This window comes from Equus przewalskii, chromosome 1, assembly GCF_037783145.1.
Source record: "Equus przewalskii isolate Varuska chromosome 1, EquPr2, whole genome shotgun sequence".
In the NCBI taxonomy this organism is placed as follows: Eukaryota; Metazoa; Chordata; class Mammalia; order Perissodactyla; family Equidae; genus Equus; species Equus przewalskii.
Window position 1 is genome coordinate 139,378,442 of NC_091831.1, and position 270,907 is coordinate 139,649,348.

At 45.2% G+C, this 270,907-nt stretch overlaps 2 protein-coding genes and 4 long non-coding RNA genes across 12 annotated transcripts; 2 read left to right on the forward strand and 4 right to left on the reverse strand.

Moving 5' to 3' along the window:
* Positions 1-13,669: 13,669 nt before the first annotated feature.
* Positions 13,670-64,702, reverse strand: GLDN (gliomedin). 2 transcript variants are annotated; one of them, XM_070624385.1, is made up of 10 exons: positions 64,194-64,702; positions 41,888-41,939; positions 35,215-35,232; positions 34,732-34,839; positions 25,044-25,181; positions 24,295-24,441; positions 21,480-21,563; positions 21,272-21,397; positions 20,043-20,193; positions 13,670-17,179 (listed from the first exon to the last, which is right to left on the reverse strand). In XM_070624385.1, the coding sequence occupies exons 1-10, from the start codon at positions 64,542-64,544 to the stop codon at positions 16,711-16,713; spliced, it is 1,644 nt and encodes a 547-aa protein (XP_070480486.1). In that variant the 5' UTR covers positions 64,545-64,702; the 3' UTR covers positions 13,670-16,710. The 2 variants fall into 2 exon arrangements, with proteins under 2 accessions (XP_070480486.1, XP_070480490.1); XM_070624389.1 differs by lacking the exon at positions 64,194-64,702 and adding an exon at positions 47,363-49,867.
* A 16,831-nt stretch (positions 64,703-81,533) lies between these two features.
* CYP19A1 (cytochrome P450 family 19 subfamily A member 1) lies at positions 81,534-192,748 on the forward strand. 5 transcript variants are annotated; one of them, XM_008513835.2, is made up of 11 exons: positions 81,612-81,709; positions 102,948-103,004; positions 159,860-160,042; positions 165,285-165,435; positions 176,868-177,022; positions 181,779-181,955; positions 182,421-182,535; positions 186,510-186,624; positions 187,067-187,229; positions 189,971-190,212; positions 191,445-192,748. In XM_008513835.2, exons 3-11 carry the CDS (start codon positions 159,898-159,900, stop codon positions 191,691-191,693), a joined length of 1,512 nt encoding a protein of 503 aa, XP_008512057.1. In that variant the 5' UTR covers positions 81,612-81,709; positions 102,948-103,004; positions 159,860-159,897; the 3' UTR covers positions 191,694-192,748. The 5 variants fall into 5 exon arrangements, with proteins under 5 accessions (XP_008512056.1, XP_008512057.1, XP_008512055.1 ...); XM_008513834.2 differs by lacking the exon at positions 102,948-103,004 and having other exon boundaries at positions 81,534-81,709; XM_008513833.2 differs by lacking the exons at positions 81,612-81,709; positions 102,948-103,004 and adding an exon at positions 122,370-122,494.
* Positions 96,198-98,096, reverse strand: LOC139076630 (uncharacterized). Its single transcript, XR_011528416.1, has 3 exons — positions 98,004-98,096; positions 97,646-97,755; positions 96,198-96,336 (listed from the first exon to the last, which is right to left on the reverse strand). It is a non-coding gene; the product is annotated as an uncharacterized lncRNA (long non-coding RNA).
* LOC139076631 (uncharacterized) lies at positions 123,666-134,496 on the reverse strand. 2 transcript variants are annotated; one of them, XR_011528420.1, is made up of 4 exons: positions 134,391-134,496; positions 127,579-127,625; positions 126,736-126,786; positions 123,666-125,359 (listed from the first exon to the last, which is right to left on the reverse strand). It is a non-coding gene; the product is annotated as an uncharacterized lncRNA (long non-coding RNA). The 2 variants fall into 2 exon arrangements; XR_011528418.1 differs by lacking the exon at positions 134,391-134,496 and having other exon boundaries at positions 127,579-127,716.
* A 17,950-nt stretch (positions 192,749-210,698) lies between the features above and the next one.
* LOC139083987 (uncharacterized) lies at positions 210,699-219,606 on the forward strand. The gene is made up of 2 exons (XR_011541216.1): positions 210,699-210,828; positions 217,454-219,606. It is a non-coding gene; the product is annotated as an uncharacterized lncRNA (long non-coding RNA).
* Positions 219,607-234,547: 14,941 nt separating this feature from the next.
* On the reverse strand, positions 234,548-242,126 carry LOC139083990 (uncharacterized). Its single transcript, XR_011541219.1, has 3 exons — positions 242,011-242,126; positions 238,828-239,299; positions 234,548-234,690 (listed from the first exon to the last, which is right to left on the reverse strand). It is a non-coding gene; the product is annotated as an uncharacterized lncRNA (long non-coding RNA).
* Positions 242,127-270,907: the final 28,781 nt, after the last annotated feature.

Sequence of the window (270,907 nt, forward strand, 5' to 3'; positions counted from 1 at the left end):
AGCCTATATACCGCCATCTTCAGCAAACCCTAAAAAGGCCCCGAAGTAAGCACAAATATCCAACATAAAAATGTTAGGTCAAGGTGTAGCCCATGGGATGGAGAGAACTGGGCTACATTTTCTACCTTAAGAACAAGAACTCAGATGAAAGTCTTTATGAAATTAGAGACCAAAGGAGGATTTAACAGTAAATTAAGAATAGAGAGCTTAATTGAATCAGGCCATGAAGCGCGCACACACCGCCCGTCACCCTCCTTAAATATCACAAATCACAATATAACATAAAACCGTGATCCAAACATATGAAAGGAGACAAGTCGTAACAAGGTAAGTATACCGGAAGGTGTACTTGGATAACCAAAGTGTAGCTTAAATAAAGCATCCAGCTTACACCTAGAAGATTTCATACGGAATGAACACTTTGAACTAAAGCTAGCCCAAACAACATCCAACTCAACCACCCTTAGTCACTTAACTAAAACATTCACCAAACCATTAAAGTATAGGAGATAGAAATTTTAACTTGGCGCTATAGCGAAAGTACCGTAAGGGAACGATGAAAGACGCATTAAAAGTACCAAACAGCAAAGCTTACCCCTTTTACCTTTTGCATAATGATTTAACTAGAATAAACTTAGCAAAGAGAACTTAAGCTAAATACCCCGAAACCAGACGAGCTACCTATGAACAGTTGCAAAGAACCAACTCATCTATGTCGCAAAATAGTGAGAAGATTTATAGGTAGAGGTGAAAAGCCCAACAAGCCTGGTGATAGCTGGTTGTCCAGAAACAGAATTTCAGTTTAAATTTAAATTTACCTAAAAACCACTCAATTCCAATGTAAATTTAAATTATAATCTAAAAAGGTACAGCTTTTTAGATACAGGATACAACCTTCATTATAGAGTAAGAATAAGATACACCCATAGTTGGCTTAAAAGCAGCCATCAATTAAGAAAGCGTTCAAGCTCAATGACATATTTATCTTAATCCCAACAATAAACCCGAACTAACTCCAAATCTTGTACTGGACTATTCTATCAACATATAGAAGCAACAATGTTAATATGAGTAACAAGAATTATTTCTCCTTGCATAAGCTTATATCAGAACGAATACTCACTGATAGTTAACAACAAGATAGACACAACCCAAAAACCAACCACCTATCAAAACCATTGTTAACCCAACACAGGCATGCACCCATAAGGAAAGATTAAAAGAAGTAAAAGGAACTCGGCAAACACAAACCCCGCCTGTTTACCGAAAACATCACCTCTAGCATTTCTAGTATTAGAGGCACTGCCTGCCCAGTGACATCTGTTTAAACGGCCGCGGTATCCTAACCGTGCAAAGGTAGCATAATCACTTGTTCCCTAAATAGGGACTTGTATGAACGGCCACACGAGGGTTTTACTGTCTCTTACTTCCAATCAGTGAAATGGACCTTCCCATGAAGAGGCGGGAATAACCAAATAAGACGAGAAGACCCTATGGAGCTTTAATTAACTGACTCACAAAAAATAATATACAAACCTAACCCTCAGGAACAACAAAACTTTTGATTGAGTCAGCAATTTCGGTTGGGGTGACCTCGGAGAATAAAACAGACTCCGAGTGATTAAAATCCAGACTAACTAGTCGAAATACATAATCACTTATTGATCCAAACTATTGATCAACGGAACAAGTTACCCTAGGGATAACAGCGCAATCCTATTCCAGAGTCCATATCGACAATTAGGGTTTACGACCTTGATGTTGGATCAAGACATCCTAATGGTGCAACCGCTATTAAGGGTTTGTTTGTTCAACGATTAAAGTCTTACGTGATCTGAGTTCAGACCGGAGTAATCCAGGTCGGTTTCTATCTATTCCACATTTTTCCCAGTACGAAAGGACAAGAAAAGTAGGGCCCACTTTACAAGAAGCGCCCTCAAACTAATAGATGATATAATCTAAATCTAACTAATTTATAGCCCCATTGCCCTAGAACAGGGCTCGTTAGGGTGGCAGAGCCCAGAAATTGCGTAAAACTTAAACCTTTATACCCAGAGGTTCAACTCCTCTCCCTAACAACATGTTCATAATTAACATCCTTCTCCTAATTGTCCCAATCCTGCTCGCCGTAGCATTCCTCACACTAGTCGAACGAAAAGTCTTAGGCTACATACAACTCCGCAAAGGGCCCAACATCATAGGCCCTTACGGCTTACTACAACCCATCGCCGATGCCCTCAAACTATTCATCAAAGAACCACTACAACCACTAACATCATCAACATCCATGTTTATCATCGCCCCAATCCTAGCCCTTACCCTAGCCCTAACCATATGAATCCCACTACCCATACCATATCCACTAATCAACATAAACTTAGGAGTTCTATTCATACTAGACATATCCAGCCTAGCTGTCTGCTCAATCCTCTGATCAGGATGAGCCTCGAACTCAAAATATGCCCTAATTGGAGCCCTATGAGCAGTAGCACAAACCATCTCATATGAAGTAACACTAGCAATTATCCTACTCTCAGTCCTCCTAATAAGTGGATCATTCACGCTATCAACACTTATTACCACCAAAGAATACCTATGACTAATCTTCCCGTCATGACCCTTAGCCATAATATGATTCATCTCAACATTAGCCGAAACTAACCGAGCTCCATTTGACCTAACAGAAGGAGAGTCAGAACTCGTCTCCGGATTCAACGTTGCATGCGCAGCCGGCCCGTTTGCCCTATTCTTCCTAGCAGAATATGCAAACATCATCATGACAAATATCTTCACAACAACCCTATTTGTAGGAGCATTCCACAACCCCTACTTACCAGAACTCTACTCAATTAATTTCACCATCAAAGCCCTCCTCCTAGCATGCTCCTTCCTATGAATCCGAGCATCCTACCCACGATTCCGATACGACCAACTCATACATCTCCTATGAAAAAACTTCCTACCACTTACGCTAGCCCTCTGCATATGGCATGTCTCACTACCAATCATACTATCCAGCATCCCACCACAAACATAGCTTAAGGGACTTATGGGACAACATCAACTGGACTAACATTCACATAATAGGCGTCCCAGGAGAGAGAGAGAGAGAGAAAGGGACAGAAAATTATTTGAAGAAATAATGCCTGAAAGCTTCCCTATCCTAGGAAAGGAGGCAGACATCCAGATCCAGAAAGCCCAGAGAGTTCTACGTAGATGAAATGAAAGAGACCCACACCAGGACACATTATAATTAAAATGTCAAAAGTTAAAGACAAAGAGAGCATCTTAAAAGCATCAAGAGAAAAACAACTTGTTACATACAAGGGAACCCACCTCCCCCCACAACACACAAAAAACTCTTAGAACTAATAAACAAATTAAGTAAAGTTGCAGGATACAAAATCAATATACAAAAATCTATTATATCTCTATACACTAATAAAGAACTATCAGAGAAATTAGGAAAACAATCCCATCTACAATTGTATCAAAAAGAATAAAATGCCTAAGAATAAATTTAACCAAGTTGGTGAAAAATCTGTACACTGAAAACCATAAGACAGAGATGAAAGAAATTGAAGATACAAATATATTTTGTGTTTATGGATTGGAAAAATTAATATTGTTAAAATGTCCATACTACCCAAAGCAGTCTATAGATTCAATGCGATCCCTATCAAAATTCCAATGGTATCAAAGAAATGGAGCAATCCTAAAATTTATATGGAATCAAAAAAGACCTTGAATAGCCAAAGCAATCTTAAGAAAGAAAAAGAAAGCTGGAGGCATCATACTCCCTGATTTCAAACTATATTACAAAGCTATAGTAATCAAAAGAGTATGGTATTGGCATAACACAGACACATAGATCAATGGAACAGAATAGAGAGCCCAGAAATAAAACCACACATGTATGGTCAATTGATTTATGACAAAGGAGCTACGAGTATACAATAGGAAAAGGACAATAGACAGTGCTGGGAAAACTCAAGAGCCACATGTAAAAGAATGAAACTGGATAAGGTCATCATCATGGCAGTGTGAGAGGAGCTTTTTGTCTCTCCCTTTCAATCTATAGTGAGTAAAACATCCATAACCCAATAAAGGCTACACTGCATAACACACCAGGATGCCAGAAAGATCCACACATCAGTATATACAAAGATGGCTAAATTGAAGCACATAGAGGAGGATGAACAAGGGAACAGCAGAGGTCAAGCCCAGCACCCTGGCTCCCCAGCCATGGTGGCTGAGGCAGCCACCCTCACCCCAGAGAACTTGGTGGGTGACAGTAGAGGTGCACATGTGACTCCAGCCAGCAAGCTGCAGTGGAATCTGTGGCTGTGGGAAGTGAAGCAACAGTGGAGGCAAAGCCCCATAGTCCCAGGCCCCATGGCTTCAGACAAGAGCCTGATAGCAATGGCAAAGCTATGCACAGAACTCCTACATCCCAACTGCAGTTGTGCCTGTGGCCATAAAGTAACAAGCAACAGCTGAGATGCTGTCCCACCTACCAGGCTGCCTCCCCTCCTCCTCCCCCAACCACAATGGCAGAGTTTCACCCAAGAGATCCTGGACACAGCTGAGGCATCAGTCATCCCTGTGCCCCCAGTGGCAAAGCCAGAGACCACAGCAACACCAGCAACAGCAAGGCCTTAGTTACCCCCGGAAGCACAGGCGGTGATGATGAGAGTACTGGTGACACTCCAAATAGAGGCAGTGCAGGGTGGAACTTGCAGATCCTCAAATATAGCCGGAGGCAGCTCAGGTAAGAGGAACCCAAAACTAGTGCTATAGCGCCACCTGCTGAAAACAGGAGTCTTCTCATCTCCAAGCAGTTGAAAAATTTGAATGGAAACAAAGCTATGCCTAAATAAAAAACGTTTGCTACAAGTAGTGCACCGGCAGAGGAATAACTCAGTAAGCACCACAGAAAGCCCTGGTGTCGTGCCATTACAAAAAGAAAACAATTCTCCAGAAACCAAACATAAAGTCACAGAAAATTGTGATCTAACTGATAAAGAATTCAAAATAGATATCATGAAGAAATTCAACAAGCTGCAAGAAAACTCAGACAAGCAGTTCAGAGAGCTCAGGAATAAAATCACTGAACAGAAGGAATACTTTACCAAAGAGATTGAAACCCTAAAAAAGAACCAAACAGAAATTCTGCAGATGAAGAACTCAATAAAGGAGATGAAGAATGCATTAGAAAGCACTGGAAGTAGAGCAGATCACACAGCAGAGAGAATTAGTGCGCTCAAAGATAGAAACCTAGAAATGATGCAGGTAGAAGAGGAGAGAGAACTAAGACTTAAAAAAAAAAGTAGAAATTCTATGAGAACTATTTGACTCCATTAGATAGGGCAACATAAGGGTAATGGGTATCCCAGAGAAGAGGAGCAGAGAATTTATTTAAAGAAATAATAGTCGAGAACTTCCCAAACCTGGAGAAGGAACTTGATATACAAATCTATGAAACTAACAGAATACAAAAAGACTTTCTCCAAGATGCATGATAATAAAACTGTCAAAATCAAGGACAAAGAAAGAATATTAAAAGCAGCCAGGGAGAAAAAGAAAAAAACCTACAAAGCAATCCCCATTAGGCTATCAGCAGATTTCTCAGCAGAAACCCTACAGGCCAGGAGAGAGTGGAAAGGTATATTCAAAATATTGAAAGATAAAAACTATCAGCCAAGAATACTCTATACAGCAAAGTTATCTTTCAGATATGAGGGGGAAAATAAAGGCTTTCCCAGATAAAAACAAAAGCTGAAGGAATTCACTGCCACTAGACCTGCCTTACAAGAAGTGTTGAAAGGAGCCCACTTACCTGAAACAAAAGTGAAATCACTATGTCAAGAAGATATCTGTACCGCCATGTTCATTGCAGGTTATTTACAACAGCCAAGACATTCTAAGTTGGAAACAACCTAAGTGTCCATCGGAAGATGAATGGATAAAGAAAACGTGATTTATACAGACCGTGGAATATTATCCAGTCATTAAAAAAAAGCAAATCCTGCCTTTTGTGACAACTTAGATGGACCATGAGGGCATTATGCTGAGTGAAATAAGTCAGACAAAGACAAATACTGTATGATCTCACTTACAGGTGGAACCTAAAGAAACTAAATTCATAGATACAGAGAACAGATTGGTGGTTGTCAGAGGCTGGGGAGTGGGGGGTGGGCAGTGGGAGAAATGGGTGAAGGTAGTCAAGGTACAAACTTCCAGTTATAAGATAAATAAGTCCTGGGGATGTAATGTACAGCATGGTGACTATAGTTAACAATATTGTATTTGATGGGGTTCAGGGCTGGCCACCCCAAGATGCGCCACTCTGGTATGTGGATTATTTCAAGCTGAAGACAATAAAGGCTCAGAAGACTCAAGAAGAACATTTGACCTTTCCCCCATAACTGCCTAAAAGAAATTTAAAATAAAGTCCTGTCCGCAGGACAAGCCATCACCATAGAATAACTCTGGGTTCTGGTAGACTGGGAGGATCCTTGTTAAGCCCACTCTTATAAAAGTTCTATTTATCGAACACCTGCTTTTCCATTTCCATGTGAGTTGCCTTCCTCCCCTTTGAAGCCCCAAATCACTACCCGCAACGTCCTCCTTGTCTGTAGCTGAATATATTTAAACAGGCAGGCTTGGCCCGTTGGCTGAGTTACTCAATTTCTTCTGAGTTTCTCCCATGTATACATGCTACTAAAGTTTGTTTGATTTTCTCCTGCTAACCTGCCTTTTTAATTATTTGACCAGCCATGAGAACCTTAAGGAAAAGGGCGGAATTCTCCCACTTCCCCAGCATATTGTATATTTGAAAGGTGCTAAGAGAGATTTTAAAAGTTCTTATCACAAGAAACAAAAAATTTGTAACTCTGTGAGGTGGTGGATGTTAACTAAACTTATTGTGGTAATCATTTAGCAATATATATGTATATATATCATATCATTATGTTGTACAGCTAAAACTAATTCACTGTTATATATCAATTTCATCTCAATAAAACTTGGGGGAAAACCAAAAAATAAAAAATTGATTGCCTGACCAAAAAAACAATGACGTGAAATAAACACTTAAACATGCAAAAAGTGAAAGAATTAATCACCAGCAGATCTGCACTATGAGAAATGTGAAATGAATGTAAAGGAAGTGAGTCCTTCAGGCCAAAGGAAAATGGCACCAGATGGAAATCTGTATCTACACAAAAGAAGGATGTTGTTGTCAGGTTATTACACTGTAAGCGAAGTGTATCACTTGAAGGTAGACTGTGATAAAGATACACACTATAAACCCTAAAGTAAAATAATACAACAATAAGTTATAATAACCCAAGAAAGGAAATAAGGTGAAATTACAAAAAATATTCAATCAGTCCAGAAGACAGCATAAAAAGAGAAAAAAGGGAAAAACAGATGAGACAAGAGCAAGATGGTAGATGAAAACAACCATATCAATAATTAAGTTAAATGTAAATGGTCTAAACCAAAGTTCAGCAAATCTTTTCTCGAAGGGCCAGATAGTAAACATTTTATGTTTGTGGGCTGTGAAGTTTCTGTTGCATCTCCATAACTGCTGTGATAGCACAAAAGCAGCCACAGACAGTACATAAATGAATGGATGTGGCTGCATTCCAGTAAAACATTATTTACAAAAACAGGCAGCTCACCAGGTCATACTTTACTAGTCTCTTATTTAAATACCTCAATTAAACGGCAGAAATAGTCAGATTGGGGGAAAAAGCAGGACCCAAATATATGCTGCCTAATTTTCTTAAACTTTTGGTCTGCTCTTGATAAAGAGGTTATAAAAGTTTTTAAAAAATTTTTTGAGTAAGTCTACCTAAAAGACAGAAAATCTGTGTTTTGCTAAAATAATTTCCTATATTCAGAAAGAAAGAGGTCTCTCCTAAGATTTTTTTGACTGTTTTAACTGCTCTTGACTGTTTCTGTTGTCATTTTGAGTGTATACCTGAGCATTGTTTCACAGTGAGCATTGTTGCCTTTCTGAACAAGAATTTTAAAGCCATTTGGTATTTTTGACAACTTCTCTCTCTCAAAAAACATATTCAAATCCTAAATAAAGGCTTTTTTTTTTGACATGGATAAAGGAAGAGGATTTCTGTGGGGATTTTCAGAGGGCCCCTGGGACTTCTCAGAGAAATTTGCTCTCTCTGCCTATAAGGAGGAAAATACTAAACTAATTAGGCTTATTTGGTCTGTTAAATTACATGGGAAGCGTTGTCAGATAAGTGACGATAAACTTTCTTAGGTGGTATTATGTGGGTGAATGTTATTGATATAAGTGTTTAAAAAATTATATAACATTCCTAAAATTCTGATCTGTCCTGGTTATTAGGAATAATTCTGGTTATTATTTTAAGGTGTATGTTATAAAATTAACCAAATTTCTTTGTCAATTTCCATTTTTGAGACTTTTGTTGTTTACAGATAGTTATTGTTTTACTCTGATGCTTTTTGCTTTTGCAAATATGTCTCATCCTCAGAGAGATTCATGGAAAGGACTCTAACACCAGCTCGGGAATGGAGCTTTCTAATAAACTTTCAGATCAAAAAACTGAACTGGGTAAGAAATTACAGAAATCTCATGGAGAAAGTGATGACCTCATAAAACTACTAACAGATTATACAGGACGGAATGAACTGACAGAGGATGATTATAATTTTTATGACTTTTCTTTGAAATATTGCTGATTTTTTGATGTTTTGCTTTGTTTTCTCAGATTTAAGGAAATTTTTTTCTCTTATGCTAGCTATGACTTACAGCAATTTGATGAAATTATACCTTTGTGAGCAGAACTGAAACATTTGTCTTTTTCTCCCTCCTGATCCCTCCAGAATTCGGAAACTCCTCATGAGTGAGTATGGATATTTCGTGGCAATATAGTTATTTACATAAGTTCAATAAGAATCTGTTCTCCTTATAACAGGATACATTGGTTATGTTACGAAGGCTTTGACTGGAATGTCATATTTGAGAGAAACATACAGGCTCAGATAGGACAAGACAGCTTTTCAGGAATAAAGATTGGACTTTCTGGAATAAAGCCACTTGGAAATATTGGCCTGGTACCTTGTTTACAGAGATTCCAGCAATCTTACCTGGTAAATAAGGAAGCTCACTTATCTGGCAGGTGCAAGGAACCTCAAAATATTTGGGGGGACCTCGAGAAGAGAGGATTCCACCCAAATCTGTAGGTACTGCAGGAAAAATCTGATGGCAAGTCCTTGGCTTGGCTTTTCTGACCTCGAGAGGTCTTTAAAGTTCAATCTGCGATTCCTCATAAAAAATTCCAGCAAAGCAGATTTAAGAGCCTATATGATCAATTGCTATTCTTGCTGCACTTATGTAAATAATTGGGCCAAGTTTATTGAAACTAAACTTATTTTGCAAACCAATTAGTCTTAATTTGGCTATCTTTCGTAAAAATGAGGGTGATTTTGAGGGAGAAAAATTGTTTCAGTAAAACACTATAATACACATTTGTAGATATTAGATCCTAGTTCTGTTGATTGTCTCTGAGGTTTTTTCTACCTGTGAACTGGACTGAATCCTGAATTATTCTCCTGAAATATCTAGTTACAAATCTCCAAACTAACGTTTTCAATTTTTTCCCTCATTTTCATTTGGAATCATTCAGAATTGAACCTGCCCTTTTTCCTGAAGCCTTGAAAACTGAAGCTGAACAACTTGATATAAGCTTAAGAGAGATTCCTGTCTGTTGCTGTGTAAGCTGTAAGCCACTCAGAAAGATACCTGATGACATCATCAGACATTTCAAGCTGCAAAAATGCTTTTGACTCTGACATCTAGAAATCTTCTTGATTGGCTGCCCCCTGGGCTTAGGAACTGGTTTATAATTTGCTCCAACCATTAACCTTCTTTTCTTTTTATTCCATGGAAACACGTATTAAATACCTGATTGCTTGCTTCCAAAATATAGGCCTAACTTTGGGAGCCCACCTGTATCACCACCTTCTAAAATGAATTTAACTGGACTGATCTATTACCAGGACTAAGAAATGTGTTCAGTGAGATGAAGCAATCTACCACTCAGCTTCTGGCCTATGAAACTTCTTAAAGTTTCAAAGTACTGTGAAACTTAAAAGTTTCAAAGGCAGGACTGTAGGGGACTGGAATTGGCCACCCCAAGATATGTCTCTTTGGCATGAGGATTATTTTGGGCAGGTCACTTTTAAAAACTGCAGACATGAGAGAAACTCTGAAAAGTAGAAGTTACCCTTTTTTAGGAGACATTTACATTTGTAAAGGAAATCTCCATCTGTAGATGTGTCTCCCTCTCTGTACCAAGAAGAAGGGGGGATGACCTTATGTCTAGAAACGCTTATCAATATGGAAGGCAAGGACTTAAATCTGCATAATAACCTTACTCTTGTTTACTGTGCTTTTCTAGTAATCTCCCATAACTGACTCTCCCCACCCCCAACATCCTCCTTTGTAACTGAAGATGGTATTTAATATGAGAACCTGCACCATTTTGGTGAGTTGCTCAGTTTTCCCGAGTCTCTCCCACGTATACATGTTATAAAGCTTTGTTTAATTTTCTTCTCTTATTCTGTCTTATGTGAATTTAATTCATAGCCCAGCCAGAAGGACTGAGAGTGGGTAGAGTAATTGTGTTACTCCCCAACACAGTTAAATTTGAATTTCAAATAAACAAATAATTTTTTAGTATAAGAATATCCCGATATGGGCATGGTGAGTTGAGGAGTCAAAAGAAAGATTTCTTGGACTCTGAAGGTCTGGTAGTAGTGCTCCTTTATTCAGAGAATAGCATGGAATAGGACATGGGGACAGGACCCATGGGCAGTGAAGACCTGCAAACATGGCTTGAGGGTAGGGCTAAATTTATAAAGCATAGGTATGTGAGTTATCTCTTTACAAGACAAAGGAAAGATCATGTAAAAAAGTCGTTAAAATGATATCAGTGCAGGTGGGGTCTGGTTATCAGGTGATCCTATAACTTTGGGTATGAATCAGGTCAGCTCAGGTCAGGACGTCCTAGGACGATATAGACATAGATAGGTATGTAGGGCAGGACGCCTTGGGCTTTTCTCCCTGGGGCAGCCTTGATCCTTATCAATCCCATGCCATATACTGGGATATACTTATACTACAAAAAATGTTTTTGTTTGTCTGGGCATCCTGTATTTTATCTGGCAACTCTACCACAGTTTGGGTTCTCCAGGAAGCAAACTCTGAGATGGAGTTTAACCAGCAGGATGTCATTAAAAAGAGCCCTTGGTTCAATACCTGTGGAATGGAGGAGAAGGAGGCAGGAACGGCAGAAAGAAGTGAGTCTGCAGTACAGCCCAGGGGATAGACTTGGCTGAAGCTTGGGGAACTCCGACACTAGAATGTTCCAAGTTCGGCTGAGCCGTCCACGCCTTTATACCCACCCGTCGATCAGTTATTGGCTGAGGGGACGTGCCCTGGGTGAAGTGGGTCTCTGCAGCCAAGGCAACGCCTGAGGGGGCTGACAGTTGAAGGCTATATGCTGACAGCATTCCCAGCACCAGGAGCAAAACGTCTTTCCCGAAGTGGAATCTAAGTAGTGAGCGCACCACAGTGTCCACTATATTTGTAGAGAGAATTAAAACATTGAGTAGAGGGACCAGATGATATTTAAGGACTTTTCCACTTGAGCATCTGTGATTAAGAGAAATAATGTCTACAGAAGGCCTGGAAGAGACTATGCCATATAGATGGTGAGCACCAAGGAGTAGCTACTCTGATGTCTCCGAAACTTTGGTCCGGGAAGGGTCGTCCAGTGGTGGTGGAAGTTTTGAGAGTAACAAGTGGTGCTGGACTTTGGCACATGTGTCTACCTCCCAGGAGGTGACAACTGCCATCACTGGGTTGAGAACTTTTGTTGGGGAGTGTTCTCTGCCTCACTAAGCTGGGTTTGGCATATTCCTCTAGATAATGCTTTTTAAAAAGGAATGCCTTTTAAAAATGTGTTCAAAGTTAATTATTTTCACTTTCTAATTACAAAGACCAGATTCTTCCTTTGGGGAGTGACAGAGGGAGGCAGAAATCATGATCATAAAGTCAGGAAACAGTGTCGCTTCTGGACTCTGGCACTTAAGCTGTGACATTGGGTGAGTTATCTTCTCTGGCCTCACTTTCCTGGACTTTAAAATGAGAGGGTTGGATTGGGTGTTCTGTGACGATCCCACCCAGTGTTGACCTTTTATAATTCCGTGAGCGTGTATGTGGCCTCTTGGCAAATGAGTTTGGAACACTGACAAGGCCAGATTGCTAGACACAAGAATCTAGCAATTTTAGAATTAGTTTTTTAGGTCTTTTAGAAGTAGTTTAAGCACTACTTCTTAAGTAGCTCAGTTTTTTTTTTTTATGTGAGGAAGATTGGCCCTGAGCTAACATCTGTTGCCAATGCTTCTCTTTTTGCTTGAGGAAGATTGTCGCTGAGGTAACATCTGTGCCTATCTTCCTCTATTTTATGTGGGATGCCGCCACACTGTGGCTTAACGAGTGGTGCTAGGTTTCCGCCTGTGATCCAAACCTGCAAAACCTGGGCCACCAAAGTAGAATGCGTGAACTTAACCACTGGGCCACTGGCTCAGTTTTTGAGGCTGATCACAGCAGATTGCTTGGAGAGAAAAGTAGTGAGACAGATTAAGTTTACTCTTATTTTAAATCTTACAGTGAATGGCTATAAGATTAGATATCTTAAAAATTACATGCCAGGTCCGAATGATCCAATTAAAGGTCAAGTCAACTGTTTTCTTCGTGGACTTTTCTTTCTTTTTGCTTTGTGATATTTTAATTACAAAAGTCATCAGCAGTGCATGCCTGTGCTGCCCAGTAACAGAAAGACTCTTCTGGGGAAGCTTATACAGAAGCTCTGTCAGTCAAGGCAGCAGGTTCTTGAACTGTTTTTTCATTATTTTCATCATTGGGGGCAGTTTTATTGTAAATTTTTGGTATAACTAAGGGACCATTTTTTGGTGGTGTGAAGTGTTAATTCCCTAATCAAACAGACCAGCAGGTAGAAACTGTTGACACTGTGTCCTTGACCCATTTCTGCAGCCCTTAAATAAGGCCAGAAGAAAAAGAGAGTCACTCTGGTTCCCTGAGGGGATGAACTATAAAACTAACAACTTTTTATCAAGAATTGTATTATTTGCAAAGCATTTCTCATTCTGCAGGGAAAAATCAAAGAAGGTAAGTAATACTATTATCCACATTTTACAGATGAAACAGAGGCTCCGAGGGGCTAAGAAGAGCCTCACTCAAATTCACACAAATCTAGTTTTTAAAATTTGTTCTTTTTTATTTTTAGCCCAAAATGTTATATCCTTTGCAGTCGCCCTGCCTATGCCAATGAATTTGCAGATCTTCATTGCGTTTACGTCTGTGTATATCTAGTTCTAGGTACGAGGTTTACATTTTTCACGTTTTCCTATAGAGAAAACATGCTCCACGTCAGTGGTTTTTCACTATTCAGAAGGAGCTAGCAAACTGTGAAAGTTCCAACAGAGGAGCAACCAGTATAATTCTACCACAGTATTGTTCTTGGGGGTTATTTTTTTCTTTTAAATGTTGCATGTAAATTAACAAGAAGTAAAAGTAACAATACACCTGTTTCAACATGTGATGGTGCTCAGCCATGATTATTTTATTGACTAATTAGATTCAAGTTAAATAAATTACAACCGAAAAAGAGACATTCACCATTATTCACTTGGGGTTCAGAATCTGTGGTTACAGATCGGAAAGGATGGCTTTTAACGATATGATACACCAGGTCCCGGCAGCTGGATGGAAAGTCAAGAGCCGGATCACGCACTTCTCCCTCCCATGGCTGGACCTCCCATAGTCATAGCCCAAGTGTACTCTGTGCAGTTGGAAAAGGCCACCTGGCTCTTGAAGACTCATGGTGTCTCATCTGACTTTTCACCCTGTAACCTCGAAGGTCACAGACCAGGAAGGTGCCGACAATCAGAGCTCCTCATTTTAGAACTTTCGCCCCAGAACTCTTTCTGTCATCACACCCGTGCTTGGTGATACACTGAGACCATAGCCACCTGCACGGCTGCAACAGGCCGCACCATCAGCCTGAGACAGGGCCCGGCCCACCTTTGAGGCCGGGAGGGATGGTTTTATTTACTTTCCAGCGGGAAGTTATCTGCCTTAGACTGAAGAAGCATTAGAGAATTCTCTGGTTTGCTTCTGACATCAGCAGTGCAGATATTTGGAAAATGCTTTGAAGCAACTTTGGTTCTAAGTGAGAGCATAAACTGTCAAAATGATATCTTGACTGAAAACGCTCTGTTTTAGCAGTGAGCCCAAACCTTTTGTATTTTCTATAAAGTACTATTTGCAGGAAAGAATGAGTACCATCTTAATTTTTTTTCACTCTGTAAAGACAAACTTTCAACCACATTATAAAATGATCCATTAAGCCTTGATCAAACTCGGTTGTCCTTATACTACTCTGCCATAGCAAAAAAAAAAAAAAAAAAAAAAAAAAATCCCAGTATGAGCTTCTCTAGTCTTGAGTTCGTGCTTCCTTACCCACAATTAAGGGAGCCGAGATAGCTCAGCTATCAACACTGGGGTTGCTAAAACTTTTTTTCTAAAAGGAATATATGCTAATTCAATAAAACCTCTTTTGGTTGCTACTATATATATATATAATTAGTATTGTACATATTACCATTACTAATATGACTATCACTATAGAATTATATTCATTCCAGGTCCCCTGTGTCCAGAAACAGCAACACATACGAATACTTTAAAAGAAGACTAGCGTTCATAAGGCATGTTGATCTTGAACACGAAACTCTTTTACTTTATAACAAAACATCAACCCAAAAAGAGTATTTTTTAAAAGCTGTGATGACATGGCACAACCAATCTAATTAAAAAGTGGGGAAAAATTTTTCAAATATCCATTATTTTGAGAACATAACAATAAAAAAGTCCCTAATAGCTGCCTAGGTATTTTCAGGGGGTGGGAAGATTTAAATATTTAAATCTGTACATCCCCTAAGTTTTAAAATGCTTCTATTAATAAGGTATAAAATCAAGACTAAGGGCCACTGAGGTGGATTTGGACCCAGTGGAAACGTTTTTGAAGCTTTCCTTCAGTGCATGTGAATTCAGTGAAGGCAAATTGATGAAAAATCTTTTCAGGAGATTTTTCCTTAGGTCCCCTTCCTGGCTGCAGGACTCCAGGAAATTTCCAGATTCCTCTCTCCTCTCAGTGGCCATGCTTGGACCTCAGTGCCCGGGTGAAGGATGTTTGAAGAACTGAGTTGGCAAAAATATACGTATTTAAGGGCATTTAGGAGCAAGTTAAACAACTGGATTTTCTCCTGGTATCCAAAGGGACCAGAGCACATCGTTCAAAGCTACATTAGGGAAAGAACAGTTCATGAACTGCTTTTTGGGAGGGCCACTTAATTTTATGCTGTTCTCACTCCCCTTTACCAAAAACTCAAACCATCTAAATGACCACTTCTTAGTCTGGAACAGAACAAAACATAGTAAGCAGGTTCTGGTGAATAAGGCCTTGCAAGAATCAGGCTCACTTTATATTCTAGATCAGCAGTCGGAAACTTTTGCTGGAAAGGGCCAGAGGGTAAATGTTTTAGGCTTTGCTGGCCATCTCTCAACTTTCTTGCAATGATTCAGGTCTGCCATTGTAGAGCCAAAGTTGGCACAAACTATAATACATAAACAAATGCATGTGACGGTGTTCCAGTAAAACTTTATTTACAAAAACAGGCAATGGGCTGGCTTTGGACGGAGGGCCATAGTTTGCTCATCCCTATTCTAGATAATAACCACAAATGGTGGCTCTCTTCTGAAAACTGCCAGATTAATGCCCCATCACACAATCTTTAGTACTCTGATCCATAGCTGTGGTTAAAGAAGCCAGTGTGACCTGAGGATTCCATGTTTATGACTCACAGCTGCGTATCAACGGGATCAGAAATGGCTAGGAACACAGAAGGGCCTGTTTCTGTTTCGTTAGGAAACCTGAGCATGCATCTGTGTGCCTGGCTTTTGCTAACCTTGGGCAGCAGTCAGGAGCTGAGGATAACAGCCATTCTGGCACTGGCGGGAGGTGCAGGTACAGATGCAGAGAAAGGTAGTATAATTCTGGGTAATATGGTACCTCAGTGACCTAAGGCACCAACTCTAAGTCAGCACTAAGGAATTCATTGCTCAAGCAACTGGGCTTCTCAACTCAGAGGTAAATTTGTTCAGCGTGTGGCTAAAAACCAAAAATATAAAAGTTGTGCGAGCAGCAACAGCCAAGAACCACAGAATTCCCTACAGGTAGAGGAAATCTTACCAATCATCTTACCCAGTCTTTTCATATTACCGGTGGGGAAAACAAGGCCCAAAGAGGAAGAGGTAACTTGCTCAGATAGTTTGTGGAGGAATTACCAAATCTCAGCCATTTTGACTTCCAATCTGTTGCTATTTCCCCCTAAGGAATCTGAATTTAAAGGGGATTCACTGACCATATAAACATTCACGTCATGAGATTATGACAGCTAAGTGCCTGGCTACCCTTAAAGACAAGTGTTCTGTTGGGATACAAATGGTGCCAGAGAACGTCTGAAATTTACTGAGGGGAGGGAAAAGAATGCATCCCATCACTGGTTTTATGTAGCTGACAAAAACTGCACAGGATAAAGCATTAAATGGCCATCTTCCCATGAATATAAATGCTGGTCTCTCATATTGTACGATAACATGGCAAGAACAGACTGAGAAGTTCTTAAATCAAAGTTTGCATTGATCTGCTTCCCTCCTAACAAATCAAAGGCAAATGTTATCCTCATATCTTTGGTGTCCGTGACATAGAGGATGCCCCGGGCGATGAAGGCGTTGCCGGCCTTGGATTTGGGGTACGTGGTATTGATGTGTTGCACCACAGAGAATGTCCTCTCGTCCAGTTGTGCTACAAGAATGCTCGAGCCATCCACACTTGAAGCGTAGATAATCCAAAGCCCCTTCTCATCTACAGCTAAATTGAAGTAAGTCTTGGAATTTGCAAAGAGGTATTTTCGATCAAAATACAAGGCATTTTCAAGCTTCAGGGTTTGGGATGTTTCTTTGCCAAATTCAAATCTGAAATGTGCAAAAAAAAAAAAAAGCAGAAATGAGTCAACATTTTTGTGGACAAGGGTGGTTTTGGGGTTCTTCTATTAAATTGGGCCGGGGCCTGGGATTCTGCATTCCTAGTCAGTTCCCAGGTCATGCCCATTCTACTGGTAGGCCCACGATGCTACGTGCAGCAAGGATGTAAAAGATGGTGACTACATCTGTGTCCACCTCCTAGCCATGTGGCACTGGGAAAATTCCTCAACATGATGAATCCTCAGGTGTTTGCTGACTTCCTGAAATGTCCTCTCAAAGATTCTTAGTGCTGCAAGGGGCCTTAAGAGATGATCTAGTCTGGTCCTTCCATTTTACAAATAAAAGGAAGTTGCTGGCCCAAGAATATGAGTAAGTGGCAGAGCCAGAGTTTGAACCTAGGGTTTCTAACTCCAGGTTTGGGGGTTCTCCCTCTCCTCCATGCTGGAGTTTTAAGACAAAAATTTCATGGCAGTCTAAATGAAGAAGAAAGTCACCAGCTGAGAAGAGATGTAGCAAAGTCATGGCTGGGAAGTCAATTTTCTTGTCAGGTAAGTGACTGGAGAAATTAAGTTATGGCATGAAACCCCATGCACCTGAAGCCAGGGGGCTGTCCGATTTGGATGACACCAAATCTAGACCGTACCAAAAAGAGGATTATGGAGACAGCCCTGATGGCCTAGTGGTTAAAGTTTGGCATACTCCACTTTGGCAGCCTGGGTTCAGTTGCTGGATACGAGGCCACACCACTCCTCTGTTAGTAGCCATGCTGTGGCAGTGGCTCACATAGAAGGACCAGAAGAACTTACAAGTATATGCAATTATGTACTGGGGCTTTGGGGTTGGGGGGAAAAGGAAGGGAAAAAAAGGAGGAAGATTGGCAACAGAAGTTAGCTTAGGGCAAATCTTCCCCTGGAAAAAAAATATATATAATAAATATATATATTTAATATATATATTTTATATACAAAATATATATATATATTCCTATAGAGGGACTTATTTAAAAAAAAGTGGATTATGATTCAAAGGCACCTAGCTCCAGGAATGAAAATTCAGGGACATTAGGCTAAAAGACAAGAAAGACACCAGAGGGTGCCATTGAGCAGCGCAAGAAATGTGAAATGTGTAAGACTGTGGCGTGGATACACATTGGAGCATATCCAGACTTGAAGCCAATTAAGAAAACCTGAAGTAAGTTTGAAAAGAAACCAGAGGAGTGAGGGCTTGGTAAGGCCCTGCCTGCCTGTCTCAGCTCACGGGGTTCTCTTTCCCCTGAATGCCTGGGACTCAGTGCTGCCATTTGGTCCGTGTCTGGTACTGGTACCTAGCAGCTGCATGCTTAATGAGGCTTGTCTCTCCCAGGAGGAAAAGGGTCTGATTCCGGCCTGCCTCTCCCTCCACTCCCAGCATGTGGCCTGGCATAGAGCAGGGCCTCAGCACAGCTCTCCTAACCAGGGCATCAGGCAAACTTAGCTGCATTAGAAGACACTCTTTCTTAGAGTGGCCAATCCTCCTTCCAGGGCTCATTCGCCCCAGGACCCCCCAGCCCCCACCATGTAACGACAGCCCTATGTAAATGGCAGCAGGGCGCCACAGGACTAAATGAGGACGAATGTCAGAGGAAGAAGCCTGTCGGGGGCAGATGACTACAGAACAGGAGGTGGGCAGTTGTCCTTTTCTGTGAGCACAAGACTGCCTAAATGAGGTGGCCGGGGAGATGGGGAGATGATGGGGGAGTCCAGTAGAGAGAGAAGAGAGGCAAAGGAGGGGACAGTTCGAGCCACGGCCGATGCGTGTGTCTAACGTGGCTTGTTTAACTGCACCTTGTGCTAGGAAACCTGTCCCCAGCCTAACCTAGTTCTCCAGTGCCAGCACGGTTGTTGAGGCTGGTCCTCACTGAGGGGAGGAGATGGTGAGGGGGAAGGGACCCAGTCCTCCCTGCAGGTCCTTGTCTCTTGTTCTGAATGACTAGGACCACGGTTTTCATAAACCGGACTTGTTATTTCAGATGAGGTACAGCTGGAGGGCTGCGGAGGCTCTCGTCCTCCTTTTCATTTTTATGGAGGACATGGAGAGCACAGGAGGTGGTGTCTCTTGTCCAAGGTTATGGAGTGAGTAGGAGGAAGAGCTGGAACCTGACTGAGTGCACTGCTCTCTTGATTTGTCCAAGATGACCTGCTTCTGCCTCGAAAGCCGGAACTTGACTTCTTTTTGAGCCACGAAGACAAAACTCTAGCAATTCTTGTGGGGAGCAGAGAAAACTCGACCGTTGCCCTGGGCACAGTGTACCTGCGTGACCACCTCCCTTCCCCTTGGGAAAGCAGAGTGGGGAGAAGAGGTGGCCTGGCAAGGGCTCCATCAGGATGACGGGGCGGTCTGCAGGCAGAGCCCCCTGACTTTGCATTGCAGTCCCTCGTCTTCGATGATCTCAGCTATGACGGGAAATTCTTCACACCCAAAGTTTTTCAGAACAAAACCAATTTCGGGGTGTGACACCTTCCTGCTAGCTCTGGAGCTCTGGGTTCCGGCTGTGTCCTTTCTCAAGGGATGAGAGAGCTGCAGTCCTTGGCACTCCAGGTCTACTTCTCTTTGGCTCTGACCTTACTCTTGGCCTCCAGACCAGCAATAAATGCAGACCCCAGGCAGGGGCTGGTCGTGGGGCTCACTCATTGCATCTTGTGGTTTATACCGTCAGCAAACCCTGATTGACTTCTGACGGTGTGCCAGGCCCTGGGGACATAAAGATGGTGAAGCACAGTCCCTACCCTTAAGCAGCGCATGGATAGCTAAGCACCTCACAGCAGCTGCTGTCTGGGATGGGTGAGAAAGTACTGTGGGGCCCCGAGGAACTCACCTCACTATGGTTTTGGAGCCTCCTTTGTGGTAGTAGAGAGAGTTGTTGTAAACGGCATGCCCACAGCCATGGAAAAAATATGGGAGTTGGATAAGCGTGTAACTGCCATTCAGCAGTGAGGGCTCGTCCTTGAATTCCTTCACCCTGATGCCTGCAGGAGAGAAGCCAGGGAAAGGGGCTGTCACCTGCCGTCAGGGCTGGCCATCACAGCATGGGGGTGAGTGGGGGAGGAAGTTGAAGGAGGGCAGTTGGGAGTGAGATGTCCTGTAAGTGTCTTTGTCCAGTCTGAAGAGTCTCAGACTCCCAAACTCCAAGTCCGGTTCTCCTCTATGGATTCCTGAACCGTAGTCGCCCCACACAGTTGGCTTGGCTCCTCCCAGGAAAACTATCACCCCCTCCCCACCCCACTCTAGCTTGTTTATAAAATTCTCTATCAGACTGACACAGGCCTATACCAGGAAGAGTGAATACTTGGCAATTGTTCAGACCTGTCCTGCCTCCTCCTGCACCCACGGCAGCCACTATTTCACATTATTCCTCTTTCCTTTTGAGCCACAGAATCCTTCTCAGCTGGTGATCCATGCCGTCATCACCAGCTGATCAGTCAGCCTTGACGAGATGAAGAAGCATGTCTCAGCTATTGCTCTGACCAGTGAGTATGCCCAGACCCCTTCTGGAATGAGGCCACTGCTACCACCACTGGCAATTCCTGAGCACATCCCTTTGGGGCAGTATGACTAGGGTCATGCTCAGATGCAGTGTATCTGCAAGATGGCCCTTCACCTTCTCCGCTGGGCTCTCTGTCCAACAGATAACTGAGAAAGATGGCCAAAAGGACCATCCTGGGAGGGTGCCAATCTCAGCGACAGATGGACAGTGCAAACGATTTTGTCTCTGACGTTGCTTCCACATTATGGTTTTGGGGTTTATGAGGCCATCAGTCATCATGCTATTTATTTCCTTCTGGATACTTTGCCTAAAGTTGGATAAGCCATACTGGGGGTGCCCGGGTCATGTCCTGTGACCTGAACTGCAAGGCTGGTCATCAGTGTGCTCAAAGAAGAAAAATATTCTGCCCACTCATTTGTGCTTCTTAAAATAAAGAGCAGTTCTGTTAAACCAATTAGCAGGGATTTCAGACGCACAGAAATAGAATAAGCCTGAAGGTAGGCAACAGAGGAAAGATACAATCATAACACAGATATAGATCATCTGCCAAGAGACGGTACCTGAGAAATGCTCAGTCACCCAGATCCGTTCATCACTCTTGTTAGCAGACTCTCGTATCCAAGTGCCAAATGTCTCTGTCACTTCTAATACTTGCATTGGATTTCCAATGGAAGCGATCATGGATTCTACCAGAAGAGGATGAAGTTACTCACCTGCCAATTATGACTTCAAGGCAACCAATTTCTGAATTTAAAATAGGATCTCTACCTGCTTGTGGGGAATGGTGTTCATTGACTTTTTCATCAGCTTTTCCAACCAAGGTGTCATCATTTGGTACAGCACATGTCTCCCCTGAAACAACAATAATCAGAGCAAACGCAGTGGGCACAGTGAGATTCGTCTAACTGTGTAACTGGTGCTCCCCCACCTCGTTCCAGACTCTGGTCCCACGAGCATCCCTTGGAATAGGCCCACCAAGGTTTTTGCTTGCTTGCTTTTAAGCAATATCAACCCATCCACTTCCAAATATTTTACCCTGCTTGATGAGTTCCCAACAAGCTTTCAAAGACCGCAGTTGCTAAGATAATACAATCCAAAGAGGATGTCAGTAAAAGGGAAACAGGGGTCTAAGCCAACCCGTTCAGGCCCTCAGCCATCTGAGGGAAAGAGAGGCTTATTGACACCTTCCTGGTCTCTCTGGGCAGGTGGTATCACCATCACGGTTGCATTTTTCTGGAAGGATTTTCACTTCCAGGAAGCTGATGGGGAGCAGTGAGGGAGCAGCCTCATGACGGGGGGCTCTCTTTATTCTGTCTTCCTGGACCACCAGGGGAGGAATCTCAGAGGAAGGAGGAGCCTGGAGGCAGCCCCACCGGAGATGTTGAGCAGGAGACATTGGGCCCACTCACCACCATTTCCCACCTGTCTCTGCTTGAAGGCATATGGGACACAGGGCGCCTGATTCACAGTTGGTTTGAGGCTACACCTGAGCTGGAATTCATCCTCCTCTGCTTGTCACTGTTCCCCTTAACAAACGGGATTAATTCAAACCTTTGGTGAAGAGGTGGCTTGGGGTGGCAGGAGCAGGACAGGAGGAGGGAAGGAACATGGCCAGTACCCAGATGAGGGGGAGTGGATGGCTGTGGTAAGGACCCTGGTCTGGGGCAGGTTGGGGCAAACTGGGCTTTCTAGGAAAGGCCAGGCCCACTTGCCTAGACAAATTCTGAGGCATTCAAATCACCTCTGTGGTCACTAGAGAAGCTCACAGAACAATCTGGAAAGTTTTCTTATCAGGGAAAGAAGGGGGCCGGACCCTTCACGATCTCTAAGCTTCTTTACCTGGACAAGGCTATGTTTCTCTGAACTCCTTCTGTCATCGATGAGAGCCATCTCAGGGACCTGTTATGACTCCCCCACAGGCAATCCTGCTGCCTGAGTTTCATGTGGAGTTTCCACTTATGAACTTGGGCTTTGCAAAGAAAGGGACAGAGAGACCCTCCTGTTCTTAGTCTGAAGAAAGGTTCTCATTAATTCCTGTCGTATCAACCTGCTTCTAAAGCTGTGGGGGTGGGAGGGGGTTAAAGAAATGGAAGTGGAGCAGGAAAGAGGGCCAAGTTCAGATGCCGGATGCCTGGCAACCGACGACTCATTTCTCAGAGGCAGAGTGGAAGATAATGGCCTCTCATTTAAAGCAGTTTTCACAACTCTGGGGCCCAGCCCCTGCCGACCAGCCTCCTGGTAGACAGGCGAGGCGGAGGAGAGAGCTTCTCCAGGCAGCCCCTGTCACCAGCTGACAGAGCCTCTGGCAAGTTAGAATTCTGCAAAAGCTAGGGTCAGCTCTCCACTCCTCTCTCAGGCGAAGGTTCCCGCTCAGTTCCATCTCCAAGGAGGCTGAGCAAAGGGCTGACGCTAATGGAGGGGGTGGCGCTGATCGCCAGCCACGGAGACACCGTGCTGCGATTTAACATCATGCTAACTGTTGGGCAGGATTATAATCAGGCTCCCTTATGGGGCAGGGGTGACATCTTTGAAGGTACAGATTCGCCCACTGAAAGCTGTGCGCCCCTCAAATGTCTTCCAGAAAGAACAGTGCCCCAGACAGAACGAAAGGCCATTTGGGAAAGTGGCAGTGGATCCACAGCAAGTGTGAGTGAAACCCCAGTCAGGAGCCTCCTGTCACCACAGAAGTCACGGCATCATGTTATGCCTCCTCGTAGCCCGAGCAGGTGAGTGGGTCCAGGTCACCCCTTTTGGGAAGAAGTTCCAGCTTCACTGTAGAAGCTTTTTCCATTAATATGCCTCTTGATTTCTGATCAGCTTTCAATCCTATGGCCACCCCTGTCACAAACTGGCCAAGAACAAGCCCTCTTGGCCTGCCAGAGATCAAGCATTCCCTGTCCTTGGTGGGCTTAGTCTCAAAGGGTGAATTTCCATCTCTGAAAAGAAGATGCTCTGAGAGCAAGGCCTTTACAGTCAGGCGCACATGGGTTTGAGTCCCAGCTCTGTCACTTACTAACTGAGTGACCTTGGGCAAGCTGCTTAGCAACTTGGGGTTTAGTTTTGTATCTGTAAATTGGTGACAATAACAATTCCTGAATTATAGGACTGTTGTGAGAATTAAATGAACTAAGCACTTAGCACTGTGCCTGGCACATTATTAGCACTCAAACTTAGTGGTGGTGATGGTAGTACTGTAGTATTTGTGCGGAGTTAACCAATCTGAACCTCCCCATCATCTCCTCCAGCATCAGTCAAGCCCGCATGCTCCAAAAGTGAACAGCTTAGCCCTTGAGACTGTTTCAGGGGAGACGGATGGTGGATTTGGTAAGGAAGAGGAATAGTCTGGTGATAAACGAGAGAGGCGAGGGAAAGGGGTGGGAGGCCCAATGCTAAACCTGCCTCCAGTCCTCATCCCGGGGGCAGACGGCTCAGGCCTCCCATGAACGTGTTGCAAGTGGGAGCTCTGGCTTTGGACAAAATCTCCTCCCTCTGTTTAAAAAATCTGGTCATAAAGCCAGGTAAAGTCTGAGAGTTTGGGATCACTAGCAAAAGAGGCAGGTTCCCTGGGGCAGGGCTTGGCGACCTGAGCACTGGCCGTTGAACATGTTTGGCTGCCGAGACCCTTTGGATCTTCTGCTTCCAGGGGGCCCTGGGGGACCTGGAGGGCCTGGAGGCCCAGGGGGGCCAGGTGGGCCTGGCGGGCCGGGTAGGCCTTGGTCACCTTTGGCACCTGGAGAGAGAGAGAGACAAGGAGAGGGGGAAGAGATTGATTAACGAGCCGTGATCAGAGACTGGGTGTCACACAGGGAAAAGGAGAATGAGGTGCTCCAGGGAGGCTCGCTGGACGTCCCCTCCCAGAGCTAACTGTGCTCCAGCACTTGTCCACGCAGAGATGAGGAAGCAGCTATAGTAGGTGTTGACTTCCAACTATGTACCTGGAGCTGTGCTAAGCCGTACCTCAACTTTGAAGAAAATGCCTGTGCTTTCTTTCAGTTGTCCTCTGAGGTATTTTAAGTTGCTTGCTTACTTGTCTTGTTCTAGATCGTGTTGCATTTAATAGATGTTTGGAAAAAGGAAACTGCCTTCCTCCTAATTCACTCCAACCATGACATTTAGACCTGAATGATCTAAGATCCCAGATTTGGTCTTGCCAGCGCTAGGGTAACACACACAGTTTTCTCCCTTTTGAAAGCACAGAATTCTAGAACATGCTGTAAAACAGATGGCCACAAAAGGAAAATGAGAGAAAACCCAGAGCAGCCCTTATATGAAAACGCGGGCAGGTCTCCAGGCCTGTTCCCCCTCGGAGAGGCCCGAGCACCAGCCTCTTACCTGCGGGGAGCACATCGTTGGACACGTCTCCCTTGTCCCCCTTTTCACCCTTCTGTCCTGCTGGGCCTTCGTTTCCAGTCAAGCCCAGTTCACCAGGGTCTCCCTTTTCCCCTGGATTTCCTGGGGCTCCAGGTAGCCCTGAGAAAAAGATGATTTATTAGCCTCTTGTGCCAGAAATTCTGGTACATTACTTTGTAATACTATACTTTGTACTTTTAAGGCGAAGCAGCTTCAAAAACCAAATACATAACGCTTTATAACCATTTTAGGATAGCAGCGTGGCCATAAATTCATTAAAGAATAGTATTTCCAGGTGGCTCTGCTGGAGTATTTTTAGAAACGTTTGGCTGGGACAAGTTGGAGAGAGGAGTGAACCACAAGAGGGACAGTCACAGCAAGAACAGAAAGATGGTGAGGCCCAATCAGAAGTCGGGCCCCACCCCCACGCAGGACCGAGGGAACCCTGAGAGGAGCCGGCTTGGTGCTGTCATGGTGGGTGTTGTTATCCGCATTATTAGGTTTATTCCTCACAACATATTGGAGTGGAGGCTGGGAAGTTATCCTTATTCTCATTTTCTAGAAGTTGGAACTAAGGCCTACAGTGGTTATAGCTAATGCCGCTAAGTGAGCAGCAAAGATCTTCTGACTCCGTGACCACTGTCCTTTCCTCTGACATTCCAACGTAAAATGCTTTTAACCAAAATAGCAAAACAGGTAAAGTTGCTCTAGGACAGGCATTAAGAGGGATGGTGATAGCGTGAACAAATTGCAGTGGGTGGGATTTCTGCCTCTGCTCATGGTGAGCCATCACTACAGGAATTGCAGTCCTGCCACACACAGCTAGAAAAAGCTGACATCTACGCAATGACTCATCTCAGCACTGGACCATGGCCAGCACAGGATTCTGATCCCTGGGAAAAAGGAGCAAACGAGGTTCATAATATGATTGTCCCAGCTTACTACTGGCAGGTAGTTTCCAGAGAGCAGTACAGGGACAGAGAACCCACAGAGCCTGGTGATTTCATTGAGTTGAGGAGACAAAAACCAGAATTTGGGAGGTGAGGTGGCTAGAATTTGGGAGACAGAATATGAGAGAGGAGATAGTTGTATAGAAAGAGCTCTGGAGAACTTCAGAGGGGTTTCCTTGGGTCTTTGGCTGAGTCATGATCTGTGAAACCCTACAAGGCAGGAAAAGAATCAGCAGAAAGCAGGTGACTGCACCGCTCTCAGAGCTTACACAGGGGACGTGCTCATTCCTCCCAGTCCAGGCAGAGAGATCTCACAAAAGGATGGGATATTGGGTAGAGTCCTTGGAAGAGTCTTGTCTTAGCAGTGGGGCTAAATTAGCCCGAGAGTCAAGGCTGCTGTGGATCCATCATAACAAGGCTTAAAAACAAGCTCCAAAGGGATGAAAACTGATCTGCAAATAGTCTAACTGCATGCCAGAACAGAGTCCAAAGTTTAAATCATTCAGTCAATGTAATAGAGCAAATTAACAATGTAAGCAAGCAAAAAAATCATGATCATCTCAATGGATGCAGAAAAGGCATTTGATTAAATCCAATACCCATTCTTAATAAAATTTCTCTCAAACTAGGCATAGAAGGAAACTTCCTCAATTTAAAAAGTGTCATCTGTGAAAAACCTACAGCTAACATCATCCTTAATGGTGATAGACTCAATGCTTTCCCCCTAAGATCAGGAACAAGACAAAGTATCTTCTCCCATCACTTCTATTGCACACTCTACAAGAGGTCCTAGCCAGTACAAAAAAGCAAGGAAAAAGAAAGAAAAGGCATACAGCTTGGAAAGGATGAATTAAAACTGTCTTTATTTGCAGATGACATGATTATTTATGTGGAAATATCTCAAGGAATCTATAAAAGAGTTACTAGAAGTCATGAGCACCCTGGGGCCCTGGGAGGGAAAGTGATTGCCTAAGATTGGGCAAAGGAACTGCCGGGTATGCGTCAACTAACATGAGACCCTATTGCAGGGACCACGTGCTCATTTTGATAACAGCCTCGTGGAGATGTTGCTCAATAGAAACGTTGCTCAAAGTAGGAGAGATTTCAGGCAACAGAGAAGAGCCAGAGGCACACTTTAGTGCAGGCAAACCTTTAGTTCCTCTCAATGCCTACAACCAAGAGGGCTTAGGCTCCATTGCCTTTTCTAATCACCCTTGACAAATAGAAATGGCAAGCAATAGGATATATTGGAGTATATGAGGAAGCCATTTGGTGTAAACCTAATTCGGCCTGACTTTGTTTTTCCAAAAGGGCCTGACCTCGGCTGTTGAGCATGCATTGTATATCTGCTTTAGACATTGCCTATGGCAAGAACAAAGGCCCTTGAGATAAAGGTGCAACTTCTCTCCCCATCCCAACGTTGGCATTCCCTTAAGGATTAAGCATCTTTCCTTAGGCTAGGAACTGATTGCTGCACTCACCTGTGACCACCCAGCTCAAGACCACAGACTTGCTTTCTGCTGCACCTGCTAAGATAGCAGACCCACTACCTGCTGTGTCCATCAAGCCCTGTGCCAACAGGGCAATCTTGTGACTATTGTGGGAGGGGCATTTCAATCATATGTGAAACATCCTGTTTGGGGATATATAACCACTCTGTATACTTCTTTGGTGTCCTTTCTTCCTCGAGTAGAAAGGCCCTGGGCCATGGTCCTCAGATTTTAGCTCAGAATGAACTCTCCCAAATTTTCATTTATAGATTGGTTGTGGATTATTTTCGTCAACACCCTGCCAGTCCCACACCCTTCTTATAGGCTCTGGCTAAGTCATTGCCCATTTGCACCTCTCCTATGCCCCATCAGCTTGACCAATCTTCATTCTCCAGTTATCTTTCTGGCATTGCCATTGTCTTCCCTCCAGATTTGAAACCAAGTCTGGACTGCCCCCACCCTCACTTCCTGCCAGCGCCATCCCAAGAGAATCACAGAATTCTGGATTAGAAGGCACCTTAGAGGTCATTTGGGCAACCTGCCACCCAACCCTTTAAGTGTCTCTACATCACCTGACTGGCTCTTCTCAAGCCCTTCTGGCAATGGGGAGGTTATTACATCGCATCACACCAGATGGTACTCGAAATACTCCACACTGCTACCAAAGGCAATTATTCCCTCAAACATACATCTGAGCTCTTCATACCTTTTCCTTTATGCCAGAGGAGTGATAAATACTCAAAATGGTTTCTACTCTTCTATATCCAAGGGACCCATCACATGCCATCCCAGGGAAGACAGCAGTGTAGGAAAGAACCTTCAAGTGTTGATCACTGTTAGAAAATGTAGTGAACAGTTTGCTAGATTTCAGCCAACCATAAAAAACACTTCAGTGAAAACCCTGAAATTCAGCTGTAGCTGAGAGTCAGAGCCCTGGGGTTCCCCTCCTCAGCCAGTGGTGATCTGGGGTGGGCACATACACTGATGGAAGAGCTGGCGACCCAGGGAAGAGGATGTGAAGGAGAGCAAGGAAGCCCCTCCATTGTTGGCACTTGTTCTGCCAAGGATTCAGTAACACAGGGGGACAATCATTCCTGGCGGGGGGGGCGGGTCACGGCTTATAATGCTTCTCTCATTATGAGAGATGAGGGCTGGGTCATCCCTGCCCACAGTCATTAAGACATCTTGCTGGAAAGTGATTCACTTGAGAGGAGCCCTTAATCGAGGACCCCTGCATGAGAAGATGTTCTTTTGTCAGTATTTAAATAGGCAATTTGTCACATTATCTGCAGGACACAAAAGACGAGAACGTTGCCATAGAGTCCAGCCAGCACAATGCACCAAGTATAACTGATACCTTCCAAAGGTTTCACATGCCCGGATTTAGCAAAGCTCAGGGAAACGGTATCTTTTAGTTACTTCAGGGTTTCATCTTTCAGGCATTTATTCTAGTCACAAAGAGCCTTTCTGCATCATCATCCTATTTCCCCTTCTTTTCTTTTATTCCTTCCACTTATGCCTTTTATTTTCTTTACCAAAAAGGCCATGTGTGAAATAGGAAAATGTTCCTACTGTACGCAGCTATTGAAGGCAGCCCCCACAGGGGTGGGTATTTAAAGCTCAACATATTAAAGACCTTTGCTTAAGGGTGTATTTTGACCCTTAGCTGGGTGTGCATGATCATTTTTTAGCTTTCGTTAGGAAAGGGTGGGGACGTTTTGTCTATATACAGTCTGTTTTGCCCTCTCGTAGCCATTGCCTCCGAGAATTCCCCTCGTCTTTGTTGGTGAAATCGCCTTGGCCATGTACCGGCCGTGCACTGGTGTCAAGAGTACACCACACCTAATCTCATTCATGAGATTCCTAATCTCATCGGAGGACCTGTGTGTGGCACTTTCTATCCTGCCCTGACTCAGCCGTGCACAGTGACACTATTACACTGTGTGGCCTGGGCCCAGGCATTGTTTGTCCCATGACTCCTGGCAGGTTTTGAGTCAGCACATTCTGCTAGAGAAGAAAGGCCGGATTCTGCGTGCCCAACTCATGTGCTAGAAGTAGCTCTCTGCTGTTTTTCTTCCCCGCTGGCGCCCACTCAAAACAAACCATTTTACCAGCTTTAGAGTTTGGGGTTGTGTGATGTTGCTGGGGTCAACTCCACCAACCTCCCGGCAGGGGGTGAGGGAGGATGTCTTATTTTTGGCAGGACCATCTGTCACAGGCTGAGGCAGGGAGAAAGGGGACCCGAGGGTGTCGCACAAAACCCAGTCCTGAGACTAGGATGAATAAGGAGGGGAGGTGTTTATTTCTGTTTTTACGGGGATTTGATTTTTAGAGATGACACTGCAGCATTAACTCTTAAGTGAGAAAGTGAGAGACAGATGGAGAGAAAGAAAATGCTTGGTTTTGAGGCAACAGAATGTCAAACTTCACAGAAGATGCTAGTTGCAAAACTGACAACATTTCAGTCTCTTTTAGGTCCAATTCTTCTCTCCAAATCTGAGTCAGTGTTTTCAGATGAATATAGGCATTTCAACTTAGAGTTCCTTTTGGTCTAAACCCAAGCTTCTCCTTCCCCATTTTGGGAAGCAGCAGCAACAGTAACAGCTATCACTAACAGAGTGCGTTCTAGTTGTCCGACCCTATTCTGAGTGCTTTATATATATTAACTCATTTCATCCTCCTAACAACACTATGAGGTTGATATTTCATTGTCCCCATTATACAGACGAGGAAATGTGGCACAGAGCAGTTGAGTGACTTGCCCAAGGGCTCACAACTAGTAAGTGGAGGAGCCAGGACTCAACCTAAGCCCTCAGGCCCTGGCTCCATGTGATGATTCCACCAGGGTTCTTAGCATTCCTAAGGTCAGCAACGGAGGCTTATCTGTCATACTTCACCTGTTAGACTAGACCTCCAAAACTCTGATTTTGTCAGGTTAGTCTTCTTCGCAAGAGCCCACGGTGGGTCCCACCTGCTCCTGCAGATGTAAAGTTGAAACCCTTGGCGCCACTGCAGTCTAGGCTGGGGCACTTATGCCCAGAGGCAGCTTCACTAACAGTTCCTCCAGGTGAGTCCTTTCTGTCCTCCCCCTGCAGTGTTCTCCCCGCCTCCCCTCTACTTATTTCCAAGATGTCCATCACACTTTCTCTTGTCCCTTACACTTAACTCTACCGCACAGTCCAGCCTCTACATAGGGTCCTATTGTTCATTACCTGCACAAGAAAGTTTAGCTTTTCTTCTGGCAGCATGACCTGCTGGGCAGAATACAGCAGTCTTCAAGGCAGAATAACCAATTACCGAGTACACGCTGTGGGTAAGATACACCTTCCCTTTCAACTGGGCGGTAAGCCCTTACGGACGGAAACTATGTTCTATTCTTCCCATTCGTGCATGAATTCATTTATTCTTCATTCATCAAGCATTTATTGAGCCTTGAGTGGGGCCTGGCTGAGAGCTGTGCCAAGTAATAGAATATAGAAGATATAGTCTCCCCTTCATAGACAAACACTGGAGCAGACTGTTTAAAAACTGGAACCATGTTAGAGTTGTTGGAACCCAGCCGCCTCCGTCTGTTGATGGTAGAGTGACTCGCCCAAGGCCTCAGAGCTGGTTGGGGATGGAGTCAAGTGCTCCTGGAACTCCTTCCACTGCTGCCCTTTGCCTCGAGAACAGGGAACAAGAGGCACAAAATCAACTCTGCCTGCCTGGCAGGTAATTACTCACTGAACTGTGGGTTCTTGCCCAGGTCCTGCAGGCCTCTCTGAAGGGCTGCCACCCCCCAGCCCTCCCAGTAAGACCCAGCATTGGCTCAGGTCGAGGGCGTCCACAGTCCTACACCCTTCAACAGCTAACGGCACTAGCTCCCAAGGCCCAGGATCTTTCCTGCCCACACCTGCTCTGTGGTACCTCCAATAATGTGTTCTCACAACTCGGGCCCAGTCTCCTTGAGCCTGGAAGTTTAGTGCAGTTGTGGTTAAGAGCAGGGGTCTAGAAGTCAGAGAGACCTGGATTCAAGCCCTCTACTTATTAGCTTTTTTACCCCTTAAATGTAACATTATTTGTATATATATACATACATATATATATATATTTTTTTTTTTTTTTCTTTTTCCTCCCCAAAGCCCCAGTATATCATTGTATATTTTAGTTGTGAGTCCTTCTATGTGAGCCACCACTGCAGCATGGCTACTGGTAGACGAGTGGTATGGTTCCATGCCCAGAACTCAACCTGGGCCACTGAAGCGGAGCGCACCGAACTTTAACCGCTATGCCATCAGGGCTGGCTCATTAGCTTTATGACATTGGACAAGTTATGTCCATTCGTTCAACAATGACTTTATTGCCCTCCTTTGCTGAGTGTTCCAGGCACTGGAGGTTGGGACTAAGCAAGACACATGTGGCCAGGCTCTCATGGCCCTCAGGTTCTCCCTGGGGAGTCAGATCATCAGCACATCAAGGAGCAAACACAAGGAGAGAATTTCAGGATGGGAAACATGTTTTGAAAGAGAGCAAGGAATGTGACTGAATGGGCGAGGCAGGGGCCAGACACAGAGGTCAGGGGTGATCTTGAAGAGGTGATGACATGTGATCTGAGACCTGCCCCATGGGACGGACCAGCCACGTGAGGGGCAGGGAGAGGGCATTCCAGGCAGTGGGCACAGCAGTGCAAAGGTCCTGGGGCAAGGATGGGTTTGGCCTGTTTGAGAAACAGAAAGATAAGGCTTCTTCATCTAGAAAAAATATGGCTAATAAAAATATCCATCTCCTTAGGTTTGTTATGAGGACTTTATGAGATGAGTAGAGAGAGCACTTGAAGGAGGGCCTGATGATAAACTTTAGCTATTTATGTTAGAGTATGTCATAACTCCCTATCTCCCTTTTCCCTGGCTTTGGGGCAAGGACTTTCTGCTGGAGCCCTTGGTGACTCAAGTTCTATCCTCAGCCTCGGTGGAATCTTCTCGTTCTAATGTTGCTGACCCCAGGAGGCCTTCCTCACTGGGAGACTGCCGCAGAGGAGGGTCTGCGTCTTTGCTGCAGTTCCTGTGGGATCTCCAGGACACTGAAGATTTGGTCAACCTCCATGGATAAACAGAATCCGGCAACTTCCCATCCATCCGCTGCTGTCTCCTGCTCCAAGCCTCCTCCTTTCCTCCCTGCAGCCTCCCTCAGCACAGCTGCCGGGGCGACCTCTCATCCGTGTGGCAGGGCAGGTCTCTGCTCTGCCTCAAACGCTCCCCATCTCACTCTGCGTACCAACCACATTCTGCAAATGCCCAGGGCCAACGTGATTTGGCCTTTTTACTTCTCTGGTCTCAACTCGACCATGTTCACCTCTCATCCTCTCTGTCTGGCTGCCCTGGCCTCCTGGGGGCTCCTCAGACTCTGCAGGCACGTTGGACTCACATGCTCTGCTGGAACCCTCGCCCCCACATCCCCCAGGGCGCCCTCTTCCCCTCCTCCAGGTGTTTGCTCAGAGGTCCCTGGCCTCCCAGTCTACAATCACACCCCCATCCACAACCACTTTCCATCCCCTCTCCTTGCTCTATTTTTTCTCTTTAGCACTTAGCACCATGTAACAGACGATACAGTCTACTTATTTATCTGCTTATTGCCTAACAGCCCAGACTCGAATGTAAGCTTCATGAAGGCAGGGGTTTTGTCAGCTTTTTCATTTCTGGATCTCCAGTATCTAGAACAGTACCTGCCATGTAAATATATGTTATATAAATGAATGAACTCTTTCTTTTCAGCCCTCACTGGATTGTGGGTTGCATCATCTCTTGCAAACCAGGGATCTGTCTCAAATCTTTTTGAAAATCACCCCTTTTCCACCTGCCCCATACCCAGTGCTAGTATGGTGGCCCCCTTTCCTCACAGTTGGCCCTCAGGAAACTCCTTGCTGAATCCTGAGGACTGGATCACATTTCTGGGGTCTTCCTGGGATAAACTAAGTGCCTGCACCCTGATGGTCCTTTTTATTCGATACCAATGTTCCTTTATAATTATAATTATTATCCAACACACAATGACCCACTACTACTCCATCCTTCTGGCTGTAATTGCTGGCCTCCTGAGGACCAAGCTGACTCGGACCGCATGTGCCCATCCTCACAGAGGCGGTCCCCAGGAACATGAACGTGTAGGCTTTGCCCAGTGGCAGAACCCCTCGACAATCTTCTCCCTCTCCACCAGCTCTCACTTAAACTGCTTGCAGGAATAACAGCAGAGGTGCTGGAAGGGATTGCTGTGCTGTCTCAAAGAAACTTCCAGTAGTTCTTCTAGCCCAGGGTCTGTCTGGGTGAGCTGGGGTAGCAAAGCCAAGAGGTGGAAAATCAACCAGAGCGTGTGGCGGAGGCTCCAGCCTCTGCAGGGGCTAAGAGCCAGGCCTCCCTAGAAGCGTCCTGAGCAGTCTCTAGGAGCCTCCGCTATGCCAGGTGCCAGCTTTCTGCAGTGGCTCTGCCCAGTCCTTCTCCACAGACTCCTCGGGACTGGTGCTCTGAGCTCTTCAGAACTTTCCCCACCATGACCCCCAGCCTCCTGCCAAGCCCCGTCTGAGTCCCTCTTCTCACTGCTCCCTGGACACATCAGACACCGTGGTGCTTCCGGGCCTTTGCCTGGGTGATGCTGCCGCTCCTAGCAGGTAGAGCAAGTCCCTCAGAGATGCCAGCCACATCTTTGTAACCATCCTATGACCCCTGGGTAGGAGACCCGGACAACTGGGGCCATACCTCAGGGAGGCTGTTATTCTCCTCAAGTTGTTCTCGCTATTCCTGTAGCCAGGAAAAGGTAGGGGCCAACATGGTCAACCGATTTTCAATCAAACACAAAGTTTTGCTGGGAAGGAGAAGTCAGTGAGAGGGCGAGGCAGGAAATAACCCTCAAAAGAACTTGGGGCATCGCACGTACAACCATCACACAGCCCATGGAGTGCCCCTCCCCAGGGCTGCCCGCTCTTGCCCCTTCCATCGGTCGGTCTGCCTCAGAGCAAGCAGAAGGGTGGCGAGCAGCTCCCACAGACACGGCTTCTCTAACTGGATAAGCCTTTGTCAGAGTTGAACCAACAAGAATGCCTTTGGCACCACAGAGCACAGGAGTCTCCAGACAGGAGTGAAACCAGCCTTGCGCATAGAGAGGCAACACTGCATCCCCAGTGCACACAGCTTTAGCCCATCCAAAATGCAAGAGGGAGACAAGCAACAAGAAAGTTAATTAGAAGAGTTGCCAAAATACCCATTTTTCCTCGTTTTCCATTTGCTCCTTTTTCGCCTTTTAGGCCCTGGGGACCAGGCTGTCCATCTGATCCATTGTGTCCTGGTAACCCGCCAATTCCTGGGGGTCCTGTGTCAAAATGTGGAAATAGGAACATTTAAAAAATCTTCACCGAAGTTAACGTGATTTCTTTTAGCCAATGAAACAGGATAGGCATCCATGCCTTTTCCAGATTCCCTCCTGCTTCTTCCCTTTCTCCTCTACCTTTGCTGCCTGCGCCTGAAGAAGTGACAGGGCGGGGGGGCAGGGGGGAATGGTGACGCAGGGTCTCAGGTGGGAGGGATAGGAGAGCTCGTGACTAGGGGAGAGAAGGAGGGGGCCCTAGTCGCAGTCGGGCTGCCTCCAGACTCTTCCCCCTTCCCCACCTCAGTCCCTTCCGAGGGGTCCTGGGGAGCCGGCCCCCCATATCCTCCCCATGAACTAGGGAAGTCCTCGGGCTCTTACCTGGTGGGCCAGGTGGTCCTACAACAGAAAAAGAAATTTAGATGATAAACCATGGGTGGAAGAAAGCAAAGCCAGCACCACAACCCAAAAAGCAAGGAGCACCTTCCGCCTTCAAGATGTACTAACCACCTTCCGGCCCTAAGAAACCGCCTCTTCTCTTTTATGTAGAACTCAGTATATTTTCCCCAAAGATCCTTAAAAGCAATTCAACAAAGACCCATTTGCCCATCAAAGCCACTTTTGCTTAAGTTTCAATGGACCAAGAATAATTTCTGAGCTGGATTCACTATAGATTAAATGAGGTTTGGTGACAATGCAGGTGGGTGCCAGCGCAACCCTGGCACGGGGTAGGTCTCAGCAAATGGCAGTGCTGTCATCACGGGGCTGAGAGCTGGCTGTCATGAGAGCAGTCCTAAGGGCTCTCTTCCAACCACCTTGTCTCCTCTAGGCCACTGAGGCGAATTGAGGGCAGACGCTGGTTCACTGGGTGTCTGTTTGTTGCATGAAATAGCCTGAGAAAAACTGAGAGCCCAGACCAGGTAACAGATACCTCCCTTAGTGTATAACTACCCAAGGATCTAAGGGGTTCAGATGAACCATTTACACATAATCTAACAAAACAATTTTGCTTCCACAAATAGGAGAGTCTTCTTGTCAATTCTGTTCCAGCACTCAGACAAGCCAGCGAGGTTGTGATGTGAGCAGCTGAGGTCCTTTTGTTTCTCCAGATCACGTATAATGATTGTCAGTATTGGAGTGGGAAGGTCTTCCCGTAAATCCAAGCTTGTGACCTTTCGGAAAACCATCATTTGCTAAGCACTTACTATGTGCACTAAAGCCTACTGAGAAGCAGAAATCTTGGCCCCTGTGTCTGTTGTGTTTACAACCTAACTGGGAAAGGTTGACACTTTGAAACCACAATGAAATATGAGGGAGTGACAGGAAGCAACCTGTAGCAGTTTGGTCACACAGCAGTTTGAGAAGGCCTCCAGAGATGGTGAGCCTTGAGCTGTGGCACTAAGGAAACAATGGGCCTGAGGTGGCTGCAGGGGTGAGGGCTGGGCGTCCCAGGCAGGGGACCAGCAGGAGCAAAGGTGGGCACATGCACGATTCCGGGTGAGAGAAAGGAAGAAGATGGGCCAAGCCGGCACGCCTAGAGATAAGGCTGAGTAAGTACTCAGGTGGTGGATGTGGGGCAGAAGCACTCGAATGCCGAGCAGAGAGGTGTGATGGTATCTGTGAGGCAGTGGGGAGCTACGGTAGACTCTTACACAGGGGGATGACACCGTGAAATCAGTGTGCGTCTGAGATCTTCCCTGTAGATGGAAGTTGAATAGAACTAGGAAGTGAGATGGGGGGAGGGGAGAAAATACCCAGAGAATCTTTGTAGTTAAAATTAGGGACAAAGTTGTGGATAAATGTAGTTGGTGACTGTAGAGTTGTAGCAAAAGCTAGAAATTCAAGAGGTATTTCAGCGGAAGATTCCATGTCTGATTGGGTAGAAGACAAAGAAGGAGGCCTCTCTGATGACTGGGAGCCAAGGATACTGATGGAGAGAGGCTACTTGACACAGACGTGAGGACTCTTGGGAGAATGTGTGTTTGAAGATATGCTTTCAATACATACGATCCTGCTTTGAGCAAATGTGATTTGCTGAAAATGGCACCACATTTTCTAGGATTGGTGCAGTCTGTAGCAACATGACTCCACTACCAGATGGCATGCACACACACACACACACACACACACACACACAATGGTAAGGGGGTGATATGGAGAGCTGACAGAGGTCAGAAGAAATCAATCAATCAATCATCACTCCCAACTCCAGATGGAGCCAAATTCAGATGTGCAGATGGGCAGAAAAAAAGGTAAACAGGCAAGAATTGACTGTAGATAGCAGGTTTTGAAAGTTCCCAGGACAGTCCAATAGCCATTTCCACGCAGCAGGACTATGGGAGCAAGGTCCTGGCTGGAGCTCTATATTTAGGACACATTAGCCATGGCCAAGGGGGTCCCTATGGTGAGGTGCGTAGATGAGGGTTTCCTGGCATTGACCTGAGGTCCACAGACACCCTGTGGCTACAGTTCCAAGTCACTTGAGTCCATAGAATCACCTGGCATGCTTGTTAAAATGCAGATACCTGGGCTCCATCTGGAGATTCTAATTCAGTTTGGATTTAGAAGCCCAGGAACCTTCATTTTTACCAAACAGTACACATGGTTGGGATGCTGATGGTCCTGGGTTCCCCTGACCTGATGTGAAAATTTTCTGGGTAAAGAATCAGTCACTATCAGTAGATCCTTAAAGGAGATCTTCAGACCCTGACCCTAAAAAGGTTGAGAGCTAATAGTCTTGAGACAAGAGGAAAATGTCTAGGCCAAATTTCAGGATGGAGAGAGAGAAGGGATACACCCATCTGGAGGGAGGCAGGGGCAGGAAGAAGCACCAGGAAAGAGAGAGAGCGATCTGAAGACGTAGGAGGGAATCCAGCAGGTCCTCGGTCCTGAAGCTAATGGAAAGAGAATTCCAGAAGAGTTGATGGATGACAAGGGGTTCCAAAGAGCTCTTGGAGTGCTATAGCAATGCTGAGCCTTTGTCCCAGTGTCTTCTCAGGATGCCAGGGAGCTGCCCAAGGGCCCCTTATACTCAGAAGAAGCCTCAAGTATGTGTCATTATAATAGTGTAAAATGTTGGATAGCATGTGCCAACAGGGCATTTAGAAAGCTGTTTTTCAGAATGTTTTCTCATCTCCTGCCCCTTCTTCCCTTCCTGAATAACAGACCCTCTAGGAATACACATGGACAGCCACGTTCATGTTAACACTGCATGCAGGGCAGTTGACAGGGCCCCACACTCAGAAACGGCTCCACACTGGGTTTAATGCTCTGTGGTCACCATCTAGAAATTCTTAATAATACTATCTTTGAATCTGTGTTTTGTAGACAAAGTCTGATGGGAGGATGGAGCACATTCCAGGAGGCCTGGAGCCTTGGTTCATGTGTGGTCCTGCCTCCACTGCCTCGCTGCCTCTCCAGGACAGGTTTTCTGCCACCTGCTGCCCTGCCCCGTGATGTGTCCTCCCCACTCCTGGCCCCGTCAGTGACTGCTGCCACTTTCCATCCCAGTGGGGGCCCCGGGGAGAGTGCAGGGAAGGCTAGGGTTACGTGAATGCCCTGCATGCCTGAGCCACAGGGTGAGGCCCCTGTGCCTGTGAGTGTCTGCACTGCTGGGTAAGTGCCCACACCTCAGGGAGTAAGGCCTTAAATAGCAAACGAAAAGCCCCACCACAGCAGGTCAAGAGTAAGATGTTGGAGGAAAGGAAAAAGCCTTTTTTCTGCATTTTCGCTTTGCCCTGGGCCCTGCAAATGACGTCGCTGGTTCTGATTATCCCCACCCCACATTCCTGGCCAGAGTCGATTAGAATTGGCTGGATGCTTGATAAGAGCTGTGCCACTTAGATTTATTTTTTCTCCCTAAAATCTAAAATTGGCCCACAATGCCCTTAGTTCTGTAAACTAGACATAAACCCGACGCTGCCAGGCCTGGAGTACCTCCGAGGTCAGTAGTCCTGATTCTCTCCCACTCCTATCCCTGCAAGGACTCCCTGGGACTCTGGACTCATGACGCTGGCCTCAGCTTCAAGGCCAGACAGGAGTTCTGGCCAAGGCGGGTATGGTCTCCCCTTCCCCTGGGAGTCAGGCATGCTTGGCTCTCCTTCAGGGATGGCCTGAGAGGGCCCAAGCACTCACACTTGGAACTGGAATCTACCAGCACTAAAACAACAGGCTAGTTTGTTCAGCGAGGCCAGTTGAGTGAAAACATGATCAGCTGCCCTAGCTGTTTCTGAGGAGAGCCTGTCCATTCACTTACCAAAGGTTGCACTGGCTATCGCTCTGGGGCCTCAGTTCCCACCCTATGTTTGCTGGTACACCCTCTGCAGCCGCCCCCGTGACTAAGCTATTGGGCCGGACCCAGGGTACCCGACTTGGCAAGGTACCTTTCCTAAACTGCAGCTTTGGTCCAATCCCATTTATTTGGTGCATTTCAACTTTGGACTATGGCCATGGCGATCTTAAAAAATTAGAGTAGGGATGGCAAATAGGTTTTATTTCAACTGCCAATTCTAACCCATTAGGACAGCTTTCTGAAACAGCAGAAAAGCAGGCCATGAGGCCATGCTCAGCCGCAACTGTGATTCTTTACTGATGTCTGCCTTGGTATGAGATAAAGAGTAGTGACAAGTTTCCTCACGGATTGGAGTCACTGGGCTGCAAGAGAATAGGCTATGTGGATCTGAAGCGCTTCTGCCCCCACAGCAATGTGGCAAAGTGATGGTTTAGAGATTTTTCCAACAAGCCCGTACGAGGAGGCCATTGGGAGTGAAGGACAACCCAAGAACCCACCTTCTTCATTCTTCAGGACACCTGCTCTTCCAGGAGCTATGCTCCTGGGGTCCCAAGGAAATCTGGGTTCAGGGGTAAGATGCATCCAGAAAACCATATGTTGTTTGACCAAACTCCACACTAACAAAAACTCCTACCTACCTACTCTGGTTGGTGAATTGCCCTCACTGTTCACGTGAGATGTCGCAGGCTGCACAAGACTACACAGCATCTGTCCTTGTCCCCGTAGCAACCACAGCTGAGTCCACGAAAAGGAAGGGGAATGGGGTCTCATGGTCACAGCTGGACTAGCCTCAAGTCACAAACGCCAGCCTTTTCAAAGGTGAATCCAGTGTAAAGCCAGATCTTGTCCTCAGGCCCCAGGCCCAGGGTCTGCCCTGGCAGTCCCTCCTGCAGGATTCTTCCTGGGGCTCTGGACCAAGACTGTCTGCCCCTCCCTCTGAAGTTGCCAATTCAGTCCTGGGTCCTGTCACCTCCCCTCCCCCAATCCAGGCACCCTGGTCTATCCCAGGTACCACCTCGCTTTGCAACTTGTACTTTTCATACCTAAGTTTTAATTGGAGAGCTTTCAAGCTAGCACGAAAAGAGAAGGTGGTGGCTTTTGAAAAGCATTTCGAGGCGCTAAAGAATAACCTCTTCAACCCATTTCCAGCTCAGCTGCGATGCCCTGCCCCCATCAATCTCCCCTAAGTGGTCTCAATAGCTCCATCCTGCATTCACTCAACAGCCGGGCTCTCCTTTTATTACTATAAAAATCAAAAAGGAAGAGGCTTTTCCTGTGCCTCTCAACAGGGCTTTGTGCCTGTAATTCCATCCATCCGAGCGTTTCTCTAGCACTGATTACTGTCACACATGGCAACTCTGAAAAGGGAGTTCCAGAGATGGAAGAAAGGTGCCTAAGCCACAAGAGTTTCAGAATAAAGGACCAAGCTGTTCTGAAGACGCTTAATTTTCCGTGAAGGCTGAAATGGGACTTAGTAATTCAATTAGCGTCTCCCAAGAAGCCACAGAATTACAGCTTTCCTCTCAGAGGCCAAAGTGAGTAAGAGTCAGACTCGGACTCAGGGTTCCTCAGGGAAGCGTCTTCCTTACCAGCCCAGCATCCTGGCTTAATCACTTACACAAACCACAGGTTTAGTCATTCAACAAACTCACATTGCACTCCTAATGCACAGCAGGTAATGAGAGGCACTGGGGAGAATATAGCAGAGAGAGTGAGGTTCCTTAGACTCAATACACACTGCACAGGGTTTCTCAGCCTCCACCAGGGACCTCCTCAGAGCCAGGGGCCCTAGACTAAGGAGGCCAGACAAAAGCTTCAGATGGCTTCCAAGCATGTGGGTGTCTTTTAAAGTCCATGAGAGTTGTGCATTTACCCCATAATAAACTTTTAATGCAAAAATAATGTCCCTGTTTCCTCAGAACGCTATGCCCCGTTTGGAAAGACCGGAAATGCAGTGTCTGAAATCAGGCTGTATAAGCCCATCCTTGGCCCTGACTGGAGCCTGAGAGGCAATGAATTGGGAGACTGAGCTGGGGTCTGTGTTTTCCCTGGCCCCCAGCTTCTGAAGGCAGGTGTCCCTCCCCTCAGGGCAAAGGCAGGACTCTGTCAGACTCATATCAAATCCACTGCCCCCCTCCCCTGCCCCATCCATCAGCCTGCCTTGTCCCAAGGCTGCACATGCCTCCTGCTTGATCCCCTCCCTCCTGTCTATTTGTCCTCGATTCACTGAGCGGAGGGGGCAGAGTGGCACCAACCTCTACGTTTCCCCAGCACACAGTAGGCACCACACAGAGCACTTTTCATAAAAAGGGTTTTCTTAACTAATTAGCAGTTTGCTTCTAGAGTTTCCCATTCATGCTGGATGTAGGATGTAGGGAAAGAACTACTTCTGGTTAGAGAACACTATTCTCCAGTAAGAGAACTCTACCACTTAGCGCAGTCTTTTTCCTTTCTTTCTTTTCCTTTTTAAAAACTAACGGGAATAAGGGAAAACATCCATGGCCTCTGTTCAAGGAACCACACGCTTCTAATTACCCAAGACCTAGTTATTTTCCATGGCTCTATTTCTATGGCAATACTGAAAATACTATTTTTCATAATTATATTACAATTGATATTTAGCTCATTAAAAACATCTGGTAAATAAACCAACAGGACTTTTTATAACCTCAAGTGTTCCTAGGTGTTCACTCTGCCCCAGCGCTTTGGCCAGCACACATGTTTGCGGCGTGAGTGGCCCGCGGTCAGTGCGGGCCAGCCTACCTGTCAGGCAGATGCCCTTGGTGCTGTTGCACAGGTCCACCATCACTCGGATCTGTGGGAAGAGAGGGTGGTTAACAGCCGCACCATAGGCAGAGGGCCCTGAACTTGCCCTTTATTCAGACAAGTAGAAAGCAAGTGCAAAATGTAACTTCAGGAGACTATGCAGAGGTCTGAGGAAAAGTTAACCTAAAACTGAAAAGAAACCCTTAAAAGATCTAAAGATTTTTGACATCAGCAGCTCATCTCCCAACGTCATCAACAGAAGCTCCTTGATTTCTATCAAACTCTGAGGAGGCAGAGGATGGGGAAGGCATCGCCAAACCCAAGTTTCAAGGTTGTAATGAGCCGGCCCCCCAGAGTCTGGAGGGCGCAGTCCGTGGGCCTGAATAAAACGGGTCGGTGTGCTTAGTGGTCAGGAGCAAGTGCTTACTAGCTGGGTGAGCACGGGCAAAGTACTTAACTTCTTGACGCTTTGGTTTCCTCTGAAAATGGAGATAAGAAGCTCCTGCCTGAGGGTTAAGCCAGCTCCACGTCTGGCACATGGAAACTGCCCCTGGATGGTAGTGACTCTCATGCCACGCGGACCCTACCTTCTCACTACTAGATGGCCACCTGCGGTGGGTGGTCACTGCGCCCGTGGTATCAGCCTGACACTTGGTTCCCACACAGCCACTTTGCACCCTTCTCCCGTCCATTCTTCACCCTGCTTCTAATGAGCATCACAAAACCCCAGTCTGATGGGTCCAGCCCTGATTCAAACACTCTTGTGATTCCTTGCTGCTCTAAACATAGAGCAAAACTCCTCCTTCTCCGGCCTCACTTCACACCACTCTCCTCTCCCTTCTCTGCCTCAGTTTGCTCATCTGTAAAATGGAGATATCAATAGCATTTACTTCTTAGGATTGTTGTGAAGAGTAAGTGAAATTATTATAAGTGAAGTTCTTAGAACAGCGCCTGGCATGTGGGAAGCACACACAAAAGTGTTTTCCATTTTGTGGAGGCAGCCAAGAGTGCAGATGGAGGTCTGGATTCTGAAGTCAAACTGCCTGTGTTCATATCATGGCTTTGCCATTCACAAGCAGTGTGACCTTGGGGAAGTTACTTAACTTCTCTGTGCTTCAGTGTTCTCGTCTGTAGATAGAACTAATAGCACCTACCTTATAGCATGGGTATGTGGATTAAATGGGTGAATACATGCAACACACTTAGAATTGGGCCTGGCACATGATAAGCATGCTCTATTTATGCTATTGTTTTGATGGTTCCTTGAATGTGCCAGGAATGCCTTAGTTATTGTACCGATCTACCATCCAAGAAGCAGTTTTTAGACCCAAGTGATATGGCATTTCAAAACTGTGGGAGAAAAACTTAGTTAAGAAATGGAGTTGAGACTGCTGGATAGACATTTGGGGGAAAAAACAAAGGCTGGATCCCGACTTCACTCCTTACACTAAATAAGTTAATTAAGTGACATTGATCAAAAAGTTAAAAGTTAAAAACATACTAGTGAAAGAACTGGAGGAAAACCTGGGAAAAATATTTATAATGGCATTAAAGCAGGAAAGATTTTTCTAAGAAACATCTCCTATACTATGTAGGAAGAATGTGATAAATTCGACTGTCTCATAATTTAAAATTTCTGCAAGACGTAAAATGCTGCAAGCAGTAACAAAGGAGAAACACAGTCAGGAACATAATTGCGAAGGGCTGGTCTCTTAAGAGCTGTTAGGAAGCAATAAGCAAAGGAACAAGAAATCTGGATGTAAGATTCGAGAATGTTGAAGCTGGAAGAGGCTTCAGAGCTCGTTGTCCTGGGGGCGTCAGGTACGATCCATCCATGAGGTGGCCATGCTCCCTCTCCAGGTGGTCTCCCATCCCTCCCTCCCTTCACTCTGCTCCAGTCACACTGGCCATCATCACAGGCCTCTGCCGTGTGTGGATGCTGTGCCTACATCTTCACTGAGGCCTCAGCTCAAATGTCACCTCATCAGGGAGGCGTTCTCTGACTCCCCAACTAAAAGTAGCCCCAGCAGCCACTCCCCATCAGCTCATCCAACTCTTTGTCTTGGTGACACTTATCATTAGCCAATGTTATCTTATTTATGTATGCATTTATTTATTACCTGCCCCCGCTCCACAAAGAATGGAAGCATTTTGAGAGCAGGAGAACTTGTTCTCTCTTTTGTCTGTATCCCCTGTGCATAGAACAGCGCCTGGTTCCAGGCCTAGAACTTCTCCCCTGGGGAGATAGCGTTGAAGTCGGGAAGCACATCAATGCTCTCCACGGGAGAGCTTGCCTTGAGAGGAGACAACAAATTGCTAACCTGGGTTTATGATGTGAGAATCCAATGGTGTTGGGAAGAGAGTGGGTGAGGTGCAGGAAGAAGTCCTCAGCAGTGATGGGAAGTCCCTCCCAACGCAGCCACTCTAGCTTGGAGGACATATTTCATAGGAACAATGACCTGAGCGCAACAGAAAGAACGGCACCCACAAGAGCTCAGGCTTAACGTACCCTTGGTCAGCATGTCACTGAGGAGGTGGAGTCATCTCCCCAGAGGAAATGCCAGTACATCAGAGTCATCTCCCCAGGGAGCAGATCAATGCAGCAATGGACGGGGACATAGGACACTGCATGGAGACTTGCTTTCAGATTGACAATATATGGTAGCAGTGGGAGAAAAGACAGCCAAAATGGGTCCAAAGAGCAGCCTCACCAGACCTTCCAGTTTTCTCTCTGTACAGAGACCGGGTCTCACTGAATTAGTAGAACTTCTGGATCTTGGGCAATTCAAGGGCAAGGAAGGGGCCTGAGGAGAAAAAGAACAGATTTCTTGCTAACCTACCTGGCATCAGAGGCCAAGAGCTGGTTTTAAATTCAACTAAAAGAGAGGGGACCTAATTTGGCAGTATCCATTAGAAAGAAAATGTTGTGAATTAGGAATCTCACTTGCAGGAAGAGTATACTAGGACATCTGCACAAGAATGCTCACGGCAACACTGTTTGTGATGGCAAAAACATGCAAGCAACCCAAACGTCCATCAAGAAGGTGCTTATTAAACAGACGAAAAAGAATGAGGTGGATCTCTATCTAATCTAGATCTAATCTGGAAAGACGGTCTTGGCATTCTGGTGAGTGAACACAGTGAGCCCAAGCCATGTAACACAATGCAGCTCATTGGTTGAAAAAAGAATCTAGATATGTCTGCATAAGCACAAAGAAAAGTTGGGAGGGTCGTGAACCCAATCATTAACTGAGATTTTTTTTTTTCTCCTGGAGATGGAGACTAAGGAATGAAAAGGGGATTTTCACTTAGTTTACATAGTTTTAAAAGATATATTAGGATAAAGGGTGATTTTCACTTTGTGTATTTTTAGTAATTCAGAGAGAGAGAGAGAGAAAAGAGTGTGCAAACATTATGTGAACCTAAAAGACGGGTCTAATTTGGGAACCCAAATATTGTGCCTTCATTTACCCCTATCACTTGGCATAACTTGGATAGATTTCTGTTGCTTCTAGACAAATCTACATAGAATGAACTAGAGCAGTTGAACAAGTCCAGTGATTTTCAAATTGTTCATTAGCCATAAAATCTGTCTTTTTCCCACATAAATTGCCAAACTCTAATAGATAAAACAAATGAAAATGGAACTGCTCTGGGTGAACTGGGGTGGGGTTGGCCTCAGCTACTTATCTGTAAAATGAGAGAGTTGGACTAGACAGGTGATTTCAAATTGCTCCCACCAGAGGAATGGGGGTGCAGGGTGGGGGGCGTAGTTAGGAGGTGGAAAGGGACACCCAGAGGCTTGGAGTCACAGGAGAAGGGATGAGAAAGCTAAGTTCCAGAGGAAGCCAGTGGAGTGGCTGGCCCAGGCTCACCCAGCAAGCTGGCTTCCAGAGCTGAGGACTGTTCCCCACCCCCTTTACTTTTTCATGCTGCTTAGCCTTTGCCAAAGGAATTGTCTGAATTCAACTTGAAATGCAAATTTTTGCTTTAGTTTACTTCGAATATGAACAGGATATCAGATTTTTACTCATTAAAAATGCATCAATTTCACGAAATCTTTTCTGTGCAAAAGTGAAAGGTTTAATCAAAAGTGTTCCTTTCTCGTCAGAGTGAATAGAGCCGAAAGCGGTGAGCTGCCACTGCTCATCGGAACACAAAACTCACGGCAGTTGGCTGGCTGTCCTCCTGAACTCCCTTCCTCTCACCTTTTCCTCTCAGGACTGATTCATGAGAAAGTAAAGAGCAAACCTGCCCATCACCACCAGCTGCACTGGTTTGCAGGAGGCTAAAACTATGTCCTGTCCTGGTTTCTCCGACGTTCCCCAAGTACAGACGCCAGTTTGCAAGCTGGAACGCTGTGAAAATTCTGTCACCTTTCAGATCTGACATATTTTACAGCTGAAATTCCTTTTTTCTGAGACAATTGAATACTCTTCACACGCTCCCTAATTATGCAAATTGCTGTTATTACATTCATGCAAATGATCCTTTAGAAACAGGTCCGGGGAGCTGATGATCAGCCTGCCATTGACTGAGACTCCTTCGACTGCAGAGACGGGGCCAGCTGCTTGCACTTGAAAGTTAAACTACTGGTGTTGGAGGAATCCCTCGGGGACGGGGACGGGGTGGGGGGATGGGGGGCTGGTCAGCCCCCCTGGACTCATCCCTGGAAAAGGCAGGAATTCACACTGGGGCCAAGACCTGGTAACGACAATCTGCAAACCCCAGCTGGAAGGTAGGGCTTGCCTTGCACAGGGGTGTGAAATTCTGGGGCATGACTTCCTCCCTGCAGCCCCACAGGAAGATCGGCCAAAGGTCCAGGTACTTGTCAGCTTAAGCGAGCAAGCCCTGGCCATCCCACATCAGTGGCCTGGGAGCTGAGTGCTCCTGTTGGTTTGTCCCGCCTGGGATCCTCGGAGCCCAGCTGAATCCTGCCTAGCCTTCCCCAAAGACCCCGATTCCCATGGACTGCGCCTCCTGAGCCCAGCAGCATCACTGTGTGGCTGGTTGTTGGCACACTTTTGCATGTGTTACTCTGCCTTCTAACCAGAGAGGCTCTTATCACAGGTACTATTTCATCCTTTTACTGTTGCCGCATTCACTCATCCACTCCCTTTCCCAGCATTAGAAAGGCATCCAGCACATAGTAGGTACTCAATAAAAACTTCATTATTGATTACTCACTCAACTGGAAGGGGAATGTGCTTCTCAACCAATGAAATGATTCCTTTCTGACGGAGGGGAACATTGTTTATGGGAGTTGGCCATCTAGCATGTGATCACCTGTTTCTCTTTGTGCCTGCTTGCTTAGGATAACTTTATTTTGGTAGACACTCCACTAATCTTAGAAAACAGGAGCTTGGAGATGCTGGGGTTATCCTATTAGGATCCCCAAGACAGCCCACATGAACATCACTGCAAAACCGGAAACATCTGATGTGCCCTGGTCCATAGGGGAATAACACAAACCTTCCACGCTCTCTGGAGTAGAGGCACCCGCATGAACTCTGCACCCAGGGCTGGTTAGGGCTGGTTAGGGCTGGGTCAGCCAGGCAGAGACCGAGATGCTGCCCTGTAAAGGAATCTCAGACATTCATGAAGACACAAGGCCATGGGGAAAACACGTGGTATTCACCAGCTCCTCCTGCTTTGCTGACTGGATCAGGATGGGCTGGAGGCCAGCCTGCTTCGCAAGGAACACGGGTTGGACTACTTATCTCAAAGGCATTTCTTTTGCGTATAAGCTCTGGCGGGCTGAAGTGAATTCCTGGAGATGGTGCAGCCCCCTGTGGCCCTCCTTCTCACCCTGCCTCAGTCATTGCCCAGATTCTCTAATACAATGCTGAACAAGTAATTAACGAGGGTTGGTTTGGAGTTCACCCACAGCCTTGGCCAGCCGTCTTGCATACAAAAGCTGGGAAGTCGCAGAAGCTGAAGCGGCTCTGTGTGGCCCCAGGACTCCTCAACAATCCCAGCTGGAAGCGGGTGAGACCAACAAAGGCCCTCACCCAATGTCTCTGGCAAAACTACTTTCGGCTGGGATCAGGGCCTTGGGAAACATCCCAGTGTAACATTTGTTCACCCTGGGGACATCTGAAAATGCACCCCAGAAGTCTTTGAAGGAGCATTTCCTCCTCCAAGCGTGCTCTGAGACCTTCTTCAGGCTCTGACCCAGGTCAAACGGCGGTGGGATGGGGTGGAATTTAGGGATGGATGGCTGTTTCTTGTTAACTGCACTAAACTTATAGTCAGTCATAATTATAATTATAGAAAATTATATAATTAAGTCACTAAAATTAAAGATAATGATGGTGTTAACGATAACGGTCCATCTTGAGTAAGTTGGGAAACTGGTTACTTATCAGTTAGATATTTTCTCTAACCATGCATTTTTCTTTGGTAGCTACCATGTGATGCTTGTGCCCTGCAGTGGCTTGGTGCCTTGTAATAGCCCCCTGGGGAGGGAGGGCTGGAGCCTCTAGGTTGCCTATATGGGACCTGCCCGGTCTTTCTTCAGAACAAGAGATAAAGAGAAATGTTAGAGGTTAGAGGGGATCTGCCAAGCTGAGAGGAGACAGGACCCTGCACCAACTCCCCAGCCCCTTGACTAAATAGGACCCATGACAGTATTTACCCCAGGGAATGGCTGTGAGGAGCAAATGACGGCGTCCTTATGAAAACAACTGTGTATATTCATACTGGTGTTATCGAAACATATTTGTTCACAACTGGAACATAGGTCAGCTGATTCTACATTTGAAAAATCATCAATTCATACTATTTTAACAAAAGTATTTAACTAAAGTCCAATTACTAGCTTGGTTTATCAACTAAATTCAAAATGTAGTACAGAATAGGATTTATAAAAGTAGCCAGATACAAATCACTAAGTGCCCTAACCCACTAAATATAAACGGTCATTGGTCATTAGAACCCCCTTCCTAAGCCTTTCCCTTCTTCCACCGGGAGCCCCTCAGGCGTCAGCAAGCCCCAGGTGCTCAGTCTTGTCCTGACCGCAGTTCAAGCTACTGCCTGTCAGGAATGGCCAGTCCTTTTGCTTTTCCTCCTGTTGACAAGTTGGTGAAGAGCTGCTGGCAGCAAGGACACCTGTGGCACCAACTGGCTGACCCAGCTCCAGAACCAGAAATGCTGGGCCATTCTCAGAGGAGGCTCAGGACATGTTCTCCCGGCACCTCCTGGGCTCAGATCTTGCTTCCTCCAGGTTGGAAGTCAAACGCAGAGCTGATGTGATGTTCTAGCTACTGGATGCTGCATGGCTTCCTGAGATGGCTCGCCCAGGCATATAAAAAAAGGGAGCAGCTAAAAATCGTTACTCATCTCAAATCCTTGTCTGTACTTTATTTTTAAAAAGTTGTTTTGTAGTGTATTGCCTATTTTCAAGTCCAGCAACTTTACAACTTATTCTGGTCAATTGTTTCTTAAAGAGGAAGGGCTATTTTATCTTTATTTTAAACACATGCGAATATAATGGAATAATTTTCAAACGAAATTATATATAACTATGAGAAAATAGAAGCGACTATTTGATCTTGAGATCCTGAGGCAGGGAAGAACATTCTAAAGATAAAAGCAAATGAAGAACCCATAAATGGGTTATAGATTTGACAACGCGAAAATGAAAATTTTTCAATGCCCCTCCCCACAAAAAACTATAAACAAAATGAAAAGGCAGATAGAACCCAAGGCCAGAAGGTGTGATATACAGAACATGGGCTTTGGAGTCAGACACAGCTCCATCTGATCTGAACTCCAATTCCTTCACTTGCTGGCTCTGTGACCTCGAACAGGATAATTAATCTCTCTAAGCCTCAGTGACCTGTCTGGGAATAATAATGACGATAATAATAGTAATGATCTCATAGGACTGTTATCAGGATTAGGATGTTTTTGACATACATACCTAAAGCTCTTTGAATAGCGCCTGGCAAGTTCTAAGTTCTCAATAAACATTATAATCATTATGGAGGGAAAAATATTGCAACATGTATAATACACAAAAAGCTAATAACTTTCCTATGTAAAGGGTATTCATAAATTAATAAGAAAAAGATAAAAAATGATTGAAAAATGAGCTAAACCATGAATGAACAAATCTCACACAATGAAAAACATTCAAATCACCAATAAACAAATGAAAAAATATTCACCCTCACCATAATCAAACACCTGCAGCCCCTCCCTGGTGCTGGGGATCCAACCTGTCCTGGGACAGGCCCTCCTCTTTTAAACGTCAAACTACCAAGTTTCTAATCCCATCTCCCACCCAACCTGGCGTAATTCTACACTGGTGATTCTCCAATTTAGAGTGTACTACAATTGCCTAGAGAGCAATTTACATACAGATTCCCAAGCTTAACTCCATCAAGTCTGATTCAGGAGATGCAGTGTGGAGCCCAGACATCAGCATTTTAAACAGATGTCCCAGGTCTTTTTTTTTTTTTTTGAGGAAGATTAGCCCTGAGCTAACATCTGCTGCCAATCCTCCTCTTTTTGCTGAGGAAGACTGGCCCTGAGCTAACATCCGTGCCCATCTTCCTCTACTTTATATGTGGGACGCAAGCTATGAATGAGTGTATTCTTCATCTCCCAACAGAAAAGAGAAATGGCCACTTTCCTTTCCTGAACATCCTTGTTTCAAGCCGGATTTTTCTGTTCTTTTTGTTTTTTCCTTTAATTTCTTATTTGAGTGCTAAACCAACAGTAGGATCTTTTTGGGCTGAGGTTGGAATGTGTAGTTCCTGGGATGGTCGGCTATGGGAAACTTATCCAAGGCTGTGTGTTTCTTTCCCTTGATAATTAAAGAGTGCCTAATTGAGCTATCACATCCAACAAGGTAAAATTTACAATGTCTAGCATCCAGTAAAAAATTACCAGGCCTGCAAAGAAGCAGGAAAACACAACCCAGAATGAGGAAGAAAGATCAATAAATTGAATCTCACCTAGAAGTGACATAAATGAAGGAATTAGTAGACAAAGACAATAAAACAGTTCTCTTAACCGTATTCCAATTGTTCAAGAAGCTAGAGGCAAGATTGAACATGTTAAATAGAAACAAAAAATAAAAAACACCCAATCAAACTTTTAGAAAGGAAAATGACAACATCAGAGATGAAAAATACACTGAATGGGGTTAAGAACAGACTAGACATAGCAGAAGAAAGACTAGTGAACTTGACGACGTAGCTAGAGAAATAACCAAAATGAAACACATGGGGGAAAAAAGACTCAAAAAGTGAACAGATCATCAGTGATGTGTGAAGCTGTGGAACAACTTCAAGTAGCCCAATCATGTCTAATTAGAGGCCCTGGCTGGCATGGAGGGCAGAAAAATATTTGAAGAAATAATGGCAGACAATTTTCCAAATTTTACTGAGGACTAGAAACCCATATTTCCAACAAGCTCAATGAAATGCAAGCACAAGAAACTTGAAGAAAATGAAACTAAAGCATATCATAATAAAACTGCTTAGAATATGCAATAAAGGGAAAATCTTAGGAGCAGAGAGAGGAATAAAAGACATAATCTGTACAAAGAAAGGCAAAGATAACAGAAGGGTTCTCGTTGGAAACAATGCAAGTGAGAAAATAGTGGGGTAACATCTTTAAATTACTGAAGAGAAAAAATATATTTAATTCTATACTCAAAATAATTTTCAAGAATGAAGGCAAAGACTTTTCAGGCATTTTTATGTCTATCTAGATCATGTTCAAACCAAAATGAACAACCTGCTGTTCAAGGGCCTTCTTCCCTTCTAAAGTCTTGTCCATAACTCAAGTCTCAGCTCAAACGCCACCTCCTTCTTGAAACCTTTCCTGATCGCCCACTGGGTTTTCTTCTTACTTCTCTTAGGGTCCTATTATCCTTTGCTTTGTGTCATCGTGTCATAAGTGTTTGAGGATTTGTCTTTTCCCTCCCACTAGTATTTATTCAACAGGAAACACTTGATAAGCTGGGCCCTGTGCTTATAAAGGTAAGACAAAATCTCTGAGTGCAAAAAGCTTGCAATACAGTTAATTGATTTAATTTGATTGCTTATAAAAGAGCTTTAAAAAAAAAAAAGTCTGGGCTTACTAAGGAGGAGATTGACTCTTGGCTAGAGCCTCCCCATGTCCAGATGATGAATATTCTCATGTTCAGCATCTCTACTCTTTCCTGAGCACACCTCCCACTAGGACCCCCTCCCAGACTCTGGTATGCAGCTGTCTCTTCGACATCTTCACTTGGACATCTAATGGAAATCTCAGTGTTAACATACCCAACACAGAAACCTGTTCCATCTGCAGTTCTGCCATCTCAGTTAATGGCAATTCTATCTTTCCATTGCTTGCCACTAACCTTGAAATCATTTAACTTCTTTTTTTCCCCCCCTCACACCTCATATTCGAGCTGTCAGCAAATTCCATCAGCTCGACCATCAGACATATCTAGACACTGTCCTCTTCTTACCATCTCTACTGCTACCACCCTGGCCCAAGCCACTACCTTCTTTCACTTGGATTATTGGAATAGCTATATAAATGGCCTCCCTGTTCCCACTGCCTGCCCTGCCCACATGGAGTCTCACCATAGCGATTCTTTGAAGAGGCAGGTCAGATCATGTCACTCCTCTGCCTAAAGTCCTCCAATGACTCCCCATAAAGGCCAATGTCCTTACAACAGCCTGCAAGGGCCTACATCAACTGGTCCCCTTGTTCCTCCTCCCCCCAATTATCTTTCTGACCTCCTTTCCCTCTACTCCCTCCCACTTACTTTGCTTCAGTCTCCTTGCTGTTCCTTGAGCTCTCCAGACACTCTCCTACCTCAGGGCCTTTGCAACTGCTGTTCCCTCTGCCTGAACAGCCCTTCCTCAGATATCCACATGGCTCACTTCCTACTCCTTCAAGTTCTTGCTCAAATGTCACCTTCTCAGTGAGACCTTCCCAACCCACATGACTTATAATTGCATCTTCTCCTTCCCCCGCCCTAATCCTCACCCTTGCTTTATTGTTACCCATGGAACTTATCACCTTTTAATGCTGCAGATAATTTACTTTGGTTTTTGTCTGCCCCTCCCCCACAGAACATAAAGTCTAAGAGGACAGGGACTGGTATGTTTTGTTCATACTGTTTCTTGCATACCCACAATAGTGCCCAGGACACAGTGTGTGCTCAGTAACTATATGTCAAATGAATGAATGAATCTCTGACAGGTAGAGTGGGCTTCTAAGCCAGTCTTACCAATACCTGACACCATCTCCTGTTGGGTGGGTAGCATGAGTTCTGAAGAGGAATTTAAAAAATACTTCAAAACTCTTAGCATGGCAAGAAACCCGATTCAGAAACTGGCAGAGACCTTCGTTTATATCCGCACTTATTGAGTTGTGGATGAATTCATCAGTGAAGAGTATTCAGTGAATACCTCACGAGAGGCATAGCAGAGAACAGTGAAATATATTTAAAGAGACAAGGTGACTAAAGGTGACAAATTAGAGACTAAAACTGTGCACAAAGTGTTAGTTGTGTGACACAGACAAATAAGTACTGAAGAAGTGAGGGGAGGAAGAGACGAGTGTTTTGAAGTGAGCTGAGAATCACTTGTCCCCCTCCCGGCCTCTAATGGAGTTTTCTGAAGCAGGAGTGCTGTGGGAATAATCCTTCACTAACTGTCAATAACAATATTTTGTGCTCACATTGTTCCCTTCAACAAGCATCTTCAGATAATTTCTGATTTTTATCTAAGCATTCTTATCCCCACCCTATAGTTAGAAAAGTGTACAGAAACCATAGTTAAGTAACTTGTCAGATGTTAGGGGAATAGACAAAGACTTAAACTATTACCCCCAAACTCTGCCCTGTGGCATTCTTTGCACACAGCAAAAACATTTGTGAAGATGTTTTGTCAACCTACTCCCTGCTCAGCCCCCTCCTCCTCAGCACAGGGAATAGCCACAAGTGGGCTCTCCAGAAAACATTTGGAGGCGGTCGTTAGAGGTCCAGAGAGATGCTCACCCACGAAACAATTGTTGATGCTGTTAGCATTGGAACACTGGCTAGATGGGACCGTTGGTCTGACAAACATGCCATTCCTGTGGGGTTCTAAAAGATTTGGTTACTGAAAAGAGTGAATACATGAGTTCACATTGAACATGAATAAAAATATTTGCAAATTATGCTTAGTATAATTAATTTCCCCAAATCCAATATCCAAAATATATTTTTTCTTTTGGATCCATTAACCAGAAAAAAAGACAATTTGGGAAAGAGCATTCTTTCTAGAGGTCTGTGTGTTGCCCCAATCACCAGGACTCTGAATTTTACAGTTATCCTAGAATCTGCCCTGCCCTTTCTCTGGCAAGTTCTGTTGGTTCTATCGCCATTCTTTTTATCACAAGGTTTCAAAATTCCCTGAAGCACAGAAAGGAAGCATTTGAGAAATGCTCGAATCCAGTAACTCTAAGGTAGCACACATTGAGTTCTAGGCACCATGCTAAGGACTTTGCATGGATGATTGAATTGCGTCCTTGTGATGATACCTAAGGTGGTTACTGCTATCATTGTCTTCTTAAGGATGAGGGGACTGCGACACTGAGAGGTTGACTGACCTGTCAAAGGTCACACAGCTAATAGGGGAACCAGGAGAAAACATACAGTATGATTCCATTGCTCATTGCAGAGATTTTGGGGTCTGCCTTTTTCTTTAGACTTGTAAAGACCTCTCTAATGGAGAAGACAGAGTTCAGATGCTCCCCTTTCCTTGAATACTCTTTCATTTTTCAGTTCCTTCCCTCTTTTCTTCTCTTTTCATCTCATATTCAGTCTCAAAACAAATTCAACATCCTCACTTCTAAACTAACCCACTTCAGTGTTTCCTCATTTCTGTCCACAATGCCAACATGATTCATGGTGTCAGATGGATCTGGACCAGATGGCTCCTTTCTCTTTCTTATATCCAATGAGTTATTAAGCTCAATTTATTCTTCTCTCTGGATATTTCTAGGGTATATATCTTCTCCATTTCTGATGCCATCACCTTAGCTAGACATGAATCATTTCTTGCCTGGACTAGTGCCATAACTTACTAACTTTCTTCTTGCCTCTGGTTTCTTCCCTCTCCAGTCTTTACTTTACCACCAGACCAGTCCTACAAAACCACTGTCTTCATGACTCTCCCCAGTAAGGAGTCTACAATGGCTCCCAATTGCCCAGTGGATTTAGTCTCAACTTCTCAAAAGTTGAAATTCAAGGCTCTCTCTCACCTAGTCAACCCTTCCTGCCAGCCCAAACTCCTCAGTGCAGGAAGGGCTGCTTGGCTTCTTGCTCTTCCAGCCTGTACCATTTTCACTCCAGTCCCAAGACCTTAGCTGAAGTTATTGTCTGTACTTGGAATGATTCGCCCTCCTTTTCTGATTCGCCCCAAATCTCACCAACTCTACATTGCCCATTTCAAGTTCTGTCTCCTCCGTGAAACCTTCCTTCATCACTATAGTGAGGGTTGATTTTCTCTCTTCTTGACTGCCCTGATGCTCATCACACAACTCACTGTAAGGGATTTTCCTCTAAAGGTCTTCCTGTTCACAGGGATTGATTCCAAGGTCCTCAAGTGTTGCCTATAGGGAGAAGGCACTTTCTACCTTCTAGTGAAAAGGATTCCAGACTCCAGTACTCACCCACTAAGTTACTGAAAAACTGGGGAATTAATCTTGCAGTTGTCAGCTCATCATTTTAGCTTGGGTACAATTATCCTCAACACATTTCCAAGTACTTCGCGGTTCTTACATACAGCCCGGGCAGGGCCTTCAAAGTTCCTGGCACTTTGGTGAGCAAGAGAAACTTTTTCTGAGTGACAGAGGAAGGGGTTACCCTCTCTATTACATTCAGAACAAACTCCACTGATTGCATTTTAAATGATCTTCAGTTGGTCTTCTTGTTTTAACTCTACCTTTCAGTAACGAAAATTGTGTCTTGAACTTCAGTGAAACTAGAAGTAAATTATATCTAGTTAAACATAGAGCTGTTAAAACTCAAAGAGCTACATAAAAGCAACTGATGGGCTGAAAAATGCTCCCTTTGTAGCAGAATCACAACCTAAAAGCTTCAGCTTGTTTCACACAACATGACCTTTAGTCTGCAGATAAAATGCATGTAAATTAAGCTTGAATGTCAACTAGATTTCACCAAGGATTTCTTCGTTTTGGTGGGAAGGGGAGGGGAGTTTGAGGAATGTAGAGAACAAAAGGAATGTCTTCTTTTTTTTTTCCCCAGATAAGTGTGTTTTATCAGATCTAAAAGCTGTTCTGTTAGTTCTCGCACAGGTAACCACGTCCTGGAGAACATGAGACCCCCAAGAGGTAAATTGTTCTCCTTCCTTAGACGTTTTTGCTCTACCTTCTACTCACATTTTCTCAATTTTCCAAATGAAAGAACCCAAAAGTTTTTCAGGACTGCCAGCGACAGGGATCAGTAGAAGTTAATAATAGCTGAGCCAGTCAGAAAGGGGGTGAAGACGACTCCCTCTTAGTGAGTGTCAAACCTCATCAGCGGCCCCGCAGGAGGGGTGAGGGCCTAGAGAGCCCTGTGATGCTGCAGAAGTCCTGTTACCGCATCGAGGCTGACTCTGTTTTGTTGTCAGTGACAAGATGATTTAGGCTGGTGTGATGCCAACCCAGGCTTCAAGATGCCAAATATTGTCCCGAAGCAGCAGCTGATAGGAGCACAGATGAACAGACTCGGCATTCTGAAGGAAGTGGAGATAAAGAGTAAACCCAGAAACAAGATGCTGGGAGCACGGGGCAAGAAGGGCTAATGATAATGTCATAGTGGTTAATCTTAATAACAGCAACAATGAACACTTACTGGGAACCTGACCATACCAGGCACTGTACTTTACCTACATCATCTCCTTTAAACCTAACAACCCCATGAGGTAGGTACTATTATCTCAGTCTTATAGACGAGGAAACTGAGGCTTGGAGAAGTTGAAAGACTTGCCAAAGGTCACTCAGCTACCAAGCTGTGGGCCCAGGATGTGAATCTGTCTGACTCCCGGGACCACACTGCTTACCACCACCACGTACCTCAGGGAAGCATCAGGGAGAGAGAATTTGGCTGGGAACCTAACAGGAAAGAATGAATTCAGGTTGCTCAAGTTAAGGGCAGGCACACAAGGGCTGCAAACAACAGCAGCACCATGGGAAGTGACCTAGACCAAGCACAGAGAGATCCTAGGACAAGGGTACCGGGGAGAATGAATCACTCCTTGGCAGTGAAGGACTGGTGATCTGAGAAGTTGCTCTGGAACTCACCCAGAAAGGCCCTCTGCCTAAGGATCTCTCAGCCTGTGGTCTAGTGGGTGGTCTGTGAGGTTCTGCTGTCTCCCCAGAGTGGAGTGGCACTTTTCCAGGGGGGCACATGGCTTTGAGTTCCAAAGGGAAAAATCCATTTTATCTCTGGCATAGTGGCAGTGAAGGCTGAAGGAAAGGCAGGGAAACAGCAGATAAAGATGACAGTGGAAAATTCCCCAGGCCCCACAAGGTCCATCCACCTCAGGCTGTAAAGGCTCAGCGGGCTTGCTCCTGCTGCCCTCACCTCTGCTGCTTTGGCTAGAAAGAGCCTAGGGGCTTTTCCATAGCTCCATGGTCTGGGAGCAGGTCCAGAAGGCTCAATGCCCTTCATGTGGTCAACACAACTGCCCAGTTCTCATGGGTCCAGGTGCTCTGTCTTGACCCACTTGTTTCTTACATATGTCCTTAGAGAATCATGACAGCTCTATATCAGTGCTGAATGGTTTATTTGCACGTGTTGATGAAGAAAGTGTCAGAAGGATGTAGCTAAGAGGCCAGCTCTCTCCTGTCTTCCTCAACGTACCATCATGACCTGATACGCAAGTTAGGTTTATGAGTGTGTTCACAGTACCAACACCAGACACAATCTCAGCAGAGACATAGCTTCAAGTTCTCTCCCATTCTTTTTTTCTTTTTGCTTTTCCTTTTTTTTTTTTCCGAGGAAGATTAGCCCTGACAGCAGCCCTAACTGCTGCCAATCCTCCTCTTTTTGCTGAGGAAGGCTGGCCCTGAACTAACATCCATGCCCATCTTCCTCTACTTTATATGTGGGATGCCTACCACAGCATGGCGTGCCAAGTGGTACCATGTCCACACCTGGGATCCGAACCAGCAAACCCCGGGCCGCTGAAGGGGAACGTGCGAACTTAACCGCTGCGCCACCGGGCCAGCCCCCCAAGTTCTCTCCCATTCTTAACTGACGCCTGGAAATGGCTTCTGACATGCAGACCAACCACATGGTGTCAGGTGTGACATTCCAAGTGCCCAGGTGCCTAGGCTGCTGTGAGGAAGGCCACAGAAACCCACCTCCCAGGCTCTGTGTGGGCATTTATGACTGGCTGCCCTGTCTTTTTGTGCCCTGCTGTATCAGGCCTCTGATCTCTCATCTGGGCCCGCGCTGTACTTCAGGACCTAATGGAGTATAAGTCTCTCCCCTTCAATTGAAGAGAACAGATGGGGTTTGCGATAAGGCCTAGGTATGAGGTTAACGAGTGGTTAAACGCTGTCCTAACATTGACTGCTCTTGACTTGGGGAGCCAGCCCAGGAGGAGCAAGCCGTGGGGGCCTGGCTCAGCCCTGCCTACAGCTTCCCTCTCGAGTGGAACCACACTCTCAGATTGGCTGTGTCCTGGATGCCGTCTCCTTGGGGTAGGTCTTCTGGTCCAGAGTTAACCCAGTGCTAGAACAACCCTGACTTAGGAGCTTGGGCTCTCCAAAGGAACAACCCTGGTGTCCCTTTGCTCCAGCGGACAGCTGTCTATTTGAAGAATTGGCAAGCCTTCCTACAAAGGACAAGGCAGAAAGCATTTAGGCCATATGGTCTCTGTTACAGCTGCTCAACTCTGCTGTTTTCATGCAAAAGTACACACAGATAATATGTAAACAAATGGGCATGTCTGTATTCCAATAAAACTCTGTTTACAGTTATAGAAATTCAAATTTCATATAATGTTCATGTGTCATGAAATATTATTCTTCTTTTGATTTTTTTCCTAACCATTTATAAACATAAAAATCATTCTTACTTTGTGGGCTGTACAAAAACAAGTAGTGGGCTGGATCTGGCCCATAGGCTACAGTTGGCCAACCCCTGGTCTAAAACTTCAGCTTTTACACCATATGGAAGTACTCAGTCCAAGGGCTGGGAAAGAAAAGTAAACCCTGGCATAGCCAACTTAGGGCCTTCAAGGAAATATAGCATCCATGTAAACAGGAGCTGTGACTATAGGTAATGTAATTTTTTTCCCCTATAAACAAGATAATTTATAGACCCACGTAAGAGGACCACACAGCAGTCCTCATGAAAAGCTCTATGTTTGTTACAATAATGCATTACTGCTTAACACGGTTGGAGAACTACCCTCAAAACTGGAGCACATGCTTTTGAAAAGCCACAGTGACGGAAATCTCCATCCACCAAAGCTGGAGTTGATTTTAGAAGCAGCCAAAAAACAAAACAAAACCTAAACCAAACCAAATGCAAAAAATCTCGCCACTCAACCAACAATAACAATAACTATGGGACGGCTACTACTATCCTTTCAGAATCAGGCTGGAAAATAATTGAGGGAGGGGGTGGGAGTTGTGGTTGAGCTAAATAAAACCATTTTTGTTTAAAACCACTCATGATTATAAGATGAGACTGCTGCAGACTAAGCTTGGAAGTCATAACATGGCCCCTAACAATGTGAGTGTTGTTTGGCCAACACTCTGTCAGCTAATCAAAAACATTTTTTTGGAATTTTTGTCAATATTTAAAAGCCAAGCAATTTCACATAAAAAGTGAGATTTTTACTTCTCTTGAAAAAAATCATAAGATAAGGCACACTGAGCTCTCTTTCTTGTACAGCAACAATCAGCAAGAGCCTCTCCTTTAGACAAGAGTACAGGAACCTCAGGCTGGCACAGTCCCTACCATGCCCTATCACCCCCCAGCTTAGTGGCTGCTGCCATGTAACCTTGTGCTTATGGCCTTTCCATTTACCATGAGAGTAACACAATCACCTGGTTCAAAAGTCAAAATCATCTACAAAGCTATACCGTGAAAGGCTCATTCCTACCTTATCCCCATCCTCCCTAAGTAAGTACTTTTATTTGTTTCTTCATTTATTTTTCCCCTTCTTCTTTACACAAGGCAATACAATATATATTTTCCTCTGCCTTGCTTTCTTCACTTAAAATATCTTCTGGAGATTGTCCCGATAGCAGTACATAGAGAATTTCCTCATTCCTTTTTTACAGCTACCTAGTCTCCCAGCCCACCCGGAGTGTCTAGGTCAGTTTATTTAACGAATCCTGTATTGATGGACAGGGGTTGGTAACAGTCTTTTGCTTTTACAAATATTCTGCAATGAACAACGATGTGCATATGTCCTTTCATTGGTGACCAAGTCTATTGTGCAGGATAAATTCCCACAAGTGAGACTACTGGGACAGAGGGCAAATGGATTTGTAATTTTTAGGTTTTGCCAAATTGCCTTCCACACAGGTTGTCATTTTGCACTCCCAACAGCAATGCAAGAGCATGTCTGTTTCCTTCAGCTTCCCCAACAGAACGTGTTGTCACATTTCTGCAGATTTGGCACTCTCATGGGTGAAAATTTCAGAGCAGTTGTAACTTACATTTTTAAATCAACATGTGATGTTTTCTCACATGTTTAAGAAACATTTGCATTTATTTCTTGAGAACTGTCTGTTCCATTTTCCTATTGGATTCCTATTTCTGTTGCTGATTTTCCTATTAAACTCTGGGGTGTTTTCCTTATTGACTTCCAGGAGTGCTATATATATTCAGACTAGCCCTGTATCTATGATATGAGCTACAAATGCTCTTTTCCAGGTTGTCATTTATCTTTTGCCTTTGTTTACAGTGTGGGTGTGGGTGTGTTTGGTTTTATTGTTGTCTGTCATGCAGAAGTTTTGTTGTTGTTGTGTGTGCTTTTTAAATGCAGTTAAATTTATTTATTTATTATTTGCTTCCGGCTTTTGAGCTATAGTTTGAAAGAAAGATCTTCCTCATTCTGAAGTTAAAAATGAACTTACTCGTATTTTCTTCCAGTAATTTTAGAGTTTCATTTTTTAAAAATGTAAATCTTTGATCCATTTAGAGCTTGTTAAGGTGCACACTGTGAGAAGTAAAACTTTTTTTCCTATTGGGTGCTCGATGCTAGATTTTGGGCAGGACAATAAAGCTCCCAGAACATCAGTAAAGGGGGGACATGAAGAATGGGGTGACAGAGAGCAGCTAGTGGGAGGAGAAGTGAGAAGAGGGGCGGGGCAGGAGCGGAGACTAAACAGAAGCTGCACCTCCTGCAAGAGTTCCTGGCAGATGGGTTCCCATTCCTGGTCTAGTTCCGTGGTGCCCAGGGCCCCTTTTGTTACTTTTTGGCAAAGTACCTACTTACTTTTAAAGCTTTAATGTGTTCAGCTGTACCAAACTAACTGTACTTAAGTAATAATTAGGTATGTTGCCCTTTTAACAAAGTCATTTACAGCTGCCAACCAGTTTCTGGTCAGAGTGTGCTAACCAGAATTACCATGCTGAGTTGATGTGCCTTCAGCCAAAAGCACAGAACTTGGAAGCATCAGCTTGAGGAGGCTCACCTTGGGTAGATGAGCCATTCTGGAAGACTTTTTGAAATGCTGACATTAGTTTGCATATAGTTTATTTCTTTGTTCTTAGATCTCTAAGGACACGGGACCTCAGTGGGAGACCTCTGATCTCACCCTCCTTCAAGACCTACTGGTGCTTAGAAAACGAGGGAGGAGGTGTAGACCACAACCATAGTGTGCACACCCACCTCTATGCAGTGTACTGAACTGCCCTCTCAGCAACTTTTCTACTAGAGGTGCCCCGGGGAAGTTCCTTTTTAAAAATTGTTTCCTCCTGGGAATAATTCTCTGCTCTGAGAAAAAACAGAGAATAAAGATGGGAAAAATTTGCAAAGCCAAGTGGTGAGAATATTGCTGAAATAAAAGGCTTTCAGCAGTAAAGTTGGTTCCTCTGCTGGAAGCAGAGGCCTCAAGGGGGACTTGGTGAGCGTGAGATGCTTAACCCAGCTGACGGTCATCAGGCAGGCCAAGGTCCTTCCCGCTGGTGAGCGGGCATCCACTCCCAGGCTGCAGTCCTAGCAATTAATGCAGAATCTCCAGGGGTGGGGTCTAGGCACCAGTCACGTTTAAAGCTCCTCATATGATTTCACTGTGCGACCACTGCTCTGGAACTGTGCTACTCAAAGTGTGGTCCCCAGACCAGCAGTGTTGGTGTCAGCGGGAGCTTGTTAGACATGCAGACTCTCAGGCCCCAACTTAGACCTTCTGAATCAGAATCGGCATTTTAACAAGATCCCCAAGATATTCATATGCATGTTAAAGTTAGAGAAGTAGTGGTCTAGAGTAGCGTTTCTCAAAGCGTGGCCCCTGGACCACCTGCATCAAACTCACCAAGGGGTGGTAGGCTGGGAGAATGGGGGTCAGGGGACTTGATAAGAAAGCTGATTCTGGAGATGATCTATGATTCGATAAGTCTGAGGGTGGAGCCCCGAAATCTGCATTTTAAATGTATTCCCAGGTGATCCCTAAGCCTACTGTTTGAGAACTGCTCCCAAGAGGAAAGCTAGCAATGTGATAGCTGCTTTCTCCTGGCCTGCATGGAAATTCCCTCAGTGACCCTCAAAGGTCAAAGCATTCCTACTGCAAGCGGGGGAGGAGTTGGTGATAATCTACAAATGCTTCTCAGCCTGATAAATATGATGTTTCTGCTCTCTGACCTGTGACCCCCAGCAGGTGGTGGTAGTTAGATCTAACTTTCAGATGAACACAGAAATGAGTCTCTCCATTCTCTTGGGTTAGTGACTGAAGAGGCTGCAATTTGGATTTATAAGCCTCTACCTTAAAAGCAGGATTAAAAACATAAGATGCTGATGCTCAGATGCATCCTTCTTGGAGGGTTTCAAAAAATGCTCAAAATGCACAGTAGAGAGTCAAGAGAAAAAGCGAATTTCACTAAGGCGATTTCTTCATTACAGAGGTGTTTTGAAATTTTTGCTTGGGGCCAAATTTTTAAACAACGCGGGTAAAAAAATGAAGCCAGCAATGGAAAATTCGACCTCTATCAAAAAATGTGTTTGAAGTGTGTAATACTTCCACATAGTTTTAAAAGCACTTAAGCTATTTGAAAGCTTCTGTGATAACAGAAGCTTTAAGTGGATTTATCTTCTAATACTTAGGATTCCAAAGCACGACTCACACTTGACTTGAGGTGACAACTGAACTCTTTGTAATTACTAAGTGAAATAAGACCATAGTGGTTGTAATGGATAGTGAAATGGAATGGAGAAATGCAATGTGATCTAAGTATAGTAGTTAGATAACTATTGAGCTAAAATCAGCAAAAGCAAAGAAACTTAAAACTGGGGGGAAAAAAGATATTGGAGGCGTTGCTTTAAAGACTTTCTTTAGAGCAGTGTTTCTTAAAATTTGGGGGAGAAGGCCAATGGAGGCCCTTTGAAAATCTCATGAAAAGCTACGGACCCTTTCTAGATGCACTCTCCGCCAGCGCACAACCTGGCAATTTCTAGAGTCCCTGTTAAGAACCTCAGCTTTGACCTTGGGTTTTAGGAAAATTCTTCTATATTGATTCTCCCATTTGGAACCGCTTTAGACCCAAGAGCAACTTTCTCCGCAACAACGCCCTAGGTGGTTGGTAAAATGAGGGCCGATTGTTTTCATTTCAGTGAGACAATTCGGTTGGGCGATCTTGTGGGGGTCCCAGGCCAGGCGAACAGGCAAATCCCTAGAGTGGGCCAGGGAGAGTCTCCCGCGCTTTCAGAAATGCCGCCTCCGTGCTCTCCGGGGCCCCGACGGGTTGCACAGCAGAGGCCGGGAGCCACTGTGGCTCCCTTCACATCAGAAAGTGAAAGATTTTGTCCAAAGTAAGAGGAAAAGTAAGCTCTTAAAAACACTGCCTACATCCCTCATTTACCTGCAGACTCAAGGACGTAGGTGGTGGAAGACTTACCCCCTCCCCCGCTGCCCCCGCTTAACAGACAGGAAAACTGACCCCAGAGGGCTAAGGTGCTTGCCAAGGTGACATCCCCAGCCGAGCTCACACCCAAGGCCCTCTCTCCGCAGCCCCTCGCCATCTGGCCAGGGGAGGTGAGGGCGTCCGGGGTTCTCTCCTCACACTACCCGCCGCCCACCCGGCGGGGGCGCCACGGGGAGCCGAGCCCCCGCCTACCGGCACCATGGAGTAGGTCATCATCATCATCATGTCGTGGCTCTCGGCGCGGACCTGCGACGCGGGCTCCCCGCCGTGACTGCGCTTGTTGCGCGCTGCGCCCCCGGCGTCGGGCGCGGGCGCGGGCGCGCGGCTCAGCTCGGCCAGGAAGGTGCGCAGGGCGCTGTCCTCCCGCTGCTCCCAGCCGCGCTGCGCCTCCAGCGCCCGCAGCGCCGCGCTCAGCCCGCGCCACTGGCACAGCGCGAACACCGTGCCCGCGGCATTGAGCGCCGAGAGCAGCGCCACCGCGGCCAGGGCGCCGCGCAGCCCCCAGCCCGCGTCGCCGCGGCCTCGCTCGGGGCCTCGGGCCATGCTCCGCGCGCCTCAGGCCACCTCCCGCCCCGGCGGCCCTTATACGCTGCGGGCAAGCCGTGGGCTGATGGCAGCGCCGTGAGTCACGCTGCCCTTTGGCACGGCTGGCGGGGCGGGTTGGGGACAGTAGCAGCGGCGCCCGAGCAGCCCGGAGGGACAGAGGGGGAGAGGAGTGAGCAGAGACAGCCCGCAGAGGAGGGGCGGGCAGGGCTCCGGCTCTCTGTGCCCGGCCAGGCAAACCAGCAAACCCGCCTCTCCCTCCTTTTCCCGCTGCTCTGCCCGTGGGCATTGCCTTGGCCCAGACGGGCAGGGCGAGGGTCAGACTGAGGGGGACAGCAGGAATTCGTAGGGCTTGAGAAGTCGCCGGATTCCACCCCCGCCCCCCCCCTCTTTGGAGAAAAGGATCAGCATGCCTACTGTCCCTGGGAGGTCTGCTGGGCCGGCTCCCAGGCTGCCCATCACCCCTTCCCGCATCACAGGTCCCCACGTGGCCACCCAACACCCTACTTCGTCTTTCCCAGGAAGCGGATGAATAGAAACAGGGAGACAGTTGGCACTGGAGAGTTTAAATGGCCTCCGGTCAGAACCAGGAAAGCCCAGCCCTGCCTGGCAAGCAGGAGTCTCTGTGAAGGGAGATTTCCAGGATTTGACTGGCCAAGAACTCTCCCATGGGTCCCATCCCTGGGAGGCGGCAGGGGATGAGAAAAAAACGCCAGAGTGGAAGCCAGGAGACCTGGCTCTAACCCCATTCTGTCACTACCCAGCTGGGGGGCTTTGAGCATGCCCCAAGACAACTCTGGACTGATTCTGAGGTGCTTTCCGGCTGAAGGGTTGGGACTCTGGCCAGGCCCTTCTGGACCTTACTTAGCCTGCCTTTCTTCAGAGGGCAGTTGCCTCACGCCTCCTAGTTACCCCTTCACAACACCCTCCCTGTCCAGTTGGCTCAGATGCCTGCTGTGCCTCAAGAGCCACTGTCCCCCAAATGCAGAGTCTCTTCTCAGCCCCCTCAGAGGTCCTCTTCACTTTCTGTCTTTCTCAGCTTTCTCTACGATGGTTCTACCTCCCTGGGACCCCAGGGCCTACAGAAGGCCCAGTGATGTGGGGAAGACCCCAACCAGAAGCCAAGATTGCTGTTTCCACAGCTCATTATCTCAAAGGAGGAGGTGGTTCCCTGCCATGGAGCCAGCTGGAGCCATCAAAGAGAAAGGACTTCCTGTAGCGTGGGGAGCCACAGCTGCTTCAGCGATGGGGGAACAAGTAGGAAGATGGGGAAGCAAGCACCCTAGGACTTAATGGTAGGAGCTCTGTAACCATCTCCTCCCCAATGATTAACATTCCAATTCTTGCAGGTGGGTTTTTGGCGCAGAAGAAAAAGCCTGGAGGAGTATCAAACTTCTTGCCCGCCGTTCACCAGGGAAGCCAGGGTAGAAGTGCTGAGGAAGCAGAAGAAAACCGAAGTGACATCTCAGTCAGAAGTTCTGTGTCAAGGTCTGCATTCCTGAGTTTTAATGGGACACTGACCAACTTGAGTATTCTTAGAAGAGCACCTGAAATGAGGAGGAAAGCGTGAAAATCCAAGTGGTTCATGAAGGACCCCACCTATGGGGACATGACGGCTGGGAGGGGAGGGAGGTGACATTGACAACTTTGTCCAGTTCTCTCAACTCTAACATACTGCGACCTATTTGAAGAACTGCCATGTATCCTTATCTTTTTTCATCCAGGCTTAGGATGCCAATTGTCAGGTTTAGGACCATTGAGGAGAAGCCACAGAGAGACAGAGCTGGGGCTCAGCCCCAGTAAAATCTTTGTTTAATTCACTAAAACCTTACTGAGTACCTACTGTGTGTTAGGCACAGTGATGGGCATTGGAGGTACAGAAAGGAGCAAGACAAGCAGCTTGCCGCATGAGCAGTTGGAATGCCATGGTGCGTCCTGAGCTTCTCTTTATCATAACATTCATTACAGTTACTGTTGCCTGACCATCTGTCACCAGTGTCCACCATTAACAACAGAGGATACAGCTACTGAAGTTAGGGACCACATCTTGTTTGACCCTGTCTTCCCCAACACCTAGCACAGTCCCTGGCTTGAAATGGTTATTCAGTAATTACCTGTTGAATGAGTGAATGAATGAAAGGCTGGGAAGTGAGGGCATTTCTATGTGAAACGATGGTGTGTTTAGTGGTGGTATGGCTTAAGAATGCCACAGCACTGGCTCCATCTTCCTTGGAAGGCTCCCTGTCCTCTGGTCGAGAGAGTGAGTGTAGCCTGACACACATACCCCGTCTGGTTCAGACCCCACGGCCAGTAGAAGGAGTGGAGTTCCAATTCCACTGGGAACCAGCCAGGCTCTATCTGACGATCTCAAGATGCTGCCCCTTCTAGGATGTAGGACTCAAAAGGCTTGTGACATGGACTACAGGCTGGATGGGTGGAGTGCACCGGGGCCAAGAGAGGAGCAGAAAGAGAGCAAAGGAAAAGCCAGATTCTTTTTGCCCCTGACCCTTCTCCCAGTTTCCTCTCCAAATCTTTCCGTGTAGGAATATGGTATTTTATTTATTTTTTTTTGAAGGATTTTTTTCTTTGAGGAAGATTAGCCCTGAGCTAACTTCTGCCAATCCTCCTCTTTTTGCTGAGGAAGACTGGCCCTGAGCTAACATCCGTATCCATCTTCCGCTGCTTTATATGTGGGATGCCTACCACAGCATGGCATTCCAAGCGGTGCCATGTCCACACCCGGGGTCCGAACCTGCGAACCCCGGGCCACTGAAGCGGAACAATGAGAACTTAACTGCTGTGCCACCAGGCTGGCCCCGGGAATATGGTATTTTAGAAGAAAGGAGAAGGGTGGGGCATGTTGATACAGCCTACAAGGCAGGTATCTCCACTCAGCCCTCACCCCAAGATGGCTGTGTCCAAGCAGCTGGCCTTGATCGGTTCTCTTTGCCCTTTCTTGTCAGTCCTCTCTCTACACCCTCTCTCCACCACAGCTCCATGCATTGACCTTTCTCCTTCTCTGTTCTAACTCAGAGTTGCACCTGGTTAAGGCCTAGCTCAGTGCCCCTTTCATCATCAAGCCTTGCCTTCTGTGCCAGCCTATGTTCTCCCTGAACTCTGCAAGCCCCAGGGTCTCAGAGGTTATGAGCATGGGCTTCAGAATCAGATAGACCTGAGCTTGACACAACTTTTTAACTTTGTGACTTTGGGTATGTTACTCAACTTTTCTAAGGGGACTGTAATCATATCTGTCTCTTAGGTTGTGAAGACGTAATGAGAAAATGCGTGTAATGAACTTGGCATGTAGTAAATACTCAAGGGACGTTAGTGCTGTTGACTGTGGGCTCCGTGAACTTACTGATACCCATACTGAGCCTTGTGCTGTTGACCAACGTCTTGCTTCTTCCAGATCTTAGTTCTTTAGTTGGGTTATAGTATGCTTAAGGAGGGGACCTCTCTTCACTGTGTCCTTCACAGCAGGAGCTCACGCCAAGTAGGAATATTTGATTAATTGATTGATTACCTAGTCACACTTTGTTGATGCTTTTTGAGGAACAGAACTTTTAAGCATGTGGTAAACTTGGTCTCTTGTCTGAATGCAGTGGCTTTGAGATTGCTTATGTGGGACCCTTCACTCTGTGGCTTCCTAAGCCTCCCAAGACTTCTTGAGGCGCAGATGCATCTATGTAGACTGCCCTGCCTCGTGGTTCTCAGGATTGGCTGGTACTTTCTACTTATCATTATTTTTTTTAAAAGTTAGCTATTAATCTGGACTATTTTGTTGACATAGGGGGTTCAAGATAGAGTGAGAACACTGGGGACATCTGACTTTTCTTTTTTGGAGACCAAAGAAGCCAAGAACATAGTGTGCTACCTTTACAACAAGCAGTGGTTTTTCCATTAAAAGGCAGATGCTTCATTTCCGAAGGTTAAATAGAGTGGTCCTCAAAAAATGATTCCAGTTGGTTAACTTTAGGGCCCTGGAGAATAAAATCCAATTCAAGCATATACTTCAACTTTAATTCCACAGTATTTCCTCTTGATTATGAAGTGAAAATTCTCATTTGCTCTAGGGCCTGGCACTTGGGTATTTTGGTCCTCTGTGGGGAGGGTGGCGGCCATGCTGTGCCTGCCGATGCCACTTTGGGGCCTCCCCTGTCCTTCTCTTGCCAGTGGTTAGGGAGAAAGTCTCTTTAATAGTTGCCACCTTGTACAGTTTCCACCAAACCGTCTCTGGTTTTAATTCCCCGTTTCTACATTTTAACTCCAAGAAACTTCAAGCCACCCAACCAAAGTCAGCAATTCTCTCTTTTTCTTTGTTCATTCACTCATCCATCCATCCATCCATCCATCCATTCATCTATCCATCTATTTAGCAAATTGGGTGCTTACTATCTGCCAGGAACTATACTAGGAGCTAGGAGAAGCATGAGGAGCAAAACCAGACTTCATCTGTGCCTTCTTGAAGTCTGTGGTCTAAGTGGGGAGACAGATCAACCAAAGAATCACAGACATGAGGGTATAATTCTAAATGAGACGATGAGATAGATGCCCTGAGGAAAGGAGCTCATTCTGTGAGATCATGTCACTGAGGAACCTGTCCTAGATGTGGGATGTGTGGTCAAGGAAGGCTTCCCTGAGGTACTGATGATGCTTAGGCTGGAATTTGAAGATGGGTAGTTGTTAACTGGGTGGAGATGTGGCTAGGAGAATTGCAGGTAGAGGAGACAGCGTGTGTGTGCAAGGTCCTATGGCAGGAGGGACCATGGCTTATTTGAGGAACCATAAGAAGGCTGCAGCATAGACAGCATTGGGAGCAGGAAGGAGAACGGAGCGAAATGAGGCTGGAGACCAAGTTAGGAGCCAGACTGTGGGTGAGATCTTGCAGAGTCTTTATTGTAAGAGCAATAAGAAGCCAGCGAGGAGTTCTCAGTGTGTGTTGCGGGGGGAGGGGAGTTGGGTGGGTGGATGACAGATTTTCATTTTCAAAGATTGCCTTTTATTGCCAGGATTAGCAGTGGCTTCTGTCACTACTGAAACTATGTTTGATCTCTGACCTCCACCAGGTGAAATCTCAGCCCTTAAACCCAGCTTTCCAAATGAAATAAGAAAAGATCGAGTTCTAGAAAATGCCACTTTGTCTTCCCTAGCACATTTAAAGGTAGTTGAAAAATAGAACCATGACTAACATGTAGATGATTTGGCTAATCTTGATACTAGGTGGGGTTTGTGAATAATACCCAGCAGGTATTTGCATTTTCTGAGAAGTCAGCCTTTGCTGCTTCAAGGTGAGATCACCAACCCAGGTTATCTCTAGGGTTGGGAATGAGACTGGTTGATATTGCTTCCCTTATGAGATTTTGGTCCAAGTTAGCAGGTAACAGCAGATTTCCACCCATCATGCTTGTGGTATCTTAGACCTTCAGTCACCCAATCATTGTTGGACACGAGCTGTCCGAGGTTGTGCGGTTGTGCTGTTTCAAATCCCCTCTCTATCCTATCTGTGTTTTCTTTGCTACTTTGTTTCAATAAACACACCCCTCCCTAGCACACCTCATCCTGTCCTCCTAGCACATTGTAGCCAATTGTCACAGGTTGGGTTCTCTGGAACAGGTGCTGAGATGGAATTTGGGATGCAAGATGTTTATTAGGGATCAGCATCCGTGAAGGAAACAGAGAGGAAGCAGGATTGGGCAGAGGGAGAAGTCCAACTCAGTGCAGTCCTACAAAGCCTTTGCCCACCCCCTGGGAGCTCTGGATGGAGTATTGCCCATCAGGGTGTCCCATGTCAGGTCAGAATGGCTGGGCTTTCACCCCAGGCTCACTTGGTAACAGGGCAGATGTGGGCTGCTCCAGGAAGGGTGTGACCTTGGGCCAGGTGGCTCTCAAAGCTGAAGCATCCCCTGACCTCACTCCCTGTAGCCGGTCAGCAAGTCCTTCCTTGAAGGGGAACGTGAGGCACCTGTCTATGTCTACCACATCAAACACCTGCTTAGTGTCAGAGACAGGCCCACAGATTCCAATATTAGTAGACTATAAGTGTAACCGTGTCAGACTGTGGAGAAAAGCCTTCTTTTTCACTTGGAGTTATGGCTTTTTAGTAAATAAAAAAGTGGTTTTTTTGAGAAACTGAATGAAAATATGAAGAAAAGCTCTCTGAATAGCTTTGAAATGGTTAAATCCATGGAAATAAGTTAATACTGCAAAGCCCTGCTTAAGAAACTTGAACCACTGTTTTCGAAAGGACAAAACAAAGCCTTCCATGTGTAGAGCACTTCAGTTTTCAAAGTACTTTCTCATGTCATTTGACCCCTATAATAAACCTGTGAAGTGAGCAGAGCAGGTCTTATAACCATTTCAAAGATGAGAAAGCAAGGTTTACGAACGTTTAGTGACTTGCCCAAGGTCGTACTTTTGAAATCTCGCCAGCATTCATCTATGCCTTTTTCATTGAAAGAGGGAAACTTCTTGGCCCAATTCCTGGACCAGTCAGGAATGCTCAAGATGATGGACAGGAAGTGGAAAAACAGAGCAGGGAAGAGATCAAACTGATGAAACAGAAAATGACTTGGAGCGTCACTTGGACCAAAGGCTTAAAAACACAGGAGGGCGAGCACTGAACACTGAAGTGTAAACTACACAAGAGAGAGGAAGTCTATCCCCAGTCTAGCATATTTTGGAGGGCACAGAGAGCAATGATGTCAAAATACAATTTCCTGGAGACCAGGTAGGGGAAGTGTCATCTCAGAGATGAATATGGAACCTGAAAGACAGGTGATATTGGGGCCTGAGAGACCAAGACCTTTCCTTCCTCGGGTCAGAAGCCAGAGTGACAAGCAGGATGAGATATATCTCAACTCTCCAGAGGCTAAGTGGGAGGGACCAAAAAGGATAGTCTGGAGAGATGGTGCTCCGTCTGCAGAGCCAGGGGACTGGAGGACTGCCCTAGCCAAGGGGAGCGCAGGTCAGACTACAGAACATGAACTGACATGACCTCTTCCTCCTCCTTTTTTTTAAGATGTGCACAACTGTGATATTGGGCTGTATCTCTCCCACCCTTTTCTCTTTCTCTCTTTTCCTTCCTTCCTTTCTTCTTTGTCTTTCTTTTTTCTTTCATTTTACAATCTCACAAAACTATTAGGAATGAATTATTTTTGTGTCATTTTACCTTCTTTCTTTTTTTAAATTTTATTTTATTGGGATAAAAACACTTAACACGAGATCTACCCTTTTAATGACGTTTTAAGTATACGCTGTAGTGTTGTTGACTGTAGGTACAATATTGTACACAGATCTTCAGAACTTATTCATCTTGCTTAACCAAAACATTATGTCCTTTGATCAGTAACTCCCTATTTCTCCCTTACCCTTGTCCCTGGCAATCACTATTCCAGTCTTTGATTCTATGAATTTGACAATTTTAGATACCTCATATAAGTGAAATCATGCAGTATTTGTCTTTCTATGGCTGGCTTAAGCCACTTAGCATAATGTTCTCAAGGCTCATCCATGTTGTCTCATATTACAGCATTTCTTTTCTTTTTTAAGGCTGGATAATATTCCATTGTATGTATATATCACATTTTCTTTTTCCATTCATCTGTCAACGGACATTTAGGTTATTTCCATATCTTGGCTATTGTGTGTAGTGCTGCAGTGAACACGGGAATGCAGATACCTCTTGGAGATCCTGATTTCAATTCTTTTGGATAAATACCCAGAAGTGGAATTGCTGGATCATATTGATACTTCTATTTTTAATTTTTTGAGGAACCTTCACGCTGTTTTCCATAGCAGCTGCACCATTTCACAGTCCCACCAATGGTGCACAAGGGTTCCAATTTCTCCACATCCTCACCAACGCTTGTTGTCTCTTGGTTGTTTGATAATAGCCATTCTGATAGGTATGAGGTGATATCTCATTGTGGTTTTGATTTGCATTTCCAGATGATTAGTGATGTTGAGTATTTTTTCGTATACCTGTTGGCCATTTGCATTTATCCTTTAGAGAAATGTCTGTTCAAGTCCATAGCCCATTTTTCAGTCAGCTTATTAGGGCTTTTTTTGCTGAGTTGTGGGAGTTCCTTATATATTATGGAGTTAACCCCTTATCAGATATAAGATTTGCCAATATTTTCTCCCACTCCATATGTTGCCTTTTCACTCTTGATTGTTTCCTGTGCTGTGCAGAAGCTTTTTAGTTTGATGTAGTCCCACTTGTTTATTTTTGCTTTTGATGCCCGTGCTTTTGGTGTCAGATCCATGAAATCATTCCCAAGACCAATGTCATGAAGCTTTTCCACTATGTTTTCTTCTAGAAGTTTTACAGTTTCAGGTGTTACATTTAAATCTTTAATCCATTTTGAATTGATTTCTTTGTATGGTGTAAGATAAGGGTCCAATTTTATTCCTCTACATGTTTATATCCAGTTTTCTTAACACCATTTGTTGAAGAGACTATCCTTTTCCCATTGTGTATTCCTAATACCCTTGTCAAAGGATCAGTTGTTCATATATGCATGGATTTATTTCTGGGTTCTCTATTCTGTTCCGTTGGTCTGTGCATCTGTCTTTATGCTAGTACCATACTGTTTTGATTACTGTAGCTTTGTAGTATGTTTTGAAATCAGGAAGGGTGATACCTCCAGCTTTGCTCTTTCTCTAGATTGATTTGGCCGTTCATGGTCTTTTGTTGTTCCATGTGAATTTCAGAATAGTCTTTTAAAGTTCTGTAAAAACTGCCATGGGGATTTTTATAGGGATCGCATTGACACTGTAGATAACTTTAGATAGTGTGGACATTTTAACAATATTAAGACTTCTAATTCATGAGCACGAGATGTCTTTCCAATTGTTTATGTTTTCTTTTATTTCTTTCATCAATGTTTTGTAGTTTTCAGTATATGAATCTTTCACCTTGTTAGTTAAATTTATTTCTAAATATTTTATTCTTTTTGATGCTATTGTAAATGGGATTGTTTTCCTAATTTTTTTTTCAGGGAATTTGTTAGGGTATAGAAATGTAACTGACTTTTGCATATCTCGCAACTTTACTGAATTTGTTTATTAGTTCTCACAGTTTTTTATGGAGTCTTTAGTGTTTTCTATATATAAGAGGATGTTGTCTGCAAACAAGGACAATTTTACTTTTTCCTTTCTGATTTGGATGCCTTATATTTATTTTTCTTACCGATTTGCTCTAGGTAGGACTTCCAATACTATGTTGAATAAAAGTGACAAAAGTGGGCATGCTTGCCATCTTCCAGATCATAGAGGAAAAGCTTTTAATTATTCACCTTGAGTGTGATATTAGCTGTGGTATTCTCATATATGGCTTTTACTATACTGAGATACTTCCCTTCTATTCCTAATTTGTTGAGAGTTTTATCATTAAAGAGTGTTGAATTTTGTCAAATGCTTTTGTGCATCCATTGAGGTAATCATGTGATTTTTATCCTTTATTCTGTTAATGTGATGTATCACATTAATTGATTTTCATATGTTGAATCATCCTTGTGTCCCATGGATACATTTCACTTGATCACGGTGTATGATCCTTTTAATATACTGTTGGATTCAATTTGATAGTATTTTGTTGAGGAGTTTTGCATCTATATTCATCAGGGATATTGGCCTGTAGTTTTCTTTCTTTCTTTCTTTCTTTCTTCTTTTTTTTGATGTCTTTGTCTGCTTTTCGTATCAGGGTAATGCTGGCCTCATAAAATGAGTGTGGAAGTGTTCCTTCCTTTTCAATCTTTTGGAAGAGTTTAAGATTGGCATTAATTCTTCTTTAAATTTTCGGTAGAATTCACCAGTGAAGCCATCTGATCCTAGGCTTTCCTTTGTTGGGAAGTTTTTGATTACTGATACAATCTGTATTCTAGTTATAGATCTGTTCAGATTTTCTATATCTTCACAGTTCAGTTTTGGTAGATTATATGTTTCTAGGAATTTATCCATTTCTTCTAGGTTATCCAATTTCTTAGTGTGATTGTCCATGGCAGTCTGTTTTAATCCTTTTTATTTCTGTGGCACCAGTGGTAATATCTCCTCTTTCATTACTGATTTTATTTATTTGAATCTTAGCTCTCTTTGTCTTAGTCTAGCTAAGTATTTATCAATTTTATTTATCTTTTCAAGGAACCAACTCTTAGTTTCATTGATTTTTTTCTATTAATTTCCTATTCTCTATTTCATTTATTTCTGCTCTAATCTTTATTTCCTTCCTTTTGCTAATTTTTAGATTAGCTTGTTCTTTTTATAGCTCCTTGAGGTATAAAGTTAGATTGTTTATTTGAGATCTTTCTTCTTTATTAGTTTAGGCGTTTATCTCAATGAATTTCCCTTTTAGTACTGTTTTTGCTACATTGTGTAAATTTTTGGTATGTTGTGTTTTTGTTTGTCTCACGGTATTTTCTAATTTCTTTTTTGATTTCTTCTTCGAACCAATTGTTGTTCAAGAGTGTGTTGTTTAATTTCCACATTTTCATGAATTTTCAGTTTTCCCTCTGGCATTGATTTTTTTCTTTTCATTCTATTGTGGTCAGAAAAGATACTTGCTATGATTTCAATCCTCTTAAATTTGTTAAGACTGTTTTGTGACCTAATATGTGAAGTATACTGGAGAAATTTCCACGTGTACTTGAGAAGACTGTGTGTTCTTCAGCCATTAGGTAGAATGTTCTGTATATGTCTATTTGGTTCATTCGGTTTACAATGTTATTCACATTCTGTGTTTCCTTATTGGTCCTCTGTCTGGATGTTCTGTCCATTATTGAAAGTGAGATAGCGAAGTCTCCTACCGTTGTTGTATTGCTGTCTATTCTTCCCTTCAGTTCTGTCAGTATTTGCTTTATACATTGAGGTGCTCTGAAGTAGGGTGCATATATATTTATAATCGCTATACCTTCCTGTTATATTGACACTTTTATCATTTTATAATGTCCTTTTTTGTCTGTTATGATAGTTTTTGACATAAAGTTTATTTTGTGTACTATAAGTATAGCCACTTCTGCTCTTTCTTGGTTGCCATTTGTATGGAATATCTTTTTCCATCTCTTCACTTTTAGACTCTGTGTGTCCTTAAATCTAAACTGAGTTTCATCATATAGTTGAGTCTTGTTTTCTGATCCATCCAGCCACTCTCTGTCTTTTGATTGGGCAGTTTAATCCGTTTACATTTAAAGTAATCATTTATAGGGAAGGATTTACTATTACCATTCTATTAATCATTTTCTGCTAGTCTTGTTGTTCTTTTTCTCTCTTGCTGTCTTTCTTTGTGTTTTGTTGATTTTTTGGTATTGATATTCTTTGATTCATTTTCATCTTTATTTTTATTGAGGTAGCATTCGTTTATGACATTATATAAATTTCAGGTGTACATCATTATATCTCAGTTTCCATGTAGACTACATCACGTTCACCACCCAAGCTAACTACCACCCATCACTGTACACATGTGCCTTTTTACTCCTTTCACTCACCCGCTTTCCCCCTTCCCCTCTGGTAACCACTAATCTAATATCTATATCTGTGTTTTTGTTTGTTGTTGTTTTTTTATTTTCCACATATGAGTGAAACCATATGGTATTTGGCTTTTTCCGTCTGGCTTGTTTTGCTTAGCATAATACCCTCAAGATCCATCCATGTTGTCACAAATGGCAAGATTTCATCTTCTTTATAGCTGAGTAGTCTTCCACTGTGTATATATGACACATCTTCTTTATCCATTTATCTGTTGTTGAGCACTTAGATTGTTTCCAAGTCTTGGCTATTGTGAATAATAGTACAATGAACATAGGGGTGCAAATATGTTTTCAAATTAATGTTTTCATGTTCTTTGGATAAATATTCAGAAGTGGAATAGCTGCACCATATGGTAGTTCTGTTTTTAACTTTTTGAGGAATCTCCATTCTATTTTCCATAGTGGCTGTAACCAGTTTATATTCCCACCAGCAGTGTATGAGAGTTGCCTTTGCTCCACATCTTCTCCAACACTTATTTCTTTTTGTTTTATTAATAGCCATTCTGATGGATGTGAGGTGATATCTCATTGTGGTTTTGATTTGCATTTCCTTAATAATTAGTGATGTTGAACATCTTTTCATATACCTGTTAGCCATCTGTATATCTTCCTTGGAAAAGTATCTGTTCAGATCCTCTGCCCTTTTTGTAACTGGATGATTTGTTTTTTTCGTTGTTGAGTTATATGAGTTCTTTATATATTTTGGATATTAATCCCTTATCAGATACACAATTTGCAAATATCTTCTCCCAATGTTAGGTTGTCTTTTCGTTTTGTTGATGGTTTCCTTTGCTCTGCAGAAGCTTCTTAGTTTGAGGTAGTCCTGTTTGTTTGTTTTTTATTTTGTTTCCCTTGCCTAGGGAGACATGATATTCAAAAAGATACTTCCTATGTTTTCTTCTAGGAAAACAGGTCTTACGTTCAAGTGTTTAATCCATCTTGAGTTAATTTTTGTATATTGTGTAAGACAGTGATCTACTTTCAAAGATAAAAGACTGATCTTTTGCATGCGGCTGTCCAGTTTTCCTAACACCATTTATTGAAGAGAAGTTTCTTTCTCTATTGTATGTTCTCGGCTCATTTGTTGAAAATTAGCTGTCCGTACATTTGTGGGTTTATTTCTGGGCTCTTGATTCTGTTTCATTGATCAGTATGTCTGTTTTGTTGGGGTTTTTTTTTGCCAGTACCGTACTGTTTTGATTACTATAGCTTTGTAGTGTGTTTTGAAATCAGGGAGTGTGATACCTCTAGCTTTGTTCTTTTTTCTCAGGATTGCTTTAGCTATTCAAGATCTTTTGTTCTTCCATATAAATTTTAGGATTTTTTGTTCTGTGTCTGTGAAGAATATCCTTGGGAATTTGATAGAGATTGTGTTGAATCTGTAGATTGCTTTAGGAAGATGGACATTTTAACTACATTAAATCTTCCAATCCATGAGCACGGAATATCTTTCCATTTCTTTTTGTACTCTTCAACTTCTTTCAACAATATTTTATAGTTTTCAGTCTACAGGTCTTTCACCTCTTTGGTTAAATTTATTTCTAGGTATTTTTATTCTTTTTGTTGTGACTGTAAATGGGATTGTATTCTTGATTTCTCTTTCTGCTATTTTGTTATTAGTGCATAGAAATGCAACTGATTCTTGTATGTTGATTTTGTACCCTAAAACTTTACTGTATTTGCTTATTATTTCTGATAGTTTTTTTGGTGGATTCTTTAGGGTTTTCTTCATATAAAATCATGTCATTTGAAAATAGCGAGTTTTCCTTCTTCCTTTCTAATTGGTATCCTTTTATTTCTTTTTCTAGCCTGGTTGCTCTGGCTAGGACTTCCAATACTATGTTAAATAAGAGTGGTGAAAGTGGGCATCCTTGTCTTGTTCCTGTTCTTAGGGGGATAGCTTTCAGGTTTTCACCATTGAATATAACGTTAGCTGTGAGTTTGTCATATATAGGCTTTATTATGATGAAATACTTTTCTTCTATACCCATTTTATTCAGTTTTTATCATAAATATCTGCTGTATCTTGTTGAAAACTTTCTCTGCATCTATTGAAATGATCATCTGACTTTTATTCTTCATTTTGTTGATGTGGTGTATCACATCAATTGATTTGAGGATGTTTAACCATCTGTCTGATCCTCTTAGTGTATTGTTTTATTTGATTTGCTAATATTTTGTTGAAGTTTTTGCATCTATGTTTATCAGTGATAGTGGCCTGTAATTTTCTTTTTTTGTGTTCTCTTTGTCTGGTTTTGGTATCAGGGTAATGTTGGACTCATACAATGAGTTAGGAAGTGTCCCCTCCTCTTCAATTTTTTGGAAGAGTTTGAGAAATATGGGCATTAAATCTTCTCTGAATATTTGGTAGAATTCACCAAGGAAGCCATCCTGGTTCTGGACTTCTGTTTTTTGAGGAGGGTTTTGATTACTGTTTTGATTTCCTTACTAGTAATTGGTCTATTCAGATTCTCTGTTTCTTCTTGTTTCAGTTTTAGAAGATTGTATGGTTCTACGAATTTATCCACTTCTAGATTATCCAATTTTTGGTGTATAGCTTTTCATAGTATTCTCATATCATCCTTTTTATTTCCATGGTGTCTGTTGTAATTTCTCCTCTTTCACTTCCGATTTCGTTTATTTGAGCCTTCTCTCCTTTTTTCTTGGTGAGTCTAGCTAAAGGCTTGTCAATTTTGTTTATCTTTTCAAAGAATCAACTCTTCATTTCATTAATCTTATCTATTGTCTTTTTTGTCTCTATTTCATTTATTTCTTCTCTGATTTTTATTATTTCCTTTCTTCTACTGATTTTAGGCTTTGTTTGTTCTTTTTTTTCCAGTTGCTTCAGGTGTATTGTTAGATTGTTTATTTGAGATTTTTCTTGTTTGTTGAGGTAGGCCTGTATTGCTATAAACTTCCCTCTTAGTACTGCATTTGCTGTGTCCTATAAATTTTGGTATGTCATATTTTCATTTGTCTCTAGGTATGTTTTTATTTCTCCTTTGATTTCTTCATTGACCCAGTGATTGTTCAGTAGCATTTTGTTTAATATCCACATATTTGTGACTTTTCCAGTTTTCTGCTTGTTGTTGATTTCTAGTTTCATACCATTGTGGTCAGAAAAATGCTTAGTAAGTATTTCAATCTTCTTAAATTTATTAGGACTTGTTTTGTGGCCTAATATGTGATCTATCCTGGAGAATGTTCCAAGTGCATTTGAAAAGAATGTATGTTCTGCAGTTTTGAATGGAATGTTCTGTATATATCTACTAAGTCCATCTGGTATAATGTGTCATTTAAGGTCAATGTTTCCTTATTGATCTTCTGTCTGGATGATCTATCCATTGATGTAAGTAGAGTGTTAAAGCCCCCTACTATTATTGTGTTATTGTCAATTTATCCTTTTATATCTGTTAATATTTGCTTTATGTATTTAGGTGCTCATATGTTGGGTGCACAGATATTTACAAATGTTATATTCTCTTGTTGGATTGTTCTCTTTACCATTACGTAATGCCCTTCTTTGTCTCTTGTTACAGTTTTTGTTTTAATGTCTATTTTGTCTGATATAAGTATTGCTACCCCAGCTTTCTTTTGTTTCCATGTGCATGGACTACCTCTTTCCATCACTTCACTTTCAGTTTATGAGTGTCTTTAGGTTTGAAGGGTGTCTCTTGTATATATATGGGTCTTGTTTTTTTTGTTTATCCATTCAGCCATCCTATGTCTTTTAATTGGAGCATGTAGTCCATTTACATTTAAAGTAACTGTTTATAAATATGTACTTATTGCCATTTTGTTATTTTTTTTCTGGATGTTTTTGTAGTTCTTCTCTTTTCCTTTCTTCTCTTGCTATCTTCCCTTGTGACTTATTGCCTCTCTTTAGGGTTATGTTTGGGTTCCACTCTCTTTATTTTTTCTATATTTATCATAGGTTTTTGGTTTGTGATTACCATGAGGTTCATGTATAATAATCTGTGTAAATAGCAATCTATATTAAATTGATGGTCTTTTAAGTCTGACCTCTTACTAAAAGCCCTACACTTTTACTCAGCCTCCCCAATATTTTATGTTTCTGATATCATATTTTACCTCTTTTATTTTTGTATATCCCTTAATCTGTTATCATATGTATAGGTAATTTTAGGTTCATCTTGTTTGGTACTCTCTGTTCTGTGCTTCGTTTACCTGGATGTCTGTTTCCTTCCCCAGGTTAGGGGAGTTTTTAGCTGTTATTTATTCAAATAAGTTCTCTGCCCCTTTGTCTCCCTCTTCTCCTTCTGGGACACCTATAATGCAGATATTAGTACTCTTGATATTGTCCCAGAGGTCCCTTAGACTGTCCTTGTTCTTTTTAATTCTTTTCTCTGTTCAGCTTGGGAGATTTCCTTTACTCTTTCATCCAGATCACTGACCTGTTCTTCTGTGTCATTTACTCTGCTGTTGATTCCCTCTAGTGAATTTTTCATTTCCGTTATTGTATTTCCTCAGTTCTGATTGGTTGTTTTTTTATATTTTCCAATTCTTTCTTGAAGTTCTCACTCTGTTCATCTATTCTTCTTGCAAGATCAGTGAGCATACTTACGACTACTAGTTTATACTCCTTATCAGGTAGATGGTTTCTCTCTGTTTCGTTTAGTTCTTTTTCCGAGGATTTGTCCTGTTCCCTCATTTGGAATATATTCCTTTGTCTCCTCGTTTTGCCTACTTCTCTGTGCTTATATCTATGTATTAGGTATATTGGTTATGTCCCCTAATCTTGGAAATGTGGCCTGATGTAAGAGATGCCTTATGGGGCCCAGCAACATGCTCCCCTCTCATCAGTGCTGCCAAATACTCCAGCAGTGTCCCCTGTGTGGGCTGCATGTGCCCTTATGTTGTGGTGGGATTGCTATTGCTGCGGGTGCATGGGTAGGCTAAGCTGGTCCCCAGGCTGGCTGGCTGTAAGGCTTGGCTGCATGCTGCTATTACAGTCATGTTATTGGGTCGGGCAAGCCCCCCTGCCATGCATGGCTGGCTGCAAAGTCTAACAGCACAGAACTACTCCTGTTTTGCTGTAGAGAGTCAGGCCCCAGTGTGGCTGGTTGCTAGGCTCAGGGACTCACAATTGCTGTAGACCTCTGATGTGGCTCCCTGCAGGTGTGCACTCTCATCAGCTCTTTTTTGGATGGGGCAGGCCTCTGGCTAGATGTAGTTATGCTGCCCTGGGGCATACAACTGCATCAGGAGCTCAGATGCATGGAGCCAGCCCCAGGTACAGCTGTGCACAATCATTTCAGGCATTGGAAGGTGGGGCAGATGCCCTGTGAGGCTATGTGGGATGGGCAGTGGCACAAGTATGCTGTGGGCCCACATGCCCCACATGCCCCACAGCCCCGCCACTGTGGGCCCACAAGTTTGCTGTGGGCTTGCTGGTGGGTGGTGCTAGTCCCTTGAGAAGGCTTCCTGCTTCCTGGCTGTGCTCGATTGCCTCAGGTGCTATATTAGGTGGGGCAGAGCCCTGTCCTAACAGGCTAAAGGCAGAGGTACAAAAGCAACTATCAGCATTTGTGTCAGCACAACTGAACTGGTCACAGTAACAGCTGCCACCAGTGTCTCAGCTGTCTCCTGCCTCTCCAAGATAAGCTCCAAGCTTAATAAGTGAGTCTCTTTTACCAATGGATTTTTCTACCTGGTGTTTTTGGGCTGGTTTACTGGTCTGGTGAATCCATATGTGGGCCCTGTAGGAGCAGGTTTTTCTTTCTCTGAAGTTCTGTAATTTTCTTGGGTGTATTCCCTGTTGGTTTTCAAAGACAGCAAAACCAAGTTATTATGAGATCTCACCTCTGTTGTGCTGAATGTAAGGGCTGGGTTGCCTAATGTGGAGCTCAGATCCCCTGCTCCTCTCGGAAAAGCTCCATACATTTGAGATAGCTCCTGGCTATGAAGCACCATGGCTGGGGTGTAGTTTTTATTCCTTTGGCAGAGCTCTCTCTGTTTCTTTCAGCTCTGTCTGCGCTGTCCCTTGTGGAGGTTCTTTTTATCCAGTGTCCAGGTCTTTCTCAGAAGAAATTTTTCCACTGGTAGTTGTAGATTTGTTGTGTCCATGGGAGGAGGCAAGTTCAGGATCTTCCTACACTGCCATCTTCCAAACTCTAAATAAAATGTCAGTGTGGGGTTTTCGGAGGTTCATCTTATTTGGTATTTTTGGGGCTTCTTCGATTTGGATACCCATCTCTTTCCCCAGATTTTGGAAATATTTGGCCATTATTTCTTTGAATAAGCTTTCTGTTTCTCTCTCTCTTTTCTTCTTTTGGAATTTCCACAATGTGTATTGGTCTGCTTAATGATTTCCCGTAAGTCCCTTAAGCTTTCTCCACTGTTTTTCATTCTTTTTTCTTTTTGTTCCTCTGACTGAATTATTTCCAATGAATTGTCTTCAGGTTCACTGATCTTTCTTCTACTTGGTCTATACCCCTGTAGTGAATTTTTCAGTTCAGCTATTGTGTTCTTCAGCTCCATGATTTCTGTTTGGCCCTTTTTAATATTTTCTTTCTCTTTGTTGAGGTTATCATTTTGTTCATGCATTATTCTCTTTACCTCAGTAAGCATGTTTACAACAGTTATTTTGAATTTTCTGTCAGGTAGAGCATATAACTTTATTTCATTAGGGTCATTTTCTGAAGAGTTATCTTGTTGCTTTGTTTGTTACATCTTTGCCTGATTCTTCATTTTCCTTGACTCTGTATTGGTGTCTGTGTGTTAGACAAAGCAGCCACCCCTCCAGTCTTCACAGCTGGCCTTGTACAAAAGACCCCCACCAATCAGCCTGACCAGAGATTCTGGCAACCCCTCAATCTTTTGTGCTAATCCAACCTACTTTCTATGTTTTTCACAGTCCCCAGGTGTCTAGGGTAGACCAGGTCCTGTCAGTGCATGAAGACAAGTGAGACTGAAGTCAGTTCCTTGGGCAGTCCCCAGAAAAGTTGGTTCATTGGACACTCTGTCCAACTCTCCTTCCTGAGGGAGTATCTGAAAACTGGTATTTTTTGTCTGCTTGCTCCATCCTGAACCAGAAAGAGGTACTATGAGGACTGCCAGCCCAAATTTCTGTCTCTGTTCTCATTAGCCCCAAGGTGGCTAGATTATGCCAAGTCACCTCAGCAGTCTAAGACAGGCAAGAGAGAAGCCAGTCCTTTGGGAAGCCCTCACAAAAGTTGTGGCTTTAGAAACCTAGACCAACTCTTTCCCTCACCAGGGACAAGCTAGCAGCTGTGGTTTTTGCCCTCTCACTCTGTGCTGAGCAGAGGGGAGGAGGATTTACCAGTCCAAGTCACTGTCTCTGTTCTTCCCTGGATGGCTAGACTGTTCTGGGCCCATCCGAGCTCCAAGACTGGCGAGACAGAAGCCAGTTCTCTGGGGAGCCCCCTCAAAAAAGTTGGGCCATTGGATGTGTGAACCAACTCTTTCCCTACCCTGGGAGAATCTGGGAGCTGGGGATCTCTTCCTGATCATATGATGCTATGCCAGGGTAGGAATTCTGGCAAAAGGATGTTCTGAATTTCCCTAGTGGCTTTAGTGAGTCTGGCTTCATGTTTGCCTGGGGTGCACCAACCTTTCAGTTAGTTTCTGGATTTCTCACAAAGGGAATTTGCCCATGAATTGTAGTTGAATCAGTGTGTTTTTGAGGGGAAAGAAGGTCCAGGTCTTCCTAGTCTGCCATCTTGCTGATGTCACCCTGAGATGACTTCTTGAATGGGACCTGTGCTGCTTTCTTAAAGCTGTGCATGTAAGCACCTGGTCTCAAAAACTACCCTTTCTTCTGTGATCTTAAGAAGGCACCAGTATCTTGGCACCAGTAAGTATCCTGGCAAAGAGACCCAGCTGGATGAGAGGGAAGGGAGTGTCAGGTACACTGAGTTCTATCTCTATTCCTGAGACTGGGAGATGTAAGAAAACTAGGGAATGAGAGTCTTCTCCTGGAGCCTTGATAGAGGGACTAATACCACTTGTGGGTCTGCCCCCTCTTAAGGTACCCCAGTGGCTGTCACTAAGCCCAGATAGCAGACAAAAAACCCACTACCATAATACCTAAGGGGCCCAGTGATACTTTTAGAAGAGGCTTCTATGAAACCAAACCACTAGAGAACAATGACAACTTTAAAACTAATATTAGGCTGTAAAGATTTCAGTAGAGCACAAAAAGATTTTCTGGAACCGAAAGACTAGATCTGCAGGCAAATTAAGTAGAGGGAAAGGAGAGGAGTAATACTTAAGTAATAAGGAGTAAATTTCCCAAGCTAAAGAAAAGGCCTGAGTCTGCTGATCAGAAGGTTTTGAGAAGTTCTGGACAAGACAAATGAGTCATAGCTTGGTAAGTTCCCGAGGTCTAAGGATAAAAAGAAAATCTTACAATCTTCCAGAAGGAAACTACAAGTTACTTCCAGAGGAAGAAGGACCATGGGGCATCGAGTTTCTCTTCTATAACACTTGAGGCAGAGATGAGTGAGGTGAATCACGTGAAAGTTACTGAGAAAAAAAATACTGCATACCAAGAATCCTGTAGCAAGACCTTACTCGCCTGCCAGAGTGAAAGTAATGTACTTGAGAATACGCAAGGATTCAAAGGACATGTCACCCACGTCTTCTATCAGAGAAAAGGATGTTAAGAAAAGATCTAACCAAACAATAAATGAGTCAGCTTAAAGGCTTCAGGAGGGAGGGAAGATAAAAAGGAAAAAAATAGTAGCAATGAGCAAGGATCCTTACAATAGATAATTAGTTACGTTGGGATGGATCATAATAGACTGTTTAGAATGTGTAACAGAAGTGTGCAAAATAGAAGAGACGTATATTTCAAGGGAAATGTTAATAATAGCCTGGAACTAAATGCATGAAAGGAGAAAGAGGGGAAGTAAAAGTCTTCCACAGGTCTCATGTTGGTGTGTGAGAACGGGAAGTGAAAGCATTCATTCTGAGGAGGCGGAAGAACAGCAGGAGAATAGAGAATTTGGGGGAGATAGTTGGAATCCTATCTTCATATAATGGAAAAAAGTATGGTTCTGACTATGAGGGACAAAAAGGAGGAGGCAGCTGGTAGAGTGGAAAAGGAGAGTAGAGCTCCCCAGCTAACAAGGAAAATAGAATTGCATAGGAACTTGAGCTAACTAATTAATACAAAGGAAATGGAGGAGAGTGAACTAAGTGGTAAAAATTAAGTAAAATAGAAGAAACAAGGCACTGATGACTTGTTTGCTAGATACAATTCACACCCTTCAGTCTAAAGTTCAGTCCTATTTGATCTTTCTGCAACCTTTGGCGCTCTTCCTCACCCTCTCCTTCTTGACGCTCCTTCCTAGCTCGGCTTCCCTGACATTACTTCCAGTTTTCCTCCTAGTTTTCTGACCATTCCTTCTCAGTGTCCTTCAACTGTTCTTCACCTCTATTGCCGCTGTTCTCCAGGGTTTTGCCCCAAATCCTCTCTCTGTAGACTCTTCCTTGGTGATCTCATCTACTTTCAAAGCTTCTGACCACCACCTACCATGGACCACTCCCGAGCTCTGTGTGCAGCCTAGGCCTTTCTTCTGAGCTCTGGACCCACAGGGCCAACTACCCATGGTGTGGCTCCACCTGGAGGCCCACAGGGACCTCAAACTCAGCACGTCCAAACTTTCCCCAAATCTCCTGCTGCTGTATTCCTAAAAGGAAAACAGAAGAAAAACCTTTATCAAGTCAGTGGAAGAAAGTGTCATAGCATTTTATATTTTATTGCTTTATTAGTGATAGCAAGATTTTTTTCATATTTTACTCATCAGTTATGTGTGTGTGTATGTATGTGTATACACAAATCCTTTCCCTACTTGATTTTCCTTAAGCCCCTTTCTTCCTCCCTGACTGTGCCTTAATTTGGGTCCCTGTCGTGCCTCAACCAGATTACGGCGACACTTTCCTGAGGGCTCCCCCTGCTCCCTGCTGAAGTGCTCCCCAAGTGCTTAAGTGCTCCTCCTAGCATAAGTCTGCTAGTTTATGCACCCAGACTCGATTCTTTAGTCTGAGGGATATGTTTATTATACAAATATGATTGTGTCAGTCCCTTGCTTAAAATATTTCAGGGGCTTCCCAGTGCCTTCAGAGTGAAAACCAAGCTCCCTGGCATGGCACACACGGGGTCCTCCATGATCCGACCCCTGCCCACTCTCTCTCGCCTATGTCTCACCATTCCACACTGTGTCCTAGATTCCTTCTTTCAGCTTCTGGGAGGTGCCTGCTCCTTCCTTGCTCCATGCCACTACAGCACTCACCTCTCTGCTTTTTCTGCCCTTTTTCCCTTCTCTATCTGGCTAACTTTAATTCATTCTTTGAAACCTACCTCTGGTGTTCTCTTTTAGAGCCTCCTCACCCCTGACCGCAGCTCTCTGGGAGGCGTAGCTGCCCCAGCTTCGCACTCCCACTGCAATCATGTTTACCCATTCTAGAGTCCATCCATCATTTTATAATTGCCTTTCTACCTGTCTATCTCCCTGCCAGTCTGTGAGCTCCTTGAGGACAGCCCAACATCTTACTCATTATATTCCCAGAACTTTAACGCATGCCTGGCATATAGTACACGTTCCATACATTTTTGAATGACTGAATGAATATGTGAGAAAATGAAATACCCTGGCTATAGTTTCTGTCTGAGACTTCCTTTCCTGAATGTGAGATTCACTCACTGAAGAGGGAGTAATTGAAGTTTCATGCCACCATCCCCTCTGCCCAGTGAGAGAGGGTGCTCCCTTGAGAAAGTTTTTCCATCCCAAGGGGTGTTTGAAGGGAGTTCTCTGTATCTGCTTACCTTGTAAAATTTCCCTCTCTTTGGTCCTGGCCTCGTTTACCTTCCTGTTACATTTCTGGGGGAGCACTACTAATACTCATGTCTTCCCCAAAAGGCCCTCCCTGTTTCACCAAAGGCCCCAAGCCTGAATGTCCAAGCAGACACTGAAAAGGGGCCAAAGTCTCAGGGCCAGTCAGCTCTAGAGGACGCCTTATTGGTGTCCCTTCCCCTTCCTGTTTGCCGTTGCCTGGTTCATGCTGAGTTTGGGGTAGGGTTCTGTGTGCTGAAGCCGGAGCCTCCTGATATGTGCTTCAGGGGGCCTTAGGGTGGACTAAGGGCTGTGATGGCCCCAAGAACCCAGCACTTTGGAGTGTGGGACCAGAATGCGAGAGGCAGGCCAGGGCAAGGGCTTGGCTCAGACTGGCGTGGGAGTGTATGAGTCAGGCTCTTCAGAGAAACAGAACCAACAGGATGTATATGCAGATATGTATAGATAATATAGAGAGGTCATATATATATGTATTCATTATAGGGAACTGATTCATATGATTGTGGAGGCTGACAAGATGTGCAGGGTGAGTTGGCAAGCTGGAAAGCCAGGAGATTTGATGCTGTGGTTCCAGTCTGAATGCTGGCAGCCTTGAGACCCAGGAAGAGCCAATATTTCAGTTCAAGTCCTAAAGCAGGAAAAGCCAGTGTGGCAGTCTAAGGCAGTCAGGCGGGAGGAATTCTCTCTTACTCCAGGGAGGGTCAGCCTTTTTGTTCTAGTCAGGCCTTCAACTGATTGCATGAGGCCTACCCACTTTAGGGAGGGAGATCTGCTTTATTCAGTCCACCAATTTAAATGCTAATCTCATCCAAAAACACACGGAAACACCCAGAATAATGTTTGACCAGATATCTGGGCACCCCGTGGCCCAGTTAAGTTGATACATAAAATTAACCATCTCAGGAAGCAATAGAGTAAGCAGGTAACCCCCTAACTTCAGCTGTTGGAAGACATAACCTACACACATACACACACACACACACACACACACACACCCTGCCCTCTAACTTAGGCTTCCCAAAAAGGGCGGCTCCAGCCCATAAGAGGCATTTTTGGAAAGTATGGAGGCATTTGTCACAATCACAATTTGTCACAATGATGGGAGTGGGGATGCCACTGGCATTTAGTGGACTAGGGCAGAGATGCACATGTTCTTCAGTGGTCAGGACAGTTTATATCACAAGGTACTGTCACACATGGCTTTTAAACATCCCGCTGGATATTCATGCCCATGAAAACCCTGTTCATAATTATCTGAGTCTAGCATCCATTTTACATATAAACACAAAGGATTTTTGCAGTTCTAACATAAACTGAATTTTTCAGGAATGCAAAATTGATTGAAGGAGGTACATTCTGTGTAGGACTTTACAAGTTGTTCACCATTCTGGAAAATCAGATTATGAATGACAATGCCAATCACAGTATTTGAGCGGCCCTTAAAATTCTTGTGAATCCGCGCGCATTTTTATCTGTTGCATTCATGGTGATTCCGCACGTAAGAGCAGAGATCTAATGACTCAGGTCTTCCAGCGTGGTTGTGGACATGTTTTTTCGGGTATTGAAATACTTATTTTAGTATGAAATTACTTTTCTTTGTTCCTTGATTATAACTCAGGGAGTGCATTATTTTTATTGAAATTATGAATTTTAGAGGGGAAATTTTGTAGGTAGGCAGATTCTATGGTTTTCATTTGAGCATAGCAAAGGGAGAGTTACAAATTATTTGTTATAAAAGGGGCATTGGGTCTACTGTGTGGCTGAGAGCCACTACCCTAAGTGAGCCAGTGCCTATGAGGAAATGCTCATCCGTCTGGTGGGCCCAAGCCTGGCCCCAAATGGCCTGTGTGCAGTAAGGAGACGGGTCCCTTAATAACCTTATCTTCCACTTTGGAGAAATTCAGAAATTAACAAGTCCCTAAGTGACTGGCTTATGTGTCCTACTCTCAGTGTCACTGAGATGTTTCTTTGTTCAAGCAAGGGATGGAAGAATCAAGAGCTTTCAAGCCTAGCTCCTCCCAGGAGTTTACAGGCTCTGCCTCCTCCATGAAAGCCACCTGGACCAGCTCCACCTCCAGGAAACTCTCTCTTTCCTACCCTGAGCTGCCTACACTTGCTCCGCCTTAACTTCTTCTTGCGAGTTCATTTCTTATCCTTTCAGATGGACTGTAAATTCCTTGAGGGGAGAGATTGATGTGTCCTATGTCCTAAGGCACTCATTAAGAATGTTGAATGAATGAGTAAGTGAACGAATGGATGAATGAATGAATGCATGATTTGACGTTGGGGGAGGATAATAGATGGCTCTACTAATTTAATGCCAGTGTCTGGATATCCAATAGAGGGGACGGGTTGGTGCTTTCCACCCAGCCAGCTTGCCGGCTGAACCCCTCTAGGGGTGCCTTGGGCTTTAATCAGGAATTTAATTAGCCCTGGCACCTGATTCTGGAAGAAATGGAGAACAGCCATGAGCACAAGCAGGAGAGATCTGAGCTATCACCAGTCTGACATATGGCGCCATGTAGCCCCCACCAGCTTCCGTTTAGGGCTGGACTGAGTCCTAGGTTACTTTACTTCTAAATGTTAAAAGTGTTTATTCTTTTGAGATGCTAGGTGATTAAGACCTTTTATTGACTGCCTGAAACCAAAAATATAAACTACTTTTGGATGATTAGGGGTATTTGCAAAGTGGTTGAAGATGTAGTGGGTGTAGGGAACACAGTTCTGGATTTGAATTCAAAAGACTGGGCTTGATCCCTGACTTTTCTACCAACTAGTTGTGTCGCCATGGCGAAGTCAGTTCATATTTCCAAGGTGAAAAGTCTAGGAGTCAATGAAATGAGGTAACAACTATTTAAAGGAGTTACACAATGATGCATTGGCAGAGGTGGATACACCATGAAGCTCAAGATCGTGAAGCTTTAAGGCCCCTCAGTGCACTGGCCCCTTTCCAAGGCCCTGTGCCTCGGTTTGTCAGATGGTATTATTACCTTAAATCTGGGTCTTCTATTAAGAGTTCTTCTGGGTTCAAAATTCTATGTTTCTGGCCAATGAGCTCTAGGAAGGGCATTTTCTGTTACACAACTCTATCCAGTTTTATAACTCGCTATTTTTGAGTTTCAAGGACAACACTGTGTCATAGGTACATTGTTCCTTTCTTTAGGTACTTAGCACGATTTTGGACAATTCTGATAAAGAAAAAAACCTGAGTGAAAGTCTAGATCCGTGGGATTTACTGGTATAATATTTAAACTTGAGCCTCATTCTACATTTTATTGTAGTTGAGAATTCTACCAGCAAAAATTCTTTTACTGTCAGGTCCATGTCATGGTTCTATTAGTTTTGCTCATCTCATTTCTTGTCATTCGGGATTTCCAGACATTAGGTGTTAATATTGCCCATGCACTGCTTTTCCTTCATATTCCTAGAAGAGCTTTGCCTCTGGCCTCTTGGAAGCCGTGGCTGGGAGGTGCTGGGTAAGGTATGCATCGAGCTGACAGTGTTCAGTAAAACAGGTCCTTATCCTGTAGCAGCCTGATTTGGACACTTACCCTAATCAAACTGGGAAAATCTGGGGGGCTCAGGAATTCTCTTAATTACTTGTTGGATAAGTATGAGGTGCAAGCCCCTGATTTAGTGTCATACTACGGACCCAAGAAGACAAAGCAGAGAAAGCATGTGGTAAAGGAGGTGAATGTCTTTAGGCTGCAAGTCCTTGCATTAGATCCTTTCTTCCCAGCCTTCTCAGTCCTGATAACCTCTTCGCCCTGCCAGCAACAAGCACTCCAGGTCAGTGGGCAGCTTAAATGGACTTCCAGTTAATATTTACTCTCCCTGTTGAAATTTGCATTTTCCATATATACTTTTTCTCATTTAAATTTAATTTCTGTATTTTTTTTGTTGGCTTTAAATCAGTGTTTAGTTTTGAACCAGCTTTGAATTTGCCTTTTGTTCTTTTGGCTTATAATTATCTTTTAGTTTATCTTATTCTACTGCTGTTACGTTCTCAACCATCCATGAGCTGGATTAGAAGAGCTGGTGATCAGTGTGTGACCTTGTCACCCAGCATGCACTACTTCATCAGACTGGGGTTTAATAAATACGGTGGCTCCTCTCTTTACAATGTTCTGGTATCCTATAAATTGGTTTGTTTTATTTGCCTTTATTTCTATGTCGGCATTTTAAGAACAATTCCCAAATTTATTTGGTAACACATTGTTATCAAATGAGCCTAATGGTAATTAGGAATAGCTAGACTAATTCCCAACAAGTTACGACTTCATAAGTACGAATCTTCGGAAATGATGAGAAATGTCTACATTTAAATAAGGAGAGTGTCCACTCTGTTGGGGGTGGAGGGCTGTCCTCTGACCAAGGGGAACATGTGGGAATAGTCCCATTCCACATGCTGCCTGATTTTAAGATCGCACCAAGCCTGTCATCGTGCTGCCCAGTCTTCAAGGGGGCTGAAAGACGCTGTGAATAGAATCAGAAGGGACACATTTTTGTGTAGGCTTAAAGAAAAAAGCGAGACCCCCCCCTCCCCCCGCCCGCCATGTCTCCTGGTTTTATTCGCGGCACAGAAACATTCCACACAGACCCTCCTCCCCCCTGCCCTGCACGCCAGGCTCCTGTTGTCATGTTACAGACGGTGTCAGAAATGCTGCGGTGAAATTCAGCCTGTGGGTTTCAGAGATCTGGAGCGTTTTCTCGGGAGGAGGGATCCACACACAAAAACACCATTCGGAATCCCTGTGGTGACTGGGAGGTGAGGAGAGGATGAAGCCTAGGGAAGGTGGGAAGGGAAAACGCAGGCATCTTTCTCTCCCTCCCTCCTCTTCTCCATAGGGCTCCTGAGTGGTGGAGCTAAGATGGAGGTGACTTAGGGAGTGGGCTGGCTCCAGACACACACACCGCCTGGGGAGGTGATGGGGGCGTGGACACGGAGGTCTGTGCTGAACTTTACAGTGTGTGAGCGCTTTCACGTTATCTCATAGGGGTAGGTCAGTGGCTCCTGAGCCATGCTATAGTCCTAGAAATCAGATTTCAGAGTGGTTAAATAAATTTCCCAAGAGCTCACAGTTTCAGAAGAAGGGTTAGAGCCACATCCAAATCCGAAAATTTGGCGTTGGAAGGCCCCCGTGCCTAAAACATCTCCCTCTCTTGGTTCATCTTTGACGTCTCAAGGTCTACTCTTTAAAATTAATTTCTTTGGGAACTTATGGATTTTTTTCTCCCACAGGGCATCCGCATTTTCTTTCTTTAGGAAGCGTGATGCCCGAGCGCGAGTTAGTCAATTGGCTGCTTTCCATCTGAGAGCAGCTTCCTATAGTAGGAGCTGCTCAGTAGGCAGGGAAGGAGGGGGCTGGAGAAGACCAGGCATGGTGGGCAATTGTAGGCCACCCACAGGCCTGGGCTCTTGGGGAGGTGATGGCTCACCTGTAGGGGTGTGGGAGGCGGTCCAGAGAAGGCGACCCAGAAGGCCACTAGAAGAGAAAGCAGGAGGAAGGCACAAGGTCCATTTCCTTCCTTTTTACTGGGCCAGCGAAGGCCTGTCCAGGGCCCTTGTGGTTCCAGCTGGCATTTGGCACAGAAGAAAACACTGAATTCCTTGTAGCCATTATTGAGGCTTCAAGGTTTGGCACCTCTGTGTTAGCAGCACTTTAGGAACAGTTGAGCCAGAAGTGGGATGTGTTCCCTGCAGACCTGTAATTCTAGGAACTGCATTGTTTCCTAATGGGATCACTGGTTATGGACTCGTGGAGCTGGAAGGGGTTCCACAGTGGGAGAGAAAGCTAGAGGTCCTGCAGTCAGCAACTGAGACCCAGAGGGATGGGGGCTTGCCCAAGACCGCATGGCCAGTTAGCTTCCTCACAGCTGCTGCCATCAAAGGTAACTGCAAAACCCTAATGGGGCAGGCTGGGGAGGGAAGGTGGAAAACATTCTGTCAAGCTCTCCTCAGAAAGTTCTCTATCCTTCCAGAAATTAAAAAATGTGACGACTGAAGGGGGCCTGGGACGCATTTTTAAGTGATTTGGTGGTGTGACCAACATTTGAGTCCTTCCAGTTTGCTCTTCCTGTCTGAATGGCTAACAGCAGTAGCAGCAAGAAACTCTTACAGAAAACTTAGCTCTAAACGCCAAGGCCGTTCCTCTCTCTAAATATAGCGTACAACAAGAGACAGGCATTTGCATGTAGTAGTTCTCTATTAATTTTCCCTTTGTGCTTCCAAATCAGCTAAGGGGCCGCACACTGTTCAGAGAAAGCCTCCACTTGTTCTCCGCTCGCCCGGCAGGAGATCAGGGGAAGAACACGGTGCCTCGCAATTAATTAGGGCCACCTTCCTCTGAAGAGGTCGGGCCCCCAGTGATGTGGAAGGTGCTCGCAATCTCCACTCGGCCTAAGTCCAGGCCAGGAAGCAGCGCCTTTACTCCACAGCCCAGCCCTGCCAGTGGCAGGAGGGCCGCTCCAGCGAGAGACAGGGAGGCGAGAAGGGAGCTGCAGCTCCATCCTCCATCCTCCGTCCTCTCACACAAGCGGATGAGGATGCTCCCTGACTTGGCTGCTGCACTCAGGAATTTCATTTACCAGGTTTCTTTTCTGAAAGGCATTTCTCTCAATTTAGTTCACAGGTTGTTGGTGGGTTCCTCTTCCTTTCTTCCCAGGAGCTCCTCTGGGCTCCTCCCCTCTCTGTGAGGGCCTAGGTCCCCCCTTTCCCGGACAGGGTCCAGCCTGCCTGCGCACTCTCTCAAGGGCCTCTGGGGCCAGAGGATGAGTTCCTAGGTGCTGTCGGTCTGTTCCGTTCAGCAGATGTTCATTGAGGACCGACTCTGGGAAGGCTCGGGACCAGGCCTGAAGCACCCGGGGACGGAAACCTCTGCTACCTGACCTCATGGAGTCTATAGATCAGTGACAGAGCCGGTTTGGGGGATGGGAAGGGAAAGGGCTGAGAGGGACCTCAGGAGTGGGGTTATATAAAGAGGGGGGGATGATGCAGATTCTGTGTCTCTCCAAACTGAGATAGCTCTCAGGCTTGTTGGGGGGCATACAAAGCTTCAGGAATTGTCAGTGCCTTCCAATGGAGCATCTAGGAATGTTACTCTCACCTTCCCACTCACCCGCCACCTGACCGTGTGCTGTTTTGTGTTTGACTGTTGGTTACTTGCGTCTCTGAGTTCTTGTCTCAGCCGGAGGACAAGTCTCTTCAGGGCAGTGCCACCGAATCCCAGCTGTTTCCCCTGAGCTTACTCAGCCCAGGGCAGGGTGGAAGTAGGTGCTCCACAGGCACTTGGCAAACACACTCATCGGGGGAAGGCAGGCAGCTGGAGGCGGGGGTAGGGCTCATGGCCAGTGGAGGCCTCAGAGGCTTGCTGGCTCCCCTTGATGCCCCCTCCCCAGTCTGTGGCTCTTGACACCTGCTTTGCTCCCAGACTTAAGGCCAACGGCTCAATGATGTGCTGCTCGCAGTATGCAGATGACACGGCGGTGAGCAGGGACAGGGCTGTGGACTATGCCCTCGCTCAGAGAGGAAAAAGAGATCTGGGTTTGGACCTCAGGCTCTCCAGTGCTTATCCACTTGAGTCTCCACACCTGTAATAGGGGAAGATGACATCTACTTCCTAGTGTTCTGAAGATTCAGTTAACGTGTGTGAAAAAAATGGTCAACATTGAGTGTTGCTTTGTGGCCTACAAAGGGATTTCCCATCCATGATCTTATTTGAACCTCACAGCAGCCAGGCATTCTTATCATTTCCACTTTACAGATGAAAAACTTGAGGTTCAGAGAGTGTAAATGACCTACTAGAGAGCACACAACTATTAGGAGGAGCCCAGCCTGACTTTGGCCGGTGATGCCTATCTTAAAAGGATAGCCGGCACGTGTCTGGGGTCTTAAAGTCCTTTCACGTCCAACTGCTTGTTCTTCCTAGGGGGAATGTATAAATGCGCAGTGTTGCTGTATATGAAACATTCAGGGCATGATTTTCATGAGATTGCCACAGCCAATGAAACAGGGAGTCTTCGGTAATCACGTGGATCCAAGTGCTTCACTGGCCGTCTCTTACGGGTGACAATGATGGGTTACGAGGACTGTATAAGAACCGTTTATAACAATGTCTACCAGGTATAATGATAAGATCTGGTGAGATATTTTGATCGCACCACAATACACGAAAGTGTCTGTGAGAATTGTATGTGTTTCTTCATCTGACAGAACCTGCATTTATCTTCAGAAAACTTTGTCATGAACGAATTTAAATTATTCTTTCATGTCTGATTTCAGATGCTTTAAGTGGTACATCTGAGAATGAGATTGTTGATTACAGTGTTTACAAGGAAATGGGATGAATATTCTATTAATAACTATTAAAATCTGCTAGACTTAGGTTAAGCCTAAAATATATCTAGTTTTAATAAAATAAGGTGAACACCTTCCGTTTTCAGCCTGATTAGGGGAGAGGGTGTAGGGGCGAGAGTCTTAGGCTGAGGCTTGAAAGGAACAGCAACAGTTTGGCCAATGGGGAGGGAGGTTGCACAAGACAGGAATGGGATGGACTGGTGACAACCCAGGGCAACGCCTGGAAAGTGCTTGGCCCCTCATAGTTGGGCAATGAATGCAGAGGGACCAGGGTCCATTCATTGCCTTCAGCTTTGCAGACTACATCTCAGGGTGTTTCCTGTGAAAGTTCCAGAAGAAAACCACTGTGGTCAGCTTAGGGAATATGTGGTTCATGTTGGAACTCTGGAGATACCACATTACTGGAGAGGTGCACCCTGGATGACTGACAAGATGAAACTCAACTTTCCAGATGTTGGCAATGATAGGAGACTCAGTTCCAACGACCAGTTGTTTATTGAAAGAATGTTAGCTCAAGTCATAACAAATGCATTCTAACCCTGACAGCCACAGGAAGGGTACCAAGAATGAAGTGTCCCTGATCCCATGAAACAGCTCACTGGAATCTGTGAACTCTAGAACCTGGAATGGGAGGATTCTGACACCCTTGCCCCATGATCAGCCAAGACTGAGAATGCTGGGAGGCCTGAGGCTGCAGAGGTCTGGGCATCCGTGAGCCCACCCTCTCCCCAGGAGATCCCTCACTCATGAGGGGTCATGTGCAGGGCATGGGTGATGAAATTCCTAGATAGGACACTGGCTCCTGACTGTAAGTGGAATGTGCACAACTGGACTCTGGCAGGAGGTTTTGGTGCTGGTCAACCCATCAAACTAGGTAAGTCCTTAGAGCCTGAGGGGGAACAGGAGACTGCTCCATGCTTTGTCAGGGAATGGGAAGATGTCAGAAGGTGGGGCTAAGAACAGGTCTTTGGTGTTGAACAAACATGGCTTTGTACCTCAACTTTGACATCAACTGAGTAATTTTGAGTAGGTGGCTTCATTTCTTTGAGCCTCAGTTTCTTCATCTTCATCTGTAAGAGAGGGGTGGTGTTACAACTTTCTTGCTAGGCTATCGAGGGCAGTAAATTAGATAATGTTGTAGAGCACACAGCACTGTGCCTGACATATGGGCACTTACTACATAGTGAAGTAGTACCCTGGCCACTGTAGTCTCATGGGATGTCTGAGCAGGGGGCCCAGGAAGGGTCCTCTGACTTAAAGGTAGGTCTGGATCCTGGGCTTCTGGCAACACTTGGAGCTTCCTGATGGAGGTTTGGGGGAACTAGGGGACCACAGTCCAGTTCCCTGGTGGTGTCAAAGTGTAAAATCTCCATTCCTACCCTTCCTGTCCCAGATTCTCTCAAAGGCAGAATAGGACTGCGGGATGGCACTGGGCCAAGTGTCAGGAGAACTGAGATTGGCTCTGCCGCTCCCTGGCTGGATGACCCTGGACACATCCTGTAACCTACTGAGCCCTGGGTTTCTTCATTTGCAAACTGAGGGCAAGGTTGTCTGCTCTGTTTGTCACTGGATTACATTTAACCTCATTAGCCTGGCACTCAAGCTCCTTCCATCATATTCCCTGGCCTCATCTCCCGTAACTCCTCTTCAGGCCCATATGGTCCTGCCAATCCAAACTTTTCTTAGCATTCCCTTCATACCTAGACAGAACCTTCCTGCCCAGGTCTTTGTGAGTCTAAATCCTATGTACCTTTGCATCCCCTGCAGTATCTAGCACAGAGTCTTGCATAAAATAGATGATTACTTTATCAGTTAGGATTCGGCTTGGTTACATGTGACTGTAAAATGAAAATAATAGTAGTTCAAACAAGATAGAAATTATTTCTCTTTCATGGTAAAGAGGTCCAACAGAAGATAGCCCAGGGCTGGGATGGTGGCTGCAGGTATCAGGGACCCACACTCCTTCTGTCTTGCTGCTCTACTATTCTTAGCACATCACCTCATGGTCCACTATGGCTGCCAAGTTTCAGGCATCTTATTTTCATCCAGCCAGCAGAAAAGAGAGGAGAAAGAGGGCAAAGAGTGTATTCTCTCCTGTTAAGGAGGGTTCCTGTGTGCTACACATGACACTTCTGCTCATATCTTATTGGCTAGAACTTAGTCACATGGTCATTTGAGCTGCAAGGGAAGCTGGGGAGTATAGTTGTTAACTGAGCATGTTGCCATTTCTAACAAAATTGATAGGGAAGAGGGGGAGAATGGACATTAGCATATCCACATGTTTGCTTCTGCCACAGTTATTAAAAGAAAAAAAAAAACACTCACTACCAAGTTTAAAACCCCAGATAACGGATGAGATTATGATTACAAAACACTTACCTTTGAAATGGTATGGATATGCTGATCTTTAGATTGGAAATAGCCCTATTCTTCTTCACCTGTGGTAGGAACATGCTGACACATGTTTTTCATAGAATGATAACTCAGAGCTGTAAGTGAAGATAAATTATCAGTCCTTCTCCTTATTGCATTTTACCAAAGAGGAAAGTGAACTCCAGAAAGACTAGGTGATTTGCCTGTGGTCACGTAGCTGATTTGTGAAGGAGTCGGGACTACAACTTGTGTGTCTGGACCCCATCGAATCTTTTTCCTGCTTCTCCTTGGTGAGTGGCCCATTCAGGTTCTGGAGGCCTTGAATTCTGTGGGCCTCCCAATCCTGGCTGGGGACCCTGCTTACCCAGCACCCCTGGAGGCAGATCTGAGTCACCATGTTGTCAGCTGCATTCCTGTCAGCGTGCAGTTCAAAAAGCCTTCAGCATGGAGAGAGGGAAAGATCAAGAAGTAGACAAACATGTTATTTAAATAATAAGCCCTTTTTGCCAAAAGTAAATAATTACCTCCTTTCCTTTGCATGTAGAATACATAGGATCCTGACTTAGGCACTGAAGGGAGCTACCGGGAAGCATAAGAAACGGTTGTTGCCCTGGAGGATTTGGATGTATGGACTCATTCTTCTTTCCAGTCATTCATTCAAAAATTACTTCTTGAGCATCAACGAGAGGCAAACACTGGGCTCAGCACAGGAAATACAACAGTAAATTGGACAGATATGGTTCCTGCTCTGAAATTACTTATAGTCTAGTAGGGGACAGAGACCAGTAAACAGGCAAATATAAAGTGGAATTAAAAATGCAGTGATGAGGGGGCTGGCCCCGTGGCTGAGTGGTTAAGTTCGTGCGCTCCGCTGCAGGTGGTCCAGTGTTTCGTTGGTTCGAATCCTGGGCGCGGACATAGCACTGCTCATCAAACCACGCTGAGGCAGCGTCCCACATGCCACAACTAGAAGGACCCACAATGAACAATATACAACTATGTACCGGGGGGCTTTGGGGAGAAAAAGGAAAAAAATAAAATCTTTAAAAAAAAAAAGTGCAGTGATGAGGAGGGGACAAGGTACTCTGCATATGTCACCTAGAATGGGATGTGGGGGGTTCAAGGCTTAGTGGGTGAGATAACATCGGAGACCTGAAGACTGAGTATGTGTAGGCCAAGCAGGCACTGTGTAAGGGGCACAGAGAGTGGGAAGGAAGAGTATTCCAGATAGAATGTACAAGGGAACGTGTGTGTAAGGAGCTGAGAAGGCTTATCATGACCAAGAGTGTGGCAGGCCTCAGTGCTGGTGATGGCAGAGGGGGTAGGGGAATGGAGAGAAACGTGACTAGAAAGGTAGGCAGGAATCAGTAAATGAAAGGCTTTGAAAGGCCTGTTGGAGAGTTTATATTTATCTTGAGGCCAGTGGGATAAAGGACTTGAAGCAGATTTGTGTTTTAGAAAGAGTTCTCTAGCCTCAGTGTGGAGAATGGACTGGAGGGGCAGGTCCAGAAACAGGAGATCACTTAGGAGGCTGTTGCAGTGATGGTGGCCCACACCAGAAAATGGCCCTGAAAGGTGGTTGATGGATTTGAGATATCTTTGAGAGGTACAACCAACAAGCTTTAGTGACTAGTTGGAAGCAAGAAATGGAAAAGATGGAGGAGACCAACATCCACAAGGGAAAAAATTAAAATAAAGACAGATGTTAACAAAGAAAGTCATAGAATAAGAGCTATCCAGAAAGAAAATGGCGGCATAGCCATGTGTTTTAAGTAAGAGCTAATTGCTATGGGTTAGAAAGATTTTTGTGGGCTTCCTGGAAGATCCAGAATTAGAACTGGGCCTGATATATGGGTAGGATGGTGGTGAGTGGAGAATACATCCCAGGCTCAACAAAGATGCCTGTAAGAGTATTGAGGCAGAACAGTTGATTTGTTTAGCAGATGTTTTGGTGATGGTTTTCCTGGGAGAGCCCCAAAAAAGCTGGTTCTCTGGGGGCACAACTAAGACTCATGCTGAAGGGAGGGGCTGGGGACATGAATCTCATCACTCTCCCAGAATGGTAAAGAGTTCTTCATGTCCCCAAAGACACTTGTGTCGGAACCTCAAGGGCTCTGTGGACCACTAGACAGCCCATCACCAAAACCCCACAGATCCCAGCTTCTACCAGGAGAAAGATGAAAGTCCTCTTTTCCCAAAAGAAATGCTTTTATGCTTGTGGGTCTTCTGCAGTGACCCAGGGCCCCATGTTGAGAGCTGCTGTCCCAGGGTGTTGCCTCACTATTTCTGGGCCCCTGCAGAGCCCTCCCTGGCAGGCTGCATTGGTGAGTGAGGCCTGTGAACCCATTAAGGAGCTGCTTGGACCCAAGGCTGTGGAAGACACAGCTGCGTAACTGGCTATGGAGCAGCCCCTCTGGCTCAGGGGATGAGTCTTGCCAGGCACCGTGCCCTGCCTGAGCCCCCTGCCCCTCTGGGTACTGGCCCTAGCCTGCATTTTTTTGTGTGTGTGTGTGGAAGATTAGCCCTGAGCTAACTACTGCCAATCCTCCTCTTTTTGCTGAGGAAGACTGGCCCTGAGCTAACGTTCGTGCCTATCTTCCTCTGCTTTATATGTAGGACACCTACCACAGCATGGCTTTTGCCAAGCAGCACCATGTCCGCACCAGGGGTCCAAACCAGCGAACCCCAGGCTGCCGAGAACCGGAACGTGCGAACTTAATCGCTGCGCCACTGGTCCGGCCCCTAGCCTGCATGTTAATGGCACCCTGGTCCTATGTGCTCTAGCTCAAAACCCACTGCCATCTCCTGCTTTGGCCTAGCCTCCAGGCTCCGACATTGGCTCTGATCTCAGGACTGCCACAGTCTTCCCAGGGACCTCTTTCTGGGGCACTAGCCCCTGATGGTGACCTCTAAGGTAAATAATGATAACTTCTAATTGACCAGCAGCACCGCCTGAGGACCCACCATACCTCTGGGGCTGTGCTGGACTCTTTACTACATCCTCTCTAATGCTCACCACCCTCTTGCCAAGCACGTTATTCTCCCATTTTATCGAATTAGAAACTGAGGGAGAGTAAAGGACTGTCCAATGCCGCCCAGCCTCCCTGTCCACTGTCCTACACATCCTGTGTATGAGCCAGAGCAAGTCCAGGGGACAATCATGATTGGCAGGCGTTGTGCTGGGCACTTCACAGATGTTGCATTTTATCCTCACAAGGACCTTATCGGGGTGGGTACTACTATTCTCTTTTCACAAGTGAGAAAAAGACTCAGAGAGGTTAAGTACTTATCCCAAGGTCACCTAGCCAGGAAGTGACAGAGGCAGGATCCAAACCTAAGTCCGTCTGACACCAAAGCGTCCTCTCTCCACCTCTCCAGGTACCTAAGCCAGGTGAGAGTTGAACCTCCTTTCCCGATTCAAGTTTTCAATGCCAAGGTGGGAAAGCACGTGATTCAGGGAAACAGTTACAGTGAGGTCGTGTGCCCCAATCCTTTCCCAACCCCTCTTGGGTGATCCTTGTGCGGTTTTTAGAGATGGGAAAACTGGGGTCCAGAGACGAGCGAGGGCTTCACAGGGCACCATGCCACCACTCTATTTTCTCATCCTTTTGGCCCACTCCATGCCACAGAGACATGGCTCCCGGGGTTCAGCCCATGACCCAAGCTTGGTGCCTACAGTCTGCTCCCCCCACCCCTAGCTTTCTGTTCCATGGCCAGGACTACTCAGCTTTTGATTCAGTTTGAATGAGTCATTAAGTGTAAAACAAAGAAGAGAAGGCTTATTCCCTTGCTAGATGAAATGAACCCACCCACCTTTTGACTTCTTTTTGTTCTGCAATGATGACAGTATGAAATGACTCAGATTTGTCACACTCAAAGAGACTACTTTGTATTTTTCTTGAAAATGAAGAGACAATGTGTGAATAAATGAGCCGAAAATGGCTCCCGAAGGGAGGAAAGGATGACCTCCGGGCACGTCAATGCAGAGTGGAGGCTGAATGAATGTGCAAGAATGGGAGGCAACAGCAGCAATTCCTTGGCAGAGAGGAGAGCTGAGTGGAAGCAGATGTGGGGGCCAAGCAGCAAAGCCCTTCAAGGGCACTCACTAGCAAAACCTGAAGAAGCTACCACGGATCTCCAAGCCTGCTTGTAAATCCAAGCACATTCACAGGCAGCTGGAGGGAGTGGAGGAAAGGTATTTTTAAAAGAGTCATCATATGCGGGGTGGGGGATGGAGAACTTTCGGTTTCTATTACCTCTCTGCTCCAAGCAGCCTGGCCAGGGAAAATCAGGGCCTGGGAGAGGGGCAGAAATGTCTTGGAGTCAACTCTCAACACTGTGCCCCTCTTGGGAGGAATGAGCTGAGAGGATCTAGTCTACTATAGTCTGCCCTTCAAATGTGGGGTAACTGTCCCCTCGCTCAGTAGCCACAGCTCATCTTTGCTCTGGCATTGCCCAGGGACTCTTGTTCTTGGTGGTGGGAAAGACGACAGAATTGGAAGTCGGAAGAGTTGGCCCTTTCTCCAGCTTACCGCTGGATGGTCTGGGATAAAACTCTCAACTTCTCTCAGATTGTTTCCTCTGAGGACACAGGAGGTGATTGCTACCACCTACCTCAGAGGATGGTGGTTGGGAGGATGAAATGAGATGCTGCATGAAACGAGAACAGCTCTGTTAACTGTAAGATACTGTACACATGGTAGTTATTATTGTGTTTCCAGACATAGAATTAACATTCTGACAGACTTGACATCAAACTAGAAATCTGAGGCAATGGGGGCATTCCGCTCAATTATTTAGCCTCTGAAAAACATGATGAAATTGGAAATGCTTTTATTGAAAGTAAAAAGTTTTCTGCAGAGCTTCCTTTCCTTTGCAATCAATTCCAGGCTCCCCATGGTGCTCAAAGGGCTCTGTAGGAAGCTGCTGGGGAAAGCCAACCTCCATTCTGGTTACTATGAAACTCCATTTTTGGTTCTATGAGCATCTCCACTTCAGTTACTTGCACTATTACAAAGGGTGGAAAGACTTCTTGGCAGGAAAGTGGTTTCTTGTTTTGTAGCATTAGGGTTTGATAAATGTTATCATTTTTTAACAGAAAAAGTCCACGTAGGAGCTGATAATGGGTGTTATTTTAGAGCTGGGAGAGACTTAGAAGACCATCTAGTTCAATCCTGACATTTGCCAGATGAGGAACTGAGGCCCAGGCAAGGGGGCTGATTTGCCCTGGGTCTCACACTTGAGTCAGTGAGCCAAGATTAATCCCCAGGTGTGTGTTCCTATTCATGTGCTCCTTCCCTTACCCCAGGGTCAAAAACTCAGACGTCTTCAGGATCCAAGCAGGTGAGGAGGACGGCTTTGGCGGGTAAGACAATAGGGAGTGGTGGGATGTTCAGTTCAGTTTTAAGTTTATCCTGTTTGGGTTTTTCCAAGCTAGTTGAATCTGCAAATTTATGTCTTTCACCAATTTGGGAAATCTTCAGCCATTATTTTTTCAAAAATTTTTTTCTAGACCAATCTTTTTCTTCTCCCCTAAAAATTACAATGACATGAATGTTAGACCATTTGGATATTGTTCCACAGATCCCTGAGGTTCTATTCATTATTTTGCAAAAACTTTCTCGTTCTTCGGATTGGATAATTTCAATCAATCTATCTTCTAGTCTGCTGACTCTTCCCTCTGTCATTTGCATTCTGCTATTGAGCCCATCCAGTGAATTTTTTATTTCCAATATCACATTTCTCAGTTCTCCAATTTCCATTTGGCTTTTTTTGATAGTTTCTATTTCTCTACTGACAACTTCTATCTTTCCATTTATTTCAAGAATGTTTACCTTTACATTATGAACGATGGTTATAATAGCTGCTTTAAAATATTTTTTTCTAGTAATTCCAACATTGTCTTGTCTTTTTTCCTTGAAGGTTGGTCAGAATTTCCTGGTTCTTATCACGTTGGGTAATTTTAGATTGTATCCTGGACATTTTGTATGGGATATTATAAGACTCTGGTCCTGTTAAAATCAGAGCATGTTGTTTTGTTTTGTTTTGTTTTAGCAGGCAATCAAAACAGTTCAGTTCAAACTGCACGTTCTGTCTTGTCTTCTGTAGGTAGTTCAGGTTTCAAAGGCTTTGCTGTGCTGTTCGGCACATGCGTTCCTTGGAGGTAAGCCTAGTACTTACGTTGCTTCATACACAGAATCCCTTTACCCCACTTTTTCCTCTGCAGAATTTCCCTCACATTCTTCACCTCCTAGGATCCCCTTTCCCTGATCTTCTGGCTAGAAAGATAGGGATCTCTCTTAGAGTTATAGCCCCTGATGATGTCACAAAGTTTCATGCCACTGGGCCTGCTCCAAGGGCAAAATGGCAAGAGAGAAGAAAAAGAAATGAGGACTCTCCTCATACTCCCCACATCACAGGGGCCCCATTTCTAGGTTCCTCCATCCAGAGGTACAGGTTTTCTCTCAGGGATTTTAGGTGTCCATGCTGCTGCCATGATGGTGGCAATGTAGTTTTGGAGCTGCATCTGGCCTTCCGGCTAGGCTGAGAGAGAAAAAAAAAATGAGAAAAAAGAACAAGGATTTTCCCCACACTCTCTGGATTGAAGGAGCCCTTTGTCCAGGTCATCTGGACAGGAATAGGAGCTGTTCTTGGAGTTGTTGCTCTTCATGACTTCTGTGCAGTTTCATTATTCAGCTCACCTTTGGGCCAAAGCCGGGAGAAAAATTCCAGGAAACTCGCTGCCACCATACTGATAATCCATCAAGTTTTGATTTCTCTCCCCAATACACCTGCTTTTATTTACTTTTTCAGAGTCCTATTTAATTGCTTTGTCATATTTTTCCAGAGGATTTAGTGGGAAGGATAGAGTGCAGTGCACTTCTTCCATTTGGTTGGAGCTGGAAGTCTAGCAACACCCTTGGAATTTGGTTGGTGTCCCCCTAGGACTTACTGGTAGAGGCCCACTGAAAGAACCTGTACTGGGGGATCCCATATCCCCAGGCCAGGTGGTGCCAGGACCCAGGGATCTATGACTCCAAGTTTTCTATATTACTTGGGTAGATACTTGATATAGATGTTCACTCAACAAAGATATATCGGTTGACCTTATGTGCTATATCCTGGGGATACAAAAAAGGCTAAAATATGATCTTTCCCCTCAAGGAGCTCATAGTCCAGTGGAATAAAAGGAATTTGGGCTAAAAATTCAGGATCCAAGCTGGGAATCCTTCTCAAGGCCTCTCAGGGGCCCTAGAACCACAACACATTGTCTGAGAGCATTTCCCAGCCCAATTCTGGGGCTTGCCTTTCTAGAAACCATCTTTGATTGCCTCTCTCCTCTGAGAAGAACCAAGTGTAAAGCACTTCCAAAAAGCAGTGTATATAAAGCGCTGCTTTTAGTTTTGTGAAATCTACAAAATGCTGAGATTACTCTGGGTAACAGTCTTCTTGCCTACTAAACATAGTCTTAGAGAACACAGTCTGGTTCAGGGCTCCAGAACTCAAACGGGAAGAGTTTGGAAAGTGTCCAGAGTAGCACTTGAAGTGGAAAAAGGATAGAATCTGATATTTAAAAAAAAAATGGGAGTAGGAGAAGCTAAGGCCATCTGCCAAGGAGATGCTCCTTCATAAGGAAGATTAACTGTCTCCCCCAGCCCACCTCTGCTGCCTTTTCTCTTTGAAGGCACTTATTTTCTCTTTCTACATCGACATAATACCTGAGCATTGAATCTGGGAAAGGAGATAAAAGGCAGGAAGAAGAATTGGGGTCAGCCATTTAGCTAGTGCAAGTAGCTGCTGCTTGCGATCACTCTGACTTCTGGGAAGGCTTAGACCCTTTTAAAAAGTTTGCCTGATTAGTTCAGGCCGACCCAGGGTAACCTCTCTTTTGTTAACTAAACCCAACGATTTGGGACCTTGCACGTCTACCAAATCCCTTTTGCCATATAAGGTAACAATCACAGGAGTGAAATTACATTGTATTCACAGGTCCTCCTCACTCTCATGTTCTCATTCAATGGGGCTCAGGCTTCCATTTAACCTTTTGGCAGAATAGGTCCAGATAACTCCCTTCATTGTCCTGAGCCCTTATCTCAATGTGGCTTTCTGGCTTTCCTCTCTGGCTCCCTCATCAGCCCCTCCCCAGTGTACCTGGTGAATGAATGTGAGTGTCCCTGCTTTGTGACCCGCCTCCCTTATTTCCTCCCCATCCCCTTGTCTCAAGCAGAATTGGGAACTCTCTGTATTCCCTAATACCCCATATGGGCCTCTGTGCCAGTGCTCATCTGCTGGACCATGACCTTGGTGCAGCTGCCTCTCCTCTTGGTTCACCAGTCTCTTCAGGGTGGGATCTATCATGTCCATTGCTGTCATCTCAGAGCCAAAGCACAGTGAAAGTCACATCCTAGATGCTCAGGAAAGGTTGGATCAGCGAACGGAAGGCCCAACAGCAGGCCCCAGAGAGAATGTGGGGATATGGGGGAGTTGTCAGCTAGCCCAGAGCGTAGAGGTGTGAAGACAGCAGTGGAGGACAGTAAACAGCACTTGCTTCATACGTCAAGTTCATGTTGTCTGAATTCGGTTTTGAGACAATCCTAACCATCTGACTATTTTCTCCATTCTTCCCTGCTGTCTAAGATTCTCCTAGTCATATGACATAGGCCATTCCCTTATCATTCTATTCTTGAGAATCGTCCAAAGTTACGTTTTCCTGTAACGCATTGAAGAGTTGATACTCACGGGCGAGGTCCTACGTTGAAGAGAAGCAGCCACTTGGGGGGTAGTAAACTACCTATTTTGAAATTGAATCCTAAAGCTCGCTTTGTAGAATGACTGCTTCTGCATCTTTTTAAAAATAAATGTAAACAACTTGAATGTTATGATGAGAGTTTTCTCTTGAAAAAGACACAGAGGCATTGCCATGTCACGGGGAATTTCATGGCTTACGGAGATTCTCTTAGAAGACTTTCTAAGAGTAATAACTTCGACTATCTCTAGTCTACTTTTCTTTCTTCAAAGCAAACAAAATTAACTATGGAAGTAGTATTTGGAAAATGCATATAATGTGAAGAAAATAAACGTTCCCCATAATCTCACCACCCACTAAAAACCATTGTTAACACGACTTGTGTTGAAAACAATAGGGAGAGAGTCTTGTTCCTGGAAAGGACTGCTGTCTCCCTTCAAAACTTTGCAGCAAACTTTAGCTTAGTGATGCTGAGTGAGGAGGAGCACAAGTCATGTAAAGGTGATTTTATTTGGCAAGATTTACTTCCTGGCTGTCACCTAAAGGGAGATGACCAGGGAGAAAGTGATGGTTTCCACAACACCCCCAAGACAGGGGATGCACCTGTGCCAATCCAGCACCAGGGAGAGGGCCAGAGGGGAACTTCAACTCAATGTTTATGGAGCCCTCCATATACCTCCCAATGCAGAAAAACAATAAAAATGTTCATTTTTGAAATCATTAACTAAGTAAATACAACATCAATATTTATCTTAAACAAAGTTGCCCTTAGAGCACACACAAGGTTTCTAATGACTTCTGCCTCCCCCCATCCTGTATTTTTCTCCCTGGCCTTATATTTTTCTGGATTTTTCTGCTGCAATTGGTGAGCTCGGAAGAGCTGAAAGCACCACTACTATCATCGCCCCTCCCCGCCTTTTTCATTTGAACACTCTCTGCATCCTGCACCCGACCCTTTCCTCCACACTTGCTGCTTTGCACCACCCTGTGATCTTAGGCCCCACCTCTCCACTCTCAGCCTGAGACCTTCCGGCTCCCAAGGAACGTTTCCTCTTACTGACCTACTAACACCTGCAATTGCAACTCAAAGCTGAATTCATCATGGTGTCTCCCTTCAACTCGCCCCTCTCTTTCCTCCCACTGCATCTTGCCATCTAACCAGCTCCACTTCTTGGTCTCTTAGAAAGAACCTCTCTTCAGTCATCGGCTATTCCTTGTGCACACACATCCTGATGGTTTTTGCCTCCTTGTCTTTGCTCAGAGTGTTTCCACCACCAGAGAGGCAGATGATTCAAAACCCGTGTTGACACTTCCTTCCAGAAACTCTAACAAACCCATCTACATCTCCTACTTGGCACTTCAAGCACTCGTGTGTTTAGGATGGGCTGTGTGTGTTTTCACGTGTCTACGTTGTTTGTATTCTTAACTTATTAGTGATGACAATAATGAGAATGATTACTACTTATTTAAGGGCTACTATGTGCCAGGACATATATCTTTTTAAAAGGGCACAGGCAGAAAGAGAAGGAAAGTAGCTCAGAATACTAAGGGGCTGTGATTGAAGGGCTGCCAAGAAACAGCCCTCCTCATTCCCCAAATTGCTCCCTTGCCCAGCCTGTCATGCCTAAATCCTCTAATAGGAGCATACGTCATTAGAGAGCATACGTCATTCTCAACCTCACCTCCTCTATCTCTCCCCCCAGCCCCCAACTCCACCCCCACAGTTCAGTGCAAAGACTTCTGGGAGCAGCAACATTCTAAGCTGTTAACAGCTGAGCCTTCCCAGAGAATTCTGTCCCACAGTGACAGTTGGCTGAAGAGAGTGAAAGAGAGAGGTCCTGTGGGAATGGGTTGGGAGTGAGAAGGGGAATGGTCAGCCATTGGAAGAGGTAGACTCTAGGCCTGGGCTCCTCCCAGCCTGCTTGGCAGAGCATGTTGTGCCATGTTTAGAGCCTCACTCCTTCCTCAGCCTTTCCTGCATGCCTCCAAGAAGGTCCACCGGGCTCAGCCCTGCAGGGGACCCTGAGATGAATCAGACATGGATCCTGCCCTCGAGGAGCTTACTGTCTAGTGGTAGAAAGTGCCAAGTACCATAGCAAAGGCAATTCCAAGGACTGTGGAGCTTAGAAGAGAGAAAGATGCAGGCTGGACATCACGAAGGCCTGTCAGAGGAGGTTGCATTTGAGCTGGTCTTCGGAAGATGACAGGGAACTTTCCACAGGCAGACATTGGAGGTGGTGCTAGTTATGGTCACGGACACTTTCAGTCCAAGACTACGGTCTGTAGAGGATGGGTAGCTGGAGAAAGCTGAGAAAGAGGCCAAGGAGACTCTGGGTATGTTCTCTAGTATGAGGACACCAAGGATGATACTTTGCTTCTTTTAACATTTTGCCCAATGTTGCCCAGATGAAAATAGGCCATTGTATAGGGAGTAAATCCTACAGGTTGAGAACTCCCAGTTGGAATGAGAAGTGCTCACTGAAGGCAGTTAAGCTGACCCTCAGCCCCATTATTCTATGAGTCTGTGATTCAGAGGGGGAGCCGATGACATACTTCTGGGCCCAGGCAAGGTCTCTCAGTCAGTGAATGCCCTCAAGTGAGCAATGATGCTTCACAGCAGAATGGGAGATGGCACCCCAATGAGTGATATATGCTTAGGACTGTTCACTTGAATTTGTAAGAGTGTCAGGTTGATGTTTAGTTCACGTCTGCCAATGGAAACAGTATGGGCACATGTTTTGAAGAGTCTGTAGGCAGAAGTGAGAGAAGAGAAAGGGAGCTGACATTGGGTGGGGAGGAGATGGCAATGAGCTGCCTGAAGAGAATCAAAAGAATGGTCAAGAAGGGACAACTGAGTGATATAAAGATTAATGGGAAACTTATTGAAGAAGTCTCCACTTATATTGAATCCAGTTCTTTTTCTCTTTGTTGCTGTTTTAGAATTGTAGTTCTACTGTTTTGTGGAGCTTACAGAAGGGATCTTGGGAAAATTTTTCTTTGGCAGGGAAATCATTACCCAAATCTTACTCTTTTAAAAATGTTTGTACAACTTTCAAGAACAATTTTTGTTTCGTGTTTGGTGGCATCGCACCCTTTGGACTTTCGATTTTAGGCCCAAACATAACCAGTATTTCCCCAGGATTTAAGTCATTCCCAATGGTCTGTATTCAGCCAGCAGTAACCTGAGCCTTGGAAACACAAAGCAACCCAATGATATTTTATGGAAAATAAGCTGGCAGAGAAATCAGATCTAGTCAATCAAAGAATGAAGAGTGGAAGTGTCAGGCCTGAGAGAGCTATTGTAGGTCTTGGACAGCCAGATAAGGAAGGAAGACAGGCATGTGGGTCAGCCAGAATAGGGCCAGCACGCAGTCTGTGGCCTCTGATCCTAAGAATCCTCAAGAGTGGGAAGGGGACATTCATTCCTTGCTTGACCTTTTATAGACCTAGCTCAGCAGGAGGAGCCTTGACCCTAGAGGTGTAGCCCCTGAATCTAGAATGAGGTGAATCTTGCCTCTGGTCAACTCGGGACCTGAAAAGCTGAACTGCCCTAATTTGGAAAGGAAGCTTTGTGCCCTCTCAGTTTTACACTCAGTGTCCGCCCTTGTGGGGTGAGAACTACCACAGAATAGTGCAAATCGTCTCAGGGTGTCACAGCAGCGGAGGCAAACGGCAACAAGTCCGGTGTGAGAAATTCCATTTGGGGATTTTCCCACATCAGTATTCTTTCAGCCTCCAAACTCAGTCTTTACAGCCTGTCTGCCTCCTGTCCTTTGCCTCAGAAGTCCAGCTTTCCTGTGCCCCTTCCAAGCCCAAGCGAAACCTCTTTAACCCTTAATGTGGCAGGTCCTTTTGTGTCTGATTTCTCTTCTGACGGCTTCCGGCTCCCCTGGTCTGATGGCGTTCTGTTCCCTGGGGAGGGGGTTTCCTTTCTTCGCTTTCTGTTCACTTCTCTTCGCCTCTGTCTCCTTCCTGCTGTTTCTCCAGTCACACTTTGCTGGCCTTCAATCATACTGTGTCCAAGTCAGTTTGTCCCCTACTATTGTTTTCTGTTTCTGGGGGTGATGATTTTCTTAAGGTTATATTTTTTAAACAAACATAGTTGCACTAACAGGGATCCTTGATCATTTGATGCACTGAAAAGGCCTGGAAGATGGAGATAATTTGAGGGAAAGTCTGTTCCTTGTGGGAGGGAAAAGCAGCAGGAGCTGGTTCCCAGTGTCAGGCTAGAGGAGGAGCCAGTGGAGGTACTGCCCAGCCTCTGCAGAGCTCTGGCACAGGAGTTCTAGCGCTCCAGGCCTGGCAGGTATCCTGGAGCAGGTCCTTTAGCATCTTATTTCTGAAACTCTCTGCCCTACTTCCAGGAGAGCAAGGGGTCAGTTTCACCCAATGTTGTCATGAGTGACTCAAACCTCTTTCTATTGCACCCCACCATCTTGCCCGGAGATGATCTCCTATGAAAACACTTGAAAAGCACCGAAGTGATTTCTAGAGAGTCCTAGCTCTCAGTGACAAGCTAAGAGGCTGTTTGTAGCCCTTCTTGTTAGTTGTGGTTTGGGGTACAAGCATAGAGCCCTCAGCAACTTATGTAGAAAAATGTTGGAAGATTCCAAAGAAGCCTAGACAGGGAGTAAGTTGAGTTGAGATCCTGGAGTTGCCTTTTAAGAACTGCCTCGGGGGTCACTTCCCCCTCAAAATCCTCTTCACTTACAAACTGGAGGAGTATGTTTGTGGTTGTGTGGTCTGTCCTGCCTCACTGGCTGCTTCTCTACCCTCCCTGCTGCTCGGATGGGCTGTGCATTCTCCTGCCTTGACATAGAGGCAGCCCACGAACAAAAGCCCTCCCCTTGCCTGTTCTGAGCAGGGAAATCCTACCTCTTCTCTGGCCCCACTCAAATGTCACCTCCTCCACGTCCTGTGGAAAGTCAACATTCCCTTCTCTGGGCCCAACGACCATTTGGTTGGTTGCTCCTCTAAACCCCAAAAGCTGGAGAGCATGTTAGTGAAGGTTTTGTCTTCCCTACCAGGCTGTAACATACAAGTGAAAGGAAGATTGCTGAGCCCCAAGTCTATGACAACCCAGAATGGTTTTTTCAGCCATTAAGTTCCTATAAAGGGGCTTCTCATTGTTCTCTCTCTCTGTGGGGAAGTGAGGCACTGTCAGGTCCCCAGATGTAGGATTTGAGCAGCTGTGCCAAAGCAGCCCTGACCACATGGCCCATCTTTTCCACACTCCAACTGACCTGAACAAAGGCTACTTTGGGAACAGCTCTGTCCTAAGAGCCACTAAGAGCTGTGGAGGCAGGAGTTGGGGAGAAAACACAAACGTCAAAATTCTTGGATGATCTTGGGTAGCAACTGGCCAACTAGGGGGTGAGAATGAGTGATAGAGCTTTTCACCTTTGGGGTCAGCAGCCTGCCTGGCTGCAGGGAAGGAGGCCAGAACATCTGTCAGCTGGGCAGCAGCTCCTGTGAAAGAATCACCTTTGTCTTGTTGGAGGCTGGGATGAGTGTATGTTTATTTGCTCAACAGAAAGCCATGTAAACCAGGGACCAAAAGGAAACCTTGCTGATGGCAAGAAGCCCAGTCACTATCAGACTGAAGATGCCACCAACAATGGAAAGGAGTACCCGAGGGGCTCAGGAGGAAGGGTTCTCTGTTTTGGCAGAAGGCCCTTCTCCTCTCTATGGAGACTTCTGAGGCAGAGGATGGAGGGAGCCAGGAAAGGCCCCTTGCTGGCTCCAGGAAACCTACATGGAGCTGACAGAGGGGGCCTGGCCCCAGTCCCCTCCCTTCCCACCTTCCTGCTAGCCTGGGAGCAAGCTCACATTTGTAGTCGGCTCAGGGCTCGGTTTCTGATTTGAAGAAAAGCAGCGATGCATTATCCCAGGGGGGATTCTTTGCCCTGGACCCAGCTCCTTTTTCTTACTTCCCCCAGCCCTGCTGGCTCTCTCTCAGCGAGAGCTAAAGTGGGGCAATGATCATTAGCAGTTGAGCAGTTTGTGAATCAACACACTACCAATGCTGAGAGTCGCTGAGAAAGCAAGGATTCAGGGTTTCAGGAGTAGATGATACACAAGATTGACGGGTGTGGGAGGGAACGTTCTGCACCCCCGTTCAATAGAGGAATCCCTTGAATTTCGTCATAGAAATGGCAGAGCTGGAAGAGTCCTTAGAAACCATCTATTCCATTTTTCTCCTCCCTATATAGTTGCTTCCCTTCTACAGATGAGAATGTAAAGCTTATGGTAATTAGGGAGGATCCACTTACTTAGTGCCAGGAGCTAAAGTGCCAGGGAGAGAAGGTGGGTCTTCCTGATTCCCACGTGAATGCTCTTTCCACAAAGACATAGTGTTTCTGGATTCCTTTATGTTAATTTCAGTGATAAACATGAACTCTTAAAACACAGGCTCATGACATTCCTCCAACTGAACACCTTATCACCACATGCACCATGAGGTGGTTATATGACTACTTTTCATCATCACTCAAGGGCATAAATGGTAGTAAAATGTCAATACAACAGCTAAAACACTGGTTTATTACACTTTATTTTTATGGCACGGGCTCCATAGAACTTTAAATTATTCTACAAACTCTAAAAAAAGGTAAACAAGCCAAAAACATAGAGTGACTTAAATGGCACTTGGGCATTAGATCTCAGTCAACAGTCAGTGGACAGAAAAGCTTGTACTATCAGCTGGGACATAGCCCAAATCAGTAGGGAAGGGCCATTTGGTTCTACGCTACCGCAAACAGTAGCTACATCCCAGCTGGTGGGTCCTCCCTGGCTCTTAATGCGATTCTCCTCTCCAGCTCCTGCTTTGCTCTCTGGGGTTGGTTCTGTGAGGAGGGGCTGGAAGGTCGTCTTTCTGCCTCTAACTCATTCTTCAAGGCACAGCTCAAATGTCTTCTCTGTGGAGCTTTCCTGGGTCCTCCCCCCATTTCTCAGAGTGGTCCAAACCTTCCCCTATTCTAACGCCCTCATGGTGCCCTGCCCACAATGTCCCTTAGAGCCACAGGGGAAGGCGACCGTGCTGGCGGTGTTCTTGTTTGTAATTCCCGACCTTTCAGCCTCAAAGACTCCTGTGAGAATTTTAGTGCCAACCTGGGTAGAATTGGGACTCCCACGAGGTCTGGTTCACGAGAGACAAGATGCTACTCCTGGGTATGGACTTTGAACATGCAGGTGAGGGACCTTGCAGAGCAGTGAAGTTATTGCAAGCCTTGTTGAAATCTTGGAGGCTGAGGTGGAGCGCCTGGGCCTTGGGACTAACCCCTGGGTCATTGGAAGAGAAGCTCCTCTTGGAGCGGACGGAGAGGCTGCAGCAGCAGCTGAGTCATACAATCAGAAAGATGTTAAACATTTGAGGCAAACAGCCATTATTACAAAGGAGAAGATGTACTCTACCGCACATACTCCCAGTAGACCTAGCACGTTGGGTCGACGCCACCCTTGTTTATTGTTTGGCTTGAGGCTTGCCTGTTGGGAAAGAGGGATTTGCCATAATCCTGAGTTCGGGGCAAGTAGGGATGGGAGAGGGTTTGTTGGAGGTTTGGAGACTGGGCCTCTCTCTTGTCTTGGCTCTGCTGCTAGTGGGCTGTATGGCCTTGGGCAAATCTGATCCCTTTGAAAGGGCTTCAGAATAGTCCACATTAGGTAACAAGATAAATTCTAAAGTTCCTTCCAGGGCTAAAGGTCTGGGATCCTAGGGCTGCATGAGCTCAATTTCCACCATAAATCTGTTCATTGGTGTCTCTGGAGGGAGGTGTACACAAAAGTGGTCACATGGTCCTTTTGGAAATAGTTGAGTCAAAAAGATTTAGCATGCCACTCATCTTTAAGGTGAGCCTCACAGGAAACAATTCACAATTTAGCTAATACACTGATGTGAGGTTGTAAATCCTAACCAGGGAGACCAAAGGAGAAAAGTCGTTCCCCGGGTGCTCAAAAATCCTTCCTTTAAAATAATTGTTTTTTCAAACTACTTTGGAAGTATATAAACATTAGTTTCAGGACAATGATTCCCAATCATTTATTTCACTAACAGGAATATGAACAATAAATGGTGGTGGAGGCAGAGAGGGGACCGACAAGGAACAGCATTTTTTTCCTTTGCTAAGTAAAGACATTGAGGGAAAAAACGCGAACTCTAAGAGGTTATTGTTTCATGTTCAGCAAAGAACATTTTCATACCAAAAAAGTGAAGAGGATGTAATCTCAGCATAAAAGACAGCCCTTTACATAGAATTTAGCTTTATGGAAAAAGTACCTCACTGTCCGTATTTCAGCGACAAATTTACCGTGGTTGGACGGTGGTCCCTGGATTGGCCCTGGGGATCACCAGTTTAGAGGTGACAGGGTTATCTGATGAAGGTCAGTGGATCCATAGCACTGCTTGCTTGTTCTTAGCAACTCGCCTGTGCTACAAAGAAGTGACCAAAGGTCTCCATTCCTGTCACAGCCTGCGTGATTCACAGAAACATATCAATTCTACATCCGTTCTTTTCTATTTCCCTCCAATTTCAGAGGAAGAATGTACTTTCTCTCTGCTCCTCAGATTCTTTCTCTCTTCTACCACTACCCCTGCCCAGAGGGTTGCTGCTAAAATCAAATTCAGCGTCTGACCCTTCCTCCTGCCCCAGTCTGACACAGACCCCTTCCTAGCTCTTGCTCCCCACTACTCTGGAAACGTGTGGCCTTTGAACTGCCCCCACCCCCACCCCAGACCTTCTTACCTCCTTCTTAGCTACCCCGGACTTTGCTTCCAGCCTCACCTCTCTGGAAACAATTGAAAAGTCAAGAAGCAACTTCCTGAAATCCAGAGGGGTGGGGTGGGGGTTTCCTTGGTTGTCCTCAAACTCAACCTGCTGGTGACCTTTAAAATGCTCCCATGCTCCTTGAAACATCCTTCCTCCTGCCTTTGTTGGTCTGGTCACATTTTACTGTGTTGCTTCTCTCTTTTCTCACTCTTCTCTCCACTCCCCAAGCTCCTCTGCTGCTGGAGCTCTGTAATTGATGGGTTTGGCCAGCTTTCCCAAAGCCAGCCCAAACTGGACAAGATGGCCCCAGCTCAGCTGGCACTTCATTTAATCTTCCCAGGAAGTGTGGTGTGAAGAAGTCGCGACTGCCTCGTTCATATCAATCAAGATGGAGGAAGCCTCAGCCTTTGAGCTTGGACGTGGGTCTTCCATTTCTGTTCCACAGTCTCTCACGTACCTCTAGCTTCCTATACCCAACATCAGTGCCTTCCTGAGAGGCTCGTAGGTGTGAAGTACTGCGTTGTGTGCTTTTGAGGACTGGGATGTTGATACGACATGGTCTCTGCCTTCTCCCCAGCTCGTGTGGGGAAACTGGTGTTTCAGTTACCTGGAGGCAAGGCAGTTTGGCGGGAACTCTGTGAGAGAGGGGCAGTCGGTTAGGGGAGTGTAAAGAAAGACCTGAGACAGCAGGAACTGAGAGAGCAGCGGCCAGAGTAGAGCTGGTCTAGGCTGCTGCATAGCACTTTGGCCGATGTTTCACTTGTCGCTCTGAATCACCTTGGCATCATCGACAAAGAATAGTGTGTGAGCCTTCTTAGAGTAAAAAGCATTTAGTAGCACTTCACAAAAAATTCTATTGTAATTATTGTGTCCTACCTCAAAATTAATTCTTTTTTAAAAAAGAGTGTTGTTAATTCACTCCAAGCCCACTCAGCTGCTGAAGAATTTAGAGTATTCAGCTAGCGAGCTTTGTGATGAACAAGTAGCTCAATTATTCTCGTTTCATTACACAATGATGTATCAGACATTCTCTGGCATCAAGGAATTAGAGCATATTTTCTCTGGCAAATGGCAACAATATTTGATTTGAGGACATATCCCACACAAGTGGTTCTTGACTAAATGTAGTTCCATTTAAAAATAAGGGTTTTCGCATGATTTAACATCGGGTAGCCTGGTCTCAGCTGGCTCATTCAAAGGGAGGCAGTTAGCTCAGACTTGCTAATTTCGTGTTTAAAATAATTTGTGCAAATTCCGCAGTTGACACTATTTTGCACCAGGCGTTAAACCCCTACGGCTTGTTCCCACAACTCAGCAGATCATCTGGGCCCCTTCTCTTATTTTATCCAGTCCTCCTGTGGGCAGACTTTTCTACCCAAGACCACCATGGCCTGTGGAGCGCTCAGCCCCAGCTCTCCCAGCGTGCCCCTCGATGCTGGGCAGAGAACCAAGCACCTGGCCTTTGGGACTAGACCTATGACTACTAAGGGCTTCTCTTGAGGAGAGAGCTGGTCTCCACCCAGGCAGAGGACCTCAGCCCTTCTCCCAAAGTAAGTGCACAGGCAGGCCTCCACTAGCCCATGCTCCTTTGTGCAATTTAGAAAAAGGTGTCCCATCTGGATGGACATGAAGCTCGGCGAGGAAGCAGGGGCTGGATTTCTCTCCCACTTGGCACTTGCACCTGTGGCTGCAACTGAAGGGGTCTTTCCCCTTGGCCTTGAGCATTATTCTCCCCAGGCAGCCCCCTTCCTGATTCAAAGGTGGAAGAAATGGGCAGATGCCAAGGAACAGGCTAAATCTGTAAATATCAGATATGATTTGCCAGTTTACGAAAATGCTCATAGCTTGCTCTAGACATTTGGATCTACGAGGCCCCTTGCCAATCTGCACCATTCCCACTGCTTCATGGAGTGGAGGGCTGGGCGAGATGATCTCCAAGATTCTAGCATCCTATTTGAGAGTAATTACTTTATAGGCCAGTGATGGTGGCACCATTACAACTAGCAGGGATCTAGGGTTGAAAGGGGTGCCATAAAACTGTTGCTACTACAGTATGGTCTGTTGAGAGCCAGTAAATGATCTGATTGGGGATGATTTCTCGCTGAGCACTGTAGGGATTAAGAGCTGAGTGATTGTCTGTGTAATTCAATTGTTAGACTGGTCCCCAAAAGAGGTCCCTGGCTCCTCACTCACCTTTTCCAGTTCTCCCCTCTTTTACTGCCAAATTTCTTGAAAGAAGAGTCTACACTTGCTGTTTCACCAGCTCCTCCGCCCACCATCTGACTGAATCTGATTGATGGGAGAGCCCCAGTGTGCTCCTAATCCTGAAGCCACTGGCCTTTCCTTGTTTTTTCAACCTATTTGTCAGTGTCAAGTGTTATAAGCTGATGGCTTCTCTTTCCTGTTTTAACACTGCCCTCCTTGGACTCCAGTTAAATGACCCTCTCCTGGTTTTCGTTTTACTCCGATAGCTTCTTTTTTGCTCCTTTATGAGTTCCTAAGCCAAAAGAATCTCTCAGGTTCTAGCCTAAGCTTTCTTCCCTGCTCTCGATCTTCTGTGTTGGAAATTTGATGTATCCTAGAGTTTCCATTAGAACGGCTATGTGACTGACTCCCAGATTCATATCTTCTGGTCCTGATCTGTTTCCAGGTCTCCATGCCCACATTTCTAACTGCTGGCTGGACTGCTGCCTGTCCTGCTAGCCACTCAACATTGTTCAAAGCCATTGTCTTCCCCCTCTGTCTTGCTCCTCCTCCTGGCTTCTCTAGAGAAACACTCTGCTGTGCAAGGACTCTGGGGTCATACCCCTAGGTTAGAATCCTGGATCTACACTTCTCTGTGTAGCCTTTGAAGCAAGATCCTTTTTTCTCATGTTCCATGAGTGCTGCCAATGCTCATTCTGCAATAACCACATGTTAAATGTTGGTCCCTTGCTTATTTCTTATTAGCATAAACATTTTCCCTCTAAAGTGGGCTTGCCTCATTCCCAGGTGGCTCCAGGGAAACTGAGTGGGGACCTCAAGTGAAAAGAAACTCTGAGAAGTTAGGAGAATGTGGGCTTATGGGGGCCAGGACCAGCCAGGGAAGTTGGCCTTCAAAAGATGGTTTTGCAATTGTCTAGTTGTTTGATGTAAATAATATACTTTTCCTTTTCCTACAGCTCCCCGAATCCACGTCAATTTCTTTGAACTATCTCTCACATTGGTCTGTCCTTTCCACCTTGGGGGGAGGTTATCTGGATCTGTGCAACCAGTGTCTCTGCTTCAGGCTTTGCCTACTCTATGCACCCTTCCCACCAACACTACCTGAAGCACAGTTGTGATCGTATGAATTCCCTCCTTCAAAACCTTCAGTGTCCCCACCTTCGATTCCATACCTTCACTTTCAAGGTTTTTTATAATCTGACTTAAACCTGGTTTTCTGCCAAACTTAGGCTGGCTCAATCACAAGACATGCTGGGACCAAAGTGCCACAGAATGAAGGTATGGGGGAAGGTAGCCAGCATCCCACCCCCTAGAGCTTGGGGGCAATGCTTTTGGGCCCTGGTGATGCTCAAAGTGAGGTGGGGACTTTGCCTGCACCAAGGTGCCGGGCGCTAGCCCTCAGGGTAAGGAGCATGGGAAGTCCTAGGCAGAGGAGCAAAGCGCGTGCCCCAGCGAAGCAGTTTAGAAGCAAGGCAGCGCTAGAGGTCCAGCTGGCAATCCAGAGAGTCTCAGGAAATAGAGGTAAAGTTCCAACCCTTAAGTACAGAACAACATGATGGGAGGGCACAAGATAGCAAGGCTGTGATCCTGGGCTTGAGGCAGCAGGACTAATTCTGGCCTCTGAAGCCAGAAACGCAGCTGCTTGTCTTTCTGTTTTCTGGCTTTAGGCGAGAATCTTGCAAAGATTGCTTGCTTAATTGTCTTAACACACCTCACTAGCCTCACCTCCTTCCATAGAAGGTGCTGGGTCTTATGAAAGTTCCCTATATCCGCTGGCCAAGTGGAATTCTCACAGCCAAGACAGAAGACAGATGGGTAGTGTTTTGGTCATAGATCTCCATCGCAGGCTTACAGCAGGATGTTTAGCCAGTGCGTGGAAAGCCTTTTTCCACTCTCCTCAAGATTTAGGAATAAGGGAGGACTCTTATCACCATCACTTGGCCAAAAGGCATTTTTTTCCACTTTAAAGAACTGAAACTCCTTCTAGTTCAGAAACGTGAAATGAATAGTCGACCATGTGCTGAGAATTGAGTCACCCACCACCGTCCTGACTACTCCTGGCAGCTTCTGTGCAAGCATCCCGTGGAGCCCATTCTGGATTTGTTCTTTTTATTAGTAATAGCTAACATTTACTGAGTGCTTACTATGTGCCAGGCACTGTGCAAAGGGAAGCACATTGCCTCATTCCCAGGCTGTTCCTGGGAAAATGAGCAGGATGTGAAGTAAATAGAAACTCTGAGGAATTCGGGGACTGTGGGCTCAGGCAGGCTGGGACCAGCCAGGGAAGATGCCCTTCAAAAGATGGTCTTGCCACTCAACCTCAGTTTCACACCTGCTGTCTGCCCTCCTAAAGTTCAGCGGTGGGGCAGGAACGTGGTGGAGGAGCGTGGGAGCTGTTCATACTCGCCCCTCAGCAGCCTCTGCTGGGCATGGTAGCTTGAGTGTTGTGTAGGATCTTGGGGCTCCGAAGCGAGCCTCTCCCCTAGCTCCTCCAGCCCCATGAGGGTTAACACTAAAATTCTTTCCATGAGGCAAGCTTTCACTCCTTGCTTCACTGAGAAAAGTCATAAAATACAAATAGGTCTAGAGAAAGTGATAGACTGGGTTGCTTCCCATTTACAAGAAGAAATGAATGATTTAGAGACATTTTCTGGCAAGAAGTGGGGAGAGGATGCCCAGGGATTCTGGCTGTCCGAGCAGCATGGGGAGAAGAGGGGGCACCGTGGGCAGCTGAGAGCTCTGCAGGCAAACCTGCCATCGAAACATCACAGAAGGCCCCAGAGCACCCACCTGGCTAGAGACAGGCTGGTGGTTTGCAGCCTTTTGTGGGAAGGAGTCAAGTCTGATGACAAGCAGAGCCAAGCACATGTCCCTGTGGATGAGAGCATGACTCCTGGGACAGGAAGCCTGGGGCAAGAGTCAGGTGCAGGGGCCTCCTGGGAGAGCTGCTCTGGGCCCAGAATTGTCCCAGAAATTGCAGAAGCAGTGGCCCGGTCACCTATTCATCCAGGGGCCAGCCCCCTTTCCCCAAACTCATGACTTGAGAAGGAATTCTTTTAAAAGGTTTTGGGAAATGTATATAAAGCCTAACAAGACATTTGAAAGGTAAAGATTTGTGTATTTAGTGAAGCACAAAGTAAATTACCTTTATTGAAAAGAATAAAACACCACAGAAAGTGGGACTGTCCCAGACAGTTCAGCATATCTGATTGTCGGAGACCTGTGACCCCCAACCCCTCCTTCCATGAGGAATGTAACTACTCAAAACCCCTAGTTCTATAGCAACAAACCCATTTCAGAACCACCCCCCCTGCTATTTTTCTTGACAGCTCAAGAAGGAAGCTGGAATACACGGGTGTGTGTCTGTGTGTGTGTCTGTGTGTGTGTGTGTTGGGGTGTCACCACCTCCTTGCAGATCCTTTGTCAGATCCCTTTGTCGTGTTGAAGGTTGACAAGAAAGGCTGGGAGTTGGCAGGGCCATCTCATCAACAGTAGACCAGATGCTAAGCGGAGGGCCAGCTGGGAGGGCAAAGGGCATAGCAGTTGCCTGTCTTAATTTAAACAAATTGTCAGTACCAGGGGTTCAGGAAATGGAGGTGGGAGTGTCCCATCAGGGGGACAAAGCAGAGACCAGACCCAGGTCAGAGAGGCAACTGTCACTGCAGAGAATAGTCTGAGTTTAGCAGGGAACGAGCTGTTGGGCCAGGAGTTCAGATCAGGGCTTCTGTTTCCAGGAAGGAGTGGGGATGGAGGGTGAAGACGGGGAGTGGGGAATAAGAGCAGAGGAGCAGGCTAAGGGGACAAGTGGATGCTGTCTCTGTAGTGGGCGGCAGGTGTGAGCCGAAGGGTGAGGGGGCGGGGCTGGAGCGCTCACTAGACAGCTCATCCAGAACAAGGTGACAAGGCTGGAGGAACTGGGGACCCAGCGGGGGAGCCTTAGGTGCAAGAGTTCAGGTTTCAGCAGGAGAATCCCAAGGGGTATGGGATGGTGGGGAACTGTGACTTGAGTAGCAACTGTGGCGCACTAGGGCTCAGCCCCTGGGCCCCAAGGCCCACATGAGACCCCTGGGGGTGGGCAGCGAGTTGGTACGACACTTTGGACAGTGGGCAGGGCTGTGGCTGCCTGAATAAGAATTCCTGTCTTAAGAGTTGATAGGTCTGGGAATATGGCAGGACTGAGAGCTCAGATAACTCAGCTGTCAGGACTGACGACACCAGGGGAGGTGGGGGCTGGGAACAAGGGAAGAGGGCCAAGGGTAATCAGTTTCATGCTTTCAAAAATCACTGCCCAGCTGCTGTGTGCTCCGGGCACCTGCAGCCCAGGGATAGGAAGATGAGTAAGACATGGTCCTTGCTCTTGAGAGGTTTGTGAATTTTAGGGGAGATAGGCTGAAGAAATAAAGACTCCAGTGTCCATAGATGATTTGTCAAATTCATGGTGCTTTTAAATTATTCAAAAAGCAGTTTTCTATTACTAACATTTTATTCCAGTAATACTCTTTCATGTATATATAATCTAGTTATCCACGGACCATTTCACCGAGGCATTGAACTTTTTAACATTCCACGTTCAATTCACACCCCGCCCCCAATATGCGCACAGTCAGAATCTCCTATTAGTTGCCAGTAAAATTAGCTGGCAACCTGGATCGGCTTTGGGTTGGATGTCAAGAAGGTGGAACTTCCGTTTCAATAGTTTTAGCCCCGAGTCATTGAAGAGAATCGGGAGCCAGTTTAATAATTACTTTGGGGGGTTTAACTGAATGACTGGAGGAGGGGGGCCATTTGAGAGTAGGGTCAAGACCCGGCCAGGGCGGGGTCAGGGCAGAGGTGTCCAGCCCCAGGAGAGGAGGAGGGGTCTGGGAGCCTGGGTGGAAACCGGCACCTCCTGCAGAGCCGGAGGTGGGGCCAACGTCTGAAGTGCCGCTGCCTGAGAGCCTGAGGAGGCTCACAACATCCTCAAGGAAGCGGCCCCGGGAGGAGGCCCAGTTTCCTGGTCGCTTCAAAACAGACGTGCCCTGAGGTGCCAGAGAACACGCCGCATGCAGCTTCACACGGCTTTCACAGTGCTTCTTGGAAACAAGCATGCTAACCCCATGGCCGTTGTTAGCTGCCTTCTCTCTTGGCTGAAGAGCCCAGGTAGCCTTTTCTTTCCTTAAACATTAAAGAATATTCCTTAAATATTAAAAAATGGGAAATAAAAAAATTTTCCATTATTTTGATGGGGGTTGGTCTAGGGAACTGGGAAGGACAGGATAGGCAAGGAAGGAAAGACAGATAAATTTTGTGGCTCGTTCCCAAAGGTCTATATTTTGTTCGGAGTGGGGTGCCATTTGGAAGAGCTGTGTGTGGGAGGAACTGGTGGTGGGAAGCCCCACTCCTGTCAATCCTGGCCCTCTACTGGGGTGATGCCACCCCAGGGATGGAAATGTTGGGTAGGAGGAATCAAAAGCTTTTTCTGCTGGAATCATCCTCAGCAAGACTGGAGCAGCACCTCCTGTCCCCTCTGGAGGCCTTCTAGAGGTGTGTTCTGAATCTGCCAAGTCTTAACCTCTCTCAACATGTCACAAGTGTGAGGTGTCAATTTCTTGCTTGTATGTAAGCCGTTGTATTGCCTGTGCATAGATCCCTGCCTTTTATTTCCTTCTGGGTATTTTCATCAACCTTACACTGGTTGCCTGCCCCATGCTTACAAATCAACAAATCTCCTGCAGAATGAAAACAGTCGGGAAACCCTGAATGGGGACGAGGTGATGGTATCTGCAAACACAGCAACGGAACATCTTGTCTTCTTCAGGAGGCTTCTCTTTAAGCTCTCAAAAGACTGGGCAGCATATACAGGAGCAGAACATTTGCTCTTCTGGAGGAGAATTCCCTTTAAGCTATCGAAGGACCGGTGCCCTTACGCAGTGGGCTTTGGACATGCCCGGTGGTCAGGCACACTCGGCAACAAAATGTGACGCGCTGAGTGAAATAAGCAGCACTTTGTGCCTCGTTGGTTGAAGATTGTGGTTCAGACAGGAATCAGCCTTTGAGGGGGGGAAAAAAAAACAAAACAAGTGCCTGAAGACAGAGCAGTTTAGTTTAGTGCTTTTTGGCGTTTATCTTAGCCCAACTCATTTAAAGATGTGTGTCTGTCCCAGGCTTGAGTGATGGTGTAGGGAGGGGTGGGGGGGAGAGTGCTTACCTGCAGATGAGAGGTGGCTGGCTGGGATGTACAGGTAGAGAGAGGAGGGAGACAGGAAGAGATGAACTCAGCGGGGGCGGGGGGTCAGAGAAGAGAGAGAGAGAATGGAGACTAGCTTGATTTATGAGAATTTTACTCAGTTTAATTGCACTTTGCTAAAACAGCATGGTTGGCTTATAACTGTGTTGCAAACAGTAATTATCTCAACCTTTTCTCTTGAGGGTTAGAAGATTCCAGAGTTAGCAGGTTACTGTGGAATTTGTTCAGTGTGGATGTTAATAATGTGCACCTTGTGGGGACACATAGCTTCATAAGTCCAAGAGGACCCTTGGCTTGTTTGCTTCCCCATTTCCCCCCACCACATCGTATTCTTTTCTGATTTCTCATCCCTCTCCCAGTCTTCTCTCACTCAGTATAACTACTCAACAGATGGGTATAATTAATACCCGGAAGTTGTCAAAGGCAGCGACTAGCGGGAAATTGCCGGCTGGGAAGAGGATCAGCCTGGGCCAGGCAATCTAGGAGAAGAACATCATGGTTTTTCTGAAGAAAAGCAGTGAAGTTGGCCTGTGTAGTGGTGCTTATGAGGCTGTGCTCTTTTGTTATGTTAATCATCACACAAAATGCAGTCTGAGAGCTCCTTGCCTTGAAAATCTGGTAACCAGCAAGATGAGCTGGACACACGTACTTGCTCTGGAGCCCAGGGGTGGCTGGTAGCCTCTTGGTTGTTGTCTTCGTGTCAGAGCCAGGAGTCTTGGAGGCCTTCCTGGAACAGGTTGTGGTAGCTCCCCCAATGGCTGGCTGGTTGCCAGAGTATTGGTATGACTAGAGCTTCGGGACTTCGGCGTGGGTAGAAACCATATTTTCTGTGGCAGGGGTGGAGCAGGAAAGGGAGGGGAGAGAAGGGTTGTTCCAGCAGGAGAGAAGGACAGAGAGTTGTTACAGGTCAATTTTCCTGGATAGTTGGGTCAGGCCCATTGTTGGTGACAGGCACAAGGGCAAGTCTTTCTGGAGTACCCAAGTGGTACATTGTGTCTGGCCTTGCTCTTTAGGTAATTATTGGAGAACTGGTGGGTGGGGATGTGGACAGATGTGCACCCACAAAGTTGGGACACAATCTGGATGGAGAGAAAGGCGTTTAGAGGAATTTTGCTGAGTAGGGCTGTGGTGATGTCCAAAAGGGGAGGATGAAATGTGATGGGGCCTCCTTCACTGCTGGGAGGAGGTGAGACTGGGAGGAGGGGGACGGACCAAGGAGGGCACCTATAACCGAGTGTCTTGAGGTCTGCTTGCATTGATCCAGGCCTCCGTGTCTCAGGCCTTAGCATGCCAGAAGTCTCGACAGAGATGTTTGAGTTCAGAGAGGCAGTCAGCACAAGGGAAAGCTTGGTTGCAGCACCTCTGGCTAGGACAGGTAGCTGTCCCCTGGGAAAGCAGACCCTCTACCCCTTCACCTCATGCCTCCCAAAGTTGCCCTAGGGTTCAACTTGAGGTAGTCGTGCTTTGCTGTCCTCCGCTGCCCAAATCCCACTCTTTGATAGTAGCCTGTGCGATGGATGGCTGGAGGTGACTTTTCTGGGGCAAGCCCTCCTCTGCTGCCCCCTGGTGCTCTGGCTTCTAAGAGCAGCTGTCCACCCAGGACATGGCATCTTGGAAAAAGCAACCTTGTTTGGTACTGGTCAAGCTTCTACGAGCTGCTCTAGGCTGCATGCAGAGGTCCTTCTGGAGAGGACCCAAGATGCTTGAAGCAGCCTCCATTCTTATCTAGCAGGTCATGCTCCTCCGTAGGCCATTTTCCCTCTTCTGGAAACAGTTTCCTGGAGAAATAGGAACAGAGTTTCAGGCCACTACACTGGAACCTTCCCAACATAGCATTGGATCCTTCCTACCTCCTAGCTAAAAAGGAGGCTGTGAGAGCCTTTCTAGAAATGGTGCCTTGGGTTTTCAGCCAGGAGAGGCAAGTCCTGAGGAAGTTACTGGCACTTGGGCGGTAGGCAATAGACAGCATCAGGATCTCTGGGTGCTCAGTCAGGAGTGGCATCAGGGGATACTGGTTTCTCCAACAAAAGGCATCTGCAGGGGATGCCTTGGGGCTTGATGGCTCTCAGTGTGCCATCTCCTAATCTGGAGGCAGGAGCCCACTGTTCTGGGTTCCCGGCAGTTCCCTCTTCCCTGAGATTGGGAGATGGAGCTTGCATGGGCCGGGCAGCTTCCCAGCCCTGGTGGGGTCAGAGTGTGGGGGCTCTGCGGTCCAGGTACCTGTGCACAAGTGGTCTCCTAGACTGAAGGACCCAAAGTGACACCAGACCATATTCCCTGGTGCAAATAGTTAATCCATGCAAAATATTTCAAACTTTCAAGTTGGGACATTTGTAGGTAGAAACCTTGTGGATCCAAGCCTATTTCTTTCCTTCAGCCACACAGTGTTGACAACTGGGCGAGTCCTTCATGGACCATTGCATCTCCCCACCTCCACCCAGGCAGGTGAAAGCCTAGAGGCTGCCAGGGACTGGTATGCAGAATGGTGCCTGAGCCACCTCCTGATAGCCAAGAGGTGGCCAAAAGGCAGGTGTGGGGCCTCATGTCCCAGAGGTAGAAACTAAGAATCCAAAGCAAATGGCCACAAGGCAGGGGAGGGCCAAATCAGAGCCAAAGGAGTGGAGAGACCAGGATGGATGGAAAAGGAGAAGGGCAGGCTTTTACGTTTAGAGTGAGGTCCAAAATACAAATGTCTGCAGAGCATGCTCCTTTGGAGGGAACCAGGCACAATGAGTATAGAGCCAAGTAATAGCTCCACCATCTCAGGCCCAGCTCTCCTGCTCTTTTTCTCCTTTGACTTAGAATTTAGCAAAAACATTTGACTGTGTTCTAGATGCAAAAGCCCTGTAGAAAGTACTTGGAATTGGGGAAGGAAGCAGATAAGGCGGTTTCCGCCTCAAGGAACATACAGTCGAGTTCTTAGGCCCCCTTAGGCTCCTCTTTCTCTCTCTCATTTAACTAGCATTTCCTGAGTACCGATGATGTACTCGAAAATTTTATTTCTCTTGCCTTTTTCTATCCCTAATTCCTCTATCTTGGATCCTTTCCCTTTCTGCTTCCATTTCTCTCTCAAAAAATAGGCAACAAAGAGAAATTTGGGGGATTAGAAAGAAGAAAGAGACTTTTAGGGAAAATGTATGTTTTGTTGGCCTACCTGGGTTTCTTCTGTGACACTCGAATGCCATGTGTCTGTTTCACTCGGCGCCTGAATTGGGAAAATCAGTGTCTCATTTCCTATTGTAATGAATTTCCCCAACCCATTTGCACAGGGTGTAATTTTTTTCTTTTTACTACTGTATGTCTGTCTCTAAATAAATCCAAACTGGTTGTGGGTCTTTCATCCACTTTATGAATGAGTGATAGGATGATGCTAATCTGACAGTGACCAGAAGGAAAGAGTGAATGAGAACTGGACCTCTCCATCCTGACACCCGGCACTTCCACCCTAGCCTCCAGTCCCCACCCCACCCGCTCGCATACAATGTGTCCATCACAAGACGCTTTACCAACCAAGCCAAAGGCAGGAGTTATTCTGTATTAGAAGCACCTTGGAGGCTAGTAAAGGAAAAAAATCTCTAAGATCCTAGGTACTCTTTCTACATCCTATCTTGATTTTTAACTCCAAGTCTGTGATCCCTCATTTTCTTGCTTTCTTCTCACCCAAGATGCGACTAAGGAGACCTGTGAAGGATGGAGGGGGTCAAGAAAGGAGAGATGGAGGAAGGAGTTGCCTTATGGAGTTACACAGTGAAAGGTTGTGTCTAGCTGTATTTTGTTCCCAAACAACTCCCACCCTACCTATTAGGAAGCTTGGAATGCCACCATTCCTTTGAATCTTAAAGGACTTTAAGAGTCTTTCATTTAAAAATATATTCCTAAAATGCAAATGTCCCTGGGAGGGATACTACTTATGTGACAGTTAATTTGAGGGGAGAGGGTCCCAATGGGCAGAGTCACCAGAAAGGAGGAAAAAAAGAGCCGCAAAGCCAAAGCTTACCTACTCAAGCAGTTGAATTGACTCCAGCCTCCTGGTTAACGCTGTATCTGAGTACAGAGGAGAAGATACAATGTAGATTTGTACCCCGGCCCCCTCCCCACAGCACACACACACCTGGACCTGAAGCAACGACAATTGTTCACACATGAGAACATCTGGCTGAAGGCTAAGATCACTTTCAGATTTCCAACTTACGTTTTCCTAAGTGTAGCATTTTTCCCTTAATTTTCCTTTGGAAAAGACTAAAGTAGCTTTACAATTCCCACATGTCTTCATACTCCAAACTGCACTCAAGTCTGCCTGGGACAGGTCCATATATGTAGGTAAATCTATACTCCCAGCCTCTGTCTAGGATCCCCAGGAGGAATGAAAGTTTGAGAGAGGCTTGCAACAATGTAACTCATCACAGGGAATCTGAGGCATTATTATCTGTCCATGGGAGCGAACGCACAGATCTTTTCTCCTCCTCATGGTCAGTTTTCTATTTGTGATTAGTAACTGGCTTCTCTTGGTACGTTACGATCTATTACAAAAGCCAAACGTTCAGAGGGCGAGCTGAAATGACAAAATTTGGTTATAATTTATGGTGGCCCCTGACATATATATTTTTTTAATGATTTGGTCTCTAAGCAACTGATCTCTTAGCAACAAGAAGCACCTTTATAAAAGATGGCACACACAGAGTGATTGCCAGAAAAGCCACCCGGTTCCTAACAGCCGTGCATCATTAGCAAAACTCATCATCTTCAAGAGTCCGGAAACTAGAAGTGACCAGCAGACTCAGGTAACCTCGACATTTGCACATTTTCCTGGGGGGGAAAAAAAACTCATGCAAATATTGAAAAGAACAAAATTCTTTGAAATATGTTCATTTTTTGAGGTCTTACGGGTTGGTCTTGGCTAACTTTTCCTAGAATGTATTCTCTTAAATAATTGCTTCTTGACTTTTTTTATAAACAATTCGGGCATGAATTTTGTGATCAGAAAACAGTTCACTCAAAATATTTCATTGACGTGAGGATGGAAGGGGGAAACAATCATCCTTTCCAGAGTTTATTTCTGTGGGTTTTCATCTGAAGGGAATAAAATTCACACCGGCAAAATAGGAATGTGCAGAATGTTACTGCGAGTGGCGTGCACTGCTAGGGGGAGAGGTCTATTATAAACTGCTCAAATATTTAAAGAGTAGCAAAATTATTTTACTTCCAAGCTTCAGCTTTTTAATTCAGTGTCAATTCAAGCAGCAAGTGGTGGTGTTTTGTTGCAAACGTTCAAGGACTGGTTTTTCTTATCTCTCACAGCACAGAAACGTTTTTCTATTCATTTTCATTGCTGTAACAAAAGATCCGTGCTGAAACCAAAAAGAGGAGGCATTCCAGCCATCTATGCTTTTTTTGCTTTTTTTCAGGTATCCAGGAATTGAAGACTTAATGTCTTTCTAGAAAATTGGAATTGGGGATGAAGAACAGTAGTTTTTCATCCGTACCCCTTCAATTAAGACTGTGTAATTATAAACCCGCTCGGGGTACTCCAAGTGCATAAAAGGAGATGTCTTGTGCAAGGGAAATAAAAATCTCCCTAATTGAGCTTGGAAGCAACATTACGTAGGGATATCGCAGATCTATGCAAACAAGACTTTAGAAAATTGTGGTTTCAAAAAAGACAAGCTGGGACGGTGATACTTAACTCTTGCTTTTTATAAGAATTGGGTGTGCCACTTATCTTTAAATTGAACTGTTTGCTGACATCCTCTCGGAACCAGAAAATGGGATACTTTGTCTAAATAGAGACCTTGGCGGTGGGTCAGGGCATTCAAAATCAGGACAATCCCAGAAAATTTGGGATTTACGGTTGTTCTGCTAAGAAAAGGCTCCTTATTAGCACAATGTGATCACACTTGATTTAAAAAGCTGCTTAGGACTTGTATTTCTGTTGCCGCTACCAACTTGAAGCGGAAATAATTCCTTCTTTTGATTGCTTTGCTCGGAAGTTAGCAACTTGGGTGTTTTAAGGTGAACTGCAGAAGCTTTTTTTTAAAGCAAGTACTATGAGAGCACAGAGAAACATATTGCCTTGTCCTTTAGGACCAAAGGTTTTATGCACTTATATTGCAGTGTGGTCATTATTGTTGAAAGATGTTTTTGGCTTTAAGGAACTTGGATAAATAAGCATAAGATACAACTTGTGTTGGCTGTGTCTGGATGCGTTTCAAGTTTGAAGTATACTATTGTCTCCTAAACGTGAAGGGGAATTAAAATAAGCAAAGATATGGTGACATTTATATTGCAAGTGGCAGCTAAGTTTTTGCAGCGGTTCTTTAAGATTTTTCAAATCCAGTCTGTATGTCCTTTGGGATGCATATCTTCTAAGTGTTGTCTATGCATAAAGAAACCAAAGGAGCCAACAGCACTGCAGAGCTTGTCATTTTGGCTGTCTTAATGAGTCATCTGACCAGGATGGACAGACAATTGCAAGACTTGAGATATACGGTGAAGTACTCCAAGTAGACTGGCCTCTCTAGACTAAGCCCACTCATTCTACTGTTTTGGGATTGGTTACTTCTGAGACACACACACATGCACAGATGGTCTCTATATAAATCATAAACTAGAAAATCAAAATGAGCCTCTCCATTAGTGAGGGCTTCCCAGGAAAAAGGATAATTTGAATTTCACGAATGAGAGTTTCCATCATAATCCTTACTTGGTGTCTAAAAATCCTAGACAGAACTTGATGGCTCTTTTCCTTCAAACCTTAGGCTGGGATAGGACTAGTCAGGGCGAGGGTGTGGAGTAGGGAGGAAACAGCTGGCAGACTCCCTGCCAAACAGTGCCACTTTGTAGGAGATCCATGCTGCAAATGGATCCATTGACTTTGGACACTTTAATACTTGAACTGAAATGATCAGGTAGAATCTTGATCAATTACTACCCGATTGGCCTTTTAACAGAAAAAGTTTAATCCTCTTAAATGAGTCAAACATGGAATTTGGTCTTTCTCTGGTGAGAGGGAAGCAAGAAAAAACCTGTCTGTCCCCACTATGGGCTAGGCATTTTACCCCTCTTGATTGCACTTCTGTTTAATCCTCACAACAGCTGTACAAAGGCATCAGCATCTCCATTTTACACACCTGTAAACCAAGTTCAGCAGTTTGCCAAGATGTTACCTAAACAGTGACTGGCAAAGTTGGGGTTTAAACCCAGGGCCAGTTAGACTCCCCAGCCTATGTGCTTTCCTTGCATCACAATGGCACAGGCAACTGTTTTAAACTGGCATTCAAATCATCTATTTGGATAAAAGCAAAAGCTCTGAGTAGTTGGGCTGGAGGTGGAGAGTCAGGCATCTTTTCACAGTAAGGATCCTTGATTCCAGTTCTATTGGCTGGGGTGACTCGAATCCCATACTTTTAATGGCCACCACAGGCTATGAACTGGAGGCAGGCACTAGGCTGGGCTGTGGCAGTGGTGACCACAGGGCGTGTCACCATTCCTTGCCATGATGCACGTCCCAAGTGAAGTGGGGTAGGACTCTTTGAGGTACCCTTCCTATGAGAACAGAGCCTGAGACAGGGCTCCCTGGGGGCATTCCCAGACCACAACAATGCCAAACCAAGGTCCGGAACAGGTCTGGGAAGAGAACCTAGCTGTGGCTGGGGCCGGGGTGGGTGAAATGATGCTACAGAAAGCAGAGCTTTCTCCCGGGGAAGTCACTTCAAAGTTACAGGACTGCAGTACCCTGTCCCCTCTGGTTCTAAAGCCTCTGGTTTGTACTGCTGCCCCCTCTTCAAATATCCCTGACAAAGGGATCAGTCTTAGTTAATTTAACAAAACTTCCTCAAAACAGTATTTGGGTAGGAGAAGATTTGTAGAGGAGTGAGGACCAGGGCAGCCGTGACTAGCCCTGGACTAAAGTACTCTACACATCCCCATTTCTCTTGATCCTTCCATCAATTGGCTCAGAACCCTGAAGGGTCTTGCCCAAAGCCAGACAGTTTGTGTAAGTGGGACTTGAACACAAGCCTCTTGATTGGAAACCCTGTGACACTTTCCAGCAACTAGAAAATATGATAGTATACAGGCACAGACAGATACTAAGGTTCAATCTGGATCCAGAAGGGTTTGGGGTTGGAGGTGATCTGCCCTGACTTTGGCCTGATTATCAAGTGAATACCAGGGGCAGCTCTTCACCTGCTGCACTTGAGTTGATCCCTGGAGGAGGGACTAACACTCCAACAGGTGTAAGAGGCACCCTCCCATTTCTTTCTCCAGTCCCTCTCTGCTGAGGTATACCTATGGGCAATCCCTCCAACCATAGGTCAGAGGGCTGGTGAGCAGCTTAGGAAGTCTGCAAAGAATGCATAGTAATAGGTTCTATTTTTGTACAAAAAGATAGTAATTACCTTTGTGCAAAGGTATCCAAGTAATCCACATGGCTCTACTTCCCTAGAGTTCTTGTCACCAATCGGACATGTCCACCTTCTCTGAGTTCCTACCTAGTATGTGGTGCTAGGACATATATATGGTTGGCACAAAGATGCCACATACCTACCATGGCCAGCACAGACCAAGTTCCCTTTCTATACGTTGCACAGAAAGTCTGCTCGCTCTCATCTGCCTTCCCTGGGTAGAAGAAGAGGGCCATTTAACTCATTTCATTTCTTAAAAAGCATATAATTCTTGATTTGAGAGCTGACGTAGAGAATGCTTCATTTAGACTTCTCATTTAGACTCCTCATAGACCTTCTCAAGGTCTATGCAGCTAGTCAAAGCAGGGGATAGAGCTCAGTTCTCTTGACTCCCAGTCCAGTGCTCTTTCCTCTGTATCATAATAATTGTTAATCCTAAGAAGAAGGTGACAGTGCAAACTATTACCCCTGTTTTACAGATAGAAAAGTTGAGGGCATAGTTCAGTTTAGGAGCAACCGTCGCTCCAAAAGTATGAAAATTATTAAATCCTATGGAAATGATTTAGCAGCTCCTCAGGATAATAATTTTCATTCTCCCTGCTGGATACAAATAGGCAGAGTTCAGTGTGACAGTGAACACGCTGGAGCATCCAAAGAGTATTCAGGTTGTGGATTATATAGTTTTTCCCCTGTATGAAAAGTAAGGAAGAGGGGGGAAAAATGGTCTTGGCCTTTATGAAGCCTAGTGTCCAAACAGATGATGCATTTATGGAACCCCTTAAAAAGATAAACCGGCATATATCTGCATGTCAGAATTGTCAGAGCCAAGCCCCACACCAAAAATTGATAATAAATGGTCCTATAAGCAGGAGTCCTTGTGGATGTTCCTCCTGTTGGACCAAGAGTTGTTTTCTTTCAGATTATTACAATTACACTTGAACTTGTTACTACCCCAGATGCGGCTGTAGCAAAAATATCCTGAAATGCAGGAGCAATTATGGGAACTCTATAATTCTGATGACAATTCTAAAAACGTAACAGGAAGGTGCGAACTCACATGGATCGAGCTCTCTGTGCCAAGTTCTGTGCTAGGACCTTTACATAGGTTTTCTTATTTAAGGTTCATAACCCATGATGTCAGTATTCTGAGCACGATCTCCAGGTGAGGAAGCTGAAACTCTTCCACGTTTAAGGAACTTGCTCAAGGGAACAATACCGTAAAGTAGTGTTTATTTATTCAACATATATTTACTGCACTCAAATAATGTGCCTGGCACTGGACTAGATGCTGGTGATATAAAGTTAAGTAAGACATTGTCCTTGTCTTGAAGAAGCTCACAGTCTAATGATATTCATTTCCGGTTAATGGCGGAACTTCTGCTCGCCAGACCTAGTTTAATAGCAAATGAGATATATACTAAGTATATTCTAAAAGATTTTCTCTAGAACACACATATCTTGAAGGTTGGAAAGGGTTAGAGAAGAAATCCTGGGATAGAAAAATATAGGGCTAGGAAAATTGAAGATAGACAGAAAGTTGGCGTCCATGGCATGTCAAATAAAATGGGCAGAAACAAGGAGGAGACAACAATCAGGTCAGACAAAAGGGCCAGCAAACCTCTGGTTTCTTCTCTTGGCTGAAGGAGTTCCGTATTGAGGAGTAATATGAACAACGAACTTGGCGATACAGGACCCTGGCAGAAATCCTTAAAGAGCAGACAAGACAGTTTGGATTTAGTGAATAGAAAATAGGGAGCCAATACAAAATCTGCTGAGGCAGGCTTCTGGTTTTTGAATAGCATTAGATTGTGGACACCTGTGACAAAAAGTGCCAGAGGAAAAGATTTTTGTCCTTGTGTCATCGACCCTGACTGAGGAATACTACAGACTAGAAGATTAGTCTTTTGAAATCCATGAACTAATCACGAGTGAACTGGTGCAGCCCTGGCCTGGCCAATAGCTACAGAGGATAGAGCCCAACCCAAAACTTGTTCGGAGCAAACAATGGGCTAGGCCTGGTGATTAGACGGGAGAAGAGAAGGAGGAAGGAAAACAAAAAGGATGGTGGTAGCCCTAGAAGTAAGAGAAATTTAGAAATTAGCTACCTGTTTGGGTAGATTTATGGTGAGCTTGTTTTTCCACAAGGTTTGAATATTGTCAATGTGCCCATCTAAGTGGGGACATTCTTTGGAAATGTTAAATATGTCCCCCTAAGTACAAATCAAGACATACTTGGGTCTAAGAAAGGATTTGTGCTCTTCTGAGAGTAGAGGAAGGTGGTGGGGGATGGGGGATAATCTGGAAAACATCATTTAAATGCAAAACTATTAGAATTTCCAAGCTATTTTAACGGCTTTATGGGGACAGTAGGGTTATCCTAGAAACCCAGGAAGCCTGGGGAACATACCTTTAGGCACCTGGCAGTCCTGATGAGAGGTGTCTTGCCTCCTATAAGTGTTTGAAAGAGTGTCTCCAAGAATGAGTGTGGAGAGGGACAAAACAGAAGTCTGCAGACTGGGTGACCCTGGGTTATTAATGAGAAGAGGTCACAACGAGGAATCCGGACAGAAGATGGATAAAAGGTGACCAGAGACTTTAGAAGAGAACCAAAAGCGCACTGGGTCACACAGTTCCGAAAGATGTTCTCTGCAAAGGCAGCAGAGAAGTAAAAAATGCTTAGACTTGCAAACAATTCGTCAGACGGGTGAGCGAGAAGTCAGTGCTTTTGGTGCCCTCAAAAAGCAGTGTGGGTGGAACAGGAAGCTGGGAAACCAGACAGGGCGGTAGGCGCCGTTGGGGTGGAATCCCAGAGCCCAGTCATGCCTCCTGACCTGCAAGCCCACGTGCTGGATGAATGCAACATCAGCCAGTCTAAAGAGTTGGCCTTCAGCAGACATGCATTTTGAAACCTGGCTGTCTGCCCAGGTCAGCTTGGCAATAGCCAGGTTGAGGCGAGAGGAGAGAGCCTGAACTTCGGAGTCAGACAGATGGATTTCCTTCCTCAGACAGAAACCAACTGCGAGACAATGTCAAGGAGATTTAATCTCTATGTCTTCATCTTTAAAATCGAACTACTTCTACTGATCTCGCAAGGTGGTGATTTTTTTTGTTTGTTTAAAGACTAACATGGGATAAAATGCCTCTAAATATGAGGGGAGCTGCTCAGTGAACACCAACTCCTTGAGAATGGTGGACTGTTGAGCCGTGTTACTTGGAATCTTGGAGTTCTTCAGGAATTTCCAGAAGCTGTTTTTGAAGGGGTAGGGGAGTTCTAGGGAGGAGACAGACCTGAAGCTCCAGCAACCCACATCCCACTCTTACCTTAGCACTGGGGTCCCGTGAAAATGTTTGTTTAAAAAGGTGAGGGGAGCAGAGACGAAAGAACTGGGACTACTAATGAATTTAGCAGGGTTTCAGGATACAAGGTCAATATACAAAATCCAAGTGTCTTTTTATACACTAGTAGTAATCAATTGGAAAATAAAAATTCAAAACCAATTCTAATACAGTAGTACCAAAGAACATAAAATACTGAGGAATAAATTTACCAAAAGATATTTTTTTGATACTGAGTATACTAAAAAGTATAAAACATTGCTAAGAGAAATTGAAGAAGACCTAATAAATGGCAAGAGATATCATATTTGTGATATAAGACTCAATATTGTTACTGTGGCACTTTGCCCAAGTTGTTTTATAGAATCAATGAGCTGACAATTAAAGTTCCAGCAGGCGTTTTTTTGGTTGCTTTTTGTAGAATTTCACAAGCTGATTTCTAAAACTTATATAGAAATGCAAAAGACCTAGAATAGCCAAAGTATGTGAGTTAGGGGCTTTGTGAAGCAGGCAGCAAGACTGGATTAGACATGCAGGAGATTTATAGGGGAAAGTTGACTGGGAAGGCTAAGAGGGAATGGAGCAGGAGTAGGCAAGGAAGCCGTCAGACCCCAAGGCAGCTCTGACACCTGTGAAAGGGGAGAGGGAAAGAAGAATTGTGTGCAAATTGTATGGACTTCAGACCACCATGCAGTTCTGAGGGAGTTTGGGCCAGGAATGGGGAGTCCACAAGCAAAGATTGCCTGTTGGAAGAGGTCTGCATTGGATGGAACAGGTTCCCACTAGTAGCTTCGCCATACGTAGTCATTGGTTAGAAGCTACTCAGAGACGCTTGGCCTTTCTGTGGACTTGGTAGTGAATTCACAGGGTGGGCTGTCAACTATGCTCCCAATAGGTTCTTTTGAAGGAGATCTGAACAGGGCAACTCCATAGCCCCCACATAAAGTAATTTTTTAAAAGATCAAAGTTGGAGAACTTATCTTCCAACTTACCAATCTTACCTTTACGTTTCAAGACTTACTACAAAGCTACAGTAACCAAAACAGTTTGGTATTGGCAAAAAATAAACATACAGATTAATGCAACAGAATAGCGAGTCCAGAAAGAGCCCCACACATATATTGCCAATTTTTAACAAAGGTACCAAGGCAATTCAATGGGGAAAGGAAAATCTTTTCAACAAATGCACTGGATCAACTGGATATCCATAAAGGGAGTGGAGGCATCAACCCTTACCTCACACCATACACAAAAATTAACTCAAAATGGATCAGAGATCTAAATGCAAAACTTAAAATTTTTAAACTTCTAGAAGAAAACAGGAGAAAAATTTTTGTGACCTTGGAGTGGCAAAGTTTTCTTAGAACCATAAAAGAAAAACTTGATAACTGGACTTACTGAAAAATTGAAAAAACTTGACCTTTACTAGACTCTAAGAAAATAAGGCAGACCACAGACTAGGAGAGAATATTTGAAACACATATATCATCAGACAAAGAACTTGAATCCAGAATATACATATATTTTAAAAACTCTTAAAATTCAATAAGACAAACCAAAATTTAAAAACAGGGAAAAGACTTGACCAGACACTTCCTAAAAGAAGACATACAAAAGGCCAGTTTTAAACTCACCAAAAAATGTTCAAAATCATTAGTAATCAGGGAAATGCAAATTAAGACCAAGATCAGATACCTCTAAAATGGCTAAAATTAAAAGACTGACACCTACCCAGAGCTGGTGAAAACATGGAGCAACTGTTTAAGTCTCATACACTACGGGTGGGAACGCAGTGGTATTTTGAAAGATAATTTGGCAGTTTCTTAAAAAGTTAAACATATCCGTACCATCTGACACAGCCATTCCACTCACATACACTGGTGTTCATGATAGCCTTATCTGAAATAGCGAAAACTATTGGCTAACCGCCCAAATGTTCATTAATAATTAAATAAACTGTGGTTTAACTACATTACGATATTGTTCAGGAATATTAAGGAGCAAACTGTTGATACAAACAACAATATGAACGAATCTCAAAATCAATACACTGAGTGAAAGAAGCCGGGCAGGAAAGAGTATAGACTATGTGATTACAGTACATAAAATAGAAAATGCAAACTAATCAGTAGTGACAGGAAGCAGGTCAGTAGTTGCCTGGAGATTGGGTGGAGGAAAAGATAGGTTACAAAAGGGTGATGGAAATGTTATCCTAATTTTGGGGATGGCTTCACAAGTGTGTGTATATATATATATGTTAAAACTCATAAAATTGTACACTTAAAATATTTAAATTGTACACTTTATTGTATACCAATTAAGCCTCAATAAGATGATTTTAAAGCAATAAAGGGAGATGGGGTCTAATGTAACTAACGCAACCCCGCCTATACAATAGAAAGGTTTGAACAGTGTCCTAGAAGAAACTTAGGAAGAAGTGAGTCTGGTACTTTTCTTTTGTATTTACAGTAGTCCCCCCTTATCCATGGCTGATCCGTTCCAAGACCCCCAGTGGATACCTCAAACGGAGGATAGTGCCCATCGCTATATATACTGTTTCTTCCTATGTAGGCACATTTGAGGTGAGACAGCAAAACTAGCGTGAATTCTTTTCCTTCTTCACAATTTTACTGATAGAAGATTCGTCCTTACCACAGATCTTAGCAACATCAGCATACAATTTTTTTTCTTTCCCTATTGAGAACTTTCACCTTTTCAGTTAAAGGAAGCACTTCATGGCTTCTCTTTGGGGTATCCAAATTGCAGCATCACTCCTCTTGCACTTTGGGGCCATTATTAAGTAAAATAAAGGTTACTTGAACACAAGCACTGTGATACCACCACAGGCAATCTGATGACTGATATGGTTACCGAGCGACTAACAGTCTGGTAGCTACACAGCATGGATAGGATGGGCAAAAGGATGATTCACGTCCTGGCCAGGATGGAGCAGGACCTCAGGAGGCTTCATCACGCTACTCAGAATAGCGCCCAATTTAAAACTTACCTATTGTTTATTTCTGAAATTTTCCATCGATATTTTCAGACTGCAGGTAACTGGATCGTGGAAAGCCAAACCATGGACAAGGGGGGACGTCTGTATGTGTATAGTACCTGCTCCCCCACCACCCCAGGCTGGGGGAGAGAGTGGAGGGAGGAGCAAATCCCTAGGGCCAATCAGCTGTGGCCCCTGAGCGCTCCTGCCTGGTGAGCTGGAGTCCACACAAGGAGGACCCTTCCCTCTGACAGGGGCCAGGCAGGCAAGCCAGCTGCAGGGGCAACGGGCCAGTGCAGTCACATAGGACCCGCGCTCAGAAGCGGGCTGGCTTGCAGTTTAATGCTCTGCAGTCACCACATTGAAATTCTTAATAATTTTATCGTTGAATTTGCGTTTTGTAAGCGAAGTCCAGTGGAACATGGGATGTGCCTGGAATTGGACCCATGGCTCACACAGGGTCGCGTCTCCCGCGGCTTCCAGGGGACTCTCTCCGTCGCCCGCCTCTCCTCCGTCCTCGCCCACTGAACACCCGGGTCCTCCGCAGGATGGTGGCTTGGGCACGGATTGGGGATGGGTCGGGGCTGGGGGCACAGCCCAGGGCACTTGAGTCCCAGGGTGGGGGGGTCCCTGGGCGCCTGTGAGGTGTCCCGCGAGTATCCATGTGCCCTAGAGAGCGCCACGTTAAATGGCAAATAAAAACCACCACGACAAGTGGAAAGAGAGGCCGCGCACGGAAGAAGGGGAAAAGGCTTTCCTCCTGCCTTTGGAACACGGGGCTCCGCGTTTTCGTTTTGCACCCGGCGGCGCAAATTCTTCGGTGAGCGCCGGCTGCTGGGGGCCGGCCTGAGGCCCGGCGCGCCCGCTTTGAGTTGCCGCGAGTGTGGGAGCTGGGCTGATGGGCTCCGGAAAAGCTCCAAGCCTCAGGGGTTAGATCTGGCTCAATCCACCCTGCCCAGGAGTGACAGAGACTGAAGCCGTAACGAAAAGCCTGGAATGCAGGGCAGACTTGCTCTCCAGAGCAGAAAGTACAGCGGCGTAGAAGCAAGGAAAGTCCTGCTCTCCTCAGATTCTTCGGGGCACAGACATCCCTCTTCTTTGATCCCCTCTCCAGGGTGGAAAAGGGGGGAGAGCCCCAATTTAGTGTTTTGGAAAAAGTAACCATGGCAACCGGCAAGTCCACAGAGAGAGTAGTAAAATGCCTGAAGCTTGCTTCCAGTGTCCTGCTTTTCCTTCCAGAATGAACGCTCCTGGTCAGACAATGATCCAGCCGCAGCAAAAGACCAGACCCAGAAAACCTGCATGTCGATTAGCGGTACCCCTTTGATTTGTCAGTTCTTTGTCTCCAGCTTTCTCCTTGCACTCCACCTCAGCTTTGGAAGGCTGCTTCTAAGAGGGCGAGAGCAGATAGGAGCTCTTTGTAGGAAACATGCTCTGCAGATCTGTTGAACCCATGGAGTTAGAGGTGCAAATAAACTTGGAAAGTTTCCTTAAATGAGTCAGGGCACGATAGAAATTTTGGACTAATTCTTGACACCATGGGCTGGAGAATGAACTGGCAGCAGCTTGACTGCCTCCATCCAGGTGAGGAGGGAAACGCTTTTCCTTCTGGCCTGGGCGGGGCCTCCTCCCCAGCTCTTGTGCTCACAGGGTGGAGCGGTGTGGTCTTCCAGGGCACCGGTGGGGAAGAGAGGAGGCCTGCCTGCTCTGTCACTAATTAGCTGTGAGACTTTGGGTTCATACTTTAAGCTCTTAGGATGTGCCGGTGTTTGTCTGCTCTCTCAGTGCGTACACAGTGCCTCTGAATGAGAGGATGGTGTCGTCATGCACATAATGTGACATGGGGGGGCATGGTCACATACTCCTCTCTGCTCTTCTCCGAGCCTGGCAGAGAAGGGTCAGATCTGGCTTTTTTTTGAGGTGACAGCTAAGTCTTTCCTTACTGAGCCTGGGCTGTGCATCTGGGCAGACTTAGGGAGGGAGCAGAAGCTAACTGTACTTTTGCACAGAGGAAATCAGCTGTTTTCCCCAGTGTTGGGGGAAGCCAGATTCTTTTTGGTCTCTAAGGCTACAACTAGATTCCCCAAGACTAGTCATATTCATTAGCCTATAGCCTAGCCCTCAGCTCATGGGGCATCAGGGGATCTGAAGTTGAAAGAACTACAAAGGTCAGGCAGGTAAGGATCAGAGGACAACAATCCAGGGGAATGGAGAGCACCTGCCCCATTGAAGGGGACAGCTGACTGTGGCCTTGAGGGAATGTGAGCCCAGTGCGGCCAGATCTTCTGATTTTTTTCTCAAGAGGGGCCTGAAATCTGGACCTTTAAAATTTACGGTATCCACAACTTTAAATAATGGCAGTGAAAGCAAATTTAAGGCACAATGTAAGCCAAAATGGGACAGGTTAGTAGGCTGAGTGGCTTAATGACAGAAACTCCAGTTCAGAGAGCCCCAGGGGAAGCAGATCTGGGGACCGCTCCTGCCTCAGCCTCTCCTCCTCCCTCCTGCCTGTGGAGGAGGCAGGAGAAGCCTTGCTCCTGTCACACATTCCTTTTCCCAAAGCTATTATTGTGGCCAATCCTGCCTACCTCTATAGGGCCTGGATTTTGAAACTCAAAAGCCAGGAAACTATTTTTTCCCCTCTGCATTCTGCCAGCCTGAGGCAATGAAAAATGCTCAGTTGACTTAAGGAAGAGAGACGACAAAGGGTAACCAGGTGACACTAGGTCACCTGCCCGCAATCCAGGGGCTGTACGAGATAGAGGAACATCACACAATCTCAGAGGCTCGCATGGGCGCCGTGTGTTTGGGAAATGTGGACTAGTTTGGTATAGCTGGGTGGAGTGTAAGGCAAATGGCAGGGGAAGAGACTGGAAAGGCAGAAGAAATAGGGTCTAATATAAAAAAACTTTAATGGCTGAGATGTCTGGTCACTTATGTGTTATTTTTGTAAAGTCAGTGACCCACTCTTTCAGCTGTTTTGTGTAATTTATCATCTATATACTTTCAAGTGACATAAAAGAACCTTCAAAGGGATTCAGAAACCGTGACCTGGAAACCAGGTCTGTCATAATTTGGGTTGTCTTGATCTCTACAAAGTGTCCAGAGCTGATACTGGTTGCACTCAGTTGAGGATATTAAGTAACCTCAGACTCCACTGAGAGGTGTGCCACATCCACGCAGCCTTCTTGCTGTGCCAGGAACTGCTACTGCCCTCTGCCTGCCCGAACCTATCCTTCCAACTCCTTCTCCTCATTGTACTCAGGCTGACCCTTGAGGACGCTGTTTGCCCTGTTGCCCTCTGAAGTAGAGGAAGGGTTTTTAAACACAAATCCCCCAATGTCAGTGTTGGAAGCTAGGGTTGATGTCTTCTGGAGTGCTACCCCTGGACCATTAACTCTCTTTTTCTTTCTCTAAAACTGAAACCTCCTTTGAGGTTCACACCATCCAGCCACTCACCCTGTCTCCCCTGCTCACTGAAAGCTTTAGCCTCTGTCTTCCTTTCCACCCCATCGTGCTAAGCAGCTGAATATCCTTGTGGCTGATCTAAGTAACACCCTGGCTGCGGAGTTCCGTGACAACTGCACCTTCAGTGACATTCTCCCTCCACCTCAACCCACTCACTCCAGGTGGCCAGCTGGGACCTTGTCATCATCAGAATCTGTACCTCCTCTGAAATCTTTTCTCTCACCACCCGCTTCCAGTCCCCTCACTGTGATAGTTCTCCAGCCTCAATGAGATCTCCAAGCCAGTGGTCCCTCCACTTTCTCTATGTCCGTGAACCTCCTCCCATCTTTATTTCCTGCTGTAGCCACCTTAGAGGCCATAGTCTTCCCATGCTGTCCTAAAAATATTACTAAATCCGTTGTGCCCCTCTTGATTGTCCTTGCCTGGCAAAGGCCCGAGTGCTTATTCATGCCTGAGCCTAAGTAGATCAGTGTTACTGACGAATGTGACACAACTGGACCTTTTGGTGTGGCTCTCATCACGTTCTCACTTTAGCCCTCAACACAGCCCCGCAGTTTTGCCATGCTTTTCTAGAAGCACCCACCGCTTTCACAATCATAATTTCATTTCCTCTTCCCAGAGCTTTATGTTTCTAACCCCTTTGTTCCCGGAGAAGAAGCGTGGCAGAGAAAATCGATCAGTTGCATTTGTACCTGTCCTCTCCTCCCATGTAGATTACAACGGAGTACATGTCCCTCCTCCAACCCCAAAGCCAGTCCCTCCACATGTGCCTGGATCTCATCCCATCCTGCCTAAGCAGGGGTCCTCTTCCATTAGGCATACCGTCTCCTTCCCAAATCTTCAACCTCTTCATCACACCTGGATTCTTCCCTCCAGTGCTCAAATGTATGCTAGAATCTTCCATTACCAAGAAAGTCAAGCAAACAAAACTTCCCTTAACTCCACCCCTCCCTCACGCTCTTGCCTATTCTATCTGCTCTCCACTCACAGCCAAGCGTTCTAAGAGTTGGACACAGGCACTGCCTCCGCACTGTCTCCTCTTCTCCTTCCCATTCAGGCTCCGGCTTCACCACTTTGCAGAAACTGCTCTTTCTGGGGGTCACCAAGATCTTCTTTGCTTCATCCAATATAAGTTTTCTGCCTTCTTCTGACATGATCTCTCAGCACCACGCGATACAATTAACCTTATCTTCCTTCTTGAAACCCTCTCTCGTCTTGGCTTTGGTGATAAAAATACTTTTTTTGGTCTTCTTTACCTTCTGACTCTTCTTTCTCAGGATCTTTTTCCTGTTCCTCCTTCTCCCAAATTTTAAATTCTTGAGCTCTTTGGGAGCTCCTCTCACACCACGCTCTTCCTCCGCCATTTCAGCTTCTCTCAAACTTTCCCGAATTCTTACCTTTTCTGTCACAGAACCATATGAAGTACTTATTTGGTAATTGTTTCCCCTGCTAGAACTGTAAGCTCCCTGAGGGTGGGCAATGTCTTCTTTATTCACTGCTTCCGTAATCCGTTGGGTCAGCCGCAAAAAAGGGACCAAGCTTCAACACCACCTTCTACTCGTTGGGCTCATGCTCTGCCTACTGAAAGAGACAGCCAACGTCTGCCTTCATGGATTGTCTAATAGGGAGAACTTGTCACCACAATCCTTTCTCCAGATTTAAGTTACAACTATCTTTTCTTTATTGTAGAACAGGAAGTTCAGATATTTAATTTTGCCACATTCAACCCCCTCCCCCTCATTTTTGGCAAAAGAAAGCTGAAGAGCTTTCAAGTCTGCTGCAACGCCAATGCCTCCACCGTCACTCTCTCTTTTGACTCATTTTCAAAGCTATTTAAACAGGCTTTAGCACTCCTCCCTTTGGAGAACCATCCTCCCACTACTGGTTTCTCCAACCCTGATGACACTGCCCCCCACTCCCAATCCATGGCGACTTTACAAGAAAGCCTTATGAAGGCTCCAAAGCAAAGGAGCTGATCGTCTTGAAACCAGAAGAAAAACGGGACACTGTCCAATTCACTCTCCGAAATCTCCCTTGAAACTGAGGAATTGAACACAATGGGCTCTCTCTCTGGGGTCTCTCTGGGTTCTTTCCTTGCCCATAGCTAAAATGCTGCAGCCATCTGCGGTTGTTCTTAAACTTAAGTGTTTGCCAGAAACTCATGCTTGCAGACTGCATGCACCATTATTTTTCAGGCAAAAAAGAATATTTTTTTCTTGGCTTTGGTGATTACTTGACAGATATTCCTCGTGATGGTAATTCCTTCCCATTTAAATAAAATTAGCATTGAAGAGGGGGCCAAGGGGTCTTCAAGTTTTTAAGCAGAAGAGTGACATGGTGAGCTCTGTATTAACAGTCAGCAGTAAGGAGGAAGGATGGGAGGAAGCAGAGAACCGGGGCAGGGCATTCGTGTGACTCTGTTCCAGGGGAGAGCTGAGGAAAACCTTAGCTCACAGGTGGCCTTGAGAATAGAGAGGAAGGGGGAGAGGCGAGAGTTTCAGAGGTAAAATAACAATTGAGTTTGGGAGTGAGATGCTGGGCAGGGAGAGAGTGCCCACAATCAGAGGACTCTGGAATTTTGCCCGTCGTCCTCTTCAATGGGCCATCACACACATGCCATTCTTTCTCCTGGGAAGGACCTGCCCCGCACTCAACTCCTTGGAATCCTCTTCCTCCATCGCGATCTCTGTGAAGCTCTCCTTGCTTCACACTCCAGGGAGAATGACTCTTTCCCACCTCTTTACCCTCTGTTCAAATGGCCAAGATTATGGCCAGTTGTAGGTACCATGAATGCTCATGTAGCTGACTGTATCAAGGCATTGTGCGCTCTCTGAGGAAAATAGCTGCTTCAGATTAGGATGGTTGGGGAAAAAACCTTATAAATTGAAAGAAGCGTATTTACTGTCTTTATTTCTTTGACTAATAATTAACCAAAAGCACCTTCTCATCTTTTTTGAACAAAGTTCTGGTGGGGCACGTTAATAATGCTTATTGCTCATTTCTCTGATAAGATTTATATAAACGTCTTGAATGATCCTGGCCTGCTCCTTCTTTTGGTTTTGGAGTAAACAATCTCTTACCTCCAGAGTAGCCTGAGACCCCACCTCTGAGCTTCTAAACCACTCTTATCTCCTGAAAACCCATGGTAATCTCCCTCCAGTTCAGCTGGTCCCAGTAACCTCTTTGCAAGCTGTCTGTGTGTGCATCTTTCTGCAATGTAGCCTTTAATTTTGTGCATTTATTTACTATTATTTTGAAAATCATTTTATTGAGGTCATCTTGGTTTATAATATTGTATAATTTCAGGCGTACGTTACTATATATCAGTTTCTTTATAGTTTGCAATGTAGCCTTTTAAAAGGAGCCAGGCATTTTTAGTCACACTGAAAGCATATTATCACATAGTTTAACTCGTGTATGCTCTGGGTTGCTTACAAAGACTTCTGCATATTTAATGCTTTTCCTAAAACTTCCCAGTGTTCACTAGGGCTTCAGCAACTCTTTAGGACCAATGCCTTCTGTGAAAACACTCAAAACGCATCTGAATTCATGTCTTATGCCACCATCAAGAGCACTCTGCCATCTAGTTGCAGCAGAATCCCGAGGATTCCGCGAGACCAGAAAGACTGCCTCCCTGGGAGACAGTTCCTCATCCCCCTCCTCTGAGCAGAGTCAACCCTGGGCTGTTTCCCCTTCATCATTTGCATACTCCTTTCCTGTGGAGGTGGTCACATGGAGCCTTGCTATTTGTATTTATATGCGTGTCTTTCTCTCTAGCTGTCTCATAAGCTCCTTAGGGGCAGAGACAATATTCTCAGTGTCCTTCCCACCGGCCTCCTCTCCCTGCCCACCCATACTGGACCTACTAACACCATGCCTTGCGCTTAGGTGGACTTCAGGGTTCTAGAAAAGTTAATGAATGAATGAATCATAAACAGAATTTGGGTCATTTTTTCCGTGAAGTGATGTCTCCCACCTTTGTCCACACTGAAAGCCCTCAGGCTCTTCTCTGCCCACTCCTTGTGGCTTCCGATAGTTTCCCCCATCACTCTGGCATTTCCCTCCACCTCCGAAGAGGTTTCGAATCTGCTGCAACGCCAATGCCTCCACCGTCACTCTCTCTTTTGACTCATTTTCAAAGCTATTTAAACAGGCTTTAGCACTCCTCCCTTTGGAGAACCATCCTCCCACTACTGGTTTCTCCAACCCTGATGACACTGCCCCCCACTCCCAATCCATGGCGACTTTACAAGAAAGCCTTATGAAGGCTCCAAAGCAAAGGAGCTGATCGTCTTGAAACCAGAAGAAAAACGGGACACTGTCCAATTCACTCTCCGAAATCTCCCTTGAAACTGAGGAATTGAACACAATGGGCTCTCTCTCTGGGGTCTCTCTGGGTTCTTTCCTTGCCCATAGCTAAAATGCTGCAGCCATCTGCGGTTGTTCTTAAACTTAAGTGTTTGCCAGAAACTCATGCTTGCAGACTGCATGCACCATTATTTTTCAGGCAAAAAAGAATATTTTTTTCTTGGCTTTGGTGATTACTTGACAGATATTCCTGGTGATAGTAATTGTAAGTCCTAACTGCCTAGCACAATTCTCTGGGTGTCTTCACTACCCACCGTCTCTTCTAAGTACCACGTCGTCCTCTGAATGGTGGGGAGAAGGGATGATTAGCCCCATTTTACAGATGCACAATCTGGGGCTGGGAGAAAGATTTTGTGATTTTCCTAAACTGTCATGGCTTGTAAATGGTGGTGGATGGTGGAGGGTGGGGCACTTTACCCACAGCTTCCTAAGACTTTGTCGAGCTTTTGTCAGATTTGTTGTGAGCAGCATTTGCTGCCCCCCAACTTTGGTTCCTGGACATTTAGTCATCCACTTAAGCTGCCTCCCCTATTTTTTTGGGGGGGGATTTAAACTCTTCTCATGGAATAAAGCAGATTTACATTTTAAAGAGATAACCACTCTTATAGTCCTCTTAGCTTTCGTGAATCTTCGTAACAGTTTCAACAGGCCCTACCTTAGAATGGCAGGCAGCCAACAGATGACTGTGTACTGAGCACCTCCTTGCTAGCCCTTTTGCTAGATGAGAGGCTGGTGCTGGGCAGAGGTGGTGGGAGAGGGAGAGGGGGGAGGAGTGTGGGCGGCAGGAGGGCCTGGAGTCCAGCCCAAGCTCCCCTGAGAGGTGCCTTTTCCAAAGTGTATCCTGCCAGAGATGGCGGCTTTTTCTAAATCACACAAACGTGCTGCCCAGGCTAATAGGGGTCCAGCTGCGAGGGGCTGGGGGAGAGAGGCAGGCGAGTTAAGCCACATGCTTCACAGCACTGGGTTACACTGGAATAAAGACAGGCTCGAAAGATCACCAGGGATGCCCACCAACTGCTGACTGTGGTCATGGGCCATAAAGGAAAACAAAGGCGGGAGAGGTGACTGGGCTGGGGAGATCTGGAAAGCTGTGTGGAGGAGAGACAGGGATATGGAATGTATGAAAGTCCACTCCCCTGGCAGGGCCCTAGAGTCTTACCTAGTGTCTGCTCAAGGAGCCTCAGGCCTTTGGAAGTAGGTAGAATGTAAAATGTTAGCTGCCCAGGGCCAAGGAGAGGAGAGAGAAGAAAGCAAGAGGCAGTAGAGAGGATAAGAGCGTGCTTTAGAGCCACGCTGCCCGGAGCCAAGTCCTGCTCTACTCCTCAGCAGCTGAGTGAACTTGGGCAAGCTGCTGCTAGTTTCTGGACTTCAATATCAGTAGTACCTACTGCTTAGAGTTGGTATAGATGAAATGAGATTACCTACAAACTGCCTGGCACACAGTAAGTGCTCAATAAATGTTAGCTATTATTATGATCACACACGCTTATGCTTATCTGCACCCGTGTCCGTTTACTGATCTGTGCACATGGGCACACACAGAATGCCTGTTGTGGTCCACAAGCAGCATTGGGACCCGTCAACTGAGAGTTACTATCTTCTAAAAGACGCCACAAAAGGTCAGGGAGAGAGGATCTGGCCTTCACATGTTGCTGCTGTTTTTACATGGGTTGGCACTTTGGGATAGCCTTTAGAGGAAAATATTGCAGTGAAAACATTGCTGTTTGAAAATAAACTCAGTGCCTTGGGCTCAGGCCCTGGAACACAGTGTCCAAGGAGCCAAAGTCCGCTTGGGGTCCTCACACCGCGGCATGGAGGCCAAGCTCCTGTCGTGGGAGATGGGTGCTGCCTCAGTGACACCACTAGGGAACCTGAGGCTCAGGGAGGTTAAGTAACTTGCCCAACCAAGGTTATAGGTCTGGTAAATGGTATATTGGAGATTTACCACGTAGGCCAAAGCCTATGACCTCTACTGAATCAGAATGTTTAGAGGTGAGCCCAGAATGATTTCTGTGGGGCCCTCTCTCCCACTCCTCACCCGCTGTACTTAAGGAGCGGGTACCAAGGTGTATATCTTCTTCCCATGTATACCCCAATTCCCAAACCCTCAGGTCAGAGAACTGGGTTGAACAAGCATCGGCTACCCTCTGGGTTTCCCAGAAATGGGAGCTTTATAAATATAGGTGGTTAAAACTGCTCCTGGTTTCTTTGTAAATGGGATCTCGTATAACTTTCAGAAGACCTAAAGATTGTGTCGTGAAGCTGGCGGCAGATTTTACCCTTATTCTGTCCATTTCAGATATTCCCAGGGTGGAGGGTGGAGGGCAGGCTCTGTAAAGCCAATAAGCTCTTTGTCGATAAGCTGTAGAGAAGCACTTCTTCCAGGAATGCCCGCCGCTGATCCTGCCATGGTGCTACAGACACACTGCCTCACCCAATAACAGTCTGTTGAGTGGAAAACGTTAGCTCTGGACGTCTGTTTCCGTGTGAGCAGAGCTGGGCCTTCCATAAAAGTGGGGAATGAGACTCAGAATTCAGCTGAACTATTTGGGCAACTTTATCTTTTCCGCGGCCGTACCTTTCAGGAGGATGGTTCCCACTGCATAAGAAAATGACTGCTTCCTGTGGCGCTGAAGTGAGTGTGGAAAGAGCTCTTTGGCAAACCCACTACCCATCAGTCGTTGCAGAGCCTGCCACCTCAGGGGTGCCCGTCCAGAAGTAATCTCATTGCCTACATCACGTCCTAGCAAGTGGAAGCTTTCCATAGCAGCCCCTGGCTGATTTCTTAGGACCACTAATAACAGCTTCCATGTAGAATTTGGGATGGAGGGCAGGCAAGTCACAACTTTTATCTCAACTAAACTGGGGGTCAGGAATGGTTTCCATCCAGGGGGTTTCAGGGCTTGCAAACTTTCAACAGTGGTGTTGATGCCGCTCCGGAGGCATGGGGACGCCAGAAACCTCCTCCCCACCCACCCCCTTGCAAGCACAACAAACTGAAAATGGAATCTATTTTCAAATATTCTGTTCATCCTTCTGAGTGATTTTCACTGGGTTTTTCTGGAGACTGGGAGCCCTCTTGGTGTCCCGTATCGTGAGTGACTTTAATGTCTGCTCCCAGATACTGGAAGAACGCCTGCATAATTTGGAAAGAGGAGGTTTTCTCGCTTTTGGCAAGAGCATTGTCTCTTCACCTCCAGGGTCTTCGTATACTGTTCTCTCTCCCTGGAATAAGCCCACCGCGACCGCCATTCCGTCTCCTGGCAAACACCAACTCTCTTTAAGATTCAACCTAAAGGGGCACCTGACCTCATCTGGGTGATCGGGAAGAGGTTTTCCATTACATACTCCCATAGGATCCTACATGCTCCCTTTGATAATCCTTGACTGGTTTTTATATTTACTAGCTGAAGGCTTGCTTTCACTACTGGGTCATGATCTCCAGGGACACGCCTGTCAGCCATGTTCCTCATGTGCCCATTACCTGGCACGATTCCCGGCACAGAAGGCCCTCAGTAAAAGAGTGGAATACTTGGGAGAATGTGTCCCGTCTACTGGCTGTGGCAGTTCGGGGCCTTGTGGGGACACCTGGAATGCTTACCTGAGCCTAGAGATGCTTTCTCTCTCTTTCAGGGAACACTGGATTGTTCATTTCTGCTTTGATCCTAAGCTCCAAGAGAGTTAGAAGGAGCCTCAGGCAAAATCATGCCTGCCATTTGTATTATATGACCTTACAGTTTATATAGATATTTCATCTAAGTTATCTCAAAGCAAGGTTCTATTATCTCCATTTTACTGGCAAGGAAACTGAAGGCTCAGAGTGGTGTAGTAACTTACCCCAAGTCACACAGTATGGGGCAGAGCTGTAAGGTGAATTATTCCTCACTCTGATACAACTACGTTAATAATGTAATAAAAACTATAACAATGTCAATTATGTCTTATTTCCAAGTTCCAATTGATCACAGATCACTGAGCCCTTTTCAAACTACTTCTCTCACCTATTGCCTCTTTGCCAGTTTACCTTGCCTTGTAGAAATTTGGATGATTTTATTGGAATTCTCAGGCCTGGCCCAGATCTCCTGTGTTCCCTATTCCACCCACTCCCTGAGAAGCCATTTTTATGTGCTTGCATTTCTCTGCCCTCCAGCTGGGTCCCTGACCTCCAAGTCTAGCCTATATTTGCTCCTCTGGGTCTCCAAGTAGCAAACTAAAAATGAAACCCACTTTCGAACGTTCTGTTCATCCTTCTGAGTGACTTTCCCTGGGTTTTTCTGGAGACTAGGATCCCTCTTTGTGTCCCACATCACGAGAGACTTTAATGAGAAAGAGTGGAAGTTCATTCAGGCAGGCTCACCTGCACATGGGCCAGGCCCCCACTTCACTTTTTATGAGTTATCCTCTGCTGTCTCCTGTGTTTCCCATATCCAACTCTGGGTCCCTCCTCAGCACCTCTGAGATCCCTGATGCTGTTTATGGTCACAGGCTCTGGCCTCGGAGCCACATGACAGATGAGTAACTACCACATCCCCTTGCTGATCAATCAGAATAGGGCTCTAGAATACGCTGAATTAGTAGCCGCAGAGACAAGAGCGGACACCGCATCCGTAAGAAAATTAACAGATAATGGATGTTAATACTTTGATTTTTGAAATAAAAATCTGAACGGATGGACTGAAAAGCCAAATAGATAACAGTTGAAGAGCTGGGAGATTCAATCAACGAGTTATCTCAGAACGCAGCACAAAGAGATGGGAAATAGGAAAGAGCAGGAAGAAAAGGGATGGGTGGATCTGTAAGACCCAGTATTTGTCTAACTGGTGACCTAGGAGGCCAAAATAGTGAGTATGGCAGGGAGACAATATTCAAAGAAATGTTAGCCTAGAATATCCCAGGACTGAAGAGGACTGCCTGACTTCTCAGTAGCATAGAAAAGTCACATGTAGAGATCTCAGTGTGGCCAATTCTTTAACCCCCTGAGATAAGCTTGCTTTGGAAAGCAGGAAAAGGTCATGTGAAGCCAAGGATGGTGGAAAAGATGGATGATCGAACTCAGTTCTTGTTGACAAGGAGATGTAAGTCAAATGAGATGTAAATTTAAAATATTTTTGCAGGACTCAGAAATTAGTTGTGAAGATGTCTGCCTCTACTATTAGCACCCACACAGGCAGTTTAGCTAGTACAATTTTCTGTTTTCACAAAACTTCCTCTAGTTCCCTTGCATAGGCATATATGGATGCTAGTTTCCTAACATAGGAGTCCATGAACAAACTAGAAGCCAGGGGTTCAAGTAAGCAAGCAATGCGTCTCCTGTATTCTCCCTCAACGCCCGCACATCCCCTCCCTCACTTATAGTTCCGCCAGTAGATGGTAGTGCTTCCCGACATGAAGACAGCCGCTTCAGTCTCATTCTCCCCAACCTCCTTCCTCTTGCCTAGCCCCTAACTCATTCCTACCGGCAAGCGTTCACAGAGCCCCCTCGTCTACTCGCCTTCAAAATCCCAACCACATTTCAAAGACCAGAACAAGCTCCATCTTCACACGAAGACGTCTTTGACCACATCTCTATGTTAACATCTCCTTGTACTTGTCCACAGTCTCACGCTGGTTAGTTTTTCTCTCCCACTAGACTGCAGGCTCCCGTCACGCTGGTTGGTTTTTCTCTCCCACTAGACTACAGGCTCCCGTAGAGCTGAGAGAACAGCACACTTTTCCTTTGTGCCCTCCAGAGAAATGCTCCAGGCACCTGTTAAAATGAAAATACTGCCAGAAGAGAGAATGAGTTGAAGGATTAGCCCCTGGAGACTAATAATTTTGGTGAGATGATTTCCTCTGACTGGGGAGAAGAAAGTGGATGAATAGGAAATGTGGGGAAATGACACAGAAAAGAAACGTGGATGAGGAGGGGTATAGGAGGCAAATGTCAGCTATCCCACAATTCTATTCAGTATCTCTAACATGACCCCCAGTGACCCCATGACAAAAGGGTTGTGGAATCACTGACCTCCAGACCACCCAGGTCGCTTAGAGACTACCCTATTCTCTGGCCCCCTCAGAGTACCCAAGAGAGGTGGAGTGACCTGCCCAAAATCACACAACTCTTCAGAGATCCCCAGAGCACTACTCCAGCCCCAAGGACTCTGCTCCTTCCAACTGTCCCTTATTACCTATGCTTTTGTTGGAGACTGAAGACTAATGACAATAACAACTTTTATTGCACTCTCACTATGTGCTAGATACTCTGACAAGGCCCTAACATGCTTTATCTCATTTCCTCCTCGCGGTTACCATATCCAGAAACACTATTATTTCTCCCATTTTTCTGATGACGAAACTGAGGCAGAGCTGTGGCAGTGAATGCACACAGTGATAGGAGGTCATCTGAAACCAGGAAAGCAAATGGCACGGGCAGGGATGTAGGAGCAGCTTTAAGTTTCCCCCTGTAAATTCTTTTCTCATTCTCTCAACCTGCAATGCTGTTCCCTTAACTTGACTTCTTGTAAAATGATGCTCCTCCTTCAAGGCCTGCTCATTAGGCCGTACCCAGCCTTCCTAAGATAATCATTTCCCCTCTCTTCCAATGGTTGTTTATGCCTCTGGTTGAACACTTGTAATTCGACTTATATTAACAGTAAGATGGGTGGCTCTATCTTGTGCAAATTAACTCCTTGAGGGCGAGGACCTCATTTTGTTCATTGCTATATTCCTAGAGCCTAGAACAGTGGCTAGGACATGGTAGATATTAAATTTTTGGAGTGAACACAGTAGTCAGCACATGCTTGTGCTTTCCACAAATAGGACCATCCATGGCAGCAGCCCAGAGATCCCACGAGCCTTGATGCCCACTGAGGGCTAAAGTGTAGCCATGGACAATGTCAGTGTGAGGTGAGCCACAGATGGGATTTAAGGGTATTGGATATGCCCCTCGCTCCCCCCTTAAATCTTTCTCACTGATTCCATTGTATATACAGTCTACCACCTTATCATCAAGCCTTCACTTGTAGATTTGAGGTCCAGGGAAATATAAAATGCCCAGAGGAAATTTCATTTCTTTACAACCTGAAATTCACACTCTACTACTGGTCAGTGAAGGTGATTTTGATCTGGAAAGAATCTCTGGGACATTGGGAACCTGAGGTGGAAGGTGGAGAAAGGAACTGGACCGAGGAGTTGTTAATCTGAAGTCTGTGGGTGGGCCTCAGTGGGTCCAGAACCCAGAATTGTATTCAAAACATTGCATGTTGATTCCTGAATGTGTTTTTCTAGAGCACGGTTCCACAGCTTTCATTAGATTCTCAGAACTGGTCTGGGGCTCTAAAGAGAAGGAGACGAGCTAGAGAAGATGGCCAAAGCTGGCCATTTGCATCCCGGGTTCCCTGGCATCCTAGTTTAGTTCTGGGCACCTGGGCTCCCGGGCCCCAATGGCTGGCCTAAGTCCATGGTGCAGAAGGAAAGAACCAAGGAAGGTGAAGAGGGCAAAGGCACTGGGAAGAGCCAGGAGAGGAAGCTAAGAGAAAGGGTAAGAACGTTAGGCATCAGACACAGAAATAGAAGAGGTCACGTAGTCCAATCCCTTTGTTTTATAGATAAGGAAAGGAGAGCCAGATAGGTTAAGTAAGCCCAGCCCTTGGGGTCAGCCAGTGGCCTCCTTGCCAAAGATTGGCCCTGTTCTAGGCCATCTCTGTGGCCTCACAATTTGTTCATTAAACAACAGATTAGCTCACAAGGAAAGGCCAGTAATGCTGCTGTTATCAGTTTGTTTGGGTGGTGGCCATGGGCCACTGCATTGCTGGAACTTGGCATTCGGAATCACAGATAGGACAAAGAAAACAGTCCTCTGGGGATATGTGAATGCATAATTCTTTGATGACCCGAGGCCTGAAAAGCTTAACCTGCTAACTGTTCATTCATTCACTTCACCAACATTTACTGAGCACTTACTAGGTACAAGGCATCATGGCGGCCTCCATGAAGGCCACAGAGAGGAGCAAGATGTGAGTCTTTACCTTGGAGGAACTTATGCTGTGTCAGGAGGAAAGACACGTCACTGCAGAGCTGCATGCTCTGTACAGGAGGTGGGTTTGGTACTGCCCTTACAGGAGCTTGTCTCATCCAGATGGGTGAGTCAAAGCACAAGGCCGCTTGGGACCACCGTGTGGTAAATCTTAGACACCAAGGCTCGGTATGGCTCTGGATCTTACCATAAGAACAAGGTTCATTGGCCTTGCTGGCTGGTGATTTCAAGGCTACCCTAAGCAGCTCCACTTGGGGACCTTCCATTGTTGCTCCCAGAGTCATGGAGTCACACAACTCCATGTGCCACAGAGACTTTAAAGCCTGGGGAACGGCAGCCAACACCACTGGCATCTGACCCCCCAGAGGTTTCACTTTAATCCTCACCTCCGTGTCCTGAGGTAGAGAGAATTCACTTCCTCAGCTGGGGCTCAGCGAGGCTTGGGAAGTGAATGAGGTCACAGGGCCTGTCAGCCACAGAGCTGAGACTTGAACTCAGGTCCCCGAACCCAAATCCTGCTCCTGTGATCCTGTCACGTCTGCCTCTACCACCTCTCGGTTAAAAGCCAAAATTGGACTGAAAAATCTTGCTTCCTTTTCCCCTCTGAGGCCAGACAACATGATAGCTCTTATAAAATTGAGTTGAAAAGTGAAGGGGTGGGAAACCTCTTAGAGAAATGCTGCTGTGGGAATAATACCCAGCCTGGCCCTTTCTGGACCCTCCATGAGACAAGCTCAGCCTGCTAGTGAGAAAAGGTATGGTTGGGATGTCAGGCAGCCACTGGACAATAGGATCTGAGAGCCCCATGGTGGGCCTCCAGTCCCACAATTCCCCCTCTCCTGGCCTCATGGGCTGAAAGGCCTCTAATGATCAAGATCTAGAAGGCTTTTCAGGTGGTCACTGCTGACTGTACTTTAAAACAAACTCTCCTGGGAGAGGATATCAGATACAGCCCATTGGGAAGACAATGGATTGGATATCTGAGGGACAAGAAGGCACCCTCAGAGGGGCAAATGTGAAAGCTGAGGTAAAAGGGCATCCAGGCCTGGGGACAGTTGGCCAGGAAGCTGCTGTGAAGAAAGCATTTCCACAAACATGCATTGATGTCATGGAACCTCAAAGACGAGTAAGAAAGCCCCAGCCCTGCCTGATGCCCCAGCTTTGGGGCTGCATGCTCATGTGAAATGTGGATTTGGGGAGCCCGCGTATTTACCAAGGAGGGAAATCTGCCTTTTCTGCACTGTCAATGGTCTCCCTACCTGGTTGCAACGCCAGCGGCTGAGGTCTCCCAGCGGTGCCCTAAAGGGGAGTCCAGGCCAACTATACGGACGTTTATCCCTCTGGGTTTCCCTTGTTGGTTCCTATTGTTGCTCCTGCTACAGAACAAGAAAATCCCAAGGACTCACTTGGAAGCTTGCTGGAAGCTTCTAGAATGACCAGAACCTCCAGTGTTGTGACCCCAGAGCTGGGGAATACGCACACGGTAAATTGTTCCCAATTTTAAGTGACCATTGACAAGTGACTTTACTTCCCTGGATCTCCTGCGGATTGTTGTTTTTCAAGGGAGAGAACCGTACTATTAGAAAATCTCGGCGTTTCTTTTCAGCTCTGATACCTTGTGCCTCCTCGATGTAGAAGTTCATGGGCAGCTCTGCCTGTCACCCTAGAGACCCGTGGTGCTCACACCACATCCTGACTTACAGCACCTTCCTCAGAACTTTCTCGTGCCTCTCATGTCTGCATGTAGCACCTTGCTCAGACAGGGTCCTGAATAAATGTTGGTTAAATGAAACCCTCCATGACTGTCAGTTATAAGGGACTTGGGAAATAAAAACAAGAGTGTCTCAGGACCCCTGTCAAAGGGAAAGGAGGAGGGGTAACTATACCAGCCTTCTTTCTATTGCTTGATGATGCTTCTTTCTGTTTAGCACCAGGCTCCCCCTCCCCCCACTCCCAGCCCTCCCGTCCCACTTGGCAGCCCCTCCCTGGGACAGGACACTTTGTAGCCACAAGCCTTCCTGCCCCCTGACTGGAAGTTCTCGCTTGCTTGGGGAACCGTTCAATCAGGGACTGTACCTTCCCTTGCAAGACCCTGTCTGTCAGCCCCTGGGGACTGAGGTCACATCTGTCTTGCTCCTGGCAGCAGCCCTGGGAGGCAGCCCCATGTGGGGACCCAAATCAGCAGGTGCAGCAGGGAGAATCAAGGTGGCTGGATGATGTTTCCCTGGGAGTGGGGATGTGAAAGAGGGATGGACCAGGTGTGAAGGACCAGGAGAAAATGAGAGGGAGGCCAGGCTTGGCACGCAGCCCTCACACCCAGGACGGCTGGGTCATCTCCCCGCTGGGTAGTTCGCCCCCTTGCTGAAAGGTAGGATTCGGTAGGGGCTAGCCAAGCTGCAGGGCACTTACACAAGGCTAGGGCCTGCATCCCCATTCTGCAAAGGGTCAGCGCTGTACCAGAACACCTAGGAACACCTCCTGGCCCTGTGGGGCCCAGGGAGTGTCCTGACCCCAAGGTCACTGGGATTCCGCAAGCTCTGCCGGGTCCCTAGGGACCTTTGCCCTGGCTCCGACTGGGAACTCTGGGTATAGGACTGGCATTTCCTTGCCCTGAGGTTGGCGGGGCATTAAGTGAAGAAGTTAGGACACCTGCGGCTACCCCCAGCACAGGCGCATGGGCCTGGTTCATCAGGTGGCTGGAGCCCCCTGCTTGGTGCCAGGCCCAGTGTGGGACACCCCAGTGAGGACAGAGAGGAGACCATCCTGCAAATAAATGCCTGGAGATCCAGTCATTTGAGATGGTCTTTGAAGGCATGTGGCACTTGAGGGCCATGTGTGAATATGTGTGTTTAGGGATGAAGGAGAGGTATTCCTGGCACAGGGGACATACAAGCGAACTCTATGAAGTTCTAGGAACTTCTTGCATTCCTATACCACATTCAAAGTGCTCTGTTTAACCTGTCTGTGTGGCCCATTGGAATGTTGTACTGAACAGGACAACCAATGTGCAGGAGGAGAGAACCTCAAAGGACCTTCCAAATGGGGCCTTTGGAGGTCTGAACGGCTTACTCCTTTGAAGGGAGTCATTCTGAATAGCTTAGAAATGAACATAAATGATGAAATGTAGGGACAGCATGAATCCCATAAGAGGCAGCAAAATGGCATAATTAAGAGCATGAGCTCTGAAGACAGACTATGTGGACTCCAATCCCAGCTCTGCAACAAACAAGCTGGGTGCCCGGGGGCAAGCTACTAACCCAGGCCTCAGTTTCCTCATCTGTGAAATGGGCATTATAATACTTAGTTCATGGGGTTGTTGCGAGGATGAACGGCTTAATATTTGTAAAGTGTTTGGAACAACGTCTGACACATAGCAAATGCTTTGTAAGCATTAAAAAGTTCTCAGCCTGTTGAGTCTTTAAGTGGTGCTCTTTGGGATATCTACACAACAAACTCTTGAGGAAGGTGACAAACAGGGCTTCTTAGCCCCTTTAAACATTTAGAACTACAGGCAGTCCTCGCTCTGCACAATAGTGCAGGACCATAGAAATGAGCGTGCAAACTGAAACGGTGCAGAGCAATCTAAAAAATCAAGAGAAAAAAGGCGACAGTTCAGTGACCTCTAAAATTTTTGTTGAAACGTTAAAAACTCTTACTGTAGGTTTTAAATTTATAGGGAAATGAAAAAAATTGTAAAATTAATATTTTAATACCCTGTAATTTAAAACGTGAGAAACATTACCATTCTTAAAGTGTTTTCTTTGTAAAAAGAATTTATCAAGAGTGTTTGAACAGTTCCTGCCTTCTCCTTCCCTTTGTGTAACTTAGATACTAAGGGAGCATCTTCTCTCTGCCTTGGTGAATTGTTATACTCCTTTTTCAATTTGCACCAGCTTCCGACATCTTATCCTTTGTGCTTTCAGTGTTGTGGAATATCTCTGAGAGTTCCTTTAATGCGAAATTTTTTTCCAGCATCACTTCCTCTGGGGCATCTTCCTCCTTTTTGTCACAACCACTTTCTTCATTTATGCTTTTAACATCGGTTTCAGGTTTCATCAATATAAATAGAAACCTTGAGGGTCTTGGCTGTCATAGCCACACAGAGCTTACTTAGAATGATGTAAAATTCCACTCTGGAAATTTAAAAACTCAGTGTTTTCAAGGCAGCAGCTACTCATTAGCAAAAGAACCAGATAACAGACACGTTGCTCACTTTTCCATCTCATCTTATGTGTATTTGAAACAAACAAGCTGCACAACATATGTGCAGGCATTTTCAGTGTCTTGCACTTAACCATCAATGACTATTTAAATGGTGGAGTAAAAGAATGACTCAAGCAACTGAATGAATTCAACTATATTGTAAAATTTCTGTAGTTGCCAGAAATGGGTGTTTGCCTGGATGTTTAAGAATTCATATAGATCAGAGGAGAAATATAATTATATACTCTTTTAAAATTCTGATGAGAATTATGGCTTCTTTCCCCAAAAGAGTGCAGAAGAGCAGATATAACATCTGATGCAGCATTTTGGGGAGTTCACAGAGCCCCTGAAATGCAATTAGAAGCCTTGGCTAAGGATCTAGAACTTGATATTACTAGATAAAACCCAGCCAAAACCTGTTTCAGAGCCCTCACAAGTCCTGAGAACTTTGGGCACGTTTCCAGGGAGCAGCCCTGTGGCACCAGAACTGTATTGACTGGTGCTCTGTCCTCACTAGACAGGTCTATTCAGTCTGGTCTCTTCGGCAGACCACCATCCCTGAAACTCTCTTCTGAGAGTATACATATTGGGAAGTCTTACTGAAAAGACAAACTCAACATTACAGTGTTGAAAAATATGACAGAACCAGCAAATCAAACTTGAAAGTTGTCTTGCACAGGAGGTTGGCTGCTGTGGGGAACGAGGCTGCTGAGTGGCACCTGAGCCTGTGACTGGTGGCATTCTACTCTGTCCCCTTTGCTTCCTCCTTCTTCATTCCTTCTCTTTCTCTTCTGCCTTTCTTCTTCCTCTCCCATTTTCTTTCCTACTACCACTGATGTTGGCCCCCATGGGACTGCTTGATCCAGCCCATGGTGCAAGAGATTTTAAGCCTCATTAAAGGCAATAGAAAAAGATTGTCCTAAGTAAGTCAAGCTGAATTCAACAGAAAACCTAATGAGAGGCTCTGAAAACACCTCAGCAATACCCAAGAAACACTTCCTTGCTGGAGAGGCTTACTCTTTGGGGAAAGTAATTTTGAGCAAGGAAGAAGGTTGGGGATTGCTTTTTTCCCCCCGCAACTGATTTGGCTTCAAGGAAAGAAGATTGTCTAAACAAAATCTGCTGCTGAAGTCATGGAATGACTCCACCTCTGGAAAGAGCTTCCTTTTCTTGTATTTTGGTGAGAAATTTGGCTCTTAATTGGGAGTTCAGTTACTTTCCAACCACTCAAGGGCAAGATGATAAGGTTCTATCTGACCAAGTGTCTAAACGAACCTGAGACCACCAAGGTCAGAAGCGCTGCCCTTCAAGCCAAAAGATCTCTCTTGGGCTTGCTTGTTTTGACTTGTAACCCCAGATTTATCTTGTCTAAGCGTCCAATCACATTATAAAACTCAGTGCCAATGACTACAGTACAGCATCCTCTGAAGCAACGGGAGTCCTAGATGTACCTTTTGGGGGACTAATTTTCCTCCCCCTCTGATTTCCACAGGCCTTTACATTGCTTCGCCTGAGATCAAGGAGCACAAGATGATTTTGGAAATGCTAAACCCGATGCATTATAACCTCACCAGCATGGTGCCCGAAGTCATGCCTGTCGCCACCTTGCCCATTCTGCTGCTCACTGGCTTTCTTTTCTTTGTTTGGAATCATGAAGAAACATCCTCAATACCAGGTAAGTCATTCATTTAGTTTTGTATCTAGGGAGACTGTTTGTTTGAGCTTTTGGCCCATGAGGGTAAAGAAAGTTTTGTAAAATGACACTGAGTGAATGTGAGGAGATGGCTGGAGCCCATGGTAGTATTAGCAAATGAGGACTCAGGTGAAAATTTTTATGCCGATTGTCTGGACATTTTAAAGATTTTATTTTTTCCTTTTTCTCCCCAAAGCCCCCCAGTACATAGTTGTATATTTCTCGTTGTGGGTTCTTCTAGTTGTGGTATGTGGGACGCTGCCTCAGCGTGGTCTGACGAGCAATGCCATGTCCGCGCCCAGGATTCGAACCAACGAAACACTGGGCCGCCTGCAGCGGAGCGCGCGAACGTAACCACTCGGCCACGGGGCCAGCCCCTGTCTGGACATTTTAAATGAAAGCATTTAAAAAATATCTTGGCCAATCCCTTCCAGTCTGCATTTTGCTTTGGTAAAGTAGACTTGGCATGAGTATCCTTTGAACAAGTCTGAGATGGGGACAGATGCCTGCTATAAGTATTTTTCACTGAAAACTAAAGAAATGGTCTGATAATTCCAATAATTCTGAATTCAGCTGATAGTACAGAGTGACGGGGGTTTCTACTGGAATTATCTGGATAATTAACTATACTCTACTTCTGATTGACCCATAGACCTTGTTGAAGGTTCTTTTATCAGGGTGTGATGTTCCAAGGAACCGTAGTGGTCCCCACTCTTCTTCCACTGCCCAGGTCCCATCCAGCCCTTATGACAGCACCACCATCACCTCACCCCCAAGAATGAAAGAAAATAAAGAGTGGGGTAAAGAGAAGGAATAAGTTCAAGAAAGGGAGAGGGCAGAGGGCAGAGATGAGGCAAAGTGAGAGGGAGAAGGAAAGGAGTACAGAAGGCGTTCCAGAGACATTTTCACCTTCAGAGCAAAATTGGAATGAATTTGAATCAAGAAATAAATAAATAAGAACCTGGAATTTTACCAGAGAAGGGAAACGGCTTGTGAGCATCTCAGCTAGAAGGAAAGTGGGTGTAGGGGGGCAGGTGGGGAACAAGGAAGTCCCACGTTGATGATCATGTTGCCAGCCAGGGAGCTTCTAGTTCTGTGCTGTCTCTTTGAAAATGTGAGGTCTGGTCCCAGTCCTCCGGTGGCACAGCCTGAGGTCCCGGGGTTCCTGGTTGGGGAAGGGAAGTTGAGGCATTCAGTCTTGGTGCTTCTTGCTGACCGGTACTTCTGCCCTGCCTTCGCCAGTTTCCTTGACTCGCTGGCTCTCTGCGTTCTGGGTTTTGCAGGTTTGGGGGAAGCTCAGGGTCAGCGAAAGCTGCAGGGAGTCGAGAAGGTGTAATGATTAAGAGCCCTTCAGTGGGTTACAGTTTACGAAGCAGCTTCACCCCGTTTTCTCCTGTGATCCTCGCAGTGACGGAGGTGTGTTTATGCCCATCTTGCAGACGAAGACACTGAGACTTAAAGAGGGTGGGTGTCACACAGCTAGTAAGTGATGGAACTGGGACTCAAATCCAAGCTTCTGCAAACCATATTTACTGAGAGGCGCTGCTACAGGACGTGGTGGGGGCGGGGGGAATGGGGGGCAGGAGTGTGCGAAGATGATGTGCATAAGCAGATGAGTTAGTGCCAGGGAGGCCTATGCGGGTCTGGGGGAGGAAAGAGCTGTTCCTACGGGAGGAGTTTGTAAACTTCAGTTCAGGGGACTTGCCCCAAGTTCACTGATCTCTGTCCAGGACCTGGCACCTGGCATCTCTCCTTTCTCCAAGGACACACAGCCGTCCCAACCTTGCACATGGGTCCTCTCCCCCAGAGCCTCTCTCTGCCCTGGGCACCACATCCCCAGAGGGAGACACTGGGAAAAGGACATGGCAACACATTCCCCTTTTTCCGGTTAAAAAATTGGTTCACAGAAAAGGACACAAATAAGTACGTCATCACAGTCCAGGACAACAAATAGGATGTTAGCAGCATCTCAGAAATGTCTCTTGTGCCTTTTCCATCACACCCTCTCTCTCGCCCCCAGAGGTAAACACTCTTCTATTTCATGACAATTGCTCCCCTGCTTTTTTGTAGTTTTGCCACCGAATTTCACATCTCTAAACAATAGAGATTAATTTTGCCTGATTTGAAATGTTTCAGCAATCGAGTCCTACATCACTTGTTCTTCTCTCTTGCTTGTTTTTGCTCAATATTATGCTTGTAAGATTCGTCCACGTCTGGTGTGCAGTTGTAGTTCACATGGTACGCAGTTTCGTGGCCATCTCATGGTTTAATTACCGACTCTATTGTTGATGGACATTTGGGGTGTCTCCAGTTGCGGCCATTGTGGACTATGCTGCTATGAACATTCACGTGTGCAGGTTTCTCTAGTGCATTTATCTAGCGTGGAATGGAACAGCTTCTTGATTTGGACAGCAGGTGAGAGGTCCCAGCTGTTGGCTTCAGGGAGGCTGTCTCTGCACAAAAATGCAGTGAAGTATTTATTGCTCCTCTTAGGGTGTGAAAGAGGCTCCCGGAAATCACTGCATGCCTAGATGAGCATTCCCAAATCTGAGCAGCAGAGAGCAGCTTAATGTGAACGCAACCAGAATATTTCCCTAACATCCTCCCACAGTTTCTCTCCTCCTAGAGCGCACTTCCCTCCAGGCGGAGAGTGTAAGTTATACATATAAGTGAAAGGATCACATTGAGTTATAGTTATTTGATTTTGTACTTTTTCCCCACATACTCTCCTCTCCTGCCCAGGACTCTGATGGGGGCCTAGCTGTCCTTATCATACCATCTCTGGTCCCTAACTTGGAGCTGGTGTCTACTCCCAGTAGGGTCTCAATTAGTGTTTGCTGAACGATCAAGCTGACACATAATTGACCACTAAGGACCTCAAACTCTGATTCTCTCCTGGTTAGAACACTCAGGTTTTCAACTTGAGCAAAGTTCATCACAACCTCTCTTTTTCAGTAGATACGACTCTGCACTGTTGTATTTTAAACTTGAATGGTTGTTCCCAAATGTTAAGACTGTCTCCTCGACACCAAACTTTTAGATAAAAAATGAAAAGTGCAGGGGCTGGCCCAGCAGTGTAGTAGGTAAGTTCACACGCTCCACTTAGGCGACCTAGAGTTTGTGGGTTTGGATCCCGGTCACAGACCTATGCACCACTCATCAGGCCATGCTGAGGTGGTGTTCAGCATACAAAATAGAGGAAGACTGGCACAGATGTTAGCTCAGTGACAATCTTCCTCAAGCAAAAAGGGGCAGATTGGCAACAGATGTTAGCTCAAGGCCAGTGTTTCTCACCAAAAATAAAGAAAGAAAGAAAAACGCAGCCTTTCATTAGTGTCTTTATTTCTCATGGGCCCAGCATGTTAAGTAAGTAAACGTTTGTTGAATAAGTCTATTCCCAAATAGCCAGACGTTTGACTTCACATGGACTAAGTGTGTGCGACATAAAGGTATTTTTCCATTTTTAGAGAAATATAAATACAACCTAAAATACTCTAAATGAGGATGACATTGAAAACATCATCCTTTATGTTACACACACCTAATTAATTTTAGAAATTGATTTAGGAAACATTTATTGAGCATCTACAGTGTGTCAAGCTGCAAATATCCAGCAAAGTATTTTGTTACTATGCAGATTTCAATTAGAGGTCTGTATATCTGATGACACTTTCCGGAAATACATATTCAAGTTGCTCGTTTGAATCTTTTTAAGAACTTGATGAAATTATTTTAACATAAAGTCAGTCGTCTACTTATAGTGTTACAAGAACAATTGTAAGATTAAGAACCCTTTGAAGGGCCAGCCCAGTGGCTCAGCAGTTAAGTGCGCACGTTCCACTTTGGTGGCCCGGGGTTTGCCAGTTCGGATCCCGGGTGTGGACACGGCACCACTTGGCAAGCCGTGCTGTGGCAGGCGTCCCACATATAAAGTAGAGGAAGATGGGCACGGATGTTAGCTCAGGGCCCGTCTTCCTCAGCAAAAAGAGGAGGATTGGCAGCAGTTAGCTCAGGGCTAATCTTCCTCAAAAAGTAAATAAATAAATAAATAAAAATAATAATAATTTTTAAAAAAAGAACCCTTTGAAAATGTTCTGGTTCTATAGATATTAACAAAGACCTTCACTTTAGAGGAAAAAAAAAACCCTGACAGTTTTGTCCACATTAACCCAGCTTTTGCAAAGTTAAGGACTAAATTTTATTTGCTGAATTTCCGACTAAATATCCAATTTAGATGATTCAAGCAAAAGCTCCAATAATCTAGATGATTACACAACTCTCGTCCCTGGAGGGTGAATACTTTCCCGTATAGTTGTTCATGTTTTGACTTCATAACTGTTTCAGTGACAGAATGGAATTAAAGGAGAAAGATTTAGAAAAGCTACTACTTTACAATAAAACCCCTGAAACCATTCCAAAAAGTTTTGGTCTAGCTTTTCACCAACACTGGTAAAATCAAGCTACCACGTTTGTTCTCTGATATCAGCACCAGCCAATTCCCCAGTTGTTGCTCGATTCATGTTCGTTACAATTCTGCCGTCGTCCTCATAAGCACGGACAGGAGTGGTCACTGCTCTTGAGTAAAACCACATTACCAGACTCAAACTCTAGTGCAGACACTGTTCAGACAGGCTCATCGCCTAATTCCTCAATTCTTAGCTTTATTTTTGTCTAATGAGCTTTAGCTTAAGATTCTTTTTATAAACTGAGTCCTTTTTGAAGGAAAAAAGGAAACGGATGCTTTTCATCTGGACATTATCTTTGTAGACCACGTTTCTCTCAGTTAAAAAGATTACACCCAAACTACAACCTAATTCTCACCCACCCATTTTGTCAACTGGGGCATTCAAAACCATAAGTTTTCAGACAGAACTAGGTAGCCAAAGAGACAAAGACAAGGTTGTCACTTGTTTTGGTGTCCATGCTTGTAAGTAGACGAACTGATTGACTTGTATTGGAAACTCATTGACACTGTTTAACATGGCGAGAAAATAGGAGACACATACCTTGGTTCATTCAGGCTGAGAGGATTGGGACCAAACGGAACTAATGCGGTGTGGACTCTGAACTACTTTTTACTCATGGAGGGGCAAAGAGGCTCGTGTGAAGTGTTTTGCTGTTGTGTTTTTTATCATTCTTAAACATGAAAGAACAAGAACCGCAATAACTTAAAGCAGTCACCCATTTGGTGTTGCTGAAGTGCTGTGATGTGATGACTTTGCAGGCCCTGGCTATTGCATGGGAATCGGGCCCCTCATTTCCCACCTCCGGTTCCTGTGGATGGGGCTTGGCAGTGCCTGCAACTACTACAACAAGATGTATGGAGAATTCGTGAGAGTCTGGATCAGTGGAGAGGAAACGCTCGTTATTAGCAAGTAAGTCTGTTCGTAATTGGAGACCTATTTTTAAAAATCAAGGCTGAAGCTTCTTCCTATTAAAAACAAGCAAACTTATCTTGGTGTCTTTGTTTCTATGGCTATGTTTTTACTGCTTAAATGAAAGCGAGTGGTTTCCAGGTAAAAATCTAACTCTGTAGGCAAGTGGAATAATTAGGCTTTGCTGGAAGCCAGAGGCGGCATCTAGGTAAAGAACTCTGGAAAGTTGGGAATTTATTCAAAATCCCTCTGAGCAATGAATGTGGAAACTTAGAATCCAGATGACCTGGTTTTGACAAAATGTGCTTTGGGGAGAGGTATAATTTTTTCTGCTTTCGTCAGATTTTTGGTCTTATCTCTACAAGTAAGCACATAAAAAAAAAAAATGCCCGAGATGAAGAAATCTGACTGTACAAATTTGCTAAGCTGTTTCTAGAGCCAGGCTACTGAGCACCTCTGGAAGTGCAGACAGTAAAAGAGCTCATTCATGTGCTGCTGTCCTATGTATGACTGTGTGCCGGGGTCCCAGGTGAGTGCTCTCAAGTAAACCAGGAGCAATATTGCCTATTAAAAGAAATGATGTTCCCACCACTCCCCCTGCATTGTTATATTTTCTGGATGACTTCAGCAGATTGAATCACTCCAGGATTAACCAAGTTTGCACCGACAGTGATGAACTAGCTTTGTGAGGGGCCACCCCCCCCACGCCCACTCCATGGTGTGGTGGTTAAGTTCGGCACACTCCTCTTTGGGGGCCTGGGTTTGTGGGTTCAGATCCCAGGTGTGGACCTACACCACTCGTCAGCCACGCTGTGGTGGTGACCCACACATAAAGTAGAGGAAGATTGGCACAGATGTTGGCTCACGGCTAAACTTCCTCAAGCCAAAAAAGAGGAAGATTGGCAACAGATGTTAGCTCAGGGCTAATCTTCCTCAGCAAAAAACAAAACAAAAAAGAGCTAGCTTTATGAAATACTAGTTTTCTTATTTATGGATCATAGAAAATGGAGAATTTCAAAGACAGCCTATTTCACTAGACTTTCAGCTATTTTACCAGGCTTTTAGCAACACTACCAACACTGTCTCATGAATGAGTTTTTATATTTATAATCTCTGACAGTGCTTTACCCATAAACTAAGACTGACCAGGACGTTTTACTGATTTATTAGAACTATTTCTTCTGATACGTAGACTATCGCCCAGAAGTAAGTGAAACATTTCTGGACACTGCATCAATTTTTTTCAGGCCGAGATTACATACATCATTTCATAAAATAATGTCATAAACTCAAAGCCCAATTCTTTGAACCAAGTATCTGAAAGAAAGGAGTAGGGAAGAAAAATGTGTTATCCTTCCAAATATTTCTAACAATCCTATAACGTTATTTTGGACCAATCTAATACCTCAATTTTTGCCTGGGTTTTTTTCTGTTTCGTTTAGTCCGGTGTTTTAAGAGTAGCTAAGGCAGACCATGTTTATACAACTAAGCGGAAATAGCTTCAGATGGAAATGTCATTTCGCTAGGTTCATTGTGAAACACGCTAATGCAGTGCTTCTCAAAGTGTGGTCCCTTGACCCGCAGCATCAGCATACCTGGGAACTTGTTAGAAATGCACATCCTTGCGTCCCACCCTGACCCAACAAATCAGAAACACTGGGAGTGGGCCCAGCGATCTGTTTTCACAAGCCCTCCAGGTGATTCTGGGGCACACTCAAGTTTGAGAACCACGCTCTAACGACAAGACCATAGTTATTCTTGGAGTTTACTTCTCTTGGTCTATTGAGCTCCCGTCAGCCACATTTAAGTGAATTTGACATGTTCTCATTTTAAAGATCAATACTTGACTCACTTTTGCAACTGACCACAGTCTCAAAAATGTCCTGGGATGGATGACCTCTGGGCTTAGGGGATTGGGACATTTGCTGCTGCTCTATCATCCCCCAGCACAGCAAGTTGCCTTCCAGCCCTTCTCAAGTCAGTGCCTGCCTTCTCTGTCACCTGTTTCCCTCAGCAGGCAGGAGAAATGGCCGTGGGATATTTATCCAAAAGGATATCCACCTGCAGCTCAGGATCCAGAGCAGTGGTTCTCACCCTGGCTACACACTAAAATCCCCCAGGGAGCTTTGAAAAACCCCAGGGCCCAGGCCACATCCCAGCTTTTAGGATCTCTGGGGGTGGGACCCAGGTATCAGTAGTGTTTGGAGCCCCCCGGGTAATTTCTGTGTGCTGCGGAGCTTGAGAAGCTCTGATGGAGAGAGAGGAGAGAAGGTAAGCAACTTCCAGGCCAGGGGCCTTTCCCTGAGGTTAGGGGAGACAGCTAAGCGGGTTAGAGTGGTTTGTCTTCCTGTCCTACCCGTAAGTCTAGTTCGGGCGGTGGTGGTGTAAGACTAGAACTGGAGTGAAGAATGATGCGTGTGAGAAAGGATCAGGGGACTGGAGCAGAAATCTCTTAGATCACCAGATAAATTCCCTGAAAGCCCAAAGCCTATTCCCGAAGCAGGATCCTCCTTCCAGGTGGGGGTGGCATCTGACCACTCTGCTCTCTTAATTAGGATAGTGACCTTAGTGACCCTGACCAAGTGAGGTGCTGATTCACATTGGAGACGTGGACACGACCCACCCTGCCCTTCCCCCAGCTCTCCCAGCCCTTTCCTTGTCCTGTCCCCGCAGGTTCTTTGCCGGTTGGGGTCTTCGTGTTCTCCTCTAATTGCCTCTGAGCCGCTCAACTTTGTTGTTAAGGGCTGAGCTACCTGCGGGAATAGGACCTGTCTGTCCCCATCTCCTTTTCTTGCCTGCTCTTCAGATCCCTTCCAGAACTACCCGTACCTCTTGAAAAGACCCCACTGGACCTCAGAAAGCCTTTTCTTTTTATTTGAAGAGTTTGCCAGCTTTTTTTTTCCTTTGAAAAGTTTGAGATCCGTAGTCATTACAACTGTGTAAAGATGATGGCCCAACTTTTCCAACCAGCTTAGTCCTGAAGTGGTGGGGGCTGCAGAGCTTCAGGGGAAGAAGTCAGGCACCAGTGCTGCTGGGATGTGGCCTGAGCAGCTCAGGCCTCCGGGGGAATGTCCATCTGACCATCTGGAGATAAAGTATGCACAATGCCCCTGGCAAGGACATGCTAAATCAATGAGCATCTACAGAAGTTGTGCATGACACTATATGTTGTGTGTATATGTTAGTCCTTATCATGAACACAAAAAGAAAGAGTGTAGATAGCATCCATAAACATCCAATTAACATGCTAATTAGGGTCATATTTGCACATCTGTTAACGATTAACATATTAATTGGGTTATAGCTTACATCTGTTTTAATCATGTATAAATTTATAGAGCATTCTTTCAACATACATTTATTGAGAATTTACTATATGCTAAGCACTGGGTGATCCTAACTTATCATAGACACTTTTGGCTCTCCATTTATTCATTAAATATTTATTAAGAACTTAGTATATACACTGGGTATTGGGAACAAATCAGCCGAAAATCACTACTGTCACAGAGAAATATACTGCTGTAGCGTTAATATGCCAACAATAAACAAGCAAAATGTATAGTATATCAGTGGGGTGACCACCCATCTCAGTTTGCCTGGGACTATGGGGTTTCCCAGGATAGGGGACTTTCAATGCTGAAACTGGGACAGTCCCAGGCAAACCAGAATGGTTGCTCACTCTCTTATCAAGCAGATATGTGCTTTATAGAAAACTAAAGTAGGGACGGAGGGTGGAGCGTACCAGTTGCAAGGATGGGATGCAACTGTAAATAGGTGGCTGAGGCAGGCCTCAGCAAGACGCTGGCAGTCGAAGAAAGACCTAAGGGGAGTGAGGGAGTAAGCCATGAGGAAATCTAGAGGAGAAGCATTCCAGACAGAAAGAGCAGCGAGTGCAATGGCACTGGGGTGGGAGCCTGTCTGAAATGTGCAAGGAACAGCAAGGATCCCAGTGCGGCTAGTGGAAGAACAGTGGACGTGAGATCAGAGAGGTAACAGAATAGCCAGTCACGCTGGGCCTTGCAGGCTGTTGTAAGAACTCTGGTTTTTACCCTGCATAAGATGGAAAGCCATTGAAGAGGGACAGAACAGCGACATATCTGATTCGTTCACGTTTCAGCAGAATCATTCCCGCTTCTCCGTTGAGAATAGGTGGTAAGGGGATAAGGGGTGAGTGCAGAGAGACCAGTTAGGCAGAGATGATGGTGGCTGGTCCGGATGACAGCAGTAGAGGCGACAGCAGATGAGGTGAAATTCTAGGCATATTTTGAAGGCAAAGCCACTAGGTGCCGACGGATTGGATGTTGGGTGTGAGAGTCAAGGTGGTGCCGTAGTCTTTGCCTTGAACACCTGGAAGAATGAGGATATTGTTACCCGAGATAGCTGTAGCAAGTTTGGGATGGGGAGAAATCGAGCTTCCATTTCAGACATTTTGACTTGAAATGCCTAGTAGACATCCAAGTAGGATACTGAGAAGGGAGGTCTGGGCCTTCAGACCCTCCACTGTAGCCAGAAACTAGCAAAGGAGGCTAAGAAGGACAGCCACACAGAGAAGGGAAAACCAGGAGAGTACGGTGGTCTGAAAGCCAGGTGAGTACTACATATCAAGGAGGAGGGAATTGTTAACCACGCTGGATGCTGCCACCTGAACACACAAGAGAAGTGAGTGTTGCATTTAGCAAAAGGGAGGCCTGGGTCACCTTGACAAGAGTGGTTTCAATGGATTGGTGGGCACAAAAGTCTGACTGGAGTAGACAATGGAGGGAGAAGAATTGGAGGCAGCAGGTATAGACAGCTCTTCCAAGCCATTTGCCATGAAGTAGGTGGAGAAATGGAACAGAGCTGGAGAGGGATGTGTGGTCCAAGGAGTTTTGTTTGCTAAGACGGGAGAAATTACAGCCCGTGTGTTGTGTTGGGAATGATCAATTCCAGAGGAAAATTGTTGATGGAGGAGAAAGAGGGAATGTGCTAGGTGAGACGCGAAGGGGTCCAGGTGACAAGTGGAGCTGGCCTGGAACAGGGACATAGAAGTTCATCTATAGTAACAGGAAGGGAGATTGGAGGGCACAGATCCTTGTGGTTAGAGCCTGCAGAGATTCTAGTTGCTTCTTTTTTCTCACTAAAATAGGAAATAAAGTCTCTGAGACTGAGTGGGAAGGAAGTGGAGCATTTGAGGGGAGAGGAGGTGGAATATAATAGGCAGCTAGAAGAGTGGCAGAGTGAATAGGCCAGGGAAATGTTGTAGAATTGCCAGCTGCACTAAGGGCCCAGTTGAATTTAACTGAGACATGTCAGCACGTGTGCATGTGCATGCACGCTTGTACACATGCACGTGTGCGTATGCAAATATGAGTTTTCCCCCAGCCCCGTTCAGTTGCCAGGTGCAAGCACAGAGTAAGCTAAGACTTGGACTTAGGCAGGGTTGAGATTTTACCGGGCAACTAAGACAAAGTAAGGAGAGAATCAAGGGAGTTGAGGATGCATGGAAGCGAGAGATTTTAATGACTGACAATAAAATATTTTTCCAACTTTCTATTACAAAAATGTTCACGGAGCCAGCCCAGTTGCATAGTAGTTAAGTTCACACACTCCATTTTGGTGACCCGGGCTTCATGGCTTTGGATCCTGGGCATGGACCTATGCGCTACTAATCAAGCCATGCTGTGCCAGCACCCCACACACGAAATAGAAGAAGATTGGCACAGATGTTAGCTCAGGGCCAATCTTCCTCACCAAAAAGAAAAAAAAGTTCAAATGAACAGGAAAGTTAAAAGGGCAGTCCTCCCACTTTTTTCCCCCCATAACACTGACCTTTTTTTTTTTAACAGATTTCAAAATTTATCTTCATTTATGCAAATATTTATTTATCACAAATATTATGTTTCCTTGCCCCCTCAAAAAAAAAACAAGGTAATATTGTTAGTCAAAATCACAATACTTGCTGATGAGTAAGTGGTGGTTGAGTAACAGGGTAAATTCTAAGATAATTCTCTGGGTACAAGGCAGAACAGGTTTTAAAATTACCAAGGTGGGTTGGTGAGAGGAGAAAGATGACTAAATGAGATAGGCAACTAGTTCTGCAGTGGAGGGATGAACAGTCAAATTCAAGAGCTTAGGTTTCTTGTGGATTTGTGGCCATATTTTTCCACATCTTTTGACTCTTCGTAAATGCTGTTAAGACAATGTTCGTGTCACCTCCAAATTCCTGTGTTGGAGCCCTATCCCCACTGTGCTGGTGTTTGGAGCTGGGGCCTGAGGGAGGGAATTAGGTTTAGATGACGTCAATAACATTGGCTTTTTGAAGAGACCGGGTCAGTCATCTTATAGGATGTCCGACGTTCCGAATTTCTCTCATTGTTTCATTACAGTGTCATTTAACATAGTCCTCTATTCCTTGCAAAATGAAAATTAGGTCTAAAGGCTCAATCAGATTCAGGTTAAATGTTTTTGTAATCTTACCTCCTTGGTAGTCCTAGGCACTTCACATTGCATTGCGTCAGGAGACGATGAAATGTTGTCCCACTGTTAGTGAGACTAAATTTGATCGAGTGGCTGTGGTGGTTACGCTCAGATGTCTCTGTTGTAAAGGTTGTTTTCCTCTTGCAGTGACCCCAGTATTTAAGCTGGGTAAGCGAGGATATTAGAGGGGCGAAGGACAGTGAAAAGGCAATGAGATTGATGGAGCCTAAGTCTCAGGTCTACACAAAGCAGAACAGGTCTACACAAGGCTAGTGTTTTTAGATGTTTGCTACCAATGATCCATTGACTGTATCCTCCATCTTTCTAGTACTCATCACTCTTGAACCTGGCCTCAGACGTGTGAGTCCTTTAGACTCAGAACAGGAGGGTGGCTTCCTCCTTATCACCGAAGAACTTACTTCCTGGCTACTTTGCATTTTGAATAGACAGTAGGTTTGCCATCTTTGGAGGTGTCTTTTGATTTCAGTCATGTTTATATAGAATAGAAGAATTACCCCAGGAACCAGACAACTTACACCACACACCGTCCCTTCTGAGCTTGCGGACTCACTCCGGTCTCTCCTCAGTGGTGAGAAATCTTCACTTTCTCAAAGAGTCAGTTTAACATGTCTCTCAACTAGTGTTACAGGCTGGTCCACACTGGTGGGAGCGAGGTCTCTCCTGTGCTCCTGAGCTCCAGGAGAGCTCTGGGCTGGGGTCCCTAGTTCTTCACCAACCTTCTCGCCTTTCCTGGCTTACTCTGGTTAGGTAAAGCCAGCCTACTTTTGATAAACGATCTGGTTGTAAATTGCTGATCAGCAGCCGGTCACACTGCACTTGCTGTGTGTATCACTTCTGTCTTGCTGGCTGTGTCTCTCACAAAGTCTGAGCTTCTGACTCAAAATAACTGAGATGTTGGCGCCCCCTAAAGGACACATTGGTTTTAAAAGTTAGCTCTCTATTAACTAACGGTTGGGTTTAAGTTTGGGGTTTCTTGTTCTCTTTTTTAAATTGGTTAGTAATTCCTCAAAAGAAATGGACAGGCCAAGGTGATTAATGCAATATGCAAAATCTCTGGTGGTCAGAGCAGAAAAATAGTGTTCTGCTTGTCCTCTAAGCACTTAAAATTTGTAGATACAAGTTTGTGAATAAAGAGTATACGAATTACTTAGTTTCTGCTTGAATTATAGAATGAGGTAGAGGAAAGTAAGGAAAGCTAGAGTTCTGAAAGCTATTAATTCATAAGAATTTCAGTCCTTTCTGTAGCAGGGTTTTTCTATACGGGACAAAATTTTAGCTATTTGTCAAATTCCCCACAACACAAATAGAAGCATCTGGATTTTTGTTTTGTTTTGTTTTTTTCTAGGAAGAGGAAAACTTGTCCAAAACTTGGGCTCATTTGATGAATATTATCTGGAATCGAATCAAGAGAATATTTGACTTAAGAGAGAGTGTTTTGACTTGAAAATAGGATTTTTTTTTTTCCTGAAATAGATACCCAGTAAATAATTCGTTCATGTAATACTTCGATTTTCATTTCTTGGCACTGCTGTTATTTCAGGGGCTTGCTTGTGAAGTTTAAATAGCGCTATGGAATCCATCACACATTGGAGGGTTTGGCTAACGCTCAGCCCACAGCCTGGTCGACTCAGCCAGAGCAGAGTTCTTTTGGCCCAATGGGTCTTCTACGAGAATGAGCATTAGCTGAACAACCTCGTTAAGGCAAAGTCATCTTCTTAGGAGCCAAGTGTCAACTTTGAGAGAGAGGAGCAAGTGTTAAGATGACCACTCCAACTCAGTGTAAGAACCAGTTGCATAAACTATAGGAGCCACTCCTCATCTCTGAGGGTTGGTTACGTGTTCAGAAAACCCCCGTAGTAGGAGAATTTGTAGTTCAGAAACAAAATTTCAGTAGAGAAGTAGAGAGGAAGGACCAAAGCTGCAGCGAACGCGTGAAAACTGGTATACGCACTACGTTCACCAAAATAAAAAAAATAGTGTCTAAAATAACGATAGCACCAGTAACGCTTTATGCCTCTTGAACTTGCACAATTGGGCACTGTGCAATTACTTTCTATCTTCTATCCCTTGCACAACAGAAAATGTCCAGATTCTCCCTCCTTTGCAGTATCGAAGAGATGTTTATAAATATAGTTTGCTTTTTGGCAATAACGCGCGTATTTTCTTTCTATTCTTCTGCTCAAAAGTTTAGTCCCTTTCTAATTTTATGATCTCTGCCTCTGAGCTCCACTCTGGTCTTGGAGACATGGGATAATTTATAATCCTCAGGTGGAAAAAGCTCTGGGGGATCTATTTTAACCTACCTAGCAGACCTGAGCCATTTAGTTCTCAAGCCCCAAAGTCAAGGGTTATGTTGCTTTAGCTCTGCCTACGGCAGATCCCCATCAGACAACCCCCCCACCCCCCACAGTGGGCAGCAACCGCCCTGTTAACATGGCGGAAATGCAGACTGAGGACAGTTTACCTGCCTCCACTTTCTTCCCGTCTCCCGTAGTTGCACTGCAGAAAACCTCTACTCCTCAGCATACCACTCTGACCCTCTTTTTAATTCCCAAACTCTGCTCCCTTTCCCTTTTCTCAGTATCTCCAAGAAAAATGCCTGTCAATTTGAATACACTCTAGTGGAAATTGTTTGAAGTTGCAGAAAAATGTACGGCGAGAAGTCAATCTGCCTACGCTTACATTTTCCTAAGGGGAATTTACATTTGGCTGTGTTGTCCACATGTAAATCTGGTGACATAGGCCTTGTAATCTGAAGAGCCTGTTATCATGCCCCTCGGAGGAGTCTGGGTAATGTGCTTAGAACAGGCCTTGTTAGCATAGGGAGGCAGAGGGTGCTAAATGAGACCTTGTTTGTGCCTGAGCACAAATTCTGTGGTCCTGTCTGTACTTTGTGTTCCTATTGTCTGCTCAGCAGCTCAGGGATGGTTGAGGGCCCCAGGCTTCAGAGGTGACATGCTCCAGCTTTATGTAGAAAAGGCTGGGCCTTGGAGGGAGGTGGCTGAGATGTGACTTTTCTTTCCTCACTCACTCAACCGTAACCATGCACCCCTGTGGGTAAGGATTTGGGGGTCTGGCTGCCTGCGTCGCCTTCTGCCCCATTCTGTCTGCCTCATTTCCTCCCTGCACTGACTTCCTTCCATAACCTTTAGATAATCTCATTTGATGTCTCCAAGTGGTGTTTGTGTCTGGTCTACACCTACAATACAATATTGGCATTTATGAAAGCAATGAACATAAAAACACGACATGCCCTGCTCATTATCCTCTCTGTCCTCTGATAAACACCATCCCATCTGCCTTCGCGCACCCTCCATCTTACTCACCATACAGAGGGTCAGCCCTACGGCTTGTTAACTCGAGCCACCTTTGACTTCTGGTTTCCTGACTCACACTCTTCATGGCCACAGCCATCACTTAGCCCTACTCCTGGTAGCCTGCTTCCATCTGGGCCCTGCACTAGCCTATTTTCCAACCTTAGCCCCTTTCCAAGGGGTGAAATGCAGTCAACCACAGCATTTCTTAATTTTTCTCTTGGTACATGAAAAAAGAACTTATTCCATCCACCCTACAATTCTCAACTTCGTAAATTCCCAACAGACTTCTTCTCTCTCAAAGCCCCTCTTATTTTGCTAAGCAGTGAACCGGGAGTCCTCTCCTCCCCAAATCCTGACACACATAGCATCTTCCCAGCTCTTTCCCCTCCTCCCTACCCTGTGAAGCTGGCACCCACCGTCCAATAAACCCACCCCACCAATTATCCTGAAGAGAATTATTATCCTTTTATTCTTTATTCTTTCTATTATTAAATTATCCATTTAGCCTTCCAATACCATAAGCTAGCTTCTAAGCAGTCTGAAAAGAACACCTTCTCAACAAAGTGAGTCTTTCCCTCTACAGAAGAATTCTTACCTCTGTCCTAAGAGGGTAATACTCTCCTCACATGTGCAGGCCCTTATGACGTCTTCAGCTAGAATTTTATAACATTTTATAACTCTCGGAGCCCATCATGCCCTGATTAGATTGGGATGTGGGGGCAAGAAGCAGCTCCTAGAGGAGGAAGTGAGTGAGGAGGGAAGAGACTGAAGGAGCTGTCTTCTCCTCCCTAGTTCCTCCGAGGGCCCTCGGCAGGCATGGGGTGGCGATGGAAGGCAGAACTGTGGAGGAGGAGCCAGGAAGTTCAAGGAAGCCTCGGTTATTGGCAAGGTCCCAGTGTTGCTACATCAAGGACTATCTAATGGCTCGCCACATCCTATATCCTGGGAGAATTCTGTGACCCTGGAGACCTTGATGAGTCGTGATAGAAGGCAGAGCCCCAAGATAGCTGCCGTCACTACCACATAGAGCCTTCTAGACCCAGCCCAGCCAGCCAAGTCCAAGGCCTGAAGAGCCCAGAGATATCCTTCAAGCCCAGAATGGTACCCGCTAGAGGGGCTAGGCCTCATCTGAGACTCTGGGGGATGGGTGGTACCAGGCAGAACTGCTAGTTCCAAGCTAAAGAAGTAAGACTTGAGCAATTCCAGATACTTCTGACCCTGAGGCTCACCCCTGCAGGGGCAGCACTGTCTGGAGTGGGGCTGGGTGGTACCTGGGGGGCTGGAGGTTCTCGGGGCTCTGGGAGTATGGAGGTCCAGCTTCTTAACAGCCTTGCAGCTCCGACCCCAGTAGTGGGTAGTATGCTGGTGTCCTGGAGTTAGAGAAGAAAGGGAAATGAGGAATGACTGGGTGTGTGTTTTCTATCTTTGGTGGTGCTCAAACAGGTAGTCAGTAGGTAGAAATGTTTCAGCTGGAGAAGGATGTTCTTAGAAATGCTTATTCACCCTGAACACTAGAGATCCTAAATTGCATTTAGATCAACAAGCATTTGCTAAGAGAGCCTCTGGTAGTCAAAATTCTCACCATGAGTTCTCCTGACCCTTAAAAGTGGACCCTACGGTTTCCTTTCTCTGCAGGTCCTCAAGTACCTTCCACATCATGAAACACGATCACTACTCCTCCCGATTTGGCAGCACATTTGGGTTGCAGTATATGGGCATGCATGAGAATGGCGTCATATTTAACAATAACCCAGCCGTCTGGAAAGCTTTGCGACCTTTCTTTGTAAAAGGTAATCATTCTGCTCTTTTGTCGATGAATGTGCCTTTTTTTGAAATCATTTTCCCGTTTTGAAATAATAATAATAAGAGCTAACATTTACTATATAGTAGGCACTGTTCCAAGCACTTGATATTTTAATCCCACAGCAACATTTTACAGGTGAGAAAACTGAAGCATGAAGAGGTTAAGTAACTTGCCCAAGTTTCCAACATTAGCAAATAGTGGCTCAGGAGACAACCCCTGAGCCTACGTTTTCAACCACCACAAATTCTGTTCTTCCTGTTGATGCACAAAGCAATTTCATGGACATGAAGAAGAGATGGAGCTCTCTACTTAGGGTCATGTCAATTAAGAATTTCGTGTGTCAGCCATTTGTTTGATTAAGCATAGACAAACAACGTGTTTGCAGAATCATTGACTGACATCCCAGACATTTTAACAGAAAGCTATTTGTATTTGTGAATAAAATGAGAGAATTTTAGAACTGGGAAGGACTGTATATGTCATCTCATCCAGCCTTTGAGTTTTATCGTTGAGGAAATACAGTCCTAGACAGGTTGTGATTTTTGCCCAGGCAACATAGCAAGTAATGGATGAGCAGAGACTGGATCCCAAGGCTCATTGTCTAGTGATTTCTCCCTTTACTGTGTCATGCTGGGAATGAAGCTGTCCAGGAGTAGGCACTAATGTCAAGGAAAATAATCACGCCCTGCAAAAGCTGTCAGTGGTGGACTCTGGGGCTAGACGCGTTTTAGGTCTGACCATGCACCATCAATATCGTTCCCTCCAGCCAGGTTCTGAGGTGAACCTAGACGCCTCCTGCGTGGCTGCTAAGACAGGGAAGAGCTATGCCTGTCCCAGCTGAGTGGTGATTCCCCCTCCACGGAGTTGCCGTCACCAAAACTCAGCACGACTCCATTGTAGACTCCATTGTATTATTTTCCTATTGCTGCTTAACAAATTGCCGAACTTAGCGGCTTAAAACAAATGCATTGATTATTTTACAGTTCTGTAGCTTAGACGTCGGATATGGGTCTCAATGGGCTAAAATCAAGGCGTTGACAGGGCTGTTTTTCTTTCTGGAAGCTCCAGGGCACAATCCTCTACTTTGCCTTTTCCAGCCTCTGAAGCCACCCACATTCCTTGGCCTGTGGCCCTTTCCTCTGTCTTCAAAGCCAGCAACAGTGGGTTGAGTCCTTTTCACATCACATCTCTCTGACCACCCTTCTGTCCTCACAGCTCTTTCTGCCTCTGACCTCAGCTGGGAAAGATTCTTAGCTTTTAAGGACTCATGTGATTCAGTTGGGTCTACCCAGATAATCCGCAATAATCTCCCCATCTCAAGGTCCTTAACTTTAATCATATGTGCCAAGTCCCTTTTCCCATGTAAAGTAACATATTAATAGGTTCCAGAGATTAGGACCTGGACTGGATTAGGGGGCTATTATTCTGCCTGCCACTCATGACGAGGCAGATCAATCCTCTCATGCCTTACAAAATTGCAGAATGGGTTAATGGAAAGAGTACAAGACTCAGGATTATAGGTTGTGTGTCTGAGGCCCCATTCTGCCACTTTGCTAACTGTATGATCTTGGACAAGTCACTTAGCTTCTCTGAGCTTCAGTTTCCTTAGCCACTGGTGATAAACATAATAGAACTTGAATTCTAGGGTAATTGTGTAGAAGAAAGAAATAATACCATCAGATCCTATAGAAACGTAAGTTTCATTGTACTTTGTCATTTGGCCCAAGTGTATTAAGAAAACGTGAACTACTATTTAGGAGCAGTTAACCTTCACATACCAATATCCTATACCCTAACATGCAAGAATTAATGGAATCTCTAAACTCATCCATTTGTTTAACAAACTATTGAGTTCTCATCATTAAACTAGGTACCTGGAATACAACGATAAACAAGACATGATCCCTGCCCTTGAGGAATTTATAAAGGGGGGCGGGGGCAGAGCGGCAGATCAATACGTCACCGAGTCCCATCCTGGGTGATGTGTTATGCTAGAGGCGTGTGGAGAGTGCGACAGAGCACAAACGGGCCGTCTGAGGTACTCCGAGGGGTCAGGGGAGGCTGTTCACAGGATGCGTGCTTATGATGAGTTTCAAAAGAAAGTAAAAAATACCTAAATTAAGAAAGTGTGACAAGGACACATTTCACAGGAGAAGAGGACAGGATACTCCAAGGCAGAGAAGGATAGATGGCACTACATGTCCATTGTGCTTGGCATGGATACGTGCAGGCGTGAGGCCAAGGGGAAGGCAGGGCTAGCCACCAAAGACTCTGTGCTAAGCCAAGGAGCTGAGCTAACCTCAAAAGCTATGGGAAATCTTTCAAGATTTTAAGCAGAACGTCATGAACGTATTTGTGTTTTAGAAAAACTCCTGTGGTAGCAGAGTTAAGAGTTAGCTGGAAGGAAGCATGCCTGTGAGTAGTGAGAACAGTGAAGAGCTGGTGCAGTGACGCAGGGCGGATGCGGGGAGGGCACCAAGAGAAGGACGCGGAAACAGTAGAATCTACAGTACTTGGAAGTTAATCAAAAAATCTTTGTGACTTTTTGAAGAGTAGCCCTATATGTGGAAGATCAGATTTTCCAATAAAAACATTACAAAACTGGACCCAAATTAAATGCCAAAAATAGGGGGCCAATTGCTTATTGAAAGTTCACTGTTGTGTCTGACATTTTTAATAGTCCATGAGAGTTCCAAACATTTCTTGGTGAATCTCCTTTTAGAATGATGCTCCTGGTTGGTTTTCCTGATATAGTAGAAAGTTTGGGATAGGCTTTGGTATCTAAAGTAGTGACATTAATGAAGGTATTGACTCCTTAGGCATGTCTCTGGAGAGATAGTTAAGTGCAGCTTAGGCAATGGCCCCATCCTGGGGGTTGAAGAAGGGATGGTGAGAAATAGCCTGTGTTTCCTGAAACTGCCAAGAGAGTTGTCTATAGTAATGGAATTTGCTGACTCCTTTCTCAATTTTTTTTAGCCTAGATAAAATTTAGTACTTTTTAGTACATTTTAAAAAATAAAACCATTTCCATATCATACCACTGCCTATAAGCAATGATAGTACATTTTGCTTATATGTTTGAACTGTGCTTCAGGGTTTTGGACGTAAAAGCAGATCATACATCAGCCTGAGAGAAAAACACCAGTGATATTCAAAGCCAGCCCTCTATGCAAAGGGTCAAGTCATTAGGAATCATTTCTCCCTCTTGTGGATGTGATAGTCACCCAGGGAAAAACATCCCTGCCTTTCCTATCTGCCAAGTCCTTCCTACAGTCAGAAAGTATACTACCAACTCAACCTTCCTTTTTTTATATTAGTAGAAATCTTAAGAGTCTAGGACCACTCACTAGGCCTCCTATCTTATTGGCAAAGTCTGCCTTCAGGGGCTTCTGCAATGCAACAGATTTTTTTTTAAGAGAGAATTATACCTACAAACTTCCCCAGGATTTTTCATTACATGTCAAGGACTCTGACTTTAACAGCAAGTCTGAATATAAAAGACATTTAAATGAAAGATTACTCCTAAACAACATTTAAAGAAACTTAGGACAAAGAGAGAATGGGAGACTTCGAGTTAAACTCTTACAATGGATCACTCACTATCAGGACCCACTGGCTGTTCAGATGGTCAGGAGCAGGGCAAAGGGCAGAGATCAGAGCCAGTTCACCCTATCTATTTGCATTCGTTCACCCATCCATCCATCCACTCATTCATTCCTCTGTTTGACAAATATGTGTTGAGGACCACTATGGACTATGAACTTGAAGTACAATGCGAATAGGAGGTTGTCACTGCCCTTAAAAAATTCTCAGTCCAGTGGAGAAGACTGCTAAGTGAACAAAGAATTGGTTAGCTATTACAGCATTGGTTGAGTAAGGGAAATCTGGAATTAGTTTGAAGAGAAACTGAAATTAAGAGAAGGGCACTTTTGGTATTATGAGACTAGCATTTTAAACATATAGACTACAGGGGCCAACCCGGTGTCGCAGCGGTTAGGTTAGGTTCGCACGTTCCACTTCTCCATGGCCCAGGGTTCGCTGGTTCGGATCCCGGGTGCGGACATGGCACCGCTTGGCACGCCATGTGTGGTAGGCGTCCCACATATAAAGTAGAGGAAGATGGGCACGATGTTAGCTCAGGGCCAGTCTTCCTCAGTAAAAAGAGGAGGACTGGCAGTAGTTAGCTCAGGGCTAATCTTCCTCCAAAAAAAAAAAAAAAAAAAATCTAGACTACAATGAAACAGGAAGCACCTTAGTTCAAATAGTTAAGGTCCAATTTGACCAGTTCTGAAGCCATATCCTGCCACGTGTTGAAACATAAAATAAATATCACCCTGGCCAAATCCAAACCTTCTTAAGAGGGAAATATATACAATAAATGTGAAAACCCACTGATTTGTGATTCATGACCCCAGCTACCAAAAGTTTCACTTGAAATCTCACAAATGATTCACCATAGCATGAAGAAAAGTTTAATTTTGAATACTTTGTTTAAAATAAGATTGAGTTATTTATCCGTTCATTCATTCATTCTTCATTCATTTTTCACTTAAAGGTGATACATGGTTGTAGAAAATTAGGAGAATAAAGACAAGTATAAAAAAGAATATGAAAATTTCCACCCAGTTATTGAATAAAAAATTGTGGACAATTAAGCTCCAAACATAAAAAGCCAAAATTGCCTCATTGTTTGTGTGTGCCCTGGAGTTAGCGGTGGCTCACGCTCTGATATTTCCCTTCAGCTTTGTCTGGCCCCAGCCTTGCGCGCATGGTGACAGTTTGTGTTGAATCCGTCAACAACCATCTGGACAGGTTGGACGAGGTCACCAATGCGTTGGGCCATGTCAACGTGTTGACCCTCATGCGACGTACCATGCTGGACGCTTCCAACACCCTCTTCCTGAGGATCCCCTTGGACGGTACTGAAATTTTCCTTCCCATGACTGACATTCTGCCCTTTATTAAACAGGGGGGTGAAAAGGAAAACAGATTTGAATAAAGATATGCTGTTTGATACATTGCTCTTGTTTAAACATTTCTAAGTATTCCTAAGATTTTTGTTTTCCTGGTATGTCTGCCTTGTTCACTTATAAGATATAAATTTCTGTAAAGTAGGAGCCATCTATTTCTTTTTTATTTCTCCTCATTGCTCTAGGAAATAGGATTCTACCCACAGTCAAAAATTAACAAATGTGGTTGGTTCATACCATCAATCAAACTTATATATTTAACTATTTCTAACCATTCTTTTGGTCATGATGTATAGATACATAGCTTGGAACCCAAGACCAGTAGGAGAATTTACAGGGGGTCTTCTCTGCTCAAAGTACCCTTCTTGGGCTCACTTTCTCCTCAACTGCTCTGCTCTTCTTTTGTTTTTACAGAGAAAAACATCGTGCTTAAAATCCAGGGTTATTTTGATGCATGGCAGGCTCTCCTTATCAAACCAAACATCTTCTTTAAGATTTCTTGGCTATCCAGAAAGCATCAAAAGTCCATGTAAGTAATACATATTTGGAAAATTTATCAGTGAGATTGGATTGATTTTGGGTTGTGTCTTTGCTATTGTTGGCCTCTACTGCAAGCTTTCTGCTCTCCAGAGCCCACAAGGGAGCTGTTGATTAAGTTGTGATGAAACACTTCTTACAGCAATTTGGCTGCCTGTGGCCAGACCAAGGAGTAAAGGAAGCCTTTGGCCCAGGCAGCTTCTCAGCAAGGGGGCCGAGTGGGTGGTCTGAGAGCCTCCATCTCTGGAATGAGGGCACTGCAGTATATTTCAGGTTGAAGAGAAGGGTTGGCTGAACCTATCATTATTATCTGTCAAAATTCTCTTTGCATGTCTGGGAAGACGGAAACACAGAATCATTTTATAGTTGTGTTGCTCCAGAATGAATTTAACATAATTCAACTTGCTGGAATTGACAGCAGTCTCAAAAGAATTTTTTCATAATGAACATAATGAACTTCAATAAAATGTGTGATTTCTTTTCTTTAGTTATGTATCTTGTGTCTCTGGGGGATCCTGAAACCATCATTAAACAGCTTTGCTTTGGTCTCAGATTAGTCTAGCAGAAAGCTGGACAAACGCCCAAAGACATATAGGCTGATCGATGACACTTTTGGAGTGTAAGTAGCCAGCCACTAAATACTGCCACATCCCATGGGATCTAGAGGCAGACACATCTGGTTTCTATCCTGTCTCTAACAATTAGTAACTAAATGGCCTTGGGAAGTTATTTAAAGTCAAGTATAACCTACCTTCCAGAGTGGGGATAAGGTGAATGAGATCCCAGATGCAGGGCGATTAGCACAGAGCATGGCACTAAATATGTTAGTTTTCTCCTCCTTCTGTTCATATCTTCCCCAGATGTCCCTAACCATCTTAAATTCTCCATCTTTAAAAGTTCCCAAACCTGTTTGAAGACCCAACTTTATCCTGTTTGTGTAATTCAGTAGTATTAGTCTTCAGGGAGGAAGCCAACTTGATGACGTTTTATATATTCTCACGTGATTGATGTGTATTAAGTGGGTGATTTGGACACTTGGTTCCTTATGTATTTCATTTAGTTTCCACCAGAGCTTATTGTGACTTGGATCAATGAGAGGAAGGATTCACTTCTTCACTGTGGTCAGATTTGATAGAGTCTGAAGAGTCTCATTGTATAGTTCTTGGCCATTAGTTTGGCTTTGGTCTTGACCAGCAGGCCCATAGAAACTTACTGTGTGAGACCGGATAATGGTTTCCCTTACTTCTCTGTAGCAATTAGCTCAGCAACATTCCCTCTATGTATTTGCCAATGGTTAGTGCGTTAGTTTATATCTCCTATATCCTAGAGAAGTAAAGACCTAGAGAAAGCTTTTAGTTTCCTCCCTTCCCATGCCCTTGCAATAATGCCAATATTTTTTATTGAGGGATAATTGACGTATAGCTTTATATTAGTTTCAAGTATACGACATGATTCAATATTTGTGTATATTGCAAAATGATCATCACTGTAAGTCTAGTCAACATCCGTCATCAAACATAATTACAAATTTTTTTTCTTATGATGAGAACTTTTTTTACTCTCTTGGCAATTTTCAAATATGCAATACAGTACTATTAACCATAGTCACCATGCTGTACATTATATCCCCAGGACTTGTTTATTTTATGACTGGAAGTTTGTACCTTTTGACCCCTTCACCCATTTCCCCCACCACCCACCCTGCCCCTCTAGGAACCCCCAATCTATTCTCTGCATCTGTGAGCTCAGGAGTTTGTTTGTTTGTTTTAAGATTTCAAATATAAGTGAGATCATATGGTATTTGTCTTTCTCATGCCAATACACAAAAATATATTTATGGAAACGATTCTGGGACATCTACTCCTATCCCTATTTATTAAATTTTTTTGCCTCTTTTTATTCCAAATATTACAGCAGTATTGTTTTCTGCTTTTTATTTTGGCAAGTGTAAGTCCTTTCAGCCACAGAATAGATTAAATAGGAGTTTGTGGCCTGGACTGGTAACCTAGCCACTATTGTTTTGGTGCAAAATATATTCAAAGTTCCAAACAGCAGTCTCAGAGATGCATTCTGGTAATAGATGTTTGTGAGTTAGAGACTTCTTATTCCCTGAAAACCATCATTGAACTCAATTCTCCTGGTTTTTCAGGGTATATAAATTCAGATACATACATTTATGTAGGACCAACTTTAACTTGAATAGGAGGAATCCCAATGGACATTCTCAGGACCCTGATACTGGCCCAGGGAAAAAAGAGATGCTCAGGAGTGGCTACAGTTCCATCAGGGTATTTTCTATGAATTCAGAGCATAGGGAAATTTCAACAGCTCCTGGACCATTTTGGGGCCATTGCTTAGGTAGGAATGCTGTAAGCATTCTCAGCCCACCAAGTGAGTGATTATCTGTTCCTTGTATGTAGGAGATGCTCAACAAATATTTGCTGAACAAATGGATGGGTTGATGAATGAACGCATGTGACTATACCCCTGGTGTATCTCTGGAGGGGTGTGTGTGTCTATAAGCACACTTACAGAGTTACACAATAGATGGCATCCTCATTTGGAATGACACAATTACTATACTACCCTGAAGAATATCACTCAAAATGCTTAAACATCTTCCTTGAGATGCCCAAAAGAAACTTTTAAAAAGTGGCAGGAATATTAAAGAATCTTCCCTTACTTTTCCTGCTCAGCTGCAGTAAACGTAGAGTTATTTATGTCAACAGCATCGACAGGGTATTTAAGTGTGTAGGTGACCATGTCAACAAGAATTTGAAAGACAGATTTATTGCACTTTTTTTTTAAAGGCAAACTATTATGCAGTTTTACCTCTTCCTTTTTTGTGTGTGTGAGGAAGATTGGCCCTGAGCTAACATCTGTTGTCAATCTTCCTCTTTTTTTCCCCTCCCCAAAGCCCCAGTACATAGTTGTATAACCTAGTTGTAAGTTTTTCTAGTTCTTCTGTGTGGGATGTCCCCACAGCATGGCTTGATGAGTGGTGTTAGGTTGGCATCCAGGATCTGAGATGGCGAACCCTGGGCCACTGAAGTGGAGCGTGCAAACTTAACCACTCGGCGATGGTGCCGGCCCCTATTGTACATTTAATGTAATACAGAGTATTGTTCCCTGAGATTGGGGAACAATGCACTTATACATTAACGTATACACTTAAAGACAAAGGCAAGAATAACATAATTCAGATCTCAAGGTGGCCTTCTTGTTCATCTATTCTGATCCCTTCAGTTTAGAAGAGACGTAAGGCTCAGAGACTTAAACTACGCTATGTAGAATGAGAAGAACCCAGAATACACCCTGCCCTTCTGACCAAGGTGCTGTCCTTCCACCATGCTGTCAAAATGTGTATACACATTTGTGTGGCCAGCCATTCATTCAACAAATATTCATGTAGTGTTTACCATGTGGCAGAAACTGAAAGATTCAGTAATAAATATCAAGAATAATACTGTCACTTGAGTTTACTTTCTGGAACAGGAATCTCAAACTCAATAGTCTTCAGGGCTAGGCAAATAAAAGTGGGTTGGGCGGATATAAGACACAGGAAATGGAGCGTCTGTGGCAGGCTGAAGAGTGGACGCCCCCACTAAAAGCATTCACTGGCTTTGGTTTGGGTTTTACAGTTTAAATACTGCATTGGCCAAATCAAAAATTGGAAAACATGATTGGATTTAGCCTTTTGGTACCAGTTTTTAACCCTTAACTGGAGATTCCAGCCTTGATTTTTCTGCCAGTACCTAGACATCTCAGCTAACTAGTTCCTTAACATAAGGTATAATATATGTAATTTAAGGATATTCGTAAAGAATTCAGTATGAATTGAGTTATTCGTAAGCACTAATGGCTTCAATGAAAGCAGATCATTTTATTTAAACAAATGGCAAATGAATCTGTTTTTCTAGATGTCCTGAGCCACAGATAGATTATATTTGCACTTTTTTTTTCCAGCAAAGAATTGAGAGATGCCGTGGGAATTCTAGCAGAAGAAAAAAGACACAGGATTTTCACAGCAGAGAAACTGGAAGACCATGTGGATTTTGCCACTGATCTAATTTTGGCTGAGGTACTGACCTGGAATAACCATAATTCTCACCCAACATATGTGTATGACTGTTTGTGTATAAGTGTGTAAAGATTCCTTCTTGTAATTATTGCATATTTCTACTTGTCTAGTATTCTCTAGTACTTCTAAAATACCCAACCCAAGTAGCCTACTCATTAGACATTCTGATAAGACTGACCTTTAATATTGAAACTCTGTGTCCACACAATACAAAATACGAAAATGGGGGAATCCAAAGACACTAAATACACAGATAATTGGTTAAATTGTTCAGCTTTCAGCTGAAGATTGTTATGAAAAAACATCCATAGTCAATTACAGAGGCATGCAATTTCTATGATTTCATTTTGTTGAGGTTGTTGATCCTTGAATGTCACCTCCCCTCGTTTTTTGAAACTATGGTTCACTCTTCCAATTTTTCTCCCCTCTTTTGATTGTTCAGAAACGTGGTGAGCTGACCAAAGAGAATGTGAACCAGTGCATATTGGAAATGATGATTGCAGCGCCAGACACCTTGTCTGTCACTGTGTTCTTCATGCTATGTCTCATTGCGCAGCACCCTAAAGTTGAAGAGGCACTCATGAAGGAAATCCAGACTGTTCTTGGTAGGAATTTATCAAATAAATAATAGAGCTTAGAAAACCATTTCTTCTGAATGTCAGCTCCTAATGTCCTAAGAATCTGATGTCAAACAAAATCTTTATTATAATCCACCCAGAGAACAATAAAGCAAGTCATTTTGTCACACAATGATTATGCAAAATAGGTTAAACAGATAGTTCTTTCTGTGTTTTTTTAATTTTAAAAATAATACATGCTCAGGGGCTGGCCTCGAGGCCGAGTGGTTAAGTTCACGCGCTCCGCTGCAGGCGGCCCAGTGTTTCGTTGGTTCGGATCCTGGGCGCGGACATGGCACTGCTCATCAAACCACGCTGAGGCAGCGTCACACATGCCACAACTAGAAGGACCCACAACAAAGAATATACAACTATGTACCAGGGGGCTTTGGGGAGAAAAAGGAAAAATAAAAAATCTTTAAAAAAAAAAAATAATACATGCTCAATGGAAAAATCCAAATAATGGAAATATGTATAAAGCAGAAAGTGACATCTCTCAGTCCCTTCCACTCTCCTCCCCAGCCTCATTCCCATTCCCCAGGGGGACCACTGTCAATAGTTTGCTGTGTTTTCTTCAAGATCTTTTTTCAATGTGCATATAAACACACATATATGGTTGTATTTGTCTGTTTTTAAAAAACATGGCATCGAGTACAATGTCCTACCTACCTTATCAGTGACAAAATGCTTTTGTGGGTCCACTCAGGGAAATGGCTATCATTTATAGCAGTGTTTCTGGGTTTCAAGCAGTCCCTCCACAAATGAACTTCCAGTGGGTGGCAGAAGGAGAAAGAGAGGGTGACAGCAGGGGCAGGGGGATGACCAGTTCCCCTCTCCCCCAAATCCAGTGACGCTGGCCCTTCCTTCCCTCCGCCCTCTCCTCCTCCTCTGCAGGGGAATCCCCAGGTCCCTGCTCAGCAATTCCCCAACATGACCTCTTTCCTGCTCAGCCTCTGCTTCAGCATCATTCTGCCCACTGCTCCTGACATCACCACCCTTGCATAGAAACATGCCACATTCAGAAGAAATCAGAACTGCTTTCTGGGAGAAAACAGAATTCCTTATTTGGAATGTCTTTCACATGGATAATATTTTTAGGAACACATTTCTGACAAATGTAAAGAGATATAGGTAACGATGTAGACTTTTCTCTCTTGACTGTACACAATCTGTTTTAAACGCATTATTTGGTTGTGGAAAGGAGTTGTATTTTAGAAACCATTTGAGTGCTGCTTGAAATAGTTGACAATAAGGGAAAATTTCACAGAAGGGTTAAATGTGTGAGAGAAGGGGTCTGCAGATGCATCACCGTAGGTGGGAGATTGCCTGGTAATGGCAAGGTAGATAGCAAGGAACCAGAATAACATCCAGCCTCCAAATTCTAGAATGTTTCCTCGAGTGCCCCTTGTCAGGTTGTGGGTTCTATGCCAGGTGCAGGGGCACAGTGGTGAACAAGCCAGTGCCATCCCTGCACTCATGGGGCTCACGGGCTGATGGGAGGAAGAACACTCAACAAACAGACTCAGTGGAGGGAAGAGAGGGCCATAGAATAATGGAATTAGGGGAACAAGGCGGGAAATTGCTCTTGAGACCGCAAGCCTTTAATACAATTTCCTTGAGAGGTGAAAAGTGTTTGTGCCCCATGATGTCCCCCCTGACACTTCCTCTGCAAAGACGGAAAAGCAGCAGAACATTCACACGTGTATCCTGCCCCCTCTGGATACACACACATTGTAATTACTCCCTAGGGAAAACGTTTGGTTACTACCTCCATCATCGTCCCTTTATCCACCCCCACCCCAAATAAACATAGACCACTAGACCCTTCAGTGTACAAAGAGCAGTATGTGAGGGGCAGGCTGTTAGAGTTCTCTGACCAAATGAGACCTGTCCTGAATGGCGCACTTGTCCAGGGACACGGCTGCCTCAGGACCCTGGGCTGTTTTTGATTCTGCCGAAATGGTAGCCTTTTTGAGGATGCTCTGAAGCTTTGCCAATTCTGGGAGTAATCCGAGCCTCTCTGACCAGTGTCAGGCCAATGTGAGACAGGGGGGGCTGCCATCAACCCCCAGCTCACCTGGCGGATCTGAGGCACCCATATTGTTGTGGTAGGGGAAGGGGGGTTCTTGCCATGCTACCTCAACAGGTTGTTCTCAATGAGATGGGAAGGAGGGACTATCAGTGATGTGTTCTGGGCAGATGACTGCACAGATAACCAGAGGAACAATTTGCGTTGAAACTGATTAAATTCACCATCTCACTTTGAGCAGAGAAGAAATGAATGTCCTCTAGGATTTGGAGTAGGGAAGAAAACTCAAAGACTTCAGAGGCCAGGCAGATAAACGAAGCAGACTGGACCAATCTACATGGGAGTGCAGAATGGATGCCCCTCTAAAGGGCTCATCAGCCACCCAACTTCAGCCCATTGTTGCCATGTGGGGATGGAGGTCTAGTGTTACCAGGTTTTCTGATTTTTCTAGAAATCCAAGCTTTTCTATGAAATCTCCCAGGTCTTAAGATAACTGGCTTCAAATCTGAATTTTTATAAAACACTCTGTGGACCAAACACATAGCATATTTGGCCCACGTTGCTGGTGTGCATTAGAACTATAGATAGAAATTTTTTCAACAAAGAGCAAACTGTTCTGTGCAAACTATAGGAGTTTTAAGGCCAATCACATATTGAAACTAACGTTACATCCTCTGTTGATTTTAATCTGCTCCCACAGGTGAAAGAGACTTAAAGAATGATGATATGCAAAAATTAAAAGTGATGGAAAATTTTATTAATGAGAGCATGCGGTACCAGCCTGTCGTGGACATTGTCATGCGCAAAGCCTTAGAGGATGATGTCATCGATGGCTATCCAGTGAAAAAGGGGACTAACATTATTCTGAATATTGGAAGAATGCATAAACTCGAGTTTTTCCCCAAGCCTAATGAATTTACTCTTGAAAACTTTGAGAAGAATGTAAGAGCCCTTCCTTAAAACTGAGTATGCCGCTCTTGAAAATGTCTGTTAAATCTGCTCCTGTTCTGTGTTTACAACATGTACATTTCGTTCTATTTGCTTGTTGCCCTCGCCACGCCACCAGGAGCACATGCTTAGAACATGACTACCATGTTCCACCTCGAGCCAAGGATGCTAGGTCTCCAGCTCTGGGAAATGTCTACGTGGTAGCCACATAATAGGCTGAAATGTGAAAAATCCAGGCCTTAATTTGGCTAAAACAAGGGAAATTTTGTTTAACCCAACCAACCTACTTTTTCATTTAAACTTGTCATTTTGTCATCACGTAGGTTCAGCTGTAGCACCATCTAGGTAAAGGAGGGTCCACTTCTGCTTTGGCAGTCTACCTTTGATTCACCAGATGGTCCCATGAGCACTAGGTCCCATTCTAAATAGGACTTGGTACTTAGAAGAACCTCAGCTTTTTCTTTTTCTCTCACTGCAGTATAGTTCAGATTCTGCTTCCATTGGGTCAAATTCTAGGCAATGATGTTTTTCTAATGTGAATTATCCACATAGTTCCCTCAGTGCCCTCTTTTTCCATTTTCATATGATATAGAAACATGATCTTAATTAATCCAGTTCTCTAATTCATTCTATTTCTAGATGAGCAGTGTATGCCATGTTGACATTTAGTCAACAAAGTCTTATTGAGTATCTACTATGTGCGAGGCACTATGTAAGTCCAGATGTGGACAAGACAGACAGATGTGGTCCCCATTAATTTTTTGCAGAACTAAAAATATTTAGATGCTCAGCACTAATAGGCCAGGAATCCACATCTTTGCCTAAATTTGTCCCTTGGTATCAGGTGCTATGGCATTGCACAAAAACACTCTTTGCTTTGGCAACTACAGAACAGTCATGAAAGCTGTGGCCACCCCACAAAGCTAGTTGAGTCTGCTAACACTGGCTGTAATAAGATGATCTGCATTGCTTTACCCCAGCACATTTGTGTGAAAGGCAAACCTGGGGACTGTCCGAGATTGGGTGTGTATCACAAAGGGGTGAATCAAACTGGATGGCGAAGAGGGCTGATCTGAGCTATAGTCATTCACCTCAGCGAAGGAGCCATGTGGCTGAGACTCTGAAACAGAGCCTTCTGACTGATAAGTGTTTTCAGGGTGAATCAAACAGAGACTGCATGCCTCTAGCTTTTGGTACCCTGGCTAATTGTCTGATCATTTTCATAGGTTCCTTACAGGTATTTTCAGCCATTTGGTTTTGGGCCCCGTAGCTGCGCTGGAAAGTTCATCGCCATGGTGATGATGAAGGTGATGCTGGTTTCACTTCTGAGACGATTCCATGTGAAGACATTACAAGGAAACTGTCTTGAAAATATGCAGAAAACAAATGACTTGGCCCTCCACCCGGATGAGTCTAGAAGCTTACCGGCAATGATTTTTACTCCAAGAAATTCAGAAAAGTGCCTCGAACACTAAAAAAGTTTGGTCAGTACCTATTCCAGAGCATTTCTCATCAGTTATTCATAAGGAAACCATCCATCTTTGCCAGGTAGTGTCATCCTCATAGTAAACATTCGGTGGCCTGTGGCATTTTATAGGCATGCATCCTATGGGTTGTATGCAAGCCAGGAAACATTGGTCATCTGATCTTGTCCAAACCAGAGAACCAAACTGCAAGAGAAAATGCAGAGGCCAAGAGTTTGTGGGGGAAATGGTCAGTGAAGAGAATGCAGCCCTAAAGGCCCCATTCCACAAAATGTGCTTTGGCAAAGATAGGCCATCAGCAAAATTTATGTCCCATTTGCCACAGGATGTTCACTGCTCTGCCCCGAGAGCATTTTTATGTCTGGGGCAGAAACACTTCTAAAGAGTGCTCCTCCCATCCCATTGTCCATCTTCCTTGACATTTTCCCCCTCTCTTTCCTTCCATGACACCAAAAGCCAAGTTGATTAGAAAGACCAGGCCGATATCTGGGTACCTAGAGCCAAACAAACATGTTAGTGTCAATAAAGGTGCTTTGATTTGGTTTTTGGTGGGGTTGGCCACTGCAGCATTCATAGTCTTTGGAGAAATGCTTACAGATTCAGCATTCGACTTTTCCTGTGAATTATAATCCATTAACTCTTGTTTATTATGTGATTTGTCTGTGGCAAAAGTAAACTGGAGACTATCCTTTCCCAGTCTCTCAGTTCATGCCTCAGCCACTTACCTCTGATTCAGGCATGATTCAGATAATCAAGGTAACTTAGCAATAGCTTGAGTAAATAGAGTTAGGCCCACATGTCTGCTGTAGGAAAAAAACTCACACAATGCATTTCAAATTCAAATGAAAATTCGTAGGGGGGAGGGGGATGGGAGGGGGGAGGGGTACAGGGGCACACATGCATGGTGACGGATGGAAACTAGACTTTTAGTGGTGAATGCGATGTAGTAGTCTATACAGAAGGCAAAATATAATGATGTACACCTGAAATTTACACAATCTTATGAACCAATGTTACCTAAATAAATAAAGTGATTTAATAAAAAACTTCTTTTCTTTGTTTGCATTGTTGCTTAGCTCCATTGGTGTGGATAACCGAGAGAGAACTTTAAATAATGTCATCTATGGACTCTTACAAAGTCCCCAGTGAGCTGTTGGTGGAGGGGAAGTCCTCAAAATCTATATATAATTCCACAACTCAGTGGGTTCAAACTTCTAAAGAGTGCTCCTCCCATTCCATTGTCCTTCTTCCTTGACATCTTCCCCCTCTCTTTCCTTCCATGACCCCAAAAGCCAACAGATCAATAGAGAACATAATCAACCCAACATAATCAGCATAGAGCCGCTGCAATCATTTTTTATCCTACCTCAGATTTAACAGTTACCTCCGAGATGTAATAGTCTCTGGTTTCTTGAATCACTCTATGTAGCCATGGATAAAATGCACATCTTGGAATTAGCTCTCTAGGGGGAATCCAACAGAGAAGTCAACTTTCCAAATACCACTTTCTTGTGTTATGGAGCCAATATGACTGTATCTACCGAATGCCATTTAAAACCTGAAAAATTAAACTCATTTACAAATATGTAAATGTTTGCCATTGAGTCAACCACCATCTCAATATTTGAATATTCTTTTCATCCTACTGTTTGGCAATAGGGCAACAGCTAAGTATAAAATGAGAATGTAAGCTCCTTGAGGGTGCGAGCTCTCTTCTTTCTTTTGTAATCCATCCCCAGCCCCCATGCTGACTCCCCATATTGACTCTCAAGATCAGTACTGAATAGATACTCTTGTTCATAGATACTTTAACTGACCCCAGAAACCAAGTAAAGAAGAGGCAGGCATTCTAAGAATTCAAGGATGGGCATTAGTAAAGAAGGAAATATTTGAACTTGGAATTATTTGGATCATCTATATGACATAAATATACACAGAACTATGCCTGTGCACCTGGATATGTCTGCAGTCAAGTCTAGACAATCATCCAAGTAATTCAGACCCCCGAAAGAAGGCCAGGCTTTTAGATTTAGTTTTTCCAAGTTAATTTGCCCAATGATTATTAATACACAGTTATTTTGCCTCTGGCTAGAGCTGCATAGTAGAGGAAAACAGACTTTGGAGCAGCGTACTTCACTCATCCAACTCCCTTAGAAGATCTACAGTATTTTACGTGTATGTATGGAGCCAAGGCCTATGTCTGTACGTCAAAGTGAAATGGAAGATTGATACGGTTGTATATAGATAATGCAGACACAAAAATAAGCTGGGGGGAAACTGGGGATGGAAGGTGAGGAGCAAGGGGAAGTGCTGGTTTAAATGATCCAGGCAAACTCTCCCAGAATCAAATTACCCGGGTAATTGCTCAACTTTTCACTCTGCTTGACCTGTATTGACAAACCCTATACGTTTGTATAGGCTTGGCCTGAGGAATTTGGAAGACCATTGACTTTTCAGTGGGCTGATGAACGTACATTTGAAAATCCTGTTTTCTCTTCAAAATTTTGCCTCATTGTTAAGTACTTAATTGTCACTCTTGAGTGTGCTGTGGATTCTGTTTTCCCATCTCCCAGAGAACTGAGATGTGTAAACTGTCAGTGAAATGCATGCATATAAGGGCTCTGTCACTGTCAAATTGTGAGGACAATTGTACCCTCCTATCCTCTGGTATACTGGACGCTCCCATCTGCCTTCATTGACATCCCACTTTTCCCCCTCCCAAGTGGAAAATAATCACATTCAGAAAGCCCCCACATATTGAGAAATGCCGCTTGGAAGTTGTCACTTTTTATTTCTAAGCAGCACCTTTCACCATTGGTGATGCTAATATTCCACATAGGGGTGTGGCTTTGGCCCACTGGAAAGAATGCCAGCTGGACCCTCCTCGATCTCCTGCGTCAGCTGGGCCCTGGGGCTGAATCTCTCACCCATGCCTGCAGAAAAACTTGCTAAATTAAACTTTGTCAAAGTAATGAACTGAATGGAATTTGTGATACTTTCAGTTGGACTTAGGTCAAAGGACAGTCAAGGGCTGACCCCTCCAGGGCTCAACCCAGCTAAGGCTTACTTGAATGAACTCCTTTTCTTTCCCTTCCTGCAGCTTTTAGCCGGTGTTGGCTTATGTCTAGGGCGTCAACAGCCATACCCTGTTTTCACCAGGTCAACAAGACAGACAAAATACCTTGAGACAGGGCAACCTGGTCATCAAGCCCTGCCCATTAGATCTACCTGCCCCTTTCTCTCCCATCAAGACAACATTTCAAAGTGCAAAACAATGAGAACCATTGTAAGAATATAATGACAAGAATTATAAAAATAATGTTGAATCTACTGTAATTATAACCAAAAGCAAATGTTTCAAAAACTTCCGTTTTTTCAGTATTTTAATTATTACCACAACATTTCTTGCAACAAAAGTCTTAAATTATGAGACATGGAAGTTGAGCCTGTGGCCTGAGTGATTTTTAAAGTTCCTTTCAGCTTTATGACTCCCTTAATAAGGAGGCAGTGAAGCCTGAAATCTGGGCTCAGCCTTTTCTTAAATATGCTTTGGGTAAGCTGTTTAACCTCTCCATACCTCAGGGGTTTTTCATCAATCCAATAGGGATAACTATCTCATAAGGTTGCTGTGAGGATTACAAGGCATCATTTATGTGAAACTCTCAGCACAGCGTCTGGTACAGGGCAACTTGTCCACAAACATTGGGCATGATTGTGATGGTGCTCGGTAGTTAGACTGACTCATGACACCCTCAAACTTCTTTTTATGCAGTAGAAGGGGTAGAAGATGTGCCCGATGCTTCCACATCCATGATCTCATTTTAGGCTTCATGACAATTCTCACATTAGTACGATTGTCCCTGGAAGCCCCACGTTGTATCCATGAGAAGATGGAGGCCCAGGGCGTTTGGGAGACTTGCCCTCAAGCACTCAGCCAGTAAAGAAGCGAGCTGGATGCTAGTCCACCTCTCATTCCAAAGCCCTGGGTCCCCCTGTCATGCCACCTCTTTGCAATAGACTCATTACTAGAAGGCTGAGGAGGCTAGTCCCAGGCTCCCCACTCTCCCGCCGTGTGATGCTGGGTGCACCCCTACGAAGGCTTGCTCGTTCTCCGCCTCCTCACCCAAGGATTGAGGCAGGCAGTATCTCAGTTCTCCATCCCTAAAATCTGGATGATTCTACCTGCCTTGCCCACTTCCCACATACGTTTGGAAGATCTTTCTCAAAAGAGATAGTGCATGGGAATGTGCTGTAAAAATTCACATAGTAGAAAGCTGTAGTATTAACATGTGGATTCCAACAGCTGCCGCAGCAGGAAATTATCAGATGCCTTTAAACTATTACCTAACCACTAGGAACATGTTTAGTTTTGCACAATTTCAACTCACGTCAGATGAGGTACTGCTTTATAAAAAAAGAGTGGAGGAGAAAATAGCAATTTTTTAATGTCATTTTTGTAAGCACACCGTGGGCACACCAGATGACAGCCATAAAATTACCACCATTTTGGCCAAATTGGCAAATGCGAAGAGGCCCATCATGATGGACCCAGCTGTTATGCAATTTCTTTATTTGGCGAGGATGCAGATATCAATGAAATATGCGGTCCTTCATCACATTACTTCCAAATAGCCAGGCGTTTGGCATGGAGGAGGCACAACCAGACACGCGGCACATAGGCTTCCTCTTCTAGCCTTTCTAAGCTTGGAAGGATGAGTAGCTGAGAATACACCCTCCATCGCCTCTCTCCCATTCCAGTTCATCGTGACAGTGTGCTTATTCTTTCAGGCTCAGAAAATAATAATAACTGTAGTTACTTTCATTATTCTATTAAGCCCATTACATAATTATTTCATCGAATTCCCCCAACAATACTATGAGGCAGGTATTATCCGTATATTTCACCCGGCCCAACTTCTCTTCACAGCTGTGCATATTCTGGAGATTATTTAGTGTCTTCTCACCATTCTGAACCTCAGTGGACCCATCTGTAAATGTGGATTACACTAGAGGAGTTCTGCAGTCGTTCCCGATGCTTCTATTCGAGTTATTATTTTGCTTCATAAATATAACACCGTTTTTCCCTTTTATCTAAGCTTTAATAACAAATTGAGTTCATAAAGCAATCACACTTTCAGGTCAAACGTGCCGTTTGGTCACTGAACGGATGGTTTTGGCATCCATGGTGTGTCAACTGGCAGGCACCAAACCCCAAGACACTAGTGTGTCTGCATGTAGCCCTAATTTACTGCTGCAAGAGCATGAGGATGTTTGTGGGAGACATTTCACTCACAAGTAATCACTTTACGCCCTATTGGAACTTGTGGGAAAACCAGTGGATTTGCTGAAGCAAATGACCTTTTTTTCCCGAGTGGCCTTGGTTTCATACTCAAACAGACTGGATCACTGAGTCCAGCAGTACCTCCCTTCCCAGCTGAAATTACCGCTTTCCCGGGCCAACAACACTTTCCTCTGGCAGGCTCACCACCTTCCCCAAACACAGCTTGCTGCTTTTACTACTCATACAGCTCTAGAAACAACCAAAACAGGCAAAGGAAAATGAACTCTTACTTTGGAGAAATCCCTGCTGTCATAACGCAGGAGCGGCTGACACATCTTCATGTGTGGTCCTTGAGGCAAGTGTGAAGAGGAAAGAATTGTTATAAATCATGAAGATGCCACAACTCACAGCTCTCCATCAGCTAGTGCTTACCCTGGCCAGGTTACCTCATTTAAACCTCACGACGATCACGTAAGGTAGAGATTATTTCCCATTTTGTACACGATAAAACTGGTTCTCAAAGAGTAGCTTGCCCACAGTCTCTTAGCTAGAAATTGGAACCCTCTGACTGATCCCAAAATCTATGATTTTTCCTGTATGCTACACTAAAAGTGGGATTTAGTCCTTTGTAAAATCAAATACAGTAAATATAAATGTCTGTAAGTTTTCATTGGTATAGGTATTAAAACTGGGGGTAGGGTGGCAGAAAATGAGGTATTGAGAATACTGATGAATTTTTGCTTCTATCTTAGCCCTGAACAGCCACTCCATAAAGACTTATTCCCACTCCATATGGAAGTAAGTCCAAAAACAATGACTTAGGACTTTGGCCTGTCTTGCTAACCACCAGCCAAAGGCAAGTCAAACCAGTTATATTGATTCGGTTACATTAAGGAGTCAAAGTAAATCAACTGATCTGTTTTCTCTAGCCATCCATGTTTTGCTCATCTCAGTGTCTGACACACAGGCTGAACTCAATACATTTTTGGTGGATGAAGGAGGGAAGAATCTTTGAGCCATAAGAGAAGCAAGTTCTTTAGATTCACAAGCATAATTGGTGTCACATGTACAGATTCTAAAATGTGGCCTTTGCAGTTTACTAAACGCCACTGAACCAGCCTGAGACAATGAATGAACTGGCTACACATTTAAAACAAGAAAAACATAGCCAAATAATTACCAAGACCAAAAATAACAAATGTTGTAGAGGACGGAGAGAAAAGGGAACCCTCATACACTGTTGGTGGGGATACAAACTGGTGCAGCCACTATGGAAAACAGTATGGAGATTTCTCAAATAATTAAAAATAGAAATAACATATGATCCAACTATCCCACTACTGGGTATTTATCCAAAGAACTTGAAACCAACAATTCAGAGAGATTTGTGCAGCCCTATGTTCATTGCAGCATTATTCACAATAGCCAAGACATGGAAGCCACCCATGTGCCCACAAACTGATGAATGGATAAAGATATGGTGTATACATATATATATATACATATACAATGGAACACTACTCAGCCATTAAGAAAAGACAAAACCATCTCATTTGCAACAACATGGATGGACCTTGAGGGTATTACGTTAATTGAAATACGTCAGACAGAGAAAGATAAACACTGCATGATTTCAGTCACATGTGGAAGATAAACAAACAGGGATACAGAGAATAGATTACTGGTTACCAGAGGGGAAGGGGATTGGGGAGTGGGTGAAAGGGGTAAAGGAGTATGTATATGTGGCAACGGATAAAAATTAGACTGTTGGTGGTGAGTACAATGCAGTCCGTATAGAATACTGATTAATAATTACATCTGAAATTTCACAATGTTATAAACCATTATGACCTCAATAAAATTTTTTAAAAAGGAAAAAAAAAAGGAAAAGCATAGCCAAATAGGGGCAGCTGGTATCTCTTGGTCAGAGCTACTGGGGAGGGGGCCCCTGCTTATGCGGGAGTTGGACTAGATGAACCTTACAGCTCCTTCTTGAGATTCCACAAGTCTGAGTTAGGGCTCCCTCTACAACCAAGTGGTGAGAATTGGAGCATTTTTCTAATGGAAGCCAAAAAGCTGGTCCTGTGAACACACAGCCTCAAAGAGGCCATCTTTCAGAAGAACCTCTCTTAGCTCAATAATCAGCTTGTATTCATCAGGATCACAAATAGATGGTTTTTTGTGCTTAATGATCACGTTTGATGCCGACTGGTTACCAGGGGAGGTAACACTACGCATATCTGCAAGTCTAACTCATTTCCAAATAAGTCAAAAAGCATATTTCGTCATATTTCAATGCAGTTATTCCTGGTTCTCCCTCCTGGGTCTGGTCCTAGTCTCTTTCAGTAGGCTGTATTCCTACTTCTCACAGAGCTCTTGCGGGTCCTCCCCCACCAAAGGAACCCTGCCCTGTCTCCTGGCCCAGCCCAGCTGTCCTTCCCCAGCAAATCTGGTGTGTTTGCTTTTCGTCCTTCTCTTTCTCCTGCCTCTGGAGACCCACCTTCCACTTTCCACTCATTCTTCCTGAGCCTCTCTTATCTGCTTGCTCTTTCTCTTGCGATCCTCAGTGACCTTCTCTAACTGCTCTGGCCAGAGGGTTCTGGTTCATTGGCTTCACGGTCCTTCTTTTCTGAGCTGGTGAGGCTGAGGCGCCCCCCTCCCTCTCACACGACAGGCTCTTGCCTAGATGAGGTGTAGCCTTTCTTCCTTGAATCGGTTTCCTGGGACTGCTGTAACAAACCATCACGAAACGGGCAGCTTAAAACATCAAAAATGTATTCTCTCTCATGGTTCTGGAAGCCAGAATTCTGAAAGCCAGGGTCAGCAGGCCCGCTCTCTCTCGGAGGCTCTGGGAGAATCCTGCTTTGCCTCTCCAGTTTCCTCTTGGCTTCCACGGCTTGTGGCCACATCACTCTAATCTTGGCCTCTGTGGTCCCATTGCCTCCTCCTCTTCAGTCTGTCCCGAATCGCCCTCTGCCATTCTGCCTTTCTCATATAAGGATGCTTATCATTTGATTGAGGCCCACCCAAGTAATCCAGGATGATCTCATCTCCAGATCCTTAACTTATTCATATCGGCAAAGCACCTTATGCCAAAGAAGGTCACAACCACAGGTTCCAGGGGTTTGGATGTAGACATATCTTTTGAGGGACTGTCATTCAACCCACTACTCTCCCCAAGACTTATGTGTCAGTTCTCACTTTCTGGAGCAATGTTTCCTGAACTTAAATGTACCTCTAAGTCATCCCGTGATTTCATTACACTGTGGATCCTGACTCAGTAGGCCTGGGTGGGCCTAAGATTCTGCATTTCTTATGGTTGAGCTGATGCTGAGGTAAGTGGCCCAAAGTGAGCAGTCTGGTCCACTGAGCAGCAGCAGCAGCAGCAGCACCTGGGAGCTTGTTAAGATAGAGACTCTCAGGCCCCATCTAGACCTGCTTACTCTATATCTGCGTTGTGACAAAGCCCTCAAGAGCTTTGGTTGCATGTTAAAGTTCAAGAAGCACTGATCAGACTAGAAGGTTTTTTTGAAGAAGAAGATTAGCCCTGAGCTAACATCTGCCGCCAATCCTCCTCTTTTTGCTGAGGAAGGCTGGCCCTGAGCTAACATCCGTACCCATCTTCCTCTACTTTATATGTGGGATGCCTGCCACACCATGGCTTTTGCCAAGTGGTGCCATGTCCGCACCTGGGGTCCGAACAGGTGAACCCCAGGCCACCGAAGTAGAACGTGCGACCTTAACCCATGACTAGAAGGTTTTTGTCCTCCTGCTTTCCAGCCAAGACCCCTCCTGGCACTCTGCACCTGCACTTGCGGAGTCTTCAGCCGTGTTCGGGCAGAGCTTTGTCAACTCCCCGCATGACTAGAAATGCCCTGGGCCCCTGAGGGGAAGCCTATGGAAGGAAATGAACTCCGTCCTCCCTTGCACTCAGTTCCTTTGCACAAATCCCCCCACTCTGAGCCCCAAGCCAGGCAGCCACTTGCCCCAAGACTATGAATACTGCACTGTGTGATTCCAACAAGCCACAGCAGTGGTGACACGCACAAAAGCTACCAAACGGGATTTTATCCTGCTCAGAGAAATCGCTACACAACTCTCCCGGGAATCCTGGTCTTTCTTCCTGATACAAGGATCAGTTAAATGTGCTTTCTCCACTCTTCCAATGCTCACATCAGACCCTTCCAAACTATGCAAATGTGTCCCTTGATGCATCCCAAAGAATTAAGAAAGGAGATTCCTCCAACAAAAATCATCTATTAGGCATCTGCCATCATCACTTACCTGGTTTCTTTGCTCAGGGTGTTTTCCCTGAAAAAGACCCTCCTGCCAGCCTGCTCCCTCCACAGAAGGTGTACGGTCAGGCAAAGGTTGAACTTAGTCAACCCAAAATTAAATCCTGCTCTGCTATTTATCAGCCGTGTGTCCTGGGTCAAGTTGCTTAACTTCTCAGAGCATAGTTTTACCCATTTCTAAAAGGGGCACAACAGATGCCCCACAGGGTCCTTCAGTTAGATGGATCCTGAGTATTAGAATCATACACGTAAGGATCAGCAAAGGGGCTCAGAGAGTGTCCGTGTCCTCTCTTCTCTCTTCCTTCGGTCGTCTTCTCTTCCCATAGCCCTTAGAAAATGAACAGGACTATTGTATTTTTCCTTTTTCTTCCTCCTCCTCTCTCTTCCTGGCTCAGTGGTCTTTCAAATAGTTCATTTTGAAGAAAAGACTGGTCCTGATCTTGTCTTAAGAGACCTATCTACATTTAGCTCCATATCAAAATAAAATTATATCAACTTAAAAAAAAAATCTCTGAAACCAATTATATAAATCTGCAGAATTGAATTACATTTTCCCCTAGTACTTAAGTAACCTCCATCTTGCAACAAAAATAATTTATTCTTGCCCTATTATTCATTTATTTCTGCAACAAACACTTACTGAGCACATGCTATGTGCCAGGCCCTGTTCTCAGTGCCTGTTTCCTTGTAGCTCATATGTTAAAATAGAAAATAAATAAGTTAACAGGTAATGAGCAAGATCATCTCAGTGTGGTAAGGGCTACGCAGGAAGTCAACTGGGTGATGAGATGTGGTGGAGGAAGGGCTCTATTTTAGTGTTAGATGGTCAAATGAGGCCTCTCTATGATATTGAAGTTAAGACCCCATTGACAAAGAACAACCATGTGGAGAAGAAATTTCTAGATAGAGGGAACAGGAAGTGAGAAGGCCTTTGGGTGGGATCAAAATTGGAGTATGTGAGGGTTCACAGGCAGTGTAGCTGTAGCATTGAGATCAGAGGGCAGCATAAAACAAGGTGAAATTGGTGAGGTAGGTAGGTGCTGCAGACTAGATTGTATGCCCCCAAAATTCATATGTTGAAGCTCCAACCCTCAATGTGACTGTGTTTGGAGGTAGGGCCTTTACAGAAGTAAAGAAAGTTAAATGAGGTTACAAGAGTGGGGCCCCGATCCAGTAGGATTAGTGTCCTTATAAGAAGAGACACCAGAGAGTTCTCTCCACCCCGTGAGGACACAGTGAGAAGGCGGTCATCTGCAAGCCAGGAGGAGAGTCTTCACCAAGAACTGAAAGGGTTGAACCTTAATCTGGGACTTCTGGCCTCCAGAACTGTGAGGAAATAGACTTCTGTTGTTTAAGCCGCCCAGCCGGTGAGATTTTGCTATGGCAGCCGAAGCAGGCTAAGACAGCAGACCACACCGGGCTGTGAGGATCACAGTAAGAAGCTGAGTTCTAAGCAGGGGCATGCTGGATCAGACTCATTTCAACTCACAAGAGTTAATTGCTGAGTTTTCAGGAATTTTGTGAGCTCACAAATGTCAAGTCAGTAGCTTGAGATTAGCCGTAGTGGGAGTATTTACACCATAGAAATGGACAAATGCTACAAATCAAGGCTCTTCTGCTCCTTCCAGAACCCCCTTCCAAGAAAGCCAGTTGTTAAACGTTTACCAGCACACTAATGAGGTATGTGCGATTTAAGTGTAACTGGAGGTCGCTAGAGACTTTAAGCAGAGGATGATGTGACCTAATTTGAAATCATCACTCCAGCTGCTGTGTGGGGAACGGCTCCAGGGGGATGAGAGTGGAAACTAGGGGACCCAATAAGAGGGACTTGAACCCAGGTCTTCTGACCCCGAGTCCAGTGCTCACTTCGCTAGCATGGCTGAGGCCTGCACTTGGTATTCTCTTCCTGAGCCTGTAAAAAGTCTACCCCTTTAACCTTTTTGCCCCAGGGCCCAGTTTCCTAAACCATCACTCAGCAGCCAGCTCTCCTCTTCTTTCAAAATTACCATCAGTATCAGGCTTCACAGCCAAGACCCTCAAATGAATCAGAGCCTCAAAGACACTTGGAGCTGCTGGGCCTATAAGATGATATGGCTCAGCCCTTGCCCACTTCCACTCTGCTCAATGTGGAAACCGAGGCCTGGAGAAACTGAATGGCTTGCCCATGGGTGTACAGGTAGACGGTTAAGGGAAGAGTGTGGAAGTACTCTGGATCCTCGTCCAGTGTTGTTTCCACTACATGGAAAGACTGAGCAATAGTGAACACAGAAGACCCGTCTTGTCTTTCTTCCTTCAGTTGAGGTCAATAACAAGTGATAATGGCAAGAAATTTTTACAAAATGCAAATTACTGAATAATTATAATTTAGGACTACCATTGATTGTGTCTACCCTGGAGCCCACTAAGATTGGACTCTGGATGCCCCAGTTGTACAAACCGGCCCATGCCCTTCTCCCCTTGGCACAGTTTGCCTCCTTGGCTGAATCATCTGTGACTTGGTCTACGTGACCAAGGTGGGACATTTCCAAGAGAATTGGTGGATGCAGATGCATACGAACAGAATCATCTTAGTCTTTTTGAAGTCTGATGCTGCCTCAGCCCCTAAGTTCCCTTCTTCACAACCTGTCGGGCTATTTTCCGTTTTCCAGGTTGCTATTGATGTTTTCAGATGGCACACATCCTGCTTGGCACTCTCTGCAGCCTTTATGAGCATGTTCCCCATAAAACCACTTTGGTTAGGGCCATTTAACAACAGTGGATTGAGAACAGCTCCTATGGAACAACTTGCTTTTTACTCAGCCTCAGGAAGATGTACACTCAATGCTGATACTTTCTCAAAGCTTCTAGCTGTTTATGATATAAATGCAGATAATTTAAAAGTGGCCATAAAGACTGTTCAGGAAGCTTCGCTCTTTTAATTACAGGAAAACAAAAGAGAAAAAGAAGTTAATCATCCCGCCCCTTTCAAAAGATCTTGCAATTATAGATCATGGAAATAAAAGTGACAAGTTCATTAAGATGAAACAATTGCATATTTTCTTGTTAGGAATTAATCATAGCTCAGGGTTTTAGGAAAAATTCTTTATATAATTTTTACTGTTTTCATAGATTGTGGAATGTAATTGCTGGAGCAGACACAATCCACTGTCTATAAACTCTGAAGGCTTCAAGGTTAAGAACTCAACCTAAGACCATACAGCTCATGGGCAACAAGATGTGACAGACGTCCTGTCTCCTGGTTCTCGGTCCAGTGCAGGCTGACTGAACTCTCATTTTCCCCTCAAGAAATCTCAGGCTGCACTCTGCCCAGCATGTAGGGCTGTTCCCTGCCTCTGCGGTGGTACTACCACCCCTGGGATGGGGTCTAAATTGCAGTTCAGCCCTGAGTGCCACTACAAAATGCAGGGGCTGCCCATCCTCTGCTCCTGGCCTGACCTTGGCCCTCCCTTCCTGACGTGTAAAGCAAGATGACGTCTCTGCCTGGCTGTGCAAAGTGAGGTAGAAATGGCAAAAGACGTTTCGCCCATTGATGAATGCAGCTGACTGCTTCAACACTTCATTCCACCAAGGTCTGGATATGGACCGGCCTTGTCTACTTGGCCCATAGTCAAGCTGTTTTTCTTTTTCCCATGAACTATGGTTCTAATCATTACAGGGAAAATTGGGGGAAGTGAATTGGCACGTGAAGTTTTCAAGTCATCCTTGCCCTTCTAAGGGACTGGCGTCAAGCTTGTGGTAATAACACAATCATGAGATATGCAGATGGGGAGATGTGAGCTGAAAATTCACTTTTATGTCTCTTTTTCCTGTTTTAAAAATTTGTTATTGTGGTAAAATACACATAGTACAAAATTTACCATCTTAATCATTTTTAAGTGTACAGTTCAGGGTTATTAAGCACATTCACGTCATTGCACAGCCATTGCCACCACCCATCTCCAGAACTCTTTTCATCTTGCAAAAGTGAAACTCTGTACCCATCAATCAATCGCTCCCCATCCGCTCTGTTCCCCCCAGGCCCTGGTACCCACCATTATATTTTCTGTCTCTATAAATTTGGCTACTCTAGCTGCCTCATATATGTGGAATCACACAGTAGTTCTCCTTTTGTGACTGGCTTATTTCACTTAGTATGATGTCGTCAAGGTTCATGCATGTTGTAGCATGTATCAGACCATTTCCTTCTTTTTTAGGGCTGAATAATATTCCATTCCAGGGTTAATAGATTTTGAAAAATTATATGTATTTCCAATTATTTCCTCCACGTAATTTTCCAGTGGTTCTCTTACTAGGTCTGAATCGACATAGCCTGAGGGTGACCCTAAAATTATATTGTCAGTTCATACACTTCTAGAAGATTCCATTTGAATTATTTCCCTAAATCTCAAGTCATTAGACATTATAATGAAAAAGCTTATTAATGTATGCCAATGCAAAGTGTTCTCACTAGCTACTTACATCCTTCGGGCAACTGATTACTTCCTCCCCGCAGTGCTGGATGTGGTACCTAGATTATATCTCTATCGTGATTACTCTTTTAATACTTGGCTGGTATCTAAGAATTTAGTGCTTTGTCACAGAGACATGTGTGCCCCCAGTGGCTGTGCTAAGGAAGGTTCCCGTCTGAGGATTGTCTGCAGATGCCTGGCACAGTGCTGCTCAGTTCCTGTGCTGCAGCCTCTGGGACCTGAAATCTCTCCCTGAGGAACAGTCACATCTGTGTGAAATGTCTTTTGTTACCTATGGTTTCAGTGATTTTGCCAGACAAAATGTTGAGCTGGGTAAGTATGATTCAGCACAGTGCTAGGGGCTGTCACTTCTAAGTGGAAGGGACAGGAACATGGGATATGTGTGCTGAGGACCACGGGGGACACATGGGCACTTCATCTTTGACAAAAGCGAGCCCCGTCAGGGCAGCAAAGATTCCTTTCAAATTGTGGTCCAGTGACGAAGTGAACAGAGCCACAACTGTGCATGCCTTTACAACCCCCCTGAGGGCACCCTTATCCTGTGGTTGTAATGACATTGCAACTCCCTTGTAATTTCATCATAACTCTCTTCTTCAGCGGTGTTTAAATCTTTAGAGGTGATTGGAGTCTTTGATTATTTTAAATGTGCCATCAAAAGTGCTAGTAGTTCAAAGTGTACCATAAAGACAGAAAGTTAGAGAACCATCGGTTCAGATGGAGCCCCTTAGGCCAGTGGCATTTGTCATTCACAGCCCAACACATTTCTTATCATTTATCTTCAAAATTGTCCTCTGAATGCAATTCCAAAAAGTGCATTCCAAAAATGTTCTGAGCAGTGACAGCATGATTAGAACAACAACGTGATCCCCAAGCTGAACACAGAGGTCCTGGACGGCCATTGACAGCATCTCGTCCCTGTAAATCACACCTCCTTCAGGGGCTTAGTTCTGTCTATTCCTTTCTGAACCGGAGGATCATTCTGAAGGCAGCTTACTAATGTACCTAATTTTTATTTTTCAGTTGAATAAAATGTCGTTAGCTATGTAGCCGAAATCAAAACAGAAACAGATCGAATTCAGCGAGTAAAATTCAAAGCTGCAAATAACCAAAGCACAGGAACAATAGGGGTCACGTTGAGGACTGTTCAGTCTCATCATGTCCCATAAGAGCCACCTCCTGTTTGTTGCCATTTCTGAACAGGTTTTTCTCAATAAGGCAACATGGATTCGGAGTTTTACAACCAGTCTGACAAAGTTTCATTAAAATGTAGTAATGTGCTTTTGTTTCTGTAAGTTTTATTATCTGGTATCGTGAATATGTTCAAGTTTAAAGCAGGAAAACAATCCTTCTGGTGATGCTGAGAAACTCAGCATCATTCCTCAGATGCCGTGGCCGTTAGCATACACGAATGTACTGTAACGTGACTGTCTTTTGGTAAACGTGGTGTTGACAAACAAAGTACTGTAAATTTGCCTCTTTTGCTCCTTGTGGAAACCGTTCATTTGGTCGAAAATTACAATCTCTATTGCAGCTACGAAGATTTATTTCCTCTCTAGAGAATCCAGAAGTTGGAGTCTGCAAACTCTTGGGGTTCATGATGAGATGAACACAGATATGGAGTTTCAGAATTTAGAAATTTCCCATCAGTGGGACACAGTCACATCATTCAGACACGCAATCAGAGGACTTGTCTCCCTGAAGAGAGAAGAGACTGTTTTGGGGGTTTTTCGTTTCATTTTCTAGTATTTTATTTCGATTGTCTTTTTTTTAAGTGTCATCCATGATGAGCTGAAAATTAAGAAAAATAATTCGTCCTTCACTGCTGACACCCTGCCCTGGACTATCTCAGGCTGAATAAATGTGTACTGTGTGTGCTCCAAGGCAAATAACAAAAGTTCTTTGGAATCTCTTGTTTCAACCCAGATAACATCAGGGTTGAACTTGAGGTCGTGTTAATGGCAATAGCCATATCCGGCTGGTTCTAACTCCCACCCCTGTGGGCACAGAAACACCAGCCCCTATGACATTTCTCTCGGGGATCTCTGGGCTCCTCAGGTATCCATCACTGGACCACGATAACTTTATGTGCGTCTCCAGATTTCCTTGGCCCCAGCTTTCCCCAGGACCTCAACGATTTCCTCAGATGGAAAGCGCAGGCAGTCACCATTCCCTCATTGCTTGACACCCCTGGCTGTCTCAGCTTCCCCTGGGTCAGGGCCTGGAGTCAGCTTCTTCTCCATCGTGCCCACTCCAGCGGGAGCCTCAGCAGCCCTGCACCCAGGTCCCACCCAACCCAATCCAACCCAACCCAACCCACGGGGCTCCGGCCCCTCGCACTGCTTCAGGCCCCCCTGGAGCACCATGCTTAGAGTATGGGATCTGGCTTCGTCTGCAGCTTCTGGAGGGGATCGGTGACCCAGCCTGGAAGTGCAGATGTGGGACAGGAGACAGGAGTGAGCTGGCAGGTAAGTTCCTCTACCTCCTTCCATCCCTGAGTTCTAACACTTGGTGGTTTTGCACATTGTAAAAATCTTTTCTGGGGTCAGTCCCATGGTGAAGTGGTTAAGTTCAGCATGCTCTGCTTCGGCAGCTGGGGTTCACAGATTCACATCCCAGTTGTGGACCTACACGACTCGTCAGCCATGCTGTGGCAGCATCCCACAAACAAACAAACAAAAAAAATAGACGAAGATTGGCATAAATGTTAGCTCAGGGTTAATTTTCCTCAAGCAAAAAAAGAGGAAGATTGGCAACAGATGTTAGCTCAGGGTGAATCTTCCTCAGCAAAAAAAAAAAAAAAGAAAGAAAGAAAGAAAGAGAGAAAATCTTTTCCCACACATCTTGTTTTTATTCTTCACTATACCTGTGTGGTGGTTATAACCATCCCCATCTTAGAGATGAGGAAACTGAGGTTCAGGGAAGATGAGCTTCATCCAAAGACTGACTCTAAGTATGTCACACGCCAGTATAGGCCAGTCAGTGCAGGACAAGCCAGGCCCAGTGTAGTCTAGGATCTGCACCAGGAGGCCGAAGTAAGGGTGATCTAGGTGTACGTAACAAATCCAGGTGTGGAATTGTCCCAGGAGGAGAGGAGATGATCTCATCAAGAAGAAGTGAGCGGGCCTGTCTTCACTGGGACTGCCTTCCTCTAGGATTACTTGCCAGTGTCTGGAACACTTCAAGCCTTGCACATTTCTGATGGGGCAAGCCCTGGGCCTGGTGTGGACGACCTGGCCCTGGGTCCCAGCCCAGCCACCTGTTGGATATGTGACTGTGGACCTTGTAGCTCTCTGGGCCTCAATTCCCTCATACAAACGTGGGTGATAGAAATACCTTCCTTGCAGAGCTGTTCTCCGACTCTCAGAATGCTTTGTAAATTATCACATGGTGCAAAGGTTCCTTATTACATCAGACTCCATGTCTAGTGTCCAACAAAACCCCATATAAGCTGTTGGTCTCTGCTTCTTCTCTCTTTCTGTATCTTGAGTTTGGTCTTGCCAGTGGGTGGGAGACAAGCCAGCCTGAATGCCAAGACGGCATAAGATTTCCATTCTTGCTTAACATGAGCCTGGAGCCCTCATACAAAGGTGCCCAGACCTGGTTCAGGGTCAGGAGGAATGGGCGGCACCTGGTGCAGAGTGAGCTGTCCGGCCACAGGGGGATACAGATCAGCAGGCCAGAGACAGGGAAAAGGGGCTGAGGAGCAAGTCTGGGGTGAGAAGGTGAGATCCGAAAGGAAGGCCTGATGGGGGAAAATCTTTAAAGGACTTACAGGTGGGGCTTAGGACCGATGGGTCATTGGAGTCATATGGTCTAACACCTCGTTTTGCAAATGAGGAAATAGGCCCAGTGGGGATACCTGCCACTCTGGTAGGTGGCCTTGCTGGGACTAGAAGCCAAATGTCCTGACTCTTGTTCCAATGCTTTTAAAAATGACCTTGAAATCATTGGAAGTGACCTTCCAGCCTCCACTCTCTGTCAAGAGACCACCCAGACTAGATTATCTAGGACAGCAACCAATTTTAAACAGTCTATCCTAAGACATTCCTACTCATCAGGGCACAGGTCCAAACTGAGGTTTGAATAATATCTCCCTGCCTGCTCCCTCACCCCCTAAAAAGAAACAGCAGAAGGGCCAAGTAGGGTGCCTGGGCCTTACACCATTGAAGATGCTCTTGCAAGGAGCCTGGAGAAAGCCCTGCTATCCTCGTGTCTGCCAGCAGGGGGCAGACACAGAACAGGTTTGTGAGCTTTGCGGTCGGCAGCTCCCAGCAGAGAGGAGGCAGCCTGCCTCGGTTTCCAGCACTGCTTCTCACCGAATTGGGCTGCCAGCCAGGAACCAACAGTAAAAAGCCAGTGTGACTGGTTTTACTGTCTAGTAAAATGCAAATACTCATAAATGCTCATTTGCTCCATCATTTCAGGTACTTTAGTGCTTGAGCTGGCTGGCTCCAGTCAGGACTGCAGTTTAAATGATGACCTGGCGGTAGGAGAGCTGTGACCTTGGGGAAGTCACCACCTCTCGGGGTTGTGGAGTGGCACAGATGAGAATTTGCTCGCCACATAGTAAGTCCTCAATGTGAATTAGCCGGTGGTTAATAGGGATTTTTACTTTATTAACTTATTCCCTAAATAAATATTTAATGAGCACCCACTATGCATGAGGTCCTAAGCCAGGTGTTCGGGAGACAGAATAGTGAATAAGCCCCTTCTTCGAAAATATCGTAATTATCATCTTATATGGTTTATCTATTTTTATCTTTTATCTACTATCTTTATAACAATCACTCTATAATCTCTTTGGTTTCTTTGATTGTCCTTGTTATGAAGAAGCTCGGCACCAAATCTGAAGCCAATCTTGGCTGCTGTTCTGTCCCTTACGGCCAGCAGATTTGCATTCTTCTTGTTGATTGGTTCTGCTATTCTGTTTATGTGCCTATTTTACTGAGCCACTGTCTAACCTTCGACCTGACCTGCTCCCTCCAGGGCTGTGGGCTCGCTGCCTGCCCACCCGACTGCTGGAAAACACTGGAGCTCTTGGGGAAAAGGAGGGCGTCAGCCCGAAACAAACATATTTACAGGTAAGGAAGTGACTGCTGGGGCCTGAGGGGAAGGGAGACAAAGCAGACACAGCAACAGTCAAAACACCTCTGGGAAAGACAGGACAGGGGCTCTGCGGGGAGAAAGAGAAAAGCAGGTGAAAATAAAGACACTGCCCAGGACCGCCTCCCAGTGTGGGCGCTAAGAGTCCTGGGTTAGGAGAGAAGTTGCTTTGTATCCATTTCAGGGGCAAGGGGGAGGGAAGACACTAGCAATAGGTTGTCCACCAAGAGATAAAGAAGAGCAGGGAGCATAAATCACTGCCCTTGGAGTGGGGACGCATAACCGAGTGTCTGAAGGGAGAAGTTCCCCAGGTCAGCTGGGACTCAGGGCACAGCGGAGTCTCCAGGTTCCACTGGGATTGTAAACCCGCCTTGATTGTAAGCCAGCCTCAGATCACTGATGTTCCCCATACCTGCCCACCCTCCAACCCCTCCACCCCACCTCCCATGAGCCAGGATGGATATAAGGAGCCAGTCACCACGTATGTTAAAAATACAACAGGACCGCCATTGTCCTGGCTCAGCAAACATGGAAGAGTCTGGCAGATGGGCTGGCACACTTGACCTGAAGGAAGAAAAGGAACAAATGGAAAATTGCTGACTGTGGCAAAGAAGAAGCAGGCTGACCCATCTGTTAAGAAAATATCTTGGCCAAACAACTCACGATGTTTCTTTTAAAGACTAAGTAGAACCCAAAAAATGTGTAGCTCTGTGGACCAAAAGGTATGTGCTGGAACCCTAAATTGGAAACTGCCAAAAAGTGTATCAATTATAGAATGGATAAATTGTATTTTCATACAGTATTGAGAATGAGCAAACTATAACCACAGGCGGCAATATGGTTGATTCTCATAAACAGAACGTTGAGTGAAAGAAGCCAGACAGAAAAGAACGCAGACCACACGGATGCCTTTACGCAGAGACAAAGACAGGTGCAATGATGGTGTCGGAGTCAGCATGCTGGTTACCCTTGGGGGTAGCGGCTGGAAGAGGGCACAAATTGGTTTCTGGGATGCTAGTCATGTTCTGTTTCTTGATGTGCTGCTTACATGCACATACATTCACTTTATGAAAATTCACTGAGCTGTGCATTTTTCTAGAAGTACATTAGATTTCAGTAGAAAACAAAAACAAATGACAACAACACAAGCAGATCCTGAGGTCTTGACACAGTCAGTTCCAGGGAGAGCAGTAGGACATAGGGCCCCCCACGCTGGTGCCGAACAGGAGTAGAAAGTGACCAGGGAGTGAGGAGTGACCACCGACCTGACAGCTGGCTCTTTAGGGTAGTCAGCCAACTCGCTCCTAAATTAAGACTTGCTTGGCCTAAAGAAACTAAGTAGCACCCTGGCACCAGTCATTCTGTGAGTGGTTGAGTGTGGCAGCAGAGCCAGACTGCCCAGGTTGGAATTCCAGCTACACAGTAGTGTGACCCTGGGTTGGTGCCTCAAACACTCGGTGCCTCAGTTTCCACATCTGTAAAATAGGATTGAATATATTAAATTTGGAACCGTGCATGGCACAAAGTAGCAAGTAAGGGTTTGGTTCTGTTGTTGCTGTGTACCAGGCACTTTAGTCCTCACACCCATTGGAAGAGGTAGTCAGGGGAGAAGTGATTTCAATGAGGCCACATGCCTAGGAAATGCAGAATGCAGATTTGAACCCAAGATCCTCATGATTCTAAAGCCCGCAATCTAAGGCTTCCCAATCTAAGACATTCCCTTAGGAGAGGGAAAACTCTCTCCCAGAAACCAGGAAATAGAGACGATGACCCAAGGAAAATCATCCCAATGCAAGGAAAAACTAAGACTTTGGAATAAGCAAAGGAGATCGCTGTGTAGCCTTTCAATAGGATGCTGCACCCTTCTCAAATTATCTGATTCTGTGTGGGCTCTGTGCCTTTCATTGCCTCCAAGTTATTTTACAACTCTGAAAATTGTAAATAAGGCGTAGCAATGCAAAGATTTCTTATCTAAAGACATGCAAATAAATTCTGCAACCCGCCCCCCCCAAAATAACAAAGCAAGTTTCAAGTCCGTATATAAAGTTACTCCAACATCCCTTTACCCAAATAAAATTGTGGTTCTTTTGATTTCTCCTTTGAACCAGTTACAACATCTTACCAGTTCCCTCATTCAATTATCGAGTTAAATAAAACCTTTGACATGTGTTCATTTTATGTTTGCGTGAGAATCATGACTTTACTTTTTTCTTTTTTATCCGCTGACACAGAGGTAGAGGCAGGTTCAACTTTGTGACCGGGGGTTTCCTGAGAAAGGTCCGCTCTTTGCGCAACTGATATCTGCCGGCAGGAGGTCAGGTGGCCCTCACAGGGCAGGCATGAGGCCAGGGCCCCAGGTTTGGCCTCGTGCTCTGCTTCCTGGCCAGGGTTGGCGAGGACGGCGGAAGGCTGGCTGGATCTGGGAAGGAACTCTGGCCAGCCTGAAGGCCATTAAGGGTGAGCAGAGAGGGATTCTGGCAAAGCCAGGCACCATCTCAGGCTGCTTAGTGGCTCAGGGACCTGAAAAAAAGAAAAAAAATCAGTCTAACCGGGATGCGTAAATACTGGATCCTAAAGAATTGGGGTTTATGTACTTTCTCTGCCTGTTTCCTGGCTCTGTGACCCAGACAAGTTATTTAAATTCCCTAAGATCCATTTCTTCCTCTTTCAAATGTGGATAATACCCCCAGTACTACCTCTCTGGTGCAGGGAGAGGTGGGAAAATTAAGTAAGGTGATAGACATGGAGCTCTTAGCACAAGTCTGCCCTTAGCATGTGACTAACGGCAGCTATTTTCGATGTTACTGTCACGGGGAGACTCTGCGGCTCCCGGTGGAGGACACAGTGAGGCAATGCTTGAAGCTCTTGGGTTTTTTTTATCAATGGAGCACTATTTATTACTATTATTTTCCCCTCGTGTGAAAGAGGCATTGTAAGCCACACCAGGTGAAATATACTCCAATCTAAAAACAAGTCAAGTTCTTGTTACTTTATCAAAGCGAGAAGTAAACACTTTACCATTCTTAACCACATGAACAAACACAAATAAAAGGATTTCTTTTAAGAGAACAAGTCGTGAAGGATGGGAATAATAATGGCTGGCTTTTATGGAGCACTTGCTCTCTGCGAGGTGTCGTTCCTAGGGCTCAGCATGCCCGGTCATTTTCACTCCTCACGACGAGCTCCTGAGGGGGGAGTGGTAGCTCGCCTCCTGGTAGGAAGTGAAGTGGAGCTGGGATTCAAAGCTGGGCCAAGTCAATCAACCCCACTGTATCTGGAGCACCCTGGGAGGACCTAATCCCACATCTGAGGATGTGAGGATGGTGGAGCTGAGGTGCTGGAAGGACCTCCAGGTGGCGCTGTCCAGCCAGAAGTTGAAAAATGTAGCCAGAAGTAGAATGGATGCTAAGGAGAGGTCAGATATTTTATTCATTCAACAAATATTTATTGAGGGCCTGTTATGTGTCAGGCATGTGTTCTAGGCTGAATAAAACAGGCAAGAAATCCTTGCTTTCATGGAGCTGAACTTCCAGTGGGGGCAGTTAGATACTAAACATAGGTAACATATGTCATATGTTAGATAAGGAGAAGTTCTGTTGAAAAAATCAAAGAAGAGGAAAAGGATTTGGAGAGCCAGAGGTGGGGTGGCAGGTGCAAATTTACTTAATGTGGTCAGGGAAGGCCTCACTCAGGGGGCACTTGTGTAAACCCTGAGGTTAGGTAATAACTTATGCAGCTATCTGGCGGAAGAACATTCTGGATGGAGGGAAAAGCAGTGCAAAGGCCCTGTGGTGAGAGGGTACTTGGCATGTCTGAGGAACAACAGGAGACCATAGTGGCTGGACCAGATAGGCAGGGACAAGCATATCAGAGATAAAGCTGATGAGTGGCAGGAGGCGCAGATCAGGTAGGGCCTTATATGCTGAGCGAGATGGGGAAGGTTCTGAACAGACCAATAACAAGACCTGACTTATATTTTAAAAGAACCACTCAGGCCACCTCACAGAAGGTGAAATGCAGTGGGGCAGCGGAGAAGCAGGGAGACCTCTTAAGGAGCCAGTTGCAGTAATTCAGACGAGAGATGATGGTAGGTCGGAACGGAGCGGTAACTGGACGTGGTGAGATGTGTTCAGATTCTGGACACATTTTGAGGGAAGAGCCAATGGGATTTGAGAGTCTTCAGTCATCTTGGAAACTCTCCTGTAAGGACTATTCCAATATGGTCCTGATCCCAAAAACCTTTCTTGGAAAGCCATCTCTTGGCGTCTACAGGATGACAGAACCCATCCCCCCATGGAAAGAAACCTTCCTAGCCTTTGCCAAGTGTCGGGGCACCATGCAAGCTTTTCCTCTGTCCCCTGTGGATTCTGGGCTGTGCTCTGAGACGTGGAGAGCAGCAGGACATGAGCATCGCCAGCCCCTCAGATTTCTCTCAGGACTGAGGCAGGTGCCAGCAAGAGTGATGTTGCTGCATTAAAAACCACTTCAAAACTTAGTGACGTGAAACCACAGGACACTTTCGGAATCTGTGGGTCAGTATCTCAAACAGAGCAACGTGGGGATGGCTTGTCTTTGTCTCATCAAGTCCCGGGCCTCAGCTGGGAAAACTCATCTGGGGCAACCAGCTGGAATCCTCTGGAGGAGTCCCCACTCACATTCAGAGTGTCGGTGCTGGTTGTCGGCTGGGACCTCAGCTGGCTGTTGGCCAGAACACCTACACGCGGCCTCTCCCTGCAGTGTGTCTGTGTGGCGTGCTTTGGGCATCCACATCACACTGGCGGGTGACAATGGCATGTCCATACGTGTACGAAACCTAGACCACCAGCAGCCACCTTATCAGGAAGGGAGATACCGGAAAACAAGCTCAGCACACTGAAGACAGCAAAGCAGAAGGAAGAAAGGAACCAGAACCACTGAATTAATCTGGAGTGTTCTCCCTCAAACTTCCTGATCAGTGAAACAAACATTTTCTGTGTTGTTTAAACCAGTTTGAACTGGGACTTTCTGTTCTTGCAGCTAAGGGCGCCGTAACTGATACGGGTCTCCTCAGGGGCCACTTCTCTGGTGGGCTGCATACCCCTGGGAAGGGGGAAAGGGCTGGAGTCACCGCCAAGGACAACCGAAGTCCTGCTGCCACCCAACAGCTGCAGGCTCCCAGAGCAGCGGGGGCCCAGGGCCCTGCGGCCACTGATGCCGTGAGCCTCCAAGCCATAACGCTTGGCACCTTCATCCCTAAGGCAAGAATCGATTCTTCGCAATCATCAAGAACTTACCCCAGGGGCAGGCTGGGGAAAGGAGAGCAGTTCTGATGTGGGCTAGCTTGATGGTGGCAAACAAAAAACAAAAGACCCTAAAGGGGAGAAAATCCTTCCGAAGTGGCTTTCTCACTGACTCCACAGGGATTGCTTGCCTTAAGCCGTGTGTGTGTGCGATGAGCACGGACACTGGTCATTGCCCCAGATGCATCCCTCAGACCTTCCAGTCTGAGGCACTCCAGCCAACCTCAAACTGCCAGTGTCTGTATGCCTGTGCCTGAGGCTCTTTTCCAGAATGTGGAGAGCTCCTGGCTCACCTGCAAGGAAGTGCCAGAAGTGCCAGGAATTAACACCCCGAGGGAGCTGCCCTCCACCCAAGCTCCTGCTGGTGTATAAATTCCCCAGCTCTCTCCCACTCTGGGGAAGCATTCTGAGGAGTGTATCTGACACCGTTTTCCAGGGCTCCCCATAGGACTGAGCTCTGTTTGGTGCTGTGATAGCTGGTGCCATCATGCACCCCTTGTTGACGGCTTTCCCACCCTGTGTCACTTTCCTGCTGGTGCTCTCAGCCCCTCCCAGATCAATTACCTGTGCTCAAATCTTTGTCTCAGCTTCTGCTTCTGAGGGAGCCCAAACTAAGGCAGTAACCAGAGGGGAGTGGTGGGAGAATATGGGAGAGGACGTGGACAGGGAAGTCCCTGAGGGATGAAGTGACAGTTGAGCCACATTCTTCTTTCTATTGAGAAGCTCTGGAGGCATGAACCAAGGCTTTTGAGAATTGCCAAATGGGACATGAGACTCCTAAGTTTCTGAGGCCCGCTGGTTGATCATGAGAGCCCACTTGGTGAGGCCTCCTATATATACAGACATCAGGGGGACATTAATACAGTTCTGGTTGGGGTCCAATCCCTGCCGCACCCTTGGGTGTCAGTCACACTGATAATCCGCTCACCCTCTTGGCACCACCCCGCTGCAGCTGAAGGGACCTCTCAGCAGTGATTAGCATCAAGAATGGGTCCTCCTTTGTCCTTATCCATTCAATGTGTTTATTTTCAAGATTGCATTTGTGGAAAGCGTTTAAACAGCGCCATTTAGAAGAAAACAAAAGTCACCAGATGGAAAAATAGAATAAAAAAACATGCACACACAGAAAATTCCCGAAGCAATATAGGCAGGGCAGCGGGAGTTATTGTCCTGCTGCTGTGGATAAAGCAGCTGTGTTGGAAGAGCTATCCGCTCTTGACAGCCTAGAATTTTCAAGGGAGAACTGAACACAGGTCAGCAGAATTCTGTGCTGCAATTCACTTCCTGAGAAAGTTTGACAAACCTTCCTTCTTCTTCCCTCTAGGAAGGACAGAAGAACGGTTACTAGGATTAACACGTATACTGAATTATAAAGCACAGGCAGCTTTTGTCTAGGAATAACGCCTTCCGGTTGCCGCATATCTTATTTGGACAGATGTTGTTCTCAAGAGTCTCAGAAACACCCTTAGCCACAGGCTGGCTGCAAAATCAGAAGCAAGAAAGATGGAAGCTGCTCCTGAGGCTGAGACAAACATCACCTCTTGCCCCTTCAAGAAATCAAGAGAACCAAACAGCCTTCCCCCGCCCCCCTCACCCCCTAACACAACATGATTTTGCCTACACTAGGGGTCGAAGAATGTCAGCAATACCCCAAGGGTGGCTGAAAGGCCAACTTTCATTCACAAGAAAGGCCCTGGTCATTGCTGCTTCTTTGCCTTTCATTCTCCCAATGGCCAACAGAGGGAGAGAAAGGATGGTGGTGTGAAAATGTGCTCAAGTCAGGACTGGTGTCCTGGGTCTTGTGAGGAAGAGTCGTAACGTTTATTTTCCCTGGGCTGATCTTAACTGGACTCCTGGCCCCCATGCAGAGCCACGCCCGATGTAATGTGTCTGGGCATTCCCCCATCTGCCCAGAAGAGGGACTCTGGTCACAGACAGCAGCAACGGGACATGGTGTAGCGTGGTGGTCCTGGCAATGGGAGAGGAATATTGGCCCCATAGTCAGCAGTCCCCGCCCTGCCACTTATCACCTGTGTGACACTCAGTAATTTATTTAACCTCTCGGACCCTCGATTTCTCCATCTGTAAATAGCAGTTCCTATCTCAGATAGTTAACTGGAGGATTAAAAGAATATAAAACGCTAGTGCCTAATGCATCATAAGCTCTCTGTAAATGGCAGCTCCTATTAGTACTGAGGGAATAAGGCTGTTTCTAACACTGCGAGCAAATATGGGCTAATAACATCTGTTTCCACAATTGTCATTTTTAGGGGCTGTTAACATGATTGTAACTGCAGGTCTTAGAGCAACAATGACTATTAGAGAATCCAACTGGAACTTCACATTAAGAAACCAATCACATTAAGGAAAGAATGGCATGTTGGGCAGCAGGTGGACAGTTGGAACAGCCGGAGAGCATGTGGAAAGTTACCAGAAGGTCCAGCTGCCGTCAAGAAGGCTTCCCAGGGGCTTATTGGGCCTGACAAGGATGCAGGAGCCGGAGGAAAAGGCAGGCGCCCACAGACAGAACTCTGTGCCCGTCTGTGCAAGCAGGTTTCTTTAACAAAGTCATGAGAAAGAGATTTTACAGAGGCTGAGGCTGTCTGAGGAGAAAAGAGATTGAACACCACAGACAAAGCCGTCTGTTTCCTAGGAGCGTCCTGGCCAGGCCAGGCCTCCCCGAGCTCAGGCGTGATGGAGGGTGCAGTGCCCCCGGGCAACCTCCCAAACCTTCCTCCTCGTGTTTTGAAAGCATTAATCTGAGTCTTATTCAATAATAGCATTTTCCTGTCCGCCCTTTTTAGACGTACAGGATGGTCATGTATGACAGAAATGCCAACAGTGAGAAAAGTCCAGAAACAGGGTGGATTCTTTGAGGAAAAGAGGTAAAATCGACAAGAGATTTTGGTGGGGCTGTGGGTGATGTGTGAAGAGGTGCACAGCGGAATAGCCTGGCGTGATACTGTGATTTATAAGAAGAAAGGTGTATTTGGTCATCCTGTTTCTGGCACAGAGCTCCTAAAACCCTCGGCATTTCCTTAATGACAAGAGCCATAAAAGTGTCTTGATATTTACAACAAACCCCTTTCAACTACCCCTGAGTTTATGTTAATGAAGTGACTTTTGGAAAGGTGCTAAGGATGGGGGCTGGTTGTCAGGAGAACCAACCACGTGATTAGAGGGTGGGAAGTTTCAGTCCCGCCTCGTCCTCTCGGGAGGAGAGAGGGACTGAAGATTGATTCAATCACTAATGGCAGATCAGTCATGCCTATGTAACGAAGCCTCCAAAAAACCCAAAAGGACAGGTTTCGGAGAGCTTCCTGGTCGGTGACCACGTGGGGATTTGGGGAGAGGGGGTCTCTCAAACAGCATGGAAGCTCCGCTCCCTTTTCTCATACCTTGCCTTATGTACATCTTCCATCAGGCTGTTCCTGAATTACATCCTTTTATAATTAAACGGTGATCTAGTAAGTAAAATGTTTCTATGAGCCACTCTAGCAAATTAATAGAACCCAAGGAAGAGGTCGTGGGAACCTCCGATCTGTAGCTGGTAGGTCAGAAGCACAGGTGACAACCTGGACATGGCATCTGAAGGGGGAGAGGGGTGTCTTGTAGGATTGAGCCCTTAACCTGTGGGATCTGATGCTGTCTCCAGGTAGACAGTGTCAGGATTGAGTTGAATTTTAGGACATCCAGCTGGTAACAGAGAATTGCTTGGTGTGGGGGAAAAAACCCACGCTTCGGAACTGGTGTCAGGATCCTACCTGAGGAACTTTTTCATAACACAGTGAGCGGCAGTGACCTGCAAAGAGAATCAGGTTAGGGGAGTGGGGGGATCTGTGTATTGAAAAGCTCCCTCTCCAAGGATGTTCGGATGAAGACCCCCCGGGAGATGAGAGGCAGCCAGAGAGGGGCCTGGGCTACCAGAGAGAACTCCAGGAGGTGGGAAATATGCCAGCATGTACGCCTTGAGACCAGGAACCTTTTCCAATTCACATAGAATCCACGCATCTTAGATAAATAAAAAACATTAATTCTGCATTCATTTATTCCAGAAATACAACTTCATTTCTCTCCCACCCCAACACCTTTTCCTCCCTCTCTCATGCACACAACATGCAGAGTAAATTCCACATCTCGATAGATGACAGCCAGTGCTGGCTCCGCACAGCAGCCGCTGCCCAACAAGAGCAAGGCTGCCTCCCGCATCCGTTAACGGCACCAATCACCACGGTATTGTCATGGTCAGTTTTCAATCCATTTCGAGAGTCTCGCTGGCCTCGTTCTCTGAGTCTGTGGCACAGTTAGATCTGACCAGCACATTTCCCTTAAAGAAAGCACAAGAGAAAAATCTTTAGCAACAGCCCAGTATAAATGTATTATATTCTGGGAAATAGACTATTGTAAAAGCCTACTTAATACCTTTACTCCATCCAAGCCAAGTGAACGCTGCCCTTTACAAACTCCTGGTTATTGCCTCCTTGTTATTGCCATGTACCCCGCCAGAAATGACCTTCCCAGGCCATGGACATGCTGTTGTGGAAAGAGCTCTTGTTCTGGAGCAGGCAAGGACCAAGTTCAAGCCCAGCTCATGCTTACCCAGCTGTGGGTCTCTTTCCCTACTCAGCGAATGAGGATAACAGTATCCACCTCAAGGGGATGTCATGAGGATTAAGTGAGGTAACTTCTGGCCCCCAGGTTCTACAGTTTAGCTGCCCAAGCCATAGAAGATTCTAGAAGGCAACCTCTTTCCCAGGCCATAACCAAACCATAGTCAGCTGAATGAACTTAGGGAGCTGAATAAGCATACAGGGCTCCAAGTCTGTAGCAGGAACCCTAACGGTAGGGAGGGAGGGCAGTAGGAGGGGACCCATGATGTCATAAACCCTAGACAAGGAGTAAGACAAGTAATGCAGCAGAATGGGAGCCTTCCTTGCATCCCGTCTCCCTCTCTTCCTCAGTATTAGACTGAGTTTGTGGGGGTGGCAATATGCCCAGATGAAAAACTATGTTTCCCAGCCTACTCTGAAAACAAGAATGGCCACATAACTAAATTCCAGCCAATGGTATGTAGGCATAAGTTATTCAATGAGACAGTTGGGTAAGTTCCTTAAGGAGCAATTGACTCAACTGGGAAGCTCTTTAACATTTCTTCCTTCCTTCTTGCTAACTGGAACTCAGACATGATGACAGGAGCTGCAGAGACTATCTTGGGACCATGAGGCAGCCCTGAGGATGAGAGTGCAGAGAGCTAAAAGGTGTTTGGGATGATGATGTCCACCTCCAGATTTATTTCATGTGGGAGAAAAGTAAATCCCAATCACTTGTTATTTCAGGCCTCTGTTACTAGGACAGTGTGGTGGCCGGCTTCCAAGTTGGCTCCCATTGTTCCTCATCTCCTGGTATTCATGCTCTTGTGTAGTCCTTTCCCACACTGGATAGGGCTGACCTGTGTAACCAGCAGGATATTGAGGAAATGATGGGATGTGACTTCTGAGGTTAGGTTATAAAAGACATAGGGGGTTCTGCCTTACTTTCTCTTGGATCACTCACTCTGGGGGACATCAACTGCCATGTCATGAGGGCATTCAAACAATCCTCTGGAAAAGTCCACGTGGCAAGAAGCTGAGGCCCCTCCCCCAAAGCCAGCGTCAACTTGCCGGCCATGTGAATGAACTCTTAGAAGCAGATTCTCTAGTTCATGAAGCCTTCAGATGATCGAAGCCCCAGTCGACATCTTGACTGCAATCTCAATGATTGAGACCTCAAGCCAGAACTCCCAAGTAAGCTGCCCCTGAACTTTTGACCCACATAAACTGTGAGACAATAAGTGTTTGTTGTTGTTTTAAGACCCTAAATTTGTTAAGCAGCAATAGATAACTAATACATAGACATACTCAATTCCTAACTGATACAAAACCTTAGGGGTCAACTTGGCATGGCCACATGTGACAGCTGGCTGATCCGTACTCTCCACCTGCCAAACCCCCATCCTCAGAGGCGCAGCTTCCCTCCTCCTCTTGCCACTTACCCCGAACACAGGTCTACTCTGTTCCACTTGAGGAGGGATCTCTGCCACTCTTTCTCCTCCAAACTTGCTCAGCTGCAGGAGTTCTCACTTCCACACCACCTCATCCCTAGGTATCCACAGCCGCCCCCCTACCCCAGTCCATTATATGGTGAGCTTACCAACATTCCGGGTGACGGAAAATGGGGTGGCCCTGTGAGTTAGCTGGGAGCTGAGACAGGTTTTGGGGAAGAGAGAGGACTCCCTGAGCCAACTGCCTCTGTGGGCTCTCCTCACCAGCCTCACACAGTAGACAACTAGTCTTGCTCATTAAAACTGGCTCCCTCAGGACTCCTGGAACAGAGAAACGGAGCTGGAAAAGATAAAACTCCTCAGGTCTCTTCCTGGAGCTTCCACTCCAGCTGCCCTCTCCAAAGCCGTGGAAGTGTATCCAATCTGAGGGGTTGGAAAATGAGCGCACAATGCTTGAAAATTCTTCTTACACTAAGCTCTCTGAAAGTGAGGCCCAGCAATGTGCTGCTGCTTCTTTTCTCATTCTATGTTGGACCCTGTCCCTTCAAAGAAGGAGCTAACTTTTCTAATTGCCATTTCGGCAGGGAAGGAAGGTTCTTAAGATAGAAGTGGAAAAAAAAAATGAGTACAGGAAGGGATCAGTTAAGAATTTGGACATATATTGTACGTTAGGGTTTTCCAGAGAAACAGAACCAATAGGATGAGATTTATCATGAGGACTTGGTTTACACGGTTATGAGGCTGAGAAGTCCCATGTTCTGCCATCTGCAAGCTGGAGACCCAGGAAATTCCAGCCTGAATCCAAAGGCCTAAGAGCCAGGAGCAGCGATGGTATAAGTCCCAGTCCAAGAGCAGGAGACCTACGTCTTAGCTCAAACAGTCAGGCAGAGGGAGAGAACCTTCCTCCACGTTTCTTGTCCTGTTTGGACCTTCAACTGGTTGGATGATGCCCACCCACATGGGGAGGGCAATCTGCTTTATCAATGGAATTTACCAATTCAAATGCTAATTAATCTGTTCCGGAAACACCTTCACAGACACACCCAGAAATAATGTTTAACCTGATATCTGGGCATCCCATGAAATAGTCAAGTGGACACATAAAATTAACCATCACATAAATAAAAGCTTGTTTATGGAGCACATGCCATTCCCTGCCTCACACCCAGTGCTCTGCGGACAAGGACCTCTCTATACATGCCATGCTGGGTTTTCCCTTTTTCTGTGCTCTTCTGCCCCAAATGGTCTTTTCTCGTCTTCATATCTGGCTAAGTCCTGCTCGCACTTTAAGACTCAGTCTAAGCAATCTCTCAGGGTGTGGTAGGAGCCACTCTGGACAATTCCATAATGTCTCATGCTCTTACCCACTGTACGTTGCTCCCATGACACTCTGTGCACAGATCATCAGTCTTACATCATTGACTCCATGTGTATCTATCTCCCCCATCACTATGAGCACTTAGGACAGGAGCTTTGCCTATATCACTTCTGCATACCCAGCCCCTTTCTAGATTCTAGAACAGTCTAGCAATAGTCTATCTAGCAATCGTTTATCTTAATAAATGTGTGCTGAGTGAATAAATGATTGAATAAGTGAATCAATATGTAATATGCACTGCACAGTGGAACACTATCATTTCCACTCTTAGACCAACTTCTATTTGATTTTCTTAAGCTGTGAACATTGTCCCAAAGTGACATTTGGGGGCTGCTCCCCAGCCCTGTGATTTCCTACTCTTAAAGCTGGTCTTTAAACCGCCACACTGAGGAGCAAGAATTCCATTTCACTTCATTTTTCTAACTCAGAAAAATCTAGCACTGACGACTCTTCAGAGTGGTGAGAAGTTCAATCTCAGTCACATTCAGGGGTGTCAAAGTATAACTTTCAAAATGCTAAAAATGTAATTTTCATGTAAGTATATAAGGAGCACGTGTCAAAAGATTTACATAATTCATTAATGAGGACAGGCAGATCGAAAAACCTGGTTCAAAGGATGACAAGAGAAAATGATGTAGGGAGAGAGTCAGTGAAAAAGGGAACCAGGAATAAGATTGCCACATTGGATATAAAATTGGTCAACGCTCTACACAGCAATAAAGCCCTTACTCTTGGGGTTGCCTTCACTACCAAACAGATTCACTTGCATTTCAACCAGACAAAAATCAGTCACCTCCTTTCAGTTTTCTACAAGCTAACATCTAACTTTACGGAATCTGGGCCTTAATGACCATAAAGAGCAAGCTCAACAAAGTTACCTTCCTGGAGAGAAGGCAAGTGAACTCTATTCTGGAAATAATTCTACCAAGAAAGAGGTTAGAATGAGAGAGTTAAGGTGCAGCTCGGGGATTTATACGCTTAAAATGAACGTGAGAATGAGACTAAACTGGATTTAGACACAATGTGGATGCACAGCAGGGCAGCGGTCCAGGGCAACATGACCTGGTGAATAAAGGACATTAGAGAGGAGGCCAGTGCCGATGTGTATGCAAAAAAGAGAAGAAACAAAAGACCAGGTATTTTCAAATAGTGATTTGATGAAAAGACTAGCAAATTATATTGGGCAAGTGCCCAAAATGTGCCTTGATAAAGTCCTAAGGAAGGGGTTTGTTGCGGGTTTATGATGTGTGCCCAGACCCTCCGCTCTGGGCTTCTCTGCTGGAAGAACCGTCTACAGAAGAGAAAACTCTAAGTGTGAAATAAAAGAAAGCTTCCCACTGCCTCCCCTCACCCCATTCCCCCAAACCTAAAAGGCAGGGCCTGCAGCACAGACTCAGAGCCCCTCGCTCACCACCTCACAGAAGCGGGAAATGCCAGAGCTCTGAAAACCAAAAATTTGATGACAAACTTGATGTGAACTGATGGGAGCTGAACGGAACTGAACTCTGGCTTAAACTACAGACATTGTCTCACCGTTCTGGAGGCTGGGAAGTCCCAGATCAAGGTGCCGGCAGATTCCGTTCTCGACGAGTACCCTCTTCCTGGCTCACAGACAGCTGCCTTCTCACAGTGTCCTCACATGGTGGAGAGAGGGAGTTCTGGTGTCACTTCATCTTCTAAGGGCGCTAACCCCATCACGGGAACCCCACCCTCACAACCTCATAGAAACCTAATTACCTCCCAAATACCCCAGTTCCAAATACCATATAGTCTTCAACATACGAATTTGAGGGGGACAAAATTCAGTCCATTACAGCATCTGGCCCTACAGGTTTTAAGCTCAGGGGTGTGCTTCTATACCACACCCAGAGATTATCAGTGTTAACATTTTGGTACCTAATCTGATTTTTCAAATTTCCCTGTTGTTGGATGTTTTCAATTTTTCCTCTTTAAAAAGAATTCTGTGATGATTATTTCCATATGATAAATTCCTAAAAGCAGAACCAGAGTAAAGGACCATACATGTCTTAAGGCTCTTGAGTCGTGTTGCCAAGTTGCTTTCCAGCTTTGCTGGCCAGTATTGAAGCAGGGCTCTCTCAGCACAGCGCTTGCTGAGTCTTACTGTTACGGTCTAATTTTTTGCTTATAGAAAACAAGCATGTGTGCATGACACAGTATTTGAGTAGCACAGAAATGTATACACCCTTGCTGCCACCTTTCAATCACTTTCCCCAGAGGGAGGTTAACCACGTTCCACATGTTTTCCTTAAATCTCTCTTCGCCTTTGCCGCTGCTTCCACTAACACTCCCCCATCCTGGGCCTTCAGAGGCCAGATGAGGATAATGACTTTCGTTATATTTCAGACTTAGGCTTCCCTCAGCCATTTAATTTCTGGACTTTGCTAATTTTGACTATTCTAAAGGCATTTAAAAATTTCCCTCTCTGCCACCTATTTTCTTATTTTAGCAGGATTTTACATCCCCTGGGTATCCAGCCTGGCTGAGAAACTAGAGAAAAGGAAGATTAAAATTTGTAAACCCCATTAGGTCTCTGACTACCAGTGTGATTGGCAAGATCTTACCCAAACCAAAGGCTGAGGCCATGTTTGAGAAGACGCCTGCTGAGGGGCAAGTCTCCTCCGGCTTCAGCAAAGACTTTGCCTTTAAAGTCTGGACTAGATCTCTTGGGGTGGGTGCAGGGAAGAGAGACGCCCTGTGTTGGTGCTCTATGATACCACATGATTGCAGTGAGGGTCATGGTGGGGGTAGGGGTGTTCTGAATAGACCAGACGGGAGTTGTCCACCATAACAGCCTTTGGCTTTGTCCACCAGAGTCCTCCCACTCTGGCAAAGCCATTCTCCAGAACCCTCGAAGGGTTGGAAAGGAGAGGAAAACAAACAACTCCAAGTGGATTCATTATAATCCTGCTAGGTGGATGGCATCCATTCCTTTTGGATGACACATTCCCCGACACCCACTCTGGGGTTGCAGAGAGGAACCCAACCCAGACACTGCTCTGGAGAGGACAAAGGACAGGGTTTCTTTTGAAGCTCTTCCCCTTTAAATCATAGTTGCCACTGTGCAAAGTCATGGTCTGTGATGAAAAATAGGCTCCACGTAAGGGAGAACCCACCAGGCTGTGCAAACTTCTCTGTGATGCTTAAACAACCAGCTCCTGAGGAGGAAGTAAATGAGGAGTGGACAGGAGGGTCCTTGGGCGCCTCCTCTGCTCCCTGTCCCAGCTCCTGACCCTGACCTCCTTCTCTGGTCCCTAAGCCTCCAGGTCTGTCCCCACCAGAGTGCCACATCCAGATAGTTTCATTCCTTCCCTCTCTCCATCAAAAGCCCAGGCCAGGCCTGAGACTCTGCCCTACCTTGTCCCTCTAGACTTTCGGGCTCAAACCCCATTTCTCTCTGGTCTCTAAGATCGTTAACTCCCATCACCTGAGACTCCCTTTCTCATTTACCAAGGATGTTAGTAAGACTGTTGGCTCAAGACTTGTAACACATGAAAGTCATCAAATCATACTTCCACTTCCCGATTTTCCATAGACTTCCCATCTCTGGCCAGTATGTTTTCAAGTATTATGTTTTTCAGGGATATATCCGCCATACAATTGGGATTTGACTGTGCAAACTAAGATTTCATTGCTAATATACTGATTTTTTTTAAGTGTTTTCATTTTTATCCTCAATTTGTAGCCAAGTTCTCATTTGACAACAATTTCTTACGTATCTTAACACAATTACTCGTAGGCCTCATGCCTACAAGTCCAGACTAATTTCCATCATCAAATGATACAGTATTTTAATGGCCACCTAAGTAGCCTATCTTTAGATTTAACTATAAATGTTTCTGTTTTAAGAAAGTCTGTGATAAAAAAAATGACATGAGAGTCAGCATATAGCCACATCTCTTTGTAATGCTTTCTAGAGTTTTTTCCTTACAAATTACTTTGTAACCTTGTGTTATAATTCCAGTCAGTTGTTCCATAGTCTGAGAAACATCCACAGTGGACAAGCATGCAGTTAGACATGTCAGTATGTAGGCTGAGTCTTTCCTTTGGGCAAATAACTTGCACACTGCAGCTGGAGGCTGTCTCCTGAGCTGTCATGCACCTAATCCTTCTCAGTTAGGAGCAAGGAATGAAGGGTTGCATACAGGTGTTAGCACTAGGATGTGGACTCAGGTGCGGGGCCTAGAAATATGGATGGAGGCTGCCTTGAAATGAACTGAAATTCTCTCACCAGAGAACCAGGAAGGAGAAGGTGAAGACATTGTTGATGCTACGCCCAGGAACAGAGAGTGGGCTCAGCCCACTTGGACATTCTAACCCAGACCCTAGCCGTCCTGACAGAGATTCCAACAGGACCTCTTTCAGCCCCACATCTTGCAACTGTTTCTTCAAAGAGGGCCAGAGAGGCCCAGTTGACACTGCTGCTCCCCACTGCTGCTCAGCTGAAGTCATCCTTCTCTATAGGAAGCCACTGGAGACATCTGCCCTTTCCTGAAAGTCCTGGGGTCCACCACCCCTGCCCCCGACTGAATCTAGACATTCGCCATCCCTGGCTGGGTCTGGACCCCTGGACTGTTCCATGATGCTGTTTAAATGAAGCAAAGAAACAAGCTGCTTTTAGGGCCAAGGAAGAGATGGGGCTCACCAGGAGGGCCTGGCAGCTCCTAATGGAATCAGCATGGGCCGTGACACAGACTCATTCATTTTAATTCCTGATCTGCTACCAACTGCGAGACCTTAGGCAAGTCGCTTAACCTCTCTGAGGCCGCCATTTCTCCACCTGTAAAATGCAGATAATACCATACAGGGACATGGTGGGCATACTGAGTGCGTGCACAAAGGAATGTATTGTGAAAATACCCAGTACAATTATCAGTCTGGCAATATGTTGATGCTAGCCTTGAACAGTTTGTATTACTTTCTAAAAATAAAAAAGGCTGCTAAGAAAATTTTATGAAAATTCATCTTTCTACTTGTGTAATTTTCATAAAAGCTCTGAAAGTGTTAGCATGTAAACAATGGCAGATACTCATTTTCTTTATAAATATCTATAATTGAAATCAGCTTTACAAAACAGAACAAACCCAAGTAAATTATATGCACGTGATTAATTACGAAATTTTTGTCTCATTAACAAAAGCTTATGTAAATCTGAATTAGGAATGTAAAGAGCATCCTTGAACTTGTTGATCCATTTCTTCAAGCTTAATTGCAAAAATCTTAAAAACCATACAACTACTCCCACTCCCGGAACTAAATCCAGCAGAAGAGAGAGAGTGGAGAATGAGCCAAAACTCAAGACTTGGGAATGCACAGGCTTAAAAAATTGGGGAAAGTGCTCAAAGTCATTGGCAACCAAAGAAATAGAAATTAAAACTACTAGAATGGCTAACTTAAAAGGATTGAAAATATCAAACGTTGATGAGGATGCGAAGCAACCAGAACTCTCGTGCATTGCTAGTGGGAGTATAAAATGCTACAACTCTGGAAAGGTTAGCTTCTGATGCAGTCGAACATGTACCTACTGCATTTCTGCACCCAAGAGAAACGAAAATGTAGATCCACAAAGAGACTTGAACAAGAATATTCATAGCAGCTTTATTCATAACGGTCGAAAACAGAACACAACCCAAATTTCCACCCCCAGGAAAATGCATAAATGAACTGTGGTATATTTACAAGATGGAATACCACTCAGCAATAAATAGGAGCAAACTACTGATATATGGTGGATGAATTTCATAGACATTATGCTGAGCAAAAGAAGCCAGTCATAAAAGAGTAGATATCGTATGAATTTATTTATATGAAGTTCTACAAAAGACAAAACTGTCAATAATGGGAAAAAAAATCAGAAAAGTGGTTGGCTCTGGGAGGATGGACTAGTGGTGAAAGAATTTTCTGGGGTGATGGAAATGTTACGTGCTTTCATAGGAGTGTGTGTGTGTTACGTGGGTTCATTTGTCAAATTATATCAAATTGTACACTTACGATTTGTGCATTTCACTCTGTATAAATTTTGCCTTAAAAAATAACTGAAAACAAATGTTGAACTCTAGTAAGTGGGCTTGCTTTTCTCAGCGGTATGTGTTAGTAATTCTGAACTAATTTCAGCATATCCTAGGCTTGAGCAAATGAGTAAATACCCTAAATATCCTAAGGGAAAGGGGAGCCAGGTTTCTTACTCTCAGAGAAAAGAGTTACAAATATGGAAAAGGGGAAGATTCTAATGTTCTTTGAGGTTACGGATTGGAATTGCAGGTATCAGTATGAACTCACGCTTTTTGGTAGATAGATAGTTCAATAAATCTATTTCCTAGCTATGTCCACTGAGAACACCTAGAAGCAGTGACACCCCTATAAGCAGTAGCACATCCAGAACTTAGATCTTGGTTTCTAAATACCATTCTCCACTCAAATGAACGAGGGCTCCCTGGAGAAAAGTCTTAGATTCCAGGACGGGGGCATGGAAAGCACAAAATGAACCTGGAACATCTTGTTGCACCAGAATCTAGTGAGATTTTCCCCTTACTAATCAGCAGTTGGGAAACTTCAAAGGACCCAGGCTCAGATTGAAGGAACTTCCACTGGCCAAATCTGGGACAATTTGAGAATCAATGATAATAATGCATTATATTCCACTGAATAAAGAATCCATGAGAACACACTGTTATAAATACATACATACACAAGTAGGGGAAAAGATAAAGCTTTTCCTTAGGGAAAAATGTTAACTGGGGCTGGCCCCATGGCCGAGTGGTTAAGTTCGTGCGCTCCGCTGCAGGCGGCCCAGTGTTTCGTTGGTTCGAATCCTGGGCACGGACATGGCACTGCTCATCAAACCACGCTGAGGCAGCGTCCCACATGCCACAACTAGAAGGACCCACAACGAAGAATATACAACTATGTACCGGGGGGGATTTGGGGAAAAAAAAGGAAAAAAATAAAATCTTTAAAAAACAAAAACAAAAACAAACAACAACAAAAAAATGTTAACTAATAAATATAAAAGGAATGATGGAATTAGAAAATCACCAGTGGGTGCTAAAACAAGTTTGATGAGGGTGACAGTTTGATAAGGAACAGAATATTTACATGGTCTCAAAGTATTTCCCTACGAATTACTTATTACTTACAAAAGGGAAATAGACACCACCTGTTCCAGTTACTATGGCTACATAACAATTTACCCCCAAATTCAGCCCCATTAAACAGCCATGTATTATGCTAATGGCTTCTGGGGGTTAGGGATTTGGACAAGGAACGTCAGGGCTGGCTTGTCTCTGTTCCGTGATGTCTGGGGCTTCAGCTGGAAAACTTGAAGACCAAAAGCTGGAATCAGCTGAAGGCTCCCTTACTCACACAAGTGCAGCTGCTGTCTGTCACTGGGAGCCTCCGATCCTCTCCTCGTGGCTAGCTGGCTCCCTCACAGGATGGTGGCTGCCGGATTCACCACAATAAAGTTACCACTGCTCACTTTGTAATGAATAAGTACCTTATAGGGAGAGAGTTTGAGACTATATAAATACCCTTCCTCTCAATCATGCTTTTGCCCACTAATTTTAGCATCCACTGATGACTTTTTGCCTCCAACAGTTTTTATCGTGGTATCGTTTCAAACTGTTTTTTTAAAGGCCAGTTTACTTCACAGACATCTGCATTTCTTCAGAAGGCCCAAACTCCAAACAGAAATTCTTGGAAGCATAGAATCCATTCATTTGGCTCCCAAGCCCTCATCTTTGAAAATGGCCCTTTTTTTTAAATTGATAATCTTTGCTAATCTGATAGGTTAAAATAAGATATCTCCTCATACCTTTAATTGCATTTCTATTATTACAGACTGAAGTTGCGCATCTTTTCATGTTTGAATCATTTGTATTTCTTTTTTGGTAATTGTTCTTATCATTTGTCCATTTCATATTTATTTGCTGGAGTTCTTTTGTATACTAAGAATTAATTATGAAATAAAGAAAGGTATTAAGGAAGATAGCCCTTTATTAGTTATACAGGTTGCAAGCATTTTTCCCAGTTTTGTGTTTCTCTTTTTTTCTTTTAATTTTCTTCGAATATTCTTTTTTTATGCACAATTTTTTAATTATAGTAGAATTTACCGATTAGTGTGTGTGTGTGTGTGTGTGTGTGGTTTCTTAGAAGAGACTTCCCCATTCTGGTATTACTAGTTAAATAGCTCATATTTTTACATACTGCTTTAATGATTTTATTTTTTATGTTTATATATTTGATTCATCTGGAAGTAAATTTGCTGTAGGAAGTGAGTTAGAAATCCAACTTTTTTTTCACGTAACGATCTAGTTGTCTCAACATCATTAAAGGAATAATTTACTGTTTTCCTGTGGATGCACCTTTTATCACATATTCCATGCGTATTTGGTTCGACTTTCTAGTCTGTATCATTGCTCTGTCATGTGTTTTTACCATGTTGTTTGAATTATTGTGGATTTATCATGTTTTAATATCTGGTAGAATTAGTATCTCTTCGTGACTCTTTTTTCCCCCACAATTTTTCTTTCCAAGAATATGCTTGTTTTTCATGTGAACTTTAGATTCAGTTATATGCTTAAAAATTTGATTTTTATCAAGAAAGTAATATACTTCTGGATTAACTTAGGGAGACGACATCTTCATGACACTGAGTCTTCCCAAGTATGGAGGCTCAGACATACCAGCACTTTCCGTTGTTTAACACCTCCTTCTGTCTCCCTTTTTTGTGTGGCTTAAAGCAGTACCTTAAATGTGTTTTTCACATAAATCTATCTGTATGATTAAATTTATTTTGGGGGGGATTTTATTTGTTTTGTCCCTATTGTAAACGGATTCTCTTCTCCCATCATATCTTCTGATCGCGGCTTCTACAGAGTTAGATGTTTACAAATAGCTAAACAGTTCATCAGTTCTCTAAGCTCATATCACTTAATGGGAGGAAGAGGATTTTGTTTCTTTCTATATCAATCACCAACCCACAATGGTAGGAAATGAATCTAGGGCTGTATACCAAAAGCAGCTTCAGGCAGATCTCATTTTTTTTCTTGATAGAATGAAATAGAACATTCAGCACACTGGCTTTTGGACAGTATATATATATATGAATATATATATATATATATTCAATAAGTAAATCCTTTTTTAAAAAAAAACTTCTTCAGCTCATCTTAACTATATCAGCCCCCATTAATACAAGTGAAGAAACTGAGAAAGAAGGAAAACTGAGGCGTAAAATACCAAAGAAGATTTTGCGATGTTTGTCTATGGTTATAACCACACATTCTCTCAGAGTGTGGGCTTTGCAGTCATCACACTGGCCTTAAAAGAAAAAAATTTTTAACTATGCATAATTCCCAGACTTTTCACAGGCTAATTCAGAGCTTGCAAACTCAGATGCGACAAGGTGCCAGGCAGGCGACATAAATGAGCGAGGCAGACCCGGAGATGATAAAACAGAGAAAGAGGGGACTAGGGCAAACTGCCTACCTCTGCCCCAGTGAAGAGGCCACGGCCCCTCAGCACCCATCGGTAGCTTCCAGCGGGTAATTAAGACCAAGGGCGCTGAGTCTTCCAATTTTTTAAAAGAAGCCAGAAATCCAGATTTAACATATAAAAGTTCCCAATTTTTAAATACTGGATCAAATTTTAAAAACATAAAAATATCGTGCAGGTCAGGTGTAACCCAGGCCCTCAGGCCAACCGGTGTTAGGACCTACTACTCTAACCCTTATTCCAGGACCTCCACGTGGAGTGGGAGACCCCAGCAGCAAAAACCATTCTGCGCCGCTCACAAGCCGTGTAGACCCCGCCTAGGCCGGCTCCGGACTCTACACAGAGCGTTACCACCCTGGTTTGATGAGATGATAAATAGCCTGCTTTGCCCCAAAGATAGAAGTGGAAAATTAACTTCTCAATTTTCACATTCTTTATTTATGGCGATGACGAGCTCCAGGAAACCACCGATTTCACAATGGCCTCCTCCCAGTGAAGCAGCCATTCGGCGTGTTATGCCGAGCAGACTGCACGTGGGCCACTGCGTGGGCTTCCACCAGGATGGCCGCCGAGGTCCGGGTTCCAGACTCCAGAGGAGGGGCGGAGCGCGCCCTCCACACTCAGCATGCATGGATTGTTCCACAATCGTCACACTTGTGAGCTAACCCCCCAAAGCCAGCTTGCTTATTAAAATTAACTAGACGGTTTCTCTTCCGGGCAGCATCTTTTCTAAAGAGATATATTCATCCACAACATTGATAGAGTGATTTGCAATTTTCGGAGTGTCTCCTTGTCCTCTTCTTATCCAATCTTAAAACAACCCCATGAGGGCGGTGTTATGACAACCCACATTTTACAGGTGAGAAAGCTGAGATCAGAGAGGTTCTATGGCTTGCCCGAGCTCCAAAACATCAGTACTTATGTTCAGGCAGCTTAAAAAGTCTTTTGCGGAGTCAGCCTGGTGGCGTAGTGGTTAAGTTTGCGCACTCCACTTCTCCGACCCAGGGTTCCTAGGTTCGGATTCTGGGGGCAGACCTACCCCACTCGTCAAGCCACGCTGTGGCGGTGTCCCGGGTAAAATAGAGGAAGATTGGCAACAGATATTAGCTCAGGGCCAATCTTCCTCGCCAAAGAAAGAAAAAGTCTTTTTTTGTCCATCTTCAAATGGTTGATCAAGTAACCCATACAGCAAAGCTTTGCCCGTTTTGTGTGAAGATCTACGTAGGAAGAAAGAGACTGCACAGTTTTTTTCAAACCTCAGGAAAAGGCAGAAATAAACTCCACAAAATCATAGGACAGAAGCTGAGACAGACAGACAGAACTCTGAAAGAGAGCCTGCTAGAACCCCTTGAAATAGGAGTTCTTAAGGAAAAGTCAGGTTAGAATAGTGCCTGATTAGAAGTCATTAGATGTGTCTGTATATTATTCTGAATGGGTTTTCCACCCTTTATACATATCGTTGGTAAATTTTCCACTGTTTTATATAATGAAGTTTTGCATTGTTTTTTCACAAGGAGGACTCTGTTTTTATAGAGCTGGACTATCACGTGGGGCTAATTTTGTAGTCTCTCAAAAAGCAGGCGCTCTGCAGGGAGGCAAGTGAGTCGCTTCCGCCACCTAGTGGACATTTCTAAATGGAAAACAGACGGTTAGGAGTGGGCGCTGGGAGCCCCCCCACACCCCTCCCCCACCCAACCCTCCCCCTCCACCCAACCCTTCCCCCCTACGCCGCCACACCTCACCAATGACACAGGTGTGACAGCCACTGAGCGGCCAGAGCAGTCTCGGCAGGCCTTGCCGACTCACAATTAAGTGTCATTTCTGATTAGAAGCGCATCACGTTTAAAAGATCTTGAAAAGTTCCTTGTAGTATTTGAAGCGAAGCATCACGAGTTGAACAGGAGTACTCGCCTGATCTGTGCGTCAGGCTCCTCTCTGCTCTCCCATATTAGTTTCACATTTTCTCCCAACCACAGTGCCACTTTACTGACAAATATTCATACCCAGTATAAGGACCATTTGAGCTGACCATACTCTACATCCAAACCTGACTGACTTGATTCTTCCGGTCTTCAAACTCTGCCTTTACCTGTGACACATTGTGCTCTTTATTCTCAAGCTGCTACAGCCTGTCATCCAAGTCGTGTCATTTCTGCTTTCAAAATAGCTTTTAAGTTAACCCTCCCCACCCCATCCCTGCCACCACATCCCAAACCTGGCCTTTATCCCCAAATTCTGGATTCGTTCATTTGTTCAACTCATTTTGATGGGGCACTGACTGCTGGTAGCTGCAGCTCAGCACTGGGCGTGGGGTAGAGAGACGAGGGCGGGGCCACCTGTGGGCCCAGGAGAGGGCATATTTACAGAAGGTTTCAGGTGAAACAGGGCAGCACGGGTGAAGAAGGATGAGTGGCTTCCTTGCTGGGCCTCCTGACATGACCTCTTTCCAGGTCAACCCCCCATGCCTCTTCTGCAGCCTGACTTCTCTCCTACATTCCTGACTCAAAAGCTTTCAAAGTTCCCTCCTTCATCCATCCAGCTCATCCATAGAGTCTGTATTGCCCTGTGCTCAGAGATACAGACGGGGTGAGATCCAGTCCCGAGCCTTAAGGAGCTCAGCAGAAGGAAGACAGACCAGCAGACCCCCAAAGAGCTGCAGGGACAGCAGGTGCTCTGGGGGCCCAGAGATGGCATGAGCAATTCTGCTGGGTATTGGGGAAAGCTGGCCAGGAGAGGTTTCCAAGAGAAGGTAACATTCACAGTGGACCCTGAAAGATGAGTGAAAGTTTATCAGCTGGAGGTGGGGCAAGGGGAGGCAGAGAGCATCCAGGCAGAGGGAGCTGCAGGTGGAAAGACACAGAAGAATGGAAGAGTATAGGGGTCAGGGACAATGGTCCTTCTGCATGGCAGGAGAGGGGGTGCATGGCTGGTGTGACAATGAGCCAGATTCTGACCGCATCACTGGATGTGATGGCCATATGTTCACCCCACCATGTGGATTTATCATCCCTGAGGTTTCCTAAGGCAATAAGAACTAATAATAAGGTTTCAAATGAATGAAATTCCATGCGGCCATTTCTGACTCTCATTTCACATGCCGCTGCACTGATATGGCTGGCATTGTGTGGGGCCCAGGAGTCACTGTGAATCAGCTCATAGTCACAAGTCAGTGTGGACCTAACTGGTGTCATTTGTAAGACTGAGGCACCGATTGCCCTGGCTGCAGGAGGGTTGGCATGTGATGGCTCAGATGAGTTTTCCTCTAGGACTTGCTCTCAGTTGAAGAGAGGAGCTGTCTCATCCAAAATCTTGACCGCTTCCCAAAGGTAACCCACATCCAATGATGGACTCACGGCACGAAGCCTGGGCCCTTTACCTTGACACAAAACAACTCTAAGGGACTGTTCCAGCTCCAGGGCCTCCGATGGGACTGGATGAGACCTTTGTCACATCCGCATCACAGTTCAACTCGCTTTTCCCAAACCTGCTTCCTTCATTCCACCACAGGTGTTGATCCCAAGAGTTCTCCCCAATAAAGCTCCCTGCACACAAATCTCTGTCTCCGAGTCTGCTTTCCAGAGAAGCTGATCTGCAACAGCTAGCTTAGGAAGCCTGGTTCCCATTCAAACAAGACCCAATGGCATTAACATAGCTTAAGAAAGACCATGTCAATCAGGAGGAAGTTGGTCAGTCATGGAAGCCCCATAGAGGTCGTCACTGGCAGAGCTCTCCCAAGCACTGTGCTGGGAGAAGGAGCCTTGTCAGGGTCTCACAAGCTCTGTTCTATCTGGCAGGATTCTTCCCTCCTGGTTATAGGGCTGTTGGAATCTGGTGCCATTAAACGAAACCCACATGCTGTAACTAACTCCTCTTTCCCCTTGCTCATGCTCATCAGGAGACGTTTTGATTTTCGTCTGCCTTTCTGTGAACCTCGTCTGCAGAGAGAGAGTGCCTGAACGTGCAGTCCATCTGGCAGTCATAATTTCTTACTTTCGATCAGCACATGGACATTCAGGCTTGGAGTTGGTCTCTTGCAAACTCTGTCAGCCTGAGTGGACTGATCAGGGCTGAGACAGCGAGGAGAGCATATGTCCGAGCCCACAAGGCAGAGTCCAAAACTTGGATGATGGCCCATTCACCATGGCAATTCCCTTCTGGGGGGTCTCTTGGTGGACGGACAGTCCACTGCTTCTTGTGATATTTCAGCCTTGACTTTCAAACGTCTGCAGACTTAACTCAGGAAACCAAGAAACAGTTCTTCTTCCCCCAGTGTAGCCCCCTCTCAGTCCAAACTCTCTGAGAAAAGACCTCTTTTCCCCCAGAGGTCAGGGGAGGTGACCGTTTGGGAGGCTGGAAGAGCTTTTTCATAAGCCAAGAAAACTAAAGGAGTTGACAGCACCCCCTGGAGCGAACCACATCTGAGGCCCTACCGGTAAGGAGACACTGTCAATACACTTAAAAGCAAGAATTTCCACGAATAATCCCCTCGGAATAAAGGAGATGGTTTTGCTAGTAACTGCTCTCTGGCTCCACTTTCAAACCTCAACAGTAGAATGATTGATATTGTAAGTAAAGAACCAATCAGCATCGTGTCTGCCCAGCCTGCTTGGAGCCACTGGGGGCATCAACTCAGCTTCCAGTACCTGAGAGCAGGAGACCGGGCTGTGACCTTCCAGATCCCGTCTTTGAAAAATGGAATTCTACATAGACGTTTCCTGTCTCTCACAATCTAGGTGTTTCTTGCCCGGGAGCGGGGGCGAGGGTGGGGGGGCAGAGTACTCTCCAAGTCTCTGTTTTTGCAAATTGACTTCAAAATGGAATTTAGGAACTTCCTCTCCTCTCGACACCACCTTTATCTCCTCCCTAATCCTTCTCCTCAAGCCCTGCGGTGTGTCCCCACTCCCCTTCTGAAGTGTATGTCCCCACAGGTCTGCTGGAGGAGAATATGTGGCCTCTGGTCACTTGGTCAGTTGAGGTGATTTCCTCCAGGACAAGTCTATGTGTCAGCCGGACCTGGCGACATTATTTTAGAGGTGTTGACGAGGCCTGTCTCTGAGTGGCAGTGCTGGGGGAGAGCACCAACCATCTCCCCAAGCCCCTCTCTTGCTGCTTAAGAAAAGGAGGCTCAGGAAAGTGACGTGAGGAAAGCCCAGGTCTGACTCCCAGACCAGCGCCCCTTCGCTGGGCTGCTTTCACTTGTGCACAAGTCAACTACGTATTTAGTCAACCACTGAGTCAACGATCATTCGCTAAGCCCCTAGCACGGGTCAGCACAGAGCTGGGTTCTCTAAAAGGAGCTGGAACAAGCGTTGGTGCCAGGTGGGGTGGAGCCATAGACAGGCAGAGGCAGGAGGACATGATGGCGGGCCCTGGAGAAGCACCCAGTGTCTGCAGGAGGCCTTAGCTCCAGAGCGACAGAAGAGGACTGGGAAAGACCCATTGAAGGGTCCAGGGGCAAACGTCCCCACCTCATGACTTGGCCGAGGGCTGGCATTCCCTCAGCCTGCAGTCCGTAAGAGCAGAGGACTACACAATGTGCAGGACCCAGCGCGTAATTGGAATGTGAGGCTCTTTGCTCAAAAAATATTATGAATTTCAAGAGAGTGACAGCAGAGCATTAAACCAAGCCTTGGCCCCTTCTAAGTACAGGACTCCATGTGAATGCACAGGTCACACGCCCACAAAGCTGGCCTGCTGCTCCTCAAATTGACCATTTCTTCCACAAAGGCAAGGAACACTAGACCCCACTACCTAGTCCAGAGCCCACCTGAGCAAATAAGGAGGCCGAGGTCCAGAGAGATGAAATGGCTTGTCCACGCTCTCACGGCTGATCGGTGGCAGCAAGTCTCCTTGGAAAAGAGCTATGCCCTGCTCTTTCCAATCAGAATTACATCATATAGATTTGTCTGCTGTCTACTCGTTTGCCTCCTGCTGTAAGGCTGCCTATGTATAAAATAAAAGGAAGAAAATATGCCTTCTTTAAACAGAAAATAAGGCCAAAAAAACCCTGAAGGCAGAACCTTTTATCGCCGCCAGACGCTCCAGCCACCACTGCTGGTTCCTCTTTCTGGGGAAGCGGCCCGGGTCTAGGCAGGAAGCTGCTCCTGTGTCCAGCTGCTCTTGCATGGCCCACAGCACTCCAGGGTGTGAATGGCATCTTTCTAGGGTCTCCTGACTATCTTCGATGAGGGCAACGAGGTGCAGAGCCACAAATCATGTCATGTCACTGCTGGTGGGACCTTGGAGATGAGAAGAGCAACATTCCCATTTTACAGACAAGACTCAGGGAAGGGATGTGTGGAGTTGGGAGAAAAACCAAGGTCTCTTGGTAGAGAGCTCCCCTAGGCCAGTCTCGGCTCAGAAACTGTACATAACCCTGTTCCTGGCAGTACTTCCTTCTCCACAACACTGGGAGGCAGGCAGAGAAGAAAGACCAGAAGGTATGATGGAAGGCGCTTCTGAGCCACACAGACCTGGCCAGATCTGCCGCTTCCCAGTTATGCAAATTTTGCTGTGTCATGAAACTCTCTCAGCCTCAGTTTCCCCATCTAAAAACTGCAGATCGGAATGTCTACCTGCAGGGTGGGATTCAAAGAGATGAGATGCCCAGGAGAGCCCTGCCATTATAGCAGGAGCTCAACAATCGTGTCCTGCCCCGCCCCCTTCTTCCTCTGCATCTGGACTTCCAGCTGGGACAACACTCAGATGTGGATGCCTCTCACATGTGGGGTTAGGTCAAGCACCCAAGCATCTAGTTGTGTCTCCCGATATACACAGAACTGAGGAGCTTTCTGAGAAAAGACTGCAACCATGCACACAATTGGGGTTTCGACTCATAGGGCAATCTGGGGGTCAGTGGGAAGGGAAGGGGAAAAGCAGAGGGATCCTCATTTTGGAACAGCAGGGGCCTGGGGTCACATCAGACACCCCCAGAATGCCCAGAAATCCTTGAGGGAAGAAGGAACCTTGAAATAGTGGTTAAGACCCTGTAGGCTAGCAGGGGGAGGCTAATAAGGTAGTAAAATCAAGGAGTTCCCATTGATGGGGTCTCACAGGTCTCAGGCTATTAAGGCCGGCAACTGCCCCTCATGCATGCTGCCATGAGGAAGCCTGTAGAGGACCTTAAGAGTGGGAGACTCAAAGGAGGGGCAGCTGACCATCACTGTCACCAAAGAGGCTCCCTCCTGGCTTCTGAGACCTGGCAGGCTCCCTTGAGTATGGCCAACGTCTGCCCATGCCTGCCCCCTCATCTGCTCGCTGCGCCTTCCAATGACAAGGCATGCTGGTGAGTGGTTCCTCATACAGACGCTCCCCTTCCAAGTCAGCCAGCATCCCTCACAGAGCAGCTCCAACCAGCTGCTTCCCAGGTGCGTTTCCTTAGAACCCCACTCTCCTGCCCCTCACCCAGCTATTCCCAGCCCCGCTTCAGCCTCCCACTTTGTCCAGACACAAGGATGACATTTTCCCATACTCAAGACAAAGGGCATTGTGATCTGAGGGAATATAAACTCCACACAGATCCCTAATGGTGGGCATTTATGACCTTGTTGACCCTTTAGGAGACGGGGGAATGTTCCCTCTTCAGTGGTCGCTGGAATCTCGGGAGGTCTGAATTCAGCATGGATCAGACCGGCAGAGAAGTTCAGAGCAGGATGTGAAGTCAGACAGACCTGCCTTTGCATTCTTGTTCTGCCACTTACCCAGTCTCTTAGGCAGGTTACTACACCTCTCTAAGCCTCAGTTTCCTCATCTATAAAATGGCTAGAATAACAGTCCCTCTATGGAGGAGAAAATGAGAGGATGGGAGTAGAAAGCCCAGCACCGTGCCTGGTATGCAGGGCACCCTCGGTTGACATGCGTAGTGGTGGCTGCTGCTCTGGATAATCCCCAGCATCCTCGTCCAGTCCCTCATTGCAACTGACCCGGAAGACTGTAGTGCTTCTTCGCTTGACTCCCTCCAATCTTGGTTACCTTCTTAAGCTTGATTGACTCACATCCCTTCAGAAACCCTCAGTGTCTCCCCACTGCCCACGGGAAACATCCACACTTCTTAGCATGCTATTCAAGCCCTGTGTGCACAACGTGGCCCCACTCCCTTTCCAGCTCCTCTCTCCCTGCTCTCCCCTCCATGTGCATTTCATCCCCTCCCACCCTCGCTCCTGCTAACACCCCACCTAAAAGCCCCTTTGTACCCAGAGCCATCCTCTCCTCTCTCAGTGCCTCCCCGGAGCTCCTCCTGCCCCATCCACGGGAACCTCTCACGCTCTGTGGCCCTTCAGCTCTAGCCTGGATCTCTCTCCCATAACAGGCTTCTCACTGGGGCTGTGACACAGGCCTGTGTCCCTCTTGTGAGCCTCTTGGAGTGAGGGATGTGGAGCTGGTCATCTCTGTACACTCTTCAGTGCCTGATACAGTGTTGGGTGCGTGTTGTAGGATCAATGAAATGGAATTATTAAGTAATTGTCTAATTGTTCCGTTTATGTTCAAGTCCCTGCCCTCTACATTTCAGTCCCAGCATCTTAGAAAAACAGAAAAAGAGGGAGAGAGGCCCAGATGCATACATTCCTGTGCCTAGACCAGCATTTGGGGGGTAACCAGAAGCCGGCAGGACCCCTTCCCCACACTGCACCACCCTCACCAACCAGCATGTGCATGCTGCAGAGCCTTCACTGGTTTCTGCGCATTTCACTATCTTTGCGGTTTTTCTGGTGGCTTATGGGGTCCCAGGGAATGGCCACACCACACAGCTCACAGTGCTTCCCTGGGAAATCCGGCCCTTGCAGACCCACCACCTGCAGCTCTTCCCGTCCTTATCCTGCCCAGCGCCAGCCCACGGGACCCCTTCACTTCCTCCTCCTTTCCCCAGGCACTTGGAGCTTCCCACAGCTTCCTTGTCCTAAGCAGCCCCTCCTTCCCAGAAGCCCCTGCCCCTGAACCTGTGTATCCAAACCTTCACTCTCTCCGCAGCACCAAGGACTGATCGCAGATGCACCCATCGGAGTCCTAGCTGTGGATGGAGGAACGCTTAAAACTGCGCACAGCAAGCATGAGCACTGAGTTCTGGAGGGTGAGCACTTCTGGGGAGAGAGGAAGCGGGTGGTGGGGTTTTGACTCAGCCATACAGTTTCATTTCTCTAAAGCGAGAGGCAGGGGATTCTGAAGCCAGTGTGGCACATAGGAACGGGGACCATGGTAGGCTACAATGTTATGTGTAGTGTGTGTATTTCATGACCTAGAATTTTTTCAAAAGAACCAAAGCACTTGAGGATATGAGTAGAACATACTTCAGGAACATAAGCCAGTAGCAGGACTCCCCTGAGCCCTCTGCTCATTCTTAGGGGTGGGGATCCTTCTGGCCTCAGCCTGCTCCCCAAATCAGCCCTCCAGGGGACCTCCCCAAGTGCTCTTCCCTGGCCCACCCTGGGCCGCCTGCTCCTGTTCTCCTGCAGGCTGCGTCTCATGCATTCCTTGCCTCCTGGAGCCTGGACGTCTCTCCTCCCAAGACCACGCTTAGCCCAACCAGCCCCCAACTTCTTCCCCAATCCTGCACCCCCGCCCCTTCTTCAAAGTGGCCCTCAGGTAGCTTAGTGCTGCCAGGCCACAGGGCCCATAGTGAAAATAACTAACAGGGGAACACCCAGAGGAGGCACAAACATTCCTCCAAATCCCCTAGGAAGGACCACCCCTGAGGCTCCCTGGAATACAGTGTGGGCCACTGGCACTCTGCCACGGCAATTTCACTATGCCTCTGGTTTCCGGGTTCTGCCTTGCGGCCGTTTTAATTCCTCTGCTGGTACCTGGGAAATTGGGACCACAGGGACAAGGAGGAAGGGGAGGAGGAGCCATGGTGGGCTCCAGCTGCATGAAGGCCAGTTGGTCTCACTTCCCATGGGGACCCCCTGGACCTAGCTCTCTGCCCCGTGATGAAGGAAGCCCCTTGAGAGCAGGACCTAAACCGGGGGTGCTGCTTCCACTTTCTCCTCTGGGCCATGCTCTCCCAGATGCCCCTCTTCCTCCTGATTCCTCTCCCTCATTTTATGAATTAAGATGCTAATCCTTTTCCATTTTGCTGGCACCAAAATGAACTGGTCACATAATAGCAGAAAGGACCTTTTTTTTTTTTAATAATTTTTAGAACTTCTTAATGAAGAATAATTGACATAGATAAAAGTATATAAATGACATGTGTTCAGCTGAACGAAGTTTTACAAAGTGAACACATCTGTGAAATAAGCTAACAGGTCAAGAAACAGCATGAGCAGACCCAGGAGCCCTGCCGGCGCCAGGGTGAGCACCGTCCTGACTTCTGACAGCACAGATGACTGGCGCCTGTTTCCTACTCTCCTGAAGTGGAATCACATGAATGAACTCTTGCGTCTGGCTTCTTTTGCTCAACATTATGCTTAGGAGTTCATCCACACCATTTCTTGCTGCCAGGGTCCTTTGTTGTCACTGTTGTATCATATTCCACTGTGAAACTCGGGTACGTGTTATTTGCCCACCCTCCTGCAGATGGGCATTTGGGTAGTTTCATTTTGGGTTGTTATGAATAGTGCTATTCTGCAAAGAGGGCTTCTTTAGTTATTACTGTGGTAAAAAGCATAACATAAATTTACCCCCTTAATTTTTGACTGTATAGTATAGTATTGTTAACTGTATGCGCATTGTTGAGCAATAGATCTCTAGAACTTTTTCATCTTGCGTGACTGAAACTCTAAACCCACTGAACAGCAACCCCTCATTCCCCCGCCCAGCCCCTGGCAACCACCATTCTACCTTCTAAGTGTTTGGCTGCTTTAGACACCTCACATCAGTGGAATCAGGCAGTATTTGTTCTTCTGTGACCAGCTTATTTCACTTGGTGTAATGTCCTCCAGATCCATCCACGTTGTAGCAGATGGCAGGATTTTCTTCTTCAGGCTGAATAATATTTCCTTGTGTATATTTATGTACCGCATCTGTTGATGGACGTTTAGGTTGCTTCCACATCCTGGCTGTTGTGAATAACGCTGCAATGGGCGCGTGAGGACAAATCTCTCTGAGATTCTGTTTTCAATTCTTTTGGATATTTACACAGAAGTGGGATTGCTGGACCATATGACAATTCTATTTTTAGTTTTGTGAGGAAATTTCATACTGTTTTCCATAGTAGCTGCACCATTTTACACTCCCACCAACAGTGCACAAGAGTTCCAATTTCTCCACATCCTCCCTAACACTTATTTTCTTCTTCTTTTTTTCATAGTGGCATCATGACAGGTATGAGGTAATATCTCACTGTCGTTTTGATTTGCATTTCCCTGATGATTAGTGATGTTGAACATCTTTTCATATGCTTGTTGGCCATTTGTATATCTTCTTTGAAGAAATGTCTATTCAGGTCCTTTGTGCATTTTTTTGTTTGTTTTGTTGTTGTTGCCGTTGTTATTAAGTTGGAGAAGTTCCTTATATGTTTTGGATATTAACCTCTTATTTGCTATATGGTTTGCAAATATTTTCTCCCATCCATAGGTTGCCTTTTCACTCTGTTGATTGTATCCTTTGCTGTGCAGAAGTTTTCAAGGTTGATGTGGTCCCATTTGTCTACTTTTGGTCTTGTTACTTGTGCTTTTGGTGTCATATCCAAGAAATCATTACCCATTCCAATATGATAAAGCTTTCCCCCATGTTTTCTTGCAGAGTTTTACAGTTTCAGGTTTTATATTTAGGTCTTTAATCCACTTTGGGTTAATTTTTGTGTATGGTGTAAAATAAGAGGCCATCTTCGCTCTTCTGTATGTGGATATCCAGTTTCCCCAAAACCATTTGTTGAAGAGACTGTCCTTTCCCCATTGTGTATTCTTGGCATCCTTGTCAAATGTCATTTGACCATATCTGTGAGGGTTTGTTTCGGAGTTCTCTATTCTGTTCCATGGGCCTGTATGTCTGTCTTTCTGCCAGTATCATCCTGCTTTTGATTACTGCAGCTTTGTAGCATGTTTTAGAATCAGGAAGTTTTGTTCTTATTTCTTGAGATTGATTTTTTTGGCTATTCAGGGTCCTTTGAGACTCCATATGAAATTTAGGATTGTTTTTTCTCTTTCTACAAAAAATACCATTGTGATTTTGATAGGAATTACACTGAATCTGCAGATTGCTTTGGGTAAGTATGCACATTTTAATGCTATTGAGTCTTCCAACCCACGAACACAGGATGTCTTTCCATTTATTTGTCTTCTTTTAGTTAATTTCTTGTCCTGTTTAATTTCTTTCAGCGATGTTTTGTAGTTTTCAGTATATAGTCTTTCACCTCCCTGGTTAAGTGCGATCCTAAGTATTTTATTCTTTCTGATGTAAATGAAAATGTTTTCTTAATTTCTTTTTTGAATCATTCATTGTTGATGTATAGAAATGCAACTGATTTGTGAGTGTCGATTTTGTATTCTGCAACTTTGTTGAATTCATTAATTGGTTCTAACAGTTTTTTTGCATAGAATCTTTAGGATTTTCAACATATAAGTTCATGTCTTCTGTGAACAGAGATCATTGTACTTCTTCCTTTCCAGTTTGGGTGCACTGTATTTCTTTTTCTTGTCTAATTGCTCTGGGCAGGATTAGGGCAGGCATTTCAAGGTCTCTGCCTGTGTCCCTACAAAGCCATCTTCCCCCCTTCCCCAAATTCCCAGTGTGCTAAACTTACTCTTTGGGGTTAATTGGATTGCCCAAGGTCACAGCTAGTATTTGGTTAAGGCAGGAATTAAACTGAGACCTATCTGACCACAGAACTCATGGGCTCTTCCTGGTTTCTCTCTTGAGCTAAGAAATCTGTCATTATTAAAATGACAATATTAAATTGAACAGGTAAGATCCATTAACACCCCTACATAGATTTCTTTAGAAAAAGGAGCTCCAGGATTGGGTCAGTATTGACGTAATTGGGGGAACAGAGAGACAACTGGAATTTGAGCCTCCGGGGCAGGGGGCAAAGAAAAGGCAGTAGACATCCCTAGGTCAGGGGTAGAGGAAAGCGGAGGCTGTGTAAACTCTGATTGAGTGACTCTCTCTTTCCCAAATTCCTGTCCATGGGATATCACCGTATGATTTTTGTTATATTCTATTACCATCTGCACCATTATTGACTCTGTTTTTCTAAAAATAAATATATTTTCAAAGGAAACGTTATATCTCCCCTCTAAATTCCTACCAGAATCATTTGCCATAAATAGAATGTAACTGTAGAAAATAAATACAATGAAAACAATATCATGTTGCTAAATTCTAATGAAATGGTTGTCTGCCAAAGGATGCCAGCCTGGGGCCTATTTTTTCTGTTAAAGAGAGAGATGAGCATGAGTTGAGAAAGTGTGGAAAAGATTACCACCACGCTAAATTTCCCCTTGATATAATTAGAAAGGCTAGGAAACAATTAAAAAGGGAATAGTTTTCTCATCCTTTGATTCAAAGTTGTTTTATGTTAGGTTGGGGTACCACCCAAAGTTACCCACCACACTCCTAGTGGAACATGTCCTTAAGTGAAGAAATTCTAAGGTAGAGCATCAGGTTTTGTCTTGTTTGTGTGAAAAGAACCCAAAGCTCCACCCCAGAGAAGCCGTGAGAAATGGGAGTTGAGGCTGAGAAGGGAATCCGGAGCATTTCTAGGGAGGCACCAGCATGAGGGCGACTAGGGGTGGCAGGGAGTGGAGCCTGAGGAACGCAAACATCTCCCGTCCCTGTGATGAACTTTCCTAGGAGGATCTGTGGGGAGAGCCAGAGCCATTTAAAGGTCAGACATGAGAAAGGGAGCTGGCAGGTTCTGGTAAGAATTCTTGGCTTCTGTTCTCTCTTCCCTTTTCTCTCTTCTTCCTTCCTCTTCCTCCCTCTCTCTCTCTCTCTCCATTCTCTTCACCTCTGGTTATAGCCTACCTATTAATGTGCATGAAGTAGTTAAATAGGAAGCACTTGAACAACTACAGCCAAAGAAGTGGTTAATGGTTGACCTTGGGAAAAACAGGACCTAGAAGCCAGAAATAGACTGAAATCTTGACTCCCTAAAATGAAAAGCTTCTTTCTGTATAGCAAAATGATGTATTTTTTTTTTCTTAAGAGGCCAATTTCCTTTTTTTTTTTTCATGCTTGTTTTGGGTGAGGAAGATTGGCCCTGAGCTAACATCTGTTGCCAATCTTCCTCTTTTTTTTTCCCGTCCCCAAAGCCCAGTGCATAGTTGTGTATCCAAGTTGTAAGTCATTCTAGCTCTTCTATGTGGGATGCTGTCACAGCATGGCTTGATAAGCAGTACCATGTCCGTGCCCAGGATCCAAACTGGCAAACCCTGGGCTGCCAAAGTGGAATGCACAAACTTAACCGCTCGGCCATGGGGCCGGCCCCTGTTATATTTTTATTTCCAAAAATTGCCAAATGACAAGTGATGTGCTGAGCTGTATCCAGCTCAAAATGCATACTTCTAAATAAACCAGTAAGCACACAAGCCAGTACAACTGAAGCTCACAGTGCCCTGGAGTGATAACCACTGAAGACTCTGGATGCTCATGAGAGACGGTTCTCATGATAAGGCTGGCCTATGGACACACTCCATCCCACACATCTGTCTGTGCTGGCCCCATTCTCCAATCTATTCTACCTCGCCTCATACATCTAGGAAAAGATGGAGGGAGACACAATGAAATGCCATTATGGATTCTACTTGAGGATTGAGAGTGGAAAGAGAGGGGCTTTACAGGGACTTTATTTCATGTATAAACTTTCATATCCTTTAAATTTTTCAATGAATACATACCAACTCAATTAAAAACATTTCATGGATTGAACAACAACCACCGAAAAGAACAGCTCAGCAAACATGATGATAACCATATTTCTGCCTAATGGGAGATTTGTTTTCTGCTTAGACTCTTTTCACCAAAGAAACCAAGTCCGATGTACCCCCCACCACCACATCGGCAGCAGAACATGGAGTGTTCAGATTAAAGAGGTGTAGGAACCAAACTGCAGCATCAGAGATAAAGAAAAGGAAGCTATGGAAGAGTAATAAATAGCAAGTAGCTAGCACAAAATATATTGAAAGATGCAATCTCCTTTAAATACCAGTGAGGGAGGACACATTTAAAAAGGACTTTGAGCAAGTAAAAGCCAATCATTGTCTAAATGCTTTTGAAAGTAGTTTTCCACCATTATTTTCTACATTTGTTCCTTGCTGCTTTTACATGGTATTTATCACAATTTGAAATTATTTTGATTATTTGTCTGTTTGCTTTGTGTTTCTCTCTCTCCCCCTTAGAATATAAGTGCACAGAAGTAGGAACCATATCTGTCAATCACAGACTCTGGCAAATAATAGGTGCTCAATTAATTTGTTGGATGAATGGATGGGATGAATGAAAATAATAATAAAGATCCTCATATAAGGAAATAATTGCAGAACAATCTATCATGGGACAGAAATAGAATAGAAAACTCCTTAGAGATCAAAAAGCCTGCAGGACGTAAGAAGAGAAATTTGGCAGATTATAGAGTGAATACTTGGCTCAGAGTTTTCACCAGTTCCTTAGTGAGGAGAAACTGCAAATTAATACCTTAGCTTTATTGCCTAAATCAAAACCTAAAGCTTATAAAGTGTTGTATATGCATAAGCTCCAGTTACCTGTAGTATAAACTGTATTGATTTTTCAATTCATAATGAGACTCTGGTGTTTGGAAAGAGTATCGGTTTGGGGCCAGACCAATCTGGGTGTGAATTCCAGCCCCAAAACTATGGAGAAGCATGTGTGGTCCTGATTCAAACAAACTGTGGCGAAATATTTATGAGACAATTGGGGAGACTGGAACACTAGCATAAAGTGGACGATGTTAGGGAGTTGTTCACTTGGCTAGGTGGTGCTACCAGTATTGTGGTTACATTTATAAAGGGGTCCTCGTCTATGGAGACGCACATTGTGGATGAAATGGTAGGTGTCTGGGATTCCCTTTGGTGTAATCGGGGTGGCGACTGGCTAGGAGAATGGGTCTAACAGGATTGACTGTGAACTGATGGTTGTTGAAACTGATGTTGGCTGCACAGGACTTCACCATTCTATTCCCTTTACTTTTGTATAAATTTGAAAAATTTTCACAATCAAAAGTTAAAAAACAAACCTGTATGCGTGTGTAGGTTAGAATAACACACTAGCTGAAGGACTGTAAGTTTCAAATCTTCTCTGTGTTTCCGTTTCCTCACCTGTAACATTGGGAAAATTATAGTAACTGTGTTATAGACTGCTGTGAGTTTTAAATAATGCAACACAGATATCAGATGTAACAGTGACTGGCACACAGTTAGGGCTCCTAAATATTAGCAGCTGTTGATATTAACATCGTCAAGGAGGGAGAGAGCATAGATGAAGTCTGGACCCATATAAACCAAAATGTTACCAATCTAGGTGGGAGGTTTATGGGTAATTTTAATGTTCTTACTTTTGTTTAATTACATTTTCTGACTTTATTTATGTATATATTTATTTATTTTTCTGAGGAAGACTCGCCCTGAGCTAACATCTGTGCCAATCTTCCTGTATTTTGTATGTGGGTCACTGCCACAGCATGGCCACCAGCAAACGGTGCAGGTCCCTGCCAGGGAACCAAACCCAGGCCAGCAAAGTGGAGTGTGCCAAACTTAACCACTAGGCCACGGGGCCAGTGCCCATTTTCTGATATTTTTAACATTGAATATGGATTAGTTGCATAATAAAAGTTAAGCTAGAATGCTGCCTCAAATCCTTTGGTGAATGAAATGCAATTATCCGATGAAAGTTTAATGAATAAGAAATGGATTTAATCATTCATTGAAAGCTAGCAAGGATCAAGGAAAGAACAAGTCACAGGAAGGGAGGTGGGGCCAGGTCCAGGGGAGGAGACAAGGCTGGAAGTGTCAGCGAGCCCTTCAGAGACGAAAGGGGCCTTGGAAAGCTCTCCAAGGACTGCCCGCCCTGCACAGCCGTTCTTTCTGCTTACCATTCTTTTCCTCCATCACGAAGGTTCAGTCCTTGCCTGGCCTTTCAACTCTCAGTATATTTTCTCCTTAGAAGAAAGTAGCCACTCTAACAGCCTCAGTTATGACACTCCCGAGGACAGTGCTCAAACCCACATCTCTCATCCCAACTTGGCATTCTCATTTTGACCTTAAAGTTCAATATGCCTGTAATGGCTTGAATCCTCTCCCACCCCCACAATGACATTTTCCACTTCCCATTCCACTAGGCCTCCAGTCTCCAAAGCAAAACCCACATCTCCTTCTGCTCTCAGGAGTCAGTGCTTATGCCACTGTCCCTTCCTGGAGTGCTGTTTGATCATTTTACACTCAGTCAACTCCTATTCACCCTTCAATGCCCAGCTAAATGTTACTTCTTTTGTGGCATCTTTTCCAACTTCTTCCTCTGAGGCCTCAGCTTGGCACCTGTTGCCTTGTATCATGATTACTTGCTGTGGAAGAGACTGCTAAGTGTCCCCCAATATTTAGTGTCCCTTTTGCTCTCATAGCAACGGACTCTAAATTTTAGCCCAAGAAGTGACCTCCGAATAAAGATTACATTTCCCAACCTCCTTTGCAATTAGTTGTAGCCACGTGACCAGATTCCAGGAAATGTTGTGTGAAAGAAAGTGAGGTAGACAACTTCCAGGGAGAAGCTTTGAAGGGAGGAGTTGTGGTCTTCTTTCCTACTCCCTCCATCCTTCCGATTGGAGCAGAGCTGTACCGTGAGCCATCTTGGTTCAAGCAGACGAGAGCAACACCGGGTGGAGCAAACCCACTGCACCAAACTTAGGATGCTTCCCTCTAGCCTGTCAAATAAAAGAGAAATGAGCCATTTTATTTAAGCACTCTTATTCTGTGTCTGTGCAACAGGCAGCTAGACCTATTTCTTAAATAGTGTACTTGCCTACCTCTGATCCCCCGACCAAGGCTGTATAAATCTTGAAGGTATTACATAGATATAATTCCTCCAAATAAGAGGAGGAAAAGCATGAGGCGGAAGGAATATATGAAGACATAATGGTTGAGAATTTCCAAAGCTGATGAAAAACCTCAGATTCAAGAAGATGTATGAACTCCAAGTGGAGTGGATACAAAGAAAACCACACCTACACACATCACAATAAAACTACCGAAAACCAAGGCAAAGAGAAAATCTTGAAAGCAGTTAGGGAAAAAAAAGACACATTTATTTGCCTGGTACTTGGCACAGAGCAGAGCCTTGAAAAATGTTTGTTGAATGAACAAATGATGGTGTGGGTGAGTGAGTGATAGATTCCGGTCAACTGTTGCCCAGCATGCTGTGATAGAAACAACACTGGAATAGGTATCAGGAGACCCGAGATCTAGTTCCAGCTCTGCCTTGATCAGCAGTGTGAAACCAGACAACTATTCCCCCTCCAGACCTCTGTTACCTTGCCATAAAGTGAGAGTGCCAGCTATCTCCTCCTGATAAGGGCAGATAGCTTGTTGCGGACCGACCCTCCCACTGAGAACATCTAAAAGAGCCATCTAAGACATAAAGGGCCCCAAGCAAACAAACAGAAAGTTAAAAGGTATTGGAGAGAGACTGGCAGCCAGGACGTGAGGAGTCAGGATCTCAGAGAGAAAGGAACCAACCGAAGCGAGTTCAGCAACCTGCCAGCGCTTTTCCCCCAGTGTTCTTGCTGGTTCACAGGCAGCTCACGTGAGTGGCTATGAAGCCAAGCAGAAGAGGGAGCCTAGGAATCGAGGAGGCTGACCTCAGCTCTAACCTGAGCTGCGCAGGGCTGCGGAGACAAAAATTGGAGTGTGTCTAAAACATTCCCCTTGTCCCGGAAGCTACAAAGTACTAATTTACAGTAAAGCCTAGTAAGTCGTGGATGTGTGTTGTGATCTCCGAGGGAACCATTAAAAGAAGAAAAGAACCTAACAGAGGAGGAAAAGGAAATGGCAGGATAACAATACTTGATTTCTCCATAATCCACGGAGACAGAAGGCACATTTATGGTGACCAGGAACAAGGGGAGGGGGAAAGGGGGAGCAACTGCTTAGTGGGTATGGGGTTTCCTTTTGGGGTGAGGAGAAGATTTTGGGGCTAGATCGAAGAGGTGGTTACACAACATTGTGAATGTACTAATCACCACTGGGTTGTTCACTTTCAAACGTTCCTTTTATGTTATATGAATCTCACTTCCATAAAAATTTCAAAATATAAAAATTCTTAAAATACTTGATTTATCCAGAAAGAAGGCAAGGAAAAGAGAGAAAATGGAATACAGAACAGGTGAGACAAAAGAAAATGAGAAAAGCAAGACGGTAAAATTAAACCCAACATATCAATAATTCTATTAAATGTAAATGGTCCTAATATGTCAATAAAAAGACAGAAATTGTCATAAAATCCAACTATATAGTGCTTATAAAAGACACACTTTAAATATTAAGATATAGGGAGGTCAAGTGAAGGGAAAAAAGTGTACAATGTAAGCATAAATCTGAGGAAAACGTGGAGCTGAGTTAATATCAGATAAAGTAGACTTTGGGGCAAAACACATCGCTAGAGATAAAGAGGAACAACTCATACTGATAAAAATTCAGTCCACCAGGAAGCCACAGCAGTTCTAAATTCAATCGTACCTATACTAGCACAACTTAAAAAATATGAAGCAAAACTTGGCAGAATTCAAGAGAAATGGGCTCTCCAGAGTCACGGCAGAAGATTTAAGACACCTCGCTCAGTAACTGACAGAACACCCAGGAAAGAAATCACAAAAGCATCCAAGATCTGAACCCCGCCATATACAAACTTGACCTAATTAACTGATAAAGAACTTTGCGCCCAACAACGGTAGGATACACATTTTTCTCCCAGTTTACCAAACTTTTATATTTACCAAAACTGATCATATTCGGGGACATGAAGCAAGTTTCAACACGATTCAAAGGACTGAAATTGTAGAGTATGTCCTCTGACCACAGTAGAATTCCGCCAGACTCAACGACAAAAAAGATAACAAGAAAATCCCCAACTGTTTGGAAATTAAGCAACACGTTTCTAAAATGAGGAGGCCGGAACAGATGCTCTCCGGGGTCCCTTCAAGGTCTGGTGGTCTCTGAGTCTGAGCGCCTCGTTTGCCAAGTTTCTACTTCATGGTGAGCAGTGCGGGCCATATGGCAGTTTTTCCTCATGTCTCTGGAGGCTAATGGGATTGTCAGCCTTTGCCTCACTCTTTCTCAGAGAGAGAGATTCCCTGGGCAGAGTGGGATGAGCTCCCACTTGTGCTCCCTCCTCCCTCTGCCTCCTCGGGTTCTGCAGGCAACATCCGTGCTTCCCAATAACCATTTTTCCCAACTTGGGGACTGTGTCACATCACCAGGGAGGCATCTACAGCCCTTCCAGATTCCTACGAGCCTCTGCCAGTTCAGTGACAGCAGCCACTCCATTGCCGAGGCTGCTCACAGGAGAGGCAGCAGCGGTGACCCCAAAAGTCATGCTCTCTCCAGTCACCCTGTCCAGACTTGCCACATGCTTATTTACCAGGAAAGATTGAACACTCCTTTACACTAGGTAAACATGACTGATAACATTTAACAGGCATCTAAAGCTCATTCGTTCATCTATTAAGCTCCTACTACATGCCAGGTACTCCTTCAGACACTAATGTTACAAAAAAGGATCATAAGGATTAGTAACTAAAACAGCTAAGCTTTAAAGTGTTGGGGTAAGTATTTTTAGGGGTATCCACTGGGACTATCCCATGGATGGATCAGAAGTCCAGCATCTTCCTAAAATCAGAGCCTGGGCTATAGTCAATCCTGGAGATTAGAGGGGTGCAAGTCTTATAGCTCCACAGTAAAAACCAAGTTGTGGCCTGCCCCCAACACTGGCCCCAGGACCAGGGCCCCTGCATCCTAAATGAGAGGATGCAGACATTTCTGGAGACTGCCTCAAAGCAGACTTATGGATGTGTAGCCACCCCTGACACAGGAAGGGTTAATAATCACTGGAAAAAGCTTGCCAACAAACTGTGACCCAGAGGTGTGAAGGCCGGTTAGCCAATGACAGGTAAGACCCCCTGGGGGGGCAACCTAAGCCAGGCAGCGGCCGCCCGGGGGCACAGACGGAGAAACGATATCGATATCGGGAGCAAGAGGGACCGTTGCCTGAGAGACCTTGCCTGCTCTGAGATAAAAATATAGGAGCACAGCAACAACATGATAATATCAAAACCGAGGCCAAGGGAGGGCTCCTTGAGAAATCACTAAGAATTCTTGGCATTCGCTAATTACTTCATCCAAACACCTGTGTATGTTTAACAGATGTAAGCTATGTATATATTGAAATGCTGGTTATAATAAATTCAGAGTGGCCATCAGCCCTCTCCGCATCTATCCTGATGTGTACATTGGATTGCGACACCGACAGGATGTGGGGCACATGCACTTAATAAGCACAAGGAAAGCTACTACGATCCTCAAACTTGTGTTGTTGGTGTTGTAGCAAAGTCCCCTGGCCCCAGGGGTTGTGCTGAGGCCTGGAGAGGGCTCACACGTCATTCTCAGGCAGCACTGTGTGTGGATTTTCACAAACGGACAAACGAGCAGAAGACGTGTTCCTGTGGGAGAGTTGGTGTTAGAGATGGCTATAGGGACCGGTGTGGGAGAGAGTACAGCAGAAGCCGGATGGCTGGGGCAGGCAGCGAGGGGCCACAGCCCCGCCTGGAGGTCTGCTGGGCCAGCTCTGGGCTTCCCCGCAGGCAGCTCTCTGGTGCACCTTACCCAGTTGTCCCTCAATAGCTCTCCACCTGAACCTCCTCCCGGCCAGCCCCTGGTGCACCTGTGGCTCTGCGCTCAGAGACTGGGGCCTGCACAGATCACTGTCAGCCTATCTTGGCTCTGCAGCCTTGCTGCCCTCCAGGCCACGGAGCTGGCCCGCAGCCCTATGGCCCAAATGAAGAGACTGGCAGCCAGCTGAGAGCAAGTCCCACGGGCCTCAGAGAATCAAAGTAGAAGAGGTCATTCAGCCAATCCCTCATGGCTGGGGGAGGAGCCAGGGGCAGAGGTCTCCTGGCGCCCCAGACCCGGAATAAATCCTTCCTCCACTCCTTCCCTGGCTTCCACCTGGCAGGTTCCCATGGAGCCATGAGAAAACACACTCACGCACAAACACGTGCACACACACACAGGTATGCCCACACACACATACAGGCGCATACAGGCACACACACACACCACGTGCAGAACTGAGCCCTGACCCCTGGCTGGGGTCTGGGTGTTGCCACATGACAGTACTCACTTCCTGTTTGGCTTCCCTGAGGCCAGGGATGAAGAGCACCCGGCATTGGGGTCCAAGAAAGGGCCACAAACAACCCTTCCTGCAAGGTGGGGCAGAGGCTCCCCCAGGGACCGGCAGCCAGTCCACACAGGCAGGGGAGATGACCAGCCCCTTCCCAGCGCCCTGCGGTCTCTGTGGAGCCCCTCAACGCTGTTCCCCACCCTGACAAGAGTCGGCCAAACCTGGCTTCTTGGTGCCAACCCCACTCCTGGCATAAAGGGTGAGTGACAACACTCCAAAATGGAAAAAGGAAAATGGATGCCCCCCTCTATGAGCAGAAATCCTTTTGGGACGGGCAAGGGGAAGGAAATTAACATTTGCTACACACTTGCCACGCATTTTCACATACAGTCTCAGCAACCAATGAGGTGAGTAAGAGTTTCCAGTTTTACAGAAAGGGAAACTGAGGCCCTCAGAGGCTATTTAAGAAACTCACCCAAAGTCACAGCACTTACTGAGGAGTGGGGCTGGAATTCGAACTCAAGTCTCCCTAATGGGCAGAAATCAAAGGCTTGAAGGCCAAGGTGGTGATTTGGGAAAGAAACAGTAGGTGGAAAAGCAGTGCCAGGTAGAAAAGCAAGACACAAGGAATTTGAGTTTATTTTTAAAAGAAAGGAATGTATATATGGGATATGTGACATTTCTGGTAAGTTTTCATAAAATAACAGATGCCTCCCCCCATGAGTGAATCCATCTCCAGTCTGAGTCCAAAGTCTTGAGCCCATGACGGAACTGCCGTGTGACCTTGGACGAGCCGCTTAATCCTTTGCAAAGAGTCAGACTGGAGCCAGCCCAGAAACGAGTTGGCAGAGGGAGAAAACTGGAGGCTGCCCATGTGAATGACAAATGCTAGCAACATGGACGTGGAAGGGCAGAGGGAAAGGAGCAGGCATCTGGAAGGAAGCATGAGGGCTGAGGACGGTGGGCGAGCAGAGCCACCTGGGAGGCGTCCGGACAGAGGAGGCAGTCAATTATAATCTCCGTGTTGCTAAGATTTCCTCTGATTCTGCCGCTGCCCCTAACAGGGCCTGGGGCCTAGGAGGTATCCAATGATGAGTTCCGAACAGAGCAAAAAAGAAGTAAAATCTGCACTCAAATGGAGACGGTAGGATCCTAAGAGGTTCCTGAAAGGCTGGTGTCTGGGGGCCCAGAATAGTGCTGGCACAGGGTAAATCCTCACTATCTACTGATCAGGTGAATTAATAAATCAGGATATCTAGTTTCTGACCCAACTCTGCTTCTCCATGAATCTAAATAAAGCACTCTAGCCTCTCAGGATCTCGTTTGCATCATCTATAACTTGAAAAGCTTGAACTGGACAATCTCCAGTTCTGGTGCCCTATGGCCCCAAGGCTGAGAGCCCCACTGGCCCCACACCCTCTCACGGAGGAGAGCGGGACCAACACCCGTAGACCACGGAGTCTGTAGACGCCCTGCCGGAGATCAAGAATCTTCTCTGAGGAAGAGGTGGTGAGTAATCTCTGGGCTGGAACACAGGAGATAGGGCAGAAAATTTATCCCATCTCTCTCTCTCTCTCTCTCTACACACACACACACACACACACTCCACTTCCTCTCATCTTCCAGATCACCCTACCCGCCTAGCAAAGGTTTCAGTCTGACCTGTCAGCTCAGGAAGACCTAGTCCTCGGCCCTAAACTCCTTGAAGACTCTCATGTGTGTGGTCCTGTGTTATGTCAAATGTAAGATCCATTTCCCGTCTTCTCCTCCTGCATCCCATCCTTCACCCATGCCTGCCACTCATCAAGCTTCCCACAAACGCCAGAGGGGCACAGGCACAGGCTCCAGCCTCGAGCCCCCTCCCCAACCCTTACCAGCTGGTTGACTTTGGGCAGTCCTTCAACCGTTCTGACTCCAGGTCCTCATCTGTGAAGTTAGGTTATAATGCCTACTCACAGGCTTTTCACAAAAATTAAATGAGAGACTGACCATAAAGAACCCTGCCCACTGTGATAGGAGTATTACAACAGGGGAGAGAGATCGGGCTCAGCTCCCAATGCAACAAGGACAAGCGGGGATTTACAGCCAACAAGCCAAGTGAGGGGGTCAGGGGACGGAAAATTACTGAGAGGAGACATCAAGAGTAGGGGGATTCTTGCTAAATCAACTTGACAAGATTCTTGCTGAAGGCAGGCCAGAGTGACCAGATACCAAAGATGGGGGAGGAGGAATTTGATCAGAAATTGGGGGTGATCGGATAGCAAGGTTCAAGGATTCCCTCCAAACTGACTTAGCAGGATTCTTACTAAACTGAGCTTGGCAAGGATGGACATGGAAGCCTAATCAAAAAGAGGGCTCAGAGGAGCCTAAGTAAAGTCTGGTCAAGAAGAGAGTCTTGGTCACCTGTCACGATGGTCCAGCTAACACTTATCAAGCCGAACAATGGGCCTTAGTGTTCTGAGTCCTCAAAATAACCCTGGAAGGCAGGAACCAGAATCGTTCTCCTTGTTTCCCCGATAAGGAAATGAAGGCATCAATGGGTTAAGTATCTTGCCCACAGTCAGACTGCTAGTCAATGACAGAGCTGGGGTTTGAACACAGAAAGTCTGGCTCCAAAGCCCATATCTTTAATCACCAGATGACACAGCTCCTCATCCTGTGCATTCTTTGATGGATTTCATGCTTAATTACTTTCTCCATCACCAATTTGGGGCACAGAGACCCAAAGAGATAGAGCTCTCCTCCGATCCTGCTTTACAACAGACCATCCCTTCGCATCCTTAATAGTTACTTTGGGGCCTAGAAAGATAAGCCATTGTGACGGACCCTCCATAATGTGATTTGACCAACAAAAACATTGGTACACAAAAGAAGAAACCGGAGCAGATTTCTGCATTAGTTTCTATTTTTGTTGTGTTCTGCTTTTGTTTAATAATAAGGGGGAGGAGACTGAGCTGGAGCACTCGTCTGCGGCAAGAATTTTTTATTACCAGGGCCTGCAAAACAAAATGAGTTTTAATTTCTTCCAATTTTATTTCAACTTTGCCAGGGGACATCTGTGCTCATGGGCTTGGAAGCCATAATACATGGCTAACACTTTCCAATAGTTTCCTTTTGATAATTCCTCTGATAGTGTGAAGAAAAGGGCCCAAACATGGATTAACATCACATGATAATTCTTTCCCAATTCTGTGTGGCAAACTGATGCTTTTCTTTTTCTACCAAGATAATAGGAGGGAAAAAAAACGTTTCATCAGAGTGGAAAAGCAGCAGACGAGGCAGCAGAGGACTCGGGCTCTCATACTGGCTCTGCTACCTACTTCTAGCTGTGTGACCTGGGGCAGCTGACTTCACCTCTCTGGGTGTCTGTTTCCAAACTGGGAAATGAGGTGCTTAGACTATCTGATCCCCGAAGTCCTGCCCAGCTCTGAAATTGCCTGAGTCTCTGAAATATCATGGTGCCAGGAGACTTTCATAGTGTCAACATTTTGGTTTTGGACCTAGTTTGAGTTAATCTGCCTCACTGACTCACATAGGCGGAATATCTGCAATTAACTGTGCACATTTATAAGCATAAACAAGGTAACATTTATGTAGGGATCCCACACGGCATGTCACATAAGTGAGGGCATCTGGCTGAGCAAGTAGACAATAGAGAGCAGTGGGGAGCATGGTGAACAGCATCTCTGAAGGTGGCAGCTGTGGAAATGCAGGCCCATTGTGACCAGAATTTGATTTTTCAAGACAAGATAGAAGTTTAGGTTTTCACTTGAGATTTCTCAATTTTTAAACACTGCTAAGGCCAAAGAAAACATATTCGGGGGCCCCAGTTAGCAAATCCTGGGTTGCATGCACTGGGTTCCACGGCCTTCTCTTTGCTCCCAGAGCACCCAGCACTCCCTCCGTCAGGCAGAGCATTCGCTGTTTCCTCACCCATCTCCTTGCTGGGCCCGGGACATCTGAAGAGTCACTGGTTCTGTGTCAGTCTTGAGTAGCACTCTGTGAATAGCCAATAAAGGAATAAAGGAATCTTATTATTTACAACTAAAGCCTCACAAAATACCACAGACTGGGCAGCTTAAACAACTGAAATTTATTTCTCACAGTTCCGGAGGCTGGAAAGGGCAAGAGCAAGATTCCAGCAGGCTTCAGTTTCTGGTGAGCTCTCTGGGGTCTCTTCTCAAACCAACACTAATCCCGTCAGGTCAAGGCCCCACTCTTATCATCTCATTCAACCTAGTTACTTCCTTAGAGGTTTCTCCAAATACTGCCGCCCTAAGGGTTAGTGTTTCAAGATGTGAATTTGGGGGGGGCACACAAACATTCAGTCCATAACACTCACCTAGTTCCAATCCACAAGAATTTACTGAAGAGATGGGGCAGGGAAAGGACAGGAAGCTGAGTCCAGAGGGTGAGGGGACTGAAGACTCAGAGGCCCTCAGCCAGGCTTGCCTGAGCCACTGTCCTTTCCCATTGGCCTGGCCAGCCCTCACTGCTCTCTTTTCTGATGCTTCTCGCTCCTCCATCACCCACTGAGCTGAGCAACGGGCTCTCCCAGGACTGTGGCCCTGAGCTTTCCTACAAGCTGATACATATACAAAACTGGCTGGGCCCCTCCAACATCCACGTGCAGCGTCTCCCTTCCTTACAACAAACTTGCCAGGGAGACATCATTATCCTCACTTCCCTAATGAGAAAACTCAGGCCCAGCCAGGTGCGGTAGCAGGTCCAAGGTCCCATGGCTAGTGAGCAGCGGGGCTCAGATTCAAACCCCAGTCTGCTTGGCAACAAGGCCTCTGCCCCACCGCCTGAGCATCACTGCTTTCTTGCCACCCACCTCTCCACCAGGTGCCCTGTCCCTGACCTAGAACTCTCAGATGCCAGGAGCTAGCACCTGGACCCCAAACTGATGCCTACCAGGAGTCAATCCTCACATTCCCCAGACTACCCCCCTTTCCAAAGGAAGACACCTCATGCCCCAGCTGATCATCCTTTCCCCTCAGAGCCAGTCTCAGTATGCTGCAAGTAGGACATGATCCATGCAGAGTGGCTTCTGGGGTCCCAGGAAGGCCTCCTCTCTCAGAAGTGGTTTCTTAACACTCTGCTTAGTGATGCTTGAAATTCCTTGTTTTGAGTTTCCTAAGTTAAACCTGAGTGATGAAACCTGTTAACCATCAGAATCATTCGGGATTTTATTTTTTTATATAATGAAAAGCTCATTGGTCTCACCCCATTTATATAAGTCATAAGTGTTTATTATAAAATTTTGAGCAATATATAAATATACAAGGAAGAAAATAAAACTTACCCGAAATTTCACCTTGAGATAGCCATCACTGATACGTCAATGACCATACATTCTTGCATTTCTTTAAGAATTTTTATTATATATACATATAACTCTTACAAGGTCTTATCAGACATGCTGTTTTTTTATTGCCACCTCTTTAAATGTAGTAGGGGGTGGTCACCTTCTTACTCCACCTCTGTCCCCTTTTACCCACAGTCCCTGGCCCAGGTCACCCTTGTTAACAACCTTTCTCTATGCTCATCAGTCATATGTGCACATGTAGACAGGTGTAGGTTGATGACGATGAAGAGGACGATGATGAGACGTTTAAAAGGGAGATACAGATTATATTTTGATTACCTCTTAGTCATCTTTTTTTAAACTGCAAAATATTCCATAACATTTATAATCACAATTCATTAAGCTAGTCTCCCATTGATGGGAGCTGTATGTCCTATTTTTGTCACTATGAATAACGTTGCAATAAATATCCTAGGACATATCTATCCATACACATTGCTCTTATTCTGTGAGAGAGAGCCCCTGGGATGGAACTAAGGTTGAAATGATATGTGTTTTTCATTTTAATTGCTAATGCCAGATTACTTTGCACAGTGTTGTGGGAGCCCACATCTCTACCAGCAGCGCCTAAGTGGACTCTCCCGCTTCCCACTGGTGGTAGGTGTCACTGCTCTTTAATTTCTGTCCACCTGATGGGTGGAAAATGATAACCCATTGTTACTTTTTTTTGCATTTCCCTGTCCACCAGAGAGCTTGAGCATCTTTTAATGTTCATTAGTCATTTGCGTTTGTTCTTCTGTGAATGGTTTGTCCTTATCCTCTGTCCATTTTTTTTTTTTTTTTTTTTTTTGAGGAAGATTAGCCCTGAGCTAACATCTGCCAATCCTCGCCTTTTTGTTGAGGAACACCGGCCCTGAGCTAACATCTGTGCCCACCTTCCTGTGCTTTATAAGTGGGACGCCTACCACAGCATGGCTTACCAAGCGGTGCCATGTCCGCACCCGGGATCCGAACCAGCGAACCCCAGGCCTCCGAAGCGGAATGCGAGAACTTAACCGCTGCGCCACCAGGCCGGCCCCACTCTGTCCCTTTTTAATTGGATCCTTTGCCTTTTTGTTATCAATTTGTAAGATAGTAATCCTTTGGGGGTAGAGACAAGCTAACAGTTCACCTAAGCTCTTTCTTCATTCTTCTAGGAACAGCCAGACTACTTGTCCCAGCATGACACATTCATTGACTGAGTTCTAGCCAGTGAAGCGTGGGTGGATGTACGCGTTCCTCCCCCAGACCCAGCCCATAAAAGGGCCCACGGTGAGCCTCCCTCCTCATTGTCCATCCCCTTGGAAGCCTCGTGTTAAAGATGGACGTGCACAACACGGAAGGAGCCTGGGTTCCTGAATGTCTGCCGGGAAGAGCGCTCCGGCCAAACACGATCGCCCATAGTGGACTTCCTGTGCATGAGAAACTCGTTTCTGCTCTGTTAAGCCAAAGAGAGTGATGGGTTTATATGTACAGCAGTCAGTGGCAGCCGAACCAACACGCCCACCACCGCCATATGTGTCACTACTATTTTCCCCACATTATCATTTGTGTATCGACTTTGCTTGTAGTAAAATTTAAATTTTAAAATGCCTATATTTTCTTGGACTCCTGCATTTTATAGCTTCTGTATTTTCTCTCTGAAATGATCTCTTGGAAGCTTTTCAGAAATACAGATTCTAAGATTCATCCTAGAAAATTCTGCTGTAAGTAGACTGGAGTGGAGCCAGGAAATCTAGATATTTCTAAAGCTCCCTGGGTGATTCTGCTACTTTCCCAGGATTGAGTATTGCTTAGGCCATTAAGGTGGCAGCCCCTGCTACAATGGAAGTAACACTGGGGATGACTGGCCTTGTCACTCATTCATGCCTCTGAGAATAAGTTTACTTGTCTTCTAAAGTGGATTCCTAGAGGCAGCTGGAGAGAGCCTAACCTGAAGCTACATGTTAGCCCATCCTTGTGGGGAGGTCCTAAGTTGGAATCCTGCCTTCTCCACTTGCTAGTGTGTGCATTTGGACAAGTAATTTAACTTCCGTGGGCCTCCTTTCTCCTTCCTTACAAAATGGGGGTGATTATAATTCCTACTTTGTGATATGAATAACGACTTAACTTTCAGGGTCAAGGCAAAGATAAAGATACACATAAAAATATTTAATCCTAAACCTCACACATGAGAGCAGTCCACCAAGAGATTGTTATTACTAACTCTAGGTTAGAGAGACACTAAATATCTTGCCTAATTTACAATTTGCCTGTGGATAGTTTTGCTGGATGTCTTCAGGCGCTAAAGAAATGCTGGCTACTGCATTTCTCAGTTAGAGAAATCCAAATTAGAAGCATCCATTTTGCAAATATGTGCATATATATATTTAGATATATATGTATATATCTATTGATTCAAGATTATCAATAGATAATCTACTGATTCAAGCTAATTGCAATTAGCTTTACAAGTGTAGAAATATTCCAAAAATTCTCTGAATCTCTCGAAGCTTGCTTAGTTCTCTGTGTATGTTAGTATTTTTGTGTACATATGTGTTTGTGAAGGGTACTGTGTTTGTGTGTGTGTGTGTGTGTGTAAAAATCATTAGATTAAGTATAAGAATTGAGAGCTCTTCAGAAAAAAATTTAGATGCTGTGATAATGACTCATGAATAACCGTTCAGGGTGATGACTAAATCCATGGAAAAACAACTGCCAACATTAATTTAAGGAATCTATTGAGGGCCCACCCTGTGCCAGACCATGTGCTAAGGGTATTATTTGCTATCTCATTCATCCCTTACATAAGTCCATGAAATTGTGTGTTACTGTTCCCACCTACAAGAAAAGGAAACTAGGGCTCAGAGAGGCTAAGTAAGTTGCCCACAGTTACACAGCTAGGAAAGGGCCAAGTCAGGATGTGCACCCAGGTACCAGGTTTCTTTTGGGGATGATGAAAATTTTCTAAAATTAGATCATGGTGATGCTTGCACAACTCTGTGAATATACAAAAAAATTGCTGAATTACACACTTCAAACCAGTCAACTTTATAGTATATAAATTATATCTCAATAGAGCTATTTAAAAAAAAAAAAATAGCATGCCCAGGTATGCCTGACTCCCAAACCAGACTGGTGTGAAATGCTTTCCGGTTTAGAAAGTGCACTCATGTGCTCGACCTTGTTAATGTCAAACTGCCTGCCTTCCCGCTCCCAACACCACGTGTAGCTGTGGAAATCCCACAGGCCAATGGGCAAGGGAGACTCATAAACAAAGTCAGAACTCTCATATGGCCTCACAGGCCAGATGGTCAGCAAAACATGGGGGCCAAGGGTGGGTATCAAAGTTGAGAATCAGAGTCGGAATGCGTGGGACAGCAGGGCAGCCAGGGTAGCTGGTACCCTTCCATACTCACCGAAACCTCCACAAAACCCTCTTCAGTCCATTTACAATGTGGGCTTGCCAGTCTTAAAACTCAAATCTGATCCGTGGACCCACTAGGAGCCCTCAGCAGCTCGCCTTTGCCTTTTTGGTTCGGGTGAAGACCTTAGCGTGAAACCCAAATCCCTCAAGACCCAAGGCCGCATCACACCCTACACAGTAGCCCCCCGGAGACTGCACCGTCAGACCCCCGGCTGCAAGCGAGCCCCCAAGTCTCCAGCTTCTGCCCACATTGCTGCTTGTCTGCCTGGAAGGATCCTACACGGCTTTGGATTCAATTTTAACATCTTCTCCTTGAACCCCTCTATCCTCTCTCCCCCACAGCCCCTATCTCCTTGTTCTCCGCTTCCGTTTCCTTCATATCTCTATTTTAGCACATTTCACGTGACATTGTTACTGTTTGTTTCTTGCTATCTTCCTCTCTCTTCACAGCCCTATCACCACGGATCCACACGGCCTACTGCCCACTTAGCCACTCCACTTGGAGGGAGCACAGGCACTGTTTGGGATTGAATTGTGTCCCCTAAAAAAGATATGTTGTAGTCCTGATCCCAGGTCCCTGTGAATATGATCTTATTTGGAAATAGAATCTTTGTAGATATAGTAGGTTAAGATGAGGTGGTAACGACAGAGTGGGCCCTCACTCCACTATGACTGAAGTCTTTATAAAAAGAAGAGAAGACACAGAGACACACAGGGAGAACGCCATGTGACACTGGAGGCAGAGATTGGAGTGATGAAGCTAGAACCCAATGAATGCCAAGGATTACTGACAACCACTGGAATCCAGGAGGACGCAAAGAAGGACTCTCCCTGAGAGCCTTCATCGGGAGCCCTGCCAACACCTTGATTTTGAACTTCAAGCCTCCAGAACTGTGCGAAAATAAATTTCTGTTGTTTCAAGCCACCCAGTTTGTGGCACTTTACTAATTAATACAAACACTTCATATTTGTCAAGGTGAAGAACAGCAGAAAATGTCACCCTAAAATATGCCACTTTGACAGAAGGATTATTTTGAGCTGAAGGCAATTGAGAAGAAGCAGATATAAGATAAAGCTCTCTGGCCTCCTCCTATTTGCCTAAAAGCAGGACAGGAGAAAAGTTAGGGTTTTTTACCAGGAAGGACAAAAGTTAATCACCAGAGACAACTGTGGACCCTAATGAGCCCAGAGATGGCGCCAAAGGAAACTGCATAACAAATCTTGCTAACTAGCCCCTCTCTTCCAGTAGTCCCCCACTTATTTGCCTCCCCACAATTTACTGCCCTAGAAACTCAAAGTCCTTTTCCTTTGTCATGTCACTTCTCTGAAAGTTTATTTTTCTTTTGTTAAGATGTTATATCAGCCCAAGTTCTAACCACTCTTTTGAGTTACTCATCTCTCGGTGCTCCCATGTTTTTGCATGATGCACATGCTCATAAATCTCTGTTTTTCTCTTGTTAATCTATCTTTTGTCAGTCTAATTTATAGGGCCCTGGCCCTATGATGGGTAGAAGGAAAAAAGATTTTGTCAATCTTGTCCTCCAAACTGGCCTCTTCCGCTGTTTTTAGCACACCTTCCACCCTGTTGCATCAGCCAAAGCCCATGAGCTGTGTAGACAACTTCTTCTCCCTCATGTCCCCATTTCCAATTCATCACTGAATCTTATTAATTTTATCTTCTAAACATCTCTGGAAGCTACCCCTTCTCTCCAGCTCCACCACATCAACCTAGTTTATCATCTCTCACTTGGGCTACGGGCCTCTCTGCCCACATTCTTACCCCCTCCAATATTTCTCCACACAGCAGGCACAATGACATGATTGGAAAAGAGCTCTGAGCATGGGTCCCCACTTCTGCTTAAAACACTTCTTCGTTTCCCATTGCTCTTAGGAGGAAGATAAAACTTCCCACTTCTCCAACCACAGTGGGTACCACCCTCCCTCTCACTCTGAGATCAGCTCCTGTATGATCTTTTGGGGGTTCTTTTAATACACCATACTCCATCCTGCCACAGAACCTTGTACAAACTGTTACTTTGCCCAAAGGCTTTTTACACTGTCCTGGGCTCCCACTCAAATAGTCCTTGATCTTCCTTGAGATCTAGCTTGGTCACCATTTCTTCAGAAAAGACTTCCCTGATCTGGCCTGTCCACTTAGGTCAATTCTCCCTAACCATTGCTCTCCTGACACCAAGCCCCTCTTCTCTGGTATCAGTGAAGTGTACTTGGCCAAGATTAGGTTCAGCAACATATAACAGAAACCCACCTACAGTGGCTTAAACAAGATAGAAGCTTATGTTTCTCTCACATAACCGGAAGTCAAGATGTAGGAAGTCCAGGCCTGGTGTGGCAGCTCCACTTTGTCATCAGGGACCCAGGCTGCTTCTTACTCTCCACTCCACCATCCTAACAGGAGCCTTCCAAAATCACCTGTGGCTCATCGCCTGCTGAGCTTCCAGCTAGCATATCAGCATTTTAAGCACCAGGAAGGAAGATAGGCCAAAACAGGGTCCTCCTCTCCCTTTAAAGAGACTTTCTGGAAGTCGCAGATGAAACTTCTGTTTATAGCTCATTGGCCCTGTAGTCACATGCTCATATGTAGGTACAAGGGATGCTGGGAAATGTATCTTTCACTGAGGTGACAGTGTGGCCAGCTAAAAAGTAGTGGATGAGGGGCACCCTCTTCTTATAAAATTATTCCAGTAATAAATCAAAATGAAATGATAGACTATCACCATCTTGCAACTTCCAATGAATTAATGGATCGAGGCATTGAGCATCAATAATGGCTAGTATAAGAGAAAAAGTGAAAAATAGACATTGTGTGCCTTCTGGTGAAAGAACATGTAGCACTAACAATCCAGTTACAAAGATGAAATATGAGTTTGATCAAACCTCTGTTAGTCACTAAAATCAAGTCAAACAGATCAGGTTCTTCAAAAGATAAACTGTAAGAAGAAAGGGATGGAGGGGAATCTGCAATTTAAATGATTTAAAGGACGTAGTTTTTTAAAAGAGAAAAATTAAACTCTAGTGTCTAGGAATACACAACTGAGGTAATGAAACTGTGAAGACGTGCAAAGAGGTGATTACCAGAAAAGTCGGGATCCTAGTCACTTTCGGAGAGATGGAGGAGGTGGTCACTGGGTTAGGGACATAGCAGGGCCTCTGGGGTAGCTGGTGGAATTCTCTGTCATCACCTGGGCTGTCGTTAGAAGGACGTTTGCATTGTAATAATCTCACTGAGTTACTGTTTGTTTTGTGTGCTTTTTTCTATTTGTGTTTTGCTTTACAATGAACGGGTTAAAATGAGCAAAGGAAATGTTTTTCATTAAAAGATACGGCAACCGGGGCCGGCCCTGTAGCACAGTGGTTAAGTTTGCACATTCTGTCTCTCGGTAGCCCAGGGTTCCCTGGTTCGGATCCAGGGTGCGGACACGGCACCGCTTGGCAAGCCATGCTGTGGTAGGCATCCCACATATAAAGTAGAGGAAGATGGGCATGGATGTTAGCTCAGGGCCAGGCTTCCTCAGCAAAAAGAGGAGGACTGGCAGTAGTTAGCTGAGGGCTAATCTTCCTCAAAAAAAGATACTGCAACCTTCTATTGAGAAGGATGCCTGAAGAAAATTTAAAAGAGTATCAAAGTTACCCACTATAATCAAAGAAATAACTGAAGAAATTTTTGCTAATCTGAAGACACTCTCAACAAGGCTGTGGACAGGAGGTATAGGCCACTGCACAAGAGTAATCCTTACAGAAAATAGTTTCTAGAAGGCCTTTTGACAAAGAAGGCTGAGCATGTAAGCCGTTGCCAAGATGTTGCTCAGGGCAACCTCCACTGGGGCCAGGAAAGAGACTATTTCCTGATAAAGAGGAGGTGGATGCCTGGGGTAGCCAAAGTCACCCTGTGAGTCAGGGGACCTGAGTTCCCATTTTAGCTCAGCCACTGCCTCCCTGTGTGACCTTGAGTGAGTCACCTGAACTTGGTGTCTCTACCAGCCAAATGGGGAGTGAGTGTTGAATGAGGTCATCGAGAGGCTCTTCCAGCTCTTCTTTCATAGGATTTTTTGATTCTAAAGCAGGATCTCTGCAAGGTGATCTGTCAACCATCTGTATTAGAATCACTGGTTATTCAAAAGGCAGATTCCTTGGCCCCACCCCAGACCCAGTGACCCAGACTCTCTGGAGATGGGACCTGGAATCTGGTTTTCTCCAAGGACCCCCATGTGTTTCTAATACGTACTAGTTTGAGGGCCACTGTTCTAAGGTGTTGTGTAGGTAGAAAGAGGGTGTGAAGGACCTCACATCTCTAAAACTTCTCCTATATGCCAAGCATACCAGGCTAGAGCACTTTGACTATATATAAATATATAGTCTCATATCATTTTATATTCTAACTCATTTAAGCTTCAGCGCTGTCTAGTGAAGGTGGAATCCCATCCTCCAGATGAGGAAAACGAGGCTCAGAGGGTTTCAGTCCCAGAGCTAGTAAGTGACGGATCTGTCTGAATTGGAGGGTTCCTCTCAAAAAGTTAGGAAGGGAGGGAGCGGTCTACATTCACTGAGAAAGCGTCCCAGGATTGGAAAGATCCTAACTGGGTGGCCCCGTTACATTTTCAGCACAGGCACAGGCTGTATAAAACTTTCTGTCTTTCCTTTAATATTATAAAGAGGACAGGATGGGCGTCACAGGAGGGACGATGGAAGGGCAAAGTAAGATCTTCTCTTTGATTAACTTGGAAGCTGTCACGGGGTACTTAAACTCTTGAAGATTCTGGTGCAGAAAAATAAGTAGCCAGGAACATCTTAAAACCACGTGGCCTAAATATGGAAAAAAAACAGGCAGAAATAGCTTTCAATTCCTGGAGGTGAAGGAGCGATTTATAATAAAGCAGTATACTGACATATTGATTTCTTTAAAAGTTACCGTAAAATATGATCTTTAAGTATAGGGATTATTTCATATATTTTAAATGTCTTCATAAAGAAAAATTGTTATAAAAATGTCTGAAGATGAGTGGAACCAGATCTCAAGCAGATTCTGCCATAGTACAGATCCTGTGCCTGAGGCCCCACTGCCTGGGGTCAGCACACCCAGCACAGGAGGAGAGAAGATGACGGCCTTCTTAAAGGTGAAATCCACAAATAGGAAACGAGCAAAGTCCTAGCCAATAGCACAACCACAGGGGAGGGGAGGGGAGTGGAATCCGCTTCAAACATCTGTTAAAATTCTCTGACGTAAATCAAAGGATGGGAGGGGCTGCAGGGTAGGTAGTGCCCAGCTCTCTGGACAGGGAGAGCTAGAGCTCAGAGAGCCTCTGGCTGCCAAAGTCAGGGTGTGGGGCAGCCCCTAAGCTCAAGGGGAGGTTCGTAGCTTACTGGCATCAGCCACTGAGCTGGATGCTGTGGGGAAGGCACTCCTGCCCTCAGGGAGCTTGTCAAGCCACTGGGAGGCCAGTCACACACAGGAGAAGGTAACTAACAAGAAGAGACGGTGGAGGCAGAACTAGAGAGCAGGATGAGGCAGGAAGCGCTACAGGAAGACAGAGGAATGAATGTCCTCACAGCTAGGGCTTCCAGGGAAGTGAGTTCTCAAGAAGAGAGACTTGTAAGCCAGACTCCAAAGCGGGCAAGGTGAGCGAAGGCAGAGTGAGCACACCTCATGGCACAGGTGGGGGGAGGAAAGTGAGTCAGCCGGCCAGCTGGAGAGGATGGTGCCCAAAGGGATGTAAGGCTGCAAAGGGCCTACCAGGGACAGAGTAGGGAGCTCGAATGACAAGATTAAAGAGTCTGTAAGTTAACTTACAGGCAATAGGGAGCTACTGAATGATTATGAATAACATAACCCTTATGAATCCCAGATCCATGTGTGCAGTCTCTATATGGAGTTACAATAAAAAACCACAACCCAAATGGTCAAAATTAACAACAAAAAGAATTCCAGTCTTGGAGCCGGCCTGGTGGCGTACTGGTTAAGTTTGTGTGCTCTGCTTCAGCAGCCAGGGGTTCACGGGTTCAGATGCCAGGCGTGGACCTACACACCGCTGTCAAGCATGCTGTGGTGGCATCCCACCAACAAAATAGAGGAAGATTGGCATAGATGTTAGCTCAGCAACAATCTTCCTCAGGAAAAAAAAAAGGAAGATAGGCAACAGATGTTAGCTCAGGGCCAATCTTCCTCACCAAAAAAACAAACAAACAAAAGAATTATGATCCACACAGAAAGAACATGACACAGGTACACACAAAACCGTGGTCAGGTAGGTAGGATGCAACACAGTATTTTCGTGTTTGGGAGCCACTGGATGGATGGACAAATTAAAGGAGAAGAGGGCAAACGTGGGAGAGAGTGGTGAGCTGATAGATGGTGTGTCATCCGGGCCAGTCACGAAGATGGTGAGCGATCAGCAACACTGACAAAAAAAAGCTAAAATTTTTGTGATTTTTCTGAAGGTTAATGAGTCATGAGTCAACAACTTCCAAGTAAGCATTTCAAGCTGTGTATCTAGGTCTTTGGGCAGTAATGAAAATAAAAGGGTTACATTTGTATTTTCATTCAAATTATTTTTTTTTTATTTTATACATAGTTTCAGATGTACAGGAGAGTTGCAAGAATAGCTGGTTATTTTGTAGAATGTCCTCAATTTGAGTCTGATGTTTTGTCATCATTAGATTCAGATTATGCCCTTTTGGTAGGCATGCCACGTAAACTATGCTGAGTTCTTCTCGGGGTCTTGTTTCAGGAAGCAGTATATTTTCATTTGGAAATAAAATATAGCAAGTTATATGGAGTGACTGTTCTGAGAATGATTC

Coding starts and splice junctions, on each gene's coding strand:
- CYP19A1 (XM_008513833.2), top strand. CDS start 122,398: ATGCAGCTTCACACGGCTTTCACAGTGCTTCTTGGAAACAAGCATGCT. Junction 165,436..176,867: donor GAAACGCTCGTTATTAGCAA/GTAAGTCTGTTC, acceptor CTTTCTCTGCAG/GTCCTCAAGTACCTTCCACA. Junction 182,536..186,509: donor AGAAAGCATCAAAAGTCCAT/GTAAGTAATACA, acceptor TTTTTTTTCCAG/CAAAGAATTGAGAGATGCCG.
- GLDN (XM_070624385.1), bottom strand. CDS start 64,544: ATGGCCCGAGGCCCCGAGCGAGGCCGCGGCGACGCGGGCTGGGGGCTG. Junction 41,940..64,193: donor TGACCTACTCCATGGTGCCG/GTAGGCGGGGGC, acceptor CTCTTCCCACAG/ATCCGAGTGATGGTGGACCT. Junction 17,180..20,042: donor GGCTCCAAAACCATAGTGAG/GTGAGTTCCTCG, acceptor TGCACATTTCAG/ATTTGAATTTGGCAAAGAAA.